Genomic DNA, 243,793 nt, shown 5'->3' on the forward strand with positions numbered 1-243,793 from the left:
CGATATGAACACAATGAGAAACAGATCCCACATGACTCTATTCTTTCTGAATAAGAGAAACTGTAAGAATTCCACCAGCTCCTCTGACACTTTCATATGGAAACTGGCCCATTTCCGATGGCATCGTGGGAGTTTTGTTTGCTGTGTTTATTTTGATTTGTGTTTTTGCTTTGCGGTAGATTAACAGATCAATTCTGACCTCCTCAGTCTTGAATCTTCTCTCTGTGCACATGTTCAGCATTATTCTGGGTATGCCCATCATTTAAGACTTCTCTCACTAGCCCTGTTCCCTCAACCAAACACCCTGGCCTTCCTGGGCAGTGCCCTCCACCCCTCCCTCTCCTCACCCCTCATTCACACCCCCTCCCAGAAAATCTAGCTGCCTTGTTCTCAGTCCTTAGCAATGTATGCTCTCTACACACCTCAAAGAGCCCCCGTTTGAACAGAACTCTTTAAAAGAGAAAGCTGGCAATGATTTTGTTCAAATCAAAGGGGTTTTCCTTTCATGGATTTGGGGTCTTATTATCAAGGCTGCTCAGAGTCAGCTGAGCATGGTAGGAAAGAAGATATTTATGAGCAGGAATTTTTATTGCAATCTCAAAATCATGCACTAAGAGCACCTGCTTATTTGCCCTCAAATGGGGCTCTGCTGTTGACTGTTTCTTAACTTTCTAGAACAGTCATTCCCAGGCATTGAGATTTCACAGAAATCTAAAAAAAACCCCCAGGATTCCAACTCAGTAACAATGTTAAAATAATAATAATAAATACCAATTAGTGTCATTATTTTGCGAAAGGAAGATCAGTTGAATATCAGAAAATAATGCACACGATCTCATCATGAAAGCAGTTCTTTAATTGAATAAATTTAGTTTTATGTTTATATTTTCCTCATGTCAAAGACTGGGGAATCTTTAGTCCAGAGCTAGTCCTATGGACCAGCGCTTTGGAACCATTGCTCTGGATGTCAACATGTTGGGCCAAAGCTATGATTAGCCACCTACACTTTGCAGGTCATGGTAAACATAAAGTTCACTGTGGGTGCGTTTATTCATTCAGTCATTCCAAAGCAGTTAGGAAGAACTTGGAGTACAGAGCCAGACACACCTTCATCCAAGGCCCAGCTCCACCACTCGACAACTGGGTGACCTTGGTACATCACTTAACCTTTCTAAGCTTCTGTTGTCATGTCTACTAAACAAAGAGACAGCAAAAAAAAATTCACTGACTTGTTATCAGGATTAAATGAGGATCAGCAAAGTGTCTTTGTTTCAGCAAACTAGTCATTTGTATCTACAGTTGTTACTAGAACTGGAGTGTCTATTAACACGCCAGACATTGTCCAAGACCTCTAAGACACAAAGTCATCATCTTTCCCTTCAAGGAACTCACGGTCTAAAGGAAGAGACCACAAAAGGATGGCTAGACCCGGTGAAACCAGTGTGAGGATAGAGACAAACACTGGAAGCCAGAGGGGCTTGTCAAGGATTGAAAGTTAGGGGAAAAAATAATAAGAGTCCTCTCAGAGGAGATGGGATCAGAGCAAAATCTTAAGGGATATAAAATTAAAATAAAATGAAAGAAAAAAGAATTATCAATTAGGTTTTTAGATGAGAATTAGACGAACTTGAAGTGCTATACCTAAAATGCGCAGATTCAAGTCTGGCAGACAAAAGCTCCTCCTGTTATCCTGGGTCAGCATGCTTATTGATTAAAGACACGGTTTTCATCAAAACAGTAATTTTCCTCTGTTTTGCTGCCTCTGAAAAGAAAATTCTTTTCTGCCAAATCTGAACTGAAGAAGACAAGTTTTCAGTGAAAAAGGAAAGAAATGTTACAGCTGATAGTTTTTGGGAAATTCTGAGTTTAGATCCTTCAAGAAAACCAGAGTATTTGAGGGACTGACTTCCAGGATGTTACCTCACTCCTTGCTACTCAAAGTGTGGTCCTCCACCCACCCGTGTGGGTCATCACCTGGGAACTTGATAGAAATGCAGAATTTCGGGACCCAGCCAAGAGCAGCTGAATGAAAGACTGCATTTTAACAAGACCCCCAGGGGACTGGTAAGTACATTAAGGCTTGAGAAGCACTCCCCTAGCCTAACTCTTGGTGAACAAAAGACAACATCTGTACCGAAATGGCCAGAATCAAAACCCTTCCTATTGACTTGGATTGACTTTACCTACATTTCATGGCCTTCATAGCTCATCTACGTGCATTAAAGAATCATAGTCTGGAACAGAGGGAAGGGCTCTGCCCTGGAGGCATGTAACTGTCATGCAAATAATCCATAAACGCCCTATAAATCAAAACTGGGGTGAGTTTATTATGAGCCAAAGTGAGGATCATAACCTGGGAAGACCTTAGAAGGCATTTGTTCCAGAGAAGCATGAGTCTCAGTATAGTCTCAGATCTTTCTAGAACAAAGAAGATACATTAAACACACCCAGGATACATTTTCAAAGAGGTGTTCAGTTGCAAACTAGCAGGTCAACGTAACCATGATGCCAGGAAAGGGACTAATCCAGGCATTACCAATAGGGTGTTGTTACCAATAGGGCATAGGAGGGGGAGTATGCATTCTTTATCTCAAGAGAGATTCCTTACTTTAATGGATAAGCAGATGTACAATGTATGTTTGACAGGCCATAAGTCAGGCTTTCTAGTTCAAGCCAAATCAGTTTTGAACTTGAATAGTTACCCCATCTACCTCAATATGTGAAAATCTCTTGTCATTGCCCACTTTTGATCAATAATCTTTTAATAGAAAGCACTGCTGATCAAAATATTGTCTCTCAGTACCAGGGTGGTTGCTGCCTGCCCTCAGTCCATCATGTCCCTCGATGCTAGGCTTTTATTTCATTGATTTGCCCAGTTATCCATGTTGAGGGGAAATAGTCAGATATAGTGGACAAGCACAGAGGTATATATTAATAAGGGAAGTGTTTCATAGGCTACATAACTATTTTAGATTATCACACAAACGTTGCACATGTGGTTTTACATGACTTATTATAGTTACATTGTTTATAACAATCATAGAACAGGTAATCCAATACTTGAAATGATTAGCTTAAAAATGAATTCTTAGGCATGGCCTTAATAAAAGGGGACTCATTCAGGGTTGTAGGATCCATCAACCATCTCAAGTTGCTGAGCAATCATTAGTCTAGCTTGCATGCCAGTCATCCAACACTGTGAAAACAGTAATTAGTTTGAAGATTATGACCAATACAAGAATTCCAAGGAGTAATAGAAGTAGGAATTGCAATCCAGATCACAAAAGGAAGCCAATACCAGAAGGGAGCCAGGTAAACAAATCAAGACCAGGTATAAGATTGCTTAAGGCATGCACCTGCTTTTTGTGTGTGTGTGTGTGCTTAAGCAGAGACGACACATTGGAAGATCCCTCAAGTATAAAAACACAGCATTCAGTTTGAATGATTTATATGTACCACCTTGGGATGCTGTAAGAATATCTAAGGCCATTCTATTTTGAAGGACAGCTTTTCTCATTAAAGACATTTCAGTGTCTAGTAGGGCTATTCCTGCTTGACTACTATGAAGGGCTTCTGTATGTGATCTGACATCTTCTAGCCCCAAAGGAGGAAGAACTGAAGCTAGCTTCTCGGTGGTCACACCAGTGGAACACTGAATGAGCTCATCCGGCCTTAAGGAGAGGGAGATTGGCAACAGATGCTAGCTCAGTCTGAATCCTTCCCTGCATCCAAGGGAAACTCAGGGTGCAGTGTTTTAGCCATCCAGGCAGTAGCCAAGGACAGAGATTTGTTCCACATAACCATTGAATTCCATTATGAATCACCCAATAAATGCCTGGCCTTCAAGACCAGTCTGTTCCAAATCAGTCACTTTAAGTATGATAGTATTTTGAAACCTTAAATGGAGCAATTATAAAATAGGTATACAGTTTAAGCATAACAAAGGTTTAAATGCGGAGACACAAGGTTGGGAATGCAGTCCTGGTCCGGAGTCTTGGGACAGCTGTCTACATAGATGCCATCTTCTTCTCATCCTGGTGTGGTCCTTTCCAACAGGCTGCAAAGAGTCTTTCATTTGATGCCTCTTTTGATAAATAAATTCTTCAGGTTGTAGTCCATGATCCTTAAGGTCTGGGAGCTCTGTGAAAAGAATAAGCTACCAACCTTTCATTTAAGCATCTCAATGGGAGCCTGATAACAATGTAATATCTCCCTTAAGTAAAGTTTGTTCATATATTTCCTCATCTAATTGCATAGGCCATCCAGTTATTATCTCAAAAGAAGACAGTCAGGGGCCAGCCCAGTGATCTGGTGGTTAAGTGTGCACGTTCCGCTTTGGCGGCCCAGGGTTTGCCAGTTCGGATCCTGGGTGCAGACATGGCACCACTTAGCAAGCCATGCTGTGGCAGGCATCCCACATATAAATAAGATGGGCACGGATGTTAACTCAGGGCCAGTCTTCCTCAGCGAAAAGAGTTGGATTGGCAGCAGATGTTAGCTCAGGGCTAATCTTCCTCAAAAAAAAAAAAAAGGAGACAGTCAATGCTTACTAAAGGGTGTAGATCTAAGATTGAAGAGCTTTTGGTCATGAGCGATTAAATGCTTCTGAAAGCTTTGCCAATTAAGTTTTGATCGTGCTGTTAGTTCTTTCCACCAGTCGTGAGGATCAGGGATAGTAAGTGCAGTGGAAATGCTGCAATATTGGCCAAATGTTACAAATAGATTTAATTATTTGTATGGTGAAATGAGTTCCCTGGTCACCATGTAACTCAGTAGAAATTCCTCAAACAAGAATTATCCTTTTCAATAATAATTTACCTAAAGCTATTGCTCTTCTGAAGGAAAGACCTCAACCCAACATGATCACACAGATCATTACAAGATATTCTTGAGATGATGGCATTTGGACAAAGTCCAATTGTCATACCTCAAAGGGTCCCTTAGGAAGGAGAAAGTGGCCTTGTGACTTACAAAATAGTTTCCCTAGATTATATTCTGGGCATATAGCATAAGGAGTATAGGCTTTATGAGCCACTGTGGGAGAAAGTTTCCAAAAATATTGTTTTCCCCCTTTTGTTGCCACATTTATTTCTTCTCTTCCGTGGCAGTTTCTCGAGCCTATGGAAGGAAACCTTTTAGTGGGTTAGCAGAGTTAATATAAAGTAGCAGGCATTCTTGAGCCTGGATAGCATATCCAGCTTGGTAACGTCCCTGCTTATAGTTTAAGTAAGATCCATCTGTAAACCAATTAAATAATAGAATGCAGTCATGATCTTCTCCCCTTGTGATGTTGGAAGCAAGGTAGCAAGGTTAAAATAGTGAATAATCTTTACCTACCCAACATAACCTAAGAAAGTTTATCATCATTTACTTGACAATGCTTCCCATGCAATTTAGCACCAAACAAGCCTAATTAGTGTACCTCCTTTACAGGAAGAGAGAACAAATTTCTCTGAGAAGTCTCAGGGGCCTTCTGAAAACCCTCAGAGAAATTCTCTTCCTTCTTCCAGGTCAAAAGAAAGCCTTTATTCAGGATTTGAATATTTTGGCCAGGGCGGAGGGAGCTTGTCAAAAATATCAAAATGTTTTAAAACACTTAGTCAAATAGGAAAAAATGCTCACTCTATTCAATCAAAGTGACAACAAAACAGTCAAGGGCAAAGAGTTAAAACAGTCAAAAAATCTTAATAGAGAGACCTCGGTCTTTCTGAACATAGGAAATTATTTTTTTTTTCCTTTTTTTTTTTATTGAGTTATTGATAGGTTACAATCTTGTGAAATTTCAATTGTACATTAATGTTTGTCAGTCATGTTGTAGGTGCACCACTTCACCCTTTGTGCCCACCCCCCACCCCACCTTTCCCCTGGTATCCACTAAACTGTTCTTGGTCCATAGTTTTAAATTCCTCATATGAGTGGAGTCATACACAGATTATCTTTCTCTTGCTGGCTTATTTCACTTAACATAATTCTCTCAAGGTCCATCCAGAACATAGGAAATTATTTTAACAAAGCAGATTTTCTGTCTTTTAGGTAGACTTAAAGAAATACCTTTTATAACATCTTTATCAAGAACACACCAAAAGTTCAAGAAAATTATCATTTTGAGAGAGAAAAACAAATTTTAATTTTTTGCACCAGCACATTTTTTTTAACATTAAAACTCATTTACTTAATTTGATTTACTTTTGATCTTAGCCAACTTCACCAGGCATAAAACTCCCTTCAGAATTTCTCCTTCACAACCTTCAACAACTTTTTTACATTCAGAATTTGTCCCATGCTTGCTTTCTTCCCTTCTAGCACTTTAGGACAAATTTATCTTTCTTAAACCAACAAACAAAAATATTTCCATTCTTTATACCTTCTTTACTGAAAATGTACATTTTAATTTCCTTGTATACAGAGCTATTTTTCTTACTAATTTTTAGCAGCTTTAATTACATATATTAATTCGAATTTTTAATCCTTATGGGCCTGAGTAAAAACTAAAAACTAAGTAATTATGAACTGTCTTTTACATTAGCATACTGTGGCTTGGAAAATTTATAAACACTTTTTGTAATTTCTAGAAACATGTTACTTCATGGTACAATCTTAATAAAATACAATACATGCTTACTGATAGACCCAAACACCTTTTAGTTTCTTTGTAATAAGAACCCAAAAGTAGACAAATCTATATATGTCTAACAATAATGTTTCAGTATTTCATCTTATTTGAAAAATGACCCAGATATTCAGTGAGTTTTTTATAATTCAATTTTACCTGGGAACTCTTCAAAGTTTCAAGTTACCAGAAAGATTTTGGAAGTCATTTTAAATATACATGTCTTAAGACAATTATTTTAAAAACTTTACCCAATACTTTTATCTTTTTCACATTTATTTAGTTTACTGGTTCCCAATAACTATTTAGATTGCCTATAAAACTTCATGAGACATTAGACAAAATTAGCCATCATTTTAAGTTATTATTTTTGCTAACCAGTTTTGTAACAGAGATAACATCAACTTATTTGACCAATAAACCCAGACATGTTCTCATCGTATCCAAATACTGGCAATTCTAAGGACATGCTTATTTCAATCAAACCAACAATCTTAAATAAGCCTCAGTTACCAAATGTTAATTTTATGTCATGTTAACTTAAAGACATTTGGGTTAATTTCTTTTCCATTTAGAAATAATTTAGGTAAGTGCTTACTTTAAGCCAGTTAAACAGGCTCTTAATTTTTTGCCATACCATCTGGAGGTAAAAATATCATACACAGATAACATACATACAGATACACATATACAGAGACAGCACAACTGTTATTTTAAAATTACTGCCATGAATCAGGTACAAGGTTATCTAGTTATGAATCCAAATTTTTGTTTTAAGCCTTTTTACTAATATTTGTGGAGAAGACACTAAAGATGCTAGATTTTGGGAAAGGCTGCTCTTATGGCCCTTTTTCTGGCCTTTTTCCTTTTTTTTCTTCCTTCAGTTTTAGGAATTGGTGATAAGCTAGATAACAGTTCCTAGAGAAGGGGAGCCCATAATCCTTTTTAAGACAAAGGAACTGGGGGCCAGCCCCATGGCCAAGTAGTTAAGCTCACGTGCTCTACTTCGGAGGCCTGGGGTTTCGCCAGTTTGGATCCTGGGTGCAGACATGGCACTGCTCATCAAGCCATGCTGAGGCAGTGTCCCACATGCCACAACTAGAAGGACCCACAACTAAAAATATACAACTACGTACCAGGGGGCTTTGGGGAGAAAAAGGAAAAATAAAGTCTTTAAAGTGTATGACTGCTCAAAAAAAAAGATACAGGAACTGGGTGGAATCTGAACTGCCTCTAGAACTGCTTTTCTAGTCTTACAGGGATTTGTAAGTTGAGGACACCTGTCCAACCCCATCACCCTAATTTGTTTTTCCCCCACACTGGGGCTTAGTTTTAATTTAATTTAGAAAAGAAAACCTGGAAAGAAAAGTCCGATCGGACTCTGAATATCAGCTTCCAGTTTGGCCAAATTTCTGATCCTAAGTTGCTTAAATCCTTTTGAATACCTTGGCCGTTTCAGCCAGGACCAGCAGTAACTACCTGGTGGTACTGAACAGCTCAAGTAATCTTTAGCATAGAAGTTTCCCAAAAAATCTCTCAGAGTCTCATTAGCTTGTAGATTATGGGGGTGTCTGTAAAGTCTCAGCCTAATATATTGCTTTAATTACTATTTATAACTCAATTTTCTATTAACTTTTTGCAACAAAACTTTCAATAAAATTATTTCAGAATGTTGAAGTTTTTGCTTTTTAAGTGCACTTTTTAAATGATCTTATCTAATCAGAAGATTCCTTCCAATGGCCAATGTAATTCCCCTGAGGCTGGCAGCAGCTTGGTAGGACCCTTAGCCATGCAACCCGCATTTCTCTCTGAATAGCTCTGACTGTACACTGGGGTGCAGTGCACTATGCCTGACCATATTTTGGGAGCTCTAACTTGAGGATTATTAAGCCAAGCCCTCAGGACATGAAACAAGCTTGTTAAAATATTTTTTTGCTGTTCTTTGTAAATATTTAAGCTCCCAGAACCTTTAGTTTTTGAGCAATTGTGCTGGAAGTTGCAAACTTTTTAAAAATGTCTTTGTTACCTGGCTTTTAAAAAGGAGCCCCACAGTGGCCACTTAATTTCAAATTATCCCAGGTTATCTTTTTTTTTTTTTTTGAGGAAGATTAGCCCTGAGCTAACATCTGCCACCAAACCCCTCTTTTTTTGCTGAGGAAGGCTGGCCCTGAGCTAACATCCATGCCCTTCTTCCTCCTCTTTTTGTGCTGAGGAAGGCTGGCCCTGAGCTAACATCCATGCCCTTCTTCCTCTACTTTATATGTGGGACGCCTACCACAACATGGTTTGTCAAGCAGTGCCACGTCCACACCTGGGATCCGAACCTGCGTGCGAACTCTGGGCCGCTGAAGTGGAACATGCGAACTTAACTGCTGCACCGCCAGGCTGGCCCCATCCCGGGTTATCTTGCCACCCACTAACAGCTATCCTTATTTTGTTAAGCACTTTCAGGTCACAGCATGAAGCCAGCCAGAGTTCAGAGGTAAGGCTGCCCATTTGAGAACTGGTCAGCTTTTAGAAGCTTGATTTCCCTCTTTTCTTTTCATTTTGTTTTGCTATAAAGTCTGAACAATTCCTAGGGACAGTGTAGTGGGTAAGAAATGTGCTGCTTGTGAGTGTTACTCCCTAAAGAAAGATCATAAACCTCTCTTACATGCCTCGGTTTCTCCCGCCGGCAGCCTAAAACTGCCACGGGGCTTGGAGCTCGGGTGACCAACCCTCACATGAGCTTCCCCAGATGAGCCTTTAATTAGTTAGTATGAATGAGAGTGGAGTTCCCTATGGGCCCGCTATACCTCGTGAGGATTGGACCCTCCAACACTCCTGTTAAGGTTCTCAGTCCCCTGAGAACGCCTTTCAGTCGAGGAGCAATGTCCCTTTTCTTCGCAGCTGAACACATCAGTCTCTGAATTCTCTATCAAACAATTTGTTCAGACTTTATATAAATGCAATTCTTTACAATTTAAAGCCAAATTAAAAAGGTCAGCCTTCCCCATTCATTCCAAAGTTCCCTCTAGGCTCCCCTGGCCTAGGAAACTCCCCCTAGGTTCCTCAGTCCTAGGAATTCCCTCTAGGTTCCTCTTACCTAGGGTATGCACTGGTACCCCCTAAGACACCTAGTCTTAAGGTTTGAAACAGCTCCTATAAACTCTGGACCATCGACTTAAAATAAGGAGGTCTGGGTTTCAGGAGAAATCACCAGGGTCACCTGAAGAATTCAGTGATCCAGGGGGCTCAATGGACCCCTATTGGTACCAAATGCAGGTAGATTCCAGATGGTCTCCAGTGGGTTTCTCTGAAATCTTGCCACGACTATGCCAAGAAATGTCAATGCAAATAATCCATAACCAATGTATAAATCAAAATTGGGGATGGGGCTGGCCCCGTGGCCGAGTGGTTAAGTTCACGTGCTCGGCTGCAGCGGCCCAGGGTTTCACTGGTTCGGATCCTGGGCACAGACATGGCACCACTCATCAGGCCAAACTGAGGTGGCATCCCACATGCCACAACTAGAAGGACCCACAACTAAAATATACAACTATGTACTGGAGGGATTTGGGGGGAAAAAGCAGGGGAAAAAAAAAAGAAGATTGCAACATTTGTTAGCTCAGGTGCCAATCTTTAAAAAAAAAAAAAAAAAGCTAAAAAATATTAAAAAGCCCACCCAATTTAAAAAAAAACAACCTGGGGTGAGTTTATTATGACCCAAAGTGAGGATTATAACCTGGGAAGGCCTTAGAAGGCGTTCCAGAGAAGCATGAGTCTCAGTATAGTCTCATATCTTTTTAGAACAAAGATACATTATACACACCCAGTATACATTTTCAAAGAGGTGATCAGTTGCAAACTAGCAGGTCAACATGACCATGATGCCAGGAAAAGGACTAATCCAGGCGTTACCAATAGGGTGTTGTTACCAATAGGGCGTAGGAGGGGGAGTATGCATTCTTTCTCTCAAGAGTGATTCTTTACTTTAATGGATAAGCAGATGAACAATGTATGTTGGATAGGCCATAAGTCAGGCTTTCTAGTTCAGGCCAAATCAGTTTTAAACTTGAATAGTCACCCCATCTACCTCAATAGGTGAAAATCTCTTGTCATGACTTATAATTGCCCTATTAGGTTACTTAGATAATACTTTGAAGTTTAATCATATTTACTTGCATTTATGCCCATAATCTTATTTATATTCCCAAACTATCTACAACTTCTGGTTTTGTACACCAGAGAAAATTGGAGCTCAGAGACATTAGACAACTTGCTGGTTCACACACAAGGCTTCAGTTACCCTTAAGCCGAGCAGTCACATCTGCCACATCTGCCACAGCTAAGAAGATGGTGCCACCTGGACTTGTCGCAGGGCCCGTTGCTCCTATCTCCAGACCCTTAACTTCCATTTCCATTCCCAGCAGCCCCGTTCAGTCCACAGCTTCTGAATTGCCAGACAAGCTACTGTTTGCTGATTTCAATTCAGGGACAGCCACCGGAAGCCTAGCTCTGGGTCCCCTAGTTAGCTAGCTTAGAAGCATTTGAAGTAGTCACCTAGTCCTGTGGACTAGGACCATTGGATTCATCTCTGTATTCCTCGCAAGTTCACTCAGTGCTTTGTAGAGTTGAATTGAGGAGCTGAGACTAAATACCAGGTCTCTGGGTGTAAGTGAGCAAAAGTGAGGCCATCTTGTTTTGCTAAATGGCCCCAGTCCCTCCTCTGTGTGACTACTCACCACCCTCCACATACTTTAAAAAATTCCCATGCTCTCCTGATTTATGGTCTCTGCTTACATATGTACTCTCCAATACCGTGATAAATTAAACCTTTGTTCTGTGAGTTTCTCTCCAGGAACAGGCTGACCACAGGCGGGAAACACACCTACAAGGGATCCATCACAGCTGACAGAAGGATGGAGCAATGTGATGCCTGGAGCCCATATGCCTGGAGACCAGCATCCCTGGACCCCCTCCTCACTGCCCATTTTCCCTATATAACTGCCTCAAGATTCTGAAACCCTAGAATATGGGTTTTGAGACATTAGTCACCCATCTTCCAATTAGCCAGCTAATCTAATTCAACTTCCTTTCTCGATCTCTAACTCCTTGTGATTAATTGGCTCAGATCATGGCGAGCAGAGCAAGCCCATTGCTCACTATTGTAGGGGAGGAAGACGTTTCCTCTACCTGCTCTGGGTCCTTCTGACCAGAGAATGAATTAAATTCACATGTGACAGAATAGCAGGAGAAAATTAAACAGAGCTTTATAACACGTGTACATGGGAGAGGCTCAGGCAAACTGAGCAACTCACCAAAATGGCTGAAGCCACCACCTTAAATATCATCTTCAGTTAAAGACAAAGGAGGATGTTGGGGGTGGTGGGGGAGTCAGTTATGGGAGATTACCAGACAGGTACAGTAAACAACAGTCAGGTTATTATGCAGATTTAAGTCCTTGCCTTCCGCATAGATTAAGAGTTTCTGGAGATAAGGTCATCTCCCCTTCTTCCTGGTACAGAGAGGGAGACACATTTACAGACCGAGATTTCCTTTATGTCCTAAATGTCTCTTAACAAAGGGTAAGTAAATTCTACTTTTCAGACTTTCTTTCCTGTCTGCAGTTTTTAAAAGTAACCAGCCCAAAATAATCCTCATGCTGGAGAAGCATATCTTGGGATGGCAAATTCCAGTCCCCCACATTATCATGGGCAAGAGGAAAAACAGTAAAAGAGAAAGGACTGAGTGAGTGAATTGGAAGCATTTTGTGGGAACAGACAGCCTGAACAGACTAGCTGGGAGAGGTGAGATATGAGGAACCAGATCAGGGCTCCCACTTCCTCCTGTAACTGGGAGCTCCAAGGGTAAAAACTGGAAAGCTGACTAGCGTCAGGAAGGCAATACGGACACTCTGGCTCAGCATGGAGAGGAAGACACTGACATTTATAGAATCATCTAGGCTTTGTGCTAGAGGCTTTCCATTTCCCACCTCTTTTGATCTCCTCAGTGACACTCCGAGGTCAGTGTCAAGGCTCACATTTCACAAATGAAGAAACCTAGGCGAAGCTAAATAAATTGCCAAGATTACACAGGCAGTAACTGCGAGTCAGGTGGGTCTGATCCAGAGCACATTCTCTTTCTGTGGGACTCGGATGCCTGCAAGGAGGGACTGCAACGCGAGCCCTCTCCTCCTCTCTCTCTCACTTGTTTCCGGAAACTACTGACACACATTTGTTATAGTCTCTTGAACATGGTGTTGCGCACAAATTTACAAAAGTGGATGTCAGAAGGAAGACTACACCCCAGGCCCTTGATTCCTTCCCACCACTTTAGGGTATAACATTGTGTAGTGAGTGGAATAGAGGCCCCCCAAAATATATAATCAAATCCTAAGCCCCAGAGTCTGTGACTGAGACCTTATTTGGAGAAAAGGGTCTTTGCAGATGTAGTTAAGTTAAAGGTTACAAGATGAGGTCATCCTGGTTTTAGGGTGGACCTGATCACAGTGTCCTTAGAGAAAGGCATGTGAAGACAAAGGCAAAGATTAGATTTATGCATCCACAAGCCAGGGAATGCCTGCAGCCACCAGAATCTGTAAGAGGCAAGGAAGGAGTCTCCCCTAGAGCCTTGGAGGGAACATGACCTTGATTTCTGACCTCAGGCCCCCAGAACCATGAGAGAATAAATTCCTGTTGTCCTTTTTTTTTTTTTTTTTTTTTGAGGAAGATTAGCCCTGAGCTAACATCTGCTGCCAATCCTCCTCTTTTTGCTGAGAAAGACTGGCTCTGAGCTAACATCCATGCCCATCTCCCTCTATTTTATATGTGGGATGCCTACCACAGCATGGCTTGCCAAGTGGTGCCATGTCCACACCTGGGATCCGAACCAGCCAACTACAGGCCACCAAAGCAGAATGTGCGCACTTAATCGCTGTACCACGCATGGGGGCTGGCCCATCTGTTGTCTTAAGCTACCTAGTTTGTAGTAGTTTATTAGGCCAGCTCTAGGAAACTAATTCACTGAAATTAAGAATCTTTCATTTTGTAACTATCATCTAAAAACTGTATTGGCATCTAGAGCCTATAAAATTTACCTACTCAGGGGGCCGGCCAGGTAGCACAGTGATTAAGTTTGCACATTCTGGTTCAGTGGCCTGGGGTTCACTGTTTTGGATCCCAGGTGGGGACGTGGCACCACTTGGCAAGCCATGCTGTGGTAGGCATCCCACATATAAAGTAGAGGAACATGGGCACCGATGTGAGCTCAGAGCCAATCTTCCTCAGCAAAAAGAGGAGGATTAGCAGCAGATGTTAGCTCAGGGCTAATCGTCCTCAAAAAAAAAAGAATATTAAAAAAAAATTAACCTACTCAAAATCCATTTGATTTTGGATTGGGAAACCCAGATTTGAAAATCTATGTTCAGAGTATTACTAATTTTAAGAATATACGGTAAGAAAATAATTAAAGTAGGGCAGTGTATTAGCTACTTTTTTCTCAAAAAATGAAAATGTCTTTCCGTGCAAAATATTTTACAGTCAATACATAGATGACAATATTTAGGGTTGCGGGTTACTTATGCTATTCCTATAGTGTCCTAATTAGCTTTTCTTTAATGGGCATTAAGCATAAAAGAGAGGCAATGAAAAGGAATGAACACAAAGCTTAGATTTCACCCACAAATCTGTTTTGTAGGCTGCAATCTGTCAGGAAAGCCTGCAAATCCCCCACTACATTTTTTGGTATAAACACTTTTTATTTTGAGCCTCTTTTTTTCTCTCTCTCATGCTAATAAGAAATTTTTAAAGCAATCACGAGCTCAAACCGAAGATAAGTGGTAAGGCAGGCTTCTTTTAAATGCTCTGTATTATCCTCCTGTCCTCATTTTGAATCATTCTCTCAGAAGATTCTGCAATAATCTGTCATCCTTCCAATGGATGGGCTTCTTCCCTGGAGCCCTGTCGCTGTTTACCTGGGAGATGAGGTAAAAAGCCACAGTCTCAAAAACTAGAAGTAAGATGGGGAATGTGTGTCTCCAGGGGTAGCCACGGGCACAGAGCTAGGAGCCTCTGGGCTTAGCCTGCATGGGACCCCTGGCTCCGTCACTGACTGTGTGAGCCCTGGCAAAGTTACTAAGCCTCTCTGAGTCTTGGCTTCCTCATTTGTAAAGTGTGGATAGTAACAGTACCCACCACATACGGTTTTGAGATGAATGAAATACATGTTGGTAAACCCTGTGGTCAATTCTGTCTTCATCTTACCTAACTTATTGATGCACTTGACAGAGTTGGTCACTTTCTTGAATTACTGTCAAAAAAGGCACTCTCCTGGTTTTCCTCCCACTTCTTTGAACTCCCCTCAGCATCTGTCCTTTTCCTGCACATGAATGATGGGGTACCTTGGACCTCTTATCTTCTCACTCCTCTGATGGCCTCATCCAGGTCTGTGACTTCACATTGCACCTTTTTGCTGATGATACCCGAATCTAAATCTCCAGCCTCCCCTCAGAGTTCCAGACTAACTGACCACTCAACTCTCTCTCTGACATCTCCACCCGATGTGTAACAAGCATCACAAAGTCGGCATGTCCACACCAAATTCTTGATTTTCATCTCCAGGTTAGCTCCTCTTCCTGTGCTGCCCATGTCAGTAAACGTCTCCTCCAGTTTGGGCTCAAGTCAAAACCTGTCTCCCTTCTTGCTCTCACATCCAAATCCAACAGTAAATACTCCCACCATAACTTCAGAGTATTTCCAGAATCCACTGCTTCTCACCTCCTACAATTTTAGCTTATGGCTACAAGCCATCATCATCTCCCTCCTGGACAATTACAGTAGGCTCCGAACTGGCCTCCCTGTTCCCATGTTTACCCCCAACCAAGCCTTTTCTTCACTAAGCACGCAGGGCAATTCCCTTAAAACCTAAGTCAAAACATGTCCCTGCATGTCCAATGGCTTCCCCGTTCCACTTGGATCCCTAGCTACCCCATGGACCTCATCCCAACCACTCTCCCCTACCTCTCTCCTTCAATATGCCAAGGCCTTCCCAGGCTCAGGGCGCTGCTCTTCCCTCTGTCTGCAGAGCAGACAGATACCTACTCAACAGAACAACCTCCCCTGCCCGCCCTCTGCGCCTCCCAATCCTGTGCTCAGATTTACTTTTCTTCTTGCACTCGTCTACTATATGTATTTGTTTGTTGTTCTTCTAGACTTGTTTGTCTAGATTTGTTTGTTGTCTGGCTAGAGCAAGCACTTTATTTCATTCATTCTTGTATCCTTGGCACCTGAAAAGCTGCTTGACACGTTAATAACTGTTAAGCAATTGAATGAACGAATGAAGAAGGTACTACCGTAAACCCCAGAGTATAGTATGGCATAGTATGTAACTGATAAATACTACCTGCTGCTGTGCTGTTTTTATTATTAATTATTATTTGTCTAGGTGCCTTACATGCCTTGCCTTTCCTCCTGGCCCATCAACATTTTAGACAGCGCACGGCCACGCCCAAACTTCGCTGGAACCCAAGAACAGTAAGAAGAAAGAAATGGAGATTGCCGCAGCAAGAAAGACTGTCATTGGCTAACCCTCTACTGTTGTCCCAGAATTGGTTCTGCTAGATACATAAGAAGGATGGTTGGACTAAACTGTCTCAAGTATCAAATGCCCTAGACATTTTTTTGGACAGGCTTAATCCCAATAATGTGTTTTGTCGTTTTCATATACCATCCAAAGTTAAACATTTCTGCCTCCAAATTACACCTCCCAGACTGGTTTTGAAAAGTAGCAAGAAATAGCATTTGAGATTCAGAAAGCAAAATCAATCTTACGTTTAAAGATTGTTATGCTTTTCTGGAGATTGTATAAATTTAAATATATAGAATTTTGTGGGGAAATGTTAGGTAAGTCCTGGAAGAAACAAACCAAATAAACTTGTCTCAAAATTTGCATTGGAAACTGTTATATGACAGCTCTACATCAAATCTAACTTTTTACTCACTTACATGTGGGATGAAACAGAAAAAAAGCGAGCTCGTAGATACAGAGAATGGATTGGTGGTTGCCAGGGGCAAGGAGTCGGGGGTGGGTGCAACGGGTGAAGGTGGTCAAAAGGTACAAACTTCCAGTCATAAAATAAATAAGTCCTGGGGATATAATGCAGAGCGTAGTGACTATAGTTAATAACATTGCATTGTATATTTCAAAGTTGCTAAGAGAGTAGATCTTAAAAGTTCTTTTCACAAGGAAAGATTTGTAACTATGTGTAGTGATCCATGTTAACTAGACTTACTGTGGTGATCATTTCATAATACTTACACATATCGAATCATTACGTTGTACACCTGAAACTAAGATAATGTTATGTCAATTACATCTCACTAAAAAATATCTAACTCTATATTTTTTGAGATTTCTGCCACATGTTCTGTGTGGACACGTCACAGGGGGAAGAGCCCATGTGCAGCCCATCATTGTAAACATGTTTTAAAAGCATTAAGTGGAGCTCTTGAGAAACACTGGGCAAGGACAAAATGTTTTTCTTTACTTTTGGGACAGAGCCTGGGGCAAGCAGCTCCTCTGGCTGGTCGGCTGCCAAGCTACTCTGCGATAAGGCCTGTCGTGGGTACCTGTTCTGTGCAGACAGCCCGGCATCGGAGCTGACGGGGTTAGCGAGACTCAGGCTCAGGTCAGACCCCATCTGCAGCCCCAGAGCCAAGAGGGAATGGAAAATTACTAACTCAAAGGCTAGGAGGAGTCGGTCTCATCCAGAGCCACCTGAGCAGTCCCTATGCACTCTAAGGGCAGAACACCCTTGGAGACAAATTGGCAGGCTTCTTAGACAGAAGGAGACAAAATCACTGACTCAGGAAAACCAGACCCTCTTTGGAGGGGCTAGGCCTTTTAAGACATGACTGGAACATTCTTGGGCGGGGCAGTTCACAGAAAACAAACAATTTAGCAGTTCACCTCCAACCAAAACAAGTCTTTCTGTGAGCTGTCCCAACCACTGCCTCCACCTCGGGCCAGGCCACTCAGGCTTCTCCTGAAGCCCCAGCCTTTACCTCGGCCACGGAGTCCACACGCTGGCGTGTCCCGCTTCCTGACTTCCAGCACATCCCTGCCCTGCCTGCATGCTGCCCTAGTTCTGCCCAATTTGGGGCTGCCTTCCTAAGCAGTCTCTATCTCGTCCACCTCAGGCAGTAACTCCGGCTTGAAACCTGCATGGATATGTTCAAGCCAGAAGGAGCAAAAGAGACTAATAGCTGGGGGAACCGGCTTTGGAATCAGAGAGACCGAAAATCCTATGGCCCCCATTTTCAGCTGTGCAGAGAAGAGGACTGCCCGAGGAACTACTTTGGAGGCTTTCCTGCATTTCCATTGCCTGGCAACAAGGTGGCGGGTCCAAGGACTCAGTCCTATCAGGTCATCCCCCACAACGCCCAGAGAAAGGAGCTGCACCTGAATTCAACTTCCCACGGGACAAGGAGCACTCAAAGTCTCCAGGTGTCAGACAGCCGGCCTTTCCCAGCCCTCTTTAAACAGCTGGCACCTTGGCTCAGTGCTCCAGTGATGTTTATCCCCTTGGGCAAAGCCACCCCTCCCCAAGAAAGAGAGAGAGCACAACCCCATGGCCTGTGCAGCTGTGCCCCAGCCCAAGGACGCACCACCACAAGATATGGAGAGAACAGGGGACCTAGACATACACACCGGATTTTGAAGAGTGAGCAGGAAAAAAGAATGTAAAATATTTCTTTGATATTTTAATATATATATATATTTTTTTTTTTTTGAGGAAGATTAGCCCTCAGCTAACATCTGCCACCAATCCTCCTCTTTTTGCTGAGAAAGACTGGCCCTGAGCTAACATCCGTGCCCATCTTCCTCTATTTTATATGTGGGACGCCTACCACAGCATGGCTTGTCAAGCAGTGCCATGTCCGCACCCAGGATCCGAACCGGAGAACCCCGGGCTGCCAAAGTGGAAAGTATGCACTTAACTGCTGCACCACCAGGCCAGCCCCAATATTTTTATATTGATTTTTTTAATATTTTTTATAATTTATATATATATTTTATATATAAATATATTTTTATATTGATTTTTATATATTTTATATTGATTACATCTTAGTAATATTTTGGATACATTAGGTTAAACAAAATATATTATTAAAATTAATTGTCCTGTTTCACTTTACCTTTTTAATGAAGCATTATAGGTTAAATAATGGCATCCAAGGATACCTACTCCCTGAGAACATCACTTTATATGGCAAAAGGGTGAATATTGCCTTATATGGCAAAAAAGTGAGATTGTCTACAAATTCTGGAACTCAGTTGTGCAGAGAGTGGCTGCACATGACCTTGAGTGGTCTTCTGTTGGGGAAAGAGTGTACATTTGCAGTTGTATCTGGAATAGTCGGGACTTATTAGGCAGAGCCATCTTTGAAAAATCATACACACTGGGTGATGTGTGTACATAAGTTACATAGCCAAGGGGCAGGGAGCCATGTGCTAGACACCTATTGAGTTGTCTGCCAGCTCCTCCTCTCTGGGGCTCCCTGCAGTCATTGTGGACAACAGGACCCCATGTCCTTACTTGTCTGATTAAACCCGGTTGGGCACTTGACCCAGTCTGGCCCACCCAGGGTCCTTTTTGTTGAAATATAGATGTGGGAGCAAAGGAGATGAAATATCTAAGCTCAGGAGTTATGAATGGGCATTTTTTACCCACTATCTGCACCAGAAAGGCAAAGGACGACAGAGGAAGAGGGGGAGGGAGGGACAGTGGGAGAAAGAGAGAAATAGTGATTAGAGATGCAGAGAGAGTCCTGACAATAGCTCAGTCTCTGGTTCCAGTCCCTTCATGAGGGCCATGTTGCTGTTGGCTTGGGTTCTGTGGGAGGTACCTTTATCTTCATAAGAAATCCCTCTTTTCAGCTTAAGCAAGTTTAAGCTAATTTCTCTTGCATTCAACCAAAGGACTTCAACTAGCATACCTTCCCACAGATTAGCTGTAAGCAACAAATGTAATTTATATGAAAAGTACTTTGCAAATGGTGTAGCACCATAGAGAGGCTAGTCGTCCAATTATTATCAAGGCACCCCCAATGCTGCTCAAGCTGGTGACCTTGACTCCAGCTTTGAGAAACCCTGACTTCCCACTGTCTCTTCTCACAAGCCTATGACACCAACCCCACTCCCAAGCCATCCCTCATTTCCCCATTTTTGAGAAACCACCAGTACTGCTGCTCTTGCTCCAGAAGCCCATAGGACAGATACACAGTTGGACTGAATAACCTCTAATATGCCTTGCCCCTGGTTATTTTGTGATTGAGTCTCTTTCATGATCCACACAACTCTGCTGACCCTTTAGACTGCGGACTTGCAGGAGCCTCATCAGCACCTCCTGGGGTGCTTGTGAAAATGCAGCCCACGCCACCCTTCAGTCTGAATCACAGTCTCCAGGCGAGAGCTGAGATTCTGCATTTTAAGCATCTACTTTAAGAAGCTCTAGTATGGGGATTAATATCTTTTAAGTCATGCGTATCTGGATTGAGTACCAACTTGGCTGCTTATTGGTTGTGAGACCTTAGATAATTTGCTTAACCTTCGTGTTTATGGTTCTGTTGCATAAGAAAAGGGTGGAGGTAATAGTAGCAAATTCATAGGATTACTTTGAGGGTTAAATGAGATGAGGCACAGAAAGAATCTAGCACAGTGTCTGGTGTATACACAGATTGCAACACACATTAGCTATGATTAGTAATATAGTAAACAGAAGACTCTATACCAAATTCTAAAGCAAATTAACTGAGTTGATTTAATATTCAAACATAAATTGCAGACTTTCTTATGCAGCCTTTCTTTATGATACGAGACGGCCAGGTGTATTGTTGAATGCAGTAGGCAGTTGTATACCTGTGTGCTTATTTGTTTAATGGCTGCCCCATGAAAGAAGGGATTTTGCTTTCTTTTACCTTGTTTTAATGTACACATACACTTTATTTAAAGTAGGTTTATCAAGACATAATTTATATATAATAAAATTCACCCTTCTTAGATGGACAGTTCTATGAGCTGTGTAACCACAATCACAGTTAAAATATAGAATCTTTCCATCACCCCAAAGTGTCCCATTATACCACTTTCTAGTCAACCCTTTCAGCTCTTCTGCTCCACCCGCAGCCACTAGCAACCACTGGTCCAATTTTTATCCCTACAATATTGTGTTTTGCATAATGTCATATAAGTAGTATCACACACTGACTCAGGCTGCTTTGGCTTAGAATGCATTTGAGATTCATGCATACTGTTGCATGTATCAGAAGTTTTGTTCTTTTATTGCTGAGTGGTAGTCCACAGCGTGGATATACCACAATTTGCTTATCCATTCACCAACTGGTGATCATTTGAGTTGTTTCCAGTTTTTGGTAATTATGAATAAAGCTGCTATAAATATTCACGTGCAGGCCTTTTTGCGGACACAGGCTTTCATTTCTCCCGGGTAAAAACCTAGGAGGTGGGGCTGGCCCCGTAGCCGAGTGGTTAAGTTCGCGCGCTCCGCTGCAGGCGGCCCAGTGTTTCATTGGTTCGAATCCTGGGCGCGGACATGGCACTGCTCATCAAACCACGCTGAGGCAGCGTCCCACATACCACAACTAGAAGGACCCACAACAAAGAATATACAACTATGTACCGGGTGGCTTTGGGGAGAAAAAGGAAAAAAATAAAATCTTTAAAAAAAAAAAAAACCTAGGAGGGGGATTGTTGGGTTGTTTGGTAAGGGCATATTTACATTTATAAGAAAATTTCAAACCGTTTTCCAAAGTGATTGTTCCATGTTGCATTCCCACCAGCAGTGTATGAGAGTTCCATTTGCTCAGTACCCTCACCAGCACTTCACTTGGGAACGTTACGTGTTTTGGGTTTTTTGTAAATTTTAGCCATTCTAATAGGTGTTTACTGGTTTTAATGTGTATTTCCCTAATAACTAATGAGGTTGAGAGTCTTTTTATGTGTTTATTTGCCTTCCTCCTATCTTTGGTGAGGTACCTTTTCAAGTTTTTTTACCTATTGTTTAATTGTGTTATTTGTATTTCTCTTACTATATTTTGAGAGCAGATATATATATATATATATATATATATATATATCCTGGATACAAGCCCTTTATCAGATACGTGTTTTGTAAATATTTCTTCCCAATCCGTAGCTAATATTTTTAATTTTCCTGATGATAGCTTTCAAAGAGCAGAAGTTTTAAATTGTGAAGCCCAATTTATGAAATTGTTTCTGTGTGGTTTGTGTCTCAAAGATTTTCTCCTATGTTTTTGTCTAGAAATATTGTAGTTATTACATTAAATCTATAATCTATTTTTGGTTAATTTTGTATACATTGTATGAAGTATGGCTCAAGGGTCATTATTTTGCATATGGATGTTCAATTGTCCCAGCACCATTTGTTGAAAATATTATTCTTTCTCTGTCTAATTACCTTGGCATTTTTGTGAAAAAAATCAACTGACCACATATGTGAGGGCCTATTTCTGACTCTTTATTCTATTCCATTGGCTTGTATGTCTATTTCACCAGAACCACGCCATGGTGATGACAGTAGCTTTATGGTAAATCTTGAAATCAGGTAGTCTGAGTCCTCCAGTTTTGTTCATCTTTTTCAAAATTGTCTTGGCTCTCCTCAGTCCTATGCTTTTTCTTTTTTCTTTTTTTTCCCTGAGGAAGATTTGCCCTGAGCTAACATCTACTGCCAATCCTCCTCTTTTTGCTGAGGAAGACTGGCCCTGAGCTAACATCTGTGCCGATCTTGCTCCACTTTATACGTGGGACACCTACCACAGCATGGCTTGCCAAGCACTGCCATGTCTGCACCCGGGATCCAAACCAGCAAACCCCAGGCCACTGAAGCAGAATGTGTGAACTTAACCGCTGTGCCACTGGACCAGCACCTCTATGCGTTTCTTTTTCCAAAGAATTTTGATTGGCATTCTGTTTAACCTGTAGACCAATTTGGGGAGGATTGATATCTTAATAATACTGAGGTTTCTGATCTATTAACACATCTCACCTCTTCGTTGATTTAGGTCTTCTTTGAACTCCTAATGTTTTGTCATTTTCAACATCTAAGCTTGCACACATTTTGTTAGATCTATCCCTAAGTATTTTATGGATTTTCATACTGTTATAAGTGACAGTTGCTTAATATCAATTTCCAATTTTTCACTGCTAGTGTATATAAATACAATTGATTATTGTATATTGACTTAGTATCCTGTGACCTTGCAAAGGTCACATATTAGCTCTGGTAGCTTTCTTATGGCATCTCTGGGCATTTCTGTGTAAACTATCTCATCACCTGTGAACAAAAAATTATTTTTTTCTTTCCAACATGTTTCCCTTTTATTTCTTTTACTTGACCGATTGCGTTGGCTAGAACCTCCAGTATGGTGTTGAGTAGGGGTGGTGAGAGAACATATCTTGCATTGTTCCCAATCTTAGGGGGATTATGTTTGTTTTGTTCAATACTATGTACCCAGCACCTTGCACCATGCCTGGCACAGAGTACGTACTCAAAAGAGGTTGCTGAATGAATTAAAACAAAGTTAACTGACCTATATAGAGATTAAAATGACATTGGTTTCATTAGCACCTTGTCCAACCAATCAATCTATTGAGTCACAACCAAAATTATCTAATAGGTAGCAGAATACCATTTTGAAAACAGGAACATTTTCAAATATAAAAATGCCCTGGTGGGGATATAGGAATTTAGGAGTTAGCTATACACTTAACGTGAAGGTGATGCTGTACTACATATTTGTCTGATGAATTAATACCTACTCTGATCTAATTAGCAACACTGAAAAGAGAAAATAGATTAGATTAAAACGCAGTCACAATTAAAAGAATCATTGTTTGTCTCCCTCTTCTCTTAGATAGTAAAGTCTAAGAAGCCAGAGAATCTGATTTCAATAAATCATCAAAATGCTAAGGATAGGGGCCAGCCCAGTGGCCGAGAGTTTAAGTTCATGTGCTCCGCTTGGGCAGCCCAGGGTTTCGCTGGTTCGCATCCTGGGCAGGGACATGGCACTGCTCGCCAGGCCCCGCTGAGGTGGCATCCCACATGCCACAACTAGAAGGACCCACAACTAAAAATATATATATACACAACTATGTACGGGGATGGATTTGGGGAGAAAAAGCAGCAGCAAAAAAAAAGATTGGCAACAGTTGTTAGCTCAGGTGCCAATCTTTAAAAAAAAAAATGCTAAGGATGCCAGTCAGTATTAACTGCATAATAATAGAAAGGGAAATACACTTGTTAACTTGGAGATTAAACACAAAAAACTTGTAGAAAACTCAGTTCAAAACATATCATAGTCATGTGCCATACAACACCGTATCGGTCAATGATGGACCACATACACAACAGTGGTCCCACAGGGTTAGTACCATTATAGGCTAGGTGTGTGGTAGGCTATACCATCTAGGTTTGTGTAAGTACATTCTATGACGTTCGCACAACTACAAAATCGCCTAATGATGCATTTTTCAGAAGTTATCCCCATTGTTAATTGATGCATGGCTATATTTAGTGTCTATTATTGTCCTAGGAGTGGAGGTGAGAAGTAGGGGTGAAAGGAGACATAAAACTGTTTTAAATAGTTCCCAACCTCAGGAAATTTAATATTTTGTGGTAGACAGACTTATATACTAGAAATAGAGACTAATACAGTGCTGACTCTGATTGCCAAAATACAAAATGGAAGAGAAAATACCAAAGTGAGCCAGAATTACACTGGAAATCTTTGTGAAAGACATGATATTTTAAAAGAGCTTTTAAAAAAAGAGATCTTAAATAGGTAGCAATAACAAAAATTTAAGCTTTATTAAATATTTTTAATTACAGGCATTTTATGTTATTCTGGTCATTTAAGTAAAGCAAGCAAAAGCAGAAGTTGAAGAAACGGAAAAAGGGGAATGAAAAGTAGCTACATTTTAATCTCAGTTACATCTCTCATTCCATTTGATTCATTAAGAATTGCCAGACCTGAGGTTTGTGGAGCCAGGATGAATGACATGTGTTCCCTGTAGTGAGCCAAACTTAAGTCAGTAAATCATCAAATGCTCACCTAGATAAAGGACATTACTTCCAGAATCCTGAAAGCCAGTGGCATGAGCAAAATCCATCCCAAAACTTACTTTTGTTTCTTAGGTCACTTTCCAGATGTAAGAGTGAGTTAATAGTTTCTAATACACAAGACCAGCGGGTTACATAACTGACCTGGCAAGAGGCTCCCCGAATGTTTTATTCTCTAGAAATTATAGAGAAATCCAAATTTATAATAACATGAAAGGCATATATCTGTGCTCTGATTAAAGCTGCCTCAAATCCTTTTCTCAGAATAAAAGAGGAATACATGAAAAACTATGCATAATGTTTACATGTCTGCTGTGTATAATTGTTTTCTTTTGATCTAATTTTATGTTTTCAACATGTAAAAAAATACGAATGTTTCCAAAGACAAAATTAGATAACAAGGGACATTCAGAATAAGTCCTTCTTCCATCCCTGTTCCACCATGTTCTCTTTCTTGCCCCAGATAAATATATAATTGTTTCCATTTATATGTCCAGTGTATCTTTTCAGAAATATAAGCAAAATACACACATGCACACAGAACCATATTCATATTTCTCTCCCTTTTCACCCCCAAAGAGCTCATACCATTTAGTGGTTTTACACCTTGATTTTTTCATTTACTAAAATTTTCAGCAGATCATTCCATATCAGTATGCAGAGATCTTACCCCTTCCTCTTTACAGCAAAACATTTTGAAGCATCTGTGTGGTCCCTTTAAAAATATTATTAGAGGGGCTGGCCCAGTGGTGCAGCGGTTAAGTGTGCACATTCTGCTTCGTCGGCCAGGGGTTTGCCGGTTCGGACATGGCACCACTTGGCAGGCATCTCACATATAAAATAGAGGAAGATGGGCACGGATGTTAGCTCAGGGCTAGCATTCCTCAGCAAAAAGAGGAGGATTGGCAGCAGATGCTAGTCCAGGGCTGATCTTCCTCAAAAAAAAAAAAAGAAAGCCTGTAATGTAAAAAAAAAAAAGCCTATTTGTTAAATAAGTTGTTATACTAAATACACGACATAGGATAATTACGTGTGACCAATGTAGATAAGTCCATAAAGTCAATCTTACACAAACCCATACGGCATCTACTTCCAGACCATGTCTATTGCTGCAATTCCAATCTGACACCACTGGGCTCCTCAAGTCAAAGACATCTGAGTTACAGAGTTCTAGAACTAGATGATCATAAACGTGATCTTTTATTCTGTCCTTTGCAGCAGACGTTCCTTGGGGGTAAATTGGACATATTCGTTTAAGATCAATTCCAGTAAAAAAGTAAATCGGACTGTACGTAACTTTTAGTTTCTCTTTTTGTGCTAGCTTCTTCAAAAATTGGAGTTAACAACTTTAAGCATCAAATTAGTATATTGCTGGTCATTTATGAAATTGTTTGGGGAAGAATAACTTTATTCTCTGAAATCGATGCTAACTTGCACTTCTAATGAAGTTTTGTAAATATTTTTTACTTATTTTTAAGATTGGCACCTGAGCTAACTCCTGTTGCCAATATTTTTTCTTCTTCTTCTTCTTCTTCTCCCCAGTGCCCCCCAATACATACTTGAATATTCTAGTTGTGAGTGCATCTGGTTGTGCTATGTGGAACACCACCCCAGCACGCACGGCTTGATGATTGGTGCCGGGTCCGTGCCCAGGATTCGAACCAGCGAAACCCTGAGCCACTGAAGCTGAGCACGTGAACTTAACCACTCAGCCAAGGGGCTGGCCCCTGTAAATATTTTTTAAAAGACTTTCTTTTGATAAACTTATATATGCACATTGTGTTGAATACAGAAAAGTATGAAAGGAAAGTAATAACACTAAGCAAGGAGAACTAACCACTGTTAATAGTTGAGCTTATTTTCTTCTAGCATGTTTTCCTAGATGTGCATATTTTTTTCTTACACTGTTGTGTGTAGAGTCTGTAAATCTTGTAATGATCTTTGGCCAAAAGCAATCAAATCTATAAAGACTTTGTAAATTGAAGATAAACCTGTACCTTCTAAAAGAACATTCTCTGAATCTAACTTAAATGACTTTATGATCTCTCTTGGGTTCTGGGTAATTTAGAAAACTTCCTAGTCATTATCGTCACTTATATTCTGGAGTCATCTTTTCAACAATCACTAAGTTAAAAAGAGGAAGAGAGAGAGAGGCCAAAAACTCCCTTTGAAATCTGTTATCTGATTTTGACTCTTTGACAGAAATAAATAATTAAATGTCCCATTTGCTTCCACATGGCTATTATGTGATGGAAATCCAGAGGCCTTTCAAATCTAAAAAGTGCTCTTTGCCATAATCAAAGATAACTCTATTAAATCACTCATTAAAAAAATACACTTTTAGAATACTCAAACGAGGACGATGACCTTGCATTGATTCACTAGCACTTTCTCACCATGCCTCCTTAAGATGGAAGGTGTGCAGTTGCATCCGTCAGCAGCAGTCAAGTGGCCCGTCCTTGTCCTGGGACCAACCAAAGCACACTGGACTTGACGAGGATCGATTGAGGACCTCATCAACCCCACACTCCAGACAAAGGTCAGTGTAATTAGATTGCTTTAAGTAAAATGAGCCGCCACAGAAACCTAGCCTAACAGAATGGATAAACCTTAAGATGATATTTGCTTAAGAACAGAACTCCTTCCCAGAGAATTCCTTTAAATAACAAACTCTCAGTATATTTAAAGTCAGATTTGACTATCTTAAAACACACCTTTCAGGAACTTCTATTGAGGAGATCCTGTACACAAGAACTTCCTGTTTTGCTTGGAAGTCCTTTAAATAATATTTGACACATTTAACACAATAAATAATTACCAAAATTTCATTTTAATTATAGGGGATTTAATTTGAGGTTACATGAGAGCTACAAGGTAAATTAGCTTCCTAATTCTCAAGGCCTTGTTCAGACTGGGTAGAATTTTAAAAGATCTCTTTAAAGGCATAAAACATGGAAAACATTTAATACTTTTGAAGAGTTTCAAATAATTATAATAATAATAAATAAAAATTCAAATAACTGAAATCCTTGAACGGGGACGTTGAGGTCTCAAGCTTACTATAAACACAAGCTTTACAAAGCTAAATGCGAGGTAAGACGCTCATTCTTAGGTGCAAAATTACTTTAGTACTTTTAATGATAAATTACTTTAATTCATCATGCTAAATAAACTTTAAAAGATGAATGTTGGCGGGGGGGGTGCAAAATAATATAAGCAGGATAGGCTACATAATTTGCCGGGCCCCTGTAAAAAGTAAGAATTTCAAGAGAGCAACAGCAGAGCGTTAAGCAAAAGACAGGTCCTTCTGCGCACAAGGTCCAGATCCCCCCATGCACCCGCTGCGTCCATGGGGCGCTTTTCCTTCACCCGGGCCTCAACCCTTCCGTCCCAGTGCGCTGCGCGCAGAGATGGATATTAGCTTTGCTGTCATACTGTGAAGTTTTAAGTAAAACTCTCCGCACAGCTATTATTTATCCTGCAATCACTGGGCAGAGTATTATAAAACAGATTTTTCTTTCTTTCCCCTTGTTTATCTAAAAGAGACAGACTTTTCGAGGTTTTGTTTGGTTTGTTTTTTGTTTTTACAACAGTGGTGCCCTGAGGAGAATCTCGGCTCACTGTTAGCCAACTGTGCTGGAGGCAGACGCGAGCGCCCCAACGGGCGGCCGGCCCCGCCGGGGCGCCTGCAGCGACCGGTCCCTGCGGCCCTCTGCGCATTCTCCCTCGGGCACGCGGGTCACCATCGCCTCTGGTCACCCTGAGAGAGATGCTCCCTCCGCGGCGACCTGTTCTCGGTCTCTCGCGCCCGCCTGGAGCGGTACCTCCATCTCTCCCGAGCCCCGAGTTCCCTAGGTGGGCCCGAAGCAGGCTCCCCAGCCCCAGCCAGGAACTGTCTCCTCCGCCCGCCTCGACGCGGCGACTCCGGCGGGGTGGGGCAAGGGGCATCCCAAACCGCTCCCTCTCGGCCCCTGCGCGCCCCGATGCCTCCTGCGCGTCCGCCCTCACTTCGCCTGCCTGGCGGCCCGTCTTCCCCACGCCCCGGCCCTTCCCGGGACCGCGCGGGGACCCCGGGCCCGGCCGCAGAGCTCGAGCGGCCCCGGGGCCTCCCGATGGCTCGCAGCGCCTGCCCCTCGGGCTCCCCGCACCGCGCGCCTCCCCCGGCCCCGCTTCCCCCGCAGGCTCGCGCCGCCGCCCCTCGGCCGGCCGGGAACCGCGGCGAGTCCCACCCCGCGCGCCCCCGGCCGCGGCCGAGCGGCGGCAGCCCGGCGGCCTGTGCGTGCGCAGCGCCCCCCGCGGCCGCGCCGAGCGCAGGCGGCGGGGAGGGAAGGAGGGCGCCGCCCGCCGGCCCGGCCCGGCCCGGCCCGGCCCCCTCCCCAACCCGCCTCCCGCCCGCCCCCGGGGCCCGGCGGTGCCCGCGCCTCCGCGCCTCCGCGCCCGCCCCTGTTTCCTCCGCACGGCGGCGGCGGCGGCGGCGGCGGCGGCGGCGCCTCGTGCGCGCGGTTATTTATTTATTTCCGGGCTCCAGAGCGCTTATAATGGAGCCGCTGTCAGCAGAACCTTCTGCTGCCGCCGCCGCCGCTGTCCCTCCTCTTTTTTTTCCCGGCAGATCTTTGTTGTGTGGGAGGGCAGCAGGGATGGACTTGAGCTTGCGGATCTCCTGCTAGAGCAGCCGCGCTTGGAGAGGGCGCCGCAGCCGCGAGGAGGAGCCGCCGCCGCCGCCGCCGCCGCCCGAGGCCCCGCCGGACCCGGCCTCCGTCCGCCCGCGCCCCCGCTCGGCCCGCTCGGCCCGCGCCTCCCGGCAGAGTGCCCTCGCGGCGGCAGATGTGTGTGGGGTCAGCCCACGGCGGGGACTATGGTGAAATTCCCGGCGCTCACCCACTACTGGCCCCTGATCCGGTTCCTGGTGCCTCTGGGCATCACCAACATAGCCATCGACTTCGGGGAGCAGGTAAGCCCCGGCCGTACCCCACGCCCGGCCCGGGCAGCGCCGCCCCGCGCCCCAAACCCCGCGCCCTGCGCCCCGGTCACTCTGCCTCGGCCTTAGACGCCCAGTCGCCAGGGGATGGGGGCCGAGGGGAGTCACCTGCTCCGAGTCCCTTTTTATCCTGGAACATTTGGTTGGGTTTGCAGCTTGTCAAGGATGACTTTTCCAGCTCTTCGTTTCCCCCCTCCCCCCCAGTTATTCAGCAGACTTTTCCAGCTCTCTCTGAAAACGTTAAAAGACAGGAGGGTTTGAGCTTCACCTATAGAAGGGTTTTTAGTGCACAGCAGGAGTATTATGTAATTTATTATTATGTAAACCTCAGGTCGGTAAGTAAAGTGTAGTTTCTAATAAGTCAAGTGCTGGTGTTATTTATCCGGAGTTGGTGGTGATGGTGATGGTGATGATGGGGGAGATTTTGTATTAGAATGTGTCCAAGTTGATTTCCCAGGTACTTCTAATTTTTTTTTTTTTTTTTTAGCCCAGGTATGCATTAGGGGTGTCCAGATAGGTCCTGAGAAGCCGACCCATTGGCATCTCTAGTTTGGGATTTCTTTTCTCTTGCATCACGAAAGAAGGGGAGCACATTTTTGTTTGTTGCCTTCTCGTCCGTATTTCTTTTTCATGTTTTTCCCCATTTCTCTCCATGTGGCGTCATTGCAAATCTAGCGCTGCAGACTCGCCAGCAGCGGAGCATTGGTGCTCTGCACTTTCCCTCTGGGGACCGTTTTCGCAGGGCCTCCAGAGGGATGCAGTTGCATTTTAAGGCCGGGAAGAGGATGGGGGGGGGGGGGGGGGGTGGTGGTGGTGGTGGTATCTCGCCACCTTGATGGACAGATGTGGGAACTGGCCGGGGTTCGTGGTCAGCAACGCTCCTAGTTTGTAGTACTTTCTTTTCCTTTAAGTGAAGAGACTTCAAAGGATGTTTATATAGAAAATCCACCCATTTTGATGCACTTACAGAATTTAAAAAACCAAACAGTTTTTCAGAAGGGGGTTTGTTTGACTCCCTTTGATGAATATCTGCCTGGATTTTTTTCTCTGTGCTCGAACTTTTGATTGATTGCAACTCTATAAACTCCCTAATACTTAGCCCACGTTGTAAGCTACTTTTTACTTTGAATCTTACTGCTGCTAAGTATTCACAATGTAGCATAGTCTCTGGAGACCTTTGTCTAGCTAGTAAGCCAACTAGTTTTCTTTGAGGAAATATTTTATCTTTTCTGTTGCCACTTTGCCCTGCCACTATCTCACCAGGGCCCTCCAGGGTTTGGCTGCTGCTCCCCCTCTTTCCCGCCCACCTTCCCTTCTTGCATAATTAACTTGTGACTTTGGGCATTTCCTATCATCGGTGGAAAGGTTTTTAGACCTGAATTGACTATATTGTACATTTTAGATGAGTCAAGCTCTGTGTGGTCACCTGAACCTTTCTCTATTTTAAGGCTTATCTTCTTGGAGCTGCCCCAGAGGTTGTCAGAAAGCCTGGGCTGCTCTCCTGATCACTTCTGTCTGAACTGTAGTGTGTGTGTAAATTAAATAGGGACAACTGGAGGAAATAAGAGTATTCTTTGTCTTAATTAAATGGCCTGAAGCATACCACAGTATTGGCTCACGTTTGCCTTGATTTAATACAAGGCTGATAGAACTAAGGATTTGATTTTAGTGTAAGGGAAAGGATCTCCTGAGGTTACAAAAGGGAGGCTAGACATAAGAGCTATACAGATGGTTTATCCTAGTGGGGCTAATAATTCAAACTCATCCTTAAGACGTCGCTAACCTCGTTATTACAGCTGACATAAGCAAAGTACTAGAAGAGTTGTCTTTTGCACAGAAGCAAGTTTTATCAACAAGTGTTGTTTGAGGTTCTTATCCTTTAAACACCAGTGTATTTATGAGGTTAGAGGCTGCCTGATGGTGGAGATATTTTATCGGAGTTAAGGGTGGAGAGATGGGGGCAAGAAGTCGACAGGTCTTCAAAACCTTGCTTTGCCTTCTGGTATCAGATGATAATTGTTTTGCAGAATGGTTCAGGGTGAGAAGAAAGGATCTTGCTTTTTCTTAGTATTAAACTGGAGGGGAAGATTGACAGTGTGAGGCACCTGGTCATACGTGGGTAATGAATAGAAGAGCGTTTTACCCAACTGCTTTGAAGCACAATAAAGAGGAGGAGCGATGAACCTATTTGCAGACGTAGGTCTACATTAGACTTCTGAAAATATGCAGCTCTTGGCGTGAATGTTTATCAAGTTCTAGACAGTTGGACACGTGTAGGTCCCCACCATTCTTCTTTCAGAGTGGGCGGGTGTGTGACACCTTGCAGTGAGTGCACAATGATTCATATTTCAGTAATTGACTGATCCTAAAGTGGGGAGATGGCATGGGAGGACAAGATCAAAACAGCCCTGGTTCACATGCTTTCGAGATGATCAAGAAATGCAAAATTAAAAAATAAAATATCTCATCAGCTTTTACGTCTCTGGCTTGTCAAGAACAAAAGGATAGTAAAATCATTTTCAATGTTTCTGAGATGAGTTTTTTTATGATTATAAACATCACACTTTGTGGTTTCTGTAGAAAATGTGGAGAGAACTTTTAAAATGGAAATCCAGCTATAGACAAGATTCCACTGAAATCTGAATAAGCAGCACACGTGTGACTGTGCGGAGGAATTAGACATTATCTCAGAGCTATTAGTGCGTGGGGCCGGGGGCAGGGGCTGTGAAGAAGCCTGTGACAGTCCATCCCGAGCCTCCCGATATTCTCCGTGAACACTATCTGTTGTATATCGATTTTCCTGTAATTTTATAGTTCAGTCAGGGAGGAAACCCAAATAGTGTGGAGTATTTGTTCTAATAAGACTAGCAAAAACCTATTATCACATTTTTCAATTTTGGTGGTGGCAGTAATTTGAGGGGGCAGGAGGGTTGAATTCTACACTGAAAACAAAAAAGCGTATGGAATAGAATGACCTGCTTTTTAATGTTAGATATAGGCGCTACAGAAAAGAATAAGAATACATCCATTATCACAGACACTAAAAGAATATTTAAAGAACCCTGTAGATGTGATATCTTTATGATAATTGCAGTATATGTGGAATTATTATTATTTTATCTGTATTTTTACAGACTGAGAATCAAGTGTTAATTGCTTCCAGTCGTTGAGGACTTAGTATGAGCTTCTAACATCTCAGCACATGTTATGTGAGAGGAAAGAGTGAGGGACCTAGGCACCTTACCCGAGATCACACAGGCAGTACAGAGCAGAGAGGGCTTCAAGCCTAGATCCACCTGGCCCTTAGCCCTTCTGCTCTCTGCCTCGTGCGGTCAAGCTCACGCACTGAGATCTGCCCGGGAGTTCTTAGAAATTTAGGAATAAGTTCTGGCTTTTCTGATTCCCAGCCTAGTTTCCAATTTAATCTTAGCTGTCATATTTTGAAGTCTGAAGACTCAACAGATGTAGGACAGTCATTACGAGGGCTCCCAGGAAAGGGAGATGGTGACCAAGAAGTTCATGTACAAAGAGCTGAATTTTCCAGCTAATTAATTAAATCAACATCGTATCTTATTTTGACAAGGTTGGTGTAGCCTTTGGTCAAGAGGAGGAAAAACGATAAGAAATAACTGATACTTCACGATAAAATTATTTGGAAATCACTTTTCTCATTAGAGCAATACAGATTGCTAAGGAAAGAAGGAAGATGCTAAGATTGATTTTGAACAATGTATTTCTTTAAAAATGCCCATTTGATCTCCCCGTGTTCAAAGGATTGTTATTTCTGTTTAAAACTAAACTTGGTGCAAAGTCCCTGAATTCCTTAAAAGCCAAGTTCACCAAATTATGTAAAATAAATCAGTGAACTTTTTTTTAAGGTACTTAGTAACACTTAAAATGTTAAGGATGACTATGCTTTGCAAAGACTTTGAAAGAGAAAAGAAAGTTGAAATTGATCTCTCTTAAGAAGAAGTGCATTCTGTCTAGTGCCAGGTAACCCACACTTTCACACTCAAATGATAGCTTTAGGTATTTCACATTCCCCTGAAGGATCCACTGAATTTAGTTGACTCCAATATGATAATTCAAAGACCCAAGGTGTTTGTGAATGAGGAGTTTTGCATATAGATTGTTAGAATTACTGGAGTAACTAAGATGCGTAATAAGAATGTAAAAATGTTTCCCCAGCCCCTCTTTCTAATTTAGGAAAGCCCTTTCTGACATAAGAAACTTGGAGTTAGGCTTCCATAGTATAAGAGGGTCTCAAATTATTAATATCACAAAATGGAAAAAAAAAGAAGCCCAGGAAAAATAGCTTAATAAATGTTCTGTCTGCTAAGTAGAGAAATGCACCCCCTACCCCACCAAAAAAGGTCCTTGTTAGACTAGGAGGTACAGGAATGAAAAAGGGTGAAGGGGTGAATGTAGTGTATGTTGCAGGTCACTGTTGGGAAGGACTCTTCATCAAGGTCACTAGGTGATGGAAGACACCTCCCCAGGCAGAGCCTGTCTTTTAAGTAATAATAAAAATGTCCATTGTGTCTTCCACTTTCCAAAGTACTTAAAAACAGAAATGTAAATCCCAAGCTAGGTTTCTAACTAACTGTAGAGGGAGACTTTTCTCTCCCTCCAATGTATTTTATATTAATGGAACAAATTTCAAAATAACATTTATTTTTTCTAATTATAAAAGTAATATATGCTGTTTAAAGTTTGATTAAGTATTAAAATGAAAGAAAAAAGTAAAAATGCCTCTAATTCCACTCTGAAGATAAAACTTCTTTAATATTTTGTGTAACTCCTGCCAACTTTTTAAAAACATATTGAGAAGATATATATACACATACGTGTGTGTGTGTGTTTCACTGAGCACAGAGGCATTTTTCCCATATCACTTAAAAGTATTTAAGTTTGATTTTAAATAGCAGCATAATATTTGCTTATATGAGCATGCTGCAGTGCCCTTTGCTGTATATTCTCCTATTGTTTAAATGCTGAGGTTTTTTGTTTGTTTTTTGCAATTTAAACTTTCAGTGAGCATCTTTGTATAATAAGTTAGATGATGTTTTCTCTGAGTGCCTTGGGCTTTGTGCCTGGCATAATTTGGTGCCTATTTCAGTTTCTCATTCATACATAGAAAATGAGGTCACTGTTTTCTGGCAGTCCATATTTAGTCAAGGACACTGTGACCTCCTTAGTCCAGTTGATACCACCTCTCCACCGTGTTTCCAGTTCTCTTTAGAAGTACATCTCCATTTAAAGCACCTCTCTTTCAGTGCACTTAGGTAAGCAGTTTATTTCTAAAGCCACGAAGGTGTAATCCCACACTTGGTTTCTTTGCTCGTTTATTTATTGAGGTGGTTTGATGACCAGCCTAACTACTACTTGGTCAGAATACTTCTTTCCAAGCATCATATCCTTCAAAAGATAATCACATACTTCATACATCAAGACAATGTCTAAATCTCTTTCTGGTCATACATCACATTCTCTAAAGGCAGTTTTTAAAGTATACCGAGTAATATCGTTTATGGTACCGTCTCCCTTTTTAGACATGACAAGCCCAGTTTTGTATTAGTGGTCAGGCATCTGGTTTCCATGTCTTTTTGCTCTCCCTTGTCTGATTTGGGGCAGTGGCGCAGGTTGTTAGCATGGGAGGACAAAAGATCATGGATGGAAAATCATTCTTTTAATGTCCTAGGTGAGTTGGAATAAATATGTTAAACTCATACCAAAGTGACTTATGTGATGTCTACATTTAAAAAATCAATCTTGTATTTTTTAATACCTGTGACTCTATTAGTCACTGTGGAGATGCAATAGAAATACAGAAAACCTTCTTTTATGCAGCATTATCTAGATACAAGCTACCTATGTGAGTGCATTTTCTTCATGACTGAAGCTTATCCTTTACAATGCAAATCATTGGTTTTCTTTCTTTTTTTAGTCTGAGAATTATTGTTGCTGGAAATCTACATTGTACATTTCTCTACCTTATTAAATATAGTATGCAAAACATAATGTCACATTTTTTGGTGGCTTGTGAACGTTGTGCTGGGCAATCAGAAATACCTACTGACTGATGATATTCAAAATAGTTAACAAGGAGTTTGGCACAGACCAATAAAATAACAATAATAGGGGCTGTCCTGGTGGCGCAGCGGTTAAGTGCGCACATTCCTCTTCAGAGGCCCGAGGTTCGCCGGTTCGGATCCAGGGTGTGGACATGGCACCGCTTGGCACGCCATACTGTGGTAGGCGTCACACATATAAAGTGGAGGAAAATGGGCACGGGTGTTAGCTCAGGGCTAGTCTTCCTCGGAAAAAAGAGGAGGATTGGCAGCAGTTAGCTCAGGGCTAATCTTCCTCAAAAAACAAACAAAAATAATAAAAATAATAAAATAATAATTAATAAAAATAGCTAATACATGCTGAGTACTTGCTTTTTACTTTTCCACTTTGAATCTGCTCTGGGTCCTGGAAACTAAAATTTGGTAGAATTCCATGAAAAAATGAAGAATAAATCATTTTGGAGGTCTCCTTTGGGAAAAACCATACACACTCTGTAATACCTGCTTTCCTGCCTTGTTCTGATTTCGTTTCTGTTCCAGAGATTCTAGAGTCAATGTCAGGTAAGTGACCTTTGAACAAGGATGCTTTGCCATATTTGACACGGCCCCTGCTCTCAAATTGCTTGGATCCTGGTTAAGAAAACATGCATGAAACACTTTTGCAATCAGAGCTGCACAGAGCAAAATGTCTAATTGCACAGTGCTGTTTATGATAACACATGGTGAGGTGCTCAGTAATTGCGGTAGAGCAGTAAGTCTGTGGTCATGGTGATGAAACAGCAAATTCTTTAGACGTAGTTCTCATCTGGGGGTTGTAGCCCTGTCTCCATCTCTCTAAATGCTCAGAGTGGATAGCACCCACCTGCAAAAATGAAGTCAGAGTCACAAGATAGGTAAATTAGCAGACGTCATATCAAGCCATGCAAACCCAGGTTTTGTGGGGGTTTGGGGGGTTTTTTAGAATTTATTTATTTTTCTTTTTAAGGAAGATTAGCCCTGAGCTAACGTCTGCTGCCAATCCTCCTCTTTTTTTTTTTTTTTTCCTGAGGAAGATTGACCCTGAGCTAACATTCATGCCCGTCTTCCTCTGCTTTATATGTGGGACACCTGCCACAGCATGGTTTGCCAGGCAGTGCCATGTCCACACCCGGGATCTAAACCGGCGAACCCCGAGCCGCGGAAGTGGAGTGTGTGAACTTACCTGCTGTGCCACTGGGCTGGCCCCAAGGTTTTGGTTCTTTGTCTTTGCTATTCCATGGCTTTGGGATCATTCGGCTCCTATTCCAACAATCAGATACCACTCACGATGCTATAAGAATAGATGAGCTTACAGTTTCAAAGACAACGTCTAATAATCTCAGTACAATTAGAAGATCTTGTACATCACAACTTACTGGTTCTCCCATGTGGTTGCTTCTTCATGCTAAAAATGTTTCCAGAATCTATCCTAGGAAGGGGAATAACTTGGTTATTTGTCAAGGCAAAAATTATTTATTCCCCTAGGTAAAGAGTTGTCAAAATACAGCTGGTACATCTGGTTCAGGAAATGCCACAGGGTCACTAGGGATATATGGACCAGCTTCATTTCCAGTTGGGGGACTACATTTTGGTTTAAGTTAGCTCACAGGTCCTAGCTGGTTTTTAGACTTGTTAATGATATTTTGGTATCACAAGATTGGTGAGGCTTTCTGTGAGTCGGACACTTCTGGCACTGTTAGAGGATTGCCTTTCTGTACAGGTGGGTTTGTCAGTATGAATCGGCAGTCCTCTTACTAACGTGGGTCAGCATCAGGGTCCCCAGCCTCAGGGGTGGAGGCGGGGCTGTGTGTGTATGTGGTCCTTATCCTGGAGCATAAGGAGGTGAGAGGCATCCCGTTTACCAGCGTTCCTCCTGTGCCTCATCGGGGTCTGCAGTTCGTCCGTCGTCATCCCACCTGGATGGAGACTGCAGCTGGCAGTGGGGACCTCCGACTCCAGGCTGGGAGGAAATTAAAAATGAAAGTGGGAATTCCTGGATAAGACCCTCAAAGGTGACTTGAAAGGTGAGTCTCCTCAGAACATTTAGTTGAAATTAAATGGCTGAAAAGCAGGATGTCTACCAGCAGGTGAATGAGACTTTTTCGAGGGAGCGAAATGAGCCATGAACAGGAAGGGGCCAGTGTTGGCTTTGCGGCTGTAATCTTCACAGGGTGTAAGAAGTGAAGGTAGCTTAGTTTCTAGAAGACCCAAAGAGGACTGCCTTGCTTCAGTGGTCCTGTGAGAGCTGGTCGCTCTGGTTATTATCCTAACTAAATGATACTGAGTCCACATCAATAAGCCTTTGAGAGTTCCTGTTCAGTTTTTTAAAAGTGTCACATTAAGGCTAAGGAAGTATTTGAGTGCCAGACTGTCATTATCTAATTTGCCATTTTGGCTTAGGTGTGGTGTTTTGTTTTCAAAGCTGCTTTTAGTACGATAAGAAGTTTGTGTGCTCTTGAATGCTCCATAAACAGCCCAGAGATCTGTTGGCCACTGGGTTATGCATTTTAATAGAGGGGAATGGTAGTGTGGAGAATCTAAAATAGCAGATTACAAAAAAAATTGATGTCTGAGAGCTTTAAATGGTCTGGCAGGAAATTACCATGGCTGGGACGCCGAGGCCTCCCACGATGTGTGGCCTAAACTTGACATTTTATAAAGACAAACTGCGCAAAGGACGGTTAACAAATAACCACACTTAAGAAAGAGGTAACTTTCACCTCTTCATGATTCTAGCCAAGTCCAGCGCCGAAGCAGCTGGAAAGACACATTGCTGCCAGCTTGATCCGAAATCAGGGAATCGAAGGCAGCTTCACAGCGAATGTGGTTGCCTGGTGCTCTCGGAGACCTCATTTTTTCTTGGGTTGTGGTTCATAACCGCTCCCTTTCCAGATGCTGCATTGCAGCCCCTGGAGGCTGCAGTAAGGGTGTACCTCCTTTCTACTCCCACACAGAGGCGCACACCTTTCGGTGTTACCCCACCTGGGCCTCACACCTGTTGGGCTGTTTACCAACCCTGAGCAGGTTCCCCAGCTGACACTGTCGGTTGTTAGTCCACCATGTGTTTACCAGGCTTAGACAAACCAGTGTTCCCACAGCAAAGAGAAGGGAGCTTGGACTTCGTTCCAGGGACCGTGGAGACCCACCGGAGGGCCCTAAAGCAGTGGACTGAGCATCAGTAGTTGAGGTGCAGGACCACCCTCATTCCTCTAATATTCTTATTTCTCTAATATTCTTATTTACTCCAATTCCTTTTAGGCTTAACATGTCTTCTTTCAGAGGGGTGCTAGTGGGCCTGTTTTTAATTCCTTTTTAAAAATCAAGGTATAATTTACATACAGTGGAATGTACAGATCTTACACGTACAGCTCCCTGAGTTTGGACAAATGACAGATGCATACCTGTGTGTAACCCACCCACCCCAATCAAGATATGAAACATTTCCATCAGCCCAGAAGGTTCCCTGGTGCCCCTTCCAAGAGGTAACCACTATTCTGCTTGCTGTGGCAAGCCTTTTTAGTTGCTCATGCAAAATGACACACATGTATTGGGTCTCAGCTAACTGAGTTTGGGGCCATTCCTTGTTATGACAGTGCATAGCACTGTTATTCTTTCCTCTTGCAAAATATGACTCAACATGTGGATTTTAAGTGGGTGGAGGGTTTGGCTTTCTGTGTAAAATAACTTTTTCCCTTAGTTTGTACTATTTGGTGTTTTTAACTCTTCTAATGATATTCATCCTTCAATTATATGAACTGCTGATGATTTGGATGTTCAGACATGCTTAAAAATTAAAGTCTGCTTAAAACACTAACATCATAAAACAAAATGTGGTATATACATACCATGGATTATTATACAGCGTTAAAAAGCAATGAAATTATGTTGTATGGGACAGCATAGATGAACCTTGAAGACATTATGCTAAATGAAGTAAGTCAGACATAGAAGGGCAACTATTGTATGATTCCGCTTATATGAGGTACCTAGAATAGTCAAATTCATAGAGACAGAAGGTAGGATATTGGTTGCCAGGGTTTATGGAGAGGGAGAAATGGGAAATTGTTTAGTGGGTACAGAGTTTCAGTTTGGGGTGACAAAGGTCTGGAGATGGTGGTGACGGTTGCACAGCAATGTATAGGTACTTAATGCCACTGAACTATGTACCTTAAAAGGGTAAAAATGATAAATTTTATGTTATGTATATTTTACCAAATAAAATTTTTAATTAACGCATAAGCTACTGAGAAAGCCGGTGGCTTTTGGAGAGGATCTTTCTTTTTAAAAAATATTTATTAATTTTATTCTAGTTGTAAATGTTCATTGTAAAAAGAAGGAAAATCAAAGTATCAAGAAGAAAATAAGAATTGTATGCAAACCCACTACCTAGAGATTATGATGGTATTTTCTTTTAGTGCGTGTTCTCCTCACCTCTTTTCTGTGCATTTATTTTAAAACAAAATTGTAACCTCTTTCCATTTTATATCATCGGCAATTTCCTTGATTTTAAGTATTCATCTAAAACGTGACGATTACTGGGTTCTCAGCACTCTCTCACACCGATGTACCATAATTTATTGACTCCTCTGTAGTTAGGTGTTCAGGCTGTTTCTGTTTCGGTCTATTATTAATAAGGCTCTGAAACATTTTTGTACAGAAATCTTTGTACACATCTGATTATCTCTTTGGTTTAATACTAGAAATATTTTCGCACATGCACGCTTTTTCTGCTGTGTGCGCCTCCGCTTCTGTAGAGAGTTGTTCCAGTTTACCCTGCCCGCACTGTGTCGAGGTGCCTGTGTGCCTGGCCCCGGGGGCGTTCCCTCCCTCCATGCTGTTTCACTGTCCACTGACTTCTGCCACTGGGCTTCTGCATCTAGTTCTCTCAAAGCCACAGGGTACTGAACTCCTTCAAGTGATTTCTTTTATTAAAACCATTTTTTTTTTAATGCTGAGAGATCAGTTTTTCATAATGTAATACTTTAAAACTGCCAAGTGGTTAAAGTCCTTTGTGCTCCACTTCCGTGGCCTGGGTTCATGGGTTCAGATCCCAGGCGTGGACCTACTGTGCTCACCAGCTATGCTGTGGAGGTGTCCCACATGCAAAAAAAAAATGGAGGAAGATTAGCATAGATGTTAGCTCAGGGCAATCTTCCTCAGCAAAAAAAAACCCCAACCTGTTTCAAGACTTTCATTCTTTTCAATTAACACGTGTTTGGAACCAAATACATACCCCTTGTGGGGTTAGGCATAAGTGCAAGGAACAAAAGGATTGTATTGGTTTTTCTTGCATATATCTGGGAAGATACCTGTCCTTGCAGATTTCAAGGCAAAGTGCCCTTTTTCAATGAGTTTAATGATGCTCAAGAAGTTTTGCTTCCCACAACTTCCTGGGTGAACATGTGGAAGAGAAGAAAAAATGTACTGAGCCTCCTAGGTGCCAGGCCCTGCCCTAGGCACCGGGCATGCATGGTAAGGGGGAGAGGTCACCTTCCTCACTTTAAAGATGAATAGATTAAATAGCTGTGACATATCACTTGGCCTCTCAGTGGTGCCCCAGGATCCTCTCACTGAAGGCCTGCTTAGAGTCTCATAGGAGGATATTTGGTGTTGACTGTGTTCTAGGGAAATATAAAGCTAGTGATATTTAGGGGAACTGGAGGAGAAAATATTCTCTTTTCTACCATGCTGACCATACTTCTTCCATTCAACCTGGAGTCCACCTTGGAGAAAAAGGTACAAGAGCCGAGGGAGGGGGCAATGGTTCGAGCTCATTCAGAGGAGCACTGAGTTCCTGTGGATTCCGCTCTGCTCCCCAACTGCCTCTGCCACAGTGCTTTCTAGCAGGGCTGCAAGCTGACCACAGCATGGTTGAGAGAAAGAACACCCACTCCTGACAGTCAGGACCCCTGGATTCGACCTCCATCCCTGCACCCACTGCCCCTGTGACCTTGAGCAAAGAACTTGACCTCTCTGAGCTTCAGCTTTCCCAACTGTCAAATGGGGATAAAGGGTTTACGTACCTTCTTTTGGAGGTTATAAACCAAGCAGAGACTGGACACAAAAGTGCTTTGAAAAGTCTGAAGTGCTACACATAGGTAAGGGTACCTACACATAGGTATTGCTAAGACTTTGAGCCTGGTATGCTGGTGCTACACTTGTTTATTTTTTTGCATTTTTGACTAGCTGATTTTTCTTGCTTTGCATTGGTTCGATGACTGGCATCATGAGGAGGATTTCTTAAACTAGAGCCAGCTGGGTGAGGGGCAAGCCGAAGCGTGTTTAAGGGCAGATGCTGGAAAACACTTGGATTTCACAGCATTCTTAGCGATACTGTTGCTGCTTTTTGGGAGGACTTTGGAGAAAAGACATTTAAGGCTGGATTTCCTTGGTTGTGTGTTGTGTGTGTGTGTGTTTTCTTGAGTTACCAGGATTTAGGTGACATATGCTTTTTGAAATGATAGGTTAAATTTAATTTTCTTTTAATTATAGGCTGCTGTTTGACACAGGTTTGGGGGAGGGGTCCCCATATTCCATTGACTCCTTCTCTGGTCTAGACATACAAATGGGACCAAGCCTTTCTCAATTTTGTTGACAGTTCTGACAATGACACACCAGGGTGTTTTGAAACAAAGTATGGTGGCTGCTTAGTGAGCTGAAAGTTGTAACTCGCTTCCCTAGATACTTGAGATACTGTTTCTGAGTGTTTTCACTGTGAAATAATGGGGAATGTGGAATGTGGAGGGCAAGAGTGTCTTCATAAATGTGTTCATTCAACAAGTATTTCTTGGACATCTGCTGTGTCCCAGGTACAGTGCTAGTCACTAAGGATGGACTAGGAAAAGGACTGATGCTGCGGCTGTGCTGCGGTTGGTCTCGAAGGGCGAGGCAGGCACTTACCAAAGAAAGTGATGGGGCTGAGATAGAGGAAGAACAGGATGTTTACTGTGGGATCTTATAAGAAGCTTTAACCCATCCTAAGGGTCAGGGAAGCTTTCAGCTCAAGCTGGGGCCTGAGACCTAGAGAGAATCGTGTGTATCTGTTCTGGAAAGCAAGCGAGGTCCAGGTGAGTAATGGCAGGTGCTTAGTATGATTGGAGCAGGGAACACGACCAGGAAGGTACAGGAAGTGAAGAGGGCAGGGTGAGCAGAACCGCTGAGTCAGGGTAAGGAGTTTGGCCTTGACCCTGAGAGCAATGGGGAACTTTGAAGAGGTCTTAGCCGGGTGCGGTGTGCTCGGATTTGCATATTTGAAAGATAATTTTTGTTTCAGGGTGGCTAATGAATTAGAGGGAGGCGAGACCAGAGGCAGGAAAACCAGTTAAGAGGCTCTCTTGGTAGCCACCAGAGAGGTGGTGGTAGCAGTCTAGACTGGGGTTGGGGGCAGGGAGGGAGGGCTGAAAGAGGAAAACGAGCAGAATCATATGGATTGGCCATTGATGGGATGGGGTGAGAGGGGATGGGGTGGATGGTGATGCCGCCAAACCTTAAAGGAGCCGATTCGGAGTAAAGATAATGAGTTCCATTTGGGTCATGTTAATTTGTTAATAGACTTAATAAAATGTTTTAAATTGCTTGCCTGAGAGAGAATACAAATTATGCATAACATTGGGAGCTACAATAAATACTTAGTGTCTGAACAGAGCTCCCTCTCTCTCCTCTCCTGCCCTCCTTCTCCCTCCCTCTCTCCCTGCCTCTCCCTGCCTTCCTGGGGCAACTTCATTACATTCTCTGTAGACGCAAGCTTTTACATTTTTACCTAAATGCAAATGCTATGAATATTCATTTTCTTCCTTCAAAATGTAAAAATGCTTTCTTATAATAGTCAGTTCTCAGCCTTTTGCCTTAATGAAATAGTGAAATGGAAAATTCAAAAACATTTATAAGTATCTGGCGTTGGAATACATTAGGACTTTATCTGCATCATCATCACACTCTGCTAAGGATAATATTACATTTGGACCAGGTGCCTGGTGACAGCAGAGAGATGCCATCTGGAATTAAATTTGGTGAGCCTCTTTGGTTTGCTTTGTTTTTCTGTATATTGAATGTTTACTGTGTAAACAGTAGGGTAGGGAGCAGACTAACCTTAGAGGGGTTCCTTTTATGGTTTTATGTTTGTTTGGGGTTTGTTTGGGATTGTAATTCGTAAAATTCATTTAGAATACATTTTGCCATAGCAGTAGTATTATAAATTTTGGTTAGGTTTCCAGGCCAATCTATATAACCTCTAGTGACATTAAAATATTATATATTTGCAACAAGGAGTAGTAGAAAACCACGCTGTTAGAATAGTAGTAATTGGGGAAAATAGTAATATTAAAAATATTATTGGTCTTCATTAAGTACAGTTGGTTTAACAGTGTAAGGAAGGTGATGGCCATTGGGAGGAGATTGGAGCTGCAGGCCTTAGAGATTGGGTTAATTTTGAATCAAAATGTCTTCTTGCTGCATGTGATTCACCAGGTGTGATTACAGTAATTTGCAAACTCATAAATGGGAGAGTATGATGCACGTCCACGAAGATAACTTGACAAGATTCGGAGGAGAGGAGGATGCATGTGAAAAGGTCGTCCGGGTGGAATTATCAGGTGGGATTGGGGTGCATTTTCCTGGGTGAACTGTGGGAGGCCGAGGGACGGAGGAGCTGCAGGCTGGATGCCCCTCAGGCTGCTGCAGGACGACTCCTTCCACAGGCGTCTTGGACCCAGGTGGGCATCGCGGACCCAGGACAGCCAGGTCGGCTGGGGGTGACGAATCGGGTAGAAGGAAGATAATGCACCTTCAGCCATCGCGTGTGACATCCTTGCCTGTAACTTGCTGCAATCTAAAGTATGGTAGCGGGTGAGCTCTTTTCTGCTCATGCAACATGGAAGGCAGTTTTAAATGTTTTCACATGAAAAATAACTCTGCTTTCTTTAACTTAGAGAAATACTCGTTCTACTAGTCGCAATCAGTAGCTACCTGGACTTAAAAAAAAAAAAAATCATGTTCTCTGCCCTGTAATTTATTTTGACCTAACCATGTTTTACCTGCCTGGCTAATTTCCAAGGGCCCTGCCACTTCCATCTTGTGTTTCCTTTCTCCTAATTAGTCCTTAAGTGGCATTCAGATTCTGTTTTTAAGTGTATTATTGCTGTGTTTTCCAGTGAGGGTAAAATTTAAAAACGCCTACCTGTATCTATTGATTTAGGCTTACCTGTGCCTCTGTCCCATTGATATCTTCTTGAAAAATAATACAGAAGGTGACTTTTAATAATAGGAGACCCATAAGCTACCAGGAAGCTCAACATTTAGATGAGAATTTGTAATCAGACCATATCCATATTGTAAAAGGAATATCTCTAATATATATGTTACATCGACTTACATTCCTTTTTTGTTTTTTGTTTTGAGACTCGACCTTGTCATCTCCAGTGTAAGACATTTGCCTTAGATTGAGGGTAAAATTCTTAACCTGTTTTATTTTCTTTTTCATTCAGCAGAAGTGGGCAATCTTGTGTCAGAAAACAACACAATGAATATTGCCCTTTCCCCTGCCTGGTGCACACTTCACATGTGTAGAGCCCTTCACAAATTGTAAAGTATGTTCTCATTAAATCTAACAGTTGTTCCACAATCCAGGTGCATGTAGGGTAATGCTGCCCAGAAGAAGTGGGAGGCCGCCACCAGTGGACCTCTTTAGAGGACATGAGAGCTCGCTGGCCTGGCCGCCCTTAGCCCCCTCCCCCCGGGGAACTCCATCTCCCTTCCACGCCTACATGGTGCTTCTCAGCAGGGGCCCATGGAGTCCCACCTTGGGGTTATGGAAATGAGGTGGAGAGTGGAGAGGTGGCGAGGCTCAGAGCTGCTGGGAGCCTACTGTCCGTGATCTGTGCTGGGCTCAATGGATCACAGCCAGAGGACAGCCGCCCCTTCTCTGGGTGTTTCTGTGTCCTGAGCCGCCTCTGCTCCCCTGTCTGAGGGCCCTCTCTGTCATGACAGGTGCTCCCTTTCAGCACTCAGGTGTGGTCACAGCACAGGCTTAGCAGGGTTCCATGTCATTTGCAGCTTCCACCCTGGTCCTCCTGGAATTCTGTCCTTACACACACAGCTCTCTCCTTCCTTAAACATTCATAATCTATGGCTCTGCCTTCCCAAAAACGCTGGGCCCACTCTCACCCTGCACCGCCCCGCCCCCCGCCCTCCCCTGAACACTGAGTGCCTTGCAGTTGTTTCTCCTTATCAATGCGGGCAGAGTATTACTTTCTTTAAAATCTAATCATCAGGTGAAGAAAGCCCTCAGTGTGGGTTCTCTGGGCTTTCATTGGCTGTATCTTCTGGCAGACACTGCAGTCTCCTTTGCTTTTCAGCACCTTTTCATAAATCAGGTGTCTTTTTTTTTTAAAGATTTTCTTTTTCCCTTCCAAGCATTCATCAGTTTCAGATTAGGTTCCCCGGGTTTCTGCCATGATGAATTTCTTGCCTTTTTGTGGCAGCCGGCTCCAGAGGAGGCGGGGGGAGTCACATTCGTTCCACCCTTCCGGGTGCTGTGCTCGACGCATCTCCACAGTCCATCACCTCTCCGTATTTACACATCTGTCTCCCCATCTAACCACGAACCCCTGAGGGCGGGGCTGGTATGTGACTCCACCTACTGTGCCTGCCTCCTGGCTCCCCTTCCGAGAGCACTCAGTGCAGAGGAGGAGCCTCAGAAGGACCTGAATGAAATCAATGGATGCAGTGAATGGATGCCTGAAAACAGGAGCTGCATAACAAATACGATCTGCTCAAGCCTCGTGCAGGTGTCCCCCATCTTCTGTCAGCTGAAGTGCCTCTGTCCCTCTAAATGGGGGGACCACAAACTGAGGTCATTAGTTTCTTCCTGAGCACAATACCTTGTACATGCTTAGCTCAGGGTGAGTGGCAGGAAGATGCCAATGCTTGACTGTGCCGCCAGAGCGGCCCCCTCCCCTGCCCAGAGAGGAAGGCAGCTCCTCTGGAAGGCTGAATCTGGACCCATGTCAGGGAGGGAATTACTAGTGGCACGGACTTGCTGTTTGGGTTTGTCAACTGGTTGGAATGTAGATGCCGGGAAACTGACAGCCTTGAATAACCATTTCTCTTGTGGTTGGGTGAGAAATCATTTTCTGGTGAAAGAAAATATGCAAAGCCATGCCTTTTGTGTGAGGTGATCTCACTTAAGGGAAAAAACTCAGGGTGATTTGGGTACCATTGAGGTGCTCCCTGGTGAGGAGAAGGTGTTAACCCTGCAGGACACATCGCCGCAGGGAGGTGAGAGCACAGTGGGCAAAGGATGCTGGGGAGGCCCCCTGACTACTCTTAGCCCTGAGAGTCCACAAAGAAGACCAGCTTCTCTTTAGGGGGCCACATCCACGTGGCTGTTAAAGCAGTATCTTAGTGGATGGCAGTCTTGTTTGATTGACAAGTGTGTATCTTCATCCAGGGCAGAGGAATCATCCTGCACAACCATGGCTGGAACTAGACTGAATTGGCTCGGATGTGAAGAGCAAGATTAGTGAGAAGAGTTTGTTATTAAATTAGCTGTTATCTCCTAGTAAAGAGCATTCTGCACTTCGTGCTTTTGATCATCAGAGTGGGCTGTGGCCAAACCAAAATGCTTTTAGGTGCCATAGTATCTGTCATACCAATGGCAAGATTATATTACATTTCATAGCATGGGATCAGTAACACTCAAGTAGTAGTAATTTAATAACTAGCAAACAATATTGCTATTAGGCCTGCCCTCCCTGCCTCTCTCCATCGCTCTGTCTAATATATCCCCTAATAACCTGTAATAATTTTCTATGCAAATAATGTTAACAATTATAGTTTATGGACTATCTATATATATCAGTCATGCTCCACACACTGATGTTTCACTCAACCATAGACTGCATATATGACGGTGGTCCCATTAGACTAGTACCATGTAGCTTAGGTATGCAGTAGGCTATACCATTTAGGTGTGTGTAAGTACACTCCATGATGTTTGCATAGTGACGAAATTGCCTAACGGCACTTTACTCAGAACATATCCCCATTCTTAAGCGACTCATGACTGTATTTAACGTTGTAAGAAAAGAAAGTCCTTTACTGTAGGAATTTTGAATTTGTTACATCATTTACCATTACACCAGGTGAGAGAATATGGTGGAAAATCGAATTAGAATGCTTTCCCTCCCCAAAATCCAAATGAGAAGATGGAAGAGAAAATGCATTTGGGATGTCCCTACCATCCAAAGTTTATAAAGAGGAAATCTGATCTCTTAATGTATGCCAGTTCATTAGCAACTGAGGTTGAGATGCACGTTCAAAGGGAAAAGGATGGACATAAAGAGTGACAGATTTATTTATTTATTTTTTGGTGAGGAAGATTGGCCCTGAGCTAACATCTGTGCCAATCATCCTCTATTTTATATGTGGGACCCCGCCACAGCATGGCTTAATGAATGGTATGGGTCTGAACCCAGGAACACTGGGCTGCTGAAGCAGAGCATGCAAACAACCACCACGCCACCAGGCCAGCCCCAACAGTGATAGATTTTTAAAACACAATACTGTTTTGTAAACTATAACCCTCTCCTCTTGAACCCAGAAGTGTAATGTGTACATGTTTGCCATTTTTTCCCTTTGGAGGTTCTTAAAGCATTGATTACATAACCTTGGTAACATTTTGATAGTTTTCTGTTGTTTGAGGTTTCCCTTAGCATGATATGAAATATTTACAGGTTGTTTGAAATAAGCCAGGTTTTCTTTTTAATGGGATTGAGTTTAGTTTAAAAAAGAAAAAGAGAGCAAAAAAAAAAAAAAAAGAAACCTTAGAAAGCAAAGCATGGATTTGCCATTAAGCTGACAGTAGGGCTTCAAAAATAAAGCCTACAACCCCACAGGATGAGCATACAGTACGATGACTCTTAGAGTGACCCTAGGCTCCTATCGTCTACCTTTCGTTGTGGTTTCCCAAAATGGAGAGATAACCTCTTCATGCGTGTGCTATTGTTTCTTCCAGGGGTGGACAGTTCCTGGACGTAAAAGCATTTTTCTTCTTTCATCTCCTCTTTGAGGTGTTTTTGTTTGGTTTGGGGTGAGAGAGAGGGAGTGGAAAGAAATAAATCACTATTTTTCTTTCAACAGATCCTTAAAAGTAATTTATAACTTAACTCTCCTCAGAATAAAATATCATTTTCTTCCTAATAATTTCCACTGCTTTATCATAGAAAGGTGCAATAATGACACTTGAACTTGATAAAACAGAATATATAACTTAGAAAAGCAAATTAAAAATCCTTATTGACTTTTCGACTGTCGTTTTTCATGGGGTCTCGTAATGAGCAGTGGTTATTTGGAAGCATGTGGTCCTCCCATATTGAGCAGGAGAAACCATCTTTATCTTAAGATTGCCGGAGACACTGGGTCCATATCTATAGGCACGAAATAAATAGACCCTTACACTGCCCGTCTGTATGATTTGGCAGCCTCAGCAGTCGATTGTCCCTCAGTTGACATGGCCCCAAGCCATTGTTGTGGATCCAAAGGACAGCTGGAATCACAGGATCAGCCGCGTGCAGAGGCAGTCCACAGGATACAGATGAAGCCTTTGATACACCATCCTTCTTGATTACGACCCTTTTGTTCACTTAGCAGCCCTGTGAACCTGCTGCTTCTCTTTGTTGAAACATGCAGGTCCCGAAGGATTGTGGGGTACCTTCCTTTCTTCTACAGTCAGGGCATCCTCCTGCACAGCTCTTATTCAGAGCCCCACAGTGGCAGCCTCCACAGCAAAGCGGGTTTTATTTCAAAAGCAGCAACAGTCCTTTTTTCCCTCGATGATCTCTGTGTTCTTTACTGGCTGCATAATCATTCACTCTGAGGTGCCTACTTTTTCCTCTTTTTCTTTTCCCCCAGTATGGATGAAAATAGTACAATAAAGATTTTGTTCTTGTCCACTAACGCCGTGACTTTAGTGGTTTTTGGCTCCCTTCTTCTCCCTCAGAGCGATGTTTTGGTGAAGAGCCCTTAATCTTACAGGACAACCTGCAAGACTGCAGTTTGACAAGCAGCGAACTTGAGATTCATTCCTAGCGGTACCTTTCACAATGTGTCAAATGTGTGTGTTTGCGCTCCCGTGAATTGCGTTGGATGATGTAAACTTGGTCTCTCATAGAACAGCCCAAGAAACAATAACCAGTTGCTTATCTATGGCTGTTATTTGCTCTCAAACTATATTCCATTGCCCACATGTGGAATAATTTTAAAAGAAATCCTTGAAAAAGCTGAATGACTACAAAGCATGTAAAACTAATTATTAAATAAATCTTGTCCACTTCTTGTCCTAGTCCAAACTCTAGTGACTATTACACTGAATAAATGGATTTGTAAATATTGCTGTTTCCCTACGGCTCTGTGTGTAGGGTGGTGTCATGGCATGCTTGTTGTATGGAAAACTAAAGGAAAGCCATGGGAATGCCTGCTTAAACACTTGAATCATGGAAATAGTTGTCTTAGACACTTTCGTAACAGTCTTAAAACTTTTAAAATCATAACCACTTCCCAGCAGTTTGACACGGTTCTTTAAGCGTGATTTACTGAAAGATACAAGGTTAGAATCTGGCTGTGTCAAAATAAGAGTTTTACTAGAATCTGTTAGTTTGTGAAAAGCCTTCATGGGGATTTTCTGTGGTCATGCTCATAGTCTGCAGGACCGGGGTAATTAATCCATTACCTTGGGCTCATCGTTAGTCGGACAGACCCTAGGTCTCCTTGCACCTGTGCTCATAGACCAGTGTTATAGGACATGAAAGGTACCCTACAGAACCCAGTGTGGGGAGAGTCAAATTAGACTGCCTGGCTCCCTTGGTGGATTGGAATTCAAGGGAAGCTCCAGCTCCCCTGTGTTGCTTCTCCTAGGGCTGGACCCAACGTAACCTCCTCTCAAGTCACTGTCAACGCAAGTCTTTTTGTAGGGAGTTCAGAAGACCCCGTAAATTTATGGCACTATAAGGGCAGGATGTACTGATATCTTATGAGAAACCCCCAAGATAGCCCTCCCTGGATACACAACCCTAAACACACACACACACACCGTCTTGTTTGATTACTTTATACTGTCTTCTTTTCTTTTCCTTTGTTAGTGAAAACAGAAAAGTAAAAAACAAAAACCATGTTTTCTTTGCCAACAGTGAAGCTTTCAGACCTCAGGATAGTGGCTTCAGGTACAGGATAGAGGGAAGAAACATAGCTCTGGACTTATTTATTCATCCAAACTGGACTCTTACCATATTCACTAATTAGATAAATGGGTAAAACAGTACTCATTTTTGTTCTTTGCCAAAATAACAAAATGGAGGAGCTATTGGAAAGCGTGTTGCTGTCAACACCATTCATCTGGATGTTAATTGTCAGATGTTAAAGTCTTCTCTGAAACCTCAGTTGTAAAGAAAGAGCTTTTTTTCCCCTTGCATGCTTAGGTAAACAGGAATGGAAGAGCAGGAAAAAGCTGATAATATGATAGGTTGGTAACTAATTTCTTCCCTGAGGGAAACATTTTAAGTAGAAAATTGATAGCTGCCCCATGGCTCCAGTCCTCCCTGGAAGACGCTACTAGGAGCACCAGAGTTCTCTGGGACCCAGACAAAGAGCTCGTTATACATAAAGAAAAGGCGGGGGGCGGAGGAGGGGCAAGAAAGGCAGAAATAACCCACAAACTCAGAACAAACATATAAAATCCTTAAAATCCAACAAACAAATCCCAAATCTGCAAACTCCTCATGTGCCTCTGTGAAGCAGAATGTTCGAGACATGGACGGGGCCCATCTTTGTACAGCCACCTGAGTCCAGAAGGCCTGGCTTCCATGTGCAATTGGAAATATAGAAAATGTAAAGTTATCTTTGACCTCCACTGTCTCTCTAGATCTCTGAGTTGTAGCTACAGCACCCTAATAAAAACTAAATAGCCCAGCAAAGCGAGAGCACATCTGAGGAATTCGAAGCCTGCATTGAGATAGAAATAGCATCAATGTCTTTCTTTAGGTTAAGGACCTCTTCTAAATTAAAATTTGCTGCTTTTGAGCTAGTAGCCAAGAAGTTTCGTGAAAGCACTGAAATATTACACATAGCTAGAAACACCTTAGGCCAAAAGTAAGGTCAGGGAATCTTGGCAAGTGAAACATAATTGTATGTTTAGGAAATATGCAAGTCTCTTTGCTTGTTGTGCAGAGAAAGAATGGACTATAAGAGAGAAATATAAGGTATCAGAGTTGTCCCAAGACTGCCAAGCTTGGGGATATTAAAAAAAAAAAAAAAGCTTTATGTTATACCTACCATCCAGGAAAGTAAGACATGAGGCAGAGAAAGACAAATTGCACAGCTCTGCTAATAAAGTTGTTCTGCTCTGCAGCCAAGGGACTCATTTGCTCAACCATGAAGGTGAACTTGACTCCAGGTCAGAATCTGTGGATGATGCAAGAAAATTCTGTTCCTCCCCAATCTGTGGATGATGTAAGAAAATTCTGTTCTTCCCCTTCAGCCTTGCTTCGTGGATTCACAAGAGGAAGAGAAAAGTATCATGTCCATTGTGAAAAGGTCACCTTCAGGTGTCTAAAACAGATCACAGTTACATTTCCTTACCTGAGTATGACGTGTGTGCCCTCTGTGTGTGAATGGTGCTGTCTGGGCAGTCAGTCTGCAAGGTGGGATTTCATTGACCCTGTAGGTTATCCTTACCGCTTCCCTCACACAGTCTTCCTTTCGTGATGGCCCATATCCTCCCCGCCCAGAGCAGGCAGCAAGAGCATGTTGAGGAGGGAGCTGGAGTGTTGGTAGGACAAGAACTCACCTTACTCCTGAGTTTCCTCCGGTCTGCTGCTCCTCGGGTTCAGGCTTCTGACCAGGGCCTGGCGCTCTGCTCTTGCTTCACTCCTGCCTCGTCTACCTTGTCTGTTCCTACCGGATGGGCTTTTTTTTTTCTTTTTGGCCAACTTGATACTTGTTTGGATGGGGCTCTCCATTGTTGAGGTCCAGTGTGCTGTAGAAAAATGAGAACCCCAGTGACTTGTTGCTTAGGGAGCTGAATGGCCCAGGAGATGGGCTCCCTGCTGCTGAGGTGAAGGCAGTTACCACACTCAGGAAGCAAGGTCTGTGACTGTTCTAATCGCTCCAGCGCTCTGGCCACAACTTAGAGGCCTCGCTTACCTGGACGCTCTCCACAAGGCTTTGCTGTCCTACAGCAGAACCGCAATGGGACAGAACAGGAGATGGTGGGTAGAACAGGTGTTCTATGTAGGCATCTTCATGTGTTCTGCCTTCCGTGTCCAGAACGTTCTGCTCTAGGCTCTTGAAACAGAGAGAAGAAAGAGAGGAAAATCTCCATCCAGTGGCGACATGATTGCTCAGTCGTGAATCATGAGCACTTCGTGAATGGAGGAGACACTTCCGTGTTTGGCATTCAGACTTGGGCTAGACAGAATGTCCCCACCCGCTGCTCCTGCCAGCTTCATCTGCTTCAAGTCCAGCCCAAGAGACGTAGGTGAGTGTTTTCTCAGGAGGCTGCAAACTACAGGCTTTGACACTCTGCAGGCAGGACGATCTGTTCATTTTAGTTCCCCCATGTCCTGTGCAGAGGGAGACATAACTGGTTCTTTTTTTTTTTTTTTAAGATTTGCTTTTTGGTGAGGAAGATTGGCCCTGAGCTAACACCTGTTGCCAATCTTCCTCTATTTTTTTTCTTGCCCGAAGCCCCAGTATGTAGTTGTATATCCTAGTTGTAAGTCATTCTAGTTCTTCTGTGTGGGATGCTGTCACAGCATGGCTTGATAAGCAGTGTGTAGGTCCACATCCAGGATCCGAACCAGCGAACCCAGGGCCGCCAAAGCGAAGCGCGCAAACTTAACCACTGTGCCACCGGGCTGGCCCCCTACATAGCTAGTTCTAAAGGAAGGCCCTAGAAGAGGTTGAACTGCCTGTTAGCCAAACCACGGTAGCCAAGACTGAACAACCCGGCTGCATAAGATGTCACTGAACTGGCGTGGACCATCCAGGCCTGCCTCTTTGGGGATGTCGCTTTGTCAGAGCTGGTCTCTATCCTTGGCCCTCATCTGCTGGTGAGCTGAGCTTTTCATGTGGTTCACTCCTGCTGAAACACAGCAGCAGTCTCCAGACCTGGCAGGTGAAGAAATGATTGGCAAGGCGATCAGCCGTATAAGAAGCCACACCCCCATCCTCAAGCAGCTGTGAGGTTATGTCAGTGTTATCGAAGACACCAGTTAGCTGTTTACATCTCTACCAGAAACAAAGCAGGCCGAAATAATATTTTAAATTTCGTTACAATGACTAGCCTCTTACGTAGCTATTACCTAGGAATTCATCTAATCTGAGTGAAAGCATTTATCTAGTTAGCATTTTACTATCTTCTGGGCATAGAAATTGCTCACTGTTTATTATTCCTTTGTAAAGAAGTAATCTATTTGCTTTTTCTTAAAAAAAAAAAAAAAAAAAAAACACCTAATTCCTTAGAGCTTCAGAATTGGTACCTAATTCTGGAATTCTAGGATTTTTCATAAAATAAGTTATCACATATTGACACATCCTACAACATGGGTGAAACTTGAAGACATTATGCAAAGTGAAATAAGCCAGTGACAAAAAGACGAATACTGTATGATTCCACTCATATTAGGTGCCTAGAGTCGTCAGATTCATAGAGGCAGAAAGTAGAAGGGTGTTTGCTGGGGGCTGCTGGAGGAGAGAATGAAGAGTTGAAGTTATGGGTACCGAGCTTCAGTTTTGCAAGGTGAAAAAGTTCTAGAGATGGATGGTGGTGATGGTTGTACAACAGCGTGAATGTACTTAATGCCACTGAACTTTACACTTAAAAAATGGTTAAAATAGTAAATTTTATATATGCATGTTTTACCACACTTAAAAAATGAATTTCATAAAAGAAAAAACTATCATCTATTTTATGCTTTAATTATTTTCCCTTGGATCCCTTTTGTTCAGAATGAAGAGGCCTAAGTTTTCTCTTTTGTTTTTTAACAAAACTTTGTGTGTTAGCTCTTGCTCCCTCTAAACGTTTGTTCGCCCAGTTCTACCTAATGAATGTAAAACCTCACCTCCCCAGTAGTGACAGTTCGTACCTGATACCTATTAGTCATGTACATTCCCCCTCCAAACTTTTAGGGCTGTTCCAGACATGTGCTGTAGGATAAAGAAGAAAAAAATCACGATTAAGGTATTAGCCTGTCAAGTTATATAAAACCGAAAGGCACACTAATTTGGAGCAGCTGTGAGTTCTTTTTCTGAGACTCCGCTCAATGGGAACTTTCCTGTTTTCCATTCATTTTCCATCGTCATGGATGCCCTTGGGGTCATCTTCTAGGACACACCTTAGCTGTCTGTATAAAGAGTCAGAACCTTCTCCTTTTAGACTCTGAGTGAGGCTTCCTGGGCATCATTAGAAAGCCAGGGGGACTCATCGAACCTCATAAATCAGTAGAATTTTGAAGCTAATTTGAAAATGCAATAGTTACCAAATCAAATCGTTTGTCATTTTTAGAAACCACCTTATAAGCATCTACTTTTGTTTGAAACTGGCAATTAAACCATTAGTATAACCGTCATACTGTAGTTATCAGTACTGTATATTTGAAAGTTGCTAAGAGAGTAGATCTTCAGAGGTCTCATCGCACACACAAAAATTATAACTGTGTGGTGATGGATGTTAACCAAACCTGTTGTACTCATTTTACAATATATCCATATATCAAATCATTATGTTGTACACCTGAAACTAATCCATTGCTGTATGTCAACTATAACTCAATTCAAAAAACAGCAGAGGCAGACCTTTGGAGTCACGGGTAAATTGATTATTTTGAGCGTGGTGATGGCTTCACTGGTGCAGACATATGTCAGAACATCAAATTGAACATGGTAAGTATGCATGTTAAATATACCTCAACAAAGCTGTTTTAGAAAAATTAAATCTGCAAAACAAAAATAAAAAATATGTAATAAAAACGTTCACAAATCAAGAAAAGTCACTGCTCAATTAACCTTAGAATGAGATTACTGGATTACAAATTAATATGGTAAAAACCAAGTTAGACAAATCAGCATTTGGTTGAGATCTGAATCTAGAAAAGAATAACCTATGTCTGTGATTTTTTTCGTGTTTCACGGTCACCTGCTTCCTAGAAAATTGTAGCAGAAACAACTTTCTGAGTGTAGTCTGTCCGAGGACAAAACAGAAAATAGTGGACACATACACCCTGCTGGAATAATATACCATTCCTTTTTAAAAATCTTTCAACAGGGGCTAGCCTGGTGGCTCAACGGTTAAATTCACACATTCTGCTTTGGTGGCCCGGGGTTCGCCGGTTCGGATCCTGGGTGTGGACCTACACACCACTTGTCAAGCCATGCCGTGGTAGGCATCCCACATATAAAATAGAGGAAGATGGACATGGATGTTAGCTCAGGGCCAATCTTCCTCAGCAAAAAGAGGAGGATTGACGGCAGATGTTAGCTCAGGGCTAATCTTTCTAAAAAAAGAAAAAAAAACTTTTAGAGAAAGACGAACTCTGTATGACTGCACTCATAGGTGGAAGTTAACATATAGACAAAGAGAACTGATTGGTGGTTACCAGGGGAAAGGGGGGGTCGGGGGGGGGCACAAAGGGTGAAGTGGTGTACCCACAACATGACTAACAGTAATGTACAACTGAAATTTCACAAGGTTGTCATAATCTTAATAAAAAGAAAAAAAAAATCTTTGAACAGTATCTTGGATACAGAACGAGGAAAAGAAAAAAACAACTATAAAAAAGTATTGGGGAATTCCTTGCCCTGGCCACACTCCACTTGTTGAGAATAAAAGAGTACTGGAGTCTCTCCGTGAGCAAAACTGTTTCTAGGAGGTGTGGTAGGATGAAAGCAGTTATTCCCAGTCACTTACATGGCAAAAGCCTCCCTTTTAAAGTATTTAAGAACTTCTCATATGTTCTTTTGCTTATTCTCAGAAGACTTCTTCTGTGACATTCATAGAGGGGTGTGGCTAAATGTCTTGGACAAGGCCAGCCTCGACATTTGTTATGTTAGATCTCAAAAAGTTCTGACCCTGGTCATTTCTCTGGCCACCTGCAGTTGGTTACATGGTGCTTGACAGTCACAGCAGAGTTCCTACCTCTGATGGCGAATGTTTGGTCTTCACATTCGTTCACAGGTCAGAGTAGACACTGAGTCCCACAGACATCCACAACATGCATAAAGTGTGCTATTTATGGTACAAAATGAGAAGATTGAGGATGAAAGCCTAAGAAATGAGTGCCATTAGGACTTGCATTCTGTTGTCCAGTGTCTTGTAATTTCTTCTAGGAAAACAAAAATCTAGGGCTTGGCATTTTCTAGTCTTGATTTCAGCATGTAGGTAAGATGAGTTTGGAGAATGATCAAAATCTAGCCAGCCTTGAAAACAAAACCAAACAAAAGCTCTTTTTTATGCTAAATATTTTTTTTAAAAAAAGGAATCTCTCCAGTTTTTGTTGTTAACTGATAAAACTCTAGTAGTTGAGGCTAGAGGCTTAACCTTGACAGAATACACTGGTATTCTCTTCTTTAAGAGGACCAAGTCAGACAGTAAGCCAGAACTCTGTGTGTGTGTGTGTATTTTCAAGTTACAAAGTTTTAACTTACCCATGTTAGCATTCTTTTTACCTGTCTTCGCTACTCTCTATGCTGAGGATTAAAATGAAATAATGTAATCATTCCTTTTTCAAAAATGGAAAGTAAGTCTCTATCTTTCCCCATTCAGGACCTAGGTTTAAACCTGAAGATGCAAGTCAGGAAGTGATAAACATGAGTGCTGTGGTTGCCATGGCAACTCACTTATATATCCCTAGCTTTGCTTTCAAGACCTTTCCCCTCCTTAAACTAACATGGCACTGGGCTCAATTTGCTAAAAGTGAAGTAAAAATCTATTTGGATAACTAGGTCAAAATCACTTTCAGGATCTTTGCTGAGATGTTTATGAATAGTTTTTCACTTGGGTTATTGTTCAAAGAGACTCTCATGTTGTTACAAACACCCGAGTTGCATTTCTCAGGCTCTTGGTGGTCTTTGTCTTCATGGGATGGTGATTCTCTTCCGCGGCCAACACATGCACACCTTAGGGGCCCAGAAGGAGCCGGCTGGGTTTTTGCCTGGGCACACCTGCATTTCGTATACCCTGGCAGAAAAATTCACACCGTGGAGTGTTTTGTTATGCTCATTAAGTGATTTATTGAAAAAATAAACTGTTTCTAAACTTTCCTTTATCGGAAAGTGTGCAAAGAGTCATCTGCCAAATAACATAGTCCCATTGGAATTAAGCAAACAGCCCCTCGGGGACCAGTTGTTTGTGTTGGAGCTTCTCCCCTCTTCTGTCTTCCCTCCTGCTTCCTCTCCCTCCGTCACATCAAGCAGGGGAGTGGCCCCTCCAGTGGCTACAGCTCTGCCTTCCGCAGTAGAGCTTTCTAATTGCAGGCTTGCACGTAGGAAGAGCGGGGCTCTGGAGTAAAGGATACTTGTGGTTTTCTGGAGATGGAGAGGACTGCCCCAGAACCTGATGCTGTCAGGAGACAAAGAGAGTGACTGGTTAAGCAGAAAGACAAACAGGAAAAGTAATTCATGGCCAGCAGGAGCATCTGCCAGAATCTCACAAGCCAAAAGTTCATAGTAACACTGTATTGGTGTTTCTGGATCTTCCGAAGGCTTAAGTTAAATGATAGTAAGCAGGATGAGAAGCCTGTTTGGGTAGAGGCTAGGACTCATGCTGCTTTTTAGCACCAACTTGGCAAGCCATCAGAAGGATTATAGCATGATTGTAAAATTGGTTTTCAAAGTCAATAATGCTGGACCTGAGAAGCATTTCAACATGTACCGAGCTGGCCACGGGTATGGACTATCAGGTTTTTCTAAGGTTTCCTTTTACAATGGGACAGACTCTTCCAAGAGACAGATTATTCTGATGATCAACCAGAGGCACATATTTGTCCCTTTTAGCAGTATTAATCTTAGTCTCAACAGAATTAAAAAGATGTGTGGAAGCACTTTGAAATTCAACAAGCTCCTTACAAATCCAGAATTATATATATATTTTTTAAAAACTTGTAGAGATATCACCATAAAAGTTAAAATTAATTGTACTAGCATCAAAAGTATGATTAATCCTTCTTGATTCATTAATGTTAGTGAAATAAACTTTTCCTTCCTACTTTGACTGACTTATTTGAGATCAGAGCTTTTCTTTGTCTTAATGATGGCAATAATAACAGTTATGTAGCTTTAACTGTGTTCCAGATAGCTGTTCTAAGTGCTTCATGTAGATAACTCGTTTGTCTGCTAAATAACCCTGCAAAGCAGCTACTGTTATCATCCTCTTTCTCCAAATCAGGAAATTAAGACACAGAGAGGAGAGGTGACTTGCCCAAGAAGACACAGCAGAGCTTTTTTAAGACTCTCAAGAAATTTCCTAGGAAATCAGCAGTATATATGGGTTTTTCTCCTAATGCTGTCCTTTTCTTCCTGTGGTCTTTGAGCATGCTTGCCTTTACTGTTATTAGCAATTTAGTAATAATAGCCATCACCATCTATGGAGCTTACTACTCTAGACCATGCAAAGACGAAGCGTTTTAATTGGATGCTTCCCCCTATACTGTGGTTCCCGTATTATCTCCATTTTGCAGATGGGGAGACTAAAGTTACAGGAGGCAGATAACTTATCCAGAGTCAGACAGTAGAGTTCTTATCTGTGCTCACAGGCCAACGGTAGAGCTCATGTTCTTTGCCAAGTCATCAGTCCTTCTTTCCTTGTACCTTAAAATTTTGTATAAAATCACTGTCATCCATCTCCATACGTTAGAAATGCTTATGAATTTTGTGGAAGGAGAGCCACATTCTGAGTTTAGGCCAAGTGGGTGCACGCCAGGATGCGTGTCTACATGAGCCCCACCTAAGCCCCATCTTGTTATTTGGTTTCCTAACTCATTCCTGCTGCCAACTCTGAGGCAGAGTGTTAGTGAAAAGAGTTTTGATACAAGGGAGAAGGTGGAGCGTTGTTGGAGGCCTGCAGAGCCCCTCGCCATCCCTTGCACATACAGGGGAACTGCCCACTAGGATATAATCATGCACCAGGTAGTTGTCATCTTGCGTAATTTGATGAGCCGAGCAGGGACTCAGGTCAGTTCAGCTCATTTCCTTGGGCTCAACATAGGCCAGTTCACAAAGGGTAATATCTTGGCTATTTTGAAAGATCTCTGGCAAATATCACCACTTGCTTTTAAGGTTATGCAATGGTCTTTTCAATCCTGAATGCTTAACGTAATCCTCACTGTTTTTACTCCTGTAGCCTTAGGAATCAATCGTGAGACCCTATATTCAGTCCAGGGAAAAAGCAAGCAAGTTGTTTCGGCCCAGCAGGCCAACAAGCTGTACAGGTCAGTAGGTGAGAGCTTTGGCCTATTCTCTTACCCATTACCACGAATAGCTAACACCTTTGTCTGTGAATGAACACCACCACCCCACACCCACCCCCCCACCCGCACCTCCCAAGCTGTATCGGCCAATGCCTTGCTGCTATTCATAGGGTTTTTGTGGCCAATGTTTTGGAAGTGGGTAGCCAGGTCCTTCTTTGTAGTCTGTCTTAGTCTGGAAGCTCCACTGAAATGTGAAACCTGTTCACCATGAGTGACCCCGCTGGTATCTGAAATACTGGTGACATAGCTTTCAGCATCACAGCAACACTCAGCCAGCACATTATGACAACCGACAAACAGGTGGTGTGGTTCCCTGACCAGGAAAGGAACTCCGGCAGTGGCAATGAGAGTGCTGAATCCTAACTGCTAGACCACCAGGGCTGGCTGTCAAGACAGATACTTCATTTTTAATGAGCGCATCAAGCCAATTCTTCTTTTCAGTCTTCTCTGGTAGAACTTCCAAAACATATGGCTATGCTATGATTGAAGAATGGAATGAGTATTCACCTGCTTCTGGGACATCTGAAGGTATAATCCACTGAGAGCCTTAACATGAGCGGGAGGAAAGCCCCTGACCTCAGCCTTTTCCTGCCCACTCTGCTAGACTCTTTGATTTATCATTGTGCATTTGCCTCTCCCTTGAGAAAGCAAGCGAAGCTGGCATTGCGTGAAGGAGAATGGAGAGGGGATGGGGTCAAGTATTGGTAAGGGGAGACTGCAGACTGGGAGTTAGCCATGGGTTCAATGTCGTGGGACATTGGCGCCTGCTTTGTCCCCCCTCTAGGGGCAGAGTTCCACATGAGAGGCTGTAGCCTGGCTCAGTGGCTTCCTGGGGAGGAGTTCTCTCCAAACACAACTTGCAATATTATGTGCAGATTTGAGTTGAGAGAATATTGCTTTTAAGTGTAACATCAATAGTACTATTAAATAGTATATCTTAATGTAAAAGAAATACATGAGATTGCCTTATATGACTTTAGGAACAGCTTTCCATATGTTTAGATTTGTATCCTACGTGTGGTCCAGCATTTGGAATATTTAGAATTATAGTTTCCATTGAATTATGTTCTGTTTATCAAAAAGCAGTCACTTCATCAAAAAATGTGTCCTTAAAAAGAATAAAAAAGGAGAGTTGACCCACCTCTCATGAAGGCACCCTGAGAAGACTCAACATACAGTACCTTTAGAGTGACCAACTGCCCCAGTTTTCGCAGGACTGCAGGCTTCCCGGCATCTGGGACTTCCAGTGCTAAACCTGGAGAGTCCCGGGCAAACCAGGACAGCTGATGCCTTCTGGATGCCAGGCGCCAGGCTTCATATGGGGTAAGATGGTGAGTCAAATTCAGTGCTTCTCCAGCAGGGCCAGCTCAAGGGCTGTCCTTCCTGGGCACTGCTTGTGAAGATGGCCAGCAGGGAGGCAGTTTGGGAAAACAGACCCACGACCTTGGGCTCTTAAACAGCCCTTTGCTAACATGCCTGCATTTGCTGTTGCTGTAATCATTCAGTTATGACCAAATTATTTCCTAAGGTAGCAACATTGCTTTTATCCCTGAAGCTGCACACATATGTCTTCCCCCCACCCTCCGCCCGGACACACACACACACACACACACACACATACATACACTCACATCCCCAACCCACAACGTTTAAATATCTCAAGCCATCAGGGAATGTCTTCCTGGCCACTTCCTTTCTCCACAGCCCCGTGGTGTGTTTCATTTGGCCTCTCCTGTCTGCACAGTGGCAGGGCTCGCCTCACTTTCCTATTCGTGTCATCCCCACCTTGGGTTATTCCAGCCCGCGTGGGTGTGTGTGACTGGGCACAGGGCAGTGCCAACACTGGGGGCTAGCCACAGTCATTTGTTCTCAGCGTGATATGGCACTGCCTTAGGAAAACACGCTTACTCAACAAGACACGGCACAAAAGATTTTGAAGGGCAGCTCAAATACACAGGAAGACTTCTGCCTAACAATTTCGCTTGCCACACCCATTTTTAAAAACATGCTTAGTAGTTATCCTTAAGTATGTGTTCAATCTGTCATGGTGATTTCAGGGTATCATTTAATGATGTGCTTTTCAACCTGAAACACTGTACTTTTCTGACATTAATTCCTCCCTCCATCAGTCTTACAGATAAAGAATGGATGGGTGACTTTCTCCCCCCAAATCCAAAAACTGCAAAACCAGGATCAGAAATCAAGCGTGAATAATTCCCTGACGTGGTGCTAATATTGTGAAGAATTATTTTAGAGACTACGTTGATGTTTTCTTGGCTCAAATTATTATTCATTTAAGAGAGAACTAATGAACTTTGATGAAGACACAGAACTTACTTATGTATTACGTCTTTCATAGATGCTGAGGATGGGAAAACAGCTTATATTTGTCTCAGGGCCCTGCCTAAAACAGGAAATGTGCAACAGCTCTTTTTATGTGATTTGATTTTTGTGAGGAGGTTTTTTCAAAGACTGATTCTTAAGACAACATGATGTGTATTGGTTGGGCTGCACTAGCCTGGCAGAAGTGAGTTCTAGATCCTATGTCAGGCATTCCTGTTGATCTGCTGCACGGGAACAGGCAACTTGCCCAAATTGTTCTTCCTGGCCATTTGGTAGTTTATTTATAAAGTAAGGATTTAACGCTTTTCGTCTTATGTCCCAGAGAGAAGGCTGTATTATTTGTAGAACTTTGACATTTTCCAGTAGAGGCTGAATCCTAACTGTATAATATGTTCAGTTTTTATTGTTTGATCAGGTTATTTCTAGAACTCTGACCAACAAGATTGAGGCAGGAGAACAGAGGGCATCTGTTTATCAAAATAAGTGTTTCTGGTTTTACACAGTATGGTAGTGGTTAAAAATACCAATGAATTGGGGCTGGCCCCGTGGCCAAGTGATTAAAGTTCTGCGCACTCTACTTCGGTAGCCCAGGTTTGCTGGTTCAGATCCCAGGTGCAGACCTATTCTACTCATTGGCCACGCTGTGGAGGCATCCCACACACAAAGTAGGGGAAGACTGGCAAGGATGATAGCTCAGGGCTAATCTTCCTCAAGCGAAAAAAAAAAAGGAAGATTAGCAACAGATGTTAGCTCAGTGTGAATCTTCCTCACCAAAAAAAAAAAAAACCTAATGAATTAACATGAGTTCAAACACTGGCTTTGCCACTTACCAATGATGTGCCTTTGGTTGTCACTTAACCCATCCCAGTCTACTTCCTCCTTTGCAAATGGCTGGTAAAGAAATGATACTGAAGCATATTTCACAGGGTTGTAGTGAAGGTTTGACTAGATAAAACATGTGGGGTGCTTAGCACAGAGCCTGATGCTGAATAAGTTCTTCTGGATTCTGGTCTTTCTCTTCGTTGTAATGTACAATAAGAGTCATCAGTTAACTAAAACTGTAGTAAAGTTTCCTGCTTTGAAATTGTTTCTTCTGAATGATGGCCCTGTAAGGACTGTCCTTGAGTAATTCAGATCTTAAAGATATGTGCATTTGACCTAGGCAAAGTCACTTGCTAACTTGTTCTTTTCCTTCTGATTTGGATACAGTACAAGGCAATGTGCCTTCTTTTGATAAACCGACATTTTCGTCCAGCATGGCTAGAGTCTAGGCTATGAAACATCTTCCCAAGTCAATTTTGTGTGTAATGGGCTCCTCGCTAGAGGGGCGTATTACCGATGGTTTTTATACCATGCCATGGGCCCAAAGTGCGTGGCGGTAAAGACAAGCTTGTTTTTCATGATAGAAGATATCCTTGGATAGTATCCACGCTGACCTGCCATGGACAACTTTAATTGTTGGTGAGATTAGCATGGTTCCTTTTCCTAAATGGCATAAAATAGATGGTAGTGCTTAAGGTAGGGTGTTGCAGCAACAGTCTAGAAACAAGGGGACGTGTTTGAGAATCTGTCGGTAGTTAATGTGCTTTATCCTGTGATGGAGTAGATGCCCACATGGTGTGATCTGATGGGTGCCAAATACTCCTCTTTATCCAAACAAGTATGGCTCCTACACCTACCTGGAGATGTTGGAAACTGTCAGCACTCCAATTACCATTTCAGATTATGGTATTGTCTCTTGAAGGCCTCTGTTGAAGTAAAAAGATAATCTGAGAGAAGGAGAACCTGGACATAATGTGTCAAATTGCTGAGTGATCAACTCTCAGTGAGCAAGACCCCAAGAAAAATATGTCTTAGGACAGAGCAGTTTTGATATAAAGAGATATAAAACAAAGGTCATAACATTTATGGAATGTGCCCAGACTGGCTTCTTAAATTAGGAGCCCCAGGAAGCCAAAGGAATAATGACATGCCTGCTTAACAGAGGAAGTAGGATGTGCTCTGAAAGGGGGCTCTGAGGATCCTTCATGGACAACCAGCCCTCTTCTCGGCTCTGCCTACACTGACCGTATGTAACACCCAGGTGAGTAATCCCAGAGGCGGGAGTGTGTAATATGTGTGTTTCTGTATTTAAAATGCAATTTAGACCAGCGGTTGAGAATACCAGTCTAGGGCTAGACTGGAGTTTGCATCCCAGCGCATTGACTTACCTGGGCCGTGGACCTTAGGTACATTATCAGACTCTTTGTCTTTCACTTTCCTTATCTGAAAAAAATACCTGACTCATAGGTATTTTAATTGTTGAGAGACTTCAAAGAGCTAATCTATGTAAAGCACTTAGAACAGTGTTTGGCACATGATCGAAGTATCAGCTGTTATTGTGACTAACATGTTGGAGACACACCCACAGGAAGGAAAACGCATGGGTTAAGGTCTGCTAACCGCCTGAGCAAACAATGCTGCCGTCTCAGTCACTTCACATAATAAAAGTTTCTTTCTTGATTGTGCCACAGTCCATGTCAGCGAGACAGCTCTGCTCCATGCAGACATCTGGGAATCTGGGTTCCTTGAATATCATAGTTCTGCCATATTTTAGGGCTTCTGAGGTCTTTACTGATTTTCAGCATCCAACTGGCAGGTGAGGGAACAGGTTTGTTTGCTCAGGAATTCTTAGGGATCAGACCTTCTCCCACATTCCCAGATCTCCCACATTCCATTGGCTTCATTGCTTCTCCCACATTCTGTTGACTTTATTGCACATTCATTACTTCTCACATTTCATTGGCCAGAACTGGTCACATGGCCCCACCCACCTAACTGCAGAGGAAACTGGGAAATGTAGTTTAGCTTAGTGCCCAGGAGGCAGAAAAGAACATGGATATTGGTCAGAACGTGGATGAACCGATAGGAAATTGACGATTTTGACTTTGATTTATGGTTTAACCAAGAAGCATAAGCATTTTTTAGTTTAATTGTAAGAATTAATGAGAAAATCTACTCCCTTATTTGGCACACAACACTCAAATTCTAATGTTCATGCAGAACCTGAGCTACATTATCATTTCTGAATAAAATAATATAAAAGCTAACATCTATGGAGCATTTATTGTATACCATAATGCTAAGCACTTTATTTAATAAGTGAAATTATTGAATAATTTTATTTACTTATTAATAATTAAATTATTATATTTATTAAATAAATTATTTACTTAATAATTAAATATTAAAATTATTTAATAATTTCACTTATTTAATAAGATGAAATTCATTTATTTAATCCCCACCGCAGCCTTTATGAGGAAGGTACCAGAATTGTCTGCATTTGGTGGGTAAAGAAACAGAGAAGCCGTTAATCCAAGTGAAAAAAAATATGAATTGACAAAGAATCACAGGATTAACAGAATTAACAAGTTTGCCAGGTGGTTAATGTGTTTTTCTCTATCCCTTTCATCTATAGCCTGACAAAATTTGGTAGAGAGCAAGCTTATAGTCATCAACTCTGTTTTCTACTTAGGGAGACCCAATCCAGATATACAGGAGAAAAGGCTTAATCCAATATGGGGTGCTCACTCTACCTGATACAGCACCCATTAATTTGTCATGAGTTGGGTGATTTGTCAAGAAAACCTACTACACATGTGCATGGAAAAACACACATCGGTGTGTACTTTATCCTTTGGTTTACCTTAATTTATTTGCTTAGCTAGAAGTGCTGTGTTTATTATAAGGTTAACCATGCATGCATTGCATTCGTCTGGAAAAGTAGCTTTAGTGTCTTATCCTGTGATATCTGCTTAGATATTACTTGAAAACTCAGCTGGGTCCCTTACTTGTATTGGATCTGCTGTTAATATTTTAATCACAGACATTAAATAACCTGATGTCACAGGTATTCGTGCTTTAATTTTTTCAGTATAGCATCCTAGAAAAAAAAAAAAAATAGGGGCCAGCCCCATGGCCGAGAGGTTGAAGTCCCACCCTGCTCCACTTTGCTGGCCCAGGATTGCAGGTTCAGATCCCAGTCATGGACCTACTCCACTCATCAACCATGCTGTGGAGGCATCCCACATACAAAATGGAGGAAGATTGGCAAAGATATTAGGTTGGTGCTAATCTTCCTCAAGCAAAAAAAAAAAAAAAAAAGAGGAAGATTGGCAACGGATGTTAGCCCAAGGTGAATCTTCCTCACCAAAAAAGAAGAAAAAAGATAAAAGCACAATTCTGTGAGCCCCTATGTGTAAAGACTGATCTTTGAAAAAGGTGCTTATTTTCTTAAGAGATTCTGCATGATCAGTTGAAATGAGTCAGCTCATTGCCATCTTTATCAATTCCATAGATTTCAAGTCCCTCTATGAAATTAAGATATGTTTGCAAAAGCACTGAAAAATTGAGATTTAAACAGGTGTCAGATGGAAGCAGCAGATGTGTAATAGTACAAAGGGTTTGGATAGGCCATGGAATAGCTGAGTAATTAGAATTTCTGTGTGCCGGCGTATCTGCTTAAACACTTTTGGCTAAGCCACAAGACAGCTGGGTGTTTGCCCAGCGGTTTGTGGCCTCATCTGCCTTTTGAAAAGTCGCAGTATGGCAGCCGAATGAGGAAAGCTCTTCCTGGATATCTAGTTCTGTGGTTTTTTCTCTTGCATGCTGCCTTGTTTGGGTTTTATAGAAAAACATGAGGAGGAATTAGGCTAACCATCTAAGCTGTCCTTTACTAATGAGTGATAATCCCATGCTTTCCACCTCTAAATCTCCAAGTATTTTCCATGGTGCAAAGTTATAATATTCCTCATCACATTTGTTCTTCAAAGTAATTTCCATTGAGTTGAGAAAGTGACATTGCTCCCCTTGCAGGGTGTGTCACCAGAGCCCTGGGGCACTGAGGCGAGTTCTGACAGGCCAAGCTCAAGTCAGGGGCCAGGCAGAAAATGGATGGATGTATCCAGGGCCAACTTCTTGGGCTGTAACACTGGTAATTTAGTAGGGACTTGGGACTTGGGACCTCATCCTTGAGAGCCAGGGACCCTTTTATACTCCCTCAGGAACAGGAGAGTCAGGGGTCACTCCTCAGCTGAGTAAATGATCTCACAAACTAGGATTTTCATTGCATTTGTTAGCTGACCCTGTTTGGAAATGACTGCTTATTTTTATTATGAATAACGTAACTTGGTTATTCTCATTCCATGAGCTAATATAGAGGGTATTTTTTAATTCTATGGCACATAGGGCTGCTGTGATTTTTTTTTTAATTTAGTTATTTTATTGAGGTCATATTGGTTTATAACTGTGTAATTTCAGGTGTACATTATTATATATCAGTTTCCATATAGACTGCATCGTGCTCACCCCCAGTCTAGTTTTTATCTGTCACCATACGTATGTGCCCCTTTACCCCTCCACTCAACCCCCTTCCTCTCTGATAACCACTAATCTGTTCTCTTTATCCATGTATTTGTTTATCTTCCGCATATAAGTGAAATCATACCATGTTTGTGTTTCTCTGTCTGGCTTATTTTGCTTAACATAATACCCTCAAGGACCATCCATGTTGTTACAAATGGCACAATTTTGTCGTTTTTTATGGATGAGTAGTATTCCATTGTGTATATATACCACATCTTCTTCCATTCATCAGTTGATGGCCACTTGGGTTGCTTCCCTGTCATGGCTATTGTGAATAATGCTGCAGTGAACATAAGGGTGCATAAGTCTCTTTGAATTGTTGATTTCGTGTTCTTTGCATAAATTCCCAGTAGTGGGATAGCGGGCCATATGCTATTTCTACTTTTAATTTTTTGAGACATCTCCATACTGTTTTCCATAGTGGCTGCACCAGTTTGCATTCCCACCAGCAGTGTATGAGGGTTTCCTTTTCTCCACATCATCTCCAACATTTGTTATTTTTTTGTCTTGGTGATTATAGCCATTCTAACAGATGTAAGCTGATATCTTAGTGTAGTTTTGACTTGCATTTCCCTAATAATTAATGATGTTGAACATCTTTTTATGTGCCCATTGGCCATCTGTATATCTTTGGAAAAATGTCTGTTCTTATCCTCTGCCCATGTTTTGATCAAGTTGTTTGTTTTTTTGTTGTTGAGTTGTATGAGTTCTTTCCATATTTTGAAAATTAACCTCTTGTTGAATATATGATTTGCAAATATCTTCTCCCAGTTGGTGGGTTTTCTTTTCATTTTGTTCATGGTTTCCTTTGCCTTTGGGCTACTGTTTTAGGTTTCATGCCCGCAGATATTCAATATCATTCCTAATTCCAGTGCAGCTCAATTTTAACATTAAAAGAGAAACCACTTTTTAAGATCTGTCCTGTTGGACAAATCACTCAGTCCTTACTGCCCTTAGCCTTCTAGTCTAGTTTTGGTTTTGATTTCTAAACAAGAACAGGTTGTGTGCGGCAGACAAACCATTTCTAGCTTATGTCTCCTCGCTCTGATTCTTCCCTCCCATGAGAAATCTGGGGGGAAAAATGAGTTATCTATCACTTTTCAGTTTTCTTCCTATTCATATTTCATGAGAACCTATTTTTTTCCTCTTTTAAGGAAGGATAGTCCTGCTGGAAATAGATGGTTTCAGCCTTTATATTTGTGGAGACAAAATGTAATGGAGATGGTGTTTTCCGTCAGTCGAGGCTGTCTGAAGATTCTGCAAACTCTTCGTCATTATAAGATATTCTTGCCACCACCTACTTCTTCAGTGGGTTTCTGTCTGCTGCCTGTTTATCTGGGCAACGGCACCACAGGAAGAAAGGAAAGTTTAAATGTGGAAATGACTTCTTATGCGTCAGAGACTGTGAACTTAAAAGTCATTTGTTAGTTTTGATCTCCACTTTGCTTGAAAATAACCCGCTTTTTCTCTCTGTCTCCCAATTATTGAATTATTTGTAGGAGGATAGCCCACTCAAACTCCGTGCTATGATCTCTTTCTCATCATATAACGTAAATTGTTCATTTCCACGGCACATTGTTCATTTCGTAAACAAGATCTCTCTTCTTTGTAATTTTTTTTTTTTACTTTTTAATTATTGCTGTTATTATTGCTGATATTCTGGGAGATAGACTGCTGACATTTTAATGAATCACAGTTCAAAGCACTTAGGACCAATGAAATAAATGAACAACAATTATTTTCTTCTAATATAGGTGTAAAACAGTGTGGATTCAGCTTTCTGACTGCCCCGGCAACTGTTAGCAGTAATCTTGGAAGTTCATACTTTGCCCTTTGCAACAAATATAATCGATGCCAGATGTGAAGTTGAAAGTTTGGTTTCATTTAGTGTTATAAATTTCATAATGGTGTACTTAGTATCCCCAAGCCCAGATAACCTCAAATTAATACAATATTCGTGGTATTTAATGGGAGGTACTTAGGGCACAAGAAAAGGGCAAAAGTGGTTTTCATGTATTTCTTGGATTTGAACATTTGTGGTCATGAAATTTCTGTTGTTTATTGGCAGAGTTTTTACTATTGCGGTTAGCGTTGCTTCTAAGGACATGCTGTATATCACGAAAAATGAAAGCCACTACCTTTTTATATACAGCAAAAAAAATTATATAACAGAGTTATATCAGTAACTGAGCAGATGGCCTATTGTAGGGTCATTATGTGATTCTGCTGGTGTGCTATTTCTGAAGTGTGAAATATTCATTCTGTTCAGATGGCTAGGAAAAACAGCCTCCCTGAAGAACTGTTTGATGCAGCAGTGTCCAACACAGATGTAATATGAGCCATGTATGTAATTTAAAATTTTCTAGTAGCCCCATTTAAAAGGTAAAAATAAACAGGTGAAAATAGTATTTGTACTATATTTTGTTTAACTGAGTATATCCAAAATGCTGTCGTTTCCACATGTTATCAAAATAAAATCATTAATGAGATATTTATTCTTCTTTTGTGCTGTCTTGGAATCCAGCGTGTATTTTACACGTACAGCACATCTCAGTTCAGACTGGCCACACTTCAAATGCTCAGTAGCCACACGTGGCCAGCAGTGGCTGCATTGGACAGCCCAGGTCTGATGTTTTCATTAGAGTAAGTCCATTAATGGTTTGATTGTGGCTTCAGATAGGAGGAAGAAAGGGATCATGTGAAATGTCTGCTCATTTGCAGAAAACTAAACGTCAGTTCTTGAAAAGGAAAATGTTGACAGGACTTTCTGGAAAATATAACTTTATTTCTGAATTGGTTATTTGTACAGATCAAATGCTACTCTATAGCAGAGTTGACTTTATTTTTATGGAAAAAACCCCCACTGATCTAATGTTAGTCATTTCCTAAAGGAAATTAAAATTCAACATCCTAGAGCCTTAATGTAAATGATTCCATTTTTCACTCATTTATCTGGGTCTGCTGTTGCTATAGCTACGTGGATGTGACACCGCAGAAATTAAAGACTCCAGTTATAGTCAGAATGCTTTCTTTGGTTATCATTATAACTTTTCAACTAACGGTTGTTTTTATTGTATTGGGCTTTTGTCCTCCTGAAAATGTGGAAGTTTTTCTGAATAAATGCTTATGTTTTATTTGGTCTGGTCAGTGGGAAAATGGCACATTAATACCATTCCAAATGCTTCGAAGCCCTCACTTACAGCAAGTATAAGCCATAATTACCAGAAACAATTAGTGTTAACTCATAACCAGAACCAGTCACCAAGTCTTTATTTGTGGTGATTTTCCTCCCTCGGTGCTTCCTCTGGAATATGAGCTATTTTATGCCATTCCATTTTCAGAGTAAAAGAGCTATTACTATAATTCTAAGTGAGGTGATAACATGCTCTGTCTTTGTGGCCAATTAAAAGAGTTGTTGCTAACCAGATGGCCTTCATTCTGAAAGAGCTATGACCTTTGAGTTTATTACTGTTGATTGGAGATAGAGTTTTTGCTAGATTATTACCCTCAGGGCATCAGTAATAGAGGCATGTGCTTGGCATTAACTTGGGATGTCTCTACAAACCCACAAATCTCTCATCCTCTTTATGTTGGGCTCTCATAAAGTCTTTGCATGTTTTTGAAGTTTAATAACATAAATTTTTTGTAGGGTAGAAATTGACAAAGATTCTCTCCTTGACCAAATTTTAGTTAGTCCTCTTCTCCGCTAGGCCTTGACCTTGGCCTTCCGTGTCTAACCTTGCCTGACCTGCCTTTAGCAAGAATCCTGCTATGTGGCTTTTGAGAGAATCCCCCACCCTTGATGTCTGGTCACCCTCAATATCTGATCAAATTCCTCATTCCCCACCTTGGATGTATAAGTCCTTGTCCTGCCTTTAGCAAGAATCCTGTTAGGCCAGTTTGGCAAGAATCCCCTACCCTTGGCATCTCCTCTGAGTAATTTGCCATCCACTGACCCCCTCACTCTGCTCATTGGCTCTAAAGCCACACTTGTCCTTGCTGGATTCAGAGTTGAACTTGATCCCTCTCTCTCCATTGCAATGGTGTTGACCTCCTATTGTGATAGTCCTTGCTGTTTTAACAAGTGTCAGAATAACTTTTTTGTTTAACAAAATAGTCAATATGGTGCATTGAAAGCCCATGTATTAAAATTTTATAATGATACACAGTAAATTCTTATTTCATCCTGCCTAAAAGGCTAAAGTCAAGTCTATGGTTAGAATTGAAATTAATTTAGAAAGATTGTTGTCACTATTATATTATGCAGACATTTTATTATACTTGCAACCAAAGTGTAAAAACTGGCCTGAAACTTTATAGAAAACTGAGTTTCCCTAGTCTTAATTTATACCACGGTGTTTGGTCCAGAATACATGAGCATGCATCTCCCAGTGATGTTCTCTACTGAGTCACAAAGGCTATTAGAGATTAGGTTTAATTTATTTTAACCCTCTTGCGGGAAGTCAGTGAGAGTTCTCATGGAAAATGGCTCTCTCTATGGCAAAAATAAGCATACTAAAATGAAGGTGATAAAGAATGACATTATAACCCTAGAACAGCTTTCACTGCAGAGAGAACGTCTATGTATAAAGGCTGGGTCCTGTGAGGAGGGCTTATTTCCTTAGAGAGTCCAGATCCACATTGCAGGCTTTCGTGATGGCCTTCCAGCGGGACGGTCCCTTAGAAGGTATGGATGCATAGACTTGTGTGTCTATCTGTTTCCTGCCAGAATGTCTTCCCTCAATGTTTAGTTATAAGTTACACAAAAGAAAGAGGGAAAGACAGCAGACTAATATGTACTTTCCATATTTCATTTTTCTGAAGATAACTATGAAAACTTCCTGGAGAGTCACTTCTTAGGACTAGATGAGCTCTTTCAGGACATTCACCCACTGTGCCCATCCGTGACCGAAAAGTGGCAGCTCATGCCAGTGGCCTGATCGTTAATTCCCTATTCAGAGGTGAGCCTTATAATGAAACCACTTACTTTTCTTTTTTTTTTTAAGGTATGCTTTTTTTTGGTGAGGAAGATTGGCCTTGAGCTAATATCTGTTGTCAATCTTCCTCTTTTTTTTTCTCCCCAAAGCTCCAGTACATAGTTGTATATCCTAGTCATAAGTCATTCTAGTTCTTCTGTGTGGGATGCCACCACATCATGACTGATGAGCAGTGTGTAGGTCTGTGCCCAGGATCTGAAATAGTGAACCCCAGGCCGCTGAAGTGGAGCATGCAAACATAACCACTCAGGCACGGGGCTGACCCCTGAAACCACTTTCAATCTTTATGTTAGAACCTCCACAAACTTCTGTTTGTCTTTAGAATAAGATATTTCATGACATTAAAAAATTAGCTGTTTTCAAAAGGAGCTCTGCAGAAGCAGTCAAATATAAGTTCTTTGTTCAGACCTTGCTCATGGATCTTCTAAGTGTCCCTTGCGTGCACATGTCAAGAAGTCATGGACCAGAATGACAGTATGTCCGTGAGGCTGTCTCTTTGTGAAAGAAGGCAGAGCAGAATCGCTCCATTTCCATTAGAAAGTTGTCAACCACAGACTAGGGGTAGTATGGAAGCCAGTCAGCTCAGCTGCATGCACTTACATGAAGGATCATTCTTTTCCTGTTTCTGCCTCATTAAAAAATTCTTTTAAAAAGCTGGAACAGCTCAAAGAGGGGTAGGTGGCTGTGGGAGGGGGTCAACTTTCTCCCCCTGCTGGTTCTGCTGGAGAGCAGTAAAGACTTAAATATGGAATATGGGCAAAACTTGGGCTTCCATGTGGATTAAAGGAGGTAAGAGAGAAAAGCAAAGGTTTCATCAGGATGCATAATGAATCATAACTGTTATGGGCAGACTAATTGGATAGCTGTTGGTGTCTTTAAATCTTGATCTTTTCACATCCACTTTTAAATTTTACTGCTGTTATTATAACAAGCTATTTTTTACAATGAAAGTATGGATGACCCCCCTATCCAGGTGAAGGCTATCTATGCTGGATGCTGGTGTTACAGGGTGAGTGGCCATGTTTGAGACATGGCTGCCACCTGGAAATGATTCTTTTGACAAAATGCCCTGAGGAAATAAGCAAGCTTTTGATTCTTTGCACTTGTGAAGCTAGACATATAAAGTGATGGCAGGTGTCACGCTTTCTAAAGCCAAGTCTGTCCTTTTGACTCTTCGTATATAAGATAAATACAGTGGGAGGGCAGAGGAGTGAGAAGAATGCTCGTTGGACAGGCTCTGGTGAATGCAGAGTGGATAATTGAGGGAGGATTAATTCAACACTACCAATATGTTCCATCTCATGGTAGTTCAGAAACATCTGTGTTCTTCCTTGCAATCATGTGGGTGCTTCGTTTTTTCTTTCATTCTCTTTTTGTTCTTATTTTCATCCTTGCATTTCGGTCATTTCCATTCATGTTTAATAGTTTCCACCATTTCTTCCCTGGTGTTTTAGCGTCACACACAGAATCCTTCCACTGTCAACCAGCGTCATGTAGAGTCAGACAGCCTCTGACACATGTAACGCAAGGCTGCCAAAATGCGCCACGGAAAGCCAAACAGAATCCGTAAGCTTTGATTCATCATTTCTACCCCACAGTGTCCAATCCCAGACTCTTACACGATACATCCTTTCCATCTGCCTATTTGGCAAAAACAACAGAAAAATGACATCCCATGTCTAAAGCAATTGAAGCATTTGATCCAGTGAAATACTTGAACTTAGAAAATACCATGCCACAGAATCATCAAAGCAGGTTGTATATTATTTTTTAATTTGAAAAATGTATCCAACAGAAACTCGTGGCAATACCAGTCAGATAAAAGCATGCGTTCTGGCCCCTGGCTCTCTCTTTCTTCACATGCCCAGTGAGTGTTTTTCTTTTCCCTGTGGGAGAGTTTGTTTTGCCATCACATTGCATACTGGCCAGCACTTGTGGCTTGTAGTGTTGATGCCCTGCCTCTTGGTTGGGTGAATTTTTAAGAAGCTTTTCTTGGTGCCAGACCAACCTATTACAGAGGCTCCACTGAGGATCAGTCAGGTGTACTTACTTGACGTTCATGTTCCAAGAAAGACGGCTGAAATGCTTGGGCCTCCTAAAAATATTGACATCTGAATAAAAAGCTTTTGTGAGAGAGAAACGAGTCATGAACAAGACTTCGACCTCCTTTGTAAGACGGTCATGGTTTATTCCCGCTTCTAAATCTGACAATTTCCAATCTGAACCATTCTCTTCTCTCTCTGGGTCCTGTTCCTTCTTATGCCCCAAATCACTCTCTGGTGCTAAGTCAGATCGTTGGAAGTGAAAGCATCGTAAGAAAAAAATCACCAGTGCAGCCATTGAGGTTTAGAAGAAATTGAACTTAGACCCATTTAAAGAAGCTCATCTCTTAGAGCTTTTAAACCAACCCTCTTTTATTTTGTATATAGGGAAACTGAGGCCCAGAGAGGGTATTTATCGAGGGTAACACACTCAGATATGGCAGATCCAGAAGTTAGAATGTCTCTACTAAGACAACCACCTCCTTCATTCAACCACTTTAGGTCAACAAAGTAAAATGTTTTTAGTTGGGACAAGAAAGAAATTCAGCATAATATGCCCTCCACATTAGAGTAACAACCAGGGGTGTTTTGTACACCTTGAGCTGGAAGCCAGGACTGGGGAGTCTGGTGAAGGGGACATACAAACACAAAAATATAGAGGCCAGAACTCGGAATTGGCCATTCGTGACAATAACATGTCCACCTTGGGCTGCAAGTGGCTTACTGGCTGGAGCCCTTAATCTTGACCTTAAGAGTCTGAGCAGGCTGGTTTTCAGAGTGCCTAGGGAATCCTTACCAGCTTGTGTTTAGTGCCTCTGTGCCCTTTGACACTCTGGTCATTATTTCTCTCTGCCTTGTGACCCCATCTCTGTGTGTGTGCATGTGGTGTTCCTTTTTCTGTTTGTCTGGAAATGGCCCAGCTGTGGTTATTGTCTTATATATGAAGAATACTCCTTGGTGGGGGCTACTGAATACTTTGCCACTCATGAGAATGGGCTTAGACACAAGAAACAAACAACTGGCACATCTCTAGGGAAATGTAGAACCCATGAGGCTCCCTGGAAGTCATATGGATTTGGAATCGTGGAAAATCAAGTTCGTCGTATTTTTATAATGATCTGTTGGAGGAAGTCCATGGTGAAACAGCTACAACTGGAAACGATGAGAATGACTATCAACGAGAAATTTCAAGGCTGTGGCTGCGTTCTTGTTACACATGCATGCACACTCACATACATACATACAGATGAGCTTCGGCCCTGGGCACCTATTAACTAGTGAATTCATGGGAAATCCCTCCAATTACAGCACAGTGGGCATCAATTTTTAAATCCTTGCATGTGGCACAACCTAGGAGACTTGGAATCTCTCTTGAACACCAGCCCAGAGGTCCTGCTACCGCTCAGTAGATATTCTTAGGTGGAGGATATTGAAAGTAAAGCAGAAAATGTTTCTTTACTTTTCTAGAAAGCCACAATTCTAGAATATTGAGCATAGTTTGTCTATATAGAATTACAGAGTTTCCAGAAAGGGCTAAGTGGAACATGTTCAAAGGCACGGAGATAAGATGCTGGTGTGTAAAAACATACTTCAAAGATTAGGACTCTTCAGACTAGAAAGGCGAAAGCTCTGTTAAATATTCCAACTCTTATTTTTAAGTGTGAGTAGAGTAAAAATAGCCTTGTTTAGTAAACATTAGCATTCTGGAATTAGGACACCCCTCCCCCGTTAAATTTGAAGGAAGTGACATTTTATTTAGAGAATAGAGGGAGGGAGGGAGAGAAAGAACAGGACTGGGTGACTATTAGTGAACTCAGTGACCCCAGGAGATGTTGTAGGTTGAAAGTATGAGCTGTTGAGATAAATTCTTAGGTGGCTAGATCCAAGGTGTACCCTTGAGTCTGAGTCACGGAATGCCACAAAATGCACCTTGGTGTCAGAAACAGCTATTGAGCTTAAAAAAAAAGGATCTGACTTAATCCGTCCACTTTGGGGTCCATTTATTTACATTTTTAGGTACCAGATATTTGCCAGAAGCTGGCTAGTACATTGACTGATCTCACACACACACACACACACACACACACACCCACATGCAGTCTTCTGCCCTCACATCATTATGATCCAGTAGAGAAGGCAAACATAAATACTAACTTTATAAAGCTATATATGAATGAAGTAAATGTCGTGCAGGGACTAACAATTGTCTTTGGAAACAGCATTGGAAAAGGAATGTTTGATTCTGATGTGAGAGATGGGAACGCCACCTCAAGGACTTAGCACCTGAGTGTACCTTAAAGGATTAGTGGACTGGGGTAAGGGGGGAGTAGGAAGGAGGATAGTCTGGCCTGAGAATCAATCCAAGCCAAGTAGAGGGGAAGAGTGATGCTCAGGGACTGGTGAGTAGTCAGGGAGAGCTGGAACATGGTCATGCAGGGAAGAACAGTGGGAAAAGAAGCTGGAAAAGAACGTGGCACAAATCATCCACAGGTAGGAGTTTAGACTTATGTTGTAGACAATGAGAATCTTTAATGGGTTTTGAAGACAGAAGTGGCATGATCTTGTCCAGGTTTTAAGACACTGGAGCAGTGTAGAGAAACAATTGGAGAGCTGAGAGATTAGAATTGGAGTTGATAGGCTGTGGCAGAAATATTGATTAGTGGCTAAGTACCAGAGAAGCTCAGCCTCTGAGAAATGCCCTGCCCAGAGGTCCACTGGGAGGGTCCAGGCATTGATGGTCCTCCTGGCCCACATAATACAGATCCTCTTCTCATTGGGGGTCTCCAGAATGACATGGAATTTTGTGATCACCTTAATCCTACAAAGCTGAATACACTGTTACTCATTGTGATTTAATTTAATTTAATTCTCCTTCTTTCTTTTGTAACTCTTCTGTATTTACATTTTGGCCAAAATACCTCTTTAATAGCCACCTGAACTTAACATTTTCCTAGGGAATTCAAGTGTCAATTGGCATTACTCATCTGCAGAGTATTTTTGCCAAAATTCATGCTCCATGAGAATCTCTGGACCTATTTTTAACATTGTCTTGTGACATCCTAACACCTTTACCTGCACGGAAACTCGGTTATGCTAATCAAGGCCTATTTAGCCATATATATATATATATATGTCCCAAGGATGATTACACTGGATAAAAATAACACAGCACTTTGCTTGTCCATAGCACTCATTTCTTGCTGTCTTGTATTCACATTGGTCATATTGTGTGTCTGTTTCCCCATCTAGACTATCAGTTGCTTGAAGACAAGAACTATACTTTATTCATCTTTTGATTATCTCCCACGTTAAAGAAAAAATTAATCTGGTACTTGTTAAAACAGTAAGGAAGACTTTATTCAGGACTATGCAATAGAAGAAACAGATCAAGTTCAACTCCAAATACAAGAAGGACAAGTGGGGCTTTATAGCCAATGAACGGAGTGAGGGGGTCAGTGGATGGAAAATTACCAAGAAGAGACATCAAGGGTAGGGAGATTCTTGCTAAACTCACAACAGGATTCTTGCTAAAGGCAGGCTAAGGGCTTAGACATCAAGGGTGGGGATGAGGAACTTGATCAGATGCCGAGGGTGACCAGATATTAAGGGTGGGAGATTCTCTGTAAACTAACTTCACAGGATTCTTGTTACAAAAGAAGGGCCAAAAACAGGGCCCCAAGTCAACAAGGCCTAGTTGAGAAGAAGGCTCAGAAGAGCCTGACTAATGTTGGATCAAGGACAGAGTCTTGTCAAGCCCCAGAACTACTTGTTCAATGTATTAAAACTGGAAAACATGCAGTGTTATGTGTGTGTGGTGGGGGTTTCTGTAATGTCCCTATACAATTTGTTTCCAGACCAAGAGGCATCGTTAGAGATTCTGTGTAACAGTCACAGGGGCTCTCGGAGAAGAGGGTGACCAGTACATTAACATGGGCAGAGGAAGGGGGTGTTTTGAGAGCATGGCCCACGTCAGAACCATTTGCCCAAATGTTGGCTGCTCCATTTACTTATATTTTGATACAAAATGACGTTTTGGTTTTGCTTTTTCTTTTTGTTTTTTTTTTGGTAAGGTAGATTGGCCCTGAGCTAACATCTGTTGCCAGTTTTCCTCTTTTTGCTTGAGGAAGATTGAGCCTGAGCTAAAATCTATGCCAATCTTCCTCTATTTTGTATGTGGGATGCTGCCACAGTGTGGCTTGATGAGTGGTATGTAGGTCCACACCCAGGATCTGAACCTGCGAACCCTGGGCCACGGAAGCAGAGCGCGCAAACGTAACCACTACACCACTGGGCCAGCCCTAGGGTTTTGCTTTTAATTTGAGGAAACATTAACCCTTAAAGAAAAATCTGTTTTCCCTTAGTAGTTCTCAAACTTCATGGGGCCCTTTTGATTTAGGTTATTTTTAAAGAGGCAAATACTCTTAACAGAAGAAAACTACCTTCAGGATCAAACGATTAAAAGTATCTAGTCAAGGGGCTGGCCCCGTGGCCGAGTGGTTAAGTTTGCACGCTCTGCTTCGGCAGCCCGGGGTTTCGCTGGTTCAGATCCTGGGTGCGGAATGGCACCGCTCGTTAGGCCATGCTGAGGTGGCATCCCACATGCTAAAACCAGAAGGACCCACAACTAAAATATACAACTATGTACTGGGGGGGTTTGGGGAGAAAAAGCAGAAAAAAAAAAAAAGATTGGCAACAGCTATTAGCTCAGGTGCCAATCTTTTAAAAAAAAAAAAAAGTATCTAGTCAAGAATTTTATAGAGGCAAATATATAGGGAGAGAGAGAGAAGAAAGGACTATGATGGTACCATGACTTAAACTAGGACAATACATTCTTTTCTACGTTCAGACTTGAAAAAGGGCTTCTAATGAGACACAAGGATGCCAACTATTTTTCCTGTTGGTTTTCTGACCTTGAAGGATTAAGAATAGAAGAAATTGAGTAAGATGGAAAATATCAAGCACAGACTCTTTGTAAAAAAGGGAATGAGATATTCCTAGGGCCTTGATGCCATGGCTGATTTTATTGTTTAACTTGGAAGTGGATTAATTGCAGTCAAGAATTTGTTTAGGGCCAGCCCGGTGGTGCAGCAGTTAAGTTCTCACGTTCCGCTTCTCAGCAGTCCGGAGTTCGCCGGTTCAGATCCCAGGTGTGGACATGGCACTGCTTGGCAAAAACCATGCTGTGGTAGGCATCCCATGTATAAAGTAGAGGAAGATGGGCGTGGAGGTTAGCTCAGAGCCAGCCTTCCTCAGCAGAAAAAGGAGGATTGGCAGTAGTTAGCTCAGGGCTAATCTTCCTCAAAAAAATAAATAAATAAATAAAAGAATTTGTTTAGCAGAAAACAGGAACTTAGCAGAGAGAGGTAAAAGTTCCTCTTTGAGTTAGAACCTAAGACTAAAATAAGGGAGTTTCCTCTAAAATAGAAATGTGTTCAAATGTTAGTAAACTAAAAATTCAGTGGATTGAAAATCGAAGTTTCAGTATTCTATTTCTTGTTGTTTTATCACACAAGGTTAATTGTTTGCTTGCATTTGGGGACAGTGTGTAACATAATCAGAATGCTCTTAAGCTGTTAGTTCCAACTGTATACGCCCACAGAGCAATTCAAAAGGATCTACAGTATACTGGGGTTTTTATGAGCTGAAACCAGCAATCCTGCCTCCCACTGATGTCATGCAGTTGCTCATGGGGGCTTCTTCATCTGAAAAGTCTAATGTGTCTGTTGGAGTGGCCAGTGGAGCAGTCAGAGAAGATCCTAGTGCCTAAGACCACAGGTTTCTCTTTTCCCCGGCGCTGTCTCTGGGCTGTCGTTACTGGTCAGCCCTGTCTTTTACTTCTGTATGAGTAAGGGCATGAAGTGGCTGAGCTTATTTCCTTGGCAGAGCTGAGACATTTGAAAGCTGAGTAACTGTTTTGTTACCAGCCCAAGTCAAGTGTTCAGAGCACAGTTTGCTGCCCAGGGCAAGGAGGTTGGCATATTGAAGAGGCTGTGTGGGCTGTCTCGGAGGGATTCATGAGCTGTACCTGCAGGGACGTGATTTATCTTTTGCTTTTAATAGTCCATTTATTTCCCACCTATCTTCTTCCCCCCATAGTGCCCTGTTGAAATCATAATTCTCTATAAAATGACATTTTGTCACCATGGAAATGGTAGCATTGAATCTGGAATTTTATGAATGCACTATGCCATCCAGTAATCTAGGTATAGAAAAGGTAAAAAGTGACCTTGACAGTGACTCCCAAGGCTTGATCTCATACTAAATCTCTTTTTCTTTTGCTGACTTTTTAATTTAGAAACAAAAAGTTCATGGAAGAATAATAAGTCAGGGAGCCAAGGATGACTAGTGGCTTCTGAGGGCACAGAAAGAAGTTAAACAGGCAGCTGTCTCTTGAGTTTCTTAGTGTTCCATGAGATTCTTGAAACCTGAAAATGCTGGCATGAGTGGCCAGGTACTGAATTCACAGTTAATGTATTAGTCTTGTCACTTTAAACTCAAAAATCAATGAAAGTTAATCCCAGAATGACTTATCAGTGAAATCGGGTACAAACAAGCTCATTATTATTCTACTTCATATTTTAAAAGTTAATCATTTGCATGCTTTCATAATAGTTATTCTCATCTCCCGTGAAATTCAGAATTGTGTCTTGCGTCTTCCCTCCCTTGGGCGGGATTCAGAAGCTGTTGGTGGTACACAGCCCCTGAGAAGTCAGAATAATGGGCAGCACTGCCACCAGAGGAGGAAAACAGAGTCCGTGTCTGTGGCTACAGGTCGGCTGGCATCCAAAAACGAGCTTCCTGTTTAGGCTCCTTTGTGAGCAAAAGCTTGGTTTCAGATCTTTAATTCTGTTTTGGCTTCAGGAGCCCAGTGCCCACTCTGGGGTCACACTGAGACCGACTGGGCTGACTCAGAGGAAGGAGCTCTCCTTGAGTCATCCCTCCACTTCCTGTGGGCCCAGAGTTCTCTTTGGAGGTGTCCTATCCAAGTGGTGCTGGCCTCTGCCTGAAAAATCTCGGAGACTCAGAAGGATGAGAGTCGAACATCAGCGGGTCATCCTTACTTCTGCATTTCCTCTCTGTAGAAAGGCATCATTTCATCCCATGAACAGTTTATTTCAAGAAGAAATAGAAAACCATGGGGAAAAAATCAGAGCTTCCTGTTGAGATGGATACACATTTTCTCAAAGTGTTTAAACACTCTCCCTCATTTGTGCCACTTTGCTGGCATATAGTCTTATCTGTAGGGGGACACAGTGCCTGCTTTTGAGACGGTTATGATCTAAAACAGATGACCCTAGTGCAGGTACATATAATGATATACATACAAAAACTGAAAATATTTTAATAGGCTTACCGTTCTCACAACTGGTTCAGGTTAAGAATTGGTACCTAAACAACCAAGAAATATTACAATTCTTAACCCTCGTGAACTCAGTGTGTTGATTCAGTGACATAGGAAGGGATATCGTGGCAAACCCTGAGGGATAACTGTGTGGCTGTGACTCTGTGGCAGTTGGTTTAATACTGGGCTAGTAGGGAAGAGGCACGAGAAACATGTCATCACACAGAATAAAAAAAATAGAAGATGAATTTTTTTAAGTAGAACTGTATTTTCTGAATGCCTGACAACCAATATTGTTCAGAATTCTATATCTAAAATAACGTGGGCTTCCTAAAGTCAAGAAACCTCTGGAGCAAAGGCACCATGTGCCATGTTTCTTTCTCCTTTTTTACTTTATCAGGTATCAGCTCAGGGATTCACTGTGTCTTTTCCACCATTTCCTTTTTATACTGACAAGAGGTCACAAGAGGATAGTTAAAGCAGATGATGCCCAAGATAGATCCCCTCTGATAGAAAGCTGCCACAGCTGCAAAGAACAACACACAGGAACTTGCCCTGCTCTTTCCTAGTGGTCTACAGAGTCATGCCTGCCCTTCCAGCAGGAGGGTGTCCTCCTGCCGCAGCCACAGCAAGCCCTCCCACCCTCCGAGAAAAGGGTTCAGAGCACCAACGAGAAAATAGCAAAGCCTCATCGGACACCGCCCTAAGGGGCATGTTCTGTTGGACTCCAAGATAATCATTGAGTGGTAACTATTAAAATTGTGATGAAGGGCAGCCCTGTGGCCAAGTGGTTAAAGTTCTGCATGCTCCACTTCAGCAGCCCGGGGTTCATGGGTTCAGATCCCGGGTGTGGACCTATTCCACTCATCAGCCATGCTGTGGAGGCATCCCACGTACAAAGAACAAGAAGATTGGCCCAGATGTTAGCTCAGGGCTAATCTTCTTCAAGCAAAAAAGAAAAAAGAAAAGGAGGAGGATTGGCAACAGATTTTAGCTCAGGGCGAATCTTTCTCACACACAAAAAAAATTGTGATGAGCATTGCATTTAAAACATTAAAGTCTCTTGTTTTAACCCTGTTCAAGCTGTAGGCTTACGTAGATGGGTTTTCTCCCCACTCACATATATTTTATGATGGCATGTTTAGAGTTTTGTTGTTTTTTGGGGGCACAAGAGCAAGGGAATGAGGGGGAAGAGGTGCTGCATGGGGGATAATTCTCTTTAACTGATTCATTGTTCTATTTTATTCAACGACTGTTGAATTAGGCAGCTTGTTCTTTTAGTGTTTTCAGACCATAAATGTGTTGACATGGCAGAAGTGTGGAAGAACTGAAAATCATGATTACAGAGTCGCACTCAAGTTGCATATAACCATATGTCTACTTGTGTAAGTTTTATAACTTCACTGTATCTCCCCACTAGATTGTGAACAAATCAGAAATTACCTATTAATTTTATGTGTATCTTCTCAAAACTCCTAGCTCAGTGCTAATCAAAATACTTAGAAGCACAGACTGTTGGAGACGTCAACACGACCTATTGAGTGACACCTGGTTGGAAAGGGAACCTGGTTTTGCCTAGGTAAACAGCTGCACGTGCTAGCTATCTAAGGACAGTGTTGTCTTATGTTCCCATGGGAAGGGAAGGGAATCTTTTTGCAGTCAGTTGGAACCATCTACAAAATTGTTATACATCCAGCTTTGATAACATATGTCAACTAATCAATGTTACTATCTAGTATGGGAAAGAAAGTATGGATTACATCTGTAGACACCAACAAGGTGATTAAGAAAGGTCAGGCAGATTCTATGCAAAGTAGATACCTCAGAATAAATACTTAAAACAAGAAAGGCTGATAAAAACTAGACTTATTGGTGGTGAACACGATGCAGTCTATACAGAAACTGATATGTAATAATGTACACCTGAAATTTACACAGTGTTATTAGCCAATATAACCCCAATAAAATAATTTTTTTAAAAAAGGCTAAGCAACATTCAAAAAAGTAGAACCTTGATAATCTCCAGCTGCCTCAGGCTATCATACAAATACATTGAGAATCACAGTCAGAGGACCTCAGGCCATCCCACAAGGTGACCCAGTGACTTCTCCAATATCCCAAAGCCAGGCATGCCAGAGAAGGAACTAGATCCTAATAAACGTGCTTATTCTCCATCCACTGCTCCTCACGGTGTCACCCTGTTTGAACACTGATAATGAGTCTATTCACCTGTTCAAAAAATATACTACACTCAGTATTATTTCCTCAACTATGTGTGCACACTTAGCAAGAGTGTATTTTATTTAGAAATTCAGCAGTGTGACATGCACCTCAAAAATAGGATTCTGTAGGGGCCGGCCCAGTGGCGTAGTGGTTAAGTTCGTGTGCTCCACTTTGGCGGCTGGGAGTTCACGGGTTGGGATCCTGGGCACGGACCTAGCACCACTTGTCAAGCCACGCTGTGGTAGCATCCAACATAAAATAGAGGAAAACTGGCACAGATGTTAGCTCAGCAGCAATCTTCCTCACAAAAAAGAAGAAAAAACAGGGTTCCGTAGGCGAAAACATTTAGGAAACTCTAATGCCATTGTCCCCTTGGAGATTTTTAACACACATTAGTATATAAAGTCTTTGAGAAGTTCTATTGTAAAGAAATAAAAAGGTTTAACTTTGTATCATAAAGTTCTTTGCATGCCTAGTGCTTTTTTATGTATAGCACCTAATGACATCTGGAAGAAATAGTGTTCCCAGAACATACTTTCAAAAACATTGCGTGATGTCAATTTCCAAAGCTAGGGTATTTCGGAGTCAGGGTTGGTAATCACCAGGTTAGGAATTAGACAGAGAGTGAAAGCAGCTGAATTTGTTTTAGGAAAGTCGTAGAGGATTTAACACTTAAAGAAGGCATCCAATAGGGTCCTATGTAAAGACAGGAGGTAAATGAAACAACCTGGTTTAAAAAAAAAAAACCTGTCGTCTAGTGATTCTGTTAAATCTTTTGAGATATGTACATCAAATTGTACTCAAAAGGCAGAGATATAATTTTCTTTATAAAAATATGACATGAAAAAAAGTTTTTTCAGCTGCAATCCACTCTGACAATCCAAAAGGAAAACATGTCCTTGACTATAAAAGGCTCCAAGGAGTAGAACACTGATCAGGTGTCACATTACAGAAAGAATAATTAGCCAACCCCACAGTCTCTGGGCTCAGCTCTGGATGTTTGCTTGTATATATTTTGTGCTACAATCTGCTTCTGCAACATCCCTTGTACACTTCTCATTTGAAAAGGGTGAAATTTGCTTAAAGAACCCAGCATTTTCCTTCTTGATTTTTTTCCTATCTCATTAGTCAGTTTAACATGATTTTGAACTTCTTTTCACTTAAAGTGAGTTGAAGAACTACAAAATATTGTTAAAGGGATTCTTCTAGTTTAGGAGAAAAGCCGCCTCTGGGCTTGTTTGTTTTTTCAAATGCTTCCTGTTCAGAAAGTGAACAATGATGTTAGTAGGTCATTATTGGATTTTACTATTGTTGGAGGGAAAGTTTTTCCACCCTGTTAGTGCTGACTGGATTTTGATGTTTGGTAATAGGAGCTCCAAATCTGTGAATAAATTTTGTGTTGCCATTAGCATGTCACAGAGAAAATGGTACACGTTTCTGTGCACAAACATGAAAAAGCCAGCTTCAGAAGAGAGCAGCTGCTTGCAGCGGCGTATGATGACTGAGGTGCATCGGCTAAGCTTTGGACCAGTCTTGCGTCCTGGCATTTTTGTATCCCTCAGCCAAGTTAGCATAGAGCACACATTGTTTCCGTGCACTGCCTTCTCATTCCATGACCTCAGAAAATATACAGCGCAGCAAAGGGAAACACAAGAGCATACCTCCCAAAGCACAAAAGGAATTCTGTCTATTTCTATTGCCTCACCTGGTGCTGAAGCAAATGCAGCATGTCTTTCTTCGAAGTCCTAGGACAATGTAGGGCTAAATATAACCTTAACCTAATTCCAAGAAGAGAAGACTGGTCAGTTCCAAACCTTGGTGTACAAATCTTAAGACCATGTCTGTTAAAAAGCAGGCTTGTTATATGATCTGTAGCGAGCTCTGTCATTTGCGTATTATGGTTATCACCTCCCTGGGGAAAATAATTAAACCTTACCTTAAGAAATGATCTGCCTGTGGGGGCTCGGCTTTTAACCACAGCACATTTACAAATTAGAGCAGTTAGTTAAGCTGGGAAAATTTATCTTCAAACTGATCTAACAGTAAGGAAAGAATTTTCTGTGGAAGGAGAACTATTAAGTAATTAGGGTGAAAAGGAGGAAAGGAGAGAGAGCAAAAAGGCTTTTAATTAGAACATCCCCCAAAACGCCATGAACATCGTCCCCATGCTGCACCGGCTGTCTTCAGTTCACAGCCACAGCTTCTCTCTGCAGCTCCAGGTCCCTCTTTCTGTGCATCTCCACTGCACCTACGCCGTGGGTTCATAGTCAGGGCTGGGAGCACAGGAAACTGCAGGTTACGCTTCCAGCTTGAGTAATTCAGCTTTTTCCATGCCTCCACTGGGGCTGACATAAGTGTCTTTTGCAAATGGGTTCTGCTGCCCCAGAACAGGCTGGTTTTCCCAGCACACTTCCTGACAGTATTTTCCTGCCCGAAACTGTTAGGACTTCCCAGGGTCCACACACCACATTATCCTTTGCTGGAGAGAATAGAGTTCTGTAGTTGCATTGACTCTGTCTACATCCCACTGGATTTGGTTCTCACCAGTGTAAACAGATCCTAGTGATATTTCTGTTTATCCCAACAGAAGTTTGCCATCAGATAAAGTGTTAGTTTAGCAAACATATTTGCTTTGCAGACCCAATAGCATCATTAGTTAGCATGACTTCTACTTGGAGAAACACATTTTTCCCCCAGTGGGCGGTCACACCATTCATTGTTCAACAGTCAGCAACAAAGAAAAGCAATGACAGCAAATGAAGAGGGAGAGGACTCGCTGCCCCCTGAGACAGCAAACGCGGCAGGAACCTGCTCCTATCAGGGCCTTGCTTGCTTCCCTCCCTCCCAAGGCTGCCCAGCTATCTGGGCCACCAGGAGTCACTTGCAAATTCCAGGACAGATTCGGCTTGGGCTTGGGTGTCTCAAGTAAAGAGCTGAGGCAGTGAAGCTGAGCAGCAACAGGGTCCTTTCTTGCCCACCACGTGTCCTGCCATCTTACTCTGTGTCCCCCGGTCCTGTAAATCTCCTGGTTCTGGCCACCTGGCCCTTTGCCCATTGATGCTGCCTCCTTGTGCCCTGTGCATCTCCGATGTACCTTCAGGGCACTGTGCCACCAGATGTCCAGTGGTCTCCCTGGCCCCGATCCCCTGCAGTCCTTACCAGTTCTCTGTGGACACAACCCCTCAGGGGGTGGGAGACATTCCTCTGAGTTGCTGGGCAAGGCCACCAGAGGCAAGGGGCGCTTAGAGGTTAGGTCTGTGGCCATGCATGGTCCAGGGACACAGGATCCTGAAAGCTATCACTGCACATCATTGGGATCACTGTGGCGACTGACATAGCTGAGTCCTCATCGTGTCTGCAGCAACTCACCATATCCTGTAGGCATTTTTCATGTCCGGGATCCTTAGATGTCAGGGTCAAGGCTGACACAGTCTAAGGCAGCCTGGCTCTGGCCAAATGTCCTTCCCTATGGATTGTATCCTCTTGAAACTAAGGCAAGAACATCAGCCTCTCTCTTAGTTTAGGCCCCGTTGTAACTAAGTATTGTTTTATTTTACATGGCTTAGAGAATGGATAGTCCAAGTAGTGTTTCCAGCTTGTGTCCTCCAGTACCCACTTTCAGGCAGGGACACCCCTGCTACTCCTCAGCTAGAAACCCTGAAATCAGCCTTTCATTTCACCCGTGTTGATTGACACCTAGACACAAGCCCCGCCTTCAAGGAGACCAACATGGAAAGGGGTGCTCGAGGCAAATGAGAAACAGATCTTATTTCTTGCATCAAAATGAATGCTAGCTCCTGTCCTCCTTTCCTACCACCTATGCCATGCATCCTGGACACCTGTTCCATGGGGTACCGTGACAAGTGGTGGTTTTCTGACTCAGTTTTCTTGGCATTTTAGTCCATTATGCACATTCCAACCAGATAAGTCTTTATAAACTCTGTCCTCCAAGCTCTCTGTCTTTCCGATTTCCTGTCACATCCAATCTAAATTCTCCTCCTAGGATCACATGACCCCACCTGACCCTCCATCCCCCTCCCCCAGCCCTCCTTTGAGTAGCGTCTCCTCCATGAGTCCAGAGCAGGCTGCACTCGGTCACTCCCTGCCCCCCACTTATAGCCCTCCACCCTCCTCTGTGCCAACCCCGAACCCTCCTCTGTCTTCCCCAGCACACACAGCTTGCTCTCTGTCACTTGTCAAGTCGGTTTCACTGCTGGTCCTCACTGTACACCATTTTAGCATTTAATTACTCTTGACTTGTTCCATATTATCATTGTAACCTCCTTGAAGGCAGGGACCTCATCTTAAATCTCTTGTGTATGTTTCACGGCACTATGCACATAATAGATGCTGAATGAATACTTCCTAATCAAGCAATTGCCAGAAAGGCCAGTTCCATGAGCATCTGCGTGGCAGATTTACTGGCGTGGAAGATTTACTGGCATGGAAGGTGAGGGTTAGGAGGGCCCCAAGCTAGAGGCCTGGGTAGATTTTTGACTTAACGAGGTATCACTGAAAGCTGCTCCCGAACATGTGAAACCAGTGCTTCATTACACACGCTGTGCACATTTCCTTCTAAAGCTGTCAGATTAATGAGGATAAATATTGAGTAATGAGAAGTTTGCTTGATTTTGCTTAACTACTACTGCTTTTCACCACATGGCTGAATTTATCCAAAACCAATTTCCACTCATTTTTTAAGCAAGAGAACCATGTTTATGAAAAGAAAATGAGAGGCAGAAAGGGGTTGTGGGAGCTGGAAGAGCCTGGCTAGGCAGCCGAGGGACTTGGTGTAGAAGCCACTTTTGGACCTACTTCTCCGAACCTGTATCTTTGCATTTTTATGGAATTCACAAAGCAACTGCCACCGTTACTCTCTTTGTGTCTCTCTCCTCCCCACCAACTTGAGAGTCATTAAATCTCAGGCAGTTTGGGTCCACATAGTCACTTCTGGAAGACTGAGCTCATCCGTCCACCCTGAATTAGGGTCCTTCACACACCCCTGCAGACCACACTGAGGGGTCATGTGTGTGTGGCCCAGGGGAGTCAAGGAAGGACTTACTGGCCTGAATCTCTCCACAGGCTGTGACTATTCTAAAAAGCAAGTAAATTCCAGAAGACATTTAGACCTGCCGCAGGTCCTCAGGACTAATTTCTAGTCTGCCCTGAACCAAAACTGCATCCTGAGGTCCCGGGGGGCCTTGCGGGTCCCTGATGTGCCAGGGCCTCTGGGTTAGGTCAGGGCAGACATCCAAACCATAGTATTCCCTGTGCTCATATCTGGGGAAGAAGAGAGGGCTGGTGATCTGCCTCCTTTGGTACTAAGCACTTTCATGCACGTAATCTCAGTTGATCCTAAAAGCTGTCCTACAAGAGACAGATTGGGGTAAGCATTCCTCTGTGACTGAGGATACTCAATCTCAGAGAGGTAACGTCATGTGCCCAAGATAACACAGTGCTAACTCAGAACTGAATTGACGGGCCACATGCTTTCCAGTTTCCTCTACCAGAGCCTCACTTCTGCAACTAATAGTTTTATGACCTTGGGTGAATTATTTTTCCCTATAAGCCTCGGTTTCCGCACTTTCACGAGAACTAAGACTCCCGACATTGCTGAGTTTTCAGAAGGATTAAGTGAAATGTGATAACTCATGAGCAAATGCCCAGCACAGACCCCTGTACACAGTGAGGAGGCTGCGTGAAGACATTTGGCACTTCTTACAACTCTGCTAATCTACACAGGGAGGAATGTGAAAATAATTTTAGATTTCTACATAGCAGTTCCTTTAAAATATATTTTACTGGGGGCTGGTCCCATGGTCGAGTGGTTAAGTTCACGTGATCTGCTTCTGCGGGCCAGAGTTTTGCCTGTTCAGATCCTGGGTGTGGACATGGCACCACTCATCAAGCCATGCTGAGGCAGCATCTCACATAGCACAACCAGAAGGACCTACAACTAGAATATACAACTACGTACTGGGGGGCTTTGGGGAGAAGAAGAAGAAGAAAAATAGATTGGCAACAGATGTTAGCTCGGGTGCCAATCTTTAAAGGAAAAAAAATATATATATATGTATATGTATTTTACAAAGAGAAAAAGAAAAGAACCACTGAAAAAGTGATTTGAGTCTCATTCCAGATATATTTTAAGGTTCTATTCCTTTTCAAAATTTATAGCCAATGTCAACAAATACTTCATTTGTCTAATCTTTTTGTGGTTTGCGTCGAAGGTGAATTGAATGTTTTTCAAAGCTGGGGCTTCCTGTTTTTCCCTGCCTGTGTTTTTCTCTTTGCATTCTTCAATTTTTGCGCCAGCCAAGAAAACATGCACTGCAGTCATGTGGATTAGTCTGAAGTTCCATATGTGTTTGAAAGGATTAGAAATTAGGCGATATAATAGTTTATGTCTGATTTTATCTGTGTAGTCTGCTCTCATCTTCACACAGAAGTGAGGAATAGTGGAGAAACATTTTTTGTTCTGTAGAAATGATTTTTTAGAAAAACCAAAGGGAAAATCTTAATACATTTTAACTTGTGAGGAAAAACATTATTTTCTATATTGAGCAATTGAAAAGCTTCATAAAGCTTACTTTAAGACAGATTTTAAATACTGTCAAGAGTTATTAACTTTATACAATGAGAAAATCTGTTTACTATTCAAAATCAGTGTTTTTATCCTTAAAGTAAAATTTTAAAAATCTGCACTTTGCCATTTAGAGACTTAACAGATAGCCTTGGGAGAGTCCCTTTTACTCGCAGTAAAATAGGAAGAAATGTTTACTCTGGTTTATTCCTTCGTGTTAAGGAGAGGTTATCAAGCCAAAATGCTGAACACTTCAAAGAATTTCTGGAAAAGGAGCTTAGCTTTTTCCTCCCTGCCACCCTAGAAGCACAACATAAGTTTAGGGTAATTGACCTGGACCTAAATGCATTCTGGGGATATTAAATTTCCCTTCAAAGAAATGCACTGAAGCCATGAGGAAGCTCAAGAGCAAGACTTGGTGACACGATTCCAACATTGAGGATGGAACAACTCTCAAGCTCTTATGTAAATGCTGTCGGAGGCAATGCCAGATGAGTTTAGATGTGGTTTCACCCGAAGAGTCCACACTACATTTTCTTTCCTTTTTGCACAGCTACTCAAGGCACATTCTATACCCCTTTGTTCCAAAGTTTCCTTTTCCACTCTTTTGATCAATTAAAATTGTTATCCTTCCTGTCAACTTGTGTAGCTGCACTGCATCATCATGTCTCAGCGCTGGCTCAGTGATAGCCCTTCTGTGGAGCTCTCTCAACCTTTGTGCCATCTCCCCACCACCTCTTGTTACATCTTCAGCTCCTTGATTCTGTCTTCTTCTTTGTCTAACAAAAGTGCCCTAATCCTTACAACAATTAATCAGTGAGTGACTATTCATACAAGCCCGTCATTCTAAGCTTTGTGAGGGATGTAAAGAATGATTCTAGGCCGGCCCTGTGGCGCAGCGATTAAGTGCACACGTTCAGCTTCGGCGGCCCGGGGTTCGCCAGTTCAGATCCCGGGTGCGGACATGGGACCGCTTGGCACACCATGCTGTGGTAGGTGTCCCACATATAAAAAAAATAGAGGAAGATGGGCACGGATATTAGCTTAGAGCTAATATCCTCAGCAGTCTTCCTCAGCAAAAAGAGGAGGATTGGCAGCAGATGTTAGCTCAGGACTAATCTTCCTCAAAAAAACAGAACAATTCAAATATACTTAGTGTGACATATTTGCCTGGCACCATGCAACGAGCCAGGCAAATTGATCAATGTGCATGACATGGTAGCCATAAAAGTGAACAATCTGTGTGATCACTGTATCATGTACATTGGTCGATAAAGAGCATGGTGCCGGGCAAATACACCATACTGACGAAGTGTATTTGAATGAATGAAATAGTTCTCTGAATAAATAGATGGTGATGATAATACCTGTGACAGGAGTCATCTTATGGCTGAGGCTGGGTGGACGAGGGTTCCTGGGAGGCCAAAGACTTGACCTTGTTCTCAGAGGATGGACAGAAGGTAAGAGAAAGGCGCTGGCATCTCAGCTGGGATTAAGAGCGAGCACAGCGAGGAAATTCACAGGTTGGGGTCTTACCAAGGGGAGCGTTGATCTCGTGTTGAGGTCTCCTAGAAGCCTGCTCTGACTCTGCAGACTGGGTTTATTGACTTTATGCTCTAGGCAGACCGTGTTATAATTGTTGTTTTACCTATTTGTAAACAGATCATGATTAGCTGCCAAAGTCAGAAAGGGTGGAAGTGGGTCATGAAGGGCTTACATCAGCGGCAGCAGGAGGAGGAGGTAAACAGAGAGGATTCCTCTTTTCTCATGCCCAGAGGTCTAGATTTGGGAGACTCGAAACTGTCTTTTGGCCCACACACAGCTTCTAGTTTTCATCCTTGTGTTCAAAACTGTCTGAAATCGCAGCATTTTTCAAGTGAGATGAACAGAGTGAATTCTTCTAAGAGGTGTCACCATGAGCGATCATGAAAAGCATGCCAATTACTTGTCAACATCGGCTCTGTGGGGCAGTTGTCTGGCTTTGCACCCTAGGAATTAGGCATTTTGTTCATTTTGTGTGCATTGATAAAGTTGCGCCTTTTTAAAATTTTAAACTATAAAAGTAACATATGCTCTTTGTCATAAGTAAAACAATACAGATATGTGTGTAAGGTTAATAATTTTCCCCTTCCTGCCCCTTTGGTCCCACCTCTCCTAGCATAACCAGTATTAACAGTTTGGTATGTGTCACTTTCCAACTTTCTCTCTGCTCATGCAGATATCTTTGCGTACTTTTGAGGGTCCTTCCTTTTAATTTTTTTAGTAGAGTGAGGATATACTATATTGCTTAAGGTGCAACTTACTTAACACTGTATCATGGGCTTCTCTCTGATTCAATATATTAGGTCCACCTCATGCTTGGTGGTTGCTGTGCAACATCCTACTGTGTGGACTCACCATCATTATTTAGCTTTCCCTACATTGGCGGACAGACGAATTGTTGTCAGCTGTCTGCTGTTACAAAGAATGCTTTAATAATGCCTCTGTATGCGTGGCAGTATGTACTGCTGCTTTATTTTGTTTGGATGGATCTCTAAAGGGGAATTACCGGGCCAAGAGTTGGTACGCTTTTCATTTTAATACCTCTTGACATATTCCTTTTCCACAAGATTATAGCACTTAAAACTCCAGCCAATACTGTATGAAATTGAATGCGATGAAAGCCCATTGCGCCATATCTTCACCAGCAATGGATTTTATCAGGCATTTTAATTTTTTTAATCTGATGGCAGTCTTGTTTCCATTTTTATTTCCCTGATCACCTTTGTGGTAGAGCGTCTTTTCCTGTGTATATGCTCCATTATAGCATTTCTTCTCCTGAGCCACCTTCTCTCTAGTAACCTATAATATCTGGTAAGGGGAGTGCCCCCTCTAGACTTCTTTATCGTGTTTTCTTGGTTCTCCTCCCATATAAAGCTGAAAAGCATTTTACCCACGCCCAGATGAAAACCCAAATCTCTGGAATTTGGACTGAAACTCCATTAAACTTACAGAGGAATTTGGAGAGATCTCTGATATATTTATAACATTGTCTTCTCATCAAGGAACATAGCTTGCCTCTCCATTTATTCAGGTCTTATTTTATGAACTTCAAGAAAATTCTGTGGTTTATTTATTTAGGAACTATACTCCTTGTTGAATTTATTCCCAAGAATTGTATAGTTTTGTCTCTTTTATAATGGGAGAGAGGCAGTTTATTAGTCTAATATTGGTCTAATAAATTTATTAGTCTAATAAGACATAGACTGTGCCATCAGAAACAAAGAAAGAAAACAAGCCCAGCACACTTGGAAGATTTCACACGGTATCCTGGAGCCACTGAGAGAGTGCTGGGCCTGACCAGCAGACATTTCTGGAGTCAGGTGGCACCAGAGTTAACTGTCCCGCTGGCAGAGGGGACAACATCACAGATCTTCCCCTGTTTGGAATCATTAGGGCCTTGATTGGGCTTGTGCCACTTTAACAGATGTCCTGCCCAGGCGCTCGCAGAGATCTCCCTGGAAGCTTTGGTCCAGGGAGCTTTCCCAAGCTGCTTGTCCTGTAGGGCTTCCCTGCCCAGACCGCAGGGTAGAGGCTGACCAGGCCTGCACTCTGCCACCTACGGCAGCACCGCTAGATTCTGGGACCCTGCCCTGTACTCCTTTTAAAGAGAAAAGCCTCGAGGAAGTTTTAACTCAGCTAATGTACCTTTTTTTTAATAAGAAAAGTGTAATTCCCCCAGTTTAGTTCAATTCCCCGAACTAAATAGCCATTACATAAAAATGATTTCCTTTAGTAATAAGTATTTTCAATACTTAAATGTCTGGACAAGTAATGACACATGTCTATGTGAGGATGTGCACACCACCCCCCCCCCCCCAGCCCCTGCTTTGCTGAGGGTGGAGAGGTGTATATCCCACCCAACCCTTCCACCATCTGGTGTCAGTATGGTGTTAAAGGAGGAAAGAGCCCCAGGCTAATGGTCTCACTGACTTCTGGCTTAGGCTGCGCTGTCTATTACCCAAGAACCTTGGACAAGTCCTGGGATCTCTTTGAGCCTCGATTTCCATTTTTACAAAATGGGAACTTTCAATCCTTAGCCTGTTGTTGTAGCGTTAGACAGAACCAGTAAGATACTGTGTGAGGGCATGTTCAAGACTTTGCCGTACTGCATATGTAAGAGGCTGTTATTCTTCATGTGATCCATAAATGTTTCTTGAATGAATTATTATATGCTGTCAACAAATATGCTTCTGTGGCTGCAGCATCCTTCCGGGTCTCTGAGGACCAGGTGGGGAAGGATGCAGATGTCTCCTTTCACTGGGTGCCCTGCATCCCCTCGTCCCTGTAGGTGAGAAGGCTGGAGCAACACAGCTCTCCAGGCTACTCTGATTTTCAAAAGTACAAACCTGGATTATAGTGAATCTGGACTTGCTGAATGAAGCTCAGCATTGTGCGTTTATTAGCTCGTGTATTATATGTAAGAAATAGCAAGTGATAAAAATGTATTGGTTTTCTCTTTAGTCTAGAGATTTTCTAAGCACTTTAATTTTATCCATGTGGTTCTATAGCCTGTGACTTTATCATATCAGTTTTCTTGGTGAAAAATATTAGGCATAGAGCATGGTTATAGTTGTAAAGACAAATTAAATTCAGGGTATGTAATTCTTAAATCCTTGCTACGATCAGTGACACCGTTTGACACTTTCCTAATTTGCTTGTGCTACAGTGGTACCCTTTGACCTCACTTGTATTGTGTTCTAAACAGCGTGTTCAGTGAGATGATTTCACTTCACCCAGAATACCATAAATCGGGTCAATAATTGAAATTAATAATAGCAGTGGGAGGATGAGAGGTAATGACAAGCCTACTTACACACAGCAAAGCACACACTGAAGACAGCCTTGTTACATGAAATATTGGCTGTTTGAATTCTGTTGGGAGTCCTGTCTCAGTGTGCGTGTGCACGCCTGTGCATGTTTGCGTGTGTGTAGGACACAGTGTAGACATTCGTGAGCTGCCTGGACCAACCTGTTTGGTGACTAATTTTGACTCCCTTCATTCACCTCTTAAAAACAATCAGATCAAAAGCCCCAGAGCCTTAGAAACCTTTCACGAAACTTGGTGTGTGCCAGTCATCTAAAGCCCAGCACTGAGTCACAACTGAACCTCATGCAGAATAAATGAATCCTACAGCTGGGAAGCGAATAAAACCCTCAGATAGGTTAAAGATATTGGGATGATGCGTTATCTTAAGTATAAAAGAAGGCCATAAACATTCTTGTCCACATCTTCCAAAGGCCACGGTAGCAAGCCTCTTAGCGTTTCTACCACGCTGATGGTGGTGGAACATGCACCTGTCCTTGCTGACACAGCCCACATGATGCCGTGTTCACAGGTTTCCTTTCTGTTCATTGCCGTGCTTTGTAGAGCTGATTGCAGAGCAGAGGGGACCTGATTTCTTTGATCCTCCTTTCCTTGGCGTGGCTCAGATCTGTGACAACTTCAGTCTCATCTGTTCATCCTCCATGTGTGCAGTTGGAGCGCTTGCTACACAGTGCTGTTTAAAAACAATCTTTACTTCAGGACCTCTGGAATTTTTCATAAAAATAGTCTTTATCCAAAAATTCCCTTTGATCTGATCATCTAATCCTCTCTGTTTGTTTAAAGTAAGCATTTGGCACCAACTGCGATATCTCATTCAAAGTGAAAGGAGGGCTTGGTTTCAATGTGATAGAGGGGTGCTTAGGATCTTAAGGCCTGAGGTCAAGATGTCTGGATTCTTCTCCCAGCTCTCTCTTACCCTGGACAAGAGACTTAGCCTCTCCATGTACCAGTTACCTCAACAGCAAGTTGGGAAATAATAGAACCTCCCTCACAGAGTTGTTGGGGAAGTAAAGACCTTACAGTAGAATCTGTCTCAAAGCAAGCACTCAGTAAATGTTAGCTGCTAAGATATTTTCATCATTATTGTGGTCATTGGGTTTCATAAGGTTCAAACACAAATAGGCATTCACTTTTTCCTCTCTTGGTCTAAATGCATTTATAAATGTCAATGGAAGGCAATGGATGACACGTCTGAATGTTGCTGTTGAGTTAGAAAAAGGAATGGAGACTGAGCTGCTCAGAGATCCACAGCCAAATTTAAGGTGCTAGAGTAATCAAGAAAAAAAGCTGTTACTCAGCAGGAAGAGAGTGTGTGTGTAAGCAGCGTCTGTAAGTATGTAGGCAGAGAGAAAGTATGCAAGTTAGTGAAAAGACTCCTCAGATCCCACAGCTAGTCTTTTATTCCAGACTATTGTTTATGGAGTGTTTTGTTTTTAATATAAAAGTATTTTAAATTCAGTTCAGAAGTGGAGTGAATATGATCTTGAGATATTAACCAAGAAATATGATCACTTAAGGACTGTATAACTTTATAAGTATAAAAAAATTATAGAAAATATGGGAAATCCAATAATAGTAGAGATGTGAGATCAAAGTGAGGAATAAGTGAATGTTCTTAAATGGCACAGGAAGCTTGGTTTTTTAAAGTACACTAGAATTCTACAGTAATATTTTTTCTTTGTCAAGCCTCCCACCATCTTGAAGTAAAGTTTTTAGCCAGATGAAGAACCTTCATGTTTGATGAAAGATTAGGAGGATTTGAGGAGGGTCCTACAATGCTAAAATATATCCTTTAATGAATTTACATATTTCCAGATGAAGAGGTCAAAAAGTAAAATGCTTTTTGTTTCCTCTGAAATCTTAAGGAAACTGACAAGAGAAAACTGAGTTCGCCAGACTTTGTACCTGTTGGATAGTTTGTCTCTTTTCTTTATAGAAACTCCTCTCCAGGTGTGGGAAGTGACAGAAAAAAACAATGTCATATTTTTGACTCACCCATTGTTGTCTCCGGGTTTTCAAAAAGCACTAAATATGGACAGCACTGCACAGAGCAATGACTTTGACTGCTAAAGAGATCAGGCTTCATCTTACTCCTGCTCTCTTTAAACCACAACCTCATGTGTGGGTGTCAAGTTCTTGGCTCCATCTCCAGCTAAACAGGGCGAGGTGTCTCATTTGGAGGGGTATAGATCCTTGGGAAAATAAAACATGGCTGGAAAACTACTGGGAAGACAAATGTTCTAATTTAACCCAAACCACTTTTTAAAATACAGACGAACAGAACAATAACAGTGGAAAATTACAGGAACCCAGCCTCCTTGAGAGGGTTGAAATCCAAAGATGCTGGTTAACCATGTCGTTGGAAGAAGCTGTTCCCACAGGTAGCTTTGCCTACACATGTACTTCTGAATTCTCTGTAAACGTAAATTTTCTGAAGACCTTGGGTTTGAGAAAGACTTTTAAACTATATTTCTTTTGCAACAATAGTGAGTTTGCTTCATGTCACAACAGGTGTAACAGGATTGATGAAGCTGATTGTTGAAGCTGACAGAGGACTATTCTCTTATCAAAGAGATCAGGTGACAGTCTAGCAAGACAGAATTATTACCTAGCTCTGAGTCCCATTGGTTTTTCTAATCCAGGATGAGGCCAGTGAAGGAAGTAGTCATCTTGCTAAAAGTAAAAAAATGGGACTTTGAACATTTCATATAATAATCTCTTGCTGTTCTAGGGAACAATACCAGTTTCCAGCTCAACAGCTTTTTGTGGAAAAAGTTGAAAAGCCATTTCTGTATGAGCAATAGGATCATTTTTTTACCGTGCGGCCATGAATGTCAGTTACAGGATCAGGGTGTGGCAGCCCTTGGCACTTCCTGAATTGCGTAGCCATCTCTCTCAATGCCTTGTTGCCCTTACAAGCACCCATCTTTTGAAATTTGGAGATTACCACCCTGGGTATCTGTCAGTGGCACACCTTGCTCTTAGCAGGGTTCTCTCGGCTTCTCCAGGGTCTGGGCAGAGAAGATTCTCTTATCCTTTGAATATAAAATTCTGATTTCCTTCTCACAGCAGCTAACTTCCATTATAGTATTTAACTCCGTAGGGCAGCAGTTTGTCCTGTATCCCAGTTGACATCCAAAAGACATGAAAAAAAGGGAGTTGGAAAAAATATTTGCCTAAGCTTTACACTTAAGATTCTAATCATGTGGCCCAATGTTACGTTCTATTTGTGTCCATCTGTCTACAGTTAAGCAGCCAACCTTTATCCAGTACTTACCGGGTACCCAGTGTGGCATAGTAGAAATGGCAGTGGAAATCCTTTGCTGTCTCTTGAGAAAATATCAGAACTTACAAGAATGCATATAGTACTACTGCCATCACTTAGCGTATTTTAAATACATAGGTTCTACCGAAAATAGGTTTATTTACCCAGAAAACCAAAACTGCAGTTGGAGCATTTTGTTTATAAACAATAAGATGTAAGTTGTATGTTACAACTAATACGTTCATTTGTTCATGTGTTGATTTTTAACTATATGTTAGGCATTGTGCTGAGTAGTTGTAGGAAAACTGGTGACAAATGAGCCCAGTCCCTGCCTCAAGTAGTCTGGTGAGATGGGAGGTCAAGTAAACAGGCAGCCACAATGCACGGATGAGTACAGTAATGGGGTCCAGGGTCCGTGCAGCCTGCTGCAGAGCACAGAGAGGCTGGGCCTAGGGAACAGCTTCCCGGAAACCGTGATTCCTAAACTGATTATGAGTTTACCAGGTAAATGGGGTGGGGACAGGGGTAAAGGTGATTGTATAGAGAGAAAAGAGCTTAAGCAAAGGCCTTTAGATGAAAGAGAACATGGTATAGCTAGAAAACTGCAAGTAGTTTAGGCCTCATAAAGCACACAGTACAAGGGAATTGTAGAGTTGAGACCAGAAAGACAAGCAAGGTCAGATCATGAATGGCCTTTGTGATGCTTCATTCATTGCACAAATATTTATTGGATGCCTTCTAACCGTGTGCCAGACACCATTATAGACATTTAGAGCAACGTCAATGGAGCCCATGGTCTATGAACAGGGTGCAGCCCGAAGCACCTTGGATGCACTTTTAGGAATTTGGATTTTTGTGATCTGACCACAGTGTGGAGGGAAGGAGGGAGTGGGTACAGAAAAACCATTAGTGACCTGACCCAGGGTGGAGCTGGAGAGAACTGGACAGATTCAGGAGTGACTAGGGAACGAGTATGGATGGGACCAAGAAATCTGTCCGTGTGAAGGATAAAAGGCATCCAGGGGGATGCTCAGGCTTCTGGGTGGGAACCCTGCATGCATTCCTTCACACAGGAAACCCAAGAGGAAGGCCAGGTCTGCAGGAACCCAAGTAACCTAGCAGATGGGGAACTCGGTTTGGAAATGTGGAGTATGAGGTGCCAGTGAGACAGTCAAATGGAGATATGTGGGTTTGGAGCCTAGGAGATGTCTGAGAAGTCTGGAGAGATGGATCTGAGAATCTTGAGCAGAGACAAAGTAACTGAAGTTGTGGGAAGGGGTGGGATCACTGAGCGAAAGTGGAGAGTGAGAAGAGGAGAGGGCCCCAGACAGAACCCAAGGAACACCAACATTTAAGAGACAAAGAAATGGAAAGCATCAAGGAGAAAGAGCTGAAGCAGAAGAGATAGGAGGAAAACCTAGAAACCTCAATGTCATTGAAGCCGAGAGGGAAAAGCATTTCAAAGAGGGTCAGAAAGATGAGGACTGAAAAGGGCCCATTTGATTTAGCAGGAAGAGCATGTGTGGGGGCAGGGAAGGCAGAAGCCACAACTCAGTGAGTGCATTCAACAAATTACTCTTTGTTGACCACCTATAATATGACCAGACCGTGGTCTAGCTATAGTTCTGGGATACAGATAAGGTTCCTGCACTTTTGGAGCTGCTATTCTGACAGGCTGAGGAGTAAGTGAGAAGAACCAAGGTGGAAATAATGAGAACAGGTAACACTTTATAGACGTTATCTATGAAAGGAAGGTGAGAAAAAGGGCAGAAACTAAAGAGAAGAGTCAAGAGAAGATTTATTTTTCAGATGGAAGAAATTTATGCATGTGTAAATGTTGATGGGAAAGAGCCAGCCAAGTAGCAAAGATCAGACAAGTAGGAGAGGAAGATGGTGGCTCCTGACAAGTTTGGAGGGACATAAACACAGAGACCAGGTAAATAGCCTTAGTCTCACCTTGACCTCGGCCAGGTCAGACTGGCCTTTCCATTGGAACAGGAGAGAGGAGGTGAGGAAGGGTTTGGGGCAACTGTGTTTTGCTGAGGTTTGTTGTAGGGAGAGAAGCAACAAGAAATTTAGTATCTGCCTGATGGATTCCAAATTCCAGATGAAGTACGATGTGCGGTTATCTGCTGAGTAACAGAGAATGAGGCAGCCTAGGAATACTGAGACAGGAATGGAGGGATGGAAGCATAACTAAGCAGCTAACAGCCCAGTTGAGGATGGAGACGTGCATCGTGGCAACAGTCCGTGTTGTTGTATATTTGATTCCAGCCGCTCTCAAAGCCCAACTAGAAGTCTATAAATATGGATAAGAGTGGAATAGGTAAATAAATAGTTGAATCCAAAGTCAGATATTTGCAAACAATGAGTTGTGGGTATTGACAAGGGTGTGGTTAAAGTGATGACCATGAAATATAGGCTAGAGGATTCAGGAAGGACAGATAGGAGGAGCCGAGAGAGAGAAGGTAGAGAAGAGTCAGGAGAGTGACAACTTGAATGAAATTTAGAATAGATACAGTGGGAGAAACAGAGAGAGCCTCACAGAGCTCCCCAACAGGAGATAAGCTGCCTGTGCGCCAGCCCTGCTCCCAGGGAGGAGGCGACACCTCCTGGACCTGTTTCTCAGGAGATGCAACATTCCTCCCCGCTGGCAAGGAATGCTTGCTGTTCACACTGGCGTGAAATGACTGGCAGGATTGGGATGAGTGGTGACTCTTGGTGTGAAGAATCTGAGTGTGCAGTAGAGAGGTGTTTCTGGTCTCCAGAGCCCAGGTTTCAAATGTCAGGATCTCTTTTAGGGTTTAATGGTCTAAGGCCGTTCATACCAGGGAGATCACATGGAGGACTTGTTAGCTGTTTCCATGGAGGTTGTGTTTTTTACTTTCTAATATCCTATAGTTTTGCTACCTTTCTAGGCAGAAGAAATCAGGCAACAGGACACCATGAGCCTGGCAGATGCTGGGAGGTACTAAGGCATGTAGGATCCGCTAAACACCTTCTGAACCCGGATCCGTTCTTAAGTCAAATATTCCACATTGTTGAGTGTCCACGGTGTAGAGAACACTGATCTGAAGTGTGAGGGCCCTGAGCCGTGCCACCTGCGCCCAGAACCAGGCTGTGATTGAAGGGCAGCTTCATATTTACCATGGTTGGACTACTGTTAGGTTTGGTCCTAAAGTGTCTTTACTTTGGAAAGCTCCTGAATGTTTAGACACTTTGCCTTTAAACTACAAGTGAACCTCTGTACTTATGACTATCTTGGGACAGAACTCTGACTCAAGGCCTAATTCATTCCGAAGACAGCCCAGACACTTCTTTAGCTGAATTTCAAGACCATGGCTCTTCCTCTGCAGCTGTTCTTCCTGGTCTTAGCTAGAGACGCAGTAGTGTTTGGGAGTGATGTGGCCAGAACAGCACTAGCTAGCTAATTAACGTTAAATTACAGCATAGTTACAATGCTGGGATAACATGGAAGGCTTGCCACGTCTTTTTTGTTCAAATTTATTTCTAGAGTGCTACTAGGCTGAATCTTGGACTGCTTTCTATCTATATCCTGTCTAGATGATCTCATTTAGTCTCCTACCTTTAAATACTATCTATATGCTGATGACCTCTAAATGTATGTCCAGAGCCCAGATGTCTCCCCCGGACTCCAGACTCACATGGCCAACTACTGTGCTTGACTTCTCTATTTGGAATTCTAATGAGTATCTGAAACCCAGTAGGGGGCTCCCAAGTGGAGTTCTTGCTTTTTCCTCCTAAACCTTCTCTCCCCAGTCTCGCCATCTCAGTAAATAGCTACATATAACATTTGACCAGTAACTCAAGTCAAAAAACTCAACGGTCAGCTCTGATTTTGCCCTTTTCCTCACACCTACCATGTAGTCCATCAGCAGATTCATTTATTTCACCTCCAGAAAGCTCTCAAATCAATCCATGTCTCTCCATCTCCACTATCCCACTCTAGTCTAAGCCATCACCTTCTCTTACCTGGATTACCATAAAACTCTTGACTTCTTGCTTCTGCCCTTCCCTCTCCAGCCCACTCCTATCCCCACAGCCAGCATGAGCCTCTGTCCCGCCTGTGCTCAGACCCTTCAATGGCTTCCCACTGCTTGTAGAACAAAGCACACATTCTTCACCGTGACCTGGGGTGACCTCAGCATCACCTACTTTTCCAAACTCACTGTATCCCCCTCTCTTCTTCTCTTACTGGCTTCCCTTCTGTTCCTTAAAAACACCAGACTTTCCTCCAGCTCTTCATACAGCTGGTTCATTCTTGTTCTTCTGGTCTCAGCTCAAATGTCACCTCTTTGGGGGGGTTTCCTTGTCTAGTCCACCTGAATAAGCTTCCTCCAAGTCCCCAGCTCAGTAGCCTATTTCTTCAGTACCTATCACAGTAAAGGTTTATGCTGCTTGTGTACGTTTTTCTTCATTCATTCAAATAGTTACTGATCGCCTATCGTGGACCCCCTACTATGCTGTAGGTCTGGGGATGTAGCATGAACCAGACAAAGTTCTCTGTGCCCTGGAGCTCACATTCGGCTGGAGAAGACAGACAACAAGACAAATAACAAGTAAACAGACAATATAATATTGGGTGATGAACAGGCTGTGAAGGAAAACAGGGTAAGCAGAGGAGACAGAGACAAAGCAAATAAGAGGTACCTGAGGACACATAAGAACTAATGATGGATAAGAAAACATCACAAATACGTGGGCAATGGTGTTTTATTCAGATTAGTTTTGAAGAAATAAACTATTTTGAGAAAATTAATTTTAAGCCATATCTCACACAGTAAGTTCCAGGAGGGTTAAAAAGTTAAGTGTGCCCATGAAACATAAACTAGAACAAAATTACCTTATCTATGGATGGGTAAGAATGGCAAAGTCCAAAATATGGTAAGAAACTCCTTGAAATGATTGATCAGCTACATAATAACTTAATATTCCTGGCATCAAAAGAAAATCATGAAATTAAGATGTGAACAAATTGGGGGAAATACTTGCTACAAAGAAGAATAGTGAAAAGCTAATAATATTAATGTAGCATGTGACCTCAATTCTAAAGCTCTTTTTTCCTTGCATTTTAATCTTTCCTGAGATCAGGAGACGTTTTTCATTCATGGTATACATTTAATGTGGTCATTCAAAACATTAAATCAATGGTATATCTTACAAGTAATAGCATCCTACAATCAAAGTGTAATTTTTTTTAAGTTCATAAAAATTAGTATGAACATTAAAGTTCCTGATAGAAGATACCTAGTTCATTCATTTATTCAACAAACATTTGAGTGTTTATGACGTAGCAAGATGGTAGGTGTTGAGTGGTAAACAAAACAGACAAAAATCCTGGCTTCTAGTGCCTTCTCTAGGCCAGTCACTGCTTGGCGCCCTGCACACTACTTATATCCAATGTAAGATCAGTTGGGTTATTTCTGCGAGGATAAGTACCTTGGCCAAGGCCACTCAGTAATTAAGTGATGGAAGCCGATCCAACTGAAGTCTACATGGCTCTAAGCCCTGTGCTCTTCCCCCGAGTTACCTTAATTGTTGAGCTCCGTGAAGCTTTCACACTCAGTCTTGCTGACAGGGCCATCATTCCCTCGTCCTTCTTTCTCCTCACCTGCCTCAGCTCTGGGTTTAAAACTCCATCAGGGAACTGTTGGTGGAAATAGGGAGCATTGCAGTGGATGCCCCAGCCAGGGCTGGTGTCTTTTTAGCAAAGGATAAATAAAGCTTTGCCAACAAGACACAGAAGAAGTCTTGGGGCCAGTCCGGTAGCACAGCGGTTAAGTTTGCACGTTCTGCTTCTGCGGCCCACGGCTCACCAGTTTGGATCCCGGGTGTGGACCTATGCACTGCTTGACAATCCATGCTGTGGCAGGTGTCCCACATATAGAGTAGAGGAAGATGGGCATGGATGTTAGCTCAGGGCCAGTCTTCCTCATCAAAAAAGAGGAGGATTGGCAGCAGATGTTAGCTCAGGGCTAATCTTCCTCAAAAAAAAAAGACACATAAAAAGTCTAATTCTCCATTATGTAGGTGCCCTCCTATATGCTTTTTAAACTTATGCCAAATAATCCATATCATTTAAATTTGAACAAACATTTTAGCAATAAAAAAGTAAACAATTTACAGTGATAGATTTGGGAAAGGATAAGAAGGAAAAAGCACAAACCATATACTGTTCTCAGTGTCTTGAGAGAAACGTGATTTGAGGTTGTCCTAAGTTGGGTTTTCTGGAAGCAGAACCGGTGTTGGGGAGTTCTTGTGCAAGTGATGCATTGAGTGCGTGCTCTCAGGAGAAGCGGGGACGGAAGCAGTGGGCAGTGAAGAAAAGGGAAGCAAGGATGTGGTCTCCACTGAGACCAGCTTCCACCTGGTCCCACAGGGAACCTCTGGAGCATGAATTGTACTAGACTGATCCCTCCCTGAGGTATGGGAGCTGATCTTTTATACCCCTGTGTCAGCCAGGCATTGGCTGTGTGCTATCTGGGGGTCTGGTGTGGCACCCTGGGCGTGGGTGCACTACCCAGTAAAGGAGATCTGGGTGGGACACCAACAGCATCCACTGCGGAAATCCAAAAGGAAATTAATTTGGAAGATTATCAAGTGAGAGGTTTTGACGTACAACAGGAAACCCCCTGACTAGATACACCTACTGAACACGGGAATATCATCGAGGAGCTGGCTGGCTTTTATTTTGCTTTAGGGCATTAAGGTATTAGATCAGGTTTCATAGAAGGAAATTTCTTTCTAAAGAAGCCATGATGGCAGGTATGCTCTGCAAAGGCTGAGAAGGTTCTTATGGAAGTTTTTAAGTTATTGGAAAAAGGAAAAGAGAATTGGAGATAAAATTGGAAACCATTATCATAAACTAGCTTATGTAATACCAACTTTGTCAGAAGAATGATACTGAATTCCTACAGCTACATTTTTAATCTAGATTTTTCTAAAATCATTTTATGCATTGGTATTTTCCTATAAATACATTCTTGCTAACAGTACTTTGCATCGAATGTTCAACTCTATAATGGTGGGTATGTATCATTATATATTTGTCAAAACCCCTAGAATATACAACACCGAGAGTGAACCCTAGTGTCAACTCTGGACTTTGAGCTATTATGATGCACCAATATGGGCTCATTGATTGTAATAAATGTACCACTCTGGGGTGGGATGTTGATAGTGGGGGATATTGTGTGTGTGTTGGGGCAGAGGGAATATGGCAACACTGTGTATTTTCTGCTCCATTTTGCTGTGAACCTAAAATTTCTCAGAGGCAGATCTGGCAACATGTTTTGGGTTTTTTTTTTTTTCTTTCTGCTTTTTCTCCTGAAATCCCCCCCAGTATATAGTTGTATATTTTAGTTGTGGGTCTTTCTAGTTGTGGCATGTGGGACGCCGCCTCAACGTGGCCTAATGAGCGGTGCGATGTCCGCGCCCGGGATCCGAACTAGCGAAACCCTGGGCCGCAGAAGCGGAGCACAGGAACTTAACCACTTGGCCACGGGGCTGGCCCCTGGTGACATGTTTTTAATAAAGTTCTCTCCTCCTGGACATCCATCCCCACCACCTCCAGTGTAATTTATTTGTCTAGTAGGTGGGAAAGTTCATTTGGAAATGCCATCCTGACAAGGCCACCAGTACTTCAGAGGGTCCCTCATGGAGGATGATTAAAATAATCAGAATATTCTATGACTGCATGTTCTTGAGCAAGCATTATCCAAAAACAGTGTATTTGGTTTCAAGTTTTCTTTTCATATTTGTCTGCACAGAGCACAGGAATATATTTCAAGTTAAAATACGCTGAGAATTAGGTGAATAGGATCCATTGATGATGTACTAAATTCCTTCAGTATCTTTTTTCATAGCATAGAACTCACTCTGTGCTATGAAGAGTACCTACATAACACATACACAGCATTTCAGGTTATGGGTGCACATGCACACACACACACACACACAGCTTCCTTAAAGAAAAAAATACCATCCCCCACTCCATATGAAGTGGCTGACTCATTCCAGAATGCCTGTTGCTGTTATGTAGATTCAGCCTACAAATAAAATTTAACATGTTAAGCTTTTAACCAAAACTTCTTAGAATTATTTTCTGATATTAACATAATACACCCATTGGGTTCTTTCTATTACTTTAACCCCAACAAACAGGTATCTCCCCCACAAGAAGCTAATTGAAACTGAAGCTAATATGGATGAAAATGAAAACTAATAACCTTTATCAAATTACAGTGAGATTTACCCTGTAACTGCTTAGTGTTTCTATAGAAACATGATCTGCTGAGTTTTACTTTAGAAATGTGATTCCCCAGAGTTGAGACAACATTTCTAATGCTGTTTGTGGGCTGTCTTTTCCCCTCCACAGGCCTTGAACCGGGGCATTGCTGCTGTCAAAGAGGATGCAGTGGAAATGCTGGCGAGCTACGGGCTGGCGTACTCCCTTATGAAGTTCTTCACGGGTCCCATGAGTGACTTTAAAAATGTGGGCCTGGTGTTTGTGAACAGCAAGCGAGACAGGACCAAAGCTGTCCTGTGCATGGTGGTAGCTGGGGCCATCGCTGCCGTCTTCCACACCCTGATAGGTAAGGCTGTTGACCATCACTTAAGGATCTAACTTTGCTAATTTCTTATGCCTTTTAGTTTATCTGAATCTGTTTATCATAGTAAGTGATTTCTTCAGTAATTGTTAAATATTTCTCATGAAAATTTCAAGGAATGGAGGGAATGGAGTTTGTGCTCCTAGCTCAGGAAAAGAAAATGTGTTTTCTCTGGGAAGCTGTAGTGTTGTTTCTCTGATTCCCAAACCCTGTGTCAGAGAGGGAGGCATTTCATTAATAGGTGATCGGATCTAGGATTAGCATTTGGTAAGGTCAACAAAATGGCAGGTGCTTATGTTATAGACATGCCTTATCGTACAGACTCACTTAATCTCAAGAATAAAAATAGAAGGATGGTTATATAGAATTAATGTTTATCATCAGTGAGAACAAATGTCAGATTATTTTACGTATTAAAATTAACTAATTTTAGGGCCTCGTTATTCCATTTTATTCAAAGATAAGACTAAATACTCTTGGCATAACATTCTTTCCATGAAAAAAGAAAAAGCTATATCACACAGACAGTGACTGTCCTACAGTTTCGCCAAGACCTTGGAAAAGCACATTTCTTTAGAGCTGGAGTTCCACCTCTGCTGCCTTCTTGGTGGTGATAAAACCCCAAGGGCACGATTTCAGAACTTCTTGGCTTTGAAACAGCTCTGCTCACCTGGTGTAAAAATTGAGTGACACAGCTATTGAACCCAGTTGCATAAAACCTGTGAACAACACTTCTTAAATCCATTGTGTACCTTAAAATTGGCACTGGTTGTATAAGAACCGTGAATGTCAGTGTCAAATAAAGGAACCAGAAGATTAACCCAAACCATTGACAGTGTATTCAGCTGGCAGCTAATGTTTACTCATGTAACTGTGAATCTAAAAGTAAATGGAGTGAGGCCTTTGTGGTTTTCCTTCTTAATGGAGCATAGAATTTTGTGTTAAGAACAATGTGGAAGAGACGATGCTACTGGAGAGCCAAATATTCAGCCAAAGTGTTGTTATTGATCATTTTATTTGGGTTCAGAGCTTCAGGACGTGAGGCAGAGAGGAGATAGCTTTCTTCCCCTCACCTAATGCCCTGGATACTAGCTTATCTACTGACTTTCCAAGAAAACTTCTGCAGCCAGATTTGATCTGGGCCATTTTCAAAGATGGTGTATGTATTTGAGAAAATTCCATGTATAAAATGAGTAGGTCCACATAAATTTTTGTCTAAGGAGGTAAATTAGTTCTCTTTTGCTACTAGTCTTTTTATTTGGATTTATAAATAAATCTCACATTCCCTGTTTTAGTCATGGTTAAATAAGACTTTGGGACTAGGACCTAATTACTAGCCATCAGTAATTATGGAAGAAAAAAGCTAAGCATACTGTGTCAGTGAAACTGTTGTGAGGAACATGTGGTCATTGAAATAAAAATCAATGTCATTTTCTAAGTTAAATCTTTTTTCATTTTAAAATGGAATCATAAGATCTTAAATTTGAACCAAAACAGTTCTACATCCCAGATACATTTAATAATCATTTTTATCACTTTTTATATTTTTACGATAGCTTTTTTCCTTCCACTACCCAAATGCTTTCTACAATTGCTAAGAAAGTGCATATCAATTTCTTTTGAATGTTTAAAACTCAGATTTTAATGACTTGCCCTCTTCTTGTTTGTTGGCCTCATTTCGATTTTCTGCCTAACTCTTGAATCACTCTCTTGCCTTCTGCTGTCTGCTGCATCAGGCGTCTTTGCTCACCTTCCTCCTTCCTTTTTTAGTTATTCTATAAGCTTTTCTATACCCAGATCTTGCCCCTTCTTTGTTTCCCATGATCTTGACCACAAGCTCCAGAAGGGATGTTGCTTTCTCTCCATCCTCACCTTCTTTTCCCATCAATCACCATCCCTCCATGTCAGTTTCTACTTTATGTGTCACCTACCCTAGACGTTTAAACCCATTTCACGTCTTAGTAATGCTGAAAACAGCTACTTACATTTCTACATTAATAGTCAGCTCTTGGATAACTATGCTTGTGATAGGGGAACAGTGACATTGATAAAACAAAAAAGCAAATATTCCAAATATATTTGACTTGAGGAACCATTGTATGCTGTCAGGCAGTCTTCCTTATTATATTTGCTTGGACTAATACTGAAATGAATATATATTCCCTACATGATCAGCTTTTGAGGGGCCTACAGTGAGCACAAGAAGCCGTATATTACAGATTCACTATGCTTAACTCATAGAGTGGAAATATGCACCACAGTCGTCTAGGCTTGAAACTTAATTTGTCTATATCCTTTATTATTATTATTATTATTTTTTAATTGCAGTAACATTGGATTGTAACAATATATAGCTCTCAGGTGTACATCATAATATATTTCGAATTCTGTGTAGATTACATCATGTTCACCACCCAAAAACTAATTATAGTCCATCCCCTCACACATGAGCCTAATCACCCCTTTTGCCCTCCCCTCTCCCCACTTCCCCTATGGTAACAATCAATCCAATCTCCAATGCTATGTGTTTGTTTGTCGTTGTTTTTATCTTCTACTTATGAGTGAGATCATATGGTATTTGACTTTCTCCCTCTGACTTATTTCACTCGGCATAATACCCCCAAGAACCATCCATGTTGTCACAAATGGCCGGGTTTCATCATATATCCTTTTGTTGGGGCAAAACTAGTCTAATTGCCCTAAACCTTCCTTTTTAGGTGCTATTTCCCCATTGCCTTGATGAATTTATTTCTTATATCAAGAACTCCTGACTCTTCAATGGCATTTATATAAGGACATGTGAGAGCGCAGAAGAGGAAGAGTCTTTGTTTCGGGGGTTGATTCTGAAAGGCCTCATGGAGTGGCTCATCTCTTAACTGGCCCTGAAAGCGTGATGTATTTCAGCACAGCTCTCTCTAATTTTTCCCATATCTTTGATACAAGATGGAGTTGAGAATTTGACCTGTTGCTCTGAATTAATATTTTGCTATAGCCATATAAAATTCCAGTTGGTAACTCTTCTTACCCATGACGTTTCTATTAATTCCATCTAGCATCAGATTCCTGATTTCAACACCCCCTACCCCACCCCCCACCTTCTGTGTTTTTCTCAGTTTAATGGTCAGCTCTTCTTGGTTCCTGTTCACTTTGTTTCCTACTTCACCTGCTTATTTATTTTATTCTTTATGATATCAGTTACTTTTCCCAGCATGGTGCCTTCTGTACATTTAACAAATATATTTCTCTTTTTAGATGTTCTCAAACACTGATGAACTCCATCCCTTTTCCCTTATGATATTGTTAATATGAATGTTAACTCTAAAAAGATACACCACTAATATTAGTTGAGCTCATCTTCCTGCTTTGCATGTTGGAGGCTTTGACTAAAGAAGGATGAGAATCAGAATTGCCCTTTGTTTAACTCACTTTTAAAATAATCCCATCCCCATCCGTCCTGTCAGTGGTCCAACAAAATATTTCTTGAACAAATAGTATGTGCATGTTATTACAGGTCCTGTTGATCAAAAGTTGTGAACAGAGGTGAGAGAGGTACAAAAGGTAGTGTGGCCAGATACACCCTTCCCCTTAAATAGATGTAGTTATGTGTGTGTTCAGCACTGATTTCTAGAACACTGGCAAAAACTCTTTTCAGCCAGTGAGAGCTTTTGAGAGATGGTAGAAGCAAACAAAAGTCAATGGGGGGTGGGGCGAGAATTAAAAACCACCCCTGGACTTGAGAGAGCAGAGCAACAGTGAGAGAACAGAAAAGAAGGAGCTGTTGGTGAGGAGAAGATGTGGGAGGCACACAGTGAGTGGCCAGGCGTTTGTAAATCAGGGGGAAGATAAAAAGTTTGGTGCTGAATGTCACAGGTGGGGTGTGTGCCCTGTGCTGGAGTCAGGGCAGGTAACAGGGGAAGGACACATGCATCCTGAGAACATGCAAGAGCTCAGTAGATAACCTTGACAGCAGAAGGGGGAAAGAGGAAGAGAGAGTGGGAGGGGGAGGAGGGAAGTGCAACATAGGAAGAGGACCAGGCAGGGAGAGCACGATGCCCTGAACCCTACAGCTGTGTCTGAGGCCATGGAGGTCCTTCGACACCAGTGGGCATTTTTATGACGTCTCAGGGACAACCATCTTGAATAAAGCAGATTTACTGTAGTGTTCATATAAGTATGTTTAATACAGCTTTAACCAAGAAAGGTCTATATATTCTGTTTATTTGCTTCTTTATAACCTCATGGTCTCTAAAAAAATTACTATTTAGAAAAGTTAGATGTATTTTATCATTCTGCATCATCTCCTTGGTTATGAACTAGTACCTTGGTTAGGGACTCTAGGATTTTTTCCCCCAAAGATTGCGTATTCCCTTATGCTTCTGGACATTGGAGAAATCCTGATTCCCAGCATGATCTTCTCTATCTTAGGTTTTTCCCAGTGTGGATGAACCCGGATTCTCCATACTTCTCAGAATCTACTAATAATCTACCAATTGCTGTAGGCTCTTCTTCACTTAGCAGGGCTGTCAAATGTGAGCGTCTGCAGCTTTGAAAAACCGGTTTCAGATGTAGCTCCTTACTTTCACTAACCTGGAGTTATGTCTGGGCATCAGTGAAAGGGTCAGAGTTGGACGTTTGAAACAGCACAGGTCAGAGAGCACTAAAAGCTCTTTTATCGTGTCGTCCGTTATTAATAGCACTCTCCCCAATAAAGGAAAGAACCTCTTACCAGTTCCTTTTCATTACATTTTCTGTAAGGAATTAATCTTCCTTGTGTCTCATATTTGTTTTCTCTGATTTTCTTTTTGCGGGGGGTGGGGAGCCCACTGGTGAGCCAGGCATTCTCCTCTCCTTGCGAGATTTGCACATGGTTCTGGGTTTCCCCAGACATGGCTGGAGCGGACCTCACCGACTGCACAGGCACTGCCCCAGAAATGCATGGTGGGATGGCTTCAGAAAATGTAGCCAACAAGCCCCGCCCCAAAACCTTATGCAAGAAGCCAAATGAGTAGACACTGTAATTGTGTTGGACTGACAGACTTGAAGTCTAGAAGATCCACCGGCCCCAAAGTTCGTCTGTTCTGTGCACCCATAGCCTGGCTCTAGATGCTCAAATTGCAGGAGCCTTGGGAATATTTCTGGCTTTTTGTTCTTGGCCTGTGTTGGGCAACTGCCCATAAGTGATCTTTTTTAAGCTAAATTGTAGCCACTACTCTTGTCATGGGCTCATCTATGAGACACCATTTTTTTAAATTGCAGGGCATGGGGTTTGCCACCACCAGAGCTTAATTTAGGCTGGCGGTCAAGGTGCAGGTGTTATCCTGTTTCTCCCTCAATTAATCTATGAAAGAGAGGAAACCTTGCTGACCTTGTGTTTGGTTTCATTTGGGTCCAAGTTAATTTCACCTGTGTGGAAATTAGTGCTGCCCAACCTCCTAACTCATATAGATGTAGAAACCGTTGCTGTGGGTTTTTTATTTCTTTACACGTTTATTCTCAACAGTGATCTATAAGGCCTGTTCTGTGTTCTGAAGCGGCCTGGGCAGTCAGCAGAGCACAGGGGAATAAAACTTTTGCAGGTTCTTGTGCTCCTCCAGTGAGCAGTTGAAGTAATTTCTAGAGTGGCGCTGTCTGCCGGTCTTCCCTTGTCAACACACTTGTCCATTAATCATGGATTATAAACCAGCCCTGTAAAGGGTGACCTGGTACAATCTGATAGAATTTAAGCCCACAAGGGTGCCAGGAACGAACAGGCAGTTTCAGTATAGTCTCACAATTAATTGCTATGTAACAAACCACCAATATTCAGTGACTCAAAACCCACACATTTATTCTTGCTCACCAGACCACGGATCAGCTGGGCATTCTTTTGGACATGGCTGTGCTCATGGCTCTGTAGTCAGCTGAGAGTCAGGAGGAGGCTCTGTTGATCTTGATGGGCTCACTGAGGGCCTGTCAACTGACTGTAGGTGGGTTTACATGACCTGTGCTGGGACAGCTGAGCTCTCTTCCACATAGTCTCTCATCCTCCACCAGTGTAGCCCAAGCTTGTGTAGATGGCTGTGGCCATATCCAAATGAGAGGACAGAGACATACAAGGCCTCTTGAGGCCCAGAATCAGAAGTGGCATACCATCACTGCCACCACACACTACTGGCCAAAACAAATCACAGGCTAGCTCAGGTTTAAGGGGTAGGGAAATAGACTCCAACTTTTAACAGGAGGAGCTACAAAATCGCATTGCAGAGTGGGGATATGAGGAGAAGAGAAGAAGTGGGGACATTTATGCAATCAGTCTACCCCAATCACTTCTTGGGGGCTTGTGAACTCCTGCCTTTATTCAATCAATATATATTGAACTCTTACTATGTGGCAAACACTGGCTAGATCCTTGGAATTTAGACATGAGAAAGACCTATTCTCTAGAAAGAAGCAGATATCATACCATAAATTATTGCGAACTCTCCTCTACCAAGTCTTGATACCAATCAGATAGAATTTATGTTCTTGTGTTTAAATTTCACATGTACTTTACTTACTTTATACATGAGTTTATGATATCTCTCCAAGGTCCAGGCAGTGTTTGCACCTCCATCTCCATATCTTCCAGATAAATATTGCCTGGTGGAAATTATAGATGAGTATATCATAGGTCTGTGTCCCAGCCCTCATGCAGGTAACTAGCCTCTTCACAACCAGGTTAATTGGCACAGTGCCTGATGTGTGTAAGTCATTCAACCATATTTGTTGAAGTGATTTAAATATTAGCCATACAAACACACGTACTTTGGAAGTGATATACTGGAAACACAGGGATGAAGTTACCTGCTCCTGTGAAAAGCCTATAAGCAGAATATGGTGGGCCAATCAATAGTACTTGTGCATGGGAACCTGGGAAATTTGAATTAGAACAAGAGTTCTCAAATTTGCCTCTTGGAAATATACATATTGTCCTGTGACTAAAATGGGAGGAGGGGAGCTGGCCCTGTGGCCCAGTGGTTAAGGTTTTGCGTGCTCCACTTCAGCAGCTCAACGGTTCAAGGGTTTTGATCCTGGGCACAGACTTAATCCACTCATCTGCCATGCTGTGCAGGCATCCCGCATACAAAATAGAGGAAGATTGGCACAGATGTTAGCTCAGGGTTAATCTTCCTCAAGCAAAATAAAAGAGGAAGATTGGCAACAAATGTTAGCTCAGGATGAATCTCCCTCACCAAAAAAATAACATGAAAAATAAAATGGGAGGAGGGCTTTCTCCTCAATTCCCGTGGGAAAATGCAGGTACACAGACTTGTTTTGATTAATACTAATGTTTCATGGCATTTTGCAACAAGTGCTAGTAATTACTGGATGACCAAGCTTGAGAACCACTGATTGTGGAAAGGGTCCCTCACCCTGGTGGGCTGAGAGCAGAGGAGCTAGAGATTTGAAGGGCCCTTCTGGTTTCTTCTTGTTTGGGTGGGGTCAAAGCTGTCCACCTGTGGCTAGGTCAGGTCACTGTCCCCCTGCTGCGGCCACATCAGGAAATCCGTTTACATCTGTTCAAAACCTTGTTTAATTTTTCTTTTTAATGTTCTGCTCTTCGTAAGGATAGAAGCTGTTTCAGAACAATCTTGGTAAGGCAGTTTATAGAACTCAAAGCTTCCTAAATGTTGCTAGGGCAGCTAGCCTGGTAATTATGGAGTCTATGCAAAGCACTTTTAACAAATCACCTCAGCCAACAGCTCCAGCCAGAAACAGCTCTGGGCAAGGGAGGAAGCGGTGGGGAGGGGAGGGCAGGGGAGGGAGTGGCGGGATGAAAAACAGCTGCTGGTATTTTACACTGAAGCTCACAGGGTGGAGGCAACCTTTGTACAGTAGTTATAATCAGACTCATCTTCTATCGTGCAGAGGAGGAGAAGGAGGGAAGAAAAATGGGGAGAAAAAGCCTCTTTCCTTGGCCTCCAAATTTTCCCTCTAGTAGCTGAAAGAGGAAAGGAGGTAAAAAGAAACAAAAGCAGCCTTGGGCCTATAGGTCCCAAAGTGCATGGAAGCTGGGGAGGTGTGAAGGGCCCCACTGGAGCTGCAGGCTAGAAAAAGCGAGGTGGCGGGGTGGGGAGGACACATTCTGGCAGAGTCAGAAAGCTGGACGGGTTCCTCACCCAGCACTCGCTCAGACCCTGTTCAACTTTAATGTTTATTCTTCATTACTCTGTATAAAGGCATCATTTTTATGTTTTAGTGAAAATATTCTAATAAGCAGATGTCTTTCCGTAGGGTAGAGAAGCTTTTCCGTTGATCTACTGATACAGGCGGCACGCCCTGCTCTCACCTGCTCAGATTCACAGGTCCCATCTTTTCTGGTCACTACCCTAGAGTCTCACAGGAAACTCGTTCTCTCCCTTTCTTAGAAGCCACCTGTCTTGAGTTCTCTAGGGCTGTTGAAACAAAGTCCCACAAACTGGGTGGCTCAGACAATGGACATTGACTGTCTCAGTTCTGGAGGCTGCCTAATCAGGGCGTCCTCAGGGCTGGTTCCTTCTGAGGGCCATGAGGGAGACTGTTCCAGGCCTCTCCCCCAGCTTCTGGTGGTTAGCTGACAATCTGTGGCGTTCCTTGGCTTGTAGAAGCATCACCTGATCTCTGCCTTTGCATTCACATGGCATTCTCCTTGTGTGTGTCTATCTGTGTGTCCACATTTCCCCTTTTTAGGACACCAGTCATAATTGGATTGGGACCCCACTGTGCTCCACTATGACCTTATCTTAACTAATTATATCTCCAGTGACCCTGTTGCCAAATTCCAAGGTACTGGAGGCTAGGACTCAACATAGGAATTTTGAGAGGACACGGTTCAACCCAGAACACCGCCCTCTAGATCTCAGCCTTTCATCCGTTTCTCTGCCCCGGCTTTGGCCATTTGGTCAAGTCCACTCAGCTGGCCTTTTATATCGACTCTAACCTTTACCACGGAACTTTAGCCCCTGAGCTATTCATAGCCAGCCCCGGCCTCTTGCCCTTGCCACTGCATTCCTCTGCTCACCCCGCATGGCTGCCTTGACTGTTGCCAGTGGCTTCGGCCAGGGTGGGGACAGTGGTGTGGGCAGGGTCAGGATTGTCTCCTTGCAGGTCCCAGGTCAGTGAACATTTCCTGACTCGATGAAACTGAATGTACAAATAAACAGCAGCATCAATCAACTTTGAGACAGAATTTCCAAGGTTCAGCGCCTGAAGTAGACCCCTTGTAGATTAAGTAACAGCTTCATCTTGGCTTTGTGTTTCTATCGGCTTATCTCACCCCGCTGCAAAGGTGGGCTGGAGCTGTCCCTCCCTGCCTCCCCCAGTCTGGTCCAGGCTTCTCTAATCCGCTTCCATCTGTGCGCCTTCTGATCCGGACAGGGACATCACAGCTGCCTCCTTCCTTCCTTGTCCCCTTGCCATAGCTAATCCCACCTTCCCACGTCCTTTCTCTTTCTGCCACTTGACAGCCTCCCTCCTGGATTTCTCTTCTGCTGCCTCATCGGCCCTGCCACACTCCACACTTCGCGCCCTTGCTCACCTCGCAGCTCACCTTTGACGTTCCATCTCTGCGCCTCCTCGGAGGACTTGGACCTCTCCTGCTGCACCTGCTTCCCCACTCCCATTATTCTCTGGATGTCTGAGCCCTTCCTGGCCCCTACCCCTTGTCTTCACTTACTTGGACCTCTGTCCCCACTGGGATCCCTGATCTGTACATTTAAATATCCCCAATAATATCCCAAAGACCTCACTTGATTCAAGATTCCCATACTTCAAGACTAATCCCGACAAAGGATGGAGAGTTATTTCTCTTTCCCAGTTAACATGGTAATAAGTTGTCCCCAAACTTTGAAATGGGAGGAGGGGTTCTTATTTCACATAAAGGGAGACTCTCACGGTGTTCTCTCTCCTTTCTGATTTCAAAGCAGCTTCTGCTGTTGTGAAGTGCATTCATATTTTTATAAAAGAATGAAAACAGCAGGAACACTAGTATTAAAGCACTGTGAAAAACACAAAGATGATTATTTTCCTATATAATCCAAACATGTACCAATGAGGTAGAAAATAGCTTAATATTTTATTGAATCTTTGCTAATCTTATCTAATGTAGCTAATACATTAGGAATACCTTTCTCTTCCTTTATATTATCTGGCAGCTGTGCATTCATTCAGCACATTGGGGTGAGGCGCCCTTATGATCCAGTCACACAGTGGTCACAAATGCTGATGTTGGAGGGACTTTGAAAGCACCTCAGAGATACCGTGTTTCCCCTGGGCAGGACTCTACCCAAAGTTGCCACCCTTCACTCAAAGAATGGAACGAAAGGCAGGGCAAGTGGTGAAAAGCTAGCTTTAAAATGTTTATTGAAAAGGCATATTAACATCTAGAAATTTTCTCTTAGTAAATAATGAGGATTATGTGTAAACATTTAGCTTCCAACCTATACATCAAGGATTCTTTTAAATCAAAATAACATAAATACCCTAATTGTACAATAATGGATTGAGTAAGTTGATACTGAGTAAACGTACAAAAGAGGAATTCAGTGTAACAATTACAACGTAGAAGCATATCGTGGAAAGATGTTTGTGTTCTACAAAAGAGTATATCTATAGTGTGATCCCATTTTTATGATAAAACACACATGCATACCCTACAAACTCACCCACTACACACCCCCCCATAAAAGAACTGGGCGATTAGAATGCAGAGGGTTAACTGGGACCCCCCTCTGGATAGAAGAATGAGATCGTAGATGATTTCCTTCTATTTGCTCATCTAAATTTTCTAATTTTCTACAAAAAACAAATGTTGCATTTAAAATTGTTTTTTAAACCATGAGATAAAAAGCATACAAAGATCACTTTTACTAAACATAGCCATTTATGTGTTTTGACCCTTTGCAGCTTATAGTGACTTAGGCTACTACATAATCAATAAACTGCACCATGTGGATGAGTCAGTGGGGAACAAAACGAGAAGGGCCTTCCTCTACCTTGCTGCCTTCCCTTTCATGGATGCGATGGTGAGTAGAGAAGATTGTGGGCTTTTTTTTTTATTATGGTAAAATATACATAACATAAAATTTACCATTTTAACCGTTTTTATGTATACAGTTTAATGACATGAAGTATGTTCACATTGTTGTGAATCTTCAGAACTCTTTTCCTCTTGTGAAACTGAAACTCTACACCCTTTAAACGCTAACTCCGCGTTCCCCCTCCCCCCAGCCCCTGGCAGCCAGCATTCTACTTTCTGCCTCTAGGAATTTGACTACTCCAGGGACCTCATATGACTGGAATCATCCAGTATTTGTCTTTTGTGACTGGCTTATTTCACTTTGCATAATATCTCTAAGATTCATCCATGGTGTAGCACGTGTCAGAATGTCGTTTTTAAGGCTAATATTCTGTTGTATGGATATACCACGTTTTGTTTGTCCGTTTATCCATCAACGGACACTTGGGTTGCTTCCACCTTTTGGCTCTTGTGAATAATGCTGCTATGAACATGGATGTACAAATATCTCTTTGAGTCCCTGCTTTAATCTTTTTAGATATATATCCAGAAATAGAATTGCTGGGTCATATAATAATTCTGTTGTCATCTTTTTGAGGAACCATCGTACTGATTTCCACAGCAGCTGCACTGTTTTACATCCAGCAGTGCAGGCCTTTCCAACTGACCATTGACTTTTAACCAGTCCATCTGGTCAGTTTATTCATGAGAATTGTCTATATTTGCCACAGTTCTGGTGGGAAGCAAGAAAGCCCATTTGAACATTTTGATTCCCATATAAAGTTCCTTTCTGATATATTCAGGATCAAGGGAGCAGGACGACTTTCTGATAAACTTACCACTTGTGTGGTAGAAGCACCCAAAGCTTTTTAGAATAAGAATCTGGTGAACTTACTGCTAGGATCATATCTCTTTAATAACCAGCGTTACCACACTGGCTAAGGGCGGCTCACTCCCACAGGTTAAATTCTTGGTCATGATATTGAGGAGTTCTCAGACAATGCTTTTTTCCTATTCATCCATGTTATAGATATAAAAGAGACTTAGGCAAAAAAATAATTCTTATAATATCCAACGCTGGAAAGCAAACACTTTATTTGGGTTCCACTTTAAATTACCTTCGGAAGGAGACTTGAAAATATGTCATTCTGTACAGTTTTTTGCCTCCACCCCACCTTACCTCAAGTGTTGTATCTATTAGACGTGAGGTAAGTGGGCCTCTGTACTGAGGTGAGGGGGCAGCCCCAAATCCTTGCAGGAGTGAGGCAAGGGAAAAATAGACGTGGTCCATCTTCTCAAATCTTATCAGAAGTCTCACTTTGCCTGTGGTTAGGTTACTGGTGCAGCCTCGCTGAACCTCTGACTGCTTCTTGCCGGTTTGCATGGTAGCCCTAAATATGAAACTCAGTTTTGATGCAAAGGTTCTGGTTCTCGATTGTTGTGGGCAGACTTGGCCATCTGAACGCTTGTACCTGGATTTTCTTTTTCTTACTTCTCACTGAGAGTGTTAACTTTGGTAGTGGACACACACCCCAAAAAAGAAAAGGGTGAAGGTCTTGGAGTCCATGGAACCAGATTCCCCACGGTACCCCTGCCGCCTGCGGTGGCCCCACAGCGCTTCGAAATCAGTTAGAGAACTGAATGAAGTGACCTTTTTCATCTCCTCAGAGTTACAGCCCAGCTCCCCAGACAGAGGCCATGATATTGCTCTAGCGCCTGCCCTCGCATCTGTACTGGGACTCTATAAACACGTAGAAGAATTATAATTATACAGCGAATTCAGGGAGCTCAGGACTAAAAGTGAATCACAGACGCTTCGTGCCCTGTATCCCACTTCCCTTCAGCTCTGTTTATTTGCCATGAGAGAGTTTCTAAAATTCAGTGGAACACCAGAACATTTGTGAGTGGCTCCCTTTTCTTCCATGTCATTTATCAACTCCCCCAAAGACCCAGTAGTAAGAGACTGCTAATAAAAACCAAAATAATGAACATTTATAGAGTGCTGGTCATCTCCACAAGCACGCGCACACACACACACCTGCAGGCACACCTGCAGGCACACCTGCACGCACACACATATACACACCGGCACGCTCACACACACACCTGCACGCATACACATGCCCCCATGCAGCATGCCCCTGATATGTTGGTTGGAGAGAATATTTAAAAAGCACAAAGCTTATTGTCCAGATGGCTTTTAGTCCACAGCGGTAGCCCACAGGCTGCTGTCTGCAGGTGTTGTTCGTAGTTTGCACATTTGGCACCTTGGGGCCTGAGCTGAGGGAGGAAGTCGATGCAGCAGCTGCTGTATAAAATCTTGACACGGACCTGGGGAATAACTCATACTCGGCTGATTGTGGTTAGCGCAGATGAAATGTTACTGCTGTGTCAGTCCAGATCTCGACAGGTTAGAAGGATGATCCTTAAACAGATCCTATCATGAACTTTAGACCTTTTCCAAACCTGCCATCCCCTCGACCTTTCACTCTCTGGCCCCCTTCTAGGCCCTTCCTCTTAATTTCCCTCCAGGGCACAAAGTGTCAGATCAGGTCCTGCCCGAACCCGAAGAGGAGGAAAGAGTAGAGCCTGAATCAGTCACTGAGAACCTGTAATGACTTAGAACTCGGAACCAAATTAGAGTCCTCGTTATAACCTGCTTCATGGAAGCAGAATGCCGCTGCTGTGTGAGTCAGACTGTCCAGGAGAGAGAGGGCAGAGTCCCTCCATGCTGGTTACTCACCCAGCTGCTTGCCAGGCACGTGGACCTAACAAGTACACAGGCAGTGTGGAATTGGTACTAAATATATCCTGGGCAGTCGTGGACTCCACTTAAAAATCTAACATGGATCTAGCCACCAAGCCAAGTTACAGTAATTTTACCAACCAAAGACTTATCAGACCTGTGCTACTAAGGTTTTTGGAGGTATAAAGTCTATTTCAGGAATGCCTAGTAAATCATAATGACAGAAATAATATAATCCTGATGGTGTAGCTCATGCCAAATTCTTTTCTTTCTGGCAGGCATGGACCCATGCTGGCATTCTCTTAAAACACAAATACAGTTTCCTGGTGGGATGTGCCTCCATCTCAGATGTCATAGCTCAGGTAAATATGGTCTGCGTGTCAGAGCGGCTCAGAGCCCCTTTCTGGTGAGTGACAGAACTGACGATGCTTCCTTACATTCATTCACTCTGTGGTATATTCCTACATTACTCACATCAAATGTGGACTTCAATAAATGTTTTTAAACGGATGAGCAAATGAAGCCTCCTGTGATACAAGTAAGTATAATCTTGCTAGAATGAGGATTGTGGGAATCTAAATTTAGCATCAGAGGTTTTGACCTTAATTTTTAAAGAGCTTGCATGTGAAATGAGTATGAAGTCACAGCTGAGCACATTTTTGGGTGGTCATAGGTCACTGCGCACTTGGCTGGCTGTGCATTTGGCTGGCTGTGCACTTGGCCCTCCGTGCAGCCCAACAATGCATGGTCTGTCACTCAGTTCTAGAGAGGGCTCTTAGGAATTATTCTTAAATATTGTTTCTCATGTTGTTGCCACACAAAGCTGCCATTCACACGTCATTTCCCCACATTTAAAAAGAACCAGGAAGTTGGACGCTGTCTGAGAAGATAGCCTACATTGCACATTCAGCTGAGTCCCGTTCCCTGGGGCCTGGCACCACCCTGGTTTCCATCCTCCTTCCTTGGTTTCTTCTACCAAGGACACCGCATGAAAAATTTCAGCAGAAAATTAGATTTAATTCCTATCATCTATAAAGTAGACTTAGTCCTTACACTCAGGGATTGGGGAGAATCTTCATAGAGGAGGACATTATGATGCGGGGTCGGTGAGCCGAGGAGTCAAAAGAAAGATTTCTTAGACTCTTAAGATCTGGCAGTAGTGCTCTTTTATTTAGAGAATAGTGTAGCATGGGGACAGGACCCATGGGCAGTCAGAGCTTCTGCTGCCGCTTCTGCTGCCCCCGCTGGCATGGGGACAGGACCCATGGGCAGGCAGAGCTGGTGCGTGGGGACAGGACCCATGGGCAGTCAGAGCTCCTGCTGCTGGCCCAAGTTGAGGGTTAGGGCTAAATTTAAGGCATGGGTATGTGAGTCATCTCTTTACGAGACAAAGAAAAAAAGTTAAAATGCTATCGGTGCAGGTGGGATCTGGTCATTGGGTGATCCCATGACTTTTAGACAAGAATCAAATCGGATTAAGTGAAGGTCAGAAGCCACCACCCTAAATCAGTTACATGAGATTGCCAGACAGCAACCAACTTAAGTTCTTGCCTTCCCCATTAAGAGTTTCTAGGGATAAGGTCATCTCTCCTCTTCTTCCTGGTACAGAGAGGGAGGCACCTTTTACAGATAGAGATTTACCTTACAAATGTAAATATGTCCCAACAAGGGCAAGTTCCATTCCCCAGAGCCTCCTTCCCTGTCCCAGTTTATCGAAAGCAATCAGCCCAAAACAATCCTGATGCCAAAGAGACATATCGTGGGGTGGCCAATTTCAGGTCCCTACAAGGTCATCCCCCCTTCCTTCACAAACGCAAATGTCTCAAAAGGGCAAGCAAAATTCCAGTCCTCGGAGCCTGCTTCTCATCTGCAGTTTTAAAAGTAACCAGCCTAAAAATCCTCATCATAAACCGTTTTAAAATTAAGCAGCCTAAAAATCTTCATCAATTACACTGATTTCTAAGCTCCCTTCCCAATTCTCAGTTCCATTTTGTGAACATTTCCGTGCATTTCTTCCTGTTTTTTCCCATTGTACATGCTGGTCTTTTAGCCATCTTTTTGAAATAGTCTACTGTTAAACTGTTAGTACCTCCCTAAAGACCAAGAATTAAATTTCCAAATTAATTGTATTAACTCCATGGATCACTATTAAAAGTAATTTAAATTAATTCCTACAAAACACTCTGTGTGTGTGTGTGTGTGTGTGCGCGTGTGTGCGTGTGTGTGCATGCCTGGACGGACGTATGTCTGAATGCTAGCTAACATCATTCTTTGTTAATTTTCTTGGTGAGTTATTAGAGATTTTTGTCCTGCTCTTACTTTTAATTCATCCTCTGAAAGATGAACTAAACTGCCTTATTCACTCTATTCACTTAATTTGAAATTAAGGAAACACCTCTCATTTTCAACATTGGCATCAGCAGCTCAGTGAGCATTTATAGATGTGTGTTTTCTTACAGGCCAAAAAACAAAAAACTTAACTTTTCCTAAGACAAATACAGTAAGTATCCAAGGGTAGAAGAAAAAACATGTCCTTGAAAAATGCTTTGCCAGTACGCCTACAGCCGTTTTCCTTCTCAGTTTTAAACCTGGTCCAGGACCCTGCCTGTTGGAAGAGCTCGCAAATTCACAATAAACATATCTGTTGGTAAGAGCCATAGAAGCTGAATTCAATGCCATCTGGCCTCAGGCTATTCCTGGTGAAGGAGTTACTTTAAACCTTGTAGACTGAGTTCCTACCACACTTTGGCTGGGGAATAAATTCGATTTTTGTTCTTAAGTCTTACCTCCACCCCCAACCCCCAGCTTCATTCTTCTCATTACTTGAAAGCATTTGTTAATTCCCAAATTTGTTAGTGAGTAAATAGATCCCAGGCAGTCCTTTGGTATATCACCATGGCATAGATAACGTGTAATCACCAATGATAAAATGCAAAGAGTTTATCATGCCTTGAATTTTAGTAGCAACTCCCTTTTCTTTTAAATTTTACTAAGCCAAGTGATTTCACACAGTAGTACAAAAAAGCTCTTGATTGGTTTGAACGGGCAATGCTATTCTGTGCCACCGTTATTGTAATAGTCATATGTTCCAATCAGATTGCCAAGGAATTTATGAAAAATAGTGCTGTTTTTATTTTATTTCATGGTCACCTGGACTTTCTTAACTTGCTCCATGTCAAAATGAGAATTCTCTTGAGGTTGTTGGACCCCACTGGGACCTCCAGTCCTTTAACCTTTCTGCTCTCTTCAGCCCTTGCCCTGAAGTCAGCTGAGACTGCAGGGATGGGACCCAAGATCTCAGTTCAGAAATTACTGCACTGCTGTAAATCCTCTTGTCTCCCACCTTTTCACCTCAGCCTTGTGGCGAGATCCCAATCCTGAACCACCCCATGGGGTGCCCCTTTCACCAGCCTGCACCCAGGTAGCAGGTGCTCCTGGAGAAAGTTACACAACGGGACAAATCAGACTACAAATGTACAGTCTCATCTCTTACCTCACTGACTCTGTTAACTACGAGTCTCAGGAGGGTCTCTACCCACTTCACTCTTCCCAACACACCACCTCATTTCCCATTTCACTGAGAAGACTGAAGCAACCGAATTCTTCTACTTCTGGCTACTGAACCCGCAGGCCTGCCTCCAAACCTTTGCATCATCTCCATTTCCCCCCATTGTAGTAAAGGAGGTGTCCCTCCTCTGTCGAGGACCACTTCTTCCACCTGTGCCTTGGATCCTGTCCTGCCCTGCTTTCTCAGGAACCTATTCAATCACTTATCAGCGATCCATTCTATTTACCCCGGATCATTTTCTTGACATGTAAACGTGCTCAAATATCTACCATCTTAATACAGCAAGAACAACAAGCTTTTTCTGCTCCCACATACCTCTCAGGCTACAGTTCTCTTTCTCGCTTTATGACTTCACAGCCACACCTTTTGGAAGAGTAGTTTCCCCTCACTGTCTCTATTTTTTCCTTCTTTTACCTGCTCCAGCCTGACTTCTACCCCCATCAGTTCACCCAGCCTGTTCTTACTGGTGACCTTCGTGCCATTAAGTCCAGTGGACAGTTTCAGTTAACTTAGCGGACGTCTCAGCAACTCCTCACTCTATTGACTGCTCCCTCCTCAGTGACATGCTCCTTCCCACTGGCTCTCACCACCACAGTCCTGGTTTTTCTCCTACTTCTGAAGGCTCAGCAGCCTCTCTTGATATGTAATTGTTGAAGTTCTCAAGACACATCCCTCTCCTCTCTCTGTATTCTGTTCATGAAGAATCTAATTCATGTCCAAGGTTTATACCATCTATAACATGATTGATGGTCCCCAAGTAAATATCTATAGCCTGGCCCTCTAAACGTCTCTGTGATGTTTCCTCAGATCCTTCAAAGCTACCTTAAGCCTCAATCCATGATCTTCATGATCTCAATGGTTGCAGTTTTGAATGAATCATTGGTGCTACCATCTGGTCAGAAACTTGGGCCCCACCCTAGGAGCGTCCATCTTCATCACCAGCCTTGTAGATTTTAATCCTAGATACTTCTTTCGTCTGCCCTCCCCATCTTTGCGGCCCTCGCCCTGGTCCAAGGGATCACCTTTCCCGCCTGCAACTAGAGATGCCTCCTAACTTGCCTCACCCATCTGCTCTGTCTCTCCTCTCTCCCTCCCCACGGCAGCCGTGGTGATCTATTCTCAGTGAAATTCTGAGAATTTCACCATTCTACCTAAAAACGTACTTTAAAAGTTCTTCCTACTGTTCTTGAGATAAAAGCCACAATCCTGCAAGGTGGTGGCCTGCAAGGTGCTGAAGACCCATGGGCCCGGCTTCCTCTCCAGCCCTGCACTCCCCTCTTGTCCCCTTGCCCTCTGCTTTCCAGCCACAGGCCCTCCTTTCAGGGCCTCAAGGTGGCCGAGCCCCATCCCTCTAGGGGTCTTGGCCTGGATCCCTCTGCCCAGAAGGAAATGCTCTGCCGCAGTTCTCCTCATGTACCACTGACTCCTGCCATCCCTGCTGGCTCCTGCCGAGGCTGTGGGTCCCATCTCAGACAGCACTCCACATGGGGCACCCTCCGGCCATGCAGCCTGGCTCTCCCAGTGCCACCGCCCTCTTTCCTTCACAAGCCTTGTCACAGTCTGTCAATGGACGCTCGCCGGCATCACTATTTGATTAACGCTTCTGCCTCCTCCACTAGACTGCCAGCTCCCAGAGAAGAGAGTCTGGGACTATCTTATTTATCATTAAATCCCCAGCACCTGGTATGGGGCTTTCACTGGGAAAATCCTCACCACTGAGATAGTAGGTTCCTCTCAGAAAATAATCTGACATTTTTGATGGCTATATCAGATTCAAAGTCATAATTCTGGATTGAAATGCAAAAGGCCCGAGTGTTATTTTAAATTGATAAATGATACAATCCACGATGAAGATGTAAGTTCTGTAGTAAGTGTTGGACCACATGGCATCAAGCTTTTAAAAATACAGAGGAGGAGGCCGGCCTGGTGGTGCAGCAGTTAAGTTCGCATGTTCTGCTTCGGTGGCCCGGGGTTCGCCCATTCTGATCCCAGGTGTGGACATGGCACCGCTTGGCAAAAGCCATGCTCTGCTAGGCGTCCCACATAAAAGTTGAGGGAGATGGGCATGTATGTTAGCTCAGGGCCAGTCTTCCTCGGCAAAAAGAGGAGGATTGGCAGCAGATGTTATCTCAGGGTTAATCTTCCTCAAAAAAAAAAGAAAGAAAGAAAAAAGAAAAATACAGAAGAGCCTGAGAAAATCTTCACTTTGGCCTGGGGAGCACTACTGGCTGAACATCCTGCCCTCCCTCCAGCCCACCGTAGCCTACTCTGCAAATCAGGCCATCTTCTTGTCAGCTCCACACCTGCTCCCCTTTTGTCCATGTCTCTCTTTTCCTTCGAGTCCTGATTCTCCTCCTTAGTCCTCTTCATCCTGCATAGCTGTCCTGAAGCCTGGGAGCCTTCCTGGACTTGGCAGGGGAGGGGTTGGTCTTCACTGATCCATTTTTCATACGAGTTTTCAGTCTCTAACATGATCATCTTAGTGTACACTGTAGGCTTGTTTATGTCAAATGTTAAGCTTGCTGCAGACGTACTAATCTGGGTTTGCATATTAAGGTACCTTAGAGGCCTCTAATTAGTTAGAGAAATAAATGGGCATCTTGGCTCCATCACAAAACTCTTCAATCTTCTGTTCCAAACACAGTGTGTTCTTAACACGTCTTCCCCCAGCCGGTCTCCAGATCCTTGACTTAATACACTGCCCTTGTTCTCCTTGGAAGCAACAGGCATGGAGACAGTTCTGGCGTCTTTGCTTCCATCACTGGGCTCCGCTGTATCCTCAGGGAGCGTGAGGGGGAGCGCCACACAACTTGTGTCCACTCACGTTGTCCATGCTCCGGGCAGCCTGGTTGTGTCCATGCACCCAAGCAGTGCGTCTGTCCTCTGTATCCCCCTGAGGATGCCTATGACAGGGTCTGTCTCATTTGCTGGGTTTGAGAATGACAGCTAGGCACAAGTGTCAGTCTATGCTCTGAGCAAACCTCCTCTGGCATCTAATACTTTTATTCCCTTCAGAAGAATCTCTCTGGATGACCCTGCTTTCCTGTGTTCCCTGCAGCAATGGAATGTACTTATTTAATGACTCTCCAGCCTCTTTTTCAACTTTCTGTCATCACTGATGTTTTGATAATGCAGTGATCAAGATAAGCCTCCTTTGGTCAGGATCACTCAGTGGTATATTTTAAACGCCTGTCTATCGGTCCATGGATATTTGGCTATGAAAGTCGATGTAGCTCAGAGAATATCTCCCCTCCCCACCAGCCTGCTTTTGCACTCAGTACACCTCAGTGTCTTCTGAATGTGTAAATCCCAGGGGGACTCTGAACAGATGCTGGGCTGATTCTCTGATTTTTGCAGGACAGGAGGTCAAATACATTGTTAAATTTGCTTTAGAGACTATACCGTTCAATTGAAATTGACACTTCATTATTTCAATCCCTCTTGACTGTATTTTTTTGACCTGGTCTACTTTTAAAAGTTAATATCTTAAGTTTTAATTTAGCTTGTTTTATAATAATTAACGTTGGTGCTTTTTGCAGCATTTTTAGTGAATTCCATCTTATAAATGTTAATGTCCATTTTTCTGTATCCCATCGTTGATCACTGCTGTCATTTCTTTTGTGGAAGGTAATTTAGGTCCTCAGGTGTGGATTTCATGTGCTCATCAGTATCCAGCCTCAAGAGGGAGAAACTTTTCTGCATATTTCAGGCTCTGATGAGCCAAAGTTTCTAGATATTTTTTAATGATAACCTTAGCCAGATGTGCAGTCGTGTTAAAATAATCTTACTGGTGGATATAACAAAATGATCATGTGCTCTTCCAGTGAATGTCAAATGAGCCTGCATTCTACAAGAGCCTCATGGAGCTATAGCCCAAGTTTCTGTTCTCTTTCTCATCAACGTGCAGGTTTTCGCTCAGAGGTCTTGTCTCGTCCAGGTGCAAGAGGTCAGGCTGCTCTCCTGTTGATTGGTTCTGTTGTCTGCTCTCTAACTTGTTCTTGTTTTTCCATCTCTCAGGTCGTTTTTGTAGCCATTTTGCTTCACAGTCATCTGGAATGCCGAGAGCCTCTGCTCATCCCGATCCTTTCCTTGTACATGGGCGCCCTCGTGCGCTGCACCACACTGTGCCTGGGCTACTACAAGAACATCCACGACATCATCCCCGACAGGAGCGGACCAGAGCTGGGGGTAGGTCCTTAGAACTCAGCAACAGCCTGTCTGTACATTCAAGTGGAATAAAGTTTTACCCCACCCCTATGTGAAATGAGAAATCAATATCATCAGCACACACTCTAGGAGTCATACTCAAAAACCAGGTGATAAGTGGTGTCCACAGAGAAGGGCAGTTGGAGAATTAATGAATACTGGAGATGGAAGAGGTCTTAGAGGTCTCTGTCTAGCCTCCTTATCTCCATAGGAGGAGACTGAGGCACAGTGAGTCACGTCAGGCCGACGAGTAGATACAACATTTATGGTTCTTCTTGCTCTCTATTGTCAAAAATAAGTTTTTCTATAAGTCAACAAAGATTTTAGGACCCATGATTCCTTTGAATTCACATTTGATTATTTTTAACTTCACAGCAGGGATCTAAGCTTTGTTCATATTTTCTGTGCTGGCCGACCATAATTGCTCATTCAGGTACCTTCTGTGGAGTGAGTAGAGCTTTTAGGTACCACAGGGTGAGGCAGAAAATTTTAAGATGTGGTCTCCACCGTCCAGCAGCTTTTGGCAGACAAGACCAAGACAGAAGCAACAGTTAGACATGAATCCAAGACACACGTAGACTGCAGTGAGAACACAAGAGCCCTTGGAGCTGGAAGGAAGATAGTGACGTGGTCTAAGAAGCCTCCTTGATGGAGGCAGAGCTTGGCCAGTGCATCAAAAGTAGAATAAGATGCAAACAAGGTATAACCTTACACAAGTGACCAGAGCATCCTTTTCACCATAAGTATAAGCAGTATCTGATTTATATCATATGTATGCTAATCTTTTCTACCCTTGGATATTAGGTATCACTTGCATTTGTTTCCATCTAGCTGTAAGGCAGATATGCATGATTATATCTGAATAAATCACCACACTTCACCCCCCTGATCCCACCATTGACCACATGCTACTTTAGTCAGAGCAATAATTGTATTGACCACTTACTTCAATTCAAGGTCAGGCCACCAATAAAATCCGATCTAGTTATTTCCATCACTAGGACAACCACATCATGTTGGTCTTGATGATAAAAATCTCTCTCGTAACATTCAGCCACCAGCAAAGGGAAATAAATTAAGGTGCCCGAGATGGTTCCATGATGGAACTCTTACCCTCATGAAGAATCAAAACCACAGTTAAATAATGAAAGCCAGGCTTTAAAGATAGCACACATCTTTGCTGTAGAATTCTTCATAAATCACCTTTTCTTTATCATGCTTTTATTTTGCTTCTGCTTCTGAACATTTCCGTGACTTCTATTGGAGCTTTGAGGATAAGAACCTATGTAGTACATTTGTACAATGCCCAAGTAATTAGGCACATTTGTGAGCTGACTGATTCCAACACAAATTATAATAATTCTTTACTTCTAAGAGTTACCTCTTACTGACCTGGCTTCAAGCCAGTCAGTTCGATGATTTAAACAAAAACTAATTTCCAACCTGTTTCTCAGGCCATGGAGCTGGGTTGTGCCTTGGTTAGAGTTGCCCTTTTTGGAAAACAATTGTTTGGATCCATCAAGCTTAAATGTATGTTTTGATTTCACAGTAGCTTGCTAACTGTTCGAGTTAATTTCTAACAAGACTGTACATTTTATTTTAATTCAACTTGGCTTGTCTACAAAGATTTGCCTGTATTATTTTTAAGTATAGCGAATTGACTCATGACTGACATCAAAAGGAAAGGCTTTGGCTCTGAATTGGTTTTTCTCTTCTGCTTCTCAAGTTTAGTGAACTTCTATCTCCATTTCTTGATGCAGGGAGATGCAACAGTAAGAAAGATGCTGAGCTTCTGGTGGCCTTTGGCTCTCATCTTGGCAACACAGAGGATCAGTAGGCCTATTGTCAACCTATTTGTTTCCCGGGACCTTGGTGGCAGTTCTGCAGCTACAGAGGTAGGACAGTTTCTGGGGATGTGGACACCCACAGTACATTGTAAAGAATGGGGGCAAGGGAGGTGGATTACAAATTTGTTTCCAATTCATCTTCAGAGCTCAAGTAATTCTGTGATATTAAATTATGTGATGCATTCACAGTAGGAAGCCATGAGGCTCTCATTCAGTGACTTATAATCATGTAATTTTGTATCTTTGTGAGTATGGAAGAGAACATCTCACTCATCCTTCTCATTGACCAGATGAAGAAACTGAGGCAAGGGCACAGGTTAAGGACATAAAACCAGCAAGAAGCTGAGCTAGTATTAGAACCCGGATTTTCTTTCATCCACCCAATCGCCTTTCCATTATTCCATGGAGTCAGCATGATGCCTCTTCATTGTAGTTGCAGAGGACAGTGGAATATGCCATAGGGCACCAGCAAAAGTGAAAATACCCAGAAGAGGAAGGGCCAATGCCTCCATTTTGGTTTTTTTGTTTTTGTTTTTTTGTGAGAAAGATTGGACCTAACATCTGTGCCAATCTGCCTCTATTTTATGTGGGATGTCACCACAGCATGGCTTGACGAGTGGTGCTAGGTCCGTGCCTGGAATCTGAACCTGCGAACCCCGGGCTGCTGAGGCGTAGCTCACAAATTTGACCTCTAGGCCACCAGACCGGCCCCTGATGCCTCTATTTTGACCCACTACTCTCACCTCTTCCTTCTTCTCCCTCCTGCACATACCACCCAACCCGTCATGGCTTTCTGTGCTCTTGGGCAATCTGCCCTCCTCCAAATGAGGATCTCCATCATTTACTCACTCAACTCCAGAAATTTATCTGGAAACTGGCAGCTACTCCAAAGAAAGAGTTGAATCATTTTTTCCATCTTTCAAGTAAGATATGAACAAATGGAATTACTTCATTTGTTTCCTCCTCCACTGCCCTCTGGAGAATTAATTCTGACTCTGGAACTGCTGATCTTTCAGGAAGGCTGGTGGCTGCTCATTAGGGACTCCTGTTTACACATTGCCCTTGACTGCACTGTCAGCATATCTCCAGCCTGGGGTCTCCTGCCAGTTTCCGTGTCCTGGGAAGCAGCTCACGTTGGCTTAGAAAGAGAAGCACATAAATCATGAGCAGAATGCTTCCTCCTGCCTCAGTTTGTTCCCGGATTTTATTTTTTGACTCCTGAATATCATCTCGGGTGGCTTCTGTAACACCGCAGCTTTTTTACTTACACACTTGAGTTTATGTTGCCCAATCAAAGGTATGTGACCCCCATCACCTGTCTGCTAGAATCCCATCTTCCCCTTAAAAAAACAAAGCAAATTATGTCTTAGGAATATTTCTAAATCAACCTCAGTGGCAGAGAGACACATCATCTTGTGGGGCACAGAACTGACATTTATCCATCATCTAATGGGTTGGCATTTATGCACACTTCATCGGCTCCCAACAACCCTGTGAGGTGGGTACTATTAGTCTCATGGTTCTGCTGGAGGAACAGAAAGAGGCCTGAGAGGGCTCATGGGAGGAAGGGGAGGTTTGAATCCGGGTCCACCTAACTCCAGCGCTCTTTTTTGTTCCACACCACTCCTCACAGCAGTGTCTTCACCCAGCTGGGTCCTTACCTCATGTTCCTGGCATCACTATTATGTCAATTAAAATAGATGTACTTCTCCTTTACTAGCTAGTTAGGGAGTTGAACTCTGCCAAAATGTAGGGTTACATGCTTTGTTTTCCTTTTCCTTCCTTTCCTTCACATAAGAAAAGGATCTCATTCTCATTTTTGGCTTCCTGTAAGAAATATTTATTTAGCTTCTTAAATTAAAAATCAAAATTGGGCTATCCTGATGGCACAGCTTAGAGGTGAGTTGAGTCAGGAGGCAGTACCGTAAAGCCATCGACAAACTCATACCGTCGGCCGCCCTGAAGGACAGCCTGCAGGCGTAGAGGTGGATCCTGAGGGAAGACTATCCAGAGAGCAGAGAGGGCTCCACTTGCAATTTGAACCTCAAGAATTGGGCCAGACAAGAGGTTTGTGTTTGGCTCAAGGGAAAGAACCAAGATTCTGGAGTCTGGTGGACCTAGGTGAAAATCTTGGCTTCTCGAGCCAGTGGTCTGAGTCTATTTCTCGTTGGGTTCCTGTAAAACAAGCCGTATCCTCCTGGTCTCAGGTGCACTGCCCCGGCCCGTGCATCCCACGCCCAGGGACGCAGTGGAGTGCCCTCCTCCCACTCCTGGGCCATCCTGTGGCTGGCCGATGGTTGTCACCCAGTGTGGAGTGATCTGTGAGTGGGGCTCACACCTGAGACAGTTTGCTCTGCCACGTGGCAAACGGCAGCTACTGGAGATGCTTTCCGCGGTGCCGATGCTAACTCTGCTGGCCCTTCCTCTTGCAGGCAGTGGCGATTTTGACAGCCACGTACCCTGTGGGTCACATGCCATATGGCTGGTTGACGGAAATCCGCGCTGTCTACCCTGCTTTTGACAAGGTGAGAACCTGTGGGTCATGGTGTCTGAAAGACGCTATTTAAAATTAGCATTTGATGGACAGGGCTCTCCAACGAGGAGCACTGTGGTGTTGCTCCGTCTCGCCTCCTTCTGTAAGGCTAATGTAGCATTCGGGATGTTGAAAGTAATTTTGGAATATTTCCCTCAGAAAATCACAGAGGCAGTTGAAGCTTACCTTGATGCTGATTCTATAATGCTTCTCCAAACTGATATTCACTTTTAGGTTATTCCTGTTGAGAAACTATTTGTTTGCAAAAGGGAAGATATACTCTCAAAAATTTTTAATACATTGGATTTTGTTTCTGTGGTTTGGTTTTTTAAAATTAAACTAAGGCTTTACTGCCCTCATAGCAGATGTGAAAGTACAGACAGGAAGTTGTGTGCGTGAGCTAAAAAGCTTACGGCCGTCTTCCTGTGAGCTGTGGCACGTGCACACTGAAGTTGTCCACGCCGCAGGCTTGGGTCCAGGTTGGTTTGGGTGCAGCAGACTTATTCCAGCTGAAAGGCTCTGCTGACAGCAGCTCTGTCCTCCCGCAGCTGCTGACACAGCGGGGGGAGGCACATAACCCTTCAGACCTGTAGCCTGTAGCTGGGTCGGGACTGTCCGCTGCTTATCATTCAGTAAATGTCTATTTTATTAATGCTTAATTATTTGAACCTGCAGACTTTCATCCTAAAATAAATGAGTAGCAAGACAGACCCCAAAAAACAGAGTGCATAGTGTTTTCAAATGAAAAATAGAAAAGAATCACCCAGCCTGCTACTTGCACTCTTGATAGAAGACAAGTTTGGCCTCAAATTGCTATCGAGCTAGCTCAGAGCCATGGCTGATACCATTTAACTTATGCCAACAAGAGCCCTGGAAGGGGAGCAGAGAAAGCCTCTTTGCCGGGGTCCCCAGCAGATCAAGTTTGTCAGCACAGGCAGTTTGGGTTCTGGCTAGCTAAGGCTGGCCTCCCTCCTTCCTCTTTCCCCTCACCCCCACCCCGACCCCCGTGGGTGTAGGAAACCCAGGGAAGCCACACAAAGCAAGGCCAGGCCACAGGCTGCAAGCTCACCTCATTCCTTCATGTGCTACCAGCTTCTGAAATGCCCCCCTCTAAACTCTGTGGGCTTCTGGGAGGGGGCAAGACCTGTGGAGTGGGGGTCCAGCAGAGATTTTCTCTCCACCTGGCACCCTGACCTGAGGGCACCTCCTGAGCATCTCTGAGGCGGGGATGGAGGATCAAATCTGAAAAGATATGGTCCACTATGGGTCCACATCCTTCTCTGCACCTGTGGCCCACAGGCAGAATTTCCACGAACACACACACAGACCCCTCTGCTCACAGGTACCCATCCACAGCATCCCTCCACACTACCCATCCCCCACGCTGCTCTTTGTATCACCATTACTTGCCTCTCTTCTCACACCCATGCTCAGCAACTCACCTCAAAAGACTTCAAGGATTCCCACCATGCAGCCTAATGTGAGATAGGGTGGTGGCGTTGCCCACAACTCTTTACTGGGCGTGGAACTTCCCCAGTAGGCTATTAGTTGGAACTACCACCTACTTCAAACATTCGCTTGCAACATCAGGATGCAGAGCATCTCCTAAAAAGTGCATTTGATTCCTGCTTCACAGGCCTTTGAGAATGGACTTCAGAAGGCATGAGTCACTTACAGGAGAGAACTGATGGTCCATGTTTGAGTGGGTTTAATCCAATCTACTGACAGAAATCATTGTTTTCGTTTCAAGGAACATGTGTATCGAAGTAAATCCTAGAAAACCAAGATGGATATAAGTCTTGCTAAATGTCTAGCTCTTGGAGAATAAGATGATATAAGAAAACCTGATGAGAATAGCAGGTACCAAGGTCAGAACCTCCTGGCTGTGAAAGTCTCCTCTGAAATTGTTTTTGGCTACCTTGAAATAATAAAACTTAACAATACTACACTATACAGTTTCCCTAGGAGCATCCAAGGAAAACATTGCCTTATTCATGATCACAGAGGTTAGCCAATACGAAAAAATTCCTTTAACGAGCATACCTCTAGCCACAAACTGGAGTTACTCAGAATCCTTTTGAAACCTCACCCATTGTTTCCAAGCATCCCACTGAGCTACTCCAAGCCATTTATATGAATGCCGTCTATTCACCCAAATCTTAGACACCTCCGTGTGGACTTCCAGAATTTGCTGCATCGACAATTGAAATCCTTAGCCTCTTTGTGGGTTCCAGCCTAAGAGATTTAAGATTTCTCGCATAACTCTGATGGTTCCAGCTAACTATTGAGCTGGGAGAGTTCTCCAGTGGTACCACATCTCTCTAATGTTCAGTTCTCATCTGCGAAAGAGTACGTTTCTAAGCAGATTGGGCACACAAAACAAAGCACAGATGCTGCTCTAATGACACCTGCTCGTTTCTTCCAACTGTACTTGCAGAAATATTTGCTATTTTAAAAATAAAAGTGCACCTGAGGGAGCTACGGCACGTTGTCGTCACCACAGGTGACGGGTGCGTTTGTAGATTGCCTGACTCTTTGCAGCCTGGCCACCTCGTCACTCAGCCCGCCAGGGCACCGCTCTCAGAGATCCCCGGGGAAGATGTCCTACTCCCTGTGATCTGCACTTTGCTATGGCAGCAGTTGCTTATTCAGAAAAGCAGATATGCTTTAGGGATTGGAATTAAGAAAATGGAAACCCATCCATCCAGAGGTTTGTGCTGGTGGCATCTGCAGGGGGCATGGATTAGAGGGATTGCTTTGGCCTCTGATGTAAAGGAACCATCGAGAGCTCTTTTCCGAGTGGAACCGGAAGTAGCTCTGCTTGGGGGCATCTCATCCCGGCTGGCTGCAGGAGCCGGGTGCTCAGGTGTTGTTTTTGTTAGTCAGCGCTGGGACTAATTGGCTCCATAACAAGGCGGGGGTTATTTTCTCTGCTGGTTGTCGCCCATTTTTATTGGGTAATTGGCATTCATGGCAGTGATGCCAGGATAGCTTCAGCAGAGCCTCAGATTCAGGGATATATAAGAGGACATCGGAGCCATCTGCATTATTCACTTAAAATTCAATGTAACAAAGGCTGTTTGAGCACCTTCTATACTCAGGAAGGATTGTGCCAAGTTGCAGGAGCTGAAGAGATGGGTGAGACACTCAGTCCCTGATCTCAGAGAGTGAGCCCACCTCACAGGGGCTTTGACACAGGCCCCCTGAATACAGACCAGGATGCCCTACATGCCTGTAGAGAGCTCCAGGGTGATCAGCGTACAGGAACAGGGACCCTGGAGCAGTTTGGAGGTATGAGATCTGAGAGACTTTAAGGCACAGATGGGCTGTGAAAATGATGGGCCTTGAAGAGAAGGGTGTTTGTGACAATCAGAAGACCCAACGAGAGAAGAAGACACAAAAGCCCAGAAATGTGAAAGCTCCAAGTGTGTTGGGAGAGAGCAAAGGGTTCCCTCTGGGATAAAAGTCCAGCACTGGGTCTGGGTCAGGGCAGCAGGCCTTGGATGCCCAGTCAAACTTATAGTCCATTTGCGGGGAGGAGAGGGCCCCGTAGGTCACTGAGCAGGGCCTCGGCACTCAGGGACATGCCCATGGTGGCCAGGAAGGGAGTGCACCAGCTGAGGCCCTGGACTAGGCTGGGTGGGCGCCAAGCACCAAGGGGAGGGGACTGATTCAGGAGATACTGCCAGGCATTCAGTGTGGAGCTTCCACTGGTTAATGTTCACGTCCAGAAACCTGACAGCTGTCTGAGAGACACTCAAAGTGCCAGCCGTCTTCCAAGCTGTCCCTTGACATCTATACTTACGATGCAATCATGTAAAACAGAAACGAGATGCATGTGTGGTCAGCCGAGGATAAGTTGGAGCCCAGTCACTATCGTCCTTTTCTTTCCCTCTAGAATAATCCCAGCAATAAGCTGGTCAGCACAAGCAACACAGTCACAGCAGCCCACATCAAGAAGTTCACGTTTGTCTGCATGGCCTTATCGCTGACGGTAAGAGAGACCAACACACACCGCTCTCTCTCTCTCTTTTTGTTTTCAGAAATAGGGAAACAGTCATTTTGAAGGGAGTGGTCTGGTATTGCATAATGTGATGCTATACTAGATTAATTAACAACCTCTTCAAAACATTTTCTTCCCAAAATATGAACCACTGTTATTCGAGGAGGTCACTGAATCTAAGAATAAAGGGTCAGTGTTACTTGGGACTTCTTAAATACTGAAGAAAAACAGACTTTGTCTTTAAATTTAATAATACTCATCTTACTGAATAATTTCCAGCCTGTTTTTAAACATCCAGAGTTAACTCTGCAACCATCCCTGTCCCTTTTCCAAATTTAATTGGTGATATTTCCGTTTCCGATAAAAGTTCCTTTCCTAATTACGTTTATGCTGATGTAGCCACTTATTTCTTCATCATTTAACACATAGTTATCGAACACCTACTACATCCCAAGCCTTGGGCCATCTTCGAGGATACACCTGTGAACATGTGGGTAACACGGCACCATTGACAGTGCCGTCGGTGGCTCTGTGCACAGCCTTCAATAAACAGCACCATCCTTCCTTTATCCACTCCCATGAGTAATTCACATGGGCAAGATCATATTCAAAAGCCATGGAGAAAATACATGCTCTATAACCCAAAGCACATGGTATATAATTTAAGTTTGTTTATAACATTTATAAACACCCTTATGTTGTAGACTGCGCTCTTTGGATTCTAAAGATGGAGATCAGAAGAAGAAAAAAAGAAATATGGGTCTTTTGAACTCAGTTCAGTTTTCCTTTTTTGTTGTTGTGACCACACATTTCCTACCAGATCCTGTAGAAATTCTCTGTTTATATGGTACAGTGTAAGCATGGTGCAGGAGTGCCTGGGTGTCTGCAGTTCCCATCCTAATGGCCAATCACGAGGACCTGAGCAGTAAAATGTGTTGGGTCATGCTGATGACAGGAACACGGGAACTGTTGTCCTTCCTACTAGGATCACGAGAACCATTTAGCTTGATGTGTCCTAGTATAAGCCCTTTAAAATCAAGCCCTACATATGTTTTAAACTTTTAATGGATATTTTTTCAAGCCCACAGCTTAATATTTAATCCAATGATCCAACACCTGCATAGATTGTAATAAGGGCAACACAAGACAAATAGCCCATCACATAACACCTCTGACACCCGAGTCATGACCTTGTGTCCTCAGCTGCCCGTTACCCCACCCTCTCGCCAGTCCGTCCCTCACGCAGCTGGGCCCCACCTCACCAGGGAGGAATTGCTGATCGCGTCAGGACAAGTTACCCCAGGCAACTCTGCTCCCCTGTTTGCATTATTTCTCTCTATGGTGTGTAAGTTTTTCCATAGTTCCATAAATATTAACAAAACCCTGAACAACCTTGAAACTGTCTTAAGAGTATTTTAGGAAAAACAGAGAAGGTTTCTATTCCAGGAACAGACCTCAGCTTTTGGAGACTGTGTTAAATGACTGGAAGTTGCAAGTTGAGTTGATTTGGATGCCAGATTCTGTGACTTGGACTTCACGCGCATGGAAAGCTAGAAGCTTTGGGTTGTTGCTGGCTCTGCATTCTGGGGTCAGACTTCCTCCATCTCCTTTGCTCCACTTAAACATCTTCCCACAGCTCCAGCTGAGTCCCACGGAGAACTTTACCAGATTGACTTTCAGGATATTCCTTTTCTCCTTCAGCTCACGGGCAATACTCTGGACCTCTAAAACAAGAGCAATGGGTTTATTTGAAATGATAACTACTTAAGATCTAGCAAAATGCTTTGATTTCCCATGTAGAGGTTTTGTTGAATTATTCCAATCCTAGATCTAAAAACCATCTGTAACTAGAAGTATCTCAGGGTAGATTTTCACCATAGAAACTGAGACTCAGAATCCTTTGTTGGAAAGGAACTTGAGGTTGAACTAGTCCAAACCCATAGTTTTTTAGAAAGGAAATGACTCAGAGAGGAGAGGTGACTTGCCCAAGTACCCAGTAATGGAACCAGCTAGAAGCCAGCCTTCCAGGCTTGTTCTCCAGGGCCCTTTCCTCTGAACTGCACTGTTTCAGCCAGTAGGCCGTCTGGCCCTGAGGCCTCCAGACTGGAGCACTTGCTGCTGTGCTTGAAAGGGGGGGTTTCTTCAACACAAAAAACAGTAGTATTTGAGTGTGCAGTGTATGAGCTGTCTCACCTACATTCTTCTGATCACGGTTCAGCCGGTTGGTCCGAGATCTTGGCTAGAGAAATTGTCATTAAAAGATGCATAGAAAAAAATGTAACCGTTGGGTTTTTTCCCTACATTAGATGTTCAGCTGTCACTATAATATGTACATACCTTTTCATTGGCATTTCTCATAGTCCTTCTTTATATCTGTTGCCCCTCGTAGGCTCTGAACTTCCCCAAGGCAGGGGATGTACTTAGTCATCTTTTATCCCCAGGCCCTAGCATCCTGCCTGACACAGAAGGTGCATAATAAACAGTTAATAAACATGTGAATTAGTTAATTCTTAACGATGAGATACAGATCAGAAATGGCACCACCAATGGCAACCCCCCACCCCACCATGAGCGACAATCTCCTTATTTATACAGTTTACCCTATTTTCAAAGCTTTTCAGAGGTCCTTTGCTCTCTTGACTATTTTCTTTTTTTTTTAATTTTAAAACTTCTTAGCGTCAGGAAATTAACATAGCAGAGATCATTGAAACATGCGAGAGCAGCTCACTTGGTTTTTATTCCAGTAGATGATATAACATAGAAAGTGCGAGCTTTTGGTGGTTCCACAGCTTTCTCTGGATCACCTAGGATTCGAGCACTTTCCTGTGTCCAGCTCCTTGGGGCAAACTAGCTTTTCTCCCTGGGTCTTTCAGAAGAGCTCACCCACAGATCCTGTGGACGCTCAATGACCCACCGATGCTAACTGCTTTTCAAAGGAAAACGGGTACTGTCCAGAACGAAAATTCCTCTTCCCATCAGAATGGGCTCGGTCTTCAGGCCCTGACATTTTGGGTTCAGCATCTGCCTTGGATCCGGCTGCGTCACTTTTGACAGTTCATAAGAGACTAATAGGCTACAATGCACATATTTATTTATTTATTTATTTATTTTCTAGTATAGATTTTCAATTTAAATTTAGAGTATCTCTCCTACTCCAAAAGTTGGTTCTTTCTTCAGACTTTTATCCAGGAGTCTTTTTGAGACACTGGGCTTCAAGAAAAGCAGCAGACATCTTCTGCCCAATTGGAAGAGCAGGTGGATTTAGGAGGAGTGTAGGGTGGAGAAGTAGGAGTACTTTCCTGCTAGCGTCTTGCTCTCCCCCTTCAGGGATGCCTTTAGTTAGGCATGCTCGGCGCAGTGCTGACTGTCTTCTTCAGACCATCTGATGGGAGGGAGGGTGAGCAAAGGGGGAGCTTTAGTTGATCCAAAAATGAACTTCATAATGGGAGAATTGTCAGATAAAAATTAATCCCCTCACTAGCAACAAAGGAGCAGATATAATGCAAACTAGGGTTAGCAAGGTGAGTGCAGCCTGACAAGCTACTGAGTGGGGTGAAGCATCACACAGTTGGAAAATAGATACAGTTGACGTTGATTTGGAAGAACAGCTTCTGATCGCTTGCTGCATCATGGAAGCTTGCAGCACCGGCCACGCAGAGGAGAAAACGGAGGCAACCAGCAATCAGAGCTGCGCAGGAGGCAGGAGCACAGAGAGCAAGGCTGTGGCCTGTGCTGGGGGCAGAAGCAAACAGCCAGTTGTGCCCTGAACCTTCCAGTAGAGCATCATCTCCATGATGTACGTGACTGACTGTAAAGTGCAGTGATAACTCGCATGTCGTCCAAGGCTGCATTTCTCTAAGTAGGTGATCGTGGTGATCACAGGCAGCAGGGTGGTAGCAATAAGCTTGTGATAAGGGAGCAGGAACAGCATTCCTTCCCCTTGGGGAAAGGAACTGGTAATGCTTAAACATATAGAAACTCAGCCTTTTGCACACCCTTTGGGCTTTATCATGATTCCCTCCCTCCTGCACTCTAGATTTGGGGATAAAATAGAAACCAACAGCCAGAGGGGGATGTGTCTTTCAACAGTCCTATTGGTGAGGAAGAAGTGTCCCAAAAAGATAAGGGACCTCTCTATTCCTGGACGCCATGCCAGTTTGGTGAAACCAGTGGATCAGTTTACCAAATCCACCAACCTTTCAACTTACCCCAAACGTGTAATTTTTTTAACTCCTTCTAAAAATGTTCATAGAAAATCATATTAAACAGGGAAGTTTTAACAGCTTTGAATGATTTTAGTTGACCAATTTCCATTTTGACTTCACTATGGCATTTTAAGAACATTTGGTGTTTTCTTAAGCTCCCTGCTATTCTAGCTTTGGGGAGATGGTGCCAAGAGTGGGGCCTCTCTGCTACAAGAGAGGTGGAGAAGAATCCATGCAAAGCACAGGCTTGGCTGATGCTGAGGCCTCCCAGCCCCTTTTTACAAATGGAAATGGGCATCCGTCCAGATGGATCTTGGCAGGCAGAGCTGGCAGGGACTTTGTGCAATGAATGACCTACACGATCATGCCCAGCACCCCCTGGATGCTGAACTCAGAGAAAGTCAGGAGGGCAAGAGCAAGGATCAGGGAAAGCGGAGAGACTGGATGTCAGAAAGATGGAGTAGAATGCAGGTCAGAAGGAGGAGGGGAGAGACTCTGGGTCAGAACAAGAAAGAGGAGGCTGAGAGTCAGAGAAGGATGCAGGATGACCTCAGTGGGTGCAGACAGATGAGAGAATGGGAAGGCCCCGGAGACTTCTGGAGCCCTCACAGCCCTCCAGGGCCCTGCCAGTCCTTCGAGTACAAATTGCTATAAACTTTAGAAGAGTTAAAAAGAGACAAGTTTTTAAGAAATCAGTAAATTCGACAAATTGTTAGTTGGCCAAATAGGCTTTTCCAGAGGTTGGTTTTGGTGAACTGGCCTGTTCAGGAAGCAGGTGTGGAGCATGCTTCTCACCAGCCTTCTCCAGAGCTGGCTTTGTGTTCCCAGATTCAGATTATGCTGAGGTCCTTTTAAAAAAAGTTAAAATAGGTCTTTACTCTGTATCTTTGTGAGCCTTGCTTTTGACATCAATGGGTGGTAAAAACGGAACGTGTGAATCTGCACCCAATCCTGAGTCTTCTTTTCTGATTGTTATGGGTTGAATTAAGTCCTAACCCCCAGTACCTCAGAATGGGGCCTTATGTGGAAACAGGGTTGGGATGAGGTCTCGGCGGGTGAGTAAGGTGCACCCCTGATGCAATATGACTGTTGTTCTTGTAAGAGGGGGAACTGTGGACACAGAAGCACCCTGGGAGAATGCCCCGTAAGGACTGGGAGCCAGACCCTTCCCTGGAGCCTTCACAGGGAGCGCAGCCCTGCCAACGGTCTGCTCTGGACTCCAGACCTGTGAGACAGTAACTGTTGTTGTTGTAAGCCACCCAATTTGTGGGACTTTGTTACAGCAGCCCAAGCAACCTCAAACATCGATGTTTCTGAAAGAAAGGGATCTTCTTGTCATCATTTAAGGCCGTATGGATTGACTAACCAGACCTAACTATTCAGCTGACTGACTTCCTTTTTAAATTCTCCATTTAGTGATTCCGTAAGACATCTCTATTATATTATTTCCAGAGTCTCCACGTGAGAATCTGAGTGTAGGATTTGCTTAGAAACATTTTTGCAGGTCAGCATGGTGCCTGAATTTATGCGCTTAATTATATCTTTGCTGATGGGTTTTGTGTGTGTGGAGGGGAAGTTATTGGCATCATAGCATCCACTGTTCGGTTCAGGTTACTTTGCTTTTTGGTTGTATTTTGCTTCCCATTAGTTGAATAACCCAGTGTGTCTCAATCAGGCCCTTGCAGAACCCACTGTCACTACTAACACTGAAAAGCCAACACATGTCCCCAATTTTCAGGGAACAAATTAAGTTGCTAATATTTTATCCATTTGTATCTGTCCCCTCAAATTGTCTCAAAACCTTGGTCCCTTCTACTATCTCCCACTTGAGCCTTATAAATGGTATCAGATTTGGCACAAAATGATAAAAATTACGTAGCTTCAGTTGAACGTGTCAGTACACACCTGCATTCCACAAAGAATACGTGCGGGGCTGCCACCTGAACAAGGTAGAGACCCACGGGGAAGACACTGTATCCTTCCCCAGGGCCTGCTGGAGAGTCCTGAGTCCCACTTAGGGAAGTTAAGGGTGATTGTGGATCCTGCACGTGCAAAGTGCTGCCAGGCCACAGTCTCATATCGAAGATGTGGTTCCCAGGCTCCACCCCAGGCTCTTCTGGTACAAAAGCGGATTTATCGGAGGGAGATGGCAGTCACGACTGCTGTTCCACACAATGGCAAAGTAACTCAGTGGGGATTAAATCCTAGACTTCCCGGAATTATATTCTATGATTCTCTGTGGCTTTTTTAAAAATCATTTTTATTAGTCTCAGCTTGAAGGCAGAACCAGTCTGGGGAGCATTTTTCCCAGTGGGCACGTTGCAGTGTGTAGCACCCAGACGCCAGCTTGATCAGGTGCACAGTCCGCGCCCTTCCAATGGTAATCACGGTGAGACGTGTGGACCAAAGGCTGTGGTGTCCGAGGCTTCTTGGGTTTCCAGTGTCAGCAGCTGCTCATGCACTCCCAGGTGCTCTGGGCCCTGAACACGAGCACCTTCCTGGTGGCCTGAAACTCCTGACGTCCTCTTGACTTACACTGATACAACGTCGGGAGTCCAGCAAAACCCATGCAAAACATCTCATTTTTTGCAAATTATCTCAGAATATCTCAAGAAACACCAGATAGATAAAGCAGTGTGGAAATGAGCACAGTGAGGACATAAAACACAGATTGATATGCTCAATGGTCATTTTGTATGTTTAATGAAGCCGGAGACCACTGGGGACCCAGGAACAAAGGAAAACAATCAGAAACCACTGGTCCCACGGAGGTGGTTCCTGGTTTACCTCTCCCAGCACTGAGGTGTCTCCTGCACCTGCAGGTAGGCTCAGAAGGTGACATGGAAAGTAAAGTTGCCTTTAGCCATGGCCTTTGCTCAAAACGTGCTGTATCTTAAAAAGTTTATTACTGCATTCCAGCTCTGGGTCCGACAGCCCACTGGTTCAGGCACAGTGAAAAAAACACGTTTGCATTGTGCCACGAGATTATTCTGGGGGTCCTTTCGTACCTTTGAGCCCAGGGCGAGCCTGAAGGAACCACGATGTGATGCTGAGAAAAAGCACGTGTGGCAATCATGGCGCCTGGAACACCTCCTTGCCATGAAGCCAGTGCCCAACCGGTTTCAAGGGCCTGTCATCCATCCTCCCTGAGAGATGGCTCTTAACCCATGTGGCTGGAGATTGAATTGGCGCTTACCAAAACAAAACCAAAGAAGCTTCCAGAGAGCCATGGTACGCAGGCTGGAGCCTACCCCTCTGAATTGGAGACAGGTTGAGAGGCCCTGAATGGCCATGGGGCTCTCGTGGCACTTCACTGCCCTCTTCGTGGTTTCTGATTTAAGAGGTGGGGGAAGGGGCCAAGGGAAGAGATTCAGCTCAAGCTTGAATGCAGGGCCACACAGCAGGAGGCTAATGGATGCAGGCCCTGAAGCCACAGGGCCTGGGTTCGAGTCCTGGCTCCACCACTCACCACCAGGGTGGCTTTGGGAAGGTCAATTAGAACTGTAAGCCTCCACTTCTCCAGCTGCCACACAGACATGCTAAGAACACCCACCTTATAAGACTTGTCAAAGGGATAATGGCTTAGCATGGTGCCTGGCATGCTGCAAGCAAAGAATGCCAGCTCTCGTTATCGGGCAATCCCCAAACGCATAGGATTCCCTGGGACTTTTTTTTCTTTTAGTGTTTTAAAATCTCAGTCTTTTGATAGATTTATACATACCTTCTATAGGTGGACTTCATGCATATACCGTTTTTCTCCCGGAGGCTTGGGAAAGCTCTTCAGATGTCCCGTGTGCCCTCCTTTTTATAGCCTCCAATCCCAGTGCAGCCAGTGCGCACTCCAGCCTTCAGTTGTCTTGCTAATCCAGAGATGTCAGTTCCTCACAGGCTGCAGGGAGCACAGAAAGAGGAGTTGATATATTTAGTCCTCTGACCTAGACATCTGATCGCTGTACATACCAACCAAACCTTAGAAACGCCAGTGAGGAAAGACTTCAAGCCACGCTTATGTGCATTGCCAGAATTATCTAAAGCCTGGGCAATGGAACAGACGCTTTCAGGGGGTTGATGATGCCTGGGGATTCTCAGTTTATAGCACAGCACCCCAGAGAGAGCACGTCCATATTTATTCATGCAGTCAGTCAGCAAATGCTGGAGCCACGCTAGGTACCAGGTTCTGGACCTACCACAGTGAAACAAACACAGGGCCTCTTTTCTCATGGAATTTATAATCTCACAGAGAAGGCCGGCAGTAAACCTACGCCATGGTGTTGGGTATCATATTAGTTTCCTGTGGCTGCTGTAACAAATGACCACAAACCTGTGGCTTAAAGCAACAGAAGTTTATTTTCTCACAGCTCTGGAGGCCAGGAGATGAAATTCGGTTCACTGGCCTGAAATCAAGGTGCCAGCAGGGCAGGCTCCCTCCAGGGGCTTTCGAGGAGAATCTGTCCCTTGCCTCTTCAGCTCCTGGTGTCTGTTGGCTTTCCTGGGCCACATCACTCCAGTCTCGGTCTCTCCTCCTGCTCTGTGCAGTCTGTGTCAAATCTCCCTTGGCATCTCTCTTATAAGGACACTTGCGATGGTATTTAGGACCCACCCAGACAACCCCAGTTAATCTTCTCTCAGCATCCTGAATCTAATCACACCTGTTATCATATACAGTAATAAATATTTACTTGTTCTGGAGTTTAGGGAGTGAATATATCTTTGGGTGGCCATTATGCAGCCTGATGCAAGTAGTCACTGGTGCTTTGGAGAAAAGTAAAGTAAAAGGCGGGAGGGTGGGGGATGCCATTTTGGACGGGACAGTCAGGGAAGGCCCCTCTGAGGGGACACATTTACACATGAGCAGAATATCTAGGAGCCCAGCAGCCCTGTACTCCCTGTGCATGTGTGGCTGTGGCCTGTGGTGAACACACACCCTCCGTGTTTGAGTAGCATCTTGGTGCATATCAGCCTGCACTGCTTTATCCCTCCTTTCTGCTCAGGGACTGCCTCAGTTTCTCCTTCTCTCTCTGGTATCCACCTCTCCGGACTCGCTCCTTCCTGTCTGTGTATAAGTATGCTCAAGGCTCCTGGCCTTATAGAAAACATAAAAATCCTGTCTTTATCTGGCAGGCACCCTACATTTCTCCTCTCATTGGCATCCAAACTTCTTGAGAATTGCCTGAGAGCGCCCCCCTCCCCTTCCTGTGTTCACCACAGCCCACCGGTCGTCCCCACTCCAGGCCCCTAGCCTCCTCTCTCAGGGAGCAAGGGGCCTGGCTTCTTCCCCACATCATTCTTTTGATCTGCCTTCTTGCTGCCATTGCCTGTTACCTCCTTACAGAGCTTGCCCAGGTTCCTGCTGGCTCGCTGCCCCAACTCCAGCGGGCACCGTCCCAGCCTTATCTTATGTGTTTGAGGATCATTTCCCTTGGCTTCTGTGACACCATCCTCGGCTGGTTTTCTTTCTCAAAGATTTTATTTTTCCTTTTTCTCCCCAAAGCCCCCAGTACACAGTGGTATATTTTTAATTGTGGGTCCTTCTAGTTGTGGCATGTGGGACGCTGCCTTAGCATGGCTTGATGAGCGGTGCTGTGTCCGCGCCCAGGATCTGAACCGGCGAAACCCTGGGCCGCCGCAGCGGAGCACGTGAACTGAACCACTCGGCCACGGGGCCAGCCTCCGGTTTTTTTTCTTCTTTTCTGAGTCTTCCTGCACAGGCTTCTTGGTGGGAGGTCCCTCTTCCTCACTACAAGTGTGCCTCAGCGTTCTGTCCTAACCGCCTGGCCATCTCCCTCCTGACACCCTCTTTCTGCAGGGTCACAGCTTCCATTGCCATGTTTGGCTGATTCTCAGGTCAATGTCTTTGACGCAGATCTCTCTCCTGGGCTTCAGGCCTAAACATATGCCTACTGCACAGATGCACTCAATTTCCCACAGACATGGACAACTCGACCTGTCCCAACTGGGGCTCATGACCTGCACTCCCCTCCAAGCTCTTTCTCCTCCCCATTCCCTATTTCAGTAACTAGCACAGACATCTGCCTGGTGTTGCCAAAGCCAGAAGCCTGGGCGTCATCCTTGGCTCGGCCTTCTTTCTCACCCTGATGTCCGCTCAGTAGCAAAGCTCTATTCAGCTACCTCCTAAGTACCTCTCAGACCTCATGCTCCTCCATTCCCTGCCATCATGTCCCTATTTCAGACTTCTACGTGCCCCCTCTTCAGTTGGCACCACAGCCCCTCATGAGTCTCCACACGTTTCTCCTCCAAACCAATCCTTATAGTGCAGCCAATGTGAGAACCTTTGCTGGCTCTCTAGTGCCAGTGTAACCCAAACCCTTAACGAGCAGTACAAGCCCATCAAGTGTCCTCTCACTCTCCATCCCAACCACAGAAAGCGCCTGGAGCTGAGGGACCATTTCATTCTCTCGGCCCAGGCCTCTGCCCACGTTGTCCCTTCTGCCTGAAACCATCTCCCTGCCCTCCTTGTCCAGCTTATGTGACTCCGACTTACTTTCAGGTACCAACCTAAATGTTGTCAGCCTCCTTCCCCCACCCAGCTGCCCCTGCCGTGCCCCGAGTCTCCCAACACAACATAGCACTCTGTAGTGACAGGGGCTCCCTGAGGGAGGGCATCATCTCTGCTCTGTTCACCATTGTATGCCCAGCATCTGGCATGGCACCTGGCACGGGACAGGTGCTCAATAATTGTCTTTTGAATGAATACATTTATAAAGCACATTGTTATAGTAACAGACTAGTGATGGATTACTACAAGAATCAGTAGGTCACTGTGGAATCAAAATTATAGAAGCCATTAGAATGGGACTCCTGGGGAGAGGAGAGGGAGGTTAAGAGAGACTGTAACTTCTCAAAGATGGAGGGATGCTGAGGCGGCCATCCTCATCTCTGCTCTTTGCTGCGGAGTCATTCTCATCCCTCTTGCACATGGCAGCCCTTCAAAGAGCCGCAGCCCGCTTTTATAGCTCTGTAGCAGCCTGGCTTCCAGACCCTGGGGGGTTTTGGTTCTGTTCCTTAAAGTTGTTCTGGTTCCTCAGTGCTCCTCTGAGAACATGGGGCACAAACTCCAAAGCAGGTCTGACCTCCACTGAGTCTAACGGACTAGAATTGTCCACTTTTGACTTCACAGTTTTCATTAATGCAGCCTAAGTTTACATTGGCTTTTTAAATTAGCTAATGGCACCGTTAATATGTGAAACACAGGACCCAGTAAGATCCAGTTGGCCATGTTCTCATGACAGTCAGGGCTGGCCCCTTCTGGAATCCATCTTCAGGATACTTGTCAACCCCGAGGCTCCTGGCATCTCCCCAGTTCTCTGTGCTTTCTCTGCCACATCTATGAGTATTTTGACTACAGACAATGTTAGTGATCTCAGCCTTCCACACACTTAAAGTTATAACAAAATGGTTTGCTCTCTCTTACCACTTTCGGTCTTCAAATCCCTCTTAACCATGTTTGCTCACCCGTCTGAGTTTTAGGATGACCCTCCTTCGTGGAGAAGGCAGATGCAGAGGAGGGGTTTGGAATGTACCCCTGGCCCCTGGTGGTTCTTGCCTCTTTTTTTCTTGAGGAAAATTGGCCCTGAGCTCACATCTGTGCCAGTCTTTCTCTATTTTGTATGTGGGATGCTGCCACAGCATGCCTGCCAACGAGTGGTGTAGGTCCACGCCCGGGAACCGAACCCAGGCCACCAAAGTGGAGCGTGCCGAACTTAACCACTAGGCCATGAGGCCGGCCCTTTGAGTATATTTTTTTAAAGCTCTTTCTCTTGATCATAGCAGTTTCACCCATTCAGTATATTTGGGCTTCGTCTTCCTGATCTTATTCATCCACAAGATTTCAAGCTTTTGAATTCAGGCAGTTTCTAGACTTCATCTGGGTGTACCGGGAACTCAGTAAGAAGGAGCCTGTGGCTGGCAGATGAAGGTGGGGAGACCACAGATGCCACCTCCAAACCCAGGCCCGTTTCTCTTCCACTCGCCCTCCTCTGCAAGCAGCCCGGGGAACTCCCATGATGTCTTCAGGTGCCTTCTGTCCTCTCATTTGTTCCGATTCTATGAGGGGAATTCTCTTTTGAGAGCTTTGTCTTCTTTCAGAATTTCTGGTGCTATAGGATCATACTTGCCTTTTTTCCACAAATTTGGAAATCTCTTTTCTTTAATCCTTTTTTTCCTCATTTCCCTGGTTATCATAAATTCAATGAGTACATCGGCTTTATCCAGAGTACACCCTCAACTTGATGAGGATGGTCATTCTCTCACATGTGAGCGACCGTCTCCTCCTGGACCGTCAGAATTGCATCTAGTGAGGCTTTCCTTTGTCATGGTCCCCGGCTTCCTGAGGTAAGCCTTGTCTGGGAGGGATTAGACTGGAGGCTGCTGGAAAGTGGAGAGGGTGACTGAGTGATCTGGAGAAATCATGCGTGGAATTGCAACAGAGCTGGATGTCTCCATGGCACCTTGCCTGCCAGAGCCCCTGAGGCCAGGAGGAAAATATGTGCCGTGAAGAAGTAGAGGCCACTGCAGAATTTAAGGTGAAGATGTTTGGTGTTTAAAACATTTTAGTCCTAAAGCTTCAGAACCTCTGGTCTCAGAGGGACCGTCCCAAGAGGGAAAGAAAGCAAAATTCGGCAGCACCGAGAAGGAAGAAGTCAGAAAAATCTGCACGCTCGGGGGATTTCTCTGTGACACACTGAGATAATCTCTCTCAGTGAGGTTCAGCTAATCTTAAAATAACTGTTTATGCTGTTCACACTAGATCAGTCCCCAGGAAGCACAAATCCCAAAGATATAAACAGGAACTCCGCTCTGCTTCTTGCCCTCCCCCCCAGAGCCAGCCGCCTCCTTTGAAAGACAGCGAGCTTACTGACAACGTCAGTATTTCTGGGACCCCTGATCCCTGCCAGCGCCCAGGCTCCCACCGCCTGCACCTCTCAAGGGCTGAGCAGCTGTCTGAGGTGCCACTGGCAGAAAAAGGTTGACTCTCAGGAAAGGAAAATGCCTGCCTACGAGTCACAAGTGTGGAGTCTGGTCCAGCACTGCCTGTCGCTGCCTCGATTTCCCCAGTTAGGAGACCTTTTTCATCATTTAAGGGCCAATTTTGCCTCTTGCAGTTCAGGATAAGTTCCTCTACTCCCATTTCCATCTCCTCTCCACATATAACGCATAGGGTCTCAATGCTCGGGTCAGCCGATCACTTCTCAATTGCTGCTGCGTGGGAGCGCATATTTCAACATCTGACAAGCACATCCAGAATTTCTCTTTCTTACTTGCATCCCATTATTCAGAGCTTCAGCTCAGTAAAGCAAGTCAGGCCTGAGTCCTTCAGTTGGGTGCTACAAAGCTGCAAAATCTGAGCTGATAAACGGAAGCTGCTATCCCACAGGACCTTGTCTGGGTGGCCCTATTTGCAGAGTTAAAAGTTCGTTCATGAGAGTGACCCAGTCTCGCCTTCTGTTGCTGAACTTACCCATGAGCTGTCACTCAGCCACTGGGGCAGCAGACACTGCAGGCCTTATTCCTGCCGTGGTACCATGCTGACCCTGTGTCTCAACAAGGACAGCCTGTTTGAGGCTTGTTTCTGCTGGGCTGTCCCACCCCCGCGCCCCAGACTGCCGTCTCATTGTTCACAGTATCCAGGAGGAGAAAATGACTCTCTTGTGCGTGTGGGGAGGACAGAAGCACCAAAGGTGAATAAACTGAATCCAAAACTTTCTCATTTCACGCCCCGCACAGTGCCAATGTGCTGTGTACCAAAGGGCCGTTTCGGCACCTCTAGACAGCCCAGGAATATAGAGGGAGCAGGGCTTCTGAGTCTCCAAGGCCAGGGTTGAAATCCTGGCCACACCCTTTACCAACACGGTGACCTGGTCACACAGCTCCTCTAGGCCCTGGCATCCTCCTCGGTGGAGGAGCAAAATATAATGCCACGATCCGGGACTGTTGGGAGGATTAAGTGAAATAACCTAAGGAAAGCTCTTGGCGTATGATGAGTAATTGACGAGAGTCAGTCCCTTCCCGCTGGACCTCTGCCCTCGCTTCTCACCCCCCGAAGCTTCAGTAGTCCCGCTTTCGCTTTTTAAGTCACCACTCAGTAATCCACGCTGTAGATCTGAGGGGTTGATTGGTTTGTTTTGGGGGAATGCAAGGGAGATGAAAACAATTAAGAGTGGTCTCCCAAACTCTACCTAAGCCCTCGGAAGAGAATGACAGTACAAATCCACACGTGCACTCTTAGAACAATTAGCAAATGAATAAGCATATTGTGTTATGAGCAGGTTCCAATTTTTTAAAATTGTGTTAAAATACACCTGACATAAAACTTAGCATCTGAACCATTTTTAAGTGTACAGTTCCATACATTCACATCGTTGTGCTACCATCACTGCCATCCATCCACAGAAGTCATTCCATCTTGCAAAACTGAAACTCTGTCCCAATGAAACAGCGACTCCCTGTCCCCCTGCCCCCAGCCTCCGGCAAGTTCCAATTTAACTGCTAACAGTCAAGAGAAGTAAATGCTATACATAAGCTGGGGTTGGAACTTTCTAAATATTTTTCAAATCGGGTAAGCAAGACTAGGAAAGGATTAAACATTATTCAGGGAGGCGGAATGGCCAGAAGTTGGACGCACACCCGGGCACCCTCTGCGGGCCTGGTGCATGGCGCCCTCTGCTGTTTGAAGCATATGGCTTCTTTCACTCAACCGTTGCTGCCTTCCTAAGAATTTAGTCTTAGGTCTGAAAGACCCTCTGAGTTGCTCTCATGAAGGGTGTGTTTTGGACAGTTTCATTAAATCTCAAGGATAGTAGGGATGATTTAGTTTTCATATTCTTTTTTAAAAGCTGATTTTAAAAACTACATCTGAAAATGTTCATTTTTTCCATTGAACGTGCCGTAACAGTTGATGGTTGTGTCCACTCCCTGCGGAAGTGTTTGAGATAGATGCGTGGTGATCATTATGACTATCAACAAGCCACACAGAATCTTAGGTGCCACACAGACATTTTGTAATATGCTTTTCCGAGCTGCCTAGCTTAACAGGACAGCCAGCTCTGTTTCTCTCAGCAACAGATGTCCTGTACTCCAATTATTTCAGTCTGCTAAAATGTTTGCTCGCCTGGCCTTACATAAGAAGTCCCCCCATCTCCTCACTCTGCATTATTGTAATCCTCATGCTCCTTCCTCACAAGGTTTTCCCTCCTGTGACTTTCTCCTACACAGCGTGGTCCTCTCCCATCACCCTCTCACGGGCTGTCCCTTGGTTTTCGTGGCCACTCCCGTGGCTTTTCACCCAGTTGCCCTTCAGAGGATGAGGCAGAGTCCCCAAGACCAGCAGCTCTGCAGGACAATAGCCCATTCCCCTTGGCGTTTACTACAGGCTTGCTCCCTGTTGCCCTTTTTAATGCCGATCCCCAGAAACTGGGCTCATTGGCCACTTTCACACATTATGTCTGCTTTAGGTGTTTCAGTTTCATAAAACAGCATACTTTTTTTCTTCCAAGTTGGGAACCACTCGGGTTCTAAGAGTCAGTCCTGATGGAATGCTGTATCATTCCATTCGGGATGTGGGGACTTCTCAGGACACTGTTAGCATTAGGAAGGCTGGTAGAAAGGACTCCATCTAGCTCAGGTGGCAGCCAGCAAGTGAGAGTGAGAAACTGTGGAGAGGAAGGGCAGATGGGTCCTCAGAGAGCAGCCGGGCCTCCAACCTGAAGGTAGAGGAATGCTCATTCACGTCACTCTGTCTTTCATGCCACACATCAGTCCCTTGGCACATCCTGTTAGTGTTAACAGCAAATACCTCCAAATTCGACCATTTCTCACCTCCCACTGGGCTAAGGGCATTTCTCACCTGGAGTTACAGTAGCTCCTGATGGGGCTCCCTGCTCCTGCCTTTGTCCATCATAGTCTGTTCTCACACGGCACTGGAAGAGCCTGTCAGAGTGGCAGTCTGACCATGTCACTCCTCCCCCTACAACCTCCCCTGGCTCCCATCTCTCTTGGAGTTAAAGCCAGAGTCATGACCATGACCCAGAAAACCTTCCATGAATTCTTCCCACGACGTTCATACGAGCCAACGTAATTTGATGCTGAGAATCAAAAGGCTGAATGGTGTTCCTTAGGTCTACATCAGCTCTCTCTGAAAACTGAAGCAACAGAGGCTTGTGCAATATCTGATAGTGTCCTGCCTTGTTTTGGCCCCTCCACCCCCAAGTAAATCAAATCAGTGTGCCTTCTGCATGGAGTGACTTGGGATGCAGTTTCCCAAGACACTGGCTGTGAAAACCGAGCTGTGAGCCACCTTCTGAAAGCTGGTCTTCCCTCTGAAACAAGACTTCTCATATCCCTGTCATAAGCACATTAGTATTAAGATTGACTTTATCTGTGAAGACAGATACAGGGGTCCTTTTTATCTTAAAATGTTTTTCTGAGCCAGCCCTGATGGCCTAGTTGTTGAAATTCAGGGCTCTCCACTTTGGCGGCCCGGGTTCAGTTCCCGGGCACAGAACCACACCACTCGCCTGTCAGTTGCTGTGCTGTGGTGGTGGCTCACATAGAACTAGAAGGACTTACAACTAGAATATACAACTATGTCCTGGGGCTTTGGGGAGGAAACAAGGGGAAAACAATTAGAGGAAGATTAGCAACAGATGTTAGCTCAGGGTGAATTTTTCCAGCAAAAAAAAAAAATTATGTCAAAAAAAATGTTTTTCTGATAAAAAAGAATACATGCTCTTTGTGGAAAACAGGGAAAAGTGCAAAGAGGAAAATAAAATCAGTCCTAATCTCACCACTTACAGGTGACTCCACGATTAACATTTTATCGTGGCCCCAGGACACCTTTTATGATAATGAGAGCTGAGATTGGTCACACTCACTCTGCATTTTGTGCGGGTCTCAGGCCCCTTAGCATGGGCCACAGACATGCCAGCGGTGTGGCCGTCTGAGATGCGCTAAGGGGCTGGCACCAGCATGTCAGTTAGCTTACTCACCAAGCACACAGTCCAGAGCCAAGCTCGGAACCACCTCCCTGTATGCGGTATAGTTGAGGGTTAACCACTGGTTTACCCAGTGGAAACTTAAACCCAATTAAACATATATTGAACCTTTCTTCTAAGTAAAAGCTCCAGTTAAAAATGGCGCCCAGGGCTGACTATTTTAACTCGAAACAACTATGTATTTTACTTTTTCTAACCACAGACAATTAGAATCTCTGACTTACTACTGATCCTGATTATTCAGGGTAATGGAGACAGCTTTGTGAGCTCCTCAAAAGCATGGTCAACAGCTTCTGGAAATTCAGTCGAAACCAGAGCTCTTGGCAACATTCCTTTGTGGAACAGAATCCTCTCAGGACGTGCAGAGATGGCCGTCTCACTGTAGCTGGGTTTGCCTGTTCTCTGAGTTCAGATGCTGACCGAGACAGCTGGCTTCTTCGAATTCCAATCCCAGATTCTAGGGAAGGAGACCCGGATTGTTCCAGGGCAGGTCAGGGACTGACTCTATGGTTAGGGAGCGGGTCTTGGGAAGGATACTCCCTTCTGTGTTTCTAGCCTGACTGACTCTCACCGTAGCAACTTAGACCCGAGGGTTTTCTTTCTGTAAGGTGTGGGGCATCCCTCATCCTTTCTGCACACTGTTATCCTGTTCGGGCATCCTAATATATGGGGAAACTTTGCCATAACTTAGTTCATTGTCCTACGGATTTAGAAATGAAAGGTTAAATACTGCCCCCAATGCAGAACAGCTACAGTTGAAGCCTGCTTAACGGATTGCCTCTAAGGAAGATGTTAATTACACATTGATCTGCCCGACCAAACCATCATTAGCAAGGTGACCATGGCACACATACTGACCGGAACTGCGTGTTAAGCTTGTGAATAAAAAGGCTGCACCAATGATGGTTAGTTTCTAAAGAGGCTAATAGAATTAAAGAAAATGATCGTGATCAGTGATCATGAAGGCAGAAGGTTTACCTGGTGTGGTCTATACTCTCCTAGAGATGCATGTATCTTGAAATACAAGTAAGTATTTCAGAGTAGAAATTTTATGATCAGTGCCTGCTCCTCAAAAAAGAGATCACAGTCTGTCAAATAAAAGGAGTGGATCATGGATCTTCTTCTTTTTAAATAACCCTTTTGTTTTAGAATTATTTTAGATTTGCAGAAACACTGAAGATAGCACAGAGTTCCCACACACCCTTCAACCCTCACTCACATCTTTACTCTGGTCCATTTGTCACAACTACAGAACCAATGCTGTTACATTACTGTGAACTAAACTCCGTAGTTTATTCAGATTTCACTAGCTTTTTCCCCATGTCCTGCTTCTGTGCTAGAATCCCATCCAAGTTACATATTACAGTCAATCATCCTGTCTCCTTTGCCACCTCTGTTCTTGGAGAGTTTCTCAGACTTCGCTTGTTTTTGTGGTCTTGCCAGTTTTAAGGAATACTGGTTAGGTATTATATAGAATGTCCCTCAGTTTGGGTTTGTCTGAGTTTTTCTCATGGTTAGGCTGGGCTTATGGATTTGGGGGAGGAAGACCACATAGGTAAAGTACCATTCTCCTCACGTCTTATCAAGAGTAATGCCATCAACATGCCTTATCATTGATCATGTTGACCTTGATCACCTGGCCGAGATGATATTTGCCAGGTTTCTATGCCATAAAGGTACTTTTCCCCCTTTCCATACTGTGCTCTCTTTGGCAGGAAGTTACTGTGGCCAGCCCACACTTCAGGAGTGGGGAGGCATGTTCCACCTCCCTGAGACGGGAGTATCTACATAAATTAGTTGGAATTCTATGCAAGAGATTTCTCCCTATTTGTTTATTTATGTCAGTGTGAACTCAAGGGTATTTATTGTATACTGTGGGTGATAATTCAATACTACATTATTTATTTTGTAGCTCAAGTTGTTCCAGCTTTGGCCATTGGGAGCTCTTTCTGCTGGGCTCCTGTATCCTCTGACATATTACTTCAGGCTGATCATCTTGTAGATTTCCTGCCCTAGTCCTAGAATGAGCCATTTCTCCAAGAAGCCCTGGTTCCTTTTATTGGAGAATAAATAGAAAAACCAAGATCTGGGCACCGAGTGGGTGGTTCTATTTTGCTAGCTGCTTCCTAATGAGATAATATTGACAGCAGGCTCTGCAGTAGAAAACCCAACCCTGCAGCTGCTCCAAGGAACAAATCATGTTCATTGTCAGTAGTTTATTAGGTTTGTGTCCTGGTTTGGAAAAGTCAGCATCATTAGGCTCTGCAAATATTTGAAGAACACAGCATGTTGTGGTCAACTGGGAGGGCAAGTTCTGAGTCAAGACTATGCTGGGTGAACTCATTAGATGACACTTTTCCTGCATATTCTGTGTTAACTTAACTTCTAAAGCTTCTTGTTTTCTGAAACAGACTGGTTAAATTGGGTCTGATTATTATGCTAGGGCTCAGCACTTTTCTTTGGGAAAGTCAGCCTGCAAATAGGTATTGCAGCTCTTAACCAACACTGTACCTCCTTCTACGTTGCATGGATTCCTTTCTGGGCAATGCGAGGAATAGTCACTTTTTTCGGAACTTGCTGCAAGGCAAGGAGTATTTTCATACTGGAAGCACGGCAAAGGCAAAGAATCGAATTCAGAGACTTCAGGGAGAAGAAGAAAGGAAGCTTCCTTTCTTACAGTATTCCTTCCCTCACGTTCCGTGACTGCTCAAGCCCCAGACTAGACTGACAGCTTCCAGTTTCGTTGTTCTAGAAGACCCAGTCTAGGTTCCAGTTGTGTGTGGCTGAAGACTCTGGAGGAGCTCCTCAGTGGCCTGTGGCCTTGTCTGGAGCATTTAGGGTCTGCTTGGCACAGACAGCAGATAGAGAACAGAGTGGTGTAGTGGTACCAAGGCAAACCATACTCTGGAATTCCAGAAATGGAATATTGAGCCTCCCTCCTGGGAAGCTCTAGTAGAGATCCACCGAAACTGAACGTTTCGTTTTCAAGGGACCATAACTGTGTTCACCCACCCCAGTTAATTGATTTGATATCTATGAAATTGTCTCAGTGATTTGGGCGGCTCACTATCATTGTGTCCTCAGATTAGACTCCCTCCTCCCGAGGTCACCGATCGTCTCCTCCAAGGCAGGGAAAGCTCTCCAGGTGAACATTATCCACTCGGAGAAGCCTGAGGGAAGAATTACCTGGCTTCGCCAGCTTGCACCATCCTGTCTGACTGCAATTACACTCTCCTCATCCTTGGTTTGTTGTAATTTAAAAGCCATTTTACAGTGTATTTTGCAAAGCACAGAGAGATCGGCAGCATGAGGCATATCTCAACATTCAGATCATCGCTGGCTGCACAATAAATAAGCAGGCCAGTGATTCTCCTGGAAGCTTCAGTTTTTAGAGGAATGTGGCCGAGGCATCTCACTCCAGCCATTAAGGAAAAACAGCATGACTTACCCTACATAGGTCCGAAGGCCCCAGTCAAGACCTGATTTGGGACAGTGCTTGCTTATCTTCTTTCTTTAGTTTTACTGCTATGGAAAATATTTGGAAGGAGGGATGATCGATCTGTCTGGGAAATGCATTGTGTCCCATTGCCACGCTCAGTACTGTTCTAAAGTCGTAATATGAAATTGCCACCATACCTGGGCTGTAGGCATGAGTGATGCCTCACCATTTCAAACGGGCAGGTTTGCCATGGGAAATGATGACAGGGCCACTTGTCCAGGCCACTAGCTAATAAAGTCTCTGAGCACCAAGTTGCTAGAGCTAAGGAAATATTTTTCCCTTCATGTCAAAGATGGGATGTGAGTACTGGTGTCAGGTCATTTTTGAAAACCAGTGGGATACTGCTCCCAGAGTCTGAAAAATATATGATAGAATAAAAGCTCCATCACATTTATAAAGTGAAACCTATTTGTAATAGATCCTCCAAAGTATTTTTGAAAATATTTCAACATGACATAGTAAATAGGAGCAGCCAAATTCCATGAAACATAATTGACCCAAAGCCTAAAGGATGGTATAGTCTAAAATTTCAGCATTCTGTTTTTACATGACTGTAATTCATTCTGTAACGTATGCACTTTCATTTCAGAGAAGAGTCACTTGCATCTTAAGAGAAGGAGAGAAATATTTGATAAAACTGCATGTTTTTAACATTCTCTTCCAAAGCAGTATCATTATATTTTTAAATTCGGGGTTTTTTAATCAATTACACACGCACAAAGTTTAAAAAGTCAGTTTTCTGAGATTGTTAGCACCAATAGCTGCTCTCCCAACCTGCCCTCTCTCCTTTCCCTGCTCCGGGAGTCCCCCTCTTCAACTCGTGATGGATTCTGACTATGGTAACTCTCACAGCTGAGCCCTGATTCCCTTCCTTTCTTAAACAATGTTTCATTTTCCATGGACTTAATCATTGTCTTAATTATAAGTTTTTTAGCGTCTGTGTACTTACCACTAATTTTTTCCCACATGTTCCCTCCATTGCGGAAATCCTCTTTCATGTGTTCAAACACATTAGGTATCCTGTCTGGTTCAGCTTCTCAAAGTATTGTCCTGCAGAGCCTTCAGACCAGCTCCAGTGTGGATCAGCCGACCAGGGGGCCTGTCCTGGCCCTCCCAGGATCTCCCCTTACCCCTATCCCAGGAATTCCTTGTGCATTTTTCTCATGATCGATCCTATATCTTCCTTTCTCTTCCTCTGACTCCCTTGCTTTGGCAGAGTTATAGCCACAGTGGCATCTTAAAAAGTGTTGAGGCCTTGACCATCTGAAGATGTTTTTTTCTAAACACACTTGATTGACAGTTTGGTTTTGAGTACTAGGATAGGAATCATTTTCCCTCCTAAACTATTGCTCCATGTCATCTCTCAGTGCTGGCTTTCTAGCTGTCTAAAGCTGGGAGCTCTTAGAATCTTGTTTCTGCCCCCAGCATTGTTCAACACCATGCCCATTGGGTCTTTTTTCATCCACTATGCCATGTCCATACGATAGACCATTTCAGTCTTAAAACTCATATCTTTCAGCTCTCAGATTTTCACTGTTCTCTCTTTCTGGAACTCCTATTATTTGAATGTTGGACCTCCTAGACTGGTCCTTTATTTATAGTTTTTAAATCCATTCTCATACACTTCCCATATCTTTGTCTTTCTGCTCCATCTTTGTTGATTTCCTCAACTTTATCTTACTGTTATTTAGTGAAGTTTTCATTTCTGATTTAATCTTTTTAATTCCTAGAAGTACTTTCTTGTCCTTTAAATGTCTTTTTATAACATTTCCATTCAGTTCTTATTTCATGGATGCAGTATCTTCTGCCATCACTCTGAGAAATCAGTGGGGAAAAGTTTTCTCTCTCTCTCTGCATTGTCTGTGTTTCCTTCAAGCTTTTTCACTCTTTGTTTGTTTTAGCCTCTTCATCTTAGAGGCCTCCCTCAAAGTCTGGTGATCCCTGGTTGTCTCCTCATTGTTATAGGTGGGGCACTAGAAGTCGGTGGGCAGCTGTGCACATGTGGGTGAGGCTTATCCCTTGGGGGCCTCACTGATGGCTGGTCGGGTTGGGCCACCTCATTAGGAGCCTCTAGATTTAGGAATGTTGGGTCTTCTCTCTTGGGCTGGTCAGATTCCTCAGAGACCACTCTGGGTCTCCTGCCTGGTGGGGACTCAACTGGTTTCCTGTGTTCTGGGAGCTGAATAGAGGAAGATGGCTGGGACCTTAGATATGTCATCCTTCCCTTAATCCCTCTGTTTTGTGTGCAGTAACTCTGCCCTCAACTGTTACCTTATCCAGAGACTAAACTCCCCACTTCGAGGAGGCACAGTCACCTGCTGTGTGAGGAGAACTGTGGACAGATTGCTGACTAGTTAGACTTCCCACCAGCCTGCTTTTGGCCCAGCCTTCACCCCCACCTTCCCTGATCTGTGCAGATGGGAAGGGCAGGAGACGGCTCCACTTTCCCCTGTCTGTTTAAGATTCCATTTTCTTGTATGTTAAGTCAGTTGACCACTTGTTCATCTGCTTTCCAACGTTCCAAATTTTGTGGCTATTGTCTCTAATTCTCTTCACTAGACCTGTAATTAATCTAAGTATTACTATTTCCTTTTTCATGAGATGTGCTGATTCAGTGTGGTTCTGCATACCTCTAATTGCTTTCTGGTCACTTTTTATTATTTGGTTCAAGCTGTAAACATTACATTAAGAAACATGTTCACCCTGAACTGACTGAGCTGTTTAGCAGTCTAGTTAAGCCTTCCATGAGAGCACATTGGTCTGTCTCCCTGGGCCAGTTACCCACTCAGAAGACTGCCACATCTGCCCCACTGCCGGGGTCCCTTTGGGGCACATGTGGCAGATGGGCTGGGGCTGGGCAAGTGAGAGCAGAGCAGGGCGGTGGCAGCTCGAGGACAGGTGTGCCACCACCAGACTGGGCAGGTTTGCCCTCCCTCCTAGCTCCTCGGGGTCACGTAACACCTGACTTTCTCATTTCACTCATTTATGCCTTTTCCTAACAACCTGCCAACGGTCTTTCTCCCCCCAGCTCTGTTTTGTCATGTTCTGGACCCCCAACGTTTCCGAGAAAATCTTGATAGACATCATTGGAGTGGACTTTGCCTTTGCAGAACTCTGTGTCGTCCCCTTGCGTATCTTCTCCTTCTTCCCGGTTCCAGGTAAAGAAAAACAGAATGAAAGAAAAATTCCTATTGACCCTCACGCCCGATTCAATGTTCTTTCTTTGGAAATGTTTGCAATCATGTCCCAAAGAAAAATGTAAAATTTTCACAGTGGCTTAGAAAGATGCAAAGACTCTATCCAGTTGGTTGTTAAGTTCAAGAAACGAATCAAACAGGCCTGATTTGTTTCTTAAAAGACAGCAGTTGCAAACACAGCAAAAAGAAAGTAGACCCAAGGGAATAGCATGAGAAGTTTTAAGGGGCAATAGGACTGTTCTGTATCCTCATTGGGGTGGTAGTTACACAATCTGTGCCTGTACTAAAACTCTTAGAACTGTACACTCAAAAGTCAATTTTGTGGTATGTTGATTTAAAGTAAATTCAAAGTAAAATGAAAAAAAAAAGAAAGAAAGAAAGTAGACTGCTAAAGCCTTGAGATGTACAAAGGAGAAGGACTGATGGAGAAAAGCAGGGTCCGGGGGCAGAGTTGAGGCCGGGTGGCAGATGGCCAGAGAGGAAAATGCCCATCGCCAGAATAGAAGCCAGTTTGAAAATTCCCAAACTGATACAGTAGTATGAGGTAGACCGCACAAGAATGAGGTGGTTCTAGATTAATGAGAAAAGGGGGCTGCCGAATAGTTGATCTCTATTTGGTCTTTTCTATAATAAATATATCGCACATATATATGTATATCTGTATATGATGTTTGTTTATATAAGTTCATAGTAAGTGCTTGCATGTCTACGTACTGTTTCTAGAAGTAACTCACCAACAGTGGTTGCCTCTGGAAGGCAGGACTAGGGCCTGGGGGTCAGGCCTGGGAGCAGGACCTTTGTACTGGATTCCCTTTGCACCTTTTACATTCTGTACCAAGTGCATGTTGTTGCCTATTCAAAATGTTATTGCCAAAACAATCCACTAAATCATTCAGCTGAGGAGGCAGAATCGACAAAGCCACAATTAGGTTAAGAAATGGGCCGTGGAGCCAACCGAGGCCAGGCCAATGGCGCACCCGCCAGCCCCATGCTGTCTCTGAGTCGGGCCACAGCCACCCCTGCTTTTAGACACCGAGCATTGCTGGAGGCTGGGTCTCTCAGGGGTCCCCTTCCCAGCTGTGGCAGAAATGGAGGAACAGAAGATCACAGCCACAGGGTGGTGTCTGGTCTTTGTCGGGGGGAACTCTGGGGGAGCCAAGCTTTGGAAGTGACACCACCTAGGGAAGGCTGCACTTGCTGGAAATTAAGGCACGTGTCGTTCATTCCCGAGACTCGACTCAAGGAGGGGCTGGAGGCCACAGAGGTCTCCAGCTAGGACTAGGATGGGACTCGCCTTTAATCTCCTCTCCACTCCACTTCCTCACGGGTCAGTCTAAGGACTTCCAGACAGCCACCGGGCCCCATGTGTCTTTGCAACCTGCTGGGTTTGGGCCAATCAGATTAGCAACCCCCCTGTGTACCCTCTCCCTCGGCCAAACCCAAGCATGTATCTGTGCCTCTTAAATACCATGCCTCAACGCTGGGGCGCGCAGTGCACACTGTTAGACCAAGAAGACAGCAGATTCTCCTCCAAATGCACCATGGACAGGAGTTTTTACCCCAGGAGTAAGCACTTCCTCCCCCCCAAAGGCCTTTGCCACATGGGATAAAAGACCAGGCCTCAGGCTTCTTTAAACGCCTTTGGATGTCAGATGGCATCTAAACATTCAGGGCACTTCCTGCTAACAGGGCGTCAGTGCCTCCCAAAAGCAGAGTCACTCAGTAATTCACACGCATCCGTCGAGCCCCTCCTTTGCCCCGCCCTCCTATGGTTCACAAATCAGGATGGGGAGCCGGGGACAGGGAAGGCTTTGAGAGGTCTTTGTGAAATATCCACATATCAACACAGGGGTGGGCGCGATGAGGGGAAGGAGAGAGGGAGATGACTGCTGTCCAGTCAGGGACGGCCAGGGAGGAAATACGGGAAGTGAAACAAGAGCAGCTCCCTTTTCTTCACTGACGCCTCGAGTCTCCTTGCCTCCCCCAGGCTGTCGGTGGGAAAGACCTGGCTTCCGGTCCAGCTTTTCTCCTCACCCAGAATCAACCCTCATCGCCTTTCTCTGAGTTTTCTCTTCTAGGAGGAATGATAGACCTTGAGGCTGGGGGTGGAGGTGGTGGGAGTGGACAGGAGTGTCCCAGGAGCAAGCCAGGGCCACCTGGGAGATGGCAGTCATCCTGGGAGATGGCAGTCACCCTGGGAGATGGCAGTCACCCTGGGAGATGGCAGTCAGAGTGGAGAAAGGAAGCTGCCACAAGCTGCCATCTAGATGCTAAGGGCTGTGATGAGGCAGGAGCTGAGGTGGGGACAGGCCCAGAAGCAGGGACCAGGCGCCCTGGCAGGAAGATAAGGTGACAAGCCCAGAGCAGCAGCAGCAAGGCCTGGCTCCCAGCCGGCTGCCCCTCTGATGTGCTGCCCAGGGCCCCAGGGGCTGCAGGATGGGGAGAAGCAGGACGTTGCTGATAAGCCCTTTGCTCTCCCCTCAGTCACCGTGAGGGCCCATCTCACTGGGTGGCTGATGACCCTGAAGAAGACCTTTGTCCTGGCCCCCAGCTCTGTGCTGCGGATCATCGTCCTCATCACCAGCCTCGTGGTCCTGCCCTACCTGGGGTATGTCATCGGGGGGTTTGGGGCTGTGGGTCCTTCTGACACCTGAGTACTCTGTCCAAAAGTTTAAATCTGCTTCTTCCTGTGAGATCCTCGAGCATATCTAGAATTAGAAATGCAGAATGATGTCTTGCTTCTCTGCCTGGGCACGCACTAGGTGGGAGGCTGTTGAGACCCATTCTAGAAGAGTACTTTCAAGGTCATGCCCATACACGATATTCACTGAGCACCTTCTAGGCCTGGCAGGTATGGGAAGGTGAAAACTAAAAGGGAGAAAGGGTGTTGCCCTTGTCCTCAGGAGCTCCTAGTCTCCTGGGAGCTGAGCTGAGACTTGGGGGTGCATGGGAGACACTCGGCTCAGAGTCCAGGCCCCCTCCCCACACAGGTGGACCATTTATTAGGTGCAGCCTTTACCAGTAGATCTCGAATGAGATTGTCTGGTCCCTTTGTTGTCTGCACCTTTCCTGGGTTTCGGCTGGGTTTTGACTCTATTTGTGACTTTAACAGACAAATGGCCTTTGCCTTCTCATCCCCAGGGTACATGGAGCCACCCTGGGCGTGGGCTCCCTCCTCGCAGGGTTTGTGGGAGAATCTACCATGGTCGCCATAGCAGCGTGCTACGTCTATCGGAAGCAGGTGAGACGTGGCGACAGAACCGCACACCTGCCATGGCTGCAAAGCCCCTTCCCAGGTGTGGGAAAACCTGAGTGGCTCCCTAAGGGGCCCCAGCAGGGGGCGATGGTGGTGACACCTCACATTCATCCCGTCCTTCAGCTGGACCCACACTGCTCACCATGACTCCACAGCCCCTTCTGTGCATGAGCAACCCTCACAGCCAGAGTTGCTCAGCCCTCACTCAGTCAGGTTAATACCAAGGGGATCCCTTATTATGTTATCATGTAGGTTATTCCTTACACTCTGCCTTGCTTCCAAAGGCAGTCGTATTTCTCAGGGGAGACAAGTGAAAGGATACATGTCTACAGTCCTGCCTGCTACTGTTGCCTCTAGAGAATTAAAAAATGGAGAAACTAAATAATAGTTTTGACCATGTGAGAAAACCCTATAAAGGTGATTCTCCCTGCAACTAAATTCCTCCCCTCAGTCCTTAAAAACTCAGACTTTATCACTAACAGGTAACCAATCTAGAAAATGCTGGGTGATCAGGACACCCTCTCCCCATTCTTTGCCTCTGCAAATGCTGTCCCCCTTCTGCCCCAGGTGCCACCCCACTCCAGGAAGCCTTTCCTAACCCCCCACCACACACACACAGTATTTACATACCCCATACCAGTTAGCATGTAATTAGTTTATCCTGCAGGGTTATCTAATTATTGGGGGGTATGTTTATTTTCTTTCTGAGATTATGAATACTCAGGGAGCAGGAGATGCATCTGACATTGTTCATCAGCAGAGGAGGAGTGAGATTAACCAGACAGTGGGTGGGATAGAGAAGAAAAGGGGTCCAAGGATGGATCTCTGGGGTGCACCACTGTGGGCTCCCCGACCTGTGGCGGCCGGGGTGAAGGGGGTGCACACTGAAGTGGGTGGATTTGGACCTAACCAAGGTCAGGGTTTTGCCTGGCAAATATGATTTAAAAAAAGAGGGGCAAGGAAGGGGTTATAATTATTGAGCCTTTCATTTAAGGTGATGAAAGAGGGGTGGGGGACCAGACGGTCCATGCATTGTGGGGACAGAGTCCTCGAGGGAGGGGCCAGATGGCGGCGGTGGGAGGTGGAGGATGGTATCCCTGAAGCGGGCCTGTCTGTGGTGCTGAGGTGTTGATACTGACAAGGTCTCCAGGGAGCCCATGAGCAGCGGGGGTGGCGCTGGAGAACCTGATTCCCAAAGGAGAAGAAGTCAAGGCATGGAGAGGCCAGTTATTGCAAGGCAGGCAACATGGCAGTGCAGTCACGAGGAATTAGGACAGGCGACAAGCAGGGAGGTGGTGGGGGATGACAGCAAACCTGGGGCTGGACCAGAGGAGAGGAATACTCAAAGACATGAGATCCCAAGGAATGCACATGGCCTGAGGAGGTGGGTGGGGAGTGGTGGGGAGAGCACAGCCACTGCTGGAAGGGGCTGTAGGGAAGTGGTGTCCTCGGGCAGGAGCAGGTTTCCATCAGCCCACCATGCCTTCCAGAGGCCCGGGGAGGGTTGTCCGGGCAGGAGACGGGATCCCCCAAAGTGCCTAGCACAATGCGAGGCACAGGGCTGGCGCCCGAGTAACAAACTGAAGGGAATCTGCTGAACAAACTGAAGGGAATGCAGCCTCAGTGGGGTCCCCCCAACCATAAACAAGACCCAAGTCTGCAGGGGTCCCCTGAGACCCTCGGGACCTCTCCCTGCTCTTGGCTCCAGCTGTGCTGTGTCTCTGTCACAGCCCCATGCTGATGAGTCTTCTTTGGTCTAGAAAAAGAAGATGGAGAACGAGACAGCCGCTGAGGGGGAAGACTCGGCGATGACGGACATACCTCCAGCAGAGGAGGGGACAGACATCGTGGAAATGAGAGAGGAGAACGAATAAGGCACGGGACGCCTGGGCTCTGCAGGGACGTTGAGATGGCACTTCAGCAGCATCTCCTGTCCCGTCGTGTTTTGTTCCGTTTTTGGTTTCGTTTTGGTTTTGGTAATGAAAGAGGCCTTGATCTAAAGGTTTCAGGTAAACTCTCTGGCATACTGGGTATGCTCACACTGACGTGGAGACCTAAAAAATGGTCTTTGCCATTGCTTTGTAAAAACAAACAAAACAATTGACTTCATGCCCCCCGCTTCATGAAATCCCAAAAGACATCGCTGCCTCGTAGTCCAGGTTGTCTCCTCCTCCCTCGGACAATCTCCACTTGGAACCAAAGGACTAGGCTGTGCTGTCCATCGCCCCTCGGCCACCACTGCCCAGCAGGCCACAGACTTTACCCGGTCCCTTTGCGTCTCTTAAGAATCAACTCAGCTTTCTTTGATCAGCTTCCCGGTGACATGACTGTACAAAGAGATGTAACCCTGGTGGCCTTCCACCCTGGAGTCATAAACTGTCTCCTACCCACGTGCAGTGGGTCAGCGACAGGCTGCAGCCCGAAGTGGCCGTTCACACTGAGGAACGGATTTGTGAACGCGCTGGACAGGTGGATGGAAAGAATCTCCTGTAGGAAGGTTTTGAGATGCCATGGGAGTAGCTCACAGACACGATCGAATGCTAGCATTTCATCTCGCCTCCCGTTTTCCTAGATTTGAGCGAGCGCTCGCTTTCCATGCCCTGCTGTATACATACTCGAGCTAACTTTTTAAAGTTGTCGCAAAAGCGCATCTCCAAACCTCAGCATCCTTCGGCATGACTTCCCCTGAAGGCTTGTTCTTCACTCACCTTTCCTGAAGATGGCACTAGAGCAAGTGAAATGGAGCATTCTAACTTTACATTTTAGTTTTTAAAGTGAACTGAAGCTTTAAGTCATAATCTAGCATTCTAACGCCAGGTCGCCGTATCGTAACTTTTGAAGTAGATTTATCACCTGGTCTGCCGTTCTTAGTCATAACCATGCGGTACAGGTAATCCAGAGTGTACTTCGGTACTCCCCTCTCATGCCACACGACAAAGCAAGACATTTTATAAACGAGAGCAAAGTCACTATGTGATATTCCCTGAAATGACACATTTGAAATCCATTTAGTGCAGTATATTTTTCTAAGTTTTGGAAAGCGGGTTTTTTCTTTAAAAAATTATGGACACGGTTCACTAAATTCTTGATTTAGTAAAAATCCTAGACTGAAAGAACCTAAAAACAAAAATATTTTAAAGATATAAATATGTACTGTATATGTTATGTAATTTATTTTAGGCTATAATACATTTCCTATTTTTCGCATTTTCAATAAAATGTCTCTAATACAATACAGGGATTGCTCGTGTGCTCATCCTACCTGCGGTTGAAAGGCTGAAACATATTGTACCGATGAACATTGTATCTTATTTGCAGCCATTCTACAGTCTGTCGTTTGTATATAAATGTAAGGATCAGTAAATGACGAGAGAACTATTTTTCATTATGGGTAATGGGTATAAATGGGTCAGCCGCTGCGGACAATAGTAAGAATGGAACTATATGCTGGAAGGGCAAAAAAAGAAAGAAAAAAGCAAGTTTTTATGTTTATTGTTTTCAGTGCTGTGTCATCATATTGCTCCTCATAGAAAAAGACTGTAAGGGCAGAAAGTCAGCCATGAACATCACGAGGTTGCATTCACATTTCTGGACACCCAGGGACCCTTGGGTGTGCCCACCATGGGGACAGATCCCCCCGTGTTTCCTCTGAGCATTTTCTCCTCCAAATATATGAGTGCTGAAAATTAAGATGCATAGTTTTGAGGTGGTTTCAGGGGCAGATCTGAGAAGATGGGGGAAAAAATCTATTTGTATCAGCTTTTTTAAAGTACATGATTAGAAAATTAAACAACAGCAGTATTTTTTAACACGTGTGACTATTTCATACTTGCGGGGCTGGAGCTTAAAGAGCAAATTGAAAAAGGCAATTGTTATCCCTCTAAATCAGGGCAAGGCCAACTAGACTCTTCATTATGCAACTAGAATATGTCATTATAACTTCAGAGACACCGTCGGTGTTAAAGATTCACGGGCCACAGTATTTCCTGAGAGTTTCAGAGAACGCAGACCCAGACCACAGTGGAGCTGGGATTGTGCAGGACATGTCCAGAATCCAGAACTTTCCTTGAAGCACACCATCCCTCACACAGTTCCTTCACCTGGGCTGCTTAAGTCACGGCCTAACAAACACACCTTAACATCTAAAGGAAAACCTGTCACTGGCAGAGTCTCCTGCATCTGTTCTAACCAACACGGCTGGGAAAGGATGCTGAAAGGCGGGGGCGGGGGGGGACCCTCCTCCTTCCCACTTTTCAGAGTAAGGAGGGGCGCTCCTTTGACTTTGCCAACCAAAGAAACGTTCCCCCCAACACAGGTTTCTTTTTTATTGCAAGTCGCTCAGCTGGTAGATATATTTAGAAGGGCACCGTGCCTGCGAGAGTCTCATGTCAAGGACCATGAAAAGCTCAGACGTGACTTTCCCAATGTGGAGTGATTGCTTGTAGACAAACAGAATCTGAAACTCCAGGGGCAGAAAGCTGATTTTAATTTAAATGCTGAGAAGTGGGTTTGGGCAGCTCAAAGCAGTCTTTCTATGTTGAGGGTTTTCTCTGCGCAAGCCCAGCTCAGAGCTCCTTCTGTGGCCTCTGCTTTTTAGAGGGGCATGTGCAAGGTCATTCTAAACGTGCAGCTGCCGTGTGCTCTGCCTCCAATTAGTGGGATCTCCGTGGTGCTGGGCATCAGCGAGATACCCAAGAATTGAGGAGAAAGAACCAGGCAAGGCTTGCTCCGGAAAAATCATGCTAGGGATGGATCTTCCGGCCACGGGGCTCAGGGCGTGTGCAAGAGGTTGGCATGTCGGCCGCAACCCCTCACCTGTTTGGGATTCTTTAATTTGGACACAGAAGGCCGCTGGTTTACATCACTGGGTGGAAGCCAGGCACGTCCCCTTGCCACCTGCCTTGAGCATGTCTTGTCCCAAAAGTCCTCTTCTCTGTCTCGTGTTTGTGTCTGTGTTCTGTGTTTTAGCACTAGCTGGTGGGTTCCATGGATGGCCAGTACACTCAGAAATGGAAACTTGTAGTGTTGGTTTAGGATATATTGGATGGGGCCAAGTAGGCTTCGTTATGGTAGTAAATGCATTTCATTTTTCACTCTCTGCGTCCTCCCAATAAATAAGCTTGGGAGGGGCAAAGGGTGGGAGGTCCAGGAGGCCGGAGGCCCTGGGGCTCCACCCTAGACCAGCTCCGTCAAGCTGGGCTGAGTTTCCAGACTCCAAGGCACGTCCCAACCAGGGGCCAGCTCTGTGGTCCTCATAAGCAGCCTTTTTGGGCTCTCTCTTGGGGTTGGGATAATCACATCTCCCAAATAACAGAGAAGTTATTCAATGATACATTGAGAGTAAGAAGTGAAAAAAGTCCATAGCTCCCTACGCTCTTAATTGTTCGTCCTTTGGGGGTCTTTTCTTCTGGAAGGAAGGGGCAGGGAGAGAGCAACTTTCTTCGTACCCTTAGTTTCTAGAAACACCTCAATTTAAAGACTGGATTTTTTTTTTCAAACTGGAGTGGGAGGGAAAGTGAGAGCGTGTGTTGCAAAATAGGAAGTATTTATATTGTTGTAATTAAAATGCATTCCCTTGAGAAATATTTTCTTGTATTTAAGAATCTTTTTACTTCTGGAAATCTCTAAGCAGACCAGTGCCCAGGACAGCACATGCACTGAGCAGCCAGGGTTTCTGGCCTCTTACTTTGCAGGTGAGCTGACCTCTGAACTTGGACGACTCTTCATCAGTCAAGCAATGCGCAGTCCAGGAAACGGGGCCTTTTATGCTCCAAGTCCTGCAATGAGCAGGGCTTTATAAGACGTGGCAATTTGTAGTGTTGAGCCCTCCGTGTTAGACCTGCAGCCGCTTCCTGAAACCAGCCGCCCCGCCCCCTCTCTGGACAGCCACCCTCTCACACGGCCCTCACACAGCTCTTTCATAAAAAGCATTTGAACCATAGGAAATCGTGTTTTTGAGCAACATGTTTGGTAAACATTCGAGATGCTCCTCTGTGTGGTTATTTTGAGTCTCTATTTCTGTCATTTGAAGCAGCAAAACATCACATGACTCATCAGCTGATCTAACCACACATAAAACAGGATGTAGAGAGAATCGGAGACAGACGGACGGAAAGGCCCTCCTCCCGCCCTTTTAAAGGCTAAATGTCTAAAACTAACTACACAAATGTTCAAAATGATAGACATTGTATTGTGTCATCAAAATAACCCAAACCCCACTCAGGGAGTCAGAAAAAGTATAACAAATTATAGAGATTACTGTCTGATCTCAAAAGGGAAAAATAATGAAAAGGAGATGGTGAGACCTTGATTTAAGACTTCATTTTCTTCTCAAGAGGGGAGGTTAGAACTATTAACTGCTGCAGCCTCTGCAAAGAAGAGAACCAAAGGTGGGCTTCCTAAGTCATTATTGTTTTTAATCATCTTTGCCAAGTCCAAGTGGTTCCAGAAGAATTTTTTTTCTCTGCTTCATCTGCAGTCAACCAGGGTCTCTAAATAGGCTGCCTAAGATATATGCACTTTTATAATAAGATGGCTGTCGGCTACACCCAGATTCAGCACACAGTGTCTTATATGGTCTGTCTGTTTACGTTAGGTTATGTAACCAAGTGCACTTTACTAACAAGACAACATCGGCTTCTACAATCTGTATACATAAACAAAAGCCCACAAGAGCCGGGAACCCTTTCTCTCTCCAGACGTCTCAGTGAAGTTTCCTTAGGTTAAAGAAGCGGGGAGGTGAAGAGAGACCAGCTAACAATGGTTGGACCGTTTGCCCTATGGCTTCATAGAAATTCAGCCACATACGGAGATTGGTTGCTACTCTAAGATTTAGAGGCAGATGTTCTCCAACTATGAACCAGGGACAAGAAATGGTGCCGTTGGAGTGGGAAAGATTATGGCCAGGTGGACTCTGGTTCCCTGGAGCGTGGGGCTGTGAACATGGGGGACCCACAGTTTGGATGAACCTGCTACTGAAGGTGACGCTCAAACCACGCTGGTCAAAGGAGGGACAAGGTACACATCAACACCAGTCACTCAGCACCCACAGCATGGACTGTCACCAGCAAGCAGGACTGTACCCCTAGGGGTGCCACATCCACAAGGCTTGTGGGGGCAAATACACAGCTCCTTGGGTCTATGATAGGTTTGGTTTGTTTAGTGATGTATTGAGAGGGCAAATATCTAAAGCTGGAATGACCAAGGAGCTAGTACAGAGCTTCAGAAATCCTGACAGAGCTGCGCAGAGATGCTGTTCAACACCGACAAGCCTACACTCATTCAGTTAAGGAGAGCTTCTGTGCTGGAGGTGGTGGGCCCACAGCACGACCTCCCATGTCACTCTCACATCCCCGGCCTCACGTGTACAATGAAAGGCTTAGGCCCTTATTGCCAAGGCTCCTTCCTGGCCCTACATTCGACGTATGATCTGGGATTTAGAACACAGTACAGGCTCCTGCAATGGAAATATAAAATTACCTCATTCTTCATTTCAGATCCGAACATTAGCAGTGATCCAGAATTTTTTTTTTCCAACAAAATTAAGTCTACTGGGAGTCATTATTCTACAAGTGCTGTGGCTGTCAGTTTACAGGCTTTTTAGTCTCACATCAAAACTATGGGTTTAATTTAAACTGTTGAAACCAATCACTTTAAAATATTTGTGCACCTTTGATTAAAACTGACTGCAGAGGTCAATAGAAAATATATGTTGCATTTAAACAAGTGCTGTGTATGTATTTCATAGATGTTAAGTTTTTGCATTGTTAAGAGCATTTATATATGTTTTTCTTTTTTGTTTTTTTAGGGGGGATTTGTGCGCCTATATTGTCAAATGGCTTTCACTGCTAGTTTTACTTTAAGTAAAGCTTAAAGAGTTGGCATATGATTGAGATTGCTTTTAGCTTCTTGATTTTCTTCTTCTAAACATTAGTCTGTTTACACCTCCCAAATTATGTGATTTCCTAATTCTGACTACAATTTCCCTTTTTTTGTCAAACGTACGAGACATTAAATTTCGCCCTTTGCCTTGGTAGCAAAAACCTCTCATTACTGGGCTATATCTCTAAACTCCCTGTCTTATTTAAATATGACCTATTTCTTCAAACTTTCTGTAGTAAAATGAATTTTTACTTCCCGTAACTACAGTAATATTGAAAGTACTTCTCTGAAGCGGAACTTCTCTATGGCCCTTCTAGAATGGGGATACCGAACTTAGACAGGCGTTAGGAAAGTGAGAGCAGCAGAACCTGAAAACCCCTCCTGCCCACATCTAAGAGATTCTTGTTCTTATCGGTCTTTTTGTGAAAAGCATTACTCTCCTTTAAAACGTAACGTCTTCACCTCAAAGAACGATAGCTCTCGTTTTCTTTAACCTCCTTTGAGAGATTATATGGAGAAAGTGTTTCATGACAAACCTGTAATCAACAAGGGTGTAAGCATTTGACAGACTTGCTTGGGATCGCGTGTTTTCTTCTTTACTGCTTTACTACATGTCTTTGAGCTGAAATCCCAGATCTCAGCGCCACCTCGACCATGCTTCCCTTTTCCTGCCTCGAATAGTACCACGTTTTTGAAGTCTCAGAGGTCATCTTTCCACCCACAACACCTGAGACATGGCATGTCTTGCTGCCTGGTGATAATGTCAGGATGTGGAGCTGTGCTGGCCCAAGCTCCATTAACGTTCCCCATGGGGAGCAGTCCTACCACGGGGGGACAGATCTGCACCCGGTCATGCTTCCTCCTGACATCCCAGATGAATCACTTTATCATCCACCCAGAAACTTACTGCGTGGCACCGCCATCCCCCGCCACTGGGGTCCCTCTAACCCCCATCGGTTCTCCCTCCTAGTGTCTCTCACATTCCTGCCTCCCTCTGCATCCATCTGCTCAGATGCTCCTGTCACCTAGGACTGGATGCTACAGAAGCCTCCAACACGTTTTCCCTTCCCCAGGCTCGTGTGTTCCTCTGGACTATGATGTAAATGACACCTCCTAGAGTCTTGAAGGGCACAATCTGTACAACCATTTCTGGCAGCCTGCCCACCTCCCCCTGCCCCACTCCACCCCACCCCACCCACTGCAGAGGACTTTAGTGTGCACACTTGTCTTCACTTATGAGGGCTGAGGACTTCCAATCAAGAGGATGTTAAAGTCAACTGTGAGCTGGTTCCTGGTTTTGAAACATCTGCCTCTATGTCTTTGCCTATCTATAAATTGTCCCAAACCACCCACTCACACCCCCGAGACAATGGGAGTAAACTTCCAAAAGTTTATCGTGTGAGCGGTAGTTTAGGTACAGTCTTGGATAACTGGTTTTTAGGTTAATATCATGGAGAAAACTACGCTCTCTCTTCTGAGTTTTCTTTCTCAACACTATTGAAGACAACCCTGGGGTGGAGGGAAGGTTGGCATTGCTTATATTTCTAATTCTGTCCCCAAGAAGCTCCAGTTTTCTTACCTGGACAACGCAAGCCAGTAAATACCAGGTTAATTTCCCAGTTCAATACACTAGTCTTTGCACAAAAGGGAAAAAAGAAAAACAGGAGCGGTGAGTCCTCATTCTGTCTCTGCTGCTGATTAGCTGTGAGCCAGGCAAGTTATGGATTCCTCTGCTCGAGATCTTCTCTAGTTCTAATCTACTGCGACATCAGGATTTCCAGTCATCGACGGCAGTGCATGAAGATGGAGGTGCATGTCTGCTAGGCTCAGCCAACAAATCTGTGACCATTACAAGACTAGATAAAGGCTAGTCTTATCTTAGGTTCAGAATTCTTGAATCCAAAGACCAAAATAGCATGAACAAATACAATAATTATCAAACCTTACATTACACTACACACCTAAAGTTCTTTCATCTGATTCATGTAAAAAGCTCTCTTGCTATGAAGGCAAGTGGCCGAGGAAACCTGGTTGTGCCAGCTCCCCCAGCCCCGGGCCTTGCTGCTGTGAGGACAGATGCTTGCAAGTTCATGCATGACAGGGTCAAAAAGCTATTTCTTGGGGCCGGCCCGGTGGCACAGTGGTTAAGCTCACTTGCTCTGCTTCGGCAGCCCAGAGTTCACGGGTTCAGATCCCAGGTGTGGACCTACACATTGTTCACCAAGCCATGCTGTGGCAGCGTCCCACATACAAAATAGAGGAAGACTGGCACAGATGTTAGCTCAGTGACAATCTTCCCCACCAAAAAAACAAAAAGCACTGTCTCCCCACACTTGGCAGCACCACGTCCTAACTCAGCTCCATTCTTCACCTTTCCCCCAAATGCTGCCACCGCCCAGATTTCAGCATCCTTCCTCACCCTACAACTGTGTTGCTCAATGCTATTTAATTCCACTTTCTTTGGAAAAGAATAAAAATGGCTCCCACACCCTAGGCCTGATCCTAACTTTGGAATCCAGTTCTACATGCTCCCCAGTGATCCAATCTGGGCCTGTTTCCAATTCCAAACACACACTGGCGATCCCCGGGGCTGCTTTTCCAGCCATGACTTGTTCCAGAGCTTCAGATCAGTCACCTCCAAACACGCCCTCAGAGGGGCCCCAGAGGGGCCTTGGCCTTAAGGCCCATCCTGCACACTTCTTCCCTACTCCCTCCCATGCTTTCTCCTGAGGGGAAGAATCACATTATCACCCACCCAGAAACCTACTCCATGTCCCGCCTCTCCCTCAATCAAGTCACTAACCCAAGTCACTAACCCTCCTAGTGTCTCTCACTTCTGTCCCTTCCTCTGCATCCTCTTTAGTCCCACTGGCTCACCTCAGGTGCTCCTGGTCACCTAGAGCCTGCATGTTACAGAAGCCTCCAAAATGGCTTTCCTTCTCCAAGCTCCTGTGTGCCCCCTGGACTACGATGTGCATGACATCTAGAGTTTTGCAGGGCACAATCTGCACAACCATTCCCAGCAGCCTGACCACCTCCTCCCCACCCTACCTCACCCTGCTTTTCCAGGCTGGCCCTTCCTCTCATCTAGTTGTTGGGTTGCTGCAAGGAGGAGCCTACACTTACTTGGGTGTGCACCAGGCTGAGCCTGGGCTACATGTTACTACAAGGGCCCAGCCAGAGAGAGGATGCTAACACCCAAAGAGAAGTAACAACAAAAAATGGGGATTCCTAATGATGCCCCAGCCTCCTGCTCCAGGTGTCTTAACACCTGGTCCCATTCAGAAACTTGTTGTTACCCCTTTCGTCCCTCACCCACCAGCAGGGCATAAAAGGACCAAGAGTAGATATTTTAAAAAGAGTATCTGTAGAGATGGTTTCTTTGCAGAGATCTACACTGAGCCCCTGTCGTCCTCAGGGGTGTGTGCACATGTGTGTGGGTCCCTCGACACCTTAAGCCTAGTGGTAGTGCTCTTCAGGAGACACTTAGAGCTTGAAATGGGCCTTTGCAGTGGTGGGGACTCGGTGGACGGCTGTCAAATCTGACAGGAGAGAGAGCCGCAGGACGGGGAGACGGGCTGGCTGGCACAGGCCAAGTTTGGCTGGGCAGCAGGTGCACAGGTCTCTCCTGTGGACCAGACCTGGGCCACACAGACCAACAAACTGACCAAGGAGTCCTCTTAGGTCCTGAGGGGTAAACAGGGCTTAGAAGAAATAAGCCGGAGGTAACTGGATTTCCAGGAGCTGCAAAGGAGGAAGGGAGGGTCAGAGGACAGAGCATTAGGCACATCAAGGAAACTGCCAATGGGAGGCCCTGAGCCGGGGGCAGGAGCCGGGGGGCATGGGGGTCTCCAAAGATCCTTGCAAGTAACCCACACAAGGAGAGAATGAGAAGTCCTGGCCAGGCCAGGGAGTGAGGCCAGGTTAGGACAGCCTCTCCAGGGGAGATCTGTGCTCCCTCTGCCCTCCCACCCTTCCTCCTTCCCCGGCAACAACTAGGGCCAGATGGGGCAGCTGGCGATTAATCATAGCTTCGATTCTTACACAAGATGGGATATTCCGATTTCCAAATTGGAATAGCATCTGGCAAGTTCAAATGACTGTAAGTTCTCTTTACTATCCAAGGGTGCTCAGAAAAGTCATGGGACGCCCTGAGTTGAGTTTTCATCCAGAGGCAGGGGAGGAACTCCTCCCACTGACTATATCTTCAACAGGGGAAGACAAAGCTGCTTTGTGATTCTAGCCCTGAAGTCATGCCAGTTCAGCTCATCTGTGACACATGCAAGTGACCTCTGTGAAGGCTGGGGAGAGTTGGAGAGAGCCTGGGAGGGACAGGGAGGGACAGAGAGGAGAGGCTAGCCCAGCTCATCCTTGCATCCCCAAGTGTAGAACTGGGTGTGCCCAGAGCAGGCACTCTTCAGTGAATGAATGGAACATTCACACCTTCCCCCGTGAACACGCTCTGAGCCTAGGTCACCTGCACGATGGCCCTCCTTCCTGCAGCCTTCTCATCTCACCCCCTCTTTATTTTTAAGGTGTGCTTTGTTTGTGAGGAACATTGGCCCTGAGCTAACATCTGTTGCCAATCTTCCTTTTTTTTTCTCCCCAAAGCCCCCCAGTTCAGTTGTATATCCTAGCTGCAAGTCATTCCAGTTCTTCTATGTGGGATGCCACCACAGCATGGCTTGATGAGCAGTGTGTAGGTCCAAGCCCAGGATCTGAACCGGCAAACTCCAGGCCACCAAAGTGGAGTGTGCAAACTTAACCACTAGGCTTTGGGGCCGACCCATCACCCCTTTTTCATCACGGAAGGTCAAGATCTCCACAAACTAAGATAACCTGAGCCAGTTCTTGTCACTTGCAACCAAAAGTGTTTGATACGCATCTGACAGTCCCTCTGTCGGCCTTCCCTTCTCGATGTTCCCATCCCTAAATCGCCTTGTGAAATCCACAGAGGAACCAAGAGTATTCTGACACTCGACAGTCTAGTTAGAAACTGTAACAGATGGGCAAGAGACAACAGCAGATGGCTCCCAGAAAATGACCCTTGACTGACTGCTACAAAGGAAGTAGCCCTGCTCAAGGAAAGGAATGGAAATTGAAAGTCCAACTATCAACTCAGCAAAGATCAAAAAGTTTGATAGAGCTCGGTGATGGCAAAGGCCTGAGGAAAGGGTACTCCTGCTCTCTGGGGGAATGTCAACCAAAGGGACCTCTTCAGAGGACAATTTGACAAGACGTTTCAAGCACACACTCAACTAGGCAAAGAGACTGATGTCATGGGCAAAAGAACAGGAAAAAGCAACACAGGAAAGAAATACAAGCAACCGATAAATACCTAGGAGAAATGTTCACCATTACTAGAATCAAAAGTCAGTTAAAACTGGATGTCTTTCTCTCGTTCCATGTTTTATTCTTTCCAAATTAAATTACCCCCAGTGTCACCTAGGGGACAATGAAGCAGGCACTCCAGTACGTTGGTGAAAATGAAACTTCTGCAACTTTTTTGGAGAGTAGTTTGCAAATATGTTTCAAGAGACTTAAAATGTTCAATTTAGAGATGTGTAAAAAGATTCATGAAGAAGGCAGCTCATTATAGCATCACTTATAATTGTGAGAATTGGAAATACTCAATGGTGTGAATTAGACAAGGGTTTTACAGACTTTTTTGAAACCTTCTATCATAGTTCGTCACCACCTAACACAATTAGGATGTGATCTCCGCATCCATAAACCAACCACTGTAGTGTGTTTGCTTTTGATTTTCTCAGCATTCTCTCCGATATTTTGAACAGCACAGCATAGATATCATGACAGCATTTTATCTGCCATAAACTGCATTCTAGTCTTCATTTGGGGAGATGGAGCTGGAGGAGTATGTGGAAGGCACCTTCCTAGGCTGTAATAAATATTCTACAGCGTAGCAGTGAACGCAAAGTGGCAGCACCACTGTCACCAAACCTCTCAGCCGTCTTGTGAGGGCAGAAGGCTGGGCTACAGGTTCGTGGAGGGAGGGGCAGGAAAATCTCACTTGGCTCCTGGGAGCTGAGGGGTAGGGCGTCACCCAGGGCTTTTCCACCCAAGGGCCAAACCTGGTCTACCTCTCTGGGGCTGTGCTGGGGGCCAGAGTCTGGAATCAACCCTCTAGACCCAGAAAGTCATGACCAGGCCACTCGCAATGAGCCAGACTAGAGGTGAGGGTAGGAGTGGGGAGGGGAGACAAACGATTTAGAGAACCTGCAGAAAGAATGCCCAGAAGGTTTCAAGCAAGACAGAGATGGTAAGTGGGAATGTACTATATAAATACACTCTCATTTTACAACACATAACGCGGTGGCATTTTCTTGATCATTTGATGGTTGTAAAAAATATCCCTAAGGGCTTCTCTAGGACCCACAGCCTGGGTCCCTGTTTTCCTCTACAATTCCTAAGGTAGGGGAAGCCATGGAGAAATGCCAGAAACACTGCCCTTGGACACAAGGAGGGCACCACAACCCAGCTGAATGGGGCAATGGAGGAGGAAGTCTGTTGTTGCTGTTTATCACAGGAAGGTCTTCCTGCTGCCCATTACCAACCTGGCACTGCTCTCTGGTGGATGCCCAACTTCTAACCAATGGGCTTCAGAAGCCCAGCAGCATTTTAGAAAGACTCCCAGACTCAGTTCTTCAAGGTAGGTCTCTCCTGGCTCAAACTTCATTCTCTATCCCCAAGAATACCTTTGAGAACCCACTGCCTTCCCCTATCTTCGAATTATTAACTTCCTTCAGTGGTGGTCTCATTCATAGGCAGTGCACTCACGTTCCTGCTATCACACTTCGGGGAGCATTTCCAACGCTCTGAATGGCTGGTGAACACCTAAGAACATTGCACACACCGCAGGCCTCTCCTCGGCAAACACATGGCAAGGCTGCGTCTGGGATGCAGCTGCGGCCCTGCCTAGCAGGCCTAGGGGATCTTCCCCAAAGTCTCTGATGAGGGCTTGCATTTCACTTCCCCCCCTCCACCACCACCCAAGACAGACTGCATGGTGGAGATGAAGACTGAGAGGTAGGGAGGTTGATAAACGAGCCGAGCTCCCCCTAAGAGTGGATGGTGGGACTGGTATTGAATCCAGACCAAAATCCAGAACTATGCACCCAGGTGTTGTTAGAGCCCTTACTATGGGTTCAGCACTGTAAAGTCATCGGGCATCACAGGCCGTGTCAGGGATGCTGGAAAGTTAAAACATTGAACTCAAATCTCCCAAAGTCCTCAAAGGCAAGCATTTAACCACAGCAACACAGCCAGGCTTCTGAGTTTTTATTTTCTAAGTTTATTTTTAGTTATTTATTTTTACAATCCTCAACGGCTGGGTTTGCTAAAGGGGATCAACAGCAAAGCCCCGAGTCGCCCAGCCTCTGACAGTGCAAACGAGAGACTCAATAAGTCACAGAGGAAACTCACGCCCCCGTGAGCCAGGGGTCCGGCTGCAGCTGCAGGCGGGAAGCAAGGCCCCAAACTGACCGGAGCCTCGGGGGCGTGTTCTTCAGAGCGGGCGACATTTTTTGACAAATGCTGACATTTTACAGTGTAAACAGAGGACACTTTGCTAAACAAGCCAAGCCGAGCGGCGCCAGGTTCACACCGCGTGTTCCCAGATGCTCTCCCTTCACAGCTGAGCCGACAGGGAAGGGAAACAGTCGCCAGGGGTCGAAGGTGGGTTGTTAACCTCTCCAAATCCACAACACAGAGTTAGAAGCTGCTAAAATGCGGGTAACAGTTCCAAAACCTTTTTATAAAAACAATGAAAATGAGAAGGAAGCTCGCTTAATACATTCATTTGGCTTAGTTCCCATATGGAAATACCCAGAAGTAACCAACACGACTGTGGACTGCGGCGGGTCCAGTAAGGGGTACCACATTTTAGCACCATTTATGTGAATACATATCAAGGCATTTTTCAGTATATAAAAGCTCTTAAGTACAAAAAATATTTTGAAGTTCATAATTAAGCTCAACCACCCCCGGTTACTGGGAAAATGACTGCCAAGACTGGGTATTTCAAGCCCCATACCCTTGCCTTGTATTACTCATGTTTTGGTAACTTCATTCCTGTCCCAAACTCACACCCAAGGAATCACAAGACAGGGATAAAACTCCAACCAGTGTTCTCCTGCATTAATATTAAGCCTTGGCTATTAATGAGCATTCAAAATATTTAAATATACAGGTGGCCACAAGGCCTAGGAACAGAGACATACATAATAAATGGTTTGTCAATATGAGATTTCAATACACTTAATATATCTCTATTTCCAGACTTAACGGGCACTCCGTATAGTTTAATTATACATACTAACCCATTCCACCATTCCCAGTAATACATTTCAATTTACCGTGAAAACAACGCAAATAGGGCAGGTCACCTCCACCCTCCCAAATGCTCCTGGGCCTCAGGCTGTGGGACCTAGAGCACACAAGAGCGTCAACAATGTGACTGCAGATCAGTGTGCACACACGCACATGCATGCATACACACACACCCCCTCCTGGTCATGAGTGAGCCTACCTCAGCCCTACTGCCACCAGCCGTTGGGACAGCCAAACCATTTTTTGTGCTTTTCATGGCTCCAAGTTATCCCCTGAATTACACAAGCATTCATAACCAGCTGCCCGTGTCTTCATTCACTGCACAACTCAGCACCGGCTCCCTGGTCTCTGCAGCCCTCAGAAGAGATCACCAACGAGGTTTCCCAAAGGGTGAAGCATTCAGTATTAGACCTCTGTTAAATAAGGGGCTTAAACTGTAGAAGGAATTTGCAGAATCCATGCACAGAAGTCCTTCCACTCATTCAGATTTTTATCCTGTTATAACTTAAGCACAGGAGGTCTGTTAGGCATCTGTTGTTTTGTTTCTAAATGACATTTTTAATCTAAAATCAGTTCCTTCTTCAGTTCGCTTCTTACAGTTCCTTAGGCCATATTAAAATTACTTGACATCGTGCTCTGCCTTTGCTAAACTATGTGGGGATTCTACGCGTCTCACACACATTGCAGATTCACCTCACACACATCCAGGGCTTCCTTTTTATTGTTTTGTTAAGTAGTCATAGATCTTTAAAAAACAGCATTTATTTTTATGTATGTCTACATGTAAATAAGAGTCCCTGGAGGTCTATGCTTCTGAAAATACTTTCTGGCTTCCGAAGAGGGAGTACCTGCAAAGTATTGCTTAAGAAAGAGAGAAGAAAATAATCAACCTTTATTTTAACACCAAAATGGCGACACAGCCAGAAGTCGATTTGAGTCCTACTTATAGGCTGTGATGGTAGGAGTGCTATTATCATTCAAGACGAAGCAGCACTTCAGTCGCCATCTGGACCATCTTCCAAAAGGAGACTACAAACTCAAGGTAAAATAGCACCTGAGCGGGAGGGGGAGGCAAGAGGAAGAACACAGGGCCTCTTAGAGAAGGAAAAAACCAAGCACATAAAAACCCACAAAGACTGTTTCTTCCGCAGAGGTGTTAGACTCATGTGGCCTGAGATTTTACCTGAGAAGTTCCAGAATTGGAGGGAAAAGAATACTGAAAGGATATAAAGGCAATGTCTGTTTTCCTTACTCAAAGAAAAATTTCATCAGACATTAACTTATTATGTAACAGTATAATAAAAGTGCAAATGGCTGTAGCAAGAAAGCAGGGTAATCCTGTGCTGTGCATGTAAAACATTTCAGATATGCCACATTCTAAGGAAGAGGAACCGCAAACACTTCAGATCAAATCCCACCTGCGCCTAGATCATAAAGACCACACAGTGGCCTCGTGTTCTCAACTGCGGCCACCACTGTTCCATGTGCGTGAGTGAAACCAATGGATGCTGGATATGCAGAAGGAGCTCAGCAGGTGAGGAGGGGAGCCAGAAAAAGTTCTGAGCGGGCAGTGTCAATTGCATGGAACTTGTTACAGGGAAATTCTTTTAGGTTGTTTTTTTCCCCTTTTTGGCACTTCTATTAGGTAGGTTCTTTTAGGCTTAAATGCACCTTAAATGAGCTCAAAGGTGAAAAGTCATGCCTGCTTAAGGTGAAGATCATCTTTCTGCCAAGACCATAGGATCCAAAACCTCTGAATTCCTGCAATAAACTCTGGGCTACAAATAAGCACAGTGTAGTCCTACTACTTTCCTTTTTCTAGAAGACCGTCATTTTAGAGATCCCTCTAAGTAGATTATCCTATTGAATCCACTTTGGTCTCAATTCAATTTCCATCCTGCTGATGTCACCCAACCAGGCCAAGATCAGGAATGAGAAATGGAATTAGGACTCTGGGCAACTGAAGTCGCGGGTTGCAACAAAGAAATGTTATTTTTAAAGTTGGCCAATCGTTTACATTTCCTCAAGTACTATTTCTTTGAGAGCTTTGTTTTTCTGATGCTATGATCCCTCTAAGCCTGGACAAAAGTTTGAGAGCAGAGTCTCATAAGGCCTTGGGACAGAAAGCAACTTAAAATAAATGCATCCTTTTGAATTTTTATCAATATGGTGGTTAAGACCACAATTTCTGCACACATTCTAACAATATCATACATAGAAAGAAGAAAAAAGTATGAAATGTAAATGATTAAGTTGCCCAGAAGTCTGGTTCAAGTTCACTAAAATTAGAACATTTTCAAAATGCAAATACAAATGATCATGAGTATTATTAAATTCAACAGTGGATATGAACCAACGGTCAGATTCAATATCACCCCCGAAGGACACAGACCCCTACTGCCTTGTACAACCTAAACATTTGAAGTGTGCTTTAAAAAACGTTCAAGAATGAACAGTAAGCATTTCCTGTCGTAAGTTACAAATACTAAAATGAAGCATCAAAGCCAACAAGAAGTCATTATTATTACTACTTTAATTTGGCTTCTAGGCCCCTCCTGATTTGAGGGACCAGCGCATTTCACAGTGAAGAACACAGCCTCTCCAGTGCATTCACACACCTTTAGAGCAGAAGTAGATTCAAACACTCTAATGAATAAACATCTACCAAAACGTGGCAACTATTACTGACAGCCAACGGGAAAAATAGTAATGTAACAGTCTGCATAGTTTTGTGTGTCCTCTGAGCTTCTTCAGCTAAGAATTTTAATTTTTAAGTGAAAGCAAAACAATTTTCAAAAAAGGTTTGCCCCTCCCAAAAAAACAGATTAGATAGCTTATAAACTATATTAAATTGGACCAAACAAAGACTTTAACTATTATAAAATAAAGCTTGGTACTTCAGGTTAACACTACCTCCACAAATGCTGAGCCAGTCCAGGTGCTGCTGATACAGTCCCAAAGAGGGACATGTCTGCTTCCTGCGAACAGTGTCCACAGTCTGCGCCCCACGTGGATGGGCCCTAATGCAGACCATGCTCAGCTGGGCTGCCCTGTCCCCACACCCTAGTCACCACCCTAGCCTGTGACAACGCAGGCAACAGCTCACGGCCAGGAATAATGCCTCCCTCAGGCTTCCCAAACTAGATCCAGGGCAGATGCAGCTCAGCGCTCCCTTTGCAGCACTCAGTTTTAATACATGCTTCTGCTTAAACCCACTCATGAAAATCTTAGACACTGCTATTACTCACCCCTGCCAACAGACGAGTTACATGAACTTGGCAATGGAAGCACCCTCAAAAACACAGCATGAAAAGGGCCCAGGATCCAGCTAATTCCCACCTGGGAACTCAGATGAGTGCCTGAAAGTCATTTGGCTTTAGTTTCCTCCTCTAAAACCACAGTGGATCTAAGCTCTGTTCTGGCCATAAAATGGTGGCTCCCTAGAAGTGGAGAATCACGAACAGCCCGACCCTGGAGCTCAACTGCCAGCAGTGCTCACTCCGCTGACAGCACACCACCTGCACCAGGCAGCAGACCCGCTGTGTCCTCAACCCCAGGCACCCGTCATGTTCTCAAAGAGCAAGGATTTCCAGGTGCCACTGCCTCCCTCCTGCAGTTCTTTCTCCAGCCTTTAAATAACTCACTTGTGGATCCAATTCTTAATCTTCTATTAGACAATCTCCTTAGAATACCTTTAATTAATATATAAATCCAAACCACTGCTCAACGAGACTATCAGAGGATGTTATGACTGTGCCATTAACAGACTCCATCCCAGAATTTACACCACGTGAGCAGACTGCATAGGAAGGGCACTACAGAGACCCATTACCATTAAAACAAAAAAAATTACTCTTTAAAAAAATTGAAAGTCAGTCTACAATTAGAGAAAGTTTTCATGTAAGACATAAAGAACATATTCCTCTCCAAGATGAGTCTCCTCGCATACAAAAGTATTTGTTTTATGAAGATGTAGTTTGCACCTTCCCAGAGGTGAGCTCTGAAGGCCCCCACCGAAACATACTGAATCCCAGATGAGGGGAAATACTTGGTTAATTCTTCTCATCGAAAGCTAGTCTTCAGAACATCCCAGTCCAGCTTGGCTCACGGGGCCCAAGAGTTCTCACAGCTCATTCTTAGAGACTCGCAGGCCCAAAGCCCAAGCCAAGGAGCTGCCTGCGCACCTTGGCCACATGGCCAGGCTGTCCCGGCATGCTCCTCTCACAGACTCGTCTCCTCACACACTCTGACGGGGATGTTGTAGTGCCGATCATCCTCAGCGATCAGGGTCACCACCGGCCAATCCCTGGGTGGGTCAGTGGGGTAGACTGTGAGGAACTCTTCAGTGCTGTACTTGGAGAGCCGGTACACCTGGATGGTGTGGCGCACAGCATAGGCGAGAAGGAACATTTCAACCTGGGGGAAGAGCAAACGGGTCTGCGGAGGGAAGCCACACTGAAAAATGCAGCTCACCACCTGCCCCATCCCGCGTGTCTCAGGAGTGCACACCACAGCTGAGCCGCAGCCTCTCTTCCTGCCCATGAGCCCAGCCCAGGCCGCTTCTCTAAGGTCCTTACAAAGAAGCAGATCATCAAGAATGGATCATACAGCTGATAAGGGATTTGTATCCAGAATATATAAAGACTGTTACCACTCAACAATAAAGAAAACGACCGGTTTAAAATTGAGCAAAGGATTTGAATAGAATAGATATTTCTCCAAAGGAGGTATGCAAATGGCCAAGAGCACCTGAAAACTCATCAGGGAAATGCAAATCAAAATGACAATGAGATCCCACTTCACACCCACTAAAATGGCTGTAACAAAAAGACAGGTAACAAGGGGGGGGGGTCTTATCTTTTGGGTGATGAAAATGTTTTGGAACTTGATACAGGTGGTGGCCACACAGCACTGTAAATGTACTAAAATCCATGGAGTTCTACACTTTAAAATGGTTAATTTTGTGTTATGTGAACTTCGCGTCAAAAAAAAACAAGTGTTGGTAAGCATGTGGAGAAATAGGACTCTGAAACACTGCTGGTGGGAGAGTAAAACAGTGCTTTAAAAAACAGTTCCTCAAAATTTTAAACAAAGAATTACCATACGACCCAGCAATTCCACTCTGCAGTACATACCCAAGAGAACTGAAAACACAGGTCCATAAAAAAACTTATTACATGAAAGTTCATAGGATTATTCATGATAGCTACAAAGTGGAAACAACCCAAATGCCCATCAACTGATGAATGGATGAATAAAATGTGATATATCCATACAATGGAATATTATTTGTCAATAAAAAGGACATGCTGCAATATGGATGAATCTTGAAAACATTAGGCTAAGTGAAAGAAGTCAAAAGGCAACATATTATATGATTCCATTTACTGTAACAAATGTCCAGAATAGGCACATGTATAGCAACAGAAAATACACTAGTGGCTGCCTAGGGCTAGGGGGAAGGGGGAATGGGTACTAATGGGTATGGGGTTTCTTTTAAGGGTGACAGAATGGTCCAAAATTAGCCTGTAGTGATGGCTGCAAAACTCTGTAAACATACTAAAAACCATTGAGTTACACACTTTAAAAGGGTTTAAATTTCATGGCATGCAAATTTTATCTCAATAAAGTTGTCTGTTTGTGTTAGTGGACTCTCCATTACAGCAGACCTTGTGGGGACTCAGAAAGGACTAACGTTAGTCTAATATGCAAACCATGCTCCACTAAGCTTTTTTCTGCAAGGTATTTGCTACAGTTCGGGAGACATAAGTAACCCACATTATGAGTACAGGTAATTATCTCCAATCCTGCCTGACCCAGCAGTGATCATCACTTTCGCTCTTTCCTACATACCAGGAAACAGCAAGCACAAGAGTCAGCAGTGGGAGCAGGAAGATAGGGAGAGTCTTAAGGCTACTTTAGTGGTTGGCTATTCCACTGAAAAAAGGCTTAAGCTTTTTAGGGCAACATAATGAATACATTAAAGATAGAGTAACTGTTGGCTCGCAGGACAGTACTGCATTGGGTCTCTGCATTAAATCTCCAAACTTAGCATATCTGTAAAAGATCCAAGAGCAGGCTGGGCTCTACTGGCTAAGGTGACTCCATTTCTGTTTTTAAAGGATGCTATCCAATATAGTCACAGCTGCCAAGATTAAACAAGACTCCTCAGATGACTCTTTCAAGTGCTTCACTTATTTGTGGATTACCAGGCAAAGGGTACTGATCCCATCCACCAGTCTGCAAAAGCAAGCCCAGGCTGAGACAACTGTGTTGGTTTTAAAATAGGTTCACAATTCTTTGGCACTCCTCCCTTGAAAGGTGGGACCTAATGCTTGTCCCTTGAGTGTGGGATGGATTTAGTGACTTGCTTCTAACAAACAGAAGACGGGCTACGTGACGGTGTATGACTTCCAAGATTAGACCATAAAAGGCACTGTGGCTTCCTCCTTGCTCTCTTCTTGGATCACTCTCTGAGAAGCCAGTGGCCATGTGGTGGGGACACTCAAGCAGCCCTATGGAAAGGCCCACATCCTGAGGAACTGAGCCCTTCTATTAACTACCAGTGAGGGACTGAGGCCTCCTGCCAACAGCCAGGTGAGTGAGCCACGTTGGAAGTGGATCCTCTAGTCCCAGTCAAGCCCTCAGATGACTGGAGCCCTGAATAATATACAACTGCATCCTCCTGAGACCCCGAGCCAGAAGCGCCCAACGAAGCTGCTCCTGTATTTCTGACCCAAAAATTCTGTGAGATAATGTTAGATGGTTAAAGCTGCTGTTTTGGGCTAATCTACTCCCAAAGGCACAACTCACCTGTTCAAGGCCACCAGTGTGTCCCACCTGGTTTAGATGGTTCCTCAGCAGCTGTCCAGGGTCATTTGATGTGTCCCGAGCAAAGAGAAGCACAGAGAAAAATGGTACTTCCTTTCCCTTCTCTTTATCATCATATAGTTCAATGGCTCTGTTCAGCATTAGAAATTTTACAGCTTCATAAAGGCTGTATTCCTCCTCTTCATTTGTGAACAGTTCATCACAAGCTATCTGCCTTGCTTCAGCAGTTCTCAGCTCAGCCAAGCCTGCCCACTACAATAAGAAAGTTACATAATAATTAAATTCTTGTTCTAAAAGTCCCTGGTATACTTCCATACTATGAGCACAAAATGATTTTCAAATGTAGGCAACCATGAGTCACGTACCAATGCTCAGAACATTCATGTTTCCAGTCAAACAATGGTGCTCTTTAGACCACACAAATTCCTTATTCAGCTTTTCCCCCATTAATTTGAAACAAAAGTACAATATGCAAAGGAGAAGCACTGGGGCGGTGGAATAAAATTTTGACTCCCTAACTTCCCAGGCAAGGAGATTGAACCGATCAATCAGAAACACTTGTGGAAGAGCTACTGTGTGTGTAGGAGGCCTGTGTGTGAAGCTGTGATGGGGAGCTAAAACTATTGCTCCCTGAAGGAGCTTACAGGAGCAGATACCACCCAGAAACACCAAGCCAGCCTCCAACAACAAAGACGAGCAAAGAAGACTGTGAGGTCTCCTGAATCACGAGTTTACTAAACTTACCCCTCTAACCTCACAAAAATACACAGCGTTTCAAATAAATAAGCCCAATCAGTAAATTCTTATTGACTCCTGATTATAAATAAAGCATAGTATTAGGTATTCAGCTAACATAGGCAAACTCCTTAAGTGAACAAGAAAACCCTAAAAATATATGTGCTTTTAAGTTAAAGTGAATGAGAATAAGAGATGCCAACATAAAACTAGTCCTTATGAATAATCAGTAACTACTGCTCCCCTGAAAAACCATTAAAATTTTAAATTCAAGAGTGTATTTTAATGATAATGACAGCACCACAGGATTCTCTCCAATATTTGGGTTGAAAGCTAGAACATCTCATATTTTCCAGAAGTAGATCAAGTTGGCAGTCAAGAGCATGGTTCCAGAGTCAGAGAGTCAGATTGGAATGAAAGCCTCAGCACCAAGCAGGTGGTGGCTTTTGCAGGGCATTAAGCACGCTCTGGGCCTTAGTTTCCTCATCTGTAAAACAGGGATAACCACGGCAACAACTTGGTGGTTGTGAGAATTAAATAACGCCTGAAACTTTTAGTGTACAGCCTGGCACATGGGAAGTGATAATAATGCTGGCTCAGATTATCAATGAATAATTTTAATGTCATTGTAAATTCAAATCACTTAAACATTCCAAAAAATGAGGCTCTAGTTACAGCAGACACACCTAAAAATGCAAAAATTGCAATTTCACAAGAACTTAAAAGGGAGAAAAAGGAAATCGTCACCAGCGGCTGAGCTGAAGAGCCTTCCTGTTCACCCCCACAGGGCCGGAGCCCTGCCCTCGACCCTCCACTAACCAGGGCCTGGGTGAGCGCAGGCCCCCAGGCCCCACACAGCCTGTGCTCTGCTCCAACAGGCAACGACAACAGAATCCCTCTTCCCCTCTCTTGCTCCCATGTCTTTAACGGCAATCTTCCTTTGATTGCGCATTTTCCAGTAAACACTTTTTACATTTCTAAATAAAAACTAGGTTCCAGGAAGTCAGAGCCCTCAGTTCATTCATTCAACAAAATATTTACCCCATGCCTCTTATGTGTGAGGCTTGGTGCTCAGCACTGGGTGTAAAGGAATGAACAGGACAGTCTCATGGAGCTGAAAGTCTAAACAGGGTGGCAGACCATATTCAAGTAAACATATCAACAAGTGGGGGAAGCGCTAGAAGGAATCTTGAAAGCCGATGTCCGAAGCCTCCTTACCCACCCTCCTCCTCCATCTACAAAGCCTGGAGCAATCAACAGGCCCTCGACTCAGGGTTCCTGGTGAGGAGAGCTTCAAGCTGTTCAAGGCAAGCAATCTAGTGGTCAGTGTGGGCCAGCGTGCAGGCAGGACATCCAAACCACAGGAGACCGTGGAAAGCCACAGAAAGGAGCATTTTAATAACCAAATCAGTGAGAATCAGCAGACAGAGTTCTGCCTACAATCTGTGTCAGAGAAACCCTCAGGAGAGTTTTCACAACACAAGTTACTAAGCCGACTCACTGCGCAATCATCAGAAAAGAAAACAAGTCTAATAAATACGGAGAGAACTGTAAAACAGGGACACAATTGGGAAGAATCTAAAAAACGTGAATTCATGTCACTGATAACACTCTAAGAAATATGGACTGAATGATATCCCTGAAACTTGTCAGGGTGACTTAGAACAAAGACGAAACTCGTTATGGTTTCCTTTCAAGAAAGTTAAAATAATCCATGAAACACATCACCTCCTCCAAGAATATACCATACTGATAATTCTCCACTTTACCCAAGACCTCACAGCAAGAGTCGTGCTCATTTAAAATGATTTTGCCACAAAACCAGCCCAGAGCATTTGCTAATCCACTGGGTGAGGACTGAGAAGTGGTCCGCTGGGCAACCAGGAGTGAGAGCTTCGCACTTAGCAGAGAAGAACTACACGTTCCACACCTTCTTCCTTAGCAGAGTGAGGGACTCCTTAATTTTATCAACCAGGTTCTCGCTCTTCCCCTCAAATTTCAGTCCAAGTTTCCACTGCTTGATCCAGTTGTACTTGCTTATGAGTTTTTCTGGTAACTAGAGCATAAGAAAAGAGAAATAAAGAATGTTAACATTCCAGAAAGTGCATCACACAATCCAAGCTCTAAGAAGCCATGAAGCCTACAAAACCAACCTGCACTTCCAGAATTAATCCCTATAAATCTGTTGTGTGGGTTCAGGATGGAGGACCTCAATCTGGAGGTCAGGAACTCAGAAAGTTCCACCCTGAGGAGGGCTGCCAGGGTGAAATGGTGGTTTGGGATGAGCTACAAGGGCACACTCTGCTTTGCTGGGCTTCAACCACACCAGGAACACTACACAGCACTGTCAGGGTACGCTGAGAAGTATCCACACCGCGTCTTCACATGAACTACCCGGGCAGCATCCTTCCCACTCCCGAATGCATGACTCTGGAAGGCGCTTCGGGGCATGTGAGATGGTCCAGGATACAGTAAAAACCTGCTGCTCTCCTGATTAGGAAAATAAAACCTAATTTCTGATATTAACACACACCCTCAAACTTTTAATATTCAAAGAAATAACACTGTATCTACTTTAACTGCTTAATCAACACAGTAAGATAAAAAAATACAACTGAGACTGGGCAGCAGGGGCTAAGGCAGCTGTGTCAGCCTAGCTCATTAAAGAAGTGACAGCTGAACTACTACTTTGCCTACTTTCTGTTTTTTCCTGGAGCATTTGTTATTTTGCTTTCCCCTCATCATCAACAGAATGTGGAGTCTGAAAGGCAAGCTGGGACACAACTTGATGGATGACAGCATAGGAACTCAGACTCTCCCAAGAATCTTGGGTGTGTCAGGAGAAAATCCATATAATTAGGCTGGGCACAAGCATGTCACTTCACAGCTATAAAACTTAGAAAGGAAAAAAAAAGTTTACCTCCAAGTCAGAAGATCATTAAAGAATAATTAATTCCTACAACCTCCTACGTGGCACCTGAGCTTAACAATTATAAATACAGTTTTAAATGAGGCCGTATGTTCAGTTCTCCTGGAATCTAAGACTCTTTCCTGAACGGTAATTCTAGTTTTACCTTCTCAATCTACAGCAATCACGTGAAACGAAGGTGTTTTATCTCTGCAAAAAACAAAACCACAATAGGGATGGAAATTCCTCTTCAGCTGACCACAGTGATGGCGATCTACACTCACTCACTGGGCGGGGAGGGTGGGTTCCCCTCATCTTATGATGACGACAAATGACCTCCTTTTCAAGAGCTGCCCAGCTCCATGACCACACTGTCCTGCATTTCAGCAACATGTGGCCAGTTCTGCTGCAAACCTTCAATTAGGTTCTCAGGTTTATCACGAGAACCTAAAATGCCCTCAAGTGGCCACAAGCTGAAATCACAACTGGGCACAAAGAAGGGCAACTGAGCAGAAAACAGTGGCTCCCCACATGTGAGCTGGGAACCTGGGTGAAGGGCAGCTGAGCACCATGGGACATTGTGTGCAGGTGTCTGAAAGGCAGGCACAACACCCAAGTGACTCACTCAGGAGACCCCAAAGGTCTCACTACACAGAGGGAAATCTAAATAAAAGTCCGTTTCCTTGTTCCTTCCATGTATTGGCCAAACTGTTGCTAGGATAATTATCCAGCTCAGGGATGTATACTTCTGGAAGATGTGGAGAGCCTCGAGAGAGAGTCCAAAAAACTAGGTGTGAAAAAGAAACTATGAGGAAAGAATAATAGAGTTGGAATTATTTACTCATAAGAAAAAAGTGAATATAAGTTTCAATGCTTCCAGGGGTCATAACTCAGAACACATAGCAATAGCCTTTCTTTTCTACTAAGCACGCAGAGACTGGACTTCTGTTAGAATAAGGGGGATATGAGCAAGAAACAAGATGTAAACAAGAAACAATGATGGGAAATATCTAAGAATAAAGTAGGTAATTAGCTTAGGTATAATTTCATCTGTGACTGAACTGTAAAAGCAGTGCATTTTATCTGCTAGTCTCTATAATTCTTGAAATCACCAGCAAGATTAAGGGATAGCAAAATAACAAAAGTATGCCAATCCAAAAACTAACTCATAAAATGAGTTTTGATACAGTCTATCACACTCTAAGCAAACACTGTCATGGGCCCCATCCATTCAGAGACATTTTAAAACTTAGCGAGCTGGGAAACCAAAGGACCCCTGCCTTGAAGGACACCACCTTTCGGGGACCCAGGCACTGTCCAAGTTTAAGCACTACCAGACGAAGGGACCTCCAAGGTTGGGGCCAGGGTCAGATGATCTGACTGCAGTCAAACACTGTGACTGGGACCTGGGCAGAAGCAGGAACCAACACAAGGAGCCCAGGCAGGGCAACAGCAGGTGAAGGGAGGCTGAAGTGCCAGAGGGACAGTGAGGGCAAAGCTCAATCTCCCAGACTGGGAACAGAGCAAGGCCAGGGGAGCTGAGCACCGGCAGAAAGCAGTCTCGGCTCTCTTCCACTGAGTTCAGATTAAAGAGAGGGCCTCTGAGTCTAGCTCTCCTGGGTGCCTTTCATATCCTGAAACCAAGTATGTTCCAGGAGAGAGGGAACACGGCAAATGCTACAGAGAACATCTCTCAATCTGCAAATGGAAGCAGGTACAGCTAGCTAAAATGTGCATGTCCCTCAGTAACAAAATACGGCTTCTCTGGGCTCACCCCAATTCTTGATGAAATGCAAACTGAGGTCAAGGGACTAGTTCCACACAGCATGGGGCCTGCAGGCCTTGGGTCGAGGCTGGTTCTGGGTCTACAGATTCACACACAAACTTAGATGTCCCAGGACCTGTGCGATCCCCACAGCTGAAGAGGTGGGCTACTCTAGAGCCTGTGCAATTCAGGAGACCCTAATAATGCTGAGACTAGACACCCTCCACCTGCCTGCTGAGCCAGCCTTTTTGTGTCCCCAGAAGTGGTCAGTGCTCTCAGGGCTTTTAAAAGCCCCATGGACACAGTAACCAAGGATGTTTGTGCCATGAACTGACCAGGACATAGGACTGTCATTGGACACGAGGCAGTGGTCAGAAGAGACCCTCAACATTTCAGAAAGACAAGGAGCAAGGTAACCTGAGACACATCCATTGTCAAAAGGCTATTGTGGGTCTGGTCCAAGTATTTTTAATGGCAAGCCTACCCCATTTTTAACACAAATAATTTATACCAAGTTCTAACAGCAAGCAGAGTTTTACTTAATATGACAGGATACAAGATACTCTGATATATCAGGAAGACAGGTAGAAAGTGGGCACACTGAGTTTCATACCAAAACTCCTGTAAGATTTTCTTGTTTTGCAGCAATAGTTATTTAAGTATCACTTGATCCGCCTGTCTTAAGCATGTATGTTAACAAACAAGTATTAAAATGTTTACTTATTACAGTTACACAAGTAGTATCTGGAGACGGAGGGACTCACTTCCCAGGTGAGGTGGCCCAGGCACCCCACCACTATCAGATGCACTGCTAGACTCTGCCGGCCTCACCACCCCTCTGTCTGCACACCTGGTTCCATCCCGACTTCTTCCAGTCACGCTGCGCCACCCACTTGCTCACTCAACGAGGCCCCAGCCAGAGCAGACGTTCCGAGGGAAGACTGGTGGAGGGAGAAGAGGAACGGAAAGGCATCCACAGAAAGGCGTGAGGGACAACTAGGAGGCAGTGAAAAGACAGCGTGGGCAAGCCCAACCAACCAATCTGTGTGCCCCTTCCTGCGCCAGCACCTCAAATCAGAAAGACGTGCTGCGCCTGTCACTGGCTCAAGCCTCAGAAGTGACACAATAGAACAGGTAGTGAAAAGAAACTCATCAAACCAAGGTCAGTTGCTGGGATCTGGCAAGTCAACACAAGGACAAGTCTTCCAGTTGGATGAAAGCAAGAAAAGAATGAAGTCACTTCTTCAGTCCATATTTAACAGAACCAAAGTTTAATAAACTTAAATACTAAACTCACAGACAGGTATGATGAGCTTTTTCTCTTTGACGTGGTCTCTTGGCATTCAATAAAGGTTAGATGACAAAAATAATACCATTGTGACCAACTAATTAGATTATGCTCCCAAGAGAAAAACTATATTTTTAGCTGATAGACACAAAAAAGGGGACACAAAAAAGGGAAGAAATTGGAAAGAGAATTTAAAAACTATTTTCACATGGCTCAAATGGAATTTAAGACCTTAAAGCCCCATAGCTCATACATGCACCATATTCCAATAATGATCAGAAACCCAGCACAATCGACCTAGACTATTTTTGTTACAGCAGATGATCTTACCAAAGGTGTCCTGCTGGTAAAATAAAAGGGACATTGTGCTTTACTCTCATGGCATACATTTTATATGCTTAATTATGTCGAACGCTACTTGCACCAGAATTCCTTGGAAAGTATAAAATTTCAAATTCATTATGTCAATTAAGTCCCTAAACCTAAATAGCCCCTTAAAGGAAAAGGCTTAACGGAAAACTCAGCCTAAAATTGAGGAGGATTTTATGTCACAATCTATAAATTAAGGTATGGTTGTCAAACACAGAAGTAAAAGTAAAAAGCCAACCAAGTGAAAATCACTCATGTTCGCTTTTTCTAGCAGAGTCCTGGATCCAGAGACACGCTTCTGTCGACTGATCAATAATTCTGAAATATTTCACTACTAATAAATGCCATGATTTGCAAAGAAAAAAGCAGCCTAGTGTATCAATTTCTTTGCCTCTATATTAAAAAAATAAATTAATACTGAGAAATCTGCTTAAGATGACACATTTTTGCTTAGAAGAAAATCTCTTTCATAGCTATCATTTAGACAGTTTATACAGGTACACTAACTTTATATCGGTTTATAAAACGGACAATCACAGGACAGACAGCTAGCATCCTCCACCCACGGGTCCTGGATTTGCCCTTTAAGGGCGTGTGAGCCCTCATCCACTCGGACCTCTAACTAGCTTAGCTGGCAACCAGTCTCCTCTAAAAGTCTCCCTATTGTAAACAAATACCTCGGCTCCTTCAACTGTTCCCAAAACAGATGAATCATCTTGGTCACCCTACCCTCTGCACTGAGGATACAGGCACAGAGCTGCACTCGGTCCTCGAGACGGGATCTGATGAGCCCAGCTCAAGACAGGACTGTCACTGCCTGAGTTTTAGCAGCATTCCTTTTGAAACAGGGCTTCGTTAGCACCGCCAGCCACCACATGTCACGCGGGCTCATACAGGGCTTGCAATTACCTAAAATCCTGATGTCTGTTTTTTTTTCCTCATAAGTTGCTGGTAAGGCAGATCTCCCACAGCTGGCACTTTGGGTTTTGTTTTTCCTTTTTTGCTTTTTTATAAATATAAGCACAGGACTTCCGATTTTCTTCCAATTACTGTCATACTGTCAGTTCTGATCAATCATTCCTGTCCACCAAACTCTTTTGGGAAATTCTATCATCCAACCTCATCTGATGCGTGTCGTGGACACACGACACACAGATTCGTGACTTCCTGGGGTGGCACTACCACACTGCAGATTTAAAACACTAATGAGGGCCACACATGGGACACAGGCCCTGACCCTCACCTCCCCAGGAAGCCTCTCCCAGGGTGACACTAGTCACCTTTCTTCTGGTGTTGCTGTTCAGCTGTCTCCTAAGCCAATCCTCCTAACACTAAGCACAGGGTGCTAGTTTCTTGATTTGGAGCTGGAACTACAGAATGTGCATTCCACAACCCCAGCAGGTTCTCAGACAGTACAACACACAGCCCACTTAATACAGACACCAAACTGAGGTCAAGCTGCTCCTAAGTACTTTTTACAAACTAACAACCTGCTCTCTAATTCAGCTGAATTGTTCAAATAAATTTTATCATGTTCCTTTTCAGGGAAATAACAATCATTTTTTGTCACTGTACTATGCAAAATCATCCCAACCACACAAAACCAAATAAACCCACATACTGACATCATACAGCAGACTGTACCAGCACACAGCAGAGACAGGAAAGGGAAGTCTTCCTCACAGAAACGAGTGGAAACGGTGCGGACTCAAACCTGCAGCAGCAGCGTACCAGCGTGAGCTCCGGGTCCTGCAGCCAGGGGGGCAGCGCCGCCGGCTGGCTCATGGCCTGGAAGAGTGTGGCCCTCAGTGCACAGTAATTGTCTCCACGGACTCGCCGTATCGAGGTGAATTTCTGAGACACCTCCTCATAGCCCTAGATGAAAGCATCAAAGAATTCAAAATGGTCATTACTGACTTCGGATAGTGAAGAGAGTTTTCTTCTTGGGGAAAAAACATGCCCCTGACCACCGGAAGAATAGAAACAAGACTGACTGTGCCTCACATAAGATACTCTAATTCCTTTTTTAATAATCAAAAGAAATTAACGAATGTTAAAATACAAAACTATGAAATACAGAAGTATTATACCAAATATCAGTATATGGAGCAGACACAACACACTAGAGCATATAAAATAATACACCAAGTATCATTAAAACATCAGCCACCCCCAAAGCTGGAGTTATATATTCCTTTCTCAGCAATTGTTGTAAGATTCATTTACTGATAAACATTCTAAAGAGTTAAATCTGTGTTTAAACTGATCCTAAAGTGCTTAATGAAGAGATAAGAAAAGAGAGATACACTAAGTTTGCATCTCCATATTTTTAAAAAATACCCCAAAATCCCAACTTTCCAATGGTATATAACAAAGTCTACATGCTAGGAGGAGTCTGGATAATTCTGCTAGACTTTTCCAAAAAGTGGATTTAAGTGTCATTCTTATTCAGCCTGGAAGTGAAACGAGGAAATGAAAATGTTCAGTGACATGCTCAGTCACTCAAAAACAGCCATCCAAATGGAGCATTTTGAAGCACACCCCAAAAAAGGACACCATAACATCCTAGTGACCTGGTCCGCAGGCAGCCCACATGCCTGATTTCTCTGGCTGGACACTGCTCAGGCCTTGGTCTGGACTTCACTGCTTCCCCCATCTCACTCACCCGACTCCTGTGGGTCCTTTTGCTCATCCTACTCCTCCTTGACAGTCACTCGAAACCCTGCTCCCTACCCTGCACTTACACCCAGGAAAGGCCGTCACTCTCATTGTGGGGTGGACATTTATAGTCATCCTGTGTCCAAGCACTGGACCCTCATTATTAGTTGTCACAGGATGACATTCTAAGCGGATATGAAAGTACTTCTTTCCAATAATAAAATTTTGAGTCACATTTTTATTTAATGGTCCAACCAACACAACACATGAGGGCCCATCAAGCAGACTCAGGCCTACAAATGTGCACCTCTTTCCTGTGGTGGACCCCTTCCACCCCCGAATTCTCACGGGGACTAGTTCAACAGCAACTGCCCCTTGGCAAATGCAGAAATTACTCGTGCTATTTCAGAGGTGAATCAAACTTTTTAATTAAATTCGGATTTATACACACTTACTTCCAAAAGAATATCCAAAACAAAAATAGACACTTAGACAAACAAGGACTGAAAAAGAACTGAGATCCAAGCTGTTACCAAGCTCCAAGATGCTCTAATTATGGCTATGGGTCCTGATGTGATGCTTTTCTAACTGATGCACTTTTGATTATTTGGTCACAGAAAAGTCCAACTACAGGGTCAAATCTTTCCCTTGAACTAAAATCACAGAGGAGTGACTTCAGCAAGAGTTCCAAAGTATGGGACATTTGGATAACTTCACAGATATCTTGAGTTATAGACCTTAAGGTATAAACTGTTAGGTCCTTTAAAGATTCTGAGGTCATAAAATAAAATTATCAGTGAAAGCATTTCTGGAGAAGATGAGAAAACACGGGGCAAATATCTGGCCTTCTGGTTATCTTGACACAGGGCTGGAAGTTGTCAAATAATCTGAGTGGCCACATTCAGCAGACAGCCTCACAAACCTAAACATTCTTAACCTCTAGCAGGAAATCGAGAGTCCCAGGTATTTCGTGATTGAGTTCTCCAACAAGAGCCTGAGCCACAGAGAGTCTGCAGTCCAGACCTGCAGACAGCAGAGCTGACGTTTGCTCTCAGAGCTTTAAAAGTGGCAGCTACAATCTGAGTAAAGTCAGCTCATCTCAGGGCGGGCACAGGAAGCTGAGGGGCCTGCTGAAGGATGCACAGTATTTTCTACAAAAACAAGCTCTGAGGAAAAGAACAAGAGTATTCAAATATTTAAGAACTTTAAATCCCCAACAATACAGTTCTAAACAAAAAATTTACAAAGATAGTTCTATCAAATGTGGCAGGGCAATATCTCTAATATACAAGAAGTGCATTCAAATTCATAATGTAAACAATCCCAAGAGGAAAATGAGCAAAGGATATAACCCAAAGGTTACAAGAGGTGGTGGAAGCGTTAGGTTGAAACTGCCATTTTTGTAGCTTAGAAATAGTCAAATAGTAGCAATTTCACATGGTTCAAACCACTAAGGAAATGTTGAATTCATGGTACATTCAAGAGGGAACCAATGGTATGCTGCTCAACAAGCTGTGCAGTGGGAGTGGGTCAAGGAGTCTGACCTGAGCAGTGACCCAGCCCCATCGCAGTCACAACAGGACGTCATGGGAATCCCCAACATCCCACGGCGTTGAGAATACTTAGGGTCACCAATCTATGCAATGGGACTGGGAAGGGGCAGCTCCTGGGACCTGTGAAATGAAGGGAGCAGTTCCAGATCCCTCCACATACGGAGTGCAGGAGGGGCCAGGCCCCTAGGACTGGAGGGTAGGAAACCAAACGCAGGTGGGGACAGCAGGAGGTATGACTTCTGAGGCTTTTACCTCACCAGGCCAGAAGAGCATTCCCAAAAGACCCCAAAAGGACTACAAATGGCTGGCCCAACTCTAAACGGCACAAAGTCATTTATGTGTTTTTCAAAGAAATCAGCTCATTATACAACTGATGCTGATTCTATATTAACACTGTGACGAAGTAAGTCCCTTATATCTAGAGCCTGTTTCCTCAGCTCTAAAATTAGAACACCAATATTTACATAGTCTAAAAGTTGTCATAACTTAACATCTAAAATCATAAAAGAATATATTAAATAAGTACTTAACAGTTACTTATAGACTATTTGAAAGACTTGAAATATGTGCATCTAGGCATCATACCTTTTTCATACATGTTGCTTTTTGTGTATTTCCCCTCCATTCTTTTTTGCAGTAGTCCATGATATCCATTTCAGGAGCTACACTTAATCTGAGTTCTGTTAAAGAACAAAAAAAGGGGAGGTAGTGATGAAACAAAGCATAATCAGAATAACAATACTGCTTTACTTGGGAGTTACTGTCTTTCTCACCTCATTTCAAAAAAATCCAGGATCTCCCCCGACTGCCTACCACCTGGTCCAGACCACATCACCTCGCTCCTAGACAATCAAGAAAGGTCTCCTGATGGGTCTCCCTTGTCACCACACCCTACTGACCATTCTCCACATGCAGCCAGAGTGATGCATTTAAAACGTAAGTCAGACAATACCCATCACTTCCAGGCTCTCAGAGCTCCAGGGGCCTCCCATCTCACTCAGAGTGGAATAGATATTTTTACAACCTGCGAGGGCCCCCTGCCTTGGCCCCTCACTGTCTCTCTGGCCTCAGCTCCCACAACTCCCTCACTGATGGCTCCTGCCTCACCTGCAGCCTCCTCTGCACTCCTTCAACACACCTGGCTCTTCCTCAGGTACCTGCTCCCTCACTCCAGACAAATCTCTGCTCACCTCTGACACCCCTCCATCATAATGTCACACACACCCCTTCACTCTATTTCCCTTATACTGTTTGTTTTTCTCCTTGGCACTGATGAACACCTGACATATTCCTTTTTCTACCCCCATGCCCCTCAACACACACACAGCCTCCTACACACAGAGTGAAGCATGAGCTCCTTGAGGGCAGGAGCTTGCTTTATTTCTTGGCTGTGTTCTCAGCAACTGCAACTGCACTGCCACAGACATCCATGAATACTGTTCTAATCAATTAAAGATGCAACAGTCTGAGCTACGAGAAAATACATCTGATGTGTAATTTGTTTTTTACATCCGTTATAAAGAGAGATAACACCTCTATAACAAAAACTATATTTAATTGTCTTTTTATTTATATCCTGCCCTGATCCCAAAAGGCTATAAGTTGTTGATAATAAGCCAGAAACAGAGCTCTCAATGTAAGTTGGACAACAGACCTCATTTGACTCTAATGACACATCCCCCAAAATTAAAAATACAACTTATGATCAAATCACAGTAAAAGAACGGCCTTTAGATTTTCCGTGCTTAACATATGAGGTCTGGAGTTGACTTTGTGATATCACATATGCACGCACATGTGTATGTCTGTGTGTTTCAGGAAGAAAGGGGGAAATTCTCAGGCATATTTTGACTTCCTTTTTAAATTATTGAAGAAGTAAACATTAGCAAAGGAATTAGGATATAAACACAGAAGTACCTTACAACATATTTACTCTGAAGGAAGTTGTACCTAAAATAAAAATGTTATAATCAGGGGGCCAGCCCTGTGGCGGAGTGGTTAAGTTCGTGCGCTCCGCTTTGGCAGCCCAGGGTTTCGCCAGTTCGGATCCTGGGTGTGGACATGGCACTGCTCATTAGGCCACGCTGACGCAGTGTCCCACATGCCACAACTAGAAGAACCCACAACTAAAATATATACAACTATGTACTGGGGGGATTTGGGAAGAAAAAGCAGAAAATAAGAAAATAAATTAAAAAAAGATTGGCAACAGTTGTTAGCTCAGGTGCCAGTCTTTAAAAAAAAAAAAAGTTAGAATCAGCTCAATTCAACAAATATCTGCTGAGTGTCTAATATGTGTCAAGCATTTAGCTGGGAGCTGGGGATACGAACGCATCAAAGACCCAGATTCTGTGCTCAGTGGGTTTACAGACTACTGGAGAGGAAAAGACAACAGGCATTTCCGGGCCAGGGTGTGATGGATGCTGGAATGATTGACCAAGGAGCACAAGAGGAGTCCCTAAGCCCTTCTTGCAGTCTAGTAAATCAATTCTTTTTTTAATGCAAAACAGAACTGTCTATTTTTTAATATCTCACCATGAAGCCTTTTATAAAGAAAATAAACCTTATATATAAAAGGGAAAATAACACATATACAAATAACACAGACACATTTAGCTGCAGCACAAGCCAGGAATGGCTTAAAAGTGAAACAGGGGGGCTGCCCAGATGGCGTAGTGGTTAAGTTCATGCACTCAGCTTAGGCAGCCTGGGGTTTGCAGGTTCAGATCCCAGGTGTGGACCTACGTACCAATTATCAAACCATGCTGAGGTGGCGTCCTACATACAGAATAGAGGAAGACTGGCACAGATGTTAGCTCAGTGACAATCTTCCTCAAGCAAAAAGAGGAAGATAGGCAACAGATGTTAATTCAAGGCCAGTCTTCCTCACCAAAAAAAAAGAAAGAAAGAAAGAAACAGATCCCTGAAGCCTAATATTCAGAGATCAAAAATACCAATGCTGTACAGCCAATCGTCAAATAAAGCCTCATCACTGCTTAAATTCAACAAACACTTTTTGACAGTCTACTTAGTGGAGGGAAGAGTTCCCTTGTCTCTGCCTTTCCACTCACCTCCCCACAAAGCATAAGGAACTACAAACGTCCAGAGTGGAGGACATTTATTGTGCCATGTTCTCCCACCAGGCAGAGCACGCTTCCAGCTCAGGAAGGGCCTCCCTGGTTAAAGTTCCTGCTCTCCTCGCTTGCACTCCGCATTCCAGTCCTCAGTCCTACACACACCAAGATAAGACCTGGCCCTTGGACAGGGCGGGGCAGGCCCACACCCTGACTAAGGGTAGGAGGCAGGGGGCCTCACCTGGCCAAGAGACCAAGCCACAGGCCAGAACCTGTGCTCAATCAGAGGCCAGAGCGAGACCATGAGGGTGGGGAAGTGGGGACTTGCACAGCTGCTGGCATCAAAATGATGCTTTACTTCCCATCCTGCTGCTATTCTTTGGACGGAGGGCTCCAACTGCCATTGCTCGCCGTCCCCTAGGCCAGGAGCTGGAGGCGCAGGCCAGGCAGTGCCTGACCTCAAGCAGCTTAGAAGACACAATAGGTTCTTTCTTTGTTTAATGGCAAATGACACAGACTCTGATTATTGTTTCCAGGAAAGAACATTTCTAATGGCAAAAAAACAAAACCCGAACAGGAAAGCTGGAAACCAGAGTGGTAAGGAGGAACTAAAATCACCAAGCGATCTGGTCCTTAACCACCATGTGGTGACAAAGACAAGGATTGAGACTCTCGGAAGATGGGAAGTTAAAAGTGAACCCCCTCCAGAGAGCTGGGACTCTCAATCAGAGGATGGGCTGGGGCAAGAATCGTGAACTTTTTCTGTAATAGGCCAGAGAGTAAGCGAGATAGGCTTTGAAGACCATGAGGTTTCTGTCACAACTACTCAACTTTACCATGCATGAAAGCCACCATGGACGATACGTAAACAAGGAAGTTTCAGTAAAACTTTATTTACAAACCAGGTGAAGTGTCAAATTTGACCAGGGAGCCACAGTTTGCTGACCTCTGGGCTCAGTGAAAAACCCCTTTTCTCTAACAAAGAGAAAGCATGAGAAAACTTTCTGCCTTGGTCTGGGCTCTGGCTTGTGGGGAGAGGAAGTCACCCCTGAGATTTCATAACCACAGGCCAGCTGTCAGACACGGACAGGGCATGAATTCAGACTAGCCACAAGACCCTGGAAACTTACGTCTAGAAATGAACATAAAGTGGCCCAAAGTATGTAACGCCCCGGGTGCCTGGCAGAAACAAGGCCAAATTCTCTCACAGTCGAGCCAGACTGCACAAGCCCCACACAGATACACAAAAGCTGAGCTTACAATTCAGATTTTGAAGAAACAAGAAATAAGAAAAATAGCAATGGTATAATCAGACTTGCCAGGATTTTCAGGGAATGAAATTATCAGACCCAGAAGAGTATGTTTAAAATACTTAAAAGAAGGAATACAAAACATGAGCAAAGAGCAATAAACTATCAAAAAAGAATAGCAAATTTGGAGGGAAAACAGGACTTTTCCAAAAAAGAAAGAGAAAAATAGATCTGAAGAAATTGTTCAGAATGCAACAGAGACTACAAGATAAAAAATATGTACGAAAGGATGAGTAACTGAGAGCCCTGGCTGACCTGAATGAGAGCCAGCCAACAGCTACTCAGAGGGTAGAAGGAGTAAATAGAGAGACTAGGAAAAAGGCAATTTTCAAAAAGACAATGGCTAAGAATTCTCCCAAATTGATCAAAACTAGGCATCCAAGAATTTGAAAAAAAAATCTCAAGCAATACGTTTTTAAAAAAACATCTGGGGCCGGCCCGGTGGCACAGAGGTTAAGTTCGCACGTTCCACTTCAGCGGCCAGCGGTTCGCAGGTTCAGATCCCGGGTGCAGACATGGCACCAGCTGGCAAGCCATGCTGTGGCAGGCATCCTACATATAAAGTAGAAGAAGATGGGCACAGATGTTAGCTCAGGGCCAGTCTTCCTCAGTTAAAAGAGAAGGATGGGCAGCAGTTTTAACGCTCAGGGCTAATCTTCCTCAAAAAAACACAAAAATAAAAAAAACAAATCCATACTTAAGAGACACCGGGAGAAACTCCAGAACATTGAAGACAAAGAGAAGACAGAGGGAAAAGACAGATTATCCACTGAGGATTGGTCTGACTGCAGTATGTTCAACTCCACCAGAAATCAGAAGACACTGGAACAAACCTTCAAAAAGATTAGAGAAAACAAGTATTCATCTGGAGTTATCCAAGAAAGAAAGTGAGATAAAGAAATTTTCAAACAAACAGCTTCCCACCTGGAAGTTCCACCCCTTAAAGAGGCACTTCCGAAGGATGTTATTTCAGGAAGGGCAACGAACTCAGAAGGACTGAGATGCAAGCAGGAGTGTGAGGGATTGATCTTAACCTCAGATGAAAGCTGGAAGTGACAAGGCCCACTGAAAAGCTAAAACGCCTGCAGAGGGCTACACTGGCAGACAGAGGAATCCCAACAGAGAGCCTGCAGGGTGAGAGGGGGAGCAAAAGGGCTCTGCAAACGCAGCAGGCATCCACAACTGCCGAAGAAGAACCTTCTCCTCAGGAATATGACCAATAAGAACTGCATCCTGAGTGAATTCTGTGCAACCTCAGCAGTAATGCAGCAGGAGAGACAGCGCATCCTCTGAAGTGTTATGGAGGACTGGAACAGTGTGGCCCAGGAACACACTTGATCGGACCACTACAAAGAACATCTCCTACGGCTACCAAAGAAAGAGTTCCTCCAATTCCTTGTGAGGAAGACTCGAAAGTTATTATCAAAAGCCCCACTCAGTATCATTTGTTCCTAATTACACGTATGATAGTACTCTTGTTAATCATAAAGTAAACAGAAGCTAGTTCTCAAAACAAACCAGTAGAACATGCGCATTACATGGGTAATGAGAGAGAAAATGCCACTTGTGAATCATCTATGGCATATCCCCAAATTGGAGCATCCCCACTCAGCTCCTGCACGAGGCTAGCCAGGGAAGTAAGGAGGCACCTCCCCACACAGCTTTGCCAGCCAGCCACAGGCAGGAGAATGGAGTAATGCCTTGCCCCCCACGATGGGTCCTGGTGGAAGTGAGAAGAGCAGGCATGACTGAGCAGAAACATGGACACAAAATCAGGAAACGATGAGAGAATTAGCACTATTGACCCCATGATTGTTCTCCCTCAATCAAATTCACATGGCCATCTGCATGCAAAGACACACAGCCAACTTCTCAGTAAGTCCTTCCACTTGAAAAGAAAAATGCATTTTAGTCCAAACTCTCCTTCCTAAGAATATAAGAAAATCGAGAACTGAGAGATGGTGGTGTCAAGAGATTAAATAATTCTCACAGCTGCAAAAATGACACGAAGGTAAAGAACGCAGGGAGACTATGCGCATTTAAATTTTAAAACCTTAGGAAACAGTCTTCCCCAGACGTACTTCAGCAAAATGAATGAGCAAATGTAGGTAAGACCACGTGCATAAGAATGTTTCCTAGGAAGTACATCTCAATTACTTTATGAAATGGATATACCAATTTAACCACATTTTCAATATAAACAGTAAGAACTCCATAAAGAAAACAATTCTGAACATACCTGATGACCCTCTTTCATGTATAAGTAATTCTTTCTCCTTTTCTATTTCATCCGCGTCACGATACATGTCCTCCTCGCTGAAATCACACCAAATTAGACATTTCAAAAATTTGTTGCACTGACATTTTCCCTCCTACCACAATATGCAGCTGCTTAAAAAATTTACAGGACACTAAAAGTTTGATTTTTTTCATATTACATGATGAAAATCTGATAAAATATGGGTCTTATATCTTAGATGCTCACTTTCTATCATTCCACTTCAGAGTTTCTTACTTTAAATGAGACATTTTACATACTCCACTTGCTGCATGGCACAAAGCCATTTCAGTTTTAACATCTATTAATGCCTCAACTACATATGTAAGCATCTTAGTATGGTATCAGTGAAGCCCTGACATGATTCTAGCAAGTCCCAAGAAGAGACATAGTGCTAATAAAAGTATTTATACGGGAGCACAGGTCAACCACCAACTTTAGTTTGTTGCAAGAAAATTTTTACATCAGCTACCCTAAAAACAAGGATAGGAGAGCATTAATTATTTTAAGTCTTCAAAGCTAACAAGTCTCCTCAAGGCTCCTCCCGCTTCCTGACCCCGTATTCCAGCAGCCACTCATGTTCTGGTGAGCACATCCCCACTGACCCACATACTTCAACTGCTGCCACAACCACTGACATGGTACTTCTATAATAGTTCTAAAGAGTCTCCAGTTTCATTTAGTGAACTAACAAGAGCCTACTAAGTACTAGAAAAGGAGCAAACATCACTGGATGCTAGACAAGGATAGAGAACAGGACTTCTGGTTTTAAGATACCTCAAGATACACCGCAACATGACAATGATGGGAAACAGAAATGCCAACTCTATCTTCGCTGAAACTACAAGACATAGGAAAGCCCAAACAGTCCAAAAGTAAACAATGGAGGACAGGAAAGCCGGCGGGGGGCATCTGCCGGAAGGGAAGCCAGCACACCCACCACAACCCCAGAAAGGCTTGGGAACTGGAGGTGCCTACTACCTCAGAGGGTACAGGAGATACCCAGAGCTGAAAACGAGAAAACTGGCTGACGTACACATAAGGGGTAATCAGACTCTCAATTCCCTATACTCCCTCCCTCCCCATGACAACACACCCCCACCTCACACAAGAAGGGAGGCTCCAGGCACAACAGAACACAGGACGGAGGAGTTAATAAGGTCAGTAAAAAAATACGGAATTAAGTGAATGACTGAGATACTCCCATTCCCAATTCCCTTAGCACCCCCACTACAAGTACATGGCCTAGCACAGCCGGGGGAAAAGAGGAATCGGGGAGAGGGCTAGTGAGATAGATGAAGAAGGGATGTGCTGAGACACAGACCGAGGTGGGAATCTAACACACCCACCTGCCCTACCCCATTGAATGGATCCCAAAATAGCAGGGAAGTCCAATCTGGACCTAGCCCACCACTCTAGCCCACATCCCACAATCTCCCTACACACACCCACACCAGTCCAAACACTTGATCAACACTAGCCTGCACTTTTACCCCTGTGACTGGCTTTCCCTATTCCTTCTGCCTGAATGGCTCACTGCCCAAGACACCCTGCTATAGAGGGCCATGGCTGGCGTGGAACCCCGGAGTTCAAATGTCAGGGTTTAACCACTCCCCACCCCAGCCTTATTAGCTGTACATATGACCGTGGAACTAAAGTAACTACATCTCTCAGTGCCTAAATTTAACCACCTGTAAAAAGGACAGTAAGAGTACTCACCTCAAAAGATTCTTGTGAAAACAGATGCACGTTAACACCTGGCACTCAAAAAAGTTAGCTATTCTTATTAATTCTCATACTATATCCATTGGTGCAGACTATTAATAAACAATTTGCCCGATGATAATTTTTTGTTCCTTTTTTTCTCCCTAAATAAAGGTGACAGTGTGTGGGTGCCTATTTTTTGAATGCTGTGGAGTTGAGGGGACATATTAGGGAAAAGGTACTTTCCATGTGCTCTGCTCCAGTGAGATTTCAAGTAAAAGGTGTGATGTCACCCACGAAGCCTGGGCCAGAGTTAAAAGCAAACAGCAACCAGACTCGCAGGAACAACACATCAAACACCTAAAATAAAAAGTGACTAAATGTGTTAGTTCTTCTTTCACTAATTTAATGATATCTCTTGGCCTCATTCCTAACTTTATCAAACAGGAGAGAAACTCAGATCCTATAGAACAGGCATGTAAGTGAATCAGTTTCATAATAGCTTATCAGAAGCACATCTTCGGGCCACCCGCTTCCCTAGTCTTAGCCTATTTTCTCATCCTCAACATGAAAAGACTGGACAACATCTATAGGATCGTCCTGGCTCCTCTACCAGTTCTTAGTTCGAACAGACTATGAATCTGTTTGTCATTAAAAATTCGACTTCACGTGCATTCTGTGGCTATGCTGCATGCACATTTGGCTCCACTTTCGTCCTCTTCCTTTTTTATCTACAAAATAACCAAAATGCAACCACACCACCAGTGCCCAGACAAGGTTTCCTCAATGAGCATCTCTCAGTCCAGCTGCAAATACAAATTCTCACAGAGGCCAGCAGGAGAGGAATGGAAAGAAATCAACAGCAGAACTAAACTCAAAGGGAAGACAGAAACAGAAAGTGAGAATATTGGAAATAAAAAGCAGTGATTCAAAATACATCAAAGAAACAAAGCAGAAATCGATGACGGGGGGCCCAGAGCACATTCAAATTCTTCTAGCCGCAACCCAGTTTCATTCGGGTCCTGTGCACAAACGTTCACTAACTTCCATGGCTACCAAGGACACGTAACCAAAGACATTTGCTAACTTTCCAAGGCCACCAAGGAAACTCTATTATGGTCTTTAAACATCACCTTAAAAATGATCCTAACGCTGTATTTCCTTGGAAAGAGGATAAGTTTCAAGTTTAAGCAATAAAGCTCAATCAATATGGTCAGAAAAGCAGATATTTAACAGCCAAAATGAAATATTCGTCTGACATAAGGACAATCAACTGAAAAGAGAAAGAGATGCGTGAAAGCAAGAAAAATAAAAATAATTTTATTTAAGAAAATATTTCACTCAATAGACTCTTGCTTGAACTTTTTAAAGTATCAAAATATTAAAGCTGAAACTAACAACAAAATAAAATTATATTTAAAGTTGGGAATCTGAAATAGCTAAAGGTTTCAATTTTTGTTACGGGAAGACAAGATAATGAAAGGAAAAGGGACATAACATGATAAGATAAAATCATCGATGCTGAACTGTTCCAGAAATTTAGCAATCTTTTGTGTGTGTCAAGGTGGAGTGAGAGCGGGAGTACCCACCATTTGGCACAAAAGAGGCCACTGAAGCCCAAACACTCAAATGATCACCACAGCAAAAAGTTTCCTTCTAGAAAACATACAGATAACTAGAAAAGTAGTAAAGAAAAGTAAGACAAAGTCTTAAATGTGACTCGATTTCTTGGGGACCATGGTACATGAGTCACAGTCAATTACAAAGTAGAGTTAAATTTTAAAACCAAAATGCCAATAATTCCTACTTAGAAAATTCTTAGTTTAGCACCATAACGTTATTTTCAAGTTCCTACTGTCTACTAAGCTAGAAATGATGCATTTTATTCTTAATATTAAGGCAATATACATCACTAAGTTACATGATATTGCATACTAAATTATAACTTTCCTCTTGTTCTGTTCAAAGACCTGCGTACCAATACATTTTTGAAAGCCTAATTAAAAAACGCTTACTACATATAGACAAAATTGTACTATTCCCAAGAACAAAAGCTATGAGCTAAAAATACAGAGCTCAGTGAAGCAGAAGACATTTCTGTGAAGCCAATTTTTCAATTTCTGATACAAGTAAACATGAAATATAAAATAAGTCAATGCTGACGTATATGCAGTTAACTAGACAGCATTTTAATCACTCACCATTATGAACCTTTGCACCAAGTTCTTCTCAGTTGTCTAAAAAAGCTACACTGACTAGGACTTTGTCTAGCTCTCTGGACATGAACGCTGCAGCTCGTGCTTCACTTGCCCTGTTCTAGAAGACTAATGGCCCAGGCAGTGTTGGTGAGACAGTGTTAACCACTGTGACACCAAGGCACCCTCCCACACAGGCACAGGAAAAGCAAAGACCACTCAACCCAGTCTTTCTCCACCCCTGAGCAGTTGCAGAGATGGGTGAACAACACATCAAATGCGGGAAAGTACCGGCACCCAGGCCAAAATTCCGCCTCCCTTCTGCAAGTGGACTTTCCGTGACTGGCTCATGCTACTCCACGTGACTTCCAGAGGTATCTGGGGACAATCCAGACCCCCTCGACAGTGAGGTTTGATTCTCAGACATCCCAGCTCTGGACGTGAAGCAGGCTCTATATCCAGGTGGGGGAAGCAGCAGGAGGGAGTGGCTGTTACCCCACCAAACATCCCCCCCAGGAGCTGCTAAGGTAGGAGGTGGGTGGGAAAACACATTCACTCAATAGTATATTGAGCACATCCAAGAACAATGGCTTAACAATCTGTTGTTGTTCAAAGCCCTTTTGAGAACCCACAGCTTTCATCAGAACCTCAATCCAGAAAAACACAAATATACATAATATTTTGCCTTCAGTTTCAAAGGGGTTCACAGACATATGATCCATCCAACAGAGCCTATGGATCCCACATTGAAACCCTATCCCACCATAAGGCAGACAGGGAAGGGCCAGGGAGTAGTCTCACTTCTCAACTCCCTAAGCAGAAACCGTGTCCCAGGACCATCTTGGTCCTCAAGAACTGCAGCGCAGATTAGCTTAGCTAAGGGCAAGAGTGGACACAGCATACGTTTCAAAAGCAGGGGCAGGGTGAGCAAGGGATAGAGCAGAGGAGACCTGCTGATAGGAGCAGGGACAAAGTTTTAAAAACAGTCACTAAATCTGGTCTGACCTAAGACTTCTTCAAATGGGTCCTAAGTCATCTTGTGAGCCATCCCTAGGGCCTGTCCAGGGGATGCCAGCCAACCACAGCTCTCAGATGAGCTAAAGGAAGGATGAGCTGGAGGTGGGGGGGGGAGGACGAGAGGGAGAGAAGGAGGGAGGGAGGAAAGGAGGGAGAAAGGAAGGGAGGAAAGAGATGAGGGAAGAACGAGATTTAGAAAGCAGCTTATACATGTGGTTTTTGTCTTTCTTCCCCACTATTTCTCTCCCCTGAGAAATGCAGCGAGCTCAGTCAAAAGGAATGAGTATCCTACAGTACTGCCTAGGAAATGAGCCATCCCTTCCCCTATTCACTGCACCCTCCAAAGACTCACATCCCCGATGTATAATGGCTACAAAAGTTGCGCTATGATGTGCATTCATAATTACTGTCCAGGGAAAGTATTAAAAATGACTCTGCAGGATATCTCAAAATATCTGCAGTTTTATAGTGTTTCGTATTTCCAGGTGCAAATATTTTACTCAATTCCTCTGCAGGACAAACCCAATTCTTTGGATGGGAAGAAGGGACTTGGCTCCAATGACAGAAAAACACAGGACTTAAAAACTATTAGGTCCTAATTCAGACATTACACTATTTAAATCTACACCCAACTATGAGGCTGCGTATATCACCACATAAGAACTGATGTGCACATATTATATTGTAAACCATATAATAAGCAATGTTTATATGATGCAGTACATCTCTCTAACCCTTAAGGAAATATCATAGAGCAAAGAGAAATAGCCCTACTGCCCACACGATAGGCAAGAAAGCCCCAAACATAAGATGTGATGTTCAGAAGGTGACATCTCAAGTTAAGTGACCTCCTTTCCCTCACCCCTCCTTGTTCTCTTACAAGAGTTAAAGGAGAATGAAATCATCAAAGACAACAAAAACAGGAAGAAAAAGAAATTAAGCTGCTTAACAAACCGCAAACTGGAACATCTATTCCAGAAAAAAAAATCTGAAGTTTGCCATCATTATAAATCACATCCCTCTGGCTGGGTTTGCTGAGGCAGCGAGAAAGAGATGGCGGAAGTTCTGACCCAGGCAGGGAACCTGGCCTGAAACCTACTCCCTGTGCCTCCCTGACCAAGCTGCACCTATGAATCTGCAACTCAGTTCCCTAATGTATATAATGACAAACCCAGGCTGGTTTTAGATTCCTTTCAACTCTAAGTCTGTAATTCTACTGACAGTAGAGAGAAGACGTACCCATGCCACGAGACCTTTTCATCAGGAAAGAGTGCTCCTTCTACACCATGACCCACTTCGCCAGGTGCTCAGACTCTGGGAACCACATCCAGTAGAAAAACTTGCCAACTAACTATGGGTACTTTGGGGAACATGGCTCTGGCTTCAAAGTTTCTGCATCTCCCAGGGGGCATGAAACTGCTCATGCCGAGGCTGAGGAGCAGCATCTGAGGGCCAGGCCCACTAGGCGGGGCCACAGCTCTGACCACCAGGGCCCAAGAGAGGTAGCAGCAGACAAGCTGGCAGCAGTAGTTAGGAACCAGCATGGGCTGTGGAGGGGCAGAGGCAAAAGACCCCACTGCCGAGACTGAGATCGGTCTTGAACCTAAGGAGCAAAATTGCAGCCACTGGTCACATCAGCTCACATGTGGGCCTGCACAGTGGTTTCAAGTAAAGAATAAAATAGGGGCCAGCTGGGTGGCCAAGTGGTTAAAGTTCTGCGTGCTCTGCTTCAGCGGCCCAGGTTTCCAGATTCGGATCCGGGCACAGACCTATTCCACTCATCATCACTCTATACAAAATAGAAGAAGACTGGTACAGATGTTAGCTAAGGGCTAATGTTACTCAAGCAAAAAAAAAAAACAGTAGGATTGGCAAAAGATGTTACCTCAGAGTGAATCTTCTCACCAAAAAAATAAATAAAATGCTACTATTTAAAAATCAGGACATTTCATACAAAAGTCAGGATATCTGGATTGTTTAAATACAGAAAATCCAGCATCTATAGGTTGGAACTTAGCTAGACCCTGCCCCCAAGAGAGAAGTACCCACTCTCCAGGAACTCAGGGTTTACTTCCGGCCAGCTTCACTCACCTAGAGTACCTGACTCACTCCCGGGGGGAAGCAGTGTCAGACTTCCTACTCCAAATTTTCCCCAGCAGCCTTTAACCCAATAACTCAATAACTCAATAAATGAGAATGTCAAAGCCCACGGTAAAGAACTATGCAAATGATAGTTATTAAAATACTACACTATTTGCATAACAGGCCAGCCAAGGACCCCTTTTTAGGAAACGCAAAAAAAAAAAAAAAAAAAAGTGCATTTGAACACTCTTTAAAATTCAGCTTTCGGGCCAAATAAGCTATCTGTCAAACTTAGTCATCTGAGTCTTTTCCTCAATTTCGGAATTCCAAAGGCAATTATATGTGACTAGAACTTGAAAGTGTAGAAGAGTTTCAGCCTTCAAGTTTTTATCCTGCTTCCACCTCTACCCCCAGACCCTTGCAGAAACTAGAAACGCTTCCGATTTATGCCCTTTCTTTACAGTTTGGTAAGAAACTGATCTAACCAGTTAGATCTAACTGATCTAACTGGCTTTCTTACTTAAAAATAAACGGGGGTGGGGATATCTAGCTAAGCCGTTAAAGGGCAAAAGAGAACGGGGTCGGACTCCGTCCAAAGTCTGTCCAACAAGTGGGACGCTCATCAAGCGGCGACTTGCCCTCCAAGAACAAACACGTCGCGTGGCTCAGTTTTCCTGCGGCTGTGACAGGGACAACCTTATTTCCTCCCGCACCAGCTTGGAGAAAAGATCTACCAGGAGTGAATTATAAAACAACACGCCTTTCGAGTTTGTTTCTCAAGTTTCTGCAGCTTTAACTTCAGAGTTATGTAGATGTCAAAAACTGGGGGTGGGGGGACACTGGGCGACCCGAATTGTAAGAGGGGCCCCCCGGAAAAACAGCTGTACTCGGACACTGGATACAAGAGTCTCCAAATTCCTCCCCGCCGCCGAAGACCTTCCTGAGAACCGAGGGTGCCTGGCCCTCGGCGGCTACTGCCCAGCCCACCCCACCCCCAGCCCGCCCGCGGGGACCGAGCGCAGCGCCCCCGCCCGCCCCCACCGCGCCGGGCCCTCGCCCCGCGACTCACTGCTCGGCCGGGCACCGCATCGTGGCCCGCGGCTGCCCGGCGGCCGCCGCCTTCCCGCCCTCCCGCGCCGCGGCTCTTGCGGGGCCCGGAGACGCCGCTCCCGCCTCCCGCGCCGGCTTCTCAGCGCAGCTCGCGCCCGGCCACGCGACGGGCTGCGGCATGGTCCCCCGCCGCAGAGGTTCAGCCGCCTCTGGGGGACCCGGGGCCCCTCCAGTCGGGGCGCCCGGCTGTGGCCGCCGCCGCCGCTCTGCTGCCAGCCGGCTTCCGAGGGTACCCAGAGCGCTTCCGCGCGCGTCACCGCCGCCCGCCTCGCGGCCTCTGACCCGCGGCGAGGGGGCAGGGCCCGGGAGGGCGGGGAGTCCGCGGCCCCTACGCCTGCGCCTGCGCGGACTGAGCCGCCGGCCAGGGGAGCGGACAGCGCGGCGCTGCCACTGCGCATGCTCTGCTTCCACGTGCCGCCCGCAAGCTCTTCCCTCTACAGAAGTCTCTGGCAGGCTGGGTGGGTAGAAGGAGGGGAAACCCTGAAGGAGCGGTGGTACGCGTCCTCGGAGAGCGGGAGCGGGAAGGCCCGCCTGGGCTGTGAAGGGCGCCAACGTGTCTGGGCGCCTGGCAGTGTCTCTCTGGGCTTGCGAGCGTCGCCCTCCACTCCCACCCCGCAGGGGTTTCCTCGAGCTTCACGCCAGGGATGTGGGCAGGCTGAGTGGTGTGCGGTTTGCCTGGCTTTCCCCGAGGGGCAGTTCCGTCCCCCCGCCCCCAAGCCCGGGGGCTCTGACCTTCCGTGTGGGCTCAGGCTTGTGGCTCCAGGGTTGGGAGTTACGGTCCCTCCCCTCCGGCAGGGTGAGAAGGGCCAACTGCTTCTACTCGACAGCGGCAGTGTGTGTTCTTGGACTGTCTTCTTTCAAATAGGAAATTTGATGTGAGAGGAACAAGAGCAAAGGCAAAATATTAACATACTTCAAAGATCAGAAGGCATCATGTTTCCTCTCTGGGGAGAGAATAAAAGAGTAGATCTAAGGATGAGCAGCAGTCATGGGTGCAAGGGCCTTTACTCAAGCAAAGCTTGCAGGACCAAGGTATGGAGGAAGGGAATGACATCGACCGTTGAGAGACCTGCAAGTAGTTCAGGGGCAGAACAGGAAGGTAGCAGGGGATTTTATTGAAAGATGAAACTGGAAGAAGGATGCTGGAGACCAGATCATGAAAAGCCACCTTTGGCTAACCAGGGAGCTTGTGCTTGATGCTCATTGAACGATTGGAAGGAGAAGATTATTCTGAAAGATCACCTTGTCCGTAGTTAAAGATAGGAAAAGGACAAGAGTCCAAAGGAGACCAGCATAGGGAGACTAAATAGTAATGGGCATCAAAGGGAGAAACTGGATGGAAGGAATATTTGCATTTTAAGGCAAGGAACTATGGGGAGTTTTTTTCCGTTTAATTTTATTTGAAAAAGTAGTAAATACACATGCTAAAAAAATTCAGATCATACAAAAGAATATACAAGTTATACTTCTTATGGATATTAAGCATGTGGGATTATAGTGGGTCCCCCCAAAATTCATGTCCACCTGGAACTTCAGCGTGACCTTATTTGGAAATAAGTTCTTTGCAGAGGTAATCATTTAAGATGAGCTCATGCTGGATTACAGTGGGCCATAAATCTCATGACTGGTGTCCTTATAAGAGGAGAGGATGCAGAGACATATAGACACAAGTGAACTAAGGGCATGTGAAGATGGAGGCAGAGATTGGAGTGGTCTAACTATAAGCCAAGAAATGCCAGGAGCCACTGGTAGCTAGGAAAAGACAAGGAAAGATTATTCCAAAGAGCGCTCAGAAGAAGCATGGCCATTCTGACAAATTAATTTCAGATATCTAACCTCCAGAACCGAGAGAATAAAATTCTCATTAAGCAGACATTCTAGATACAACATTTTACCTCAAGGGGTTGGGAAAAGCTTAATAGTTTGTTTCATTAGTTGGTAGGTATGTCTTTTCCTGTTACGCATGTGGAATTGGGAAAACAACCATAGGATCGGTTTGGGGACTCAATGGGCCCACTGTGAGAAGAACCTGAGCAAAAGCTCCAGTGATCACTTGACTTCCATCCACCCAAAAGTCCCTACACTAAATGAAGTCCCAAAACTGCCTAGGATACTGTAGAGGAAGGTATCCAAAGACTTGGGGAGATTGGAATGTTAGCATGGATCTATCACGTAAGACCTATTCACCCACCCCAGGAGGGTCCAGAGGACATAAATGTTGGAAATAAATTTGTGGGGGAGCCCTAGCATCCTTGAAGAGCTCTACAATTGCTTTTCTCTGTAGTCAGATGTATCTTACAATGGAAACTTTTCCCATCAAATAGACTCCTAAATGCAACTGGGATAACGGGATCTCAGGGGGGTAGGGACCAAAGGGTGGCACTTAATTACCAAAAGTTAGGTGGATGTGGTTACTGTAATGGACAGCTGAGCCAGAGCAGTAATCAGAATTGTCTGACTCGGAGAGACCTATGGAATTGGCTGGTTGATCATGGTCTCCTTAGAGAAGAAATAAATGGACAGTCTACTAAATTATTACTTGGTCTGCATAAGCAGAAGAGTTCTAGGTCTATGACTCAAGCCCTAATTTGCATCACCAAAACGGAAAGTCACAGCCCCTCAATCAATTCCCAGATTTGAGCCAGTTTACACATTCAGAACTCTGTATGAAAAGGAGGTCAGGTCTTCTCAAGGAAAGACCCTGCTACATTGCCAAAAGTGTATATTGTTAATCTTTATCCCAGCCTTCCCCAAAGGGTCCTCTTGCCATCTACCAGAGTGACTGTGCACTCGGGGAAAGGAAATAACCAGACTTTGGGGAAATTATTAGACAATGGCAGTGACCTGACATTAATTCGTGGAAACCCAAAACATCATTGTGTTTACCTATCAGAGTAGGGGCTTGTGGAGGTCAAGTGATGAATGGAATTTTAGCTCAGGTTGATCTCACATTACGCCCAGTGGGTCTCCAAACACATCCTATGGTTATTTCCCCAGTTCTAGAATGCATAATTAAGGTAGACATTCTCAGCAACTAGAAGAATCCCCACATTGGTCCCCTGACCTATAGAGAGAAGGCTGTTATAGTAGGAAAGGCCAAGTGGAAACCACTAGAACTGTTTCCACCTATAAAAATGTAAACCAAGAGCAGCATCGTATTCTCGGAGGGATTGCAAAGATTAGCACCAAAGATTAGCATCACGGACTTGAAAGTTGTAGAGGTTGTGATACCCACCACATCCTTTTTCAACTCACCTATCTGGCATGTGCAGAAGACAGATGGATCTTGGAGAATGACAGTGGATTTTCATAAACCTGATAATGTGGTGATTGCAGTTGCATGGCTGTTCCAGATGTGGTTTCATTGCTTGAGCAAACCACACGTTTCCTAGTATCTGGTCTGCAGCTGTTGATCTAGCAAATGCTTTTTACCTCTATACCTGTTGAAAAAGACCACCAGAAAGAGTTTGATTCAACTGGCAAGACCAGCCATACACCTTCACTGTTTTATCACAGGGATATATCAGCTCTTCAGCCCTATGTCATGATTTAGTCACCTAGCCTTCTCCCTCCGCCTTCCCCAGAACATCATGCTGGTCTATCACATTGATGATTTGCTGATTGGTCCTGGTAGGCAGGAAGTAGCAATTACTGTACAGGTATCGGTAAGATATTTGTGTGTCAGAGGATGGGAAATATATCCCCCAAAATTCAAAGACCTTCTACCTCAGCGAAATTCCTAGGGGTCGAGTGGTGTGGGATATATCAAGATATCACTTCGAAGTTAAAGGGTAAGTTGTTACATCTGGCCCCTCTTACCATCAAAAAAAGAGGCACAACCCCTAGGGAGAGAAGAGAAGAGCAGGCTCTACAACAGGTTCAGGCTGCTGTGCAAGTTGATCTGCCACTTGGGCCCTATGATCCAGCAGATCCAAGGGTGCTTGAAGTGTCAGTGGCAGATAGTGATGTTATTTGAAGTCTTTGGCAAGCACCCATAAGTGAATCACAAGGCAAACCCTTAGGATTTTGGCATAAAGCCCTGCCATCCTCTGTGAATAACTACTCTCCTTTTGAGAAACAGCATTTAGCTTGCTACTAGCCCTTAGCAGAGACTGAATGCTTACCAATAGGCCACCAAGTTAACGTGTGACCTGAGCCCAGTGATAGATCACGTGGCTAGGTTGTAAACTTGATACGATGCAAACGCCGCTGCACTTCTGTGATCTTCCAAAAGCCCATAACCCCAATATAATTATGAGAAAAACCTCAGACAAATTATAAATTCCATTAGAGGAGCATCCTACAAAATCCTTGGCTAGTGCTCTTCAAAACTGTCAAGGTCATCAAAACAAGAAAAGTCTGAGAAACCATCACAGTCAAGAGGAGCTTAAGGAGACATGACAACTAAACGTTATATGATGTCCTGGTTGGGATCCTGGAAGCGAAAAAGACATTATGTTAAAGGAAGTCTGCATAAACCATGGACTTTAGTTAATAATAATGTATTAATATTGGTTCATTAATTGTAATAAATGTACCATACTAATGTAAGATGTAAGCAGGAGGGGAAATTGGATGCAAGGTTTACAGGAACTCTGTACTACCTTCTCCATTTTTCTGTAAGTCTAAAACTATTGAAAAAATAAAATCGATTTTATTAGAAGAAAATCAAACTCAAGTCACCATATCACAAAGAGTTAAAACAAGACTTTTCAAAATGATGTGGATATCTAGTCACATTGTACTTTAGTAGAAAATTTTTAATTTAAATGTTTATTTCATCTTTAATCTTTTTAAAATTTCTGTTGTGTATATGTTTTATAGTATATGTAGTACATAAAAACAGATACTTATGTGCATTTTTATTATATGTGTGTACTGGGGATGTGCTAATTTTTTTAATTGATATTATAAAACTAAATTATTAGAGAGCATGTGTGTTAAACTAAATAAGTCAAAAACTAAATTAGAGTTTCTCAGAGGGAGTTGTGAGAAGTAAGCCCATGTACTGTGATATGATTACAATAATTAGCCTATTCTTATGTGAGGATGAATAAAAAACAATCAAACAAATCTATAAGATTAGGCAAAAGCCTATATGATAATGTTGCTAGAGACAATTCCCGTTAGTTTCCAGCTTCCCCTTAGAATCAAACATTCCAAAATCAGATAACTAAAAGTTACGTGACGATATTGTAATTTGTAGGTCTTGGTAACTTACATTTTGAGTCACCTCAGATTAATGTAACTACTTCTTCAGTGGCCTTGCCTAGAAAAGTTAATGCATGAAAGACTCTGAGTTCCTTTCTTTGAACGCTCCAGCCCTTACTTGCTGTGACTGGTATGAAGAGCGCTGCTGAGCCATGCAGTGTTTATTTTGTTTGTTTGTTTGTTTGCTTGACTGATTGATTTTTTTAATTCTCTTTAAGGAACTTAGTACAAGTTGAATGCGTAGCCCCCTTTTTAATACCATAAACCCATATTTCACAGCAAAGTCGAAACACCCTACATTTGTACTCTATGGAATTTCCCAATGTCACAGCAATAAAAAATAGATTTCAAGTGTATTCTGCACAGCAATTTCTAAAGTATTCACAGGAAAGGTACTTTTTAGTTTATTCTAGTTTCACAGGTTCATGTACTTACTCAAGCCTGGAAGGAAGTATTGCTAGTTTCACTTAGTAATTAACTACTCTAGGAATACCCAAGTGTGTATTTGAAAGACCCCTTTATCCAGCATGCCTCTTGACTGTGGAATGCTCCTTATTTTTAAACAGGATGAGGTGGGGAGGAAACCTACTGTGTCTTTGCAGTTCTGAGACCAGAAGAAATAACTTTATAGAGAAAAAAATAGGGGAAATATTTAATTAGAAAAAATATCCTGCAATAATATTAGTTTACCTGGAAACCCCCAAAACTGTCCCCAAGAGTTTTTCTTGGGAGAAGTATGAGTCATAATGAAATTTATTTTATCACGAAAATGAAACTATTTCATACAGAAGAAGATAACAGAGAGTGATGTTATACAAAGACTGGGAATTCTGGAAAATATTAAACCAGTCACTTGCCTCCAGCTAAACAGAGTTTCATCCTAAAGAATTCATCCAGGCAGATGATAATCTTAATTTATTTGGAGAGCTTCTGAAATGGAATCCCATACCTTAGTACCCTAATATCTGCTGTGGACTAAATTGAATGCCCCCAAATTCATATGTTGAACCCCTAACCCCCAATGTTCCTATACTTGGTGATATGACTTGAATGTTTGTGTCCCTCTAAAATTCATGTTGAAACTCTACTCCCCAAAAGGATGGTATTAGGAGATGGGGCCATTGGGAGGTACTTAAGAACAGATGAGGTCAGGAGGGTAGAGCCCTCATGAATGAGACTAGTGCCCTTGTAAGTGTCACCAGAAAGTTTGCTACCCTTCTCTTCTCTCTGCCGGGTGAGGATACAAGGAGAAATCAGCAGCCTGCAAACCCAAAGAGAGCTCTCACCAGATCTCAACCTCACTAGCGCCCTGATCTAAGACTTCCAGCCTCCAGAACTGTAAGAAATAAATTTATGTTGTTTAAGCCACCCAGTCTATGATATTTTGTCATGGCAGCCCAAGCAGACTAAGAGCATCAGAAAGTACTTACACTTACCTTTTAGGACAAGCATCTGGGTCCTTTGGAAAGGAAGCCCATCTTTCATACTGCACACTGGAACTTAGAGAGAGCTAGAGGGTGACATTGTAGAAGTTTCCTAAGAAAATAAAAGTAAGGAAGAGATTCTTTGTCTCTTCTTTGTCATAACATAGGAACCCTTCACCTCCTCAAGGAATCTGATGTTAGGTTGATGATACTCATATAATCCCAGGTTCTCTCCATCATAGTCAGAGAGGAAGGCATCACCCTACTATTACCCAAAACTCTCTACTTGTGATAAGGTAGGTTGTCAACCTTACCTTAAAAAATCATACCAGGATATTGCTGACTAAGTAACAAGGGCTTTCTGGATCTTCTGCTAATATTTTGTCTCATTAATGTTTCTTTTTGCTTGGTCTAGAATTTTAGAAGGATAGTTGACTAGGTCTTCTTCAGAAGATAAGGATATATAATTTTATCCTCATTGCATCATTCTCAAGATCTTGGCATCCAGAATCCACTTAAAATAATGATCTTCAAACTGAGGTACCTCCATCTCTTGGGGTACACCAGAGCCATTTCATACAGTTGTGCAGCAGAGGTCCTGGGGTAAAAGACACCTTTCACAGCTGTATGGGAGCATGGATGGGTCTGTTCTCCTTTCCAACCACTGCCTTCATGTTCACCATATTCTTACACATGGAAAACTCTCTCTCATCCATCCCAAATCCTACTACAGTGTGTGCCTCAGGATTGTGCTAAATACAGTAGCCACTAGTCACATGGGTATTGAGCACCTGAAACACAGCTGGTCAGAATTAAGATCTGCTGTACAAAACACAACAGGCTTTCAAGGACTTAATACCAAAAAAAACAAAATGAATGTAAAATGTCTCATTTTTAATTTTTCATATGGATTGAATGTTGAAATGATACTATTTTGGAAATATTGCATTGTATGTAATATTAATTTCACCTGTTTCTTTTTGGTTTTTTAATATGGTACCAGAAAATTTTAAATTGCGTATGTGTCTCACATTATATTTCTATCGGGTGGTGCTGTTCTAGAACATCGAAAAAAGGGAAGAATTTAAATATTGCTTCTGGAGAAGCCTCCAACATAAGGCACCAAAACTTTGCATTTAGGCTTTGTGTCCTTCCTTTTCTTCTCTTAAGAGGGGGTATTTTGGTATTTAAATTATTTTGGCCAATATGTTAATTCATAAATTGTAGAGTGCGGTTATAAGAGTGATGATAGCCTCAATCAAAGAAAGCATTGCTCCTGAGGAAGGCTCCAGAGAACAAAGCAGAGTAGCAGGGAGAAATATTGGTTACATCTTATGTCATCCAGGTGACAAACTCTTGGCAAGGCTCTCTGCCTTACTTGGCACTCTATCTTAGAATGAGTGTTTGTGAGATGCTTGTCCTAGGGACTTTCCAGAAACGAGAAGTGATTGACTCTTATTGACTGGATAATCAACACTTTTGTAATTCAGTTAATTTCCAATTCTCCGCTTTCAACAGATTTGAAGGAGAATCTAAATTTTTTACCTGATGATTTAAAATAATATTTAATGAGAGATTACTGTGACAATTTTTGGCACACAGTTCAGAAGTTGAAAGAATTGAATGATTTTGTTATAACAAAACTCCATTTTCATTTGTTTATGGGAACAGTGTTTCTCAGTGTTTATATCTGTAAAACCCAAAAATAGGAATAGAATTGAGATTAAATCTTGTCCCTTTCTAGCAATAATATTCATCAATAGATTTTAAAAGAGATATATCCAGTAAGATTTTACTAAGTACATGTAATAATTATCAAAATTTATAATATATTGTTTCAATCAAGTTTTTACTACTAATAATTATGACAATAAATGAAACTTTCAAATAATTTGAAATAATAAAAGATTTTCGAACATAAAAATATCCTGCATTAAATAAAATTCTGGGAATGGAGTGAAAATGAGATTTCAATGAGAAAAAGGAATGATGTAAAATTGCAGTCATTTTTTATGAATGATAGTGAAGTTCTAATAAATATGTTATTTAGATTCTATTGGAAACTTGTCATGTGATGATTTTATTTTAAAATGTCAATATTTATTTATAATACATGGAAATCACATCCTTTAAAACTAAATTTCTTTTTTTAAAGATTGGCACCTGAGCTAACAATTGTTGCTAATCTTCCTTTTTTTTTCTTTTCTGCTTTATCTCCTCAAATCCCCCCTGTACATAGTTGTATATCTTAGTTGCAGGTCCTTCTAGTTGTGGCATGTGGGACGCCGCCTCAACGTGGCCTGACGAGTGGTGCCACGTCCGTGCCCAGGATCCGAACCAGCAAAACCCTAGGCTGCTGCGTCAGAGTGCACGAACTTAACCGCTCGGCCACGGGGCCGGCCCTAAAACTAAATTTCTAATGGAAAATTTTAGATGTCACCTTTCAAATGTGGAAACAGTTTCACAGTTTTTCAAAACTCTTTTACGGGAGAAGGTGAGCAAAAATATTCAGATGACTGCCTTAGATGGCAACTAGTCAAAACCCCTTCCTTTTATAGCTGCGGCAGCTGAAGACCAGAAGTTCTGTTCTTGAACCTGAGCTGGAGCCACATTCAGCCCCTGGCTCTGCAACCCCATTCCATCTGCCATTTAGAGAAGGCACTTGGAGTTCTGTGAGCAAGTCCATGTTTATCAGTTATGAGGTACCTGTGAGTAAGAGACTGTCTCCCTGAAAGGTATTTGGGTTTAGAGCTGCTGTCTGGCATCTGTGGTAGCCTGTTACTGCCAGTCTCACCCATTGTCAGGATTCTTTGTAAAGCAATTGTTTAGAAATACGAGGTGTTCTTACATCTATCCCAGCAGGTTGTATTGTAACTATTGATTTCCCTAACGAAGCTGAAAGCACATGTGGGAAGTAGCTATTCATTGTCTTAGTTAGCTTGGGCTGGGCTGCCAAACAAAATACCATGCAACAGAAATTTATTTTCTCACAATTCTGGGAACTGAAAGTCTGAGATCAGGGGCTGGCCCTGTGGCCTCGTGGTTAAGTTTGATGCGCTCTCCTTTGGCAGCCTGGGTTTGGTTCCTGGGTGCAGACCTACACCACTCGTTGGTGCCCATGCTGTGGTAGCAACCCACATGCAAAATAGAGGAAGACGGGCACAGATGTTAGCTCAGGGTGAATCTTCTTCAAGCAAAAAGAGGAAGATTGGCAACGGCAGAGTGCCAGCATGGTCAGGTTCTGGTGAGAGCTCTCTTCCTGGCTTGCAGGTAGCTGCCTTCTCATTGTGCACGTGGGTGGTGGAGAGAGGTGGGGATTGGGGGTAGGGGGCTAGCTCTGGTCTCTCTTCCTCTTCTTCTAAGGACACTAACCCTATTGGATCAGGACCCTTCCCTATGACCTCATTTAACTTTAATTGCTTTCACAAAGGCCCTATCTCCAAATGCCATCACATTAGGGATTAGGGCTTCAACATATGGATTTTAGTTGGACACAAACTGTAACATAACACTCATAAACCTTTATATGCCTTGTTCCTAACCCAATGAATGGTACTAATGATCATGAATAAATTTTTGTTGAATGATTTAATATTGATTCCTTATATCAGTTGTACTGTGGCAGTATAGTACAGCGAAGAGAAAACCAGCTATAGTCGTTTAACCTTTCTGAGCCTCAGTCTCTTCAGATGGAAAATCTAGATAGTAAATCTTATCTTATAGATATGTGATGAGGATTAGAAGGGAGGTGTGTCAAGAGACTAGAATAGTGCTTGAGAAATAATAGCCATATCTAATACCTTCACTTAACACTTTACAGTTTATGAAGCACCTTTGGAACACACTCTTCCAGGAGTCAAGACCTGGATGCCTCAGACACTTCTGGCACCAAGCCTAGAGATTTTTTTTTTAGCTTAGTGATTTTTTCGCTATAGCAGGTGATCCAAGACCTTACAGAAAGCGTTAATTTTAAGACACCCTTGGACTTCACTAGCTCATGATTTCTGATCTGTGGAATGAAGTAATTCACTGAATTGGTCTAGCCCGAGGGTAGTCAAGAGGCCAGGCTAAGAAATCCGCCTGGTAGGGAGAGAAAAATATTAGATGGTTTAATAGATATTCTGTTGCAGAATTAGTCAGTTACTTGCAATTTCCTTAAATAAATTATTTTTCAGAACACTTATAGCCAAAGCTTAGTAGATAGGTGCAATCTTGGACACTAGGTGGCACCATAAGAGTCTCTCCTGGACCAGTTCTGGACAGCCCAGCAGCTCCTCCCTTCCATTTACAGCCTGAAGATTTTTAGCAGAGTCTGGGGCGAAGAAAACTTAGAGAAATGTTGTTCCTTTTCTGCATAGAATCTTTAAGTTTTCTTTCTAAGAGCTTGATCTCCTACTGTGAGTAGTATGCAGAAGAACAAGGCTCTCATAGCAAACTACAGCCAGCATGAATCAAGTCAGGAGCCTTGATCTGAGTCCCAAGGCTGGCACTCAACAGCTGGTTTTCTTGGAGAAAGTCAATTTCCTGCCCTATATGCATGTCCTCGGATTGCTGGGAGGCCCCTACAAAGTAGCGTATGAGAAGTGCCATGAGCTACAATTGAAAACCAAGGTTCTTCCCACTTCTGCAGCCCTCCTCTTCCTGGGAGGCTCCTGCCTTGTGCCAGCTCTGCGCCTCTGCTACCCTGGCCCCTGCCTACTTGTTATCAACTCCAACATCCCTCTCAAACATTCTTAAAGGACTCTGACACCAGATCTGTTCATTTCAACATTCACTCAAACAACTGAAACTCAGTTCTTAGCGTCCTCCACACCAATGGTGTTCAACTTCTCTGCAGCAACTCAGTCCCATGGCTGCACCCTAAACCTTGTCATCATCTGGAAGTAAACCCCCTTAAAATCGTCAGCTCCACATCCCACTCTGGCAAAAGTCACCTCTCCTTTCCCCTCTCCACTTGCTCATCAATTTCAGTGTGACTTCTAGCTCCTTCCCTTCTTTCTTCTCTCCCTGTTGGTCAGCCCCCACCTCTGCACACACAGCCCCTCTTTCTCTTCTTGCCTGTGCTGTTCACAGTAAGTAGCTACTCTCCATCAACACCTACACCTCCCTTATCACCTGGTCCTCCAGCGCCACCATCCCTCAGGCCCCCAGCAGGACCAGTGCAGCCCTGTGAGGCAGTGCAGAGCACTGAGGTGGCAAAGCACAGGCCTGGACGTGAGTTACTGCTCTAGCAATAAGCAACCCTGTAACCCTGAGCATGTTATTAATCCCTCTGAGCATCAGCCTTGGGTGTTTTAGGGGGATGGGGACATCTACTCATGGGAGAACTAAGAGAGGTAATAGGTGAAAAGAGATGTTTTGAAATATATTTTTATGCTTTTATCTCTTGCATATTTCATGCTTATGACCTTTCCCTGTGATTTAGTGGTATCTATCTGGAGGGCAAGTGGATAAATGCGTAGACTAGGGTTATGAGAGTAAAAATGCAAATAGAGGCAGGGTGTAGATTACCTCTAAAATAGGTAATTGAGATGCAAAACTAAAGACCTGAGGAAAGCAGGGCTTAGAGATTATGTCAAAATATAATTTGGAAATAGAACAGGAGAGAGCCAGATGTACCTGCCTCTTACTCATCCACCAAAATCAGAGAAGATCGTGAGGGCCACGAAAGAGGAGCCTGAGCAGGGCATGCCCTCAAAGGAAATGGGCGGAAGTGGAAAGGAGCTGGGTTTGTCCCTAGTCAAGCGTCCAACACTCACCTAAGCATGAAACCATGAAACCAAGGTGGGGCCCTTAACCCCCAGCAGAGGGTGTGGACGGAAAATCCAGATCATATATTTAGTCCTCAAAACAACTCCACGAAACCATTACTGCCCACATTAAAACAATACCTCAAGACTATTATTGGCCCCATTTTACTAAATAGGAAAGAAAGTGACAGAGTCAGGATTCGAACCCAGGCCAGCTGGCTTCAAAGGCCATGTTCATAACCATCGTCCTACGCAGCCTATCAATAAACTTCAGTACCCTCCACTCACCCCAACCCCTCCTCTGTTCAGCCCCAGGGTTAAAAAGCACAGTTAGAAAAGTTAGGCTACCATGTGTTTCATGCTGTTACTATTAAGGTCTAAACTCAACTGGGCCTTCTGTTTTGCTCCACTACCTCTGTTTGTTCTTGGTCCACTCCCTTCCCCAAACCTGCAATGGACCAGCTAAACCTTCATCATTCCCTGCTCTCCTCATTTTTAGGAAAGAACTTGCCTGTGATTCACAGAGAAAATCAGTGGCATTAAGGATGGGCTCTCTCAGCATCCCTCCTTCCCCCACTCACTTATCTTCAAGGGCACCATTTCTTCCTTTCCGATCAGTTTCTGAGGAAGAGATGTCTGTCTGTCTATCCTCCTATTTCAGACCTTTCCCTCCCTCATCCTCTCGCCTCCTCCAGGATTTCCATCAAGTGCCCCTTCCAATATCTTCAACCTCTCCCCTTCTCTACTAGGTCCTTTTTCTCAGCATATAAACAAACCAAACTCTTTCCTTCCCTTCACATCATTTCCATCATGATCATCTAGACAATGGAAATTTCCAAGCACGAGTCCCTGAGCTCTTCCTAAGTAGAGATGAAAGTTCACTAATTCACAGAAAAAGCACAAAATATAAGGATAACTTGGGGAGTTTCTCATTAAGCTAAGGTCATTAAATTTAAATGATATTCTTTTGTTCTGACGTTACAGCCTATTTTTTTAATGTTACAATATTCTTTGCTGCCTTTGAAAAGTGTGAAGACTTTGCATGAGCAAAAACCCTAACTCTTTGCTGTGTTAAGACATTGAGATTTTGGGTTTCTTTGTTATTGTGCATACCTCGCCCAGCAGTTCTCAAACTTTTAGATCTCTGAACATCCCTACACTCTTTACACTCCTAAAAACTATTAAGGACCTGTATTCACTATTTTTTCTGTATTCTTGCTGCTCTGGCACATCGAACCTTGCTAGCCCAGGAGAGACTGCCCCTCCTAGGGCCAGCTAATTCTTAGAGACAGCAGCCAAATTCCCTGTGAGTCCACCTTTCACATGCAAACTAACCAGTCCACAGCCCCAACCCCACAACCACACCCTTTATTAGGCTCTCATAGGGCTTTCACCCTCAGGCCAATATTCCCCTGTCCTAATTGCCCCTGGACCGGATACCAGACAACCCAGGGACAGCCCCTACACCCTGGAGCCTGCTGAAATTATTCAGACTAGCCAATCCTAAACCTGCTTAGCCTGCTTTGCCTATTGCCTTCTAGGAAAACCACAATAAGGCTTTCACCCACACTTTCCCCTCACTCCTTCCGCCTCCTGACAGACTGTGGTGCTTCCCCGTGTGGCCCCGTGTGGCATGGCATGCCCCCTTCTCTTGGGAGCAAACTATCCTTTCAATGACAGTTGTCTCCTGGTCTGTTGGCCTAACCATACCTGAATAATAATAAAACCTACATTTTAAAATAGGACTTCAGTGGGCTTTTGTTTATGTGGGTCTTATGTATTGATATTCACTGTTTTAGATGTTAAAATTGAGAAATTTTTTAAAAATATGTACTAATTCTTTTAAAATAATAAACCCATTATATATTAGCATAAAAACATCTTAATGAAAAATAACTATGTTTTCCAAAACCCAGAAAATGGTGACAAGAGGAGCATTGTTTCAATTTTTACAAATCTCTTTAATGTCTGGCTTAACAGAATGAGGCTGGATTTTTGGATCCACTTCTGCATTCAGACAGCTGCAATATCACCCTTTGGAAAATTCCGCAATATATTTGTGAGAGATTAAGCATGAAAAGGCAAATCATGGTTTAGTATTTTAACAATTGATGTTGACCTCCCAGATCCACTGAAAGCGTCCTCAGACCACACGTTGAGAATGCTGACCTCGACAATCTTGATTCACACTGTACAGACAAGTTTTTGATCGCCTGAAGTTTGCACATGAAAAGGAAGTTTATTGATTAAAAGTTTAACTTAAGAGTGTCCTCTACAGTTTTTTATAGTCATAGTCTTGATAAACCTCCTCAAGAAAGCAAAACATCATACTTGATTTGGGAGATATATTAGTCTGCTAGGCAGCCATAACAAAATACCAAGGCTGAGTGGCTCAAACAATAGAAATTTATTTTCTCACAGTTCTGGAGGCTGGACGTCCAGGATCAAGGTGCTCTCAGGATTGGTTTCTGGTGAAAGCTCTCTTCCTGGTTTGCAGATGGCTTCCTTCTCACTATGTCCTCACGTGGCCTTTCCTCTGTGCACATGTGGAGAGGGAGAGAGCTCTCTCGTGTCTCTTCCTCATCTTATAAGACCATCAACTCTGTTGGATTAGGGTCCCATCCCTATAACCTCATTTAACCTTAATTACCTTCCTAAAGGCCCTATCTCCAAATACAGTCACATTGGGGGTAGGGCTTCAAAACTCATGAATTTGGGGGGGGGGGCACACAATTCTGTCCATAACAGGAGGTGAAAACCCAAGACAATGAGTATGAGGAAAAAGAGAACTGAGGCAAGAAAAGAGGGGAAGCAAAGTGATGTAATGTGTTATCATGCTGGCTACCACTTCTTTAAAAAACATCAAAAAAAAGGAAGGCCAGTCAATGCTTGGCACATTGTACTCCCCCAGAGGGCTGCAAGAAAAAATTGCATCTCAGAGTATCCCATGGGAGGAAGACGCTACCCCCCCCCCCCATCTCCTATTTCCTACTGGTCAAGTTTCACTCCACGGAAAGCTAACTCACTCACATTGCTGGGTGGCATCATCAAGCCCTTCAGTGGCCACTCAGGAGGCTAGATTCCATTTGGCATGATGTAGCATTTCATTCAAACCTGGAAGTAGGGGAGTGACACAGCATGTTAGACATCAAGGCTGGGCCTTCAACTCAGACTTCAGCCAGCCTGACAAATGCATCAAAAGTGGTGGAGGGGGCACCGTCTAGGAGGTGAGCGGTGCCTCTAGAAGGAAGGAGGCCATCAGAGGGTATCTGATACAGTAATTATTTGACATTTGTAGAAGGTTCAGAACTACTTCTGCTCTAAGTATAGAGGTGGCTATCCCAAAGTGGCAACACTTCCTGAAAGCATAACCTATGAAAGTCGTTGGGAAAGTACATTTTGATAGTCATATAGTCAATGATTACATTTTAAATAAAATATAATGAAAATGCTTAATAACAGAATAATATAATTCATCCAGTTTGAACCTTGACAGCTGAGTCTTAGCCTATAACAAATAGTCTTAGTCAATAACAAATAGTATGTTTGATATTCACTGTATCCAACTCTCAATGCTATTTAATACACTGTATTACTCAGATTTGCTTAAAAATCAATGGAGTGAATTATACTATAGTTTATTTTTCTAATGAAACACATGAAACCTATCAACTGACTGTGAAAAGTGTGAGAACTCCAGATACATTCATAATGGCAGTCAAATTGACAGCTATCTTATCTTGACCAGGTAATTTTTAACTAAAAGTGACATTGGGAAATGCTTTGATAAGGGAGCTGGCATAAATTATGCATATTGCAAGGGCATTCTGCCCTTGTTATTTTAAAGAACAAAAATATATGAGCTCTACTAGTTGACACTATGACAACGAACATCATGGCTGCCTGTTAAATAGTCTTAAATATTGAACTGTGGAACATCTTCATTTCTGTTTAATCTGTTGTGAGTTTTCAAATTACTTATTCCTGTTGTATTCATTGTTAGTCTCATGGTTTATCACATGATTTGGCATGGATGTGTGTGTGTATGGATGTGTGTTGTGTTTAGGGAGTAGGTATTTCAAGTGGCTTATGAAAGAACAGACATACTCAGCAGATAACAGTAAAACTATCCAAAGGATTGAAAATGTATATATAAATTGTCACCTCCTAAGTAAACTGGAGTCATTCACAGAGTAGACAGAGATAGCCAGGCAGGTGTGAACTAGATGTGGTCGCAGGAACAGCATTCCGGATGGCCTTAACAGCTGTAAAGCGTCACCTACAAATCCCGTTAAGCAGAGGCAGAGAATGAAGAAGACAGTTCTGATGGACAGAAGTCACACAAAATTCTGAGATCCACACACAGTATATCATGTCTCCTTCATTAGAAATTCATTCTTTTACCAATACCTAAGCACCCATGATTTCCAAATGTCCTATCTTCCCTGCCAAGTTCCAGACCATATATTCACGGTGACACCTCAAAATCATCATGCCTTAAAACAAATCCATCACCAATTCTCACAAACCTGCCTTGCCTTCTATATTTCCTATCTTAGTTAATGATATTGCAATCTACTTCTTCTCTTAAGTGAGTCACCTCATTCATCCCTTCAAAAGTATATTTGTGGTAGGCACTGGGAATACAACAGTAAACATGGCGACTTCCCTTTCCTCATGAATCTTATATTCTACTAGTTAAATAGACAACAGCTAACATATGCATACGTGTATGTGTGTGTGTGTGTGTATGTGTTAATGTCAAGTTCTATGGAGAGAAAAATAGAGCAGAGTAAAGGTGTAGTGAATGACAGGATATGACATTTTACATAGGTTATTAGAAAAGGCCTAGTTATATTAAATATCTCTCCTTTCTTTGCCTCCTATGTCCAACTGGTCACTAAACCCTCTCTTTGGTCTTCTTAGCTCTGATGTCTCTCCTCCATCTCATTCCATTTTCCATACTTCCATCCAAGTCATTCTTTTAAAATTCAAATGACTGCTCCCCCGTAATGCTCTCGTCTCTCTGACATTATGTAGGGCAGGGAAATGACTGAAGTGGTGACTTGACTGAGGGGGCTCTTATATCAGGGTTTCTGTGGGAGATTGTGAATTCTCCATAACCCAGTACTGAACAATGGTTAAAAAACAAACAAACCAACAACAAAAAAACCCAAAGCAAAACAAGACAAAACTCTCGCTTTACTGTAATTCTGGTGACACCAACAGAGAAAAGTTCAAAGCCAGTTTTACTAAATCATTTGTGTAGCATCCTCAAAAGCAGCAGGAAATTAAAGCAGTGGTTCACCACCTTCTAGAGATCACAGTGACATGGAAAATAGAACCCAGGTCTTCTGACTCTCACTACATATTTATTTTTAAAAGTAAATCTACACAGGAATTACTTGGATAAACTATAAAAAGTATTTCAGATGACCCTAGCTGTTGTGACTTTAAAATGCTAAGGTGAAACACATTGAAAGCCATCTAAATTAAATGAGTATTTCAGATATTTGTAAGTGAAACTATTCTATCATTCTCTTTACTGTCCAAAAAAAATAACCATTTAAAAATAAATATGAATATCATTTACTCTTATGAATAGATTAAGCTTTAAGTCTTTGAATGATTCTTCAATTATATTGATGGCAATTATTGATTTTAGCAGGGGGAAGAACATTCCCTTAACTTAAGCACATGGTGGAGAACTGCCAAAATAGGGAAGATACATTTTCAGCTCAGGGCAATGACAGTTAGAAGACATTTTTTCAACTCAATGCAGGTGTTGGATAAATACCACATTTGGAACTTTTTAACAGCATAAAACTGATCTCAGTTAACTCACTGGATTCTTTTTCTTAGTCTGCTTTCCACTAAGCGGGGGGGAAAACTCTTGTAGAAGGTAATGTTTTCCAATTTAAAAATAGTTTAACCTCCCTTTGATTGTGTAAAAGGAATATATTTTCTTGCCAAAGAACCAAATTTGAAAACAAGAACTTAATGCTTTTTAGGATAGAAAACAATTCTATACTTCCATTTCCTTTTTTTTCTGGCTATAATTTTCAAGCAGTTTGCTTTATTGAGGGTAAAGTAGGCTCAGGATAATGAGAAAAGTACAGCATATGAGGCATGCCTCTTCTCCTGCAGGAAACAGATGTCACATATCCTGCATCAACCAGCTTCACAAACAAATCTTTTCCCAGAGAACCACTAAAACTTTTCTTTCATATGATATTTTCCAACAATTATGTTGTAAATGAGTTCCCTGCTTCATAATGAGCTACTCAGAGCGTAAATGTTGGAATTCTTATTATAGTCTATTAAAAAATCCTTGGAGAGGGAAGGACTGGGAAGAATCAGAGAATCACTGTGTTGAAAATAGTCCTTTATACCATCAAGAAAGTGAAAAGAGGGGCCAGCCCGTGGCTGAGTGGTTAAGTTCACGTGCTCCACTTCGGCAGCCCAGGGTTTTGCCGGTTCAGATCCTGGGCGCAGACATGGCACCGCTCATCAAGCCATGCTGAGGAGGCGTCCCACATGCCACAACTAGAAGGACTCATAACTAAAAAAATATATACAACTATGCACCAGGAGTGCTTTGGGAAGAAAAAGGAAAAATAAAATCTTTAAAAAGAAAAAATAAAGTGAAAAGACAACCCAGAGTGAAAGAAAATATTTGCAAATGATATATTTGATAAGGGACTTGTATCCAGAATATGTAAAGAACTCTTTCACCTCAACAATAAAAAGAAAACACAAACAACGTTTTAAAAATGGGGAAAATATTTTAATAGACATTTCTCCAAAGAAGATAATAAATGGCCAGTAAGTACATGAAAAGATGCTCAACATATTTAGTTATAAGGGAAATGAGAGTGCAAGTCAAAACCACAATGAGATACAATTTCATACTCACTAGGCTGACTAAAGTCAAGAAGATAGACAATAACAAATGTTGGCAAGGATATAGAGAAATTGGAATCCTCATACATTGCTGGTGGGAATGTAAAATAGTGCAGCTGCTTTGGAAAAATGTTTGGCAGTTCCTCAAAATATTAAAAAGATCATATAACCCGAAAATTCCACTTCTAAGAATGTACCCAAGAGAATTGAAAGCATATGTTCACATAAAAAACTTGTGCACAGATGTTCATAGTAGCATTGCCAAAAAGTATGAGCAATTTAAATGTTCATTGACTGATGAATAGATGAATAAAATGTGGTGTACCATACAACAGATTATTGTTTGTTAATAAAAAGTAATGCAGTACTGATACTTATTACAACATGGATAATCCTTGAAAACATTATGCTCCATGAAAGAAACCAGTCACAAAAGGTAACATTTGGCCTGATTCCCTTTATATGAAAGTCCAGAATAGGCAAATCTGTAGAGACATGAAGTTGATTCTTGGCTGCTGGAGGAAGAGGAGATTGGCTTATCTTTTCAGTAATAAAAATGTTCTAAAATTATATAGTAGTAATAATTTTACAATTATTTCTTTATGTATCTACTGGAATCTGCTGAATCATACACTTTGAAAAGGTAAATTTAATGGTATGTAAATAACTCAAAAAAGCTATAATTTAAAAAATAGTCCTTAAAATATTAAAAAGGAAAAAATGTTTTATAAATGTAATTGTTATTAATAGTATTGTCATTGGTAAAAGACACACAGTAGAAAATACGTACCAAATTGATGAAGGCCATCCTCTGACCCAGCATGGCAGGTTCAGCACCAAGGACAGCTCCCTTGCGACGGCCGGTTCCTCGAAGGTGGGTAAAAAAGGCTACTCTAGTCCCCGCAAGTTTTCTAAAAGTGACATTTCTGTCACGCTTTTTTTCTTTTCAACACCGCTGTATGTTATAGCAGCCATGATTGTCTTTATAATGTACATTTTGTGAGCGCTTGACCAGGAGACAAAAGATCTGCTACACTACACTAATCCTTTAGCAAAATATATTGATTGATTATCATGTGGCAGGCACTCACTCAGCATGAGATCTTAGACAAGCCACTTGCCTCTATTAGCTTCATTTCCTTATCCAAAACTTGTGATTAATTACACATGCATGGTAAACTAAGACAATATTTGTGAATAACTCGCATGACTTGTATTCATGAAAGGTGTTTTTATTACTGAATTCTTGAACAAGTTATCCTGCTGGATTATCAAGTAATTTATTTTATTCTGGGAGCACATAATGTCCCATGACACTGGAAGCCAAGACTAGTGCCCTGGATATGCTCAAGCTTAAGATTAATTCTGTTAAGTGTCTTCACGGCAAGAATCATCTTCTTAAGCATGCGTTAGATGGCGCAAATTTCTAAGACATAACCCTGGATCCGGCCTGGAAATGGGCCCATTTCTAAGGATGAGGAATGGATTAAAAGTTATGTATCTAATCCCTCACCTTTCTAAACTGAGTCCGAAGATGAGCTTCAGCACATAATTGCAGATACACGTCCCCAACACCCATTTCTACGTGATCAATCCCGTTATAACAGAATTTACCTGTAAGGTGGGTGTTAATTCTAACCCTATATAACACTTTGAAAGGAATTCTGTAAGATTTAACACTTCAAAAAAAGAAATTATGTAGAAAAGTCCCACAAATGTTTGAAGAGCAAAATTGCATCAAATCATGTAAACTCCCGTTTTCATTTGTGTAATTGCAGTGGGGGAGGTGGACAAGATAATCTGCGAAGATCTGACTAAACATGTATGATTCCATTTCACTGTTCTTCATCACTCTCATTCTCACTCAAACGGTTCAACTTCAGTTGCCATTTACCAATCTTACTCATATTTAAATAACAAAATAACTAGCACAGGATGTTTAACTCTGCCAAATTCCATAAAGCCACATGCTGCCTCCCTAAGAAGAAAAAATAACATGGAAAATAATTATTGATTTTTAAAGGGAACAGGGTGGAAGGCAGCCATTTGAACTCTCAATGTGCATTATTTCCTTTGCTCTGGCTTAAGTAAAAATATTGTGTCAGAGGTCAGAGTACATTTCCGTAGGAGCCCTGGGGTTCACTAACACAGAAGTCATAAATAGTACTTCTCTTCCTGAGAAAAGAAAGCACACCGTTCTGAACAGGCACAAACAACATCCCCTAACATTCTGAGAAGCTTGGAGATGGATCTTGAGTCCACATCTTTCAAAAAGCAAAAGCTTCCCATTTCCATTCCATAATAATTCCTTCATTTAATCCTTACCTTTTCCTTCAGTGATGAATTTGTTGCTTTCTCCAACAATAAGCCCATCTAAAAGGGCTTATTTTTCCTTTTGTGATGCCCAGAATCTCAACAGTCTGCTTCTTTCCCTTAATGATTTCCCCAACTTGCCCATCTGCCTATGTTCTTCTCCAAGCCTCAAATGCACCATATCATTTCATATCACTCAGCAACATTTATTATATTTAGAACATCTTCTTTCCCAAATTTGTTAATGTATTTTCTTTCTGGTCAGTTTTAGAGCCCTATCAGAAACCTGCAAAAATAATTAATATATTCTTATGGGAACACTTGAGATGAGAAACTTGAAATCTGTATTGAAAAAAAATTATATAATACCTATAAATACCTAAAAATAAGCCAACAACATAAACTACTATATCAACTTCTTTCATGCTAAAGGTAAGCCATATTATGTCTATTATATTGGGTTTAGGACCATAAATTCAATTTCTGCAAATACATAGCAAAAAGCCTTTGCAAACCGTGCCCTCCTCACTTTGGACCCCAGACTTAGAATGTAGTTGGGTTACATGTGGCAGGCAGACTCTATATTCTGGGTGTGACACTCAATCCTGTACACATTTCTCCCTGTGGTTCCTCTTCCATTTTCCAGTACCAAGAGAGAGATGTTTTGGTCACCCAATGTCAATCAACCCTTTCTACAAACACCTTGAATTCTTTTTGGAAATAGCTTTTCCTCTCTACGTGCATGTAACCTTGGTGGAACTGTGATTACAGGAACCAGCCCTCCTGCTACCAAGATCCTAAGGGGTCCTGAGCACTTCCCAGTAGGTCCTGGTGTATCCAGAGAGCAGGCACATGATGAGTCCAGAGCTCTCTTCTGGGATTTTGACACTTGAGCTAGTGATGTAAGTTTGAAGTAAGACTGGAATTCCTTCATTTCAGTGGAAGGAACCTGAGTGGACTGCTCCTGCTGTGGACCATCCCTGGGGTTCCTGCTTTCTCCCTGCTGGAGCTGCCTCAATTCCAACACTAATTTTCTTATCTTCCTGACGATTTTCTTTAAGTCAGCCAAAGTCAGTCAAAGACCCTCACCAACTCATTTCTCATGTCTGTGGAGTCTCTTGCCATGTTTAGTGACTACTCACAACAGCCTGTGATGTGTGCTAATACCCGATAAAATGCTAAAGCATTTACTGGGCTGTAACTGTCTTGGGAGAATTATTGCACAAAAACTCTTTGCTTTCCCTTCACAAAATTTTAAAGATTCAAAGAACACTATAAAATACTATATAAAAGTAACTTGTGGGCCAGCCCCATGGCGAAGTGGTTAAGTTTGAGCTCTCCGCTTTGGTGGCCCAGGGTTTTGCCTGCTTGGATCCTGGGCAAGGACATGGCACTGCTCATCAAGCCATGCTGAGGCAGCGTCCCACATGCCACAACTAGAAGCACCCACAACTAAAAATACACAACTATGTACCAGGGGGCTTTGGAGAGAAAAAGGAAAAAAAAAATCTTTAAAAAAGAAGTAACTTGGGTCATAATTTTATGTATTTTCAGACCTCATATTTTTGGTTTTTAATTTTAATATTTTGTTATAGAAACTATATCAAAGTTCTAGAATCTAAGGATAAAATTAACCACAATCCCATCCTAAGTCAATTCACTGTTTTCATTTGTTCATGTCTCCTTCTGGTCCTCGTCTACGTTCAGAACTCATTTTTATTATCAACAATACTGTCATAGATTATATTTAACACTGTCGACATTTTGTCATACGTATGCTTCCATTTTGCTTTCTCCTTTTATTTTTTCCTCACCTCCTCCTCCCACTACCCATAGATAAACAATGCTAATAGCTCAATATTTATTCTCCCACACTTTCTCCAGTCTCAAACCATCACGTATCTCCATCATCTATCTCTCATCAATCAGTCAAGAGACGTAGGTGTGCTGAGGTTTTAGTTGCTTCCTAAGCATTGAATCAAATTGAGTCATACTTTATACACAACCCTGCATGTTACTTTTTCCACTTCAGGACACATCATGAAATTCCCTCCAGTTGGCTGGATCTAATTCATTCTTTTTAATTGGAGGATTTATAACTATTTACATTTAATGGTTGGATTAAATCGACCATCTTGCTATTTAGTTTCTAATCATTCCATCTGTTCTCTGTTCATTTTCTTTCTTATTTCCTGCTATTGGTTTATTAGTTATATTCCACATTTTAGTTTTTAGTGGTCGTCAAATGTTTATAATATATGTCGTTAACTTACCAAGTCTACTTTGAATAACAATATTTGAATGTTATGTAATAACCTTACAACGGTTTACTTCCACTTTCTCCTTCCATCCTTTGTGCTATTATTGTCATACATTTTATTTCTGCATGAGTTACGAACTCCACAACACATTTGCTATTTTTGCTTTATATAGTCAACTACTTTTAGAAGAAATTTTTTTTTTTGAGGAAGATTAGCTCTGAGCTAAGGTCTGCCGCCAATCCTCCTCTCTTTGCTGAGGAAGCTTGGCCCTAAGCTAACATCTGTGCTCATGTTCCTCTACTTTATATGTGGGACTACTGTCACAGCATGGCTTGATAAGTGGTGGGTAGGTCTGCACCCGGGATCTGCCAGCACAAAGCCTGGGCCGCCGAAGCAGAGCACGCAAACTTAACTGCTGCACCACTGGGCTGGCCCCTAGAAGAAATTTTAAATTGAGAATAAAATACTTTCATACTTGCCCACATATTTACAATTTCTTGTGCTCTTCATTCCTTGGTGTATATCTAAGTTTCCATCTAGTTTTATTTTTCTTCTGCCTAAATAATTTCCTTTAGCATTACCTGTAGTGACGTTAAAAGACAAAGTGTCTTAGCTTTTGTTTATCTTAAAAGTCCTTATTTCACTTTAAGGTGAGTTATTTTTTTTTAAGATTTTATTTTTTTTCCTTTTTCTCCCCAAAGCCCCCCAGTACATAGTTGTATATTCTTCGTTGTGGGTCCTTCTAGTTGTGGCATGTGGGACGCTGCCTCAGCGTGGCTTGATGAGCAGTGCCACGTCCACGCCCAGGATTCAAACCAACGAAACACTGGGCCTCCTGCAGCGGAGCGCACGAACTTAACCACTCGGCCATGGGGCCAGCCCCTAAGGTAAGATTTTTAAAGGAGATTTTTCCTGGATATAGAATTCTATGTTAACTATTTTTTTTTCATTTTGCAATTTAAAGATGTCATACCATTGTTTTCTGACTTGCATCATTTCTGAAAAGAAATCTCTCTCATTCATATCTTTGTTCCTCTGTACATCATGTCCCTTTTCTCTGGCTGATTTAAGATGTTTCTGTTGGGGCTGTCCCGGTGGCCTAGTGGTTAAGTTCGCGCACTCTGCCTTGGTGGCCCAGGGTTTCACCGGTTTGGATTCTGGACGCAGACTTGGCACCGCTCATCAGGCCATGCTGAGGCGGCATCCCACATGCCAGAACTAGAAGGACCCACAACTAGAATATACAACTATGTACTGGGTGGCTTTGGGGAGAAGAACAAGAAGAAAAAAAATATATTGGCAACAGATGTTAGCTCAGTGCCAATCTTAAAAAAAAAAAAAGATTTTTCTCTTTACAACTGTTTTCAGCAATTTGATTATGACATGATTTGATGTGATTTTTTTTATGCTTGTGTGTATATCCTGCTTGGGGTTCACTGAGGTTCTTGGATTTGTGGATTCACAGTTTTTATTAAATCTAGAATTTTTTTCAGCCCTTATTTCTTCAAATATTTCTCTATCTCCCCCCTCCCCCAACAACCATATGCTTTTCTAGGACTCCAATTACACATACAATAAACCCCGTGATATACCTCTGGGTCACTGAGGCCTCATTTATTTTTTCCATCTTTTTTCTCTCTGAGTTTGAGATTGAATAGTTTCTATTGCTACATCTTCAAGTTCACTGATATTTTCGTTTTCCATGTCTAAACTGCAATTAATCCCATCCAGCGTGTTTTTTCATTTAAGATATTTTGTTTTTCGTGTTTAGAAGTTCCTATTTTGTTCTTTTTTGTGTCTTCAATATGTCTCCTGATTTATATTCATGCTATTTTAAAGATCCTTAAACACAGTGAGAATATTTGTAATAGCTATTTCAAAGTCTTTGTATACTGAGTCCGTCACCTCTGTCATGGGTGAGTCTTTTCTGTGGACTCTTTCTTTTTCCTCCTGGCTATGGGTCGGTCACATTTTCCTGCTTCTTGGCATGTCTGGCAATTTTTTGCTGGATGCTGAACATTCAGTTGTTAGGTTACTGAATATCTGAACTTTGCTATCTTTCTTTAAAGCGTGTTAGCTTTATTCTGGAGGGCAGTTAAATTACTGGAAGATCAGATTGATTTGATCCTTCTGTTGCTTTTTTCTAAACTCTTTAAGGGTAGTTCTGGAGTAGACTCTATTTTGGGTTAGTTTACTACTAAAGTGTGACCCTCTGAGTCTCTTGAACAGTTATTTTGGAAGCTGGTTCTCTTCAAGGGAGGATGTGGAAGTTCCCTGGCTTGACCTCGGCAAGAGATTCATAAAACCCTTTCTCTACTATGGTAAAGCTTGAGCCCAAAGAGTTGCTGGGAGGGACTGTGGAATGTGAGGTTGGCTGCAGTTGCATGGAAGGACCAAATGCATGGCTGGATGCCGAGAAACAGAATGCTTTTATAAAGAAAAGTAGCTGTCAGATAGAGTGGATCATTAATCACAAGGTCAGCAATTCAGTGTGATACTTGATTCTCTCTCTATACAAGGATTTGACAGTTTCATGGTCTAACACATGGATGATGCTGAACTTTCTGGTCCCTGTTGGGATACCAAGGCACTAAAGATTACGTTAATCTAACTATGCACCTCCCTAGGACCATCAGCCTCCATACAGGAACTTGGAGGCATTGTTACAGTTTTGAAGCAGTTGTCCCTCATAATATGTCTTTGCTTACATTCCTGAACTTTATAAACCTCTTAAATGGTTTTATGTGGAGAGGTTCCTTTCCAGTTCATAACTGAAGAAGCCTATTTTGTTTCATCCATCTGACAATGCCTTTGGTTACAATTTTGTACCACTGCCCCTTGTTCAACACAATAATCAGCTTTGAAAATCTCGTTACCTGGAGGTAATTTAGGAGTAAAGAGAGGAAGATGGCTTTGGAATCATTTGAAATTATTTTACCATATTTATTTACTTCTTTTCCTGAGCTGGAGTAAGTAACTATAGGTAATAGTGAGTAACTATGGGTACAGCACCAAACATGACGTAGTAGCACCAACGGTACCATATTTGATAAGGTGCCTGCTTCTTCCCACGTGGATATTCCACATGGTGACTGAAGTCATTAGAAAGAAGCTTCAAGACTGACTGCTTTTGTTATTGTGATTTTTATAGCATTGTTCAACACGTTTACCCATTCCACTAGGTCTTGCTGATCAATAGCTTGTAAGAAATATTTCCTCTTCTCTGTATTTATTTTTTTAAGCCAAAATTCTGCTCTTGGCTTAGTTTAGATGCATTGTTAACCTTTGAAATGTAGGTAAGCTTAATGTCTCCAACACAGGTTGGTCCACAAGTAGATTCAGTGGATTATCCATTTACCATACTAAACTATCTTTTCTGATATCCACCATGAGGTCCTCTGAAGATTTCTAGAAAACTACAAACACAATTTGATCCAAGAGAACAGCCAACAAGTTTACCCTCCTGAAGTTCTGGGCACTCTGTTCCTTGGCCCCAGGCTGTATCTTAACAAATAATATCCTATAGAAGTCATAATAGGCATAGGAAAAACAATATCTCATTACAGTAAACATAAAACTAACATGTGATGGAACTGTTGCATGAGGTTCCAGACAATCAGATTTGACCTTCGTGCTTATGCTGAAGAGTGGAGGAGCCAATTTCCATTGCCGGTAAGAATTTATGACCCATGGCACAAAGAGAACAACAAATTAAGGAAGTCTCACGGAACCTGGAGGAAGCAGACAATGCCAAATGCAACCTTTGCAACATGAAGTTCAAGGGTTCAAGTAGTAGAGCCACAATGCTTTACAGGGCTCACCAATTGCAGGCTAAAAGTGTGGCTGACAATGCAGCTAGGTGGGGTTTAGAGAACGAAGTATAATCCACTTTCCATCAGACGCTGTAAGAAAGCTCACAGGGTCTGCGTTTTAAAAACAGCATGTGTATCTGTTCAGCTATTTAAAGAGGTCAATAGCCACAAACCTACGCACAAAGGGAATTACTTTGGCACCTGTAACTTGTTTTTTCTATCCTCTGCCCTGACCACTGAGAAAACTGCTTCATGAGGGCCACCTTGTGTGACTGCTACCCTAACACTTTGGTGCCACCCTGCAGTTGTCTTTGATCCTCTCCAACGAACTGGTTAACTTTTCTGTCAGTAAGGATGCTAGGAGGATTACCAATCTTAACTATGTGGTGATCTGAACTAGATTCTTCTTCGGTCACTGAAAGTCGCTCTTGCGTACTCCTGAGCTGTGAAAATCTCCACACGTATCAGATACGGTTTGAGGCACATCTTTCTCATGCCTGCCTCCCAGAAACTTTGAATCTGTGCTGTAGGCACCCCATCCCATGCCCTGGCCACAGATGACAGGATAGAGTTAGACACGTGGTTCAAGGGCCTTAGGTGGGCTGAGCCAATCAGATTCTCCTTCTCAGAAATTCGAACTGCAGAACTAAGAGGGAGTTTCCTTCATGGTAGGAGCAGCCTTATGTGCCAGGAGGATGAAAAGTGGGGGATAGAGGTGGAGAGAGTCAAAACGAGGAGGCGGGGGAGAGAGAGAGAGAGAGGACATGTGCCAAGTGAGGCCAGGAAATCTTGAGCAATGAGACTCTCTCTCATGTGGACTGTGAGAGACACAGCTTGAAACCTTAATCCTTGGCTCTCTGGGTCCCAGGCAACTTCCAGGAGGACTGGCTGTTCTTCCTGCCCTGTCGCTCTCTGGGATTCGCCCTAGCAAACTCACTCAAGTGGTTTTCTGTCCTCACAACCTAAACTGCTTGAACAGAACCCAAAGAATGTTAGAAGCTCATACTTCTTGCGTTTCTGGCAAGACTGACTTAGGCTCGGGCAATAATTCATACTAACCATAAAATAGCAACTTAAACTTGTAAACCTTTGTCATTCACAATAAAACCCACACAGAATTGGAATTTGTGGATGTGCTCAAAGCTCTTCCTTGCTGTAGACGTTAGCCTGTGCCTCCTCATCAGCCCACTGTCTAGGAGGCCTGCAAAGGCCCAGCAGAGGGTTTGTCTCTCAGAGGAGTGAAGGCCGTCAGGGACCAATGAATGACGGATGTGTCTGGTGGAGAAGAGACCACCACATGCCGCCTGTTGTTTAAGACCTCCCTCCTATCCCACTTGCTGCCAAAGGTATTTTCCTCTGTGTCAGTGATAAGCTTCCAGGCCTTCATTTGTCCTGAGTTCAGATGTGCACCTTGGGCACGTCTTTCTGTTTCTGACTTCGATAAATTTCTGAGATGGACTCAGGTGTGCCTGCCATGGCTTTAGGGATTCAGGCTGCCCATGCCCTTGTTTCCTGTTTGCTACACCAGCCTCACCCTACGAGGCTGGCTGCAACCTGCAAGGAGGCTCTGCAGAGCCGGGGTGGGGACCAGGCCTCCTCCACAGCTAGTGGAACGTGGCATATGCATTCCTTGGACATCTTAAGGTTATGCTCATTCTTAGGAGTCCATGACCCCATTAAATAACATTCTTTCATGAGCCATATTTTTTAAGAACCCGTTTCTGGGTGAACTCAATGTCCTTGGCTAATTTTAACCTTGTTAGAGCTAAAATGTTAGGAAAACTTGGTTTGATCTCCAATGTCTGTTGTGGTCATTCATAGGTCACCCTGACTGGATGAATATGTCAGGGTATCATTAACTTTAGGAAGCTTCTCTCCCCAGGACTACATCTAACAACTTGC

The 243,793-nt window shown here is 43.5% G+C and overlaps 2 protein-coding genes and 1 pseudogene across 4 annotated transcripts; 1 reads left to right on the forward strand and 2 right to left on the reverse strand.

Moving 5' to 3' along the window:
• The first annotated feature begins 29,142 nt into the window (after window positions 1–29,142).
• Window positions 29,143–168,308, forward strand: ANKH (ANKH inorganic pyrophosphate transport regulator). Of its 3 annotated transcripts, none has more exons than XM_014838970.3 (12): window positions 29,143–29,700; window positions 107,795–108,011; window positions 118,929–119,047; window positions 122,065–122,148; window positions 129,372–129,542; window positions 131,321–131,455; window positions 133,840–133,932; window positions 137,839–137,934; window positions 161,686–161,815; window positions 164,339–164,462; window positions 164,996–165,095; window positions 166,871–168,308. In XM_014838970.3, exons 1-12 carry the CDS (start codon window positions 29,605–29,607, stop codon window positions 166,982–166,984), a joined length of 1,479 nt encoding a protein of 492 aa, XP_014694456.1. In that variant the 5' UTR covers window positions 29,143–29,604; the 3' UTR covers window positions 166,985–168,308. The 3 variants fall into 3 exon arrangements, with proteins under 3 accessions (XP_014694456.1, XP_070375949.1, XP_070375950.1); XM_070519848.1 differs by lacking the exon at window positions 29,143–29,700 and adding an exon at window positions 44,280–44,407; XM_070519849.1 differs by lacking the exon at window positions 29,143–29,700 and adding an exon at window positions 53,169–53,343.
• An 11,972-nt stretch (window positions 168,309–180,280) lies between these two features.
• Window positions 180,281–235,084, reverse strand: OTULIN (OTU deubiquitinase with linear linkage specificity). Its single transcript, XM_044778160.2, has 8 exons — window positions 235,019–235,084; window positions 214,177–214,697; window positions 206,071–206,147; window positions 200,033–200,127; window positions 196,968–197,111; window positions 190,837–190,962; window positions 188,154–188,423; window positions 180,281–185,756 (listed from the first exon to the last, which is right to left on the reverse strand). Exons 1-8 carry the CDS (start codon window positions 235,082–235,084, stop codon window positions 185,562–185,564), a joined length of 1,494 nt encoding a protein of 497 aa, XP_044634095.1. The 3' UTR covers window positions 180,281–185,561.
• A 5,224-nt stretch (window positions 235,085–240,308) lies between these two features.
• On the reverse strand, window positions 240,309–243,529 carry LOC123289204 (pleckstrin homology domain-containing family A member 1 pseudogene; annotated as a pseudogene).
• Between the last annotated feature and the right edge of the window lie 264 nt (window positions 243,530–243,793).

This window comes from Equus asinus, chromosome 10 (genome assembly GCF_041296235.1).
Source record: "Equus asinus isolate D_3611 breed Donkey chromosome 10, EquAss-T2T_v2, whole genome shotgun sequence".
Taxonomy (NCBI): Eukaryota; Metazoa; Chordata; class Mammalia; order Perissodactyla; family Equidae; genus Equus; species Equus asinus.

Bases quoted from the DNA above. Each gene is read 5' to 3' on its own strand.
- ANKH (XM_014838970.3), top strand. From the start codon at position 29,605: ATGGTGAAATTCCCGGCGCTCACCCACTACTGGCCCCTGATCCGGTTC. The intron at 108,012-118,928 runs GTAAGGCTGTTG...GACCCTTTGCAG, and splicing joins CGTCTTCCACACCCTGATAG to CTTATAGTGACTTAGGCTAC. The intron at 161,816-164,338 runs GTAAAGAAAAAC...CTCTCCCCTCAG, and splicing joins CTCCTTCTTCCCGGTTCCAG to TCACCGTGAGGGCCCATCTC.
- OTULIN (XM_044778160.2), bottom strand. From the start codon at position 235,084: ATGGGTGTTGGGGACGTGTATCTGCAATTATGTGCTGAAGCTCATCTT. The intron at 206,148-214,176 runs GTGAGTCGCGGG...GTGTGATTTCAG, and splicing joins ATGCGGTGCCCGGCCGAGCA to CGAGGAGGACATGTATCGTG. The intron at 200,128-206,070 runs GTATGTTCAGAA...GTTCTTTAACAG, and splicing joins ACATGAAAGAGGGTCATCAG to AACTCAGATTAAGTGTAGCT.